Source organism: Eupeodes corollae, chromosome 1 (assembly GCF_945859685.1).
Source record: "Eupeodes corollae chromosome 1, idEupCoro1.1, whole genome shotgun sequence".
NCBI lineage: Eukaryota > Metazoa > Arthropoda > Insecta > Diptera > Syrphidae > Eupeodes > Eupeodes corollae.
This window is the reverse complement of record NC_079147.1, coordinates 129,971,329-130,259,686: the sequence shown is the minus strand read 5'-3', so window position 1 is coordinate 130,259,686 and position 288,358 is coordinate 129,971,329. Positions and strand designations below refer to the sequence as shown.

The following is a 288,358-nucleotide window of genomic DNA, read 5'->3' as shown; positions in this document are numbered from 1 at the left end:
CACGTACATACAATGTTTAGAACATCAAAAATATCTGAATTTCTCCAAACCAACAACTTTCAAAGGATTGTATTCCGGAAAATCTTCAATAAAAGACTATAGACTTTTATCCGTAACTTACGCCACGACTAAGCAATAGGTGCTGACACGATTGATGATGTCATCATATTTCAAAGAAAGCTTGTACTTTATTGGACTCTGTTTAAATTCCTTCTGGCATGTCATCGTCTCTCTTAATTAGTGAACTAAATAAAATAAATCAGTTAGCTGAAGCTTATAACGGCTGTGTTTTGGGAGGGCATCTTTATGGAAGAAATGCTTTATGGGGGATATTGTCACCAACGTACATGGGATTGGTTTACAGAAATGGCTCCAGGTTGCAGTCTGTTAAATATGACATCCAGCTGTCCCACTTACCAAAGAACATCTTCATACCTGGATCAGTTTCTAATTAAAAACAGTCTAATTGATGACATAAACCCTAACTGAAGCATCAAAGCTTCACCTATGTTTTCTGACCACCTACCTTTACTGCTCAACATCAAACTAGCTGATTCGGAAATTCCATTTAGTCAACACCCCTTAACCAGATCTTCTGTTAAAACTGATTGAAACAAATTCAGAAGCTCACTAGACAAGGAATTAAATGGGATTAAGATAACACATACATTAAACATGTCAGATTCGTATTAAGTATTAAGTACTTCTCTACTTCTGGCGGTAGAATCCAATCCAAACAAAGCAACAACATCTTTCAAATATATAATTCTTCTTCGAATATAAATGAGGAACTCATTAAAATAGTAAATAAACAATAGAATAGAATAGAATAGAATAGAATAAAAGATGCTAAAATTACCTTGCCAGACAGAGTATTTTTGTTTGATCGAAATAATTCTGCTCCTAACCCAATAGATCCGCTAATGTTTTCATCTGTTGACGACGTTGCATTAATTATTAAAAACTTGAACTGCAAAAAATCGGTTCATCAAGACGATGTTTCAAACTTTTTGCTGAAAAACATTTCCAAACTACTACAGTTACTTCAAGAAGTGTTAAAAATAACACATAACGGGCGTGCTAAATACGCAGCAGATTTCCTTAAAATGGAGTTTTCAAACATGATCGCAATTGTACTTTGCCCATTACTATTTGATGTCGATGTCATTACGTTAGGGTACCCATATGCTTTCTTCTTACGATTAATGAATTTTCAAAAACTGTCAGGATAATTTTTAAGGTTTAATTCAATTTTCCGAATGTGTTCATCATATAAAATTTTAGGTTGTTCGACTTATTCATAAATTCATGAACTATTACTTCTTTAGGCCAAAACAATGGTGAATTTAAAACATGGAAAATTGAGTCAGGTGCAGGTATTTTGAAGGACAAATACTAAGTATGGTTAAGATTAAATATTTTTTTAACATTTAACATTAATGGGGAACCCAGATTTTGACAAGTGATTTTTATGTCAAGTGCATTTGTAGACGGTGTATTTAAAATTGGTAAACCCTGATTTTCGCCAATTATCTATTATCTGGGCAACGATTAAAATATTATATTAAATATAATTGTATTTTAAAAAACTACATTGTTGCATGTGTCAAATTTTTATATCTATCAAATAGAAAATTTTGTTTTCAAGAATAAAAACTTACAAAAAAAATACTAAAAATGGGTACAAACAATTTTATTGACTTAAAAATCATAAAAATCATTTTATTTTATACAAAAGATATTAAAACTTTTAAGAATTCTAAATTCATGTATTTTACTATCCTTCTTTGTACAGTTGAATTGGGAAGAATCGTATACTTATATTACTTTTTTGATGCATCTCAAAACAATGTTAAAACCATATAGGAAGTTAGGTATATAGTCCCGAATTAATAGGTTTGATCGAAAGGGATTTGTTATAATATTGCGCTTTTCAACCTTCACCTTTAATTAAACTTGTGCACTTAGCTTTCGTGTATTAATCTTATGTTTTCATCGTTTTCTTCAGTTCCTCGACGATTAAAATGAACATTACATACAAAAAAAAAACAATGTACTAAAATATTTAATATGTTAACTGCAATAGGCGAACAATGTATATTTAGGTTCAGTATTATTTTTTTATGAATCAAATCTGGCTTTATTAGACATACATACATATTAGATTATTAAATATACATTCATATAAAAATAGATTCAATTTTGAAACAAAACAAATTACAAAACATTTAATGCACTTAATTTGATTGTTTTGAAACAATGTACAATCCCGAAAAGCTTTCACTAATCTTTAAACGCTAAAACATATATTACTTCTTAGTAAACGTTAACACTGCGTTCCTTGATCAATCTCAGTCGTTTCAGACCATCACAGATGATCGAATTGGACTGTTATTAATTTGTCAAAAGTTTCCTTTTTTAATTCATTTGGCAAAGAATGTACAATATTTTGTTTTAATATTCGGGAATCCCTTCTGTAATCACTTTCGCATTCTGTGCATTTTTCCAGCTCCATAAAATTAAAATACTATTTAAAAAGTTAGATGTTTATTTTTTTAATTCAATTATTATAATTGCAATCAGCGGTCCCCTTCCATTAGCTTGTGGTATAATTCTTGCATTAATTTCAAGAAAAAAAAAAAGAAAAATGTAGGTACCTACCTACTGTATTTTCAATTGGAAGGTAATTTTGAAAATAATAAACTACCTTACCTGCACTCGAAGTAAACCGTCCAGAGGAAAACAGGCGCCGGTGGTAAACCAACCAGAGGTAAACTGTCCAGAGGTAAACCGGGCGGTAGTAAATTGGCAGAGGTAAACTAGCGGTGGTAAACTGGCAGAGATAATCAGTTCTGCTTGGGAAACAGTATTTAATGCAAGTTCATGTCAAGGACCATTATTTATATGTGAGGTTAGCGTATCGTAGTATGATGTAAAATGAACTGTTTGGTTTGAGTTTTAAAGAAAATGGATCAGCACTCTTTTTTAGTAGAAGATATTGACAAACCATCTTTTTTCAACGGGTTGAATTACTGTTAGATAATTCATGATCAATTAACGTGGTTGGCATTTAAGGAAAATATGGGTACAAAGTTTTCTTATTTTAAAATGTACATCACACCAGTCGAATTGTAAAAAAAAATTATTAAAATAGAGATTTGGATAAAGTGGCCTAGAACTAAGTGTTTGTACTCCTAGAACTTTTGTATTGGCCACCATTGTGAATTTTATGTCATTTCAGTTTTGTTAAAAATAACTCGGCTCAACTTTCAATTACCGCAACACGAATTTTGATACTCGTTTTTTTATTTGACATGGGCAAATAAATAATTATTGTACCTACCTATTTAAAAGCAAGAAAACATTTATTTCTTTTTTGAAATTAATTTTCAAAGTTCATCTTTTCACACAAAACACACAAAAATGGTTGATTTTGACATGTCTTCCCTGTTTTTGTTCAGTGTTGTATACTTGATTTTTTTTTTTGGAAGGGGGTTCGATATTGGTGCTCAAATGCAAAAAGTACTTTGCATATACCAAAACTCGCACCCACTTGAAACCCTATACTGACCCAAGGAGGGGAATGCAGGGGGGGCAGTTTGCACGTTCTTAACTGTTAGTACGCCTTACTAGAAATTCAAAAAAACTTGTATTAGCCTCAATAAAAAACAAATACTAACAAAGTAAAGTAAAGTCAGAAAAAGAAAATGTTTTTCTTTATGATATAACGTTGTTTCCTTCCTTAATATTTAAAATATTTTCTGCTGAGACCCCCTAACTATACAATAAAAACAGAGGATACTGTGGTAATGGAAAGTAGATCCAAAAACTCGTTTATTTTCAGGTTTGCATAAAAATGTATTATTAGAAAAGTACCTAGTTCAAAATAAAATTATTTGCTAAGATCACAATCATGTTCTCCCCAGAGTTCATAATCTTAGATTTATTGGAGAAACATGGTGCTGCATAAGTAATAAGCTAAACTAAATACAACAACATGAATCTATTTTTCTTATTTTGCTTGAATGAGTAAACTTTATTGTCTTTGTATCCCATTTATCTAACTAAGATTATTGGTATTTTTGTGTTAATAAAGTTCAATTAAAGAAGGCAGCAATCCCTGCCGCAACATTGGGAAAGCTAATGCAACTTATATTAATTGTTTCTTTGCAAAAATTACAGCGACCAAAAAAGCCAACGGTAAACTATATATCCACTTATCAGAATAATTAAACAAATTGGTCAATAAATCAACTCAATTTAACTGAAAATGGTGAAAGCTTACGGCTTAACAGAGTCCAGTTACTTGCCTGTATCGCATTCTTGAGGGTTACGAGAAATGGTTGTTTTAATGGAATTTTAAAAAGCACTTTTATGAAGTATTTATTTCACTCACCCTGCTCACAATTGTCATGTTTTTGGTATTTCATAATAACTCAATGTTGGGAAAAATAATTTTTAGTAAAATATTGTTGAAGTTGCATTCTGGCTAATAATTAATGAATGCTAACTAGGCGATTAAAAACGCAATCAATTTTCCACCACAATCTTTAAAGTGTTATTTTGACCAATTTTTTTAATGAATATCTTAAAACGACATGATTTTTAAAACAAATTAAAGCAAATCGAAAGTTATGCAATAATGAAACCATGTAGAGATTATTTTAAACCAAATACAATTTAATTTGAGTAGTTTCTTATTTTCAAGCTTAAATACTTCACTTTAATATAATTGATGTTTTTATCGTTTGCAATTATGTTACAACTTTTTTATGATAACTAACTTTATTTTAAAAAACAGCACCATTTTGCTAAACTATAAAATAAGAATTTCTGACCTCATAATATAATAACACTTTATATTCTTTGCTACAAGTAAACTACAAACAGTAGAATATATACAAATGGATTTGGCGGGGAGAGCGGTAAGTACAAAAGTTTCTCCTAGTACTCTTCTTAAAAATTAGAAATGTTTAAGACATTCAATGTTGTTATTAAGTTTTTATTTTAGTCGAAATTATTTCATTAGCGAGAAGTTTTACTTGTTTTAATTTTGAAATGCAGTCTTGGAGGTCATTGTTGATATTTTGTCTGTTTTTTTTAAACATAAATAAATTTATTTTATCTGCATCAATAGGTAATTTATACTTGAAACTTAATATGTGTGAATGAAACGTGAATTGATAATAAGAAGATAGAAACAAATGTTGGTTATGAGCTCGTAGGCGTAGGCATCTTACATAGCTTTTAAGTAGAAAAAGTCAACAATAATGTTTTATTTATTTTTTTGTACTAAAACGCGATACTAAAATTAAAAGAAAATATGTTAGAGCTCTGTTGGTGCTCTTTCTTGCAGTTGCAGTGGCCGTTAAATCAATATTCGAATTTATACTGAAGAGCAAAATGAATATAATTCAAGTTGTGTATTTTTGAAACTATTTAATTGAATTGAATACGGACGCCGAAATGAATCTAACATATTCGATATTAATTAAGAATTTTCAGTCATATATTATATCCAACGGAAAGAAGTTATATGTAATTAAATTTATACATATGAAGAAACTATCTTTATTCAAAACCATAACAAAATGCCGATTTGATTGCCGTTTTAGTTTAATGACTTAGAATAATAGTTTTCGAGTTATAAAGATTAAGGTAAGTTTATATAAACTAAAACTATAAAAAATTAAAATCTTGCAAGGAAAATGCTGCTTACTAAATACGCTTGAATTCAATGAAATTAACTTGGGTTAGCCAGGCGATACAGTCAGTAGACATAACTTTTTGAATAGCTAAGGACATAAACAAATTCGAGACAAATTTTAAGTCTAAAAGAAAATGACATTTGATTGTATTTCTTTTTCATGTTAGCCAAATTAGTATTAGTTTTTCATAGAAAAAACTATGGGTGAGTTCAGAAATGTAACTAGTTGCAAAGCCATGTCGAAAAAATTCATACAATGCATTTACGAACAGAAAAACTACTGCAAGAATGCGGCAGATATACAATATCAAAAACCAGTTCGTAAATGTCATCAAAGAAGGCGTCTATAAAAAAATAATGACATAAATAATTAAGTAATCATTAAATTAAGCGGGTTTTGGTTTTTTTATAGTCTTATAAAAATTCATTGAAAATGTCAAATGAAAATGTTTTACTAGGACTTTAAATGCTTTCAATGAAAAAAACTATTGATTCATTCATTCATATGAAGTACAAATAATAGGTTCGTTCGCGTACTCTGCTAAAAAAGTGCAATTTTACGAAAAAATACTAAATTTACCCAAATCTTGTTTGCGTACTTAAAAATTTCGTAGTTTTTCGTAAAAAAGAGCGCTCACGAGGGAGTAAAATATTTCCCCAACCTACTAATTTTAGCCCAAGAAATTTCTTAGGGCTGATTTGTGAAGTGTTAAGTTTGATATAAATTCAAATAAATTAAATAAATTGTTCGCTTTTTCTGTCAGCTATAAAATTTAAAAACAAATTTTCAAAGAACAGCAACAAGACACTAATATTGTGTGAAAAATTTATTGTTTTCCCGTTCGCTTACTTCTTTGTTTTTTTTTGGTGGGATAATTTTACCCCCACTCTTTAAAATTTCTCTTCTTTCTAATTTTATTGCAGCAGGTACACAAACGGACCTAATATATTTCAATTTCTTAATAACAGAAACATCTTATGTTTGCCAAAAATGTAATAAATATTAAATTATTTTACTTACTAATCTTGTTCTGACATTTTTCTTCAAAGAGGAAACAGAAAAAAATTACTGCAGTTTTGATCGCATTTCAGCTATCAGATTGTTTTTTAAGCAAAGTTACCGACTGCTATAATGCATTGTATTTACGTTTATGTACGCGAATCTTGCATTACATGGTGCACCTTTACATTAATAAACTTGCCCTATCCTAGAAACAATTAGTACTAGTACAAAAAATTAGTTTTGTTGGTATTTACGTACAAAATATATTGCTATTTCCACACCATTGAAAAATCAAATTAGAGAACAATAGTTTAATTATTTGTCTTCGAGAAAATTATTTTATGACCTTTATTTTCGGAAATAAGAAATTAACCTATGAAGATTTCTACAAAAGTTGTTTTTTATAAAAATCGTTTTGCAGTAAATTTGATATCATAAGAAAAAAAGGCAATAAATAAAGCGTAAGGTTCTTAAAGATGAAAGTAATTTGAAATAAAGTGCACGACGGGATCAAACGAACTTACAACTGTATCCAAAAGCTCTGTTTACAAATAGAACTTATATTTGTAATTATACAAACAGAATAACTGTGTATTTAAAAATTTAAATACCACTTATTAATCAAAAAGTTTTTGATATATTAAATCCAAAAAGTAAAATTTGACAATTTTTATCATCAAATATTTTAAAGATAGTTTAGATTGTTTAGTTCTGTTTGATTTTGATTCCTAAAATAAAATGATTAAAAATTGAGGGTCACGAAGCATGTTAAGACTGATAAATACTTGTCTAGCTTTACATATATAACACATAAGGGGGCGAATTTCCTTATGATTTTTTACAGTTAGATAGGGATCTCAATAGAACATGTTCAAAATATTAAGGCGACGAAACACCGCTTTAAGTCATAAACAAATATTTTCTTTTTCGGTCTTAACCCTACTTTTTCGTATTTAATTTTTTTGAGCTACTCTACATACGCAAAAAAAATATATTTTAAATGGATGGTAGCGCGTACTAATAGCAAAATATGAAAGGGGGCATGCTGTCCCCCTGCTTAGCTCAGTTTGGGATTTTGGTTTTGTATATAAATTAATATTTTTAACATTACTTTCTTTAAAAAAAAAACTTTAATACTTCAAATTACAAACCGGTAGCGATTCTGCCTTCCGCAGTGGTTTAAATGCGGACAAAAAATCAAAAAAATGAAAGTGTTAGTATGCCTTTTTTTATTTTATTGTAGTTATATAGTTGGTCTATGATTTTTGAAAATTTGAGCAATCTTTGTTCAGAAGTATTAAAGATACAGGGCTTTAAAGTTACCCTTTTTTCAATTTTGATTCCTATATTTTCTTGCACTAACTTCTTGGCACGAAAAATAGCGTTGATAAAACTTTAAGCCAGAATTTTTATTTCAAAAACATGTACTTTAAGCTTAAAAAACATGCATTTTATATATATGTATATATGGGTGATTATACAAAAGTTTGGTAACTCGATGTCATCAACCAGTATATACAAAGTCTTATTATATTTTATTGAGATTACAATTTATTTTAAAACAATGGAAAGACCTTTATTTGGTCACTCAATTGCAGTTATTAATTTTGAATACAAGTTATTAAAAAAACATAATTAGTTCTTAAAACGTCAGTCCTTTGGCATGTCACAACCCTGAAAACCAACAATTAAGTAGCTGTCTAGTAAAAATTATCATTGTTTTGAGAAAACTTATCAATGTACTGCAATCTGTTATGTATATAGTTTAATTTATACTACATCGTTTATAATGCAGTGTTCTCCACTTTATTTAAAAAAATTAGAAATTTTGTGTTCAGTTTTCAGTCAGTCCGTTGTGTATAATTTAAATTTAAAATTCGTGCGAAATATCGCTGACTCAACGTCAAATCTCACTTTAAATTTTAACGTTGGTAATTAGGTTAGTTGTGGGTCGCACAATTTGACGGCCACCATAACTGTACCAGAGTTTGGGTTATGTTTGTTGTCTATACCCGTGTTAAGCCAGTCAACATGTCAGTCCTATGGCGAGTCGTTATTTTTTGTTAATGTAAAGTTTATTTTTATTTATTCATACTCAGTCTTATTTAAAAACGCTGTATAGAGCCTACATAAAGTTATGTTATCTCTATAATGCCTCTAAACGCAAAAATGCTATTTATAAAACTTATACAAGGTTGCATAGTCCCATAATAAGCTAAACGCGTTTTGAGGTTGAATAGAGCCTACATAAGGAAATTATTGTTATTATTATTTCGTAAATGTCATTTTGATTTCTCTCCTCTCTTTTTGAAATTAAAATAAAAACAATAATGCCTCTCGAGTTTAGCTCGTGAGCCGAAGAAACGAAGAATCTAAAAAAAATATAGATTTTCGAAAGAGAATATCATACAAATAATTGGAATTATTTTGTTATATTTTAGTTGCTATGACAACTAGCAGATTTTATAGTACTTTTGGCACTTTTTTTGATATAAGCATTGTATAACTAAAATTTATAGCAGATTTTTTTATAAATAGGAATTTTTGCAACGTTACATAGAGCCTACATAAATCCTTATTCACTGTATAACTATTCATCTGTTTAGCGAATTCTATTAAATAAGACTGACTATATTTTGATTTGTTAAAATGTAGTTTGTTAATATTCGAAATTACAAAAAACAACATTAGTTTTGATTATAATCTCAAACTTCGTCTTTTTCGTCAGTCCTATGGCGTCAGTCTTGTGTCAGGTATATAGTTATTGTTCTTCATTTAATGATCGTTTGTACTTTTAAGATGAATATTTTTAGATTTTGTTCATATTGTTTGTTGATGACTTAGAAATATTTAATAAATCTATGTGAAAGTTGTAAAAGATAGTTGAATAATGTTACGTTAAATGTCAAAAGTCTGTTTCGAAAACTGATATAGTATTTTCTTATAGTATTACACACGAATAATTATTTTTAATTGTTACTAAGTGATTTTATGTTATCATTAATAAATCCTAAGATATTTTTACTAATATGTATAAAATTTTAATATAATACTTTCAAAACTGTGTATACTCGTCAGTCCCCTGGCAGTCAAATTCTGAAATTTTCAAATATCATACAATGTACTCAAAAAAGTGACTGTAAGTATTAACTATCGTAAACAAAATATCCTCAAAAGTTACCCAACTTTTGTATAACCACCCATATGTATATTTTAGATAAGTCAGAGCAGAAAGCTCTAACATACAAATTTGATTGTTTTTTCCTTAGAGCTACAATTTAATTTTTGCTTCACTTGCCTACACGCTCTGACTGCATTTACTTGAACTCTACAATATTCACCTAACTAGTCCAAAAAAAATGAAATACGTCTGGATCCAACCCTGTGACTTATGTTCAATTTTGTTCAACTGAATCAGGTCTTAAAAAACACGGTTTTGACGACGATAGATCCCGAAAAATTACAATTTCTTGGAAAATACTTGTCACAGGTAACTAGGTTAGAGATTAATTTTCAGAAAATATATGTACCTACCTTTCGTTAAAAAAAAAACCTGTGAGACATTCAATTTTTAGCACAAAACTATTTTTTTCCTGACTTATTTTCCAATTGTTTCCTTACTTTTATTTACAAAATTATAATAAAAATAAAAAATATTATGATTTATTTAACTATATGTAAGTACCTAAATATAATATGAAAATAAATCAGGTATAATCTTAAAATTTTTTATGATATTACGCAAAAAATAGGGACAGGTAAAATAAAAGAAGGTGCTTTTTGGGGTTTTACCGGTATATGGGTTTTTCCTAATACTTGATGTTAAGTATATGAATTGATACCTGTTATATGCATGAAGAACAAACAATTAATTTTTAACGACAATTTTCCGGAAAACCCTTTCAGGATAGGTGTGTGCCAAATTTCATTTCTCTTCGATTTATATAACAGGTTTTATCGATTTATTTCCGCGCTCTCATACAAACTGAACCATTGTGCGTCGTACTAAAGTAGTTTTCACATGAGCGCGACCCACGAACGACAAATGAATTAAAAAATGTGAGTTTATATACGTTTGAAGACATATTTCCACACAAATTCTTAACAAACGATAGCAATATAGTTTCTATTTGATTTATGATGCATACTTTTACTTTTCGATATCATGTATCCATAAAAGTTAATAAAACAAATTTATTCATCGCGAAAAAAATGGTAGTTGATACGAATTGTCAAACTTTATTCGCGTTAACATTATCCACACTAGCAACGAATAAAATAATCGCGCGTACTTAACCTAAAAAAATCATTCTTGTTTTGGTTTCGGAAGGGTGAATGGTGTTTGCCTGTCAAACTTATTCGCGACGAATTAAAAACTCTCATGTGAAAGAAATGTCAAAATCGACGAATATTCGTTCATTCGTTGGTCGTTCTCATGTGAATAGTGCTTGACAGCTAGGTATGCAACCCCCCTGCTTGCGATCGCTATAGGATTTGTGGTGGGTGCGAGTTTGGGTACATGCAAAGTACTTTTTGCATTCGAGCACTAAAATCAAAGAAATCCCCCAAAAAAAAGCAAGTATGGCAACACTGAACAAAAAACAGGGAAGAAATGTCAAAATCAATCAATCTTGCGTGTTTTGTATGTAAAAAAGTGAACTTTGAAAATTAAATAAAAATAGAAATAAATGTTTCTTCGCTATAAAATTGCTAGAGTTATTATTTATTTGCACATATTTTTATATTCAAGAGACCAGAATAATATCTGAAATTCTGGCTTGCCTACAAGCAATACACCACATACGTTAATAGTTTATATCAATTATCCCCGCATTTATAACAGATTGATGGCAGTGTTCAAAGAGTATGAACATGAGAAAAAAACCTTTTAAAAAAGAGGCTGGGTGCGACCCACACTGATAACTTCCCATCCCGTCTGTCGATTTGTCTTGCTTAAAAGTTTGTCTATATGTACTCGTATCAATTTTTACCATATTTTTGCCTAATTTTTGTAGATTTTATTTTTTATGAAAAAACGGACTGTTGGATTTTTATATAGAAATTACTGAATATCGAAAACAATATTTTCTGTGAAATAAAATAAGTTTGAAACCAATATTTTTAATTTTTGAAAAGCTATTTGAGTCGAAAGTAAATTTTTACCAAGTTTTAGTACTGTTTTTTTAGAGTGTTATTTTTTGTAAAAAAAACTGTCAATTCGAATTTTTTTCAAAATTTTATCGAATGTTGAAAACAATATTCTTCGTTGCACAAAATTTTTTGGAGATAAAATCATATTTTAGTCGTAAAATTTTGGAGGTGTCAAATTTTTTGTTCAGTTTTTTTGATTTATAAAAAAAACCGTTAAATTGATTTTTTTCAAAAATTAACTTCTTTGATATCACGTTACAATATATAATATAAAATTTAATTTAAGTCGCTAGCGTTTTAGATATTTAGGGTTAACCAAAATGTTCACCTTTTTTTTAAACTGCTATGGTAAAAAATCCACCCACGCAATTTTTTTGAGAACCCTTTCTGCATCTTTCTGCTTTATTATCTGTATAACAAAATTTATATGAAATCGATATCGCTTCTGGTTCTTGAGCTATGGACGACGAAAAAAACGTCGCGAACGTACGGACGTACGAACGTACGTACACACGTACAGACATCTTTCTAAAAATCTTTTATTTCGACTCTAGGGACCTTGAAACGTCGATAAATGTCAAAATTTTCAATTTGACAAATCGGACCCATTACAATAACTTCCTATGGGAAGTTAAAAAAGTGTCTACCTTTCCTTAAATGGACAAATTTTGTGAAACATTTTATTTTAAAGGCAAAATGTATAAAATCTGAAGGCGACGATTATAAACTAAATCTTTTTTATATAAACCTACAAAATAGTACTAACTGTGATGGTTAGATGGGCATTTCGTTTAAATGGTAACGTAATGTGAACTGTTACTGAAAAAAATGAGTCAGATAACTTATGTGGGCCATTGACGATAGTAAAACGTAGTTTTTTTTTAATATTTGACTAAATAGAAACACGACAACCAAAGCTAATTGGAAATTGTCAATGTATTTGAATTGAGTTGGATCACTTTACATAATATACGGGATCTTAGGTGGGAATCACATTTGATTGTCAAAAATGTAACTGATAGTTACATACATACGCCTATTCCATGCACAAATATGATTTTAATTTATTAATACTACTTAAACAAGGTCAAAGTCCCCAGAATCTTAATCAAAGATTTTTAGAGAGATTTATATGCAACAAAGAATAACGTTTTTAAAGTCTTGAAAAATTATAGTTCAAACTGATATGCAAACATTTTGTATTGAAAAATCTGCAATCGGTAAAAAGCACCGACTTGTAAAACTAATCGAAATTATTGATGAATCGAGTATTTACTTTATACTTAACAATAGGAGATGGCTAAAACCAATAACTATAAATAAGAAAAACTCCAAATTGAAATAAACAAATGTGAATTGTTTTTATTATTTAAATTTGTATGAATATTCAACACTGTTGTACGATAAAAGTATAAACATGTTTTGATGTCAGACCAAATACAAATGGAATTTTGTATCTCCTCGCAAATAAGACTAAATCGGTTTTGTGTGGGTTAACACCCAGTCCACACCGATCAGCCCAAAAAATTAACCTAGTTAGGCATTTTGTAAGAGTTCTTTGAAGGTGTTAAGATGTCCAGGAGCCGTCTGCATTTTTCAAGCAGCTTGGCATATCTAGACTAGTTGAAAGAATTTTCCGTAACCTAGAGGCTTCAGAAGTTTCTTTCATCGTGATACAGAAGGATCGCCAAGAAGATCATTTAAATATCCTTAGTGCCTACTTGTAAATTCTTAGAGACTTTTGTAAGAGTCCCAGTGAGAGGCTAGTCTTGCGGCGTTGGGTCGGTTGAGTTTTCTGCATTCTTTCCTGAGCGAGTCAAGCTCTGAGGCGCACCATTGTGATTTGCTCTTTCCACTTATGTGTATAAGTAGCCAAGCAATTTCTAGCGATCTGTTCATAGCTGAGGTAATGTCATTGACTTTGTTCTCAAGTTCATTAGCATTTGAGGCAGGACTAGACAGTCCAGGTTTTGGTAAACTTTGTAATGAGACAGTCAGTTTTCCGATAATTTCGAAAAGTTAATAGATTCGGGTTTTTATCCACATTTATGTTGAACTGAATACCTTCCAGTCCAAGATCATAATGGTGAATAGTATCTGAGACAAGAGTTATGTCTAGGACTTCTTGTCGAGTTTTAGTGATGGAGGTTGGTTCATTTTCAACATTACTTACTAAGAGGTTAGTACCAAGAATATAATCAAAAAGAGACTTGGCTATCTTCCAGTTATCCTTCTTGCAGCAAGGACACTGTTTGCCCATTCAACGCGAGCGGCTTGCTGCGGTGTCCTTTCAGCCTCCAATGATGCACCAGAGGCCTTTAGGACTCTCGTAGCTTGCCGCCTTTGTTTATATAGGCTTTTTGAGAGTTTCCCCTTTCCATTTCTGGATGTACTCTCATTAGTAGTGGTAGGACCACAACCCTGCCTACTCTCGTTGCTACCAACAACAGAGGAGGGTCCATGGATTGCCACTACTCCCTCCTCTGTGTTGGCTGCAGTAGAAACGGCAACAGGCTTTGACGTCAAACTGCCGCCCGGTCTTGAAGAGATACCGGTCTCATCATTCTTTTCTTTTTTGTTTGTATTCATCTTTGGTCGCAAGAGCTGCGAAGAAAGAGAGGTCCGTCTGTACAGAGATTCGCATATGCAGATAAGTCTAGTTCATTCGGAGGTCACCCTAACACCCTAGATCCAGCCCAATAAAGATGATGAGTCAGTTGATGTTCTTACATCATTCTGATATGTAGGGAAAACATTTGGATCGGTAAACAGCAATTGAGCTAGGTTACCTAGGGTGGGAAGGAGCACCGGAGAGAGGAGCGCTGTCTAGTTTTTTCGCTAACATAACGTGGGAGGTGTGATGGGAGTTGGTGACATAAACGTTGGCTTTTATGCCTTGTTTATGTGGGAAGGGCTGATAATTCTAGAAAGGTAGAGGGATAGGAACGTCCTTTAGTTTCAGGACTCATTTGGAGAAAATTCTCGAGAATTATTGACCTTAATCAGCTTCTACCACTAGACAAGTTCGACGTTCAAAGTAGAAGAATCTTTTCTTTTTTATTAATGATTTATTAAGGTACGTGCAAAAATTGAACTAAGTTCTCCAACGTTCTATATATTTCACTTCTTTTACAGCCACAGAACTAATAATTTTTGAAATTCATTTATTTTTTCTATAATTTTTTTTTTCAAGACTATCAAACCTTAGAACCCTTTCTCAAATCAACGTAGGCAGACCAAAATACTATACAAGTCCAACTAGTCTCCCCCTTGAGATTGTATAAAGGAATACAACAACAAAATGAATGGGTCGCATGAAATTGCTCCTGTATCTAATGAGTGTGTTCAAAAATAATGCTGTATTTTTAAGATTTAAAAATGTTTGTCTAAAACAATTTAAATGCCATTTAATTTCAACTTCAGGTCAAATATATTGGTTGTAGACAGTTATTTGTAGCTTCGTTTTATATTTGATTTTTGTAAAAAAAAAAATGATGGGCGTTTTCGAGATATCGAGTTTTTGTTTTTAAAAAATCAAAAACAATGAAATTTTGATCATCAAATATTATTATTATGCTTGTGCAAATAATTATTGATATAAAGCTTCATTAGTTCTAAAGAAAAATTAAAACAAAATAACAGTATTATGGGCGGTACGGAACCACAGAAATTTTTAAGAAAAAATTAAACAAAGATCTACCGATTCGTTTTTAAGAAAAATCGATTTTTCAATTTTTGACCAAAACAAATATTAGACTACTGTAATTTTAAGTCTTAAAAAAGCAGAAAAAACGCATAACGCGAATCAGCTTAAAACCTTAATTTCCAAGTTTGAGCAATTTCAAGTTTGAACTCTATCGACAGAATGGTTCTGGTTGTAGGGGCGTGGACTGACAGAAAGACCGACAGACGGACGGACGGAATCGAGAGACTCACTTTTTTTACTTCTCTACCATCATATTGTCATGTTGGATTAAAATCTAGAGTTCGATTTATACTGCGAAAGTTCTTATTTTTTTTATAATACCTCTGTATATCTTTGTATGTACATATGTATATGTATGTATGTGTTTTATATGAATATTTGTGATGAAAATATTTTTTGATAGAATTTTTAATTCATTGAATTAATGTACATTTTTGTTGTTTTCCTTTAAGGTGATACTTGTGTTGATGGAACCAATAACCTAAGAGGAACATGTCAACCCATATTTACCTGTCCCCACGTTCTGAGATATAAAATCAGCGGTAGAAATTACTCTAAATGTGGATTTAATAATAATAAACAAGAAATTGTATGCTGTGCGGAAAAAAAGATTATTACATCTGACAATACAGTCCCCACCAACTTAGTTTTAAAGAAATATGCAAAAAGTGAGTATTGAACATTTTTTAATACAAAATACATATTTCATACTCACATTCCCATATCTTTTTATTTTTTAATAGTAATTAGTTACCTATTTAATGTTTTGTCATCCAATTGCTATTTCGGAAACAGTTTATGCGTCATCTAATTAATATAGACGATATAGAATTAAATAACCTTTCGTTTGACACAAATCAATTAAATAACAGATATTGCCAGGATATAAGTAGGCAACCATTTTTTTTTCTTTCTTAGGTCATGGTCTTTTATTATTTTTGTAAATAACAGCTGAGATTAGCTGAGCCTTTTATTTGTGATATTAAGCACGTTAGGGTCAAGTTATACAGCTATCGACATAGAAATAGCACACTTATCAGAAAAATCTCGCGATTAAAATTTCCTTTACTACATTAAATACAGTGAACAAAAAAGTTTTAATAATCCCGTTACCTTTGATAGATTCTTGTTTTTCCCTTTTTGTTATACAGCCCTGGGGAATGACAACACTGGTGGTGAAGTGAATAGTTCTATAAAAGTTTGTGCTTGTAAAAAAAAAATAATTTTACCTTTCAAATAACTTAAGTATACAAAAAATTGATTGCAAACAAAAGTTCAACAATATTAGCAAGTAATTTTTACTTTATATTTCATAAGTGGAAAATATGTACATAATATATAACATCTACAACAAAGAAATTGAACTGTCACTGGTCTTACAATAAGTAATGCACAAGCGTTTGAATACTGAAATATCTCCAGTAAAAATGAACACTAAAAAAGGAAAAACTTCGAGTCTTGTATCAAATATGACTATCGACGATCTCGAACTTTTATTTGATTCGACATTCCGACTGGATATCATTGGCTAAAGGCTTGATTTTTAGAGGCGGAGCAAGCAATCAGGTTGAACAAAAGGAGCAAATAGTTGAGCTCTGCACGCAGCTTTCAAATACCTCGGACACCAACAACATAGAGGAAATTAAAGGAGTCAAGTGCTGGAACCCACGGTATACAAATTTTATTGTGAAGCTTAAAAGCAAAAATTACATCTATGCCATTCTTAATAATACTGGAAATTGAAAAACACAAACAACTCGGTGCAAAAAGATTATCCTTTAAGTATGAGAAAGCGATAAGCTCCTCTGTTGCTCGTTCGCCATTTGATCAAGAAAGAAAGGAAAAATGTAAAAGCAGTTGTTAGAGAAGATAACATTTTTATTGACGAAAACAAATATACATGGGACGAATCGTTTGGTTTGAGAATCGGTAAACATTGTAGTTTCGCGGTCAAAAGTTATGAGAGATAGTGCTTATTTTTTTGTTTAAAGTTTTAGAAAAAAAAAGTTCTTAACAGATTTCCATACACACGGTAAAATATCGTTGCATCGTTGCAAATAGCTAAAACACTTAATTGTTCCCATTAAATAGTTTATAATGCTATTGGTTTAGCGAGGGCAAATCAAGTCAAAATTCATAAGCCATCACCTCGCAAAACTTTGTTACAAATTTACAGATTCATTGCTAAAAAGTATACAAATGACATCTCGAGACATAATGGCGGAAGTTAATAAAGAGTTTGGTGTAAATGTCTCAAGTCAAAACCGATACTTTCCAAGAAGAATGTAGTTTTTGCAGACAATCACAAGTACACTCTTAAAACTGTGAAGCTCGGAGGGGCAACATGATAGTCTGAGAAACATTTTCATGACATGGAGTGTGACAATTGATGGCAGAATGGATACATTCTCGTATCTCAATACTCTTAAGAATACCATGGAACCATTTTCCTTCGAGTCTATCCAGTGAATTGGATAATCATTAATGACAATTATCCCAAACATGCATCAAACACAGTAAAAGATTGGCTTTTGCACCAACTAATTGATGTACTGACCTGGCTAGCTCAAAATCCCAATCTTAACCTCAACACGATTGGGCAGGCAAAATTCAAAAATTTAAACGATCTTTGGACCAGTAGGAAGCGTGGTATTCTATCCCACAGAGTAGATGCTATCAATTAGTTGGAAGTTTACCAAATAAGTGCCAGGAAACTTTTAAAAATCGTGGTCACCCAACAAAGTACTAACTTGGTAATAATTTTAGATTTGAAATTATAAGAATTGTTCGCTAAAAGGGTGTTTTTTTTTAAATTCTACGAATGTGTGCTATTTCTTTGTTCGCAAGAAATAACGTCACCACAATTCCAAACTGTATGAAGTACTCCAATTGTGTATCTAGTGATATGGACTTTTTATGCGATTTATTTGCCGATTATTTTAAATCTGTTTATTTGCCTTCTGCTCCGTGTGACCCCTCTGATTTTTCGTCATCTTATGACTTAAATGTGTCTGATGTTTTTGAAGCTCTAGCTAGTCTTGATGTAAATAAAAGTGCTGGGCCAGATAACATAACCCCTGTTGCACTAAAAAACTGCGCTGTTTCTTTGGCATTACCGCTCAGCTTGATTTTCAATCTGTCTTTAAAAAGGGGCCAATTTTTGGGTTGTTACCAGATCTCTTATGTAACTCCAATATTTTAGTCTAGCTCGAAGCAAAATGCGACCAATTATAGGCGTATATGCAAATTATCAGTGATCCCAAATATTTCGAAATGCTTGTCTGTAAAAAATTATATATTTTTTTAATGATTTAATATCCGAATACCAGCATGGTTTTGTTTCTGGAAGATCTACTGCTACAAACCTTTCAATGCTTTGCGAATCTGTACTTTGCGGGTTCGAAAATGGTTTACAGACTGATATTATCTTTACAGATTTTGCAAAAGCTTTTGAAAGAGTTAATCATAGTATACTAATTTTTAAGCTTTCAAAACTTGGTTTCCATTCTAATTTCATAAAATGGATTTTTTCTTGTTTTAAAAAATGGGGTTCAATTTGTAAAATTGGGAAAGTTTAAATCCAAAAGTATTAATGTAACTTCTGGTGTTCCGCATGGAAGTCATATTGGCCCTTTGTTATTTATCCTTTTTATAAATGACATTCCGGTAAATTTTAAATACTCGAAGTATCTTATGTATGCCCATGATGTCAAGATTTTCCGGCTCATAAAATCTTCTACAGACTGTTCGTATCTACAAGAGGATATCCAATCTTCTACAGACTGTCCGTATCTACAAGAGGATATCCAAAAACTGGCTAATTGGTGTGAATCTAACAAGTTGTTCCTGAATGTTGTTAAATGTCAGAGCCTTACATGCCATAGAAAAAAACACCTATCATATTTGATTATACTATCAACAATACGAGTTTAGATAGGGTTACGCAAAAACAATTTGGGAGTTATATTGGATGAAAAGCTTTCGTACATACTTACATAGTCAGTAAAGCTAATGCGATGGTAGGGTTTATTAGAAGAAAATCTCGAGATTTTTTCGACCCCTACCGATACTGGAATATTGCAGCATAGTTTGGAACCCCTATTATATCACGCATTCTTCTAGAATAGAAAAAACACAAAGATGCCTGCTTATTGACATTCAAACGCTTGAAGTAAGGAGAAAATATTTGTCAATAATGTTTGTAAAAGATTTAATAAGCAATCGTATCAAAGACTCTCCGCTCTAATTTTCATTTGAGAGACTTTTTATAGCAGAAATTATAGTAAAAACGAACCGTTTCCATGTTGCATAAGAGAAACGAATTCTGTTGTTGAGGTTATAAATATTTTTCTAATATTTCAAGAGATGTTTTTAAAAAAAAAATTGTCTGCTTTGTTATGGCAATCTGTTTGGAATTAAGATTTATCTATTGCTACCATTTTTATTTTTTATTATTTTTGTACATATACTTATATTAAAATTAATTAATTATTACGAGTATATTATCTTTTTAAAGTAGTCTGTAAGAGTTGAACTCTGTTTGATGAAAATAAAATAAACTAAACTAAACTAAACATAGGTTCGAAAAGTTATGGTAGTTGCCTGTAATCATTATGGATTAACTGCTTGAACAGAATGGTGTAGCTGTAGCTGTAGCCTGTAGCACTATCAAAGTTAAAAGATACGAAAATAGTATACATCGACACAATGAGAAGCTGTAGCTGTAGCAGTAGCTGCAGCGCAAGTTGACTCAACTTTAACTTTTGGCGACGCTGCAAGCTACATTTGAGATGACAGATGGGGGAAACCCATTTCATTCTTTGACTTTTCACTTTTTTTTTAGTAGCGTTCAATGCATTTGAGAATTTTTTCTGGTTTTGTAACTTTTTTATAGTATGCTACCATACAAATTCAGTTCAAATATAAATTTCATATGCGTTGAACATGCCCGAATAAATTTCCTGTGCTACACCATTGTGGGCGACCTTTGCTACATTAGTGAGCGTTTTTATTGACAGCTTATACTACAGCGATTTTCTTAGCTACAGCTGCATCTCATTCTGTTCAAGCAGTAAGGATTGTTGGTATTACCGTTTAATTGAATCGACAATCTAGGTGTATTGGATTAGGATGGTTTCTGGCCCATGGGTCATAATAATTTTATTGGTCAGCAGGGTCAACTTGCAGTTGATTGCTTTGTAAAATTATATTATACTAGTAGAACCCTGTCTTATTATGTGCAAAGGTCGCTTGTCAGCATATGTGAAGTCTAATCTTGCCAATATTGCCTCGAAATTTAGGTCAATACCATGATTTGTGAGCACATCATTGGCTGCCTTTGTTATTTTGTTCCTAAGAACTGTCAAAGCAGCAAATCACCTTTTACTTCCTATTTTATACAGTCTGATGGAATTGAGGGAGTTTCTCTCCAACTTACGTAGGAGGTTTGAGTGCCGTCGAAATCACGCAATGACTTAATAATGTCAAGGGTCAATGCTTGAATTAATGGTCTGTGTCTCGTATTCTGTAATGTTTGAGGCTATACCTTTGTCATACATCAATTTTTGTAATCTTTTAATTTCTTGAGTATGCATGTTATGTTGGTCATGAATAGCTTGTTCAAGTTTAGCAATATTCGAGCTAATAGCTTGAGAAATTAGACCATTCACAGCGCCTTGATTCATTTTTTTTTTTTTTAAGATGAAAAGAAACGCAATATTATAATATATGTATGTTTTATGTGACCAATTTTTTATTGAATATGTGTAGATTTATGTTTAGTAACGCAGTTACTTTACGTTGGGAAAAAGATGAAATAAAGTTTTTTATTTGCATTTGAGATCGATTGACCAAAACAGCCTGCGTTCCTAAACATAAATCTACGCGATATTATAATATTATCTGTTGCTCCAGGTCACGTTACACCCACGTTATAATAATATAAATTTAATTAAAAAAATTAATAATAATGAATATACATAACTATAAAGTATAAAATAAATTTATACTTTGGAAGTTTTGTAAGTCTCGGACTGGTGGCTGATGATGCTGCTTCTATTGGTTTGTCACGCTTTCTTCTATCTTCGTAGAATAGTTGGCACGTTTGTTTTGGCTAGAACCACACACTTAGCACTGATTTTACTTTATGTTTTCAAATCTTAGTTTTATGCTAAAGGGATCCCGGTTGAGCCCCCAATTAAAAATAAGCTTCTCGGCATAGTTAAAAAAAAACTTCATTTAAAACAATTTGTAAGCAATACAATTTTAATATAAGATACAAAAAATAATATGATCAGCTTGATCGCAGGTTACTGAAGATCAGGTTGACTTCGGTCTAGAGTTTATATAGCAACTGTTGCAGCTATCTATTCTTGATTATTGTGCAGTGTGTGAGTGGGGTGAAACAGAAGGTAATTAAATTAATCTTGTCGTTGGGCATGATGATATAGTGATGCGGACGTGTCTTGTTTGTGTCGTTTGTTGACACTATCGATTTTAGTACATTTAAGATTTATGTTTCCTTTCGGGTGCAAGTAAATTGTGACGTGTTTACTAAAAAGTATGATGTGTTAGCTTCCATTTGGCGGTTCCAAAAGTGAACGTCAATAAAACACATATAAAATACTTTTTTTTCATGATATTTCTTTTTTAAAAGTTTATTCATTTTTAACGTTGACATAATGTATAACCTCGATTTTTTTGACGCAGTTTCCGACCACTTTTTAACATATATTGGGTATTATCTCAGCCACCACTTGACGAATTTTGGTTATAAGTGCTCAAGAGTTAAAGATTTATCTGCATAAATACGGTCTTTCTCGTATCACCAACAAAAATTCGCATGATCTTGTTCCCAGTTGATAACGCCATGATGAGAAATTACGCAGTTGTATGGCATCTGGCATCGTCATATGGGTCATCAAAGGTGCTCCCAATATGGTCAATGTCAAAAAAAATTAAGGACATTGAAAAAGAAGTGATGAGAGAAAGTGATATCCCAGATAATGACGACTGTGAGACCCTTGTCGAGGATGGCGAGGGGCGCTATAGGTCTCCGAACAATAGTATCAAGTTCGAGGCGAACTTAAAAAAGCTCAAGGAAAAAATGCAGTCGTAGATCCCGAAATTCTCTACTCCCAAATGGTGTCAGGGAATTGGAAAGTCAGAGTAAGGCACAGGGCAAAAGGGTAGATCAGTCTAGAGACACTGTCAGAGACTCGCCTGAAGGCTCTAGCTGTGAATGTAAATTATTTGAATGATAAGGATTGAACGAAGGACAAAACCTTTCCAGATGTTTAGGAACTTCAGTCCTGACTCCTGAGATGTTAATGGCCAGAAAAATGAAGCTAAACACAATTATAAAATGACTCATAAAAATTACGATACTGTAAGAAAATACCGACAACCAAATAGGCGGTGTCCATTTCTTTAAACGAAACGGTATTAATTATCAGCTTATGTACAACATTAAATTGTGAAAGTTTAAGACGTAAGAAGTTTGCGCTCTATATGTCTCTCTTCCTCAAGGACAGTGTATGAATATGATTGCGGCTGGAGTGAACGATGGACGGCTACAGAAACACTCCTATATGCGCACTACATAATTATGCACCGACAATCGACTTGGAAGTTAGGACACTGAAGTCGACAATAAAAAAAATGCATCCGTTGATTAAGGATAACTACAGGTTATCAATTGCCAAGAACTGGGACAAAAATATTTAGAAAGTTTATTCCAGGGACCCGAAACCATTAAGATAATAGTAAAAGATATGATAATACGTGTCGGAAACTCCAGAGATCAGTAGCGAACATAGACGTTTTCTGATAGTGCATATAGATCCATAGGAAGACATCTTTAATGATGACTTCTATAGTATTGAAGATCAGCGGAAAAATTTGGAGACAGTAGAAGTTGATAAAGGTGATGGAATCTTTTACGTTTGAAATGAAATACATATCTCTCATACGGCCGATGATCATTTGTGGCTGTCCTGTGTGTTTCACATTGCAAAAGCAAGACTTCGGGCAACAATTTAATTTTCAGGGAGTGCAAGTGCTAATCTACCACGTCATACGCATAACCGCGGATAGGTAACTGCTCCACAATTGGGATGTCATGGCCAAAAATACTCCATTTATAAGATGGGAATCTCAGACTGACATTTCGGTGTGCATACTGAGGACTAAATGTGTGTGCGTGAAAAACCAAACACTTTCTCACATTTAGTCTTTAAGCACATCAAAATGATTCATTTTAGTCCTCAGGCCCATTTAAATGCTTCATTTTGAATGTTTCATGGCCCTAGTTCAAAAACGAAACAATCCTAACCAACATAATCTGACATGGTCTTAAATTGGCAGATTTGTATAGCTTTTAAATTTCAATCCAAATAAATGTTGTAATTGCATATTAAATTATGATTTATTAGTGCTGTATTTTGTTTACTTAAATTATTTGCAAACGCAAAGTATAATTGGAAATGGACAAAAGTGTAACTCAATACTTTGTAAAACAACAAAACAGTCAATTTTTTCAGCTGTAGATTGCTTAGAACATTTCGTTGGCGACGTAAGAAGTTCAGGTGGAACCAATAGGCGGGTGTCTCCGTATTTTGTTTGTACAGAAAATGCTACAAGAAGCATACTTGAGAAGTTCAATTGCCAACTTAAGCTAGTTCAGATTCCTAAACTTGATTAGTATTTTCATCATTTAAGCAGTTCAATAATTGCAAGACCAAATTTAGAATTTTGTTTGTAGTTAGATTTTGGAATACAAATTTGAGGGAACCATGTGTTAAAAATAAGTTGCTTACTGTAAATCATCTTTAAGGAATAGAAACAGGCAGTGTGATTACACACAATGCCAACTAAATGAGTGCAATAAATAGATTTAAGTAACTTTTTTTATTCCAGTATGGGGAAACCAAACACTCAATAGCAAAAAAAATAGGTGAACACGCCAAAATGCATACTTCTTGTCTAAATAATGTTATCTTCTGTGCTTACATATAAATTTACGAATTTTGTAGCATATAAACATTTCTAGACATTTTAAAATGTTAACAGCTATTATGCTATGAAATAATTTGCTGCTATTATTGCTAATTTATTTTTCTAAAAAGTTGATTAAGTTTAACTGAAGCGGAAATTTCTTTAGTGAACATACCTTAAAAATTATCGGATTTCTTTTTTTTTTTTGCTTTATATCTGAAAACTATTTTTTATGTTCTGCATTTATAAATTTGTTCAGGAATGAAAAAAAATTATATTTTGCGTTTAACTGTGAGAATTCACTAAAAAAAACTTCTGTACGTCAACAATAAACATGGATGTCGATTATATGATCTATTGAATGAGTTGTGCATGAATTCAGAACGATTTTAAGACGTTGTCATTTTATGATATACATACATATGTCAAAATTTGCATTTTATTTGCTCTGCATTTATTCAACATGTGCGCTATAATTGTTCTGATTATTTTCTAAAGCCATTGGTGTTCCTTTGATGCATAGTTTTTTCTTATAGCAAATACATGTATGCTTCCATCAATCAAGAATGTTTTGGATAAGGTATTTTTCGATTATAACCTTTTTTTTTAAATTTAATAATTACTAATCAAAATGGAATTGCAAAATAGTTGCAAGCTTAAATCATTGAAAACAAACGGTAAATATACTTGGAATTATTAAATAGATACCGATTTTAATTACTTGCAAGAAAAATATTTGGACCGTTCATTTACGTAAATTTATTAGAATTCAATAAATTGCGCTTGCACTCTTAAGTTGATGGTTCTTTGAACCCATCTTTGATACAGTAACCCGAATTTAATAATGAAATTTAAAGAAATTCGTATTGATTACTGTAAATTAGTGAATTAATTGTTATAAACTGATGTTGAACATGCTTTTTACAAGGCAAAAATGTACATTGGTTCGCTCTCAACAAAATGACTGCAAAATTAAAGCTTAAAACTGACTTTTTCATCGAAAAAAGTAAAAAGAAAAATCTGAAAAGATAAGTTTTTACCAAAATAGAAAGAAAATTTTAAATAAAATAAAGAAAAATATAAAATAATGGAATAAATTTCCAAGCAAATAGTCAGATTTGCTACTACAGTTTTAGCTAGTTTTAATTTATATTTTAATTATCAAGTAAAACAAATGCCCAATTGGTTCGTACGAACTTCCTCATGTATCCAAAGAATCTGTATATGAATATTTCTTGCATTTTAAGATTTTAAAATATAAAAAAAGTTTGTTTCAAAAATTTAAATGCCATTTGATTTTTCGGAAATTGTTTATTTGAAAGTCGCCAGTAAAAATAAAACCTACACAAAATATGTACCAGAGTAATTATAAAAAAATACGGTTATTAAACTATAATTTATTAAAACAACATTATTAAGATCACAACTTTAAATCAATTGCAAAAATCGAAATATTTCTAATGCTTATACATGTTTCTAGAGTACATAAAAACATATAACCTTTAAGACCTTAGCGTTTACAATTGTAATTACTATTATAATTTTTGTAATTATGTATTAAAAATTTAAATTAAAAATCTATTTATTAATTAATATTTATCAAGGCTTATAGATTATATCTGTAACTCTTTTCAAATTAATTTTTCTTCTAGAATGTGAACAGTATAAAGCGGAATTGTTTGACACTGAAGTGTATTCCACGAAAATTTCTGCTGAAGGTCAGCCAAACAAAATAATAATTTCCAAATGTCGTGAAACCGTTTTTCCTTTGGTGGTCGGTGGTGAAGACGCACATCCGAAAGAATTTCCTCATATGGCATTGTTAGGATGCAAGGACGAGAAGGGAAAGTATAGTTGGGTTTGCGGAGCTTCTCTAATAAGCACAAATTACCTGCTTACTGCTGCTCATTGCCTGGAAACTACGAAATGGTAAGCTCGTCCTTACATAAAAGCACTCTTTTTACTACTTATAACTTATTCATCAGCTTATTAAAAGCAAATATTTAAATGATAACCTTTTGAATAATAAAATGTTTTTAATACCATTATTATTATTCCATCTCAAATTCAAGTTTGATGGTCGAAAAATTATTTGTTACAAGAGACAAACATATTTATTTACATGACTGGTCAAAGTGTCAACAAGGTCAACAATACGTAACCATCTAGAATAACGTATTCCTCTCATCAAAACAATATTCAAAATACGACTGGCTGGCACGAACTTGGTCATGTATCCAAGAGTCTGTTAAGAAATATTTTCTGAATTTTAAAAATTTTAAAATACACCTGTCTTAGCGCGCAGAAAAGTAATTTTAAAGAAAAATCAATACACAAATAAATCCACAAACGAAAGCGAGTCGCACCAGAAACCGTAAACGTTTGAATTCGAATGCCATACATGTACATATGTCGGGATCATTGGGATACGTCACAATAGTACGTCTTCACCTTTGAATTTCCTAGTCAGAAAGGTTGCTTCGATAAAATTATCCATTATTTTCTTGACTAAAATCTGGTTCGGTAGCAAAGTTCTAGTGGATTTATGTTTCGAAGAAAAATGATGGGTACTCCAATTTCCAACGGAAAAACATGCAGTGGCAAGCGAATTCAAGAATATAGTTGGATAGTTGACAACCTCATCTTGATCCTCCACAGTATCGATGGACTTACATATATATATGTTGTCGTTTCACAGGGTTTTCCATCCTGAATGGTGAAGTTAATGGTTTTGACATCGATGTTTTTGACTTATAATAAAGCACGCGTACTGAGCCACTGATGGTTTTTGTAGTTTTGTGTATTCTCGTGGACCCTGTACTTATGAAATGTGTAGCAAAAATATTTATTTTCTATTTGTAGTGTTCCTGATTTTTAATTGAACGGAATATAATATTTACGATAAACACCAAAACAATGTCTTTTGAATGTTGTGCGGTACATATGTCATATGTTAATCCCATCGGCATTGGTCCCTCTCCTCCATAGGATCTATGTTCTGGTGAAACCACTTCTCTGTCACTGCAGAGATAATGCATTTTAAACATCCAAAGTTTTTGAATTTCTGTAGCATATTGTTTAAATTTTGTATAATTTGATTTTTCAAAAAAATTCAATAATGTCCAGTAAACGAATTTAACTCAAGTTTTTCTAAACTGGTCATTGAACTTAAAAAATTAGTACCTTTCATCAATCTTCTTATAGTGGGCCATCAAAAATACTACATTTTATTTTCTTAATGCTTAGACTTAGGATTTTCCTGGTAATTTTGGTTAGTTTTTGTGTGGGCGAAACCCCCATCGATTCATCTTAATACAAGCTAATTCTTACTGCTTGAACAGAATGGTGTAGCTGTAGCTGTTGCCTGTAGCACTGTCAAAGTTAAGAGATACGAAAATAGTATACATCGACACAATGAGAAGTTGTAGCTGTAGCTGTAGCAGTAGCTGTAGCGCAAGTTGACTCAACTTTAACTTTTGGCGACGCTGCAAGCTACATTTGAGATGACAGATGGGGGAAACCCATTTCATTCTTTGACTTTACACTTTTTTTTTGGGAGCGTTCAATGCATTTGAGAATTTTGTCTGGTTTTGTAACTTTTTTATAGTAAGCTACCATACAAATTCAGTTCAAATATAAATTTCATATGCGTTAAACATGCCCGAATAAATTTCCTGCGCTACACCATTGTGGGCGACCTTTGCTACATTAGTGAGCGTTTTTATTGACAGCTTATACTACAGCGATTTTCTTAGCTACAGCTGCATCTCATTCTGTTCAAGCAGTTAATCTTACTTAAACAAACTAAAAACTTAACCTACGATTGAAAATGGGCGAGCATAGTTTATACACAGGGACCGTGCTATATAGTTGTCAGAAAATTCTTTGAAAGAACGTTTAACGAAACTAAGTGCTGAGTTGGCTCTGAGAATGATATCGTCTATATGGGAGTGGAAATTAAGCTCTTTGTCACATAAAATGCCAATGTTCACAAACTAGAGATAAGTCTTCAAGCGTTTATGTAAAAAAATGATTGATTATATATATATTTTATGGATCTATTGTATTGAACAATATATACAAACATTTTAAATTATTTGTAGGTCCCTATATTGGAATGGGTTAGTTTTGTATATTTAATTTAGGTATATTTAATGTACATTTGTATCTTTTTCCAATTTTCGGATAACTAAGAAGTGTTTTTTTTTCGGCATATACAATTTTTACCGTAAAGGCTTTCTAGTATACAAAAAAAAAATAAAGTTCGACAAGATACAAAAAAAGGAAATCCAAATATATAAAATTCTGCACCTTCAAGTTTTCCCCGGATTAGTATTTATAAAATTTGACGTTTCCAACATATTTCCAAAATCGGCTAGTCAACACTATACAAAAAAGAAATACGTTGTTGATCTGAGATCAACGTAAGTCCTTATTATTAATGCATATTGTTTCTTATAAGCCTGCCCCCGGTTTATGAATAATGTGAATAGGTAAATCTTTTTTTTTAAATTTGTGTCAAAACTTTATAGGCACAAAAATACGTAACAAAATTGAGCTCAAACCAAAAATCATAAAAAACTGCAATACTCAGTTATCCAACTCTGTGTAAAGCTTGCCAAGCTTGAACCACATCACCTTCTGACACTTAAATTATCTATGTCTGTGCGTGTTTGATGTCACCTACATGACATTCATTCATTTTCGAAGAAGAGACATCATGTGGGGCACTTAGATCAAAAGTTTTAAATATTTGAAAATAACGACAATGTGTTGCATTTCAAAACAATTACTTTTGTTAACAAAAGATACATTTTTGTGAGATTTTTTTTAATGATTTTGTTTATTTAGAATATTTGGTATATTTATTTTTATTTAAAAACATAATTAAAAATTAACAATTTGAAACTTCTCAAAAGTTGAAGCCCTAATCACTACCTTTAAAATGATATACACAGCATTGAATGCGAAAAAAATTGGAGCGAATCTTTGATTAAATACAAATTTAAAAACAATGATGAATACCAAAATAAAAAAGATATTTATTCAAAAGTTAACTAACTTAAAGCTACATACATGAACGCATTAAAATAGAAAAATTTACTGTTTAAAAAAAGTAAAATAACATTCAATTCAAAATTTCACATCAATGACTTACTAGTTATTAGTAAGATAAAATAAAAGAATTAAATAAAAGCAGAGCAAGTCACATATCCGTTTGTTGTCGCAATTTTAGTTCTTCCATGTCAAGAAGTTGACGATTTTGTTTTCAATTTCTCGTACTCTCAATTGTTCAATCCGCCTGTTATGGCGTTTACCCTTCAAATGTTTGTTTTTTTTAGGTCATACCATTTTGTCAAGTATACGATTAATTTTTGTGGTGTTTGATAGCCTTTGATAGCTTCACACAAAACATTTTGAGTCAAGAAATTCTTCTTAACACAATCTACTAGATCTTTTACAACCTCGCATAGTTCGTTTTGTATTTCTAGTTCCTGGTCAAAAGATTCTGAGGCAGTTCTTTTCTGTGCACTTTTACTAGCTTGTGGACTTCTTCCGGCACTTATTGTTGCCGGTGCTCCTTCTTCTGTTAAATACTCGTTTTCTACTTCTTGGACTCCAGGAAGATTTACCTCGTACGTCGGTGATTGAACGTTTTCTTTGTTCAAACCCGCTTCCTTGACAAAAAAAAACTTTTGCAGACACATTTTCTATTGACTTTTTCATACAAATCAAATTATAAACCGCAAATTCATAACGAAAACATTTTTGCTCATTGTTTGGACAACCCCTGGCGCTGGTTCCATTTCTGGCTTTAAGGTATTAGCAGCCTTAGATCCAACATATTTTTTTTTATCGTTCCATACCTCAAAGAAAATATAAAACAATGGAAGTTATTAATAAAAGTTCGTTTTGTTTTTTTAAGCTAAGGGCATCTTTTGATCGGTTTTATTAAATTTAATGCCCTTTCTTCTTTTTGCCAGAATAAAATCAGTTTTTCTTTGACTCCTTTGTGGAATCAATAAGAGATGTTATGATGAGATTCCATCAACTTTAAAAGAAGGAAAGGGAGAAAAGGAATCAAATTCCCGGGAAATTTTTCTATTAGAATAAGGGAGAAGGGTAATAGGAAATTTTTCCTCTAAAATTTTTATTTAGAATTGGGCTGACCGTCGTGGTCGGACGCCTGGGGCAGAGTATATCTAATAATTATTAGATATACTCTGGCCTGGGGTAACTGATTAGATCATCCTCGGACGTGACAGATCAGGTAGGTTAGTTACAGGGCCGGCTTGAACTAAATAAGAGCTCTGCGCAAGTTTCACCTTTGGCGCCCCTCAATTGTGGAGATAGGTGGATGATGTAAATTAGTTCCAAAACACAACTATATAGAAATTAATTTTTAACTTTTAACTTAAGGTGGCGCTACAGCCCTGTGTGAACTAGGGCCTAAAAAAAAATTCTTAACTCATTAAGGTTAAATTAAAGTTTTATATACACACATTTAGATATTGCTTAAGTGTAGGAAATAATAATAAAATTATTTAAATATGAATAAATGGAGCATTACTTATTGCAATACATTAACGTTTGTTTTTTTAGTAAACACAGCGACAACAACATCATAATCTAATGACTTAACGAGCTCTACTAACTAATCTTTCTTGAGTCATTGTTGTTGAGATAAAACCAAAACCTTTTTTTTTTGGTTGACAGTTAGGGAGTAGTGGAAACAAACATGAGACATGTTTTTGTCTGGGGATGAGACATCTGTAAAGTTTCTTATATGTGGTTATAAGTTAATTTAAACCATAATTTACACTATGATAGGGACTAGAAAAATTACTAACATTTCTGAACGCATTTGAGTCCAACCATATGTACTTAATAAATTCGGGCTGATATTTCTACCAAAAATGATATCTCTGACAAATATTATTAAAAAGCTTTTAAGAGTTTCTAGGCTTTCCAAATCAAACAATCAAAAACGGGTATCATAACATATGTATATAACATGTATCTTAAAAAACGTTTTTCCAATTTTAGTATTTATGTATCTATTTCAAAATTGTTCAATATACATAATATTTAAGAGCAAACTGAAGTGAATTTCCAGATTGCTTTTCTTAATAGACGAGCATTTAACACAAAGTAACAAACTTCAGATAGTAAAAAATTATTTTCTGTTTTATACTCTAATGAAAAATTATAGCAAAATTAACAAACAAAAATGTTTAATATTAATATCATTTTTTTTTCTAGTGAAAAACTCGACATTGTTCGCCTAGGAGACTTAAACGTGGAAATTGAGACCGATGATGCTAAACCAAAAGATTTTAATATTGCACAGCTTTTGCCTCATCCAGAATATAATACGTCTATTAGATACAATGATATTGCCCTAATTGAACTGAAATCTGAAGTTCAATTTAATGAATACATAAGACCTGCATGTTTACCATATCAAGACTTTAACAATCAATCCCAATTAATTGTAACCGGTTGGGGCAGTACCAAGCTAGCAGGAAGAAATGCAGCACATCTTCAAAAGGCAGGTGTTGAGTTATTCGAAGAAGATGAGTGTAATGAAATTTATAGCGAAGAAGGAGAAAACACACTTCCAGCTGGAGTAAAATATAGAACTCAAATATGCGCCGGCTCGAAACAGGATATAAAGGACACTTGCCAGGGTGATTCTGGCGGCCCACTGCAATCTGTTCATCCAAATCATCCCTGTATGTATTCAATTATTGGTGTAACGTCTTATGGTCAAGCATGTGGTAATATTGGTTACCCTGGAGTATATACCAGGGTGTTTAACTACATCGATTGGATCGAGTCTGTTGTTTGGGACAAATAATGAGTTACCAATTAAATTTATTTTTTGTTTGTTGTTTTTTAAAAAATATATATACCTATTTGTTTACTTAATTAATTTATAGCAAAGTTACACATTTTATTTAGCCAGGCATGTCTCTATTTAAAAAAAAATAAGCTATTTCTTAAACTAAAAAGACAAACATTATAATTACATTTAAGCAAACAATTGTAAATTGATAGCTAGATTGATTGATAGCTACATATCTTCAGCAACGCTACTTAGGATAAAATTGTTGCAAAAATTAATAATTAGGACAATCGCACATACATTTACATAGTTATGTATATAAATAAAAACAATGGGCCAAATATTAAAACAGTCCTCGTTCAAGCAATAAAGCCGGCTCTTTTTAACGTACTCGTTTAGTTGCGAGCCCTTGTCTTAGGTTTTCTGAATCTTAAACAACTCTTCTAACTAATGAAAGGATTTTAACCTGGCCTAGCATTTGGATAATTTTATGTGAATTCTTAGACTTATTTTTCTTTTTTCTTACTCACATTTCCAGATGACAGTCTATTTTGTGACCACAAAATGATTTGCCACGACATACATGGTAACCCAACACTATGTACCACGTTCTTTTGTTGTTGGTGGTATAGTTGTCATTTGAATAGAGAGGTACATGCACCAGAAATTCAAGGCAAGACAGTTTTACAGGCCGACTCCACTAGCTATAATTTCTCTAAAAATACTCATCCTGATATGAAATGTCAAATGGAGTCGTGTTGTTTCATGTTGTGTTGGGATGTTAGCAATCTCTCCCTTCGATTTTGTTTTGACATCGATGTCTGACATCAAATTTTGACGGATGTCTTTATTTTCCTTTTTGGTGAGCAGCTGACATTCAATCTCATTATCTTTCATGCAGGTAGTTATTTTTTTAGCGCGATTTAATCATTTTTTTTTTCGAGTCGGAAATAAAATGTTTAGAACTTTTTTTTTAATTAACAAGAGGAGATAAGGTAATAAAACATTATTTATTCATAAAATGCATGTTTAACAAATGTTTTTAAACAGGTCTATCAGAATTAATGGCTGACTGGAAACTTTCCCAAAGCGAAACGAAGCATTCAATCAATCTCTACAGGTAAAAGGAATGCCTGCGGAACTATAAAAGTATCCTATACAAAAGAACTGACTTAAAAAATAAAGCATGGATATTCATATCGCAAGAGATAAACAGGGAAACGAATGACATTAAAAAAAAAAATAAAAAATTTGCGCTCAGCGTATGTTGCTGAAAAAAAAAAGATTGAAAGTTCTCAATATTCGGGTGCTGGGAACGAAGAACTCTATGAAACTCATCTTTTTTATTTCGTAGAGTTAGAGTTTTTAAACAATGTTATGTGTTTGTCTTCCTACCAAACTAAGTAGAGCGCTGAATTTGTCGATCGGCATCGTACAGAAATTTTTATAATCCTGTCCTTGATCCCAGAGTAAATCCTTGAGCAAATGTTCCTCAAGGTCATGGGCGTCTCTTAGAGTAACGAAAAGATTAATCCAAAAATGATGTTTCCTTTTAGTTTCCTGCTCTTTGCTAGTTTCTAATAGCTCTTGTTCTTCTAACTAGAATTGTAATAATTTTCATGCATTTTTTTCGCCATCGCAGTAAAACAACCGAATGAACTCTAACTTTTATTATTACTTAAAAAGGACAAATTTATCAAAATCAAAACACAAAACAAAAGCGATATTCTAAAATTCAGCCTAGAAGAAATTTCTACCATTTGACGTTTGCCAGAGATACTTAAAAACCAGACTCTCTTGATTAAATGAAATGTCAAGATATGAACTACCCAGCAAAGAGAGAAGACAATTCACTGATTTATATATCAGAGATTTCGTTGGCGATGCAGATATCTAGTGGAGTCGGCTTGTTATGATTACTGGTTTACAAGCTCAAAATCATCTTCAAAAAACAAATTTTTCTCATGAATTACTATACTTTTAAAAAGATAGAGAAGCATTTTGCCGCTTTTAATCTAGACGAGTTCATTCAAATACAAAAAAATTTATTTTATTACCTAACAAATTATTATACTCTGTCAAACAAAAATTGTCAGTACAGAGAAGATAGGATGTTACCTCTCACTCTGACTCAAGTGAAATCTCGTAAAGCTGTGAGAGAGAGCAAATATTGCAGGGTTTCCGTAGTGCCCATTATAAATTTCGAGAAAGCTCTGATAAATATTAATGGTTACCAACTTTTGATTTTAAATTGAAAGTTAAAAATAATTTCCGTTTAAGAAAATTTCAAAATTATGTACATAATCACAAATTTAAAAACTCCTTTGTGAAAACTAAGAGTAACATAAATTCAATTATGAAAATACTCAGAAATTTAAGGGTTTTTTGTTCGAGGTGTTGAGTAAAAAAATTATGTTGAACGAAATAATTATTTTTATCCACACAATCAATATAAACATAAATTCGTTTTTATTTATAGCATAATATAAATTCAAACTATATTATAAAGATATCACACAAGCATAAGGAATATAAAATTAATTCGGTATAACAAACAAAATATTGCAATATATTATAAAATAAATATAAGTAACTTAAAAGAAATTCAATATAAAAAAATGCATAGTGCCTTATTCTGGCGAAGAGTAACTGCTGCTACTCTCGTCATTTAAATTTATTATTAAACTTTCCACTGCATCTTCTGAAAAAACATCCATCTCCCACATCTTTGGTTCAATTACCAGCTCCACCATGGCATTTCTCAGCGTCGACGTTGAAAATTCCTGTTGCCGAAAGATCCTTAATTTCGGCCATTTTAAAAGATTTATTTTTAACTTGCCACAAAACCACAAAAAAATCGATTGGATTGAGCTCGCAGTGGTAAGGTGGCAATTGAAGCAATTGATGTCCTGCTGCGTGGGCCAATTGATCAACAACGTACGTTTCATATGGGGATTTATAACGTTTCACGATTGCCAATAACTCTGCTTTCACCATATCCACTTCGAAGGCTATATCATTCCATGTCAGCCCTTTTTTGATGTCGTCTTTTCTGGAAGAAGAGGTGGGGCCTTGTTTTTCTTCCTTGAATGATATGAAGTGTTATCCAAAACTATGACAGAGTTGGGCTCCAGAAGCGTTAAGATCTTCTTAAACCACTATTCATAGACACTGGCATTAATATCTTCGTGGTAGTCTCCGGTGGTGCCAGAAACGAAGCTTAATAGCCCGTCATCTACAAATCCTGTAGAACTGCCAATGATGAGCCATTTTGCTTTCCCGGATGGTGAACGCAGTCCTGTTGATAGACTTTCGTTGAACGCTTGGCGAGGTGTTGTAACCGCTGGATCTATCCAAGTTTTATTACAAGTGTGTCCCTTATTCAACCATGTCTCATCAGTGAAATATATTTTTTTATTTTGTTCTCGGAGTTTTTTTACTTCGCACAAGTATCTTCTTCTCCATGTTATTATATCATTTCGTTCTATTAAAACGTTCTTCCGCTAGCGTTTGGTGTACTTAAAGACAAGATCTTTTCTTAAGATGGTATGAAGAGTTGATCTGCCTATTTTTGTGATGTTTTCATAAAGTCTTACCTCACACAAAATTTTGTCCAGCCTTGAAAGTTCGTTGTTCTATATAAATTTTAAGTTTTTATACAAATATTTGAAAAAGTTGACATCTCCAGGAACAAAGGATTAATTTACGAAGAATAATAAATAAACTTCACTTACCGAAAAACAGCAAGCGACAACACCATTCCCATATTTGTTCTCAAAAGCTTCTAAAAAAGCACACATTCTGAAAGCTCCCAAACAAAATCCACAATGATTTGCATTAACGTGGAAATGGTAACTCTAATAACAATCTGCTTAGGTATTTTCAATACATACGAAGAGGGTTGTTTGTGAACACATTATCCAGTGTGGCTTTGGCCAGAGAGAAATAACTTAGTTTTTTCTCTCTGACAGAAGTCGTGTTGCCTCTAGTCAAACTTACCATGAATTAGTCACTTGGGAAAATTATTTTCTTTCTCTTTTTCTCTTTTAGTTAATATTGTTAACTTGGTTTGTTTCTAGTAAGTAGAAAGAAGCAAGTGAAATTTTCTGTTTGAAATCTCAAACAGATAATGAAGAACATATTTCAATGCTTCGACGCTACAAAAATAATACAGACAAAAATTAGAAAATGCTTGCAATAATAATAAATGGTATACTTACAATCCCTGACAACATTACTCGCACACATGAATGGTTAAGAGTTGTACATAAGTCACTGGGCCCTAGTTTTCAACGGACTGTTGCGCCACCTAATTTATTTATATTTACTTACAAACTAGACACAGTCACCATTTTATTAAACGTTCTATTGTGGAAGAATTGCAAATGGTCATTAAAAAGTTTTCAAAAAAAAAGACCTAAAAATAAAAAGTTTCAAAACTAAAACATGTTAATGAAAATACATGCACATACTTAGTAGTTCTTTAAAAAAAATTCATCTTACAACATACACATACATATCAAAATATAACAAAAAATAAATTCCTACTGGTTAATTATTCAAATACACTAAGAAAAACTACTTCTTAGTAAAAATGTATCAATTACCTTCAATGAAGTAGGCTAAGAGCAGTACATTGTTTACAATTAAAAACAGTTAACAAATGCTTATCATATTTAAATTGGATTTGTCGTTCATATTAAAGAGATAAGGTAAGTATGATAGAAATAAGGAAATCATAGGCGTCACCTCAGTCAAAATATTTACTGTTACCTATTTTACTTTTGAAATATGTTCGCATTTTGGTATTTTTAGGTAGGTACCTGTAGGTAACTATTTTTTTGAAATTGGTATTTATTTTTCATCCATCTTTAAACTGCCTACCTACCTTCTAAGATTACAGCCTTATTATAGCTAGTAAAATACTTAATAGATATCACGAAATTGAATGAGTTGGTATTATGATTATCAACTTTAGACATTTGTGATCGACTGCGACTTTTATTAGATTTTATCGTTATTGTGAATGATTTTTGTGACATGTATTGGTATTACATCCATTTTCTTATCAAACACAATTTTTTGATTGCGGGATTCTTTAGAAATTTTTTTTTTTAATTTTACTTTGGTTAATAAAAATCAGTGTAGATTTATTCACAAGTCCTATTGTGAGTATCAATTTAATAGTTGATTATTTGATTTCAACTATTTGATGAATCGGTATTATGAGTATGAACTTTAAATTTTTGAACCGATTGTGAATAGTTTATTGTGAATGAGATTTGTTTCTTGTTTGACGTTTTGAAGTTCACTTCATTTGTATTTTCTTCTCCATTCTAAAAAACAATTCCGTCGAAGTTATATTTCTTTAAATTTTTGTTTGCCTTTGAAAATCCTGAAATATAAGTTTTTTGTTTGCATGCGAAAATATGTGTATGTACATACATACCTATAGCAACCGAGTTAAACATTGTCAATAAAAGTAATTTGAAAAATAAAATGCATACAAATCGCTGTTTCTTTATATTTATGTATATTTTATTTTATGAAGAGAATTAAAAAACCGTACCTTCTATAATAATTTTTTTTTAAATTAAAAAGTATTTGAGACGTATCAACCAAGAATTTTTGGTTGCTATGAAAATTGATGTGTATCTATTTTCTGATATTAGTAATACCAAGTATGTCAAAAAATCATTCACCATAATGATGAAATTCACAGTTCGTCAACAAAGTTGATAGCCGATAGCCATAATACTAATGCATCAAAAATATTTTGTATGAAGTATCGGCCTCGATTATCAATCGAATGGAAACTTTTCGAATGTTTCGATTGATTTTTGTATTTTGTATTGTGAAACTCAATCGAACAAACAATGCACTATTGTGAATAAATCTACAAAATATTGGGAATATTTTAAATCATTATTTGTTTTCTAGTTTTCCTTTTTTAATATACATCAAAATAGTTAATAAACATTTAAAAATGAGTGGAATTGAGTTGTGGTTTAGCGACAGTGACACAGATACCGAAAATGCCCAAGAAAATTTTGAAATGGCCAGAAAAAGAAGACATGTGTGAGACACCTCTAATCCTCTTTAACTGGAGGAAACATTGTACTATGGAAATGTTCTTACTTGCTATACCTTTAAACATTTCCTTTATATTTCTTATAGCTTTTTGAAATACTTTCGCTTATCTAAAGAAAGTTTCATAGAATGTCTAAGTGAAATTAACCCAAAGCTCAGGTTAGTGTTGGTAATAATAAATGCTCTCAGTTCTAGAAACGCACATTTGCTCCAAATGGATTCAATTTAATTATTCTGCAACAGAAAACCGTCGGGCTAGGATGCATTTTTAAAAGTGATACCAGGTGTGATAGGGTGCATTGACGGTACACACATCAAGATAGCATCTCCAAAAAAGATCTTCAACACGCATATTATAATCGTAAAGGATTTTACAGCATAAATGCGATGGTTGTAAGTCTCTTGGTGCACACAATTAGTGTTTAGTTTATATGGTTAACTATTTCAGGTTTATGACGATAGAATGAGAATTCGTTTTATTAAATCACAATATCCTGGATCAGCACACGACTCATTTGTCTTCAATATGTCCAGTTTAAACAAAGAATGATATCAAAATGGAACAAATACTGTTAGGTATATTGTGCCTGTATGTATATATATACATACAATACTTATTTGTACTTTGAACTACTGCAGGAGATGCTGGATATGCTTTGAAACCATATCTTCTCACACCATTTCGCAACCCAGAAGCAGGAGATGTCTACTTAGGGCATGTGAACTGCATAACAGCTCAAAAAAAGCTACACAGATTATAAATGTTTGTGTAGCTTTACATAATATTTGCATTGCTTGAAAAAGAACTACAGGATCATGGTCATGATGATGATGAAACTGCCCCGTACAATCTGGAACCTGATACAAATGAAGCTTTATCTATAAGAAGCAATATTCTAGCATATATACACTGCCAATCACTAGGATGAGGCCACATATTTTTCAACCGATTTTCGTTCTTTATAGCTGCTGGAAATTTCGTACCAATAAAAATTTACTACATTTGAGTAGGTAGATATTTTCTTTAAAAAAAGTAATAAAAAAACAGTTGGAATTTCCCTACATTAATTAAAGAGCTACTTAAAAACAGTATGAAAAAGTGCATCACTTGGATGAGGCCACATGAAAAATCTTATAAAATATCAAAAAAATGAAAGAAATGTTTACAGTTTTTGGTTTTCAAGCATTTATTTATTAAGTTTTTCTCAATTAATAATGAGTATGCCCCCCATTTTTCGATATGACCTCTATTAGACGGTTTGGAATGGAATCATAAAGTTTTTTAAATAGTCAAGTGAAATATCGTCCCAGGCATCACGGATAGCTTCAATTAGGGAGTCCTTGTCTTCAAATTGTCTACCGCCTTCATAAACTTTTCGAGATAGCCATGCCCATTGCCCATACGTTCTCGATTATGTTCAAGTCCGGTGAATAGGGTGGCCATGGCAAAAGCTCTACGTTTTCTGATAAAATCCAGCTTTTCACAACCCTGGAAGTGTGGATGGGGGCATTGTCTTGTTAGAAAATCCAAGGCAGAGGTCCAAAAATATTTTTCATCTTCGGAAATGAGCGCTCCAACAAGTATTTGTAGCTGTTTCCGTTCATTGTTAGAGAAAGAAACTCCAATTCGATTTTGCCATAGTAGGTGATAGCTCCCGACACCATAACACCTGATGTACGGCTGTGATGTCTTCCCAAAATTAGTTCCTCTTTTCTTAAATCATGGAAATAAAAGTTGTAACCATCGGGGCCGTCAAGGCTAAACTTTTTTTTATCCGAAAAGACGACGCGTTTCCATTGACTGCTCCAAGAGACATGTTCTGTTGCAAAGTTCATACGCAGCTCCTTGTGTACTTGCTTTAGAACAGGTTTCTTTTTGAGTTTTCTTCTCTGGATAGTACCATCTTTTCTTATTATCCTTCGGACTGTCGAAATACTGGCTGATACTCCGATTTTGGACCTTATTTTAGTAGCTGATTGAGTAGAATTTGAAGCAATACGTAAAATTAACCGCTTTTCTCGGGATGTTGTTGCTTGGGCTGTGCGTCCTTTTTGGTTTTTTCCATAGTTTTGAGGATCAGCAAGATAGTTGTTTACAACTGTCTTACTTCTGTTCAGCTTCCTTGCTATTTCTCGGCTTGAGAGCATCGATTTGTCCTCTTTCTGCTACTGTCAACGTCTTTCCGGAACCCATTTGTAGTTGAAATTTAAAAATAGTTATTTGTAAAGCGTACTTAAATATTGTAACCCAAATTTTGAAAAAAATTGCTGATCTGAATTTCTACAACGAAATATTCGCAATGGCCTCATCCTAGTGACTCACTTTTTTATATCCTTTTTAGGTAGCTCATTCATTAATGTAGGGAAATTCCAACGGTCTTTTCTAATTAACCCTATAATTGTATCACTTTGTTTTAAGAAAATATGTACCTACTCTCATGTAGTAAAATTTTCCGGGTTAAACAAATTCCAACAGGTATCGGACCGAAAATCGGTTGAAAAATATGTGGCCTCATCCTAGTGATTGGCAGTGTAAATAACACACATTCTTAAAACTTTACACAAAAACTTTTATTTAACTTAATTTTTTTAGAAAAGAAACAAAAACTTAATTTTATCACGGTTACAAAAAATAAGAACTTCATTGTTGTTTTTTTTTTATATTTTGCGCCAGTTTTGGCAATCACAACTGGATTTCTTCAACCTTTGTTTTTTTTATTTCCAAAATGTTTTGGTTTGATTTAACCTTTTTGTATCTTTTTGCAGATAATAATTTTTCTTTCAGTATTCGGCTTTTTAATTTCCTTAAAAAAGTTTCCTAGGAATTTGTTGATTTCTCCAATAGCATAATCCTTTCTTTTTCGTCAGAAAGGTTTTTTTTTTGTGGAATTAGTTTTTGGTGCATTGCTGTTGGATACCGATGTACTTTTTTTTGGAGTTCAATGAGGCTTATTGATTCCATGTTAGGTAATCTTGACCTCAAGTTCATTATTTTCTTCGATATTCTCCTGTGATGACAAATTATTATTCTGCGCAGATTCCAAGTTACCGAGCTCAACTCCAGATGGGTCCACAACGGTGTTTATATCCAACATCTTGATTACAGCTTCTCCCAATTGGATGAAAGTGTGAAGCTTATTTGGTCCACCACCAGTTGCTTTTTGTTCCACTTTATTTTGTGACATCTTCTTCTTGGTGTTGAACTTGAAACCTGTCCATACCTAATTGGATAAAAGAGCTCATATTAGGAACATACATACATAAATGTATTAAAAATATTTCCTATTTACTTTTAACCATTTCTCCCAAGTACGCATTGGAGGATCATCACCATTAAGTTCCGAAGCGAACTTTTCCCATCTTGGATTTGCTTGGCTTTTAACGCAAACCCCCTTCGCTATGTCCTGCATCAATCTGACCAAAATTTCCATTTCTTTTTTATTTGTTATTGCTTTGGACCTGTATACAAAAATATTTGCGTTTTATTTGCCTTAAAATAATTTATTTATCAAAAAAATTACATTTTGTTACTAAGAAAAAACTTCTGGACATCAGCTTTCTTCCGCGCCGATTAGAAAATAATCGAAAATCGACGACCGTCCAATCAAAAAGTTTCGATCGAAATCGATACTTACAATATGAAATAAAGTAATCGACATCGAAAAAAGTCGATCATCGATTAGAAAATCGAAACTCACTGTCGGGGCCTCTATGTAGTTGATAGCTATAATAGGCATATTAGATTTTCAGAACAAGCCTTCCTGGAGGTTTTAAACGATAATGTTATAATAACAATATATAAATAATAATTTAGCATTCCATTCCAAATATACTAAAATTGACAGGGGTGTTAAAATTGTTGCCTCCCAATTAACTAGAAACAACCTAAATAATATTCGTTTTTCAAGCAAATATAGTATGCATATGTACAGGTATTAAACAAAACTGTGTACATAAGCCGAATAATTTTCAAAATTCTTAAATCCTTAAAAAATTTCTTGCATCTTGCTTATGTTTGTACTAATACGACGTACAAGAAAACAAATTTAAATGTTAATTACACGGAACGAAAATCTTGCAATTACTTACTCCAGAAAGAATAATCTTTCCATAACTAGATACAAAGAAACTTCCATTTCATATATAATATACTCGGTCAAGCAAACAAAACAAAAACATTTTCCTGTTTCAAAAGTAAACGTAAATAAAACACATACAAAATATTTTTTTCATGATATTTCATTTAATTGAGCACCACGCGAATTGTTGTAAACATAGATTCTTCTCAGGTAATTTTCGACTACTTTTTGACACATATTGAGCGGTATCTCAGCCACAACTTGGCGAATTGGTTGGTTTTTAAGTGCTCAAGAGTTAAATGTTTAACCGCGTAAACACGGTCTTTCGCGTAGCCTCACAAAAATAAGTTCAGCGGTGTAAAATGGCATGACCTTGTTGGCCCGTTGATATCGCCACGACAAGAAATTACAGGGCCAGGAAATGTCTCTTGCAATAAAGCCATATTCGCTGGAGTATTGTGGCACCATCTGTTTGAAACCACATTTTCTCCAAGTCATATTCTTCAATAGCAGGCAAAAAAGTCGGCTCCGAATTAACATTCACCAATCGCACTTCCGGACCACAGAGCGCACCAAACTGTGACGTTTGGTGGATGTAATGGGCTCTCTTTCATTACTTAAGGATTCTCAGAACCCTAAATACTACAATTTGGTTTATTAACATACCCACCTAGTGAGAAATGTGCTTAGCCGCTGAAGAAAAGTTTGTTCAAATTTTCGCAGTTCTTGTAAATGGTTGTGGTACGAGCGAAACGATGATGCACAGGCCTTACAATATCTGTAACCAATCAAATCTCTTCAAATTTCTTCACAATTTTTCCAAAAAGGCAAACAGAGATTGAAATCAGAACTTTAAGCAAAAGCAATAGCAAAGAACCAGAAAAACTTCTTCCATTTTTCTTTATATAGACCAAAGATTTTGGAACAAACAAAACCAAAAATTCATGGGAGGGGTAAAAGAATAAATTATCATAGAAACAACATTTTTCACAGAGAGGTTTCATTTCTGTGAGAAAAATCTTTGTTAGAAGCTTTTAAAATAAAGCTCTTTCAGTTTCATAGGACAATCTTCTTCATTGGCTTGACATCTGTATATGATTATTTGTGATTCTAAATAAATGTAAAACATTCAAGTTCAAAGTCAACATCGAAAATTTTCGACTTTATGATGAACTTTTATACTTATAAATGTATATACATATAACGAGATAACTTTTTTAACCACCCCTTTCAGTCGCTTCTAGAAGCCTCCCCACCATGGAGATGGAGCTCGTTCAACAATGAAATTCCACATTATTTGAAAGTCAACCAAAAATCCGAGAAAACGCTCACTTGATCTTACATTTTTTAGCTGTCCAAACCCAGAGGACGTTTCCTTGAGGTAAGGTGCTTGGGTGAGCGATGGTTGTATTATGTTCAATACCTTGGAGACATGGTATTATCTAAAAATGGAAATAGAGAAAATAGTGTAGAATTAGGAGGCAGGCTTGAAACTTGACAAATCAGGTAAATTTCAACTTTAGCGCTATCTTAGCAGAAATATAATCAAAATCGCGTTTTCAAAATCTCTCAATACCTCGGAAAACGCAAGCAGTTACACGAAGAAGATGAGTCAATATACTAAATTCCTTAGGTTAATAAGCATAATGCAATTGTACATCATCTTCGTTTGCCTGTTATAGAGTACAAAAAGAACAATATAAGCAGCATTAGTGATCCGTAGAATGGCTTGCAAATTCGCAAGAATCCAAGTTGCTATCAAGGCTGTAGTTAGTTCCAATTTTGCAATAGTAAGTTCATTTTGGTCATTGTTTTTAAAGGCACGACTCTGTTCTTTGTGCAAATAAAGTTTACCGTTATTTCACCACTATAAGGAACAGTTCTCACTTATTCTTCAGCCGAATGCATACTGACTTACGTCAGCAAAAACGTGTATCTAAGTTTACCCCTCTTCACTTGTTGACAACTGACTTGGAATGTCGATTTTACTCAGTTAGTTGATTTCATTACGACACGTTGACCAAATGAATACGACAAAAGGGTAAAATACTTTAGCCATTATTAGCAATACACTGCGTGTTTATCAATTAGTTTAAGTCTACTTGAAGTTCGTCTGTTCCTGGCGTAGCTGAAAATTAGTCTACTACATACTACTGATTGCATACGTATGTTAATTATAAAGTGGGGTGGAAATCATATACCATGGAAGCGATGCTTTAAACCTATCACCTTTTCTATAAACATGAAATCACTTACCACCATTTTATCTTCAGAACCGATTCCCAATATGTCACACTTCCAAAATTTCTGAAGGCACAAATCGGACGCTTTTTGTTCGATGGGCCTTGAATCGTCCCAAGATTTTATTGGTTGCTGTTGCGAATTGCCAATATGTATCGGCACTGATCATTATCGATTAACCGCTTACTGCAGGTTCACTGTGTAATAAACTTTGTCCTTTTTGGACTCAAATTGTCCATCTCTCTCCGAGAACAGGTACATTTAAACGAAGTTCTAGAGTTGACTTAAAGAACTAACTTCCTCCGTCCACGACAATACGAACAAACATAGAAAAAGTAGAGCATCCATGTTTTGCAAATACTTAATACCTTTTATTACTCTCGATCAGATGTGTAAATAAATTTACTGCAGAATAGTTGTTAACATTCACAGGTTTGAGAGTACGATGGGTAACATATACTGGTACCTTACATCGATAGCAGGTTTTGCAGGTGATTGCTTTAACTCGAAAGCACCTTCCGTCAGGTTTTTCTTTTCAAAAATAATTATTTTGTGCAGTTTTGAGAGTAGGTCTTCATGAATTTGTATTTGTCACAGTTTAGCGAGATTAATTTAGTTTCTCTTCGTTTGTCTTTTCTACGGACTCGTCCTCTCTTTTCAGGAACTTAAAGAAGCAACTTACTTGTGTGTCACAAATTGTCATCGATGCATTATTGCAGCACCATCATCATTCTCTTCGTTAGCTCTAAGCATTGGCACTTCAGATAGGCAAAGCCTAGACAGGCGATCCACAGATTCCACAGATCATCTAGATTATGTGTTTCTCTATTTTTTAGACTCATCAGATCGTAGGTGTTCGGTCGCACACGGTTTCGGCACCAGATTTAAAAAACGTTTACCCAAGTCGATCCGTCCATGATCCGTTCTATATTAATTTCAAGTTTTAATTCAAATTAATAAAAGGTTTACAAATATTGGAAAGTAGGCAGAGAGAAGCTGATGACTTAAAAGATTAACTGATTTATGGTGTGAAAAATGAAAAGTTTATATAAAATTGTATGTATAATATATATATATACATATATAATAATGAGAAAAGGCTCACCGTATAGTAATTGTTTTTGGATTTTAGATATATTATACATGGATCTACTTTCAAAATTACCAATACAACAATGTAAACAAATGGGTGTTGCAGTGTGATACGTAAGTGTTTCGGTCTTTATATAGAGTCTTTGGTTTCGTGTATACTCTGTAACTCGAGAAATGCGTTTGTTTAGAGTAATAATAATATTAAAAAACGTTTTTTAAACTTCAAATGATTAGCCATAACAAAATTGAAGTTGCTCTAAACTTTCTTGAGAAATTCAATACAAATTGATGACGTAAATATTTTAAAATCATTTCCCGAATCAAATACTTGATTTTTTCTAAAACAAAAGAATAAAAAGCAAAGAGAGTAACCAAGCGACAAAAAAACAAGTCTGCCCTTAAACAAATTCTTTGCTTTGACACAGTGCAACTTAGCTTTGTCGCAAAGACGATAGCAAAAAAGAAAACAAAAATAGTTTTCTTCGCGGTAGAAAATACTAACGAATTGCCGCCTGAACCTTTAAAAAGTCAGAACAAAACGTACGAAAAAAAACTTTCAAAACCACTATAGCTTCTTAAGCTGAATTACTGTACTCGATCTTACTATACAGGGCCCTACTATGTAATTCGATTCTACTATTTCTATTCTATTATTCGAAAGTTATTTCCGATTCTGCTTTGAAATGGGTCTATCTAAAAAGTAGAATCGAATGCCGGTAATGCCAAACTTTTAGCCAACAAATTTTCGAGTTTCGAGCGAGTCTCGCATTATGTTTGACATATGCCAAGATAAAAAACAAAGAATAGTTGATTTGGCAACCCATATTTTCGGAAAATAATTAAATAAAGAATTATAAATAAAAATGGACAGTGTGGCAATTTGGTTGGATTTGGAAGAAAAAGTTTATCAAATTGAAAGAAGACGGATTAAGGATATATCCGACACAATGGAGCTTAGCAACGAAATGTTTACCTTATTGAGAATTTATGGAGGCGTTTTTAATTTAATAAAATTACCGAATTTCAGCTTCGTTAAAAAACTACAGCCTTTCAAAAAAAGCCTTTACGTATTTATAAAACAATATAACAACAGACATAAGGGGCCCTACTATGTAACTCGATTATACTTTTGATTCTATTCGAAACGTATTTCCGATTCTACTTTCAAATCGTACTTTGTATGAAAGTAGAATCGAATGCCGGTTATACCAACCTGTTATATTTATATATAACATATATATATATATGTTATGTCTCCACTTTCGAACGAGTATAGAGTTGGTTTAATTTGCAAGGAAATGAAGTACGGTATGAGCAAATTACATAAACGCAGAAGAATAAGAGATAATACCAAAATAATAGAGCTGAGTGAGAAATGGTTTGTACATATGTATATGTACATATATACGGTAGAATATTTTAACGCATTCTTAATGAAAAATATATACTTTTGTTTTAGTTTTGTTAAGAGCTTTTGTCTTTCCAAAGACGGATTTATGTTCTTACTCAACACCATATCATCCGACATGACTATTCGCAAAAGACAAAAGCTGTTCCTATTATCATTAAGTTATCAGCAGCATTGAAATTTTTGGCAACATGAGGTTACCAAAACCAAATCGGTGGTGACAAGAACGCTGGAACAGCAAACCATGTCAAAAATACATGCCGAAGTTTTGACTTCAATAAAAAGAAATCATCTGCCCGCTGATTATGAATATTGAAATTTTGAATTAGCAATAAAAACGAAGGTCCAAACGCTATTTTTAGCAAAAATTACGAATTCCCGGTGTAATTGGGTGGTAGATGGAACTCATATTCAACATTTTACTTACACTTTGCAAAAAAAAACTTCGCTCGCAAACACATTTGATGTAGAGTGATTAATTTCGATTTTGCCTTGATTTGAATTCTACTTTCGAGTCACGTAGTTCCTCGTTTATTTGAAAGTTCATAAGAATATAGTTGGCACTACTAGAACTATTCGATTCTCGTTCGTTCGAAAGTAGTCAAATAGATACATAGTACCAATATTTCGAATTCGAGCAATTTCATTGTAGAATCGAGTTACATAGTACGGTCAAAGTATTCGGAGATAGATCCAATTTTGCACTAAGAAAACAAAAAGAATTGTTGGCACTACTAGAGCTGTTCGATTTTCGATTTTAGAACTTGCTTATAGAATTACGAAATGATTTTGCGAATTCGACCATTTTTACTATAGAATCGAATTAGGTAGGGCCCCAGAAATAATACTCTTCTTTTTCTTTCGAAGCATTGTCATCGTATTTTTAAAGCTTTGAGTACAGACACAAACGGCTGATGGCTCCGTTTCTCTAGTCAGAGATCGTTGACAAATTACGGGTTTCCTTGCCATCAGCCTATCGATCCTCAGCATCCCCTTTCACGTCTTAAGCATCGTCGCTTATCGATCCTCAGCATCCCCTTTCACGTCGTATGCATCGTCACGTCCTCAAGCTCCAACATCTAGCCTCTACCGTTCGTTGACAGTATGCACAATTCTATGCACAAAAATATCGCATTGTGGGGGATCCAAGGAAAGTTCATGAAATTTAAATGTTGAAACGACAATAGTTAACGTTTGTTAACAATAGTTAGAAAAAGAACAGACTTCTGGAGGTTTATGATATGGAACTTTCGCTACTCATAATTATTCGAAATGCATATATACCCCACAAAAATAAATTGTTCTAAATACTGAGAACTCGGACAGGCAAATGTCCTTTATTTGGAAAAGTTCATAAATTTGCACGTGCCGTTCGACTTTACATCTATATGATCTAAATCAATTTGTTGATTTATTTCTTATAAATAAATCAAAATATGTATTAATATCAACCCAAACAAACACAACACAATAAATGTACATTGTATGTACAGACTCTATTTTAATTTTTGTATTTAATTATTTAGTAACTATAGTACTAATAAATAAAAATGTAGGCAAATTATTTACCTCTGAATATTTAAATGTAAATAAAATGAAACCAACATGTTTTTAACTTACGCATTCAAAGATTGTAACTAATTTGATTAATAAACATACAAAAGAAAGAACCAACAGCCACATTTGTATCAATTTAGTAATTACTTACCTTACCTACGAACAATAACAACCAATTACGAAGCAATATAAATACACAAAAATATTGAAACATATATAAAAACATTTAAACAATTGTGTTGCATCAAAAAACATATTGAAAAGTTTATTTACACATGCATTTTTAATTCAATTTTGTTTGCTAAATTAAAATCGGAAAACTAAAAACTAAATGTATTAGTATATAAAGAAATGTTTATGTCATTAATAAATACATTTTTCAGCAAAATTGTTTCTTTATTTCGTAATTACAGTTTAGAAGTAATTTGTTATTGAAAAAGATACAAAATATTAATTCAAATGCTACAAAATATAATCAAATTAATTCTTGAACAGAAAAAAATAAAACGTTTCAGTTAATTTTGGGTCCCAACAATATCAACAAGATGTTTATTGTCTAATAATACTTTTAGATCAATTTCATTTAACTTTAAAATTTATATACGGTTTTTTTTTTCTTTGAGTAAGTTATTAAATTAATTAACGGCTCGAAATATTTAGTAAAATTAGGTTCAAAATAACATTACATACATCTTAAGATTAGCTTTAAAACACTTTCCACTTTTGAGAGTGCAATAACTTCTTTTTCTTATATTTTGACATGTTAAAAGTTTTGTATTGTGATTTTAAAAATATTGACAAACGTTAATAACTTGCTATTCTAAACATTCAGTACAAAAATCACTTTTTTTTTAATATTTGTCTGGGTATTTAAGTAGGTATATACTTTAGAACCGTAATTTTTCATTGTAAAACAAAATATAAGATCTAAAAATATAATTTATCTACTTCAAAACTTATGTTAAATTAATGATAATTTATAGAAATTAAATTTAAATTAAGTGCTTTAGATAAACTTTCACATAAAATGATTTTCAATTAAGTATAAAAGATGAAATAAAAAACAAAAGATGATATAAAACCTAAGATGTTTTTTTTATTCAATTAGCGGCTGTCTTAGCTATGCTTTTCAAATTAATGTCACTGTTCGTCTAAACAAATCCGAAACAAATGAATTGCGTGACAAGATGCAGTAGAATTGTCGAGAAAAGGAGCCCAACTGCAGAAATGCACTATTTAAATAAACAAAATTCAACCAACTGACAACCCTCTACGTAAAGTTAATATTTTGAATTAACATGTCAGAAAATGTTATAAAGCGATTAAATATCTTAGTTTTGCCAATGCCATACTTAACAGCGGAAATATTCGCAATAGTAAAATATGTATACCTTTTGCCAATACCTTTGGTAAAAAAAGTTGTTAAATTTGGTTAAAGTTCTACTTATACAAACATAAGGATTTCTAACAAGTTTATATTATGGGTTTTCTGGACAATATCAACAAAAGAAAAGACGAACTTGTGACATCTCCACACTATCATATATCATAGTGTTTAACCTAAAATTCCGATTTGACATGTACTAATATAAAATCTTTTATAAGATTGGTTCTAATCTTTCACAAGAACATTTGTGATCACGGGTCCATTTCGTAGTTTGGCTGTGCCGGGAGTTATATATGTAACTACACAAAATGTGCAAGTAGTTACCCGCTTCAAATTTTTAATGAAATGAGAAATTATAAAAACTTTTTTACAGAAACGTGTTTTAGTTAAGAAAACTTTTATGAAATATTATCTCATTAATTTTTTCCAGACATACCATTTCGGTTCATACATTTTCTTTTAATGTATTTTCTAAGTACAACAGCCGCTCAAAAATGATGAAAAAAATATTAAGTTCCTACTAAATATCATTGTAATTCATTATTTAAGTTCTGTTGAGTTCAAACAAAACATTATTTATTAAAGATAAATGCATGGAATGATGCAACAAAAATATTAAATTACTTATATAATTTAAAGAAGCAATTTTTACTTATTACAATTTGTCATGATTTAAAGCAGTTCTAAAAAACATTTTGCGTTGCATCTAAAATTTTTGTCCATGAAAAAAAAATATTCTTTTTGTTTCAATACAAATTTTAAGGAATGCGTTCTATAACGGCAAAATTTTAAATACATTTTATTCCTAGCAATTATGTACAATATTAATATTATTATATAATATAAACAAGCAAAAAATATTGACTATAAGATTAAATTTAAACCCACATTTAACAAACTAATCAATGGAGGCAAACGAATTATTTCAGCCAAAATGCTTTTTTTTAGTTTTGGTTAGAATAGATTTTAAAGTACAAATGAAATAAGTTATTAAAAAATATACTACAAAATATTCAAGAAATACTGTTATGGAAATGTATAAAATAAAAAATGTATAGAATAAGACGTGAAGGAAGTAAAATGTTTAGTATTATTTATGTTTGTATTGTCCTTAATTCATTTCATAATATAAATTTTTCTTAAACTCGGTTTTTATTAGAAATAAAATAAGTTACAAAAAAATAATAAAAACCAAACTAATTTTTTGCATGCTGCCGAATCAATTTATGCTTACTATTTCTTAAGTTTGTTTAGTTATAGAAATATTTGTATAAACACTTAACAACTTTCAAAAACACGACACCAAAATATATAAACTAAAATTCTTATTCTAGTATATATTGTGTTATAATCTATGGTTTAGCCTGAAATCAATTGTTTATCAGTCAGTCTGAAAGATATAGTTTCTACAGTAAATATTGAATGTTGTTTATGACTTTTAATTAAGTACTTTTAAAAGTGATAATTATTATTTATATTTTAAGGAAAATGCAAACAATTTCGTATTCACTTTTATCAACATATTCGAAATTAAATTTTAATTCTTTCGTAGTGAATCGGTGGTTTTGATATTTTGTTTTGCTTGCTGTTAATTATTTTCTAACAATCAAAACACTAATTTAGTTGAAACTTCTTTTTTTTGTTACTCAATTAAAGAAATGTGTGGATGTGCATTTATATGATGATTATTTTTAAAATACAATTCTTTTAAGTCTCACAGAACCACCCACCTCTCTAGTCATTTTTAATTATTTTTGTTTATATAAAATTCTTTTAAGTCTCATAGAATATCCTGCTCTGTGTCATTTTTAATTTCAATTCAGGCAAGTAAAACAAAACATTAAAAATGTAAATTATAAGCATACAACAAACTAAATTTAAACAACATGTTCCCTATTCCTAAACATACATTCCCATACCATACACTGATCCCCAATCAACGCCCTGAAAGCTTGACATATCAACATTGGCTAAAGCATAGGCTTGATATGGATTTCCAGAAGCTGCTGCGGCTGCTGCTGCATGAGCATTTATGGGATTTGATGCTACAAGAGCTGCCTGTTGCACAGCAGCAACATGCGCTGCTGAGTTTGCTGCGTGTGCGGCAGTACTGGCAGCTACTGCCGCATGACTCGATGTTTGATTAGCAGTCGAATGTTGACTGGATGAATTCTGTTGTTGATGGTGATGATGTTGTTGGGCAGCTGCAACTGCTACAGCAGCACCAGCAGGAATGGGATATGGAGCGTATCTAAAATGTAAAAGGACATTTGCCGTGATTATTGTTTTGTTACCTTGCAATGTACTATATATTCTATTATATACTCGTATAAACATTAATTGCTGTGACAAAGTCTCACTTAAACTCAGAAAAGGCTAGACCGATTTTGATAATTTATTTTGTTTTAAATCAAGTTTAAAAAATGGAAAAGTAGACATTAATTATGACAGAAGACAGTCCTCAAATGATCATAAATAAAATGTTATTGTGTTAGGGATGACACTGCCCAATCGTCTTATGCATGATACACTAAATAACGAGAACGCCAATACCCATGAGATACCTAGGCACTACCTGAAGTAGTTCCAAGAGCTTTTCAAATTTTAATGAACACCAGAAGATTGTTTACGTGTTTACGACTCTTTGAAAGTAACTGTGAAAAATGGAACTGATGGAATTTATTTCTAGGATGCTCTCGGAGGAACTGAAAAAACTTTGTTGATATCACTACTTTTGGCTAGGATCCGATCACAAAATGAGATAGCCTAAGCCACTATACTTACATATTACTATTTTTCAATTGTTTTAAACATATATCGTCCACACTCACCATTTACAATTGAGTAACTCCCTTCTGTAAAAGAAAGCTCTTGTTATAGTATAATCGTTCAATTTCATTAGTTCATTAGTTTTTTTATGTAGTCAATGACTAGTTTCCACCTTTTTTCTTGTTTGCCTGGAAGTGGACGGTACTATATCATCTTCAATTAATTTACCTGAATGCCTACTTATGTCTTCTTTGTATATTGCGGTATCTTATAGTTTTTAACATACACTGGTTCATCATCTTTCATCCTAACTTTTTGTTAATAAAACATATTAGTTGTTAAAACGTATTAGTCTGTTACGAATGAGAAAATGTACAAGTAGTTGGAATACAAGTTCTTCAAGCTTAATTGAATTTCTCTTATCTGTTTTTTGAATCGATTGGATAATATTATAGTCGTTAAGACTTTCTGTTTTTACTTTAACATTCTGTACTGTTATATTTTTATGCGAAGTGTTGGTAATTTTTACAAATGGTTGATTTTTTGAAGTACATTATGTAATACACAATTGTATGTTATATAAGCGCCGATCATAACCTCCTGATAAAGAATACAAATTTCTTCCTCTGATGATTCTATATGAAAAAGTCAAACGAGTTCAGATTTAGCAAGAATAGAAATTGTGTTTACTTTGAAAGAATTTGCCTGGTAATCGTTCGATTTTATAATAAGCTAACCTTGTTTTGTTTGATGACCTAAAACACAATTATAATTCTTAAAAAAATGCAGACCTAAAACACCTGAATATGGTATAGGGAAGTTGTCTTTTAACACATGAAAAACATGTTGAACCAGACGGTCTTCCAATATAAAATCCGCACGGTACTATGAAATGACATTTTGATTTATTTGTGTATAATACCATACTTAAAACTAGACCGGCTAAAGTTCAAACTAAATATCGACTACCTAGTCTGAAGTGCTAATTGAATTTTTTCTTACTCGGTCCCATTCGAACACAATCCTACTTAACGAAAGAAGGTTCGCTCCCTCTTGCGCCAAGACATCTGACTACAAAGGATCCCCCGGTCCACTTTTTTTCCTTTGTCGTGAGGATTTTTTTTTAAATTTTCCCAAATGTCAAAAACAATGTTTAAATGGTAAACATGTGCATTCAAGAGAACACAAGCGTCTACAGGTTATTCTCAAAACCCACCTCTGTCTATCAACTCCTACTCTCATCTCCCCGCGGTGAACATCGGGTGCCTAGTACCTCAACTGGAAATTGGGTTCTAGCCCCAGTGGAAAGTTGTTGGGGGCAGCAAACAAGAGGGGGGGGGGGAGAGGTGTTTCCACTAAGGCACTTCTCCTTATCCAGACGGCACCGGATGAATTCTGAAGATGGAATCAACGGTGGCGTCTACAGTTCCAGTAAGGTTGAACTACTTAGTGAACACCTTATAGGGCTTCTTCGACATATTCGGAGCCCAGACCTGTAAGGAGTGGTTTATCCGGCTCCCCTTCCATGGAGTTATATTAAGCACCTGGCCCTCCAGTTTGGGGGTTGTGCCGTCGGGGTGACTTCCTAGCCAAGTAAAACCCTTAAGTTGCGAAGCACCAATAAACCCCGTATAGGGACGGATTCACTGTTGACAACCCAAGCAAACGAAATAAGGACAACGAACTTCGGATCTGCACGTGGAATGTTAGGTCCCTTAACAGACCACGTGCAGCCGAACAACTAGCGGAAGCGGCTGCAAGGCAGATATTACCGCCATCCAAGAAGTGCGATGGGATGGACCGGGTAAACGCAAACTAAAAGACTGCGATATATACTACGGCGACTGCTACCGAGAACAAAGGCAGCGTCTATTTGGGTGTGGATTTGTTGTTGGAACTAGACTCAGGCAAAAAGTCTTGAGTTTCAACAGTGTGAGCGAGCGCATCACGACAATTCGCATGAAGGCTAAATTCGCCAACATAAGCCTAATATGAGCGCATGCTCCAACAGAAGAGGAAGATAAAGACACCAAAGACATATTTTTCGAGCTCTTGGACAAGACATATGAGCAGTGCCTGGCTAAAATTATCTTAGGAGATTTTAATGACAAGCTAGGAAGAGAAGACACCTTTGGTGGCATAATCGGGAGATACATCCTTAACGACACCACCTCCGACAACGGATTTAGGCTGATCGATTTCGCTGCGGGGCGAGACGTTCTGGTTCTAGTACGCAGTTCACACATCCAATATCCACAAGGGGACATCGAAATCTCCTGATCAATCAACCGTCAACCAGATTGACCACATTGCGATCGACGCACGACACTTCTCTAGTATACAGGATATAGGAACATTCCGAGGGGCAAACATTGATTTGGACCACTGCCTCGTTGTAGCCACAATACAAGGAAGTACTGTGAGAAGATTCTACGTTAAACGGCTACAATCGCAAGAGACTGGTTTTTCTAGTATTAATAGGTAGTTTTAGTTAGTTTTAAGTATTATTTGAAGTAACTACCTAATTATAACTATATATAGGCACATATCTCTTCGTGTGCAAATGCAGAATTGTTTATGTAAATACAAACGGAAAACGTTTGTCCAATGGTTTCTCTACAACGCCTCTCTCTTCGAGGAGAGAACATTAAAGTTGCAAAAAACATTCAACGCTGTGAATGGTTTCGACTGGAAAACACTTTGTTCATTTTTAAAAGATACTTAAAATATAGGATGTTATTAATAAATGAGTTCATGTTACTATTTGCTACTATTTTATACAATATTAAATTAAATTAATTATTTGTACGTGCAAATTGCTAATTGATGTTGAATTCATTTTTTTTTATAAAACAATGATAAGAAAAGCAGAAATAAAATCAATTACTACTAACGCAAAACAATAAGTTCTGACAATGAAGCTAAGTACTTTACACAGCCATCGCTACCATCACACTTCAGACCATATATATACATTTTTTTTACTTTTCTATATGCATACAATATACAATGCTTTGGTAAGAGATCAAAGAAAATAAAACAACTTTTTTCTCATTTTGGATTGTGAATTAATTATCTCCCTTACATTACTATGTGCTTATGACAATGAAAATAATGTAATTCCCTCGATGCGACTTCATCTCTAAACTTCCCGACAGCATGACAAATACGACATCTGAAATTTTAAGATGTCTTAAGCAACGGTACCCAAAAACATAAATATTGCTACTTATAACTGCAAGACTTGCAGCAATTTTTTTACTGACAAGTACTTCAGTCTAACTGAAACGAAACAAAATCAGTACACTTTTTGAACAAAACATATGCACACATGGACACCGTGTCACCTTATCTTTCGCCCTGATGTCACCAATAAACATATCTTTGACAAAGATTAAATTTCGTTTGGCTTTAACCGAAGACCACACATCAGCTAATAGAGTTTTTTTCATAATTAACTGGCACTCAGGGGGTTATTAGGAAAATAGGGACGGATAAAGACGGTGCTCATTGGTCCTATATTAAGTATTGAATTAAGAAATGATAGGGCAAAAAAGAGCTGGGTAAGGAATTCCACATTCTCGATGTGCGGTTAAAAAAAGAATTTCTCAAGGTTAAACGTATGTGCATTTTCAGAAGTACGAGTATTACGGAAGAATTGTTTCAAAGGGGAATGCAACTGGCTAATTCGAAAGAACACAGAAAAAGGGCATGACACATTTCGGCGGTGTTCGAGTGACGTTTCGGTTATAGTTCTATTGCCTATCATTTTCAAAGCTCTTTATTGGATCCTATCCAAAATACTTAAACTTGTTTTAGGGGCACCTGTCCAAATATGCTAGTTATATTCAAGTTTTCGACGAATGAAGGCATTGTAAATTATAGCCAGATGAGAAGATGGCATTTATTAAATCTCTTGCTCAAACTGTGACGAAAAATATACTAGATTTAACGCATATCTTCGATCAATAAAAAAGAGAGAGGTAGAAAAAGCAATTGCAGCCCACATTTATGATCCAGATAATGAAGATCCACACACCATTACATCATTGGACAATAATTGCAAACTAATACAAAAAAAAGTGAACAAACCTCATAAACTGGTCTGAATCAATACATATCCACTTAAACACCGATTTAATGAATTTATAATCTATACAATTTTTTGTTCAATGTGATTAAAAAACAAGGACAATATTTACTAATTGAATGTAATCTTTGTACTACCTAGTCTCCCTGTACTAAGTCTCTTTTTGCTGTGAAATGCATTTATGTTTAATAAAAATTTAAAAGTGGTTTTACTTTTTTTTTGTCAATAACTTACATCTGATTACCCTGACCACAAATCTGGCTAATATTTACGATTAATTTGTGAATTAAAATATAGTCAGTACTTAGCTTTAGTAATTTATATTTGATGTTTATAAACTTACCTAATACTGTGAAGTGCCGCTTGAGGGTATGTTGCTACCAATTTTCCATAGCCCGGATTGGCAGCTGTGTTTTGTACCGTAAAATGATTATGCATTATAGCTGCTTGTGCAGCATGCGCCTGAGCAGCTTGTTGTGATTGTAGCAAAGCCAATGAGTTAACTGCAGTAACAGATGGAGGATTCCCAGGTCCTCCTACTAATTGCCCAGGTGCAGTTGGCAATCGGACACCTAATGTACTAAACATTAAACGTTTCTGCAACAATTGTTGGGCCGATGTGACTGCTTCTTTTGGTTGAGCCTTCTTACATTCGACTTTCTTATTTTTTATTGTATGAAAGTGAATTTCGCAGACACGGTCAACAACATCTTCATTTTCGAATGTGACAAATCCAAATCCTCGATGACGTTTAGTTTGTTGATCCATTAACATCACTGTTTCTTCAACAGTGCCAAATTGACCGAAATATCCTTTAACTTCTTCAGCTGAAGTTTCTTGTGAAACACCACCGACAAATATTTTCTTGGTTTTGTTGGCTTGCCTTGGCCGATTTTTCGGAGTTGCGTGCTTGGGATCAATTTTTTTGCCATCGAGTGTATGAATTGGCACCTTAAGAACTTTGTCCACGCTGTTTGGTTCTTGAAATGTTATAAAACCAAATCCACGACTTCTCTGCAAGTTTATAGTTGCAATAAAAAGAGAAAACACAGTTTGTTTAATAAATGCAATAAAAATACTATTTCATATTTTATGTAGTATCTAATTTGATTTTAAAATACAGTGAATAGTAAATCAAATATCTAGATAAGTGTATAGGTAATGAGTAAAAAAACAAAATTCATTACGTTTGTTTTTAGAAAGAAACTCAAAACTCCCGTTAGCTAAAAATTTAAAGTTGCTTAATAATATGATTGCGGCAATTAATCATCTAGGAAGATTCAAGAGATTCTAAAGCAGATTACATTTTTTGTCAGCTGTAATTTCGTAGTTTTTTTTTATTTTTGTAACAAAATGGTCCTACATTCAATACCAAATTAAATTAAAATACAATGCTTTGCATGTAAAACTATTTTAAACAATACTTACATTACAACAAAGAAGACATTTAACATGAACAACATTTAAATAACAAATCGTGTTTATGTAATAGGTATTTTGCAAAATTTAGACCAATGCGTTACGCTTAAATACGACAGTTGTGCTAATCAGTGAGATGTTGCCCTGCATTTCTAAGACGAAAGCATTGGTCGACGACTATTGACACTATATACAATTAACAATACTGACTTTTAAAAAAGTACCTTATCTTGACTGTGAGAACATTTTTGAAATCTGAGCTAAGTTGTAACAGAGTAGTATTCCCAGCAAACTTGTTTTGGTAAAAGGAACAAATCCCATTCTCTTGTCCACCATCGCACATTGCATCAAAGATATCATGATTTGTTTTGCTTTTGCTTCATAATGCATGTGAATTTTTATTTAACACAATATTGTTTAAAAAGAGTTTAAGAAAATTAATTACCCATTGTACTTTGAATCATACATATATTTTTTTTGCTTTGAATTTTCAAGATCTTTAAAATGCATTACGAAAAAAAATATCGCTTCGCCTTTATTTTGTTCAATAAATGTTTGCATGATACAATATTTGCAACATGTGTTAAGCATTCATGTTGAAATAGTAGACATGTGCATTCAAGAGGACACAAGCGTCCACAAGTTTTTTCTCAAAAGCCCATCTTTGTCTTCTCCTACTCGTAACTCCCCACGGTGAACATCGAGCGCCTAATACCTCAACTGGAGATTGGTTCTAACTCCAGTGGAAAATTTATGGAGGGGTAGGAGTGTTTCCACTAAGGCACCTCTCCTCTCCTTCTTGGCGGAATTCCCGTGGTGAAATCAAAGATAGTGTCTACCGTTTCAGTTAGGTTGAACCATTTAGTGAACACCTTATAGGGGTTCTACGACGTATTCGGAGCTGAGGCCTGAGAGTAAGAAGTGGTTTATCCGGCTTCCCGTCCTTGGATCTGACCCTCCAGGTTGAATGATGACTTCCTGACCACGTAAAAAAATAGTAGTAGCGAATCACCAACAAACATCGGATACGGAGAATTTAATGTGGAAAACCCAAGCCCTTGACAGCTATATAGCAGATATCACCACCATCCATTAAATGCGACGGGATGAAAAATGCGATATTTGCTATGGTGACTGCTAACGAGAAAACCAACAACCTTTATTTGGATTCGGCTTTGTCAAGGAAGCACTTCTAGATCTAAACTAAAACAAGGAGATGCTGGGAGAAAGTTCAACGTCGAACGGCTACAACCGCAAGATATTGCCAAACCCTTCTCCGACCGAGTCACTACTACCGAGTCAAAAAAGAGAGCATGAGAAGCGTGCTTTCGGAGATGTCGAGAGCTTCAAAAGCAAAACGAAGTTCCAAATTTTTTTAGGCAGGTGAAACGAAATTCACACGTGCATAAACCTTTAATCAACGGATGCAAAGACGAAGGTGGAAACATCTTAATAGAACGGTAGCCAATGCTGAGGATATGGAAAGACAACTTCTGCAGACTGTATAACGTAGACGACGAAACCCAATTTCACTGTCAGACAAGATGATCTATTCATTATAGACGACGGAAACCAACAACCCTACCTTCTCGACTTAGACGAAGTATAGATTGCCATATTATCTTATCTGAAGTCTAATAAAGCCGCTGGAGCATATTATTTGAATGCCGAGCTTTTCAAAGTTTCGAAGCACATGGAGGAGATAATTTGGTTAGGAGGATGCACCAACTTGTATGTAAAATATTTTCGGAAGAAAGCATGCTCGATGAATGGACCGTCAATACTCTTTGCCCGATACTGCAAAAACTCCACCAACTACAGAGGAATCAGTCTCTTCAACTTCGGCAGGCATGAAGATCAATTTAAGGGCATTTTTTACATTTAATTAAACGATATAACGCAATAGCTTGCACAGGCGATTTTAAACATTTTTTAATTATTAATAGTGTGAGGCATTGTGTTTTATTTGAAGATCTTGATAAATTATTTGAATGGTTAATACAAAATAGCTTAGTGTCATTCCTCTTTGAATGTGAAAAATAACGCAAACAAAATTAAATACTATCTTATTTATTTATAATAATTAAAAATAGCAGTTCATATTGGTTTTATTATAATTATTGTCAATAATTTCAGCCAGTTGTGTCACTTTAGTAAAATTCAACTAATTGCGGAATTTTCTGCAAAATTTACGCTTTATGCTAATAGATCTATTATACATTCATATTTGTTATCAAAGTGACAACCTTTGACACATCAGCCCAGTACAGATATGCATACAAATTTATGAAGTAAGTCGAAGAGCTGCGTTATTTCCTTGTTGTCTACTTATTTTGTTTTCTTTGAATGAACTGATTTCTTCAAGCAGAAACCTACTTCAAACCGCGTTTTTTTCTTTTATGAAATACACCTTAAGCAAATACGGAAGTTTGCGGAATGAGCAATGCACTATTGCACTTGTGCCCACTACGTACGATTTATCGGTCCCAAACAAACTCATTAAAAAATAAGACGCAAGAACATCCCCTCATTTTCGTCCATAGTGTGTTTTTATAAAGACGCAAATAAGTGCGAAAGAGAAAGTAGGTGAAATAGAAATACTGTAAAATTCTCAACCGGCAGAATTCTGGATTCAGGATTGTCTTGTACCCTGGTTACAAGATGAGATCGAGGAATCGAATCGAATTGAAATTTCGATCCATGTATATGGTGGCACTGAATCGAGGAATCGAATTCAAATAGAATCGAAATGACATTTGGGTTTTATTTGTGTGCGTTCTGCTACGTGAATAACTTTCAAATAAATTTTAAATTTTATAACAATGCTTGTGTTGAAGGCAACTACCAAGCTAGACTCTCTCAACCATTAATTCATTCAAATTAATTCGGTTATAAGGTCTTTTCTCCACTTGAAATTGTCTGGTGGCATATTTTTTGTTTACTCGGAAACACAAGAAACAATAAAAAAGCAATGACAAGAAACAAAGAAAGGCAAGAATAAGAAATGTCAAAAACAATCCAAGAAAATCCTGAACCCACAAGTGTGTTTAAAGACGTTTCTAAAATATTTTTGAAATATAAGCACTTCAAAAAGTCTGAACCCGCAGAGTTCAGGGTGAGAATTTCAAAAGGTGAGACGGGAATAATATGGACGCCTCGCAAAATAAGTTTTTCAATCCTTCAACTGCCTGGAATAATACCTTTCATATGAGAATTATGGACTCTTCTAACGACGGGATGGTCAGGATTTGAAGCATTTGGATATCTTTTTGCAAATTATATTGCTCTTGTGCTTGAATCCTCCTCCACTTCTAAATATCGTTCAATGCTCTCACGTCCCTTCTTTCCAAGATCATGAAAACGCTGATCAATTTTCCGCTTAAGAAATATCTTGAAGAACGAAAGCGTCTTAATGACCGGCAGTATGGCTTTCGTTGCAATGGATCTACAGGTGATTTTATGGTTTATTTCACTGAACAGTTGAAATTATTGTACATCGTAAGAGAATAGTAAATTTATTCCACGTGATATGTCAAAGGCGTTCGATAAAGTTTGGCATCACGCTTTCTTATCAAAATTGCTTGAATTTGGTATTGATGAATTTCTTCTTTGTTGGGTCCGTTCGTTTCGGCCCGTTCAATGCAGGGCCTACTGGACGGGTTCAAATCTAATATCCACAAAATAATGAATGGTGTGCCCCAGGGCCCCGACACTCTTCTTTATTTTTACAAATGATCTTTTGTCTAAAAATTCTGATCTACTTAATTTGTTCCTTAAGCTAAGCTTTTCATACTCTCATCTTTGTTCTTCGGATGTGGACTACCAGTGGCAACGTATCATAAGCTTTTTAAATTCTTTCCTTGACAGCATTGTCCAATGGGGAATTAAACATCGTGAAGAATGGGCAGATTCAGACAACATAAGCAGTCAACTGCATTCTTTGAACTAAAATTTGATCAACTGTCAGTTGATCGTGCAAAAACTACCAAAAACATATATGTCTACAAAAAAACGGTTCGTATTCAGTTTCCAGATTCACTTTTATTTTACTACTACGTACATAACCTACATAATGTAATTGTTGTAAATTTTACAAGTTAAAGGATAGAAAATGTAACTGTGATATTGGCTATACATTTCAAAATTTATTTTAATTAAGAAACAATTAAGAAATAGGATAAATACAAATTGAATCAATGAAATTAAAAATTGTATGAATAAAATTAATTTACTTTATTCAACTATTGAAACTATTATGACGGTCTTTTAAATAAATCAAACATTAATAAATTTAATTTTTTGTATAACATAAAAAGAAAAAATGCCCGTTTATATAAAATGAAAGCTTGTTAATTTTATGTTTTTTTTTTTCTAAAATCGTCTGTGAACTAAGACTATCTTTAATGTCAACTACCTAAAAATATAAAAGCTCGAATATAGTTAAGTCATACACATACATAGCTATTTCATTATTATTATTATTATTATACATTTATTAAGCGAGTAATGAAATTACACGTTAATATAAAAGAATAGAGCTGAAAGCAACAGTGGCCTTACGCTCAGATAAACTTAATTCTAGGTTAACTTATTTATTTAAAATTATAATTTATTGACATAATATGGTAATAGATTTATATGGAAGTTTTAGTTTTCAAAAGTATTTCATTGATTTTCAATATATTAGGTTTAGTTGGGTTGCTTAAGATTTCGATGACATCATTTCCGGTAAGTATTTCTGTGATGTATGGTTTAGTTGTTTCACAGTTGTAGAGCAGGTGTTGAAGATTGAGAGTAGTGTGGCAGTTGGGACAAATAGGTGGTGGTTCGTTTTTGAGAATGTGGAGGTGGGTAGCAGAGGTATGGCCGAGTCGTAGTCTGATAAAATTAGTGATCATAATTTTTGGGAGATTTGTAGGATATTTGGGTGGTGTTTTCGTGGGGTTGACTTTTGTGTAGTGGTGTTGATAAATGAGCCAATTGTTCTTTTCGATAACTGTAATGTTGTTCATAAGAACCCTTACTATGTCGTTTTTAGTGTAGAAGTTGTACAGGTACAATGGTGATTTGTGAGCAAGATTGGCAGCTTCGTCGGCCTTTTCGTTCCCTATAATACCAACGTGTCCTGGAATCCACATTAGTTTTATGAGGTTGGTTGACTTTATTAATAGGGACCGGATGTTGTTGATGATGTTGATATCATTGTTTGCATTTGCAATGGCATTTAAAGTAGAGAGGCTGTCTGTGCAGATGATTTGCTTTTTTCCAGTTTTGATTGCCACTTCTATTGCATTAAGGATTGCAAAGGCTTCGGCGGTGAAAATGGAGGCTGTTTGTGGGAGTAACCCGATTCGAACAGTACTACCATCATCATTGACAATGGCAAAAGACGTGTTGTCACTGGTCTTTGATCCGTCCGTAAACATGAAGTTCCAGTTATTGGCTTTGAGATCCGATGAGATGTTAAGATAGAGCTTTCGGTATGTTAGGTTGTTTGTGTTCGTTTTTCTATACGGTGCTAGATCCATTACAAAAGAGGTTGAATCTATTAGCCAGGGAGGTTCCAATGAATAGGGGCTTTTTATTTTGATGAGGTTCTTTTTCGGGAATTCATTTTTTGCAGACTCGAAAATTGTGGAGAGGGCTGATGGTTGCTTGTATCTCTTTTTACGATTCGTCATGAGGTCTATTTCTTTGTCAATTGGCGATTTATATGAGAAGATGAGTTTTGCGTAGAGTTTGTGTGTTATTTTTTCCCTCCTTTCTTCTATCGTTGGTAGGCCAGCCTCTGCCAGGATGTTTTTGATGGGGGAGGTTCGGAAGGCGCCAACACTACATCTCGCTGCTTATAGACATGATAGACAGGTTTTATAATTCCTAGTGTTGTTTTTGGTGAGTTTCCATATATGTAAATTCCATAATCTATTTTGCTTAAAATAAAAGATTTTGTTACATTACAGAGTGAGTTTACATGTACACTACTTTTTTTGCTAGATAGATATTTTACAATATTTGCCCTTGCGGCTAGAGACATCTTAAGATCTAAGCAATGGTCACGCCAATTGTATTTGTTATTAAAGGTTAATCCTAATATTTTTAATTTTTTTACATTTTCAAGATTTACATTATTAATACTTAAATTAAGGGGTGTACAATTTTGTTTACGGCATATGTGTAGCACTTTGAATTTAGTTAAAGAGAGTTTTGAACCTGAGGTGACTCCCCATTCTAAAATGTCTTTGATTGCTTCTGAGAGAATACTTTCCATTTCATTAATTCTTTGAGTTTTACACAAAATATATACATCGTCTGCATAAATGCAGTAGTTTAAAGCTTTACGTTTAGAAAGTATTTCGCAAATGTTTTGGAAGGCAATTGAAAAAAGCACTACTGACAATGGTGAGCCCTGGGGAATACCATTTTCAAGTCGGTATGAGGTAGAGTAGGAGTTGTTACATTTTATGAAGAACTTTCTATTGGTTAAAAAAGATTTCACATAGTTAAAAATTTTGGGGCCAACACTCCATTCTTTAAGTTTGTTTAGGATTACATGAATCCCAATCCTGTCGAAAGCTTTTTCGAAGTCTAAGGTGAGTATCGAGATGTGATTCTTAGCGCTCAAGGCTCTGGAAATGAGTTGATCGATATAAAGGAGGGCGTCCGTACATCCTCTGTTGGGTTTAAATGCTGTTTGATTTTGGCTTAAGAGATTATTAGTCTCAGCAAACCAGATCAGTCTTTTGGCAACAATTTTTTCCAAGACTTTTGCGAGGCATGGTAAAAGAGAAATTGGGCGGTAGCCATCCGCTGATTGTCTGTTTTTACCGGGCTTAGGAATAGGTAGTATGGATGCTGTTTTCCAGATCTGAGGAATAACACTTGTATTAAGTATATTGTTATAAAGATGGAGAATTCTTAGCTTAATTTTTTCTGGGAGATTTTTTATCATGGGATAAGAGATTCTATCCCGGCTAGGAGTTTTTCCTTTTAATTTTGCTAAACAAGAGTCAAGTTCAACTATTGATATGTCTTTTTCAATGATCAAAGTGTTATGTTTGATTGTTTGGGAAGGAAGGGGAGAAGAGGTAACGGATTCTTGTTTTAGATGTCTAAACTCATTTGAGAAGAAAGAGTCGCTTGAGTACTCCGACCAGCACTGCGCAATGTAATTACCTATCTCAGATGTATTTGAGAGTATATCATTTGGTGTTTTAATGTAGTTTATTGTGAGTGGGGTTGGGTTGCCTGTTAACATTCGTATATTGTTCCAAGCTTTACTTGTTGAGGTGTTGGGGTTAATGGAGGATGTAAATTCTTCAAAAGATTTAGATTTAGCTATTTTCAGCTGTCTGCGGAATTGTGCATTTGATTTCTTAAAAGCTATCAGATTGTTTTGGTTTCTATTTCTTTTGAATATTTTCCAGGCCACTATTTTTATTTTACGAAGTCTAGCTAGTTCAGCGTTCCACCAAGGGGTGGTACTTCTTGATTGTTTTGGTTGTGTCTGGGGGATAGCAACATTAGCTGCAGATCTAATTGCCTTTAAGATAGTTGCTGCTTCTTTGTTTGTGTTTAATGTTGGAAGTTTATCCGACAAGTTTTGCGTGACTTGGCTTCGAAAAACAAGCCAGTTCGCTGAATCAATTTTAAACTTAGGATTTGGAATAGTATGTCTTTGATAATGGGCGAGATTTATAGTTGTCAAAATCGGAAAATGATCACTGTTGTGAAGGTCGTCTATGGTTTTCCATTGTATTTTAGGAAGAAGTTCAGGAGAAGAGCAAGTAATGTCAATGTGGGTAAGAGAACCGTGTGTGGAGAGATGAGTAGGAGAACCGTCGTTTAGAATTGAGATATTAGAGTCTAAGAGGAAATTTTCGATAGTTCTTCCTCTGTGGTTTGTATTGGGTGAACCCCATAGCATATTCCATGAGTTAACGTCTCCGGCTAAAATGACTGGAAGTGATAGTTGATTTAGCATGTTATCTAAGTCGTTTTTAGTGAAGGATTGTTGGGGATGAATGTAAAAGGAGGCTATACATATTTTTATTGGACCGGATATTTCTATGGCGGAACAGGCAATGTCTGAATTAATAGGTAATTCTCTGTGAGGTATATCATTTTTAACTAATAATGCAACACCTTGCTTTGCTGTTGTATTTGAAGGAAGGTTGTTGAAATAGATTTTGTATGTTTTAGGAGGGGTAGGGGTTGCGTTGAAGGAAAAGTGAGTTTCCTGTAGACATAGAACTGAGGGTTTGTTTTCTTTTATGAGGATGTTAAGCTCATCGTAATTGTTTACGTAACCTTTCAGATTCCATTGTAGAATCTTAAGTTTAGCTTTATCCTGAGAAGCGGTGAACTTCGGCACTGTATTACTAGAGGAATACTGTGTGAAGTTCTTTTGATTGGGGTTTTGAGGTATGATGGTAGGATCAGAAGGGATAAGAGTAGGAGGAGTCAAAAGAGTAATGTTTGTTATGTTTGTATAGTCTATTGAGTTAGGTGGTGGAATTAAATGAGTTGGCGATTTTATGTTGGTAGTGACATCATAACCCCGCTGTCCGGCAGCGGAGGTGCTCGGACAACAATTATTATTGTTGTCCGAACATCTCAGCCCCCGATCAACGGGGTCAGGATCTGTAGAATGTTGTTTATTATTGTGGTGGTTGTTCATCATCATCATGTTTATGGTTTTGGGTCAAATAATATTTATTATTTAGTAGAAGAGATTGAGTAATATTTGAGATAGGTGATAAGTTATTGGATTGTTCTGAATCGGAGTCAGAAACAATCATTTCTTCTTGTATTTTATTGTTTTTAGGATTGTTTGTGTTTATTTGTGGAATTTGTTTTGTGGTTTCTATGATTTTTTGTTGGTCAGTAGTAGTTAGAGTAGTGTATATTTTAGTGTTGTTTGATGATTGTTGTAATGCGTTAGAAGAGGAAGAACTAGATGTTTGTGGATTTAGAGAATTTTTTGAAAGTGAGACGGAACTATGTGGAGTTGATTTTGCTGTTGGGAGTGAAACTGGGTTATGAGTAGAAGAAGACAGGTTGTTGCCTGTTTTAGCTTTAACATTGTAAGGCGTATTGTTGACACTTGTTTCAGTTGGTTTGTTAATATTATATATGTGTCTCGCTTCGGAAATAGTGCACTTGTTTCTAGTTTTTATTGTTAGTATTTCTTTATTTTTGATATATTTAGGACAGTTGATAGAGGAGGACGGATGGGGTTCTGCTGTTGGAGGGCAATTTGCACACATGACACGTGTACAACTTGCGGGCGCGTTTTCATGAGGTTGAAGGCTGCATGTAGCACAGATTTCTTCTTTGGTACACCTTTTAATGGTGTGTCCGAGGATTTGGCACCTGCGGCACCTCATAGGATTAGGAATGTATTCCTTGACTTTTTCTTTGTAGAAACCTATTTCTACAGTGGCTGGAGGTTGGTACAGATCGAATGTAAAGAGCATTAATCCAGTAGGGCGGTGTTTTCCTTCAATATTTTTGGTGAATTTATATACCTCAGTGATACCTTGTATGGCCATTTCAGAGATAATGTCAGATTCTGGGACATTGATAAGGTAGGGGGCAAATACGATACCTTTGCTGGAATTAAGGCGATCGTGGTATTTCACTTTGACCGGACATATATTGGCTATGTTAGAAATTGCCATAAATTTGTCTGCAATTGTTTTGTTTTTTGCGAGAATAAGGATGCTTCCGTCTCGGAGTTGAGAAACGGATTCATACTCTTTACTGATTGCGTTTAGATGAAATAATTACAAATTTTGGGTTTCTGAAATTAGTCCGCGGTGGGAGTTGAGGGAATTCTACGAAGTTCGTAGTTCTTTTTGTTTTTTTGGGGGGAGGTGAATTAAGGGGCATTTCCGGGGAAAGCCCCTTGAATTTATTCCCATTCATTTTTGCCCTTAGGGATGGGCTTTATATATATGGAACTTAAAACACTATGCAACCGAGTGTTAAACTACACGTAAGGATTGCTAAAGTTAAGAGAACCGGTTTTAGAGGTTAGGAAGTTTACTCTAAGTAAGAAATCGAAAATCGTAGACTAGAGAGAGACGAAGTAATCGCAACGAGTGCTAGTCGGAGACTGTAGCTATTTCATATAGTGTGAAGCAGCTATATTAACTTTTAAAAATGTTTGCTAAGTAAATCGACGCTTTCCTAAGTAATCAATAAGTTTATGGATTTTTTTTTCAACACATATTTTTACAATTAACTTAAAAAATGGAAAAATAAATATCAAAAAGACTATTATATCTTATAAAATAATAAAAGAAACCCTTTAAACAACAGAAAAATTACGGGGTAAACTAAGTGTTAATTTGAATCCACTCGCAACTCATGGATGTGATCCTGAAATCGGCATAAATGTTTATTGTTGCAGAACTGAAGTAATCACTCACATGCTTATGCAAATACAAACGGGCACATGATGTACCCTAGTGATAAAACACAAACAAAAAAGAAAAAATGGGTTCAGCTATACATATTTAGCCAACAGTTTACTGTTTAAGAAGAGTTTCCCAAAATACAAGTTATCATCACCACCTTCACACCTGGATAAATCATGCATACGATCCAGAAAAACTATTTATAAAAAGATGTTCTAGAAACACTCTGCCACCTAACCTCCAAAGGATTTAAATTTATGTACACTTGTCCAAAAGCTACTGATAGTAATGTTTTTGCAGTTATATCGCACGATGAATCGACTTTTTCTAAAGGAATTTTCCAAATCTGATTTATGTAATTAAAAAGAGTATCTTTTCCGACAGCTTATAGTTATTTCAAACACTTGACAATAAGTACGATCCTAGATTTAATTAATAGGCACCCAACTTTGGCCTACATCTACGCATCAATTTTCTGTAACAGGAAAAATCAAGCAAGTTTTTAAAATTCGTTGTATACAATTAAGCTTGATAAGAATAGGATTTTAACTATTATTTTTTGCAAAACTGGCGAAAATTGAACATTGAATTGAAAAATAAGTTCCAGATGAAAGATTTAGGACAAGTCAGTACCATTTTGGGAATAAAAGTCAGAATAAATAGCACTATTATGGGAATAAAACTTGATAAAAAATGGGTCCATAGGTGAACTCTTGCAGAAGTTTCGAATGGAAGATTTTAAGCCGGTTACAGCACCTATTGATTTTAAGTCAAAGGTCAAAGGCAAGGACATGAGCCCAAAAACTCCTGAAGACGTTAAGAACACGTTATCCATACCCTATCGTAAGCTGATTGGAAGGTTAATTTACTTGGCCAATGGAACTAGACCTGACATATTTGCTTGCGGTAAGCTGCTTAAGTCGTTTTTTGGATGATCTGAAAAAATAGTTGGTGGCAGCAAAGCGAGTGCTAAGGTACTTAAAATGGAATCGAGAGTACTGTACTTGATATCGACAGCTGAAATCTTTTTTTTTGTTATATTTTGACTCGGACAGGGCAGGTGATTTTGATTATAGGAAATCTTGTTTAATGATTGTCGAGTGTCGACTATAGAAGCAGAATACATGCCGCTTTCTGAAATAACTAAAGAAACTTTATTTTTGCGGAAACTGTTTTCAGATATTGGCTTGAGTGCGTTAGCCTACATTCATTTACTGCGACAATAAAAGTGCGATTCACTTGTCAAACAGCATCAGCCATCATGGTAAAAACAAGCACGTTGATATCCGATACAATTTTTCCCGAGAGGCATAATAAAGAGGAGTGATTAAGATCCAGTACAAGCCAGCTAGTGAAATGGCCCCGATATTCTTACAAAGGATTACCCAAAAATAAAAACGATAAATGCATCGAAATTTTGCAAATATGTAATAATTAAAGTGATTTTTAATTTTTGATTTCATTTAAATTTCCTTTCTAATTAATATTTTGTTATTAAAATTGAATTCGAACATTTAAAGCTTAGTTGATAGGAGGATGGTTAGAAATACATATTTATATCATCAACTAGCCTCATGCATGTATTGTACATGAAGTAATATCAAGTTTTATAGTACACATAATATTATTTATTTATACATTATATAACTTCTTTTGTAACTTTGCTTTTACTCTTCTTTCAATCCTCTGCAGCAACTCTTGTTCATTCCTATTTAATTCTTATATATACCTAAAATAAAGTAAATCAGAAATTAAACATTTTTTTTTTAAAGTTAAGTTACAATAATTCTAGATCGTAACATATTAACATATAATAAAAAGAAAGATCATCTGTTGACGGGGAGTTAAAAACCCGAAAAAGGAGGCTGGGAACAGGAATATTGCTAAGATATAGGGTTCTCCTCCGGTTTCCCATATCTTATGACCAGCAGCAATACCACTAAATCCACATTGGATCTGGTATATATATATCCAATTATGTGGACATAAACATAATTGGTTATATATTTACCAGATCCATTTCAATACTGATTAAAGAGCATATACACAAAAAGGACTATCGACGCTTATCATTTGTGAACAACTCGACTCTAAAAAGCTATCGTGAAAAGATTCAAAGGGCTTTTAGTGTGGCATGCGAGAAATGAAAAGATTTTTAACGTCGAAGAAGTTTAAAACAAAGAAAACGTACAATTTATGCGACATCATCATCATCATCAAACTAAAACGATCGTTCTTAGGGTCAAACTTTATCCATTACCACCTTTCTGTAATGGTTTGAAAGTCTCACTCCAAAGTGTCTCATTAAGCAAGTTTTGTGAACTAATCTGAAAACGGTTGACAAGTTGTACTAAAGAGAAGTGGTAGAAGGTTTGGTAAATTGGTTAACAAATACCCTTTTCAATGGAGATAGAGAAATTCTTCAAGAATTTCAAAACAAAAAATCTTAAGAATGTCTAAGATTTTTTTGGTGGTCAAAATTGGAAGGCATGCTTCAGACTTATGGGAATTTTTAAGAAAGAGTTAACGAAAGCATTGTCAAAATTATCAATAGAAACAGAGCGTACCACTATAGTTCGGAGCTTACAACGTTTAAGGGCTGGTATTAAAGCTGAGGTCCGTCATTATATCATTATCGTACCATTTTAGCGCGATGGATCAATTTTCTGAAAAGGAATTCTTCCAAATTTTAAATATGTATTTACCAATTAAAGCTCAAGTAACTTAAGAAGATATTAACAATATTACTTAAAGTTAATGCAGTATCTGTTCCGATAGCTTAAAGTTATTTCAAACACTTGATTTTATAACAAATGTTAAGATCCTAGATGTTATTAATAAAAAAGCAACTAAAATGGGCTACCAAACTTGGCCTACATCTACTCAACAATTTTCTGTCACAGGCCTTAGGGATAATTTATAATAAATATATAGAAAATTAAATATCCAATTAAATTATTTCACATATTTTTTCTTTGGATCCTGTCATTTTCAAGGTAACGGATCGGAGCTTTTCCCGATTTATTTTTGTTCGTTGTTGCTAACCAATTCGACATTTTATAATTTTTTAACGATTACATGACTTCAAAAACAGAGTACCATTCAGATGCGGTTTAAAGCAGAAAATAAATAAAAATTGATTGGTAAACAATAAATACTAATGATTGAAAAAGAAATTCTTTTCAAGAAAATGCAAAAATAATTAACTAAAAATAAATCAGCGCATCAACATCAGCTCAAGACGTTTTTTTCTATTAACAGAATATTTCCAAAAGAGTGAAAGATCCGGTGCTGCGGCCGAAAACAAAAAAAGTTTTAAGCAAAACAAATGATATAGGGAATCCCAGCCAAGAAGATGATACGGAACCTCAGTATCACAACCTGCTTCCCCACCGTTTTTGCAACCGGGAACCTCTACAGAATTCCGACCTGATACCCAAGTCAAAACAACATAAAAAACTATATGAAAAATCGGTATCTATAATTCAAATCAAAGTTTTTCTTCTCAAAGATTTGGAAGGTTTATGAAAATAAACATTGAAACATTTGATGGGTTGTAATTTCAAACCTTCAGTTCCTTTCTTTGAATTTCGAAAATATTTGTTTGAAATCTTCCATTAAAAAAATTATTTTAACATCCAAGCTTCATAAATTCAGACTCTAGACCTACATAGTCCGCGGTCGGAAGCAGTGTATGTAGTCGAACGTTCGAGAATGTCGTCCAAATTGCTTTGACCCGATAATTCGGTTTTAGTGTACGCGAGCCGTAACGTATCGCATGAAATTATGCATCGCACTAGTTTCACCCTTTCAACGTACATTCAAATTTTGTTTCGGAGATTTCTCTGATTTGTGGATCCGAACCGTTTTACGATGATACATTTCGGTTAAATCAAAAAAAATTCTCTCCGATCAGTTACTTAGATAAGGGTGAATATAAATAGCCGTGAAGCTATAGATGTTTAAACAAAAATATTAAGGGCTCAATTTTTGAAGGAATTGTTTTTTTTTACATTTCCAAAAATATCCAGCGAATACAAATAGTCGACCAAAAAAAGCACATATTACAAACAATTTTGTTTTATATTTTATGTTAAATCCGAAAGTACTTGGATGCTAGTGTTCTAAAAATAATAATATAATTAAATTTATTGTTAACGTTATAGGGATAAATAAATAAAATAGTTTTTATAAAAGCAAGATATCTGCTATTTTTGTTTTTAAATAAATAGGAAAATAGGTAAATTGTATCTAATTATTTTTAAGGACCCCAATAGTGATCGCGACATTCACAAAAAAAAAAGGATGTCAAGTAGTGCAAATTTGGAATTAAGCCTTTTAAAAAGTCTTAAAGATTTAAACAAAAAAAAAAAACTAAATTTCAAAACTAAAGCTGAGGCTTTATCTTAATTACAGTAACAACTACAATTATGTCAAAGTACCTATCTAAAAACCTGTTTTTTTTTTTCTTGTTTTCAATGTAAGAATCATTGAAGTCCTATGCTACTGTACAATACCATTTATCATTTTTTAAGGCACTGGTTTACTTGTTACTTATACAATATTGTTTTTAATAGTGATGAGTACCTACCTACATCAAGTTTCTTTTATGAGTAAAACATGTTTTCAGTTGTTGTGCCCTATCTCAGCTTAGTCGCCTTTAAACGTAACCTTATGTACTGCGTCTCAAACTTGCATATATGTATACCCAAAATAATTTAAGGAAGAAAATAAACAATATAGGTATGTGTATGTAGAATATATATCTAAACATATATGTAACTACAACACAAATACTTATCAAAATAACAAAAGTAAATTTTATTCTTACCTGCGTAACAGGATCCTTCATAATAAGAACATCTGTGACTGTTCCAAACATATTAAAGTATTCTTTTAACTTTTCTGAAGATGTTTGCCAGCTGAGGCCACCGACAAACAGTTTTCCAGGTGCTGGATCTGTGGCATTGTTGTTTGGTGTTGATCTACCCGACGATGTCGATTTCGAAGAGCTGTTTATATTTATCACTCCATTAAGATTATTCTGTTGCTGTATAACTTGGGTCTGCTGCACTGATAAACAACTCAAATTCTTAGCTTGTAACTGTGAATTAGTAATTGCACCTGGAGCGATAGATCCATTTACTGCAACACTATTATTTATAGTAGCCACTAATGCACTGTGTAGTTCCCGATTATGTTGATCAATTAGTCCCGAATTTTCGATCGGGTTGCTGTGGGGATAGAAAAGGCAAGACTCATCCTTAATATGATGTTGCAACATTTTTTTGCTGATAGGTATATTGTTTAATTAGGTATATGTTTTGAAGGATTATGGTATGAACTGAATTGAACGGCAAAAATATCTATACATGTACGGATTTAATTTTTTGATGTTATAGGTATCCGATTATAATTTAATTTCATATTATCGCCGTCTATGACTACGGTTGAAAGTCATTTAAATCGATTGCGATAACAAACCGTGTCATTAGAAAAAATAATAACGTTGCTTAGCAAAAGCAAAAGTTGCGTTGTCAATTTAACAAGGGTATATGTATATACATATATCGCGCACGTCTTTTGAACCTGGTTTTTGTTTATAATATTCCGATAATGAATCTAATTTAATTTAAATAAAACTGCTTAATTCCGAAACCGAACGTTAGTGCAAAGCAGTCATATGCACACAAGGCACAATTTTGGTAATTGTATTGTAAGTACGACTCGAATTTGAGAACTAAATCGTTGGCTGTTCCTCTTTCGCACCGTGAAAGAATGAAAAATGTTTTGTTTTCTTTCTCTCAAACGGTATTATTTGAAAAGATGCCAGGGCTGTCTTTTCAGATTGTGAGAATTTAGTACCCTTGTATTAAAATCCAAAGCAATCTCATAAAGAGGAACGGCCGGCGGTCATGTAATGTGTTGAACAAGCAAGTAGCTACTTGTAGAGTGAACACTCGTAGACGTCATTAGTCCGGTATTACACAGAGCATGTATTTAATGCGCATTAATCGGCTTATTTTTTTTAAAGTTTCACTCATATGAAGTGAAGTGATGCGCGCAATATTACACGAAGGCTTTTCGGATGTTTAAGTCTTTGCATTATTTTGACAGATATTTTGTATTTCTACTTTCGTTGCTTCCTTCGTCTACTTGAATTCACTTTCATTTCACAAACACGAAGTGAAGCAAATGCGAAAAAATACGAAGCAAAAGACAAACGTCAAAAACATGCAAGGAATAGCTTGTACGTGCATGCCGAGACAAATTTATTTCTATTTCATTTTTTATTTCTTCGTTTCTTTTCCGCACTTCATTTTCATTGATGCAAGGACATACATACATACATGTGCTTTGTAATACCGGACTTGTTGTACGTGTACCCTATGTGTTCGCTGCCATGGTTCAATTCGATCAGTTGAGTGGGCTTTGGGAACGTTCCATGCGAATTTCGTTTATTAAATGGAACAATTTAACTTCCATTTCCCATTCAGAAAATATTTGATTGTTCCAAATGAATTATATTAACATTAACTTTCTTTAAATTTCGGCAAAAACGATCTTAAATAATTGCTATGCAGCAATTCAATGTCTTAATCTTTAATAACAAGTTCGATCATGAAATTTGTCATTTGTTATCTTGATCAGTTTTTTTCATAAAATAATTACAAAAGTTAAAATAACTAGGATACAAAAACAGTAAAAATACATTTGATAGGCACTTATGTGGGCTAGGTAGTTACCATTAACTTGCTTATGTAAGTGAAAAGAGGTCCATAATTATACATATATAAAAAAATAAATGAAAAATGATATCGTGTTTTTTATGAGAAAACAAATTGTATGTGTATTTGTATTTGCACTTTCATTGGAAATTGAAGTAAATACCAGAAAGTTAATTTAAATCTTGAATTTATTGTATCCCATCGAAAAACTGTATGAAACACTAAGCGGCAGGAGGTTGAAAAGGATATCTTTAAAATCTTAGTTTGAGTAGGTATATAAATTAAGGGAAGAAGGCAGTTAAAACATGAGTTTTTATGAAAAATGTGTTTATATTTTAATTTTTACTCACACTATAAATATAATTTGCGTGTGGTTCAATTCTTGGAATTATTTTTTTTTGGAAAAATTTTATGAAACTCAAAGCGGGATTAAGATCAAAAGGACATATTTTGTATCTATGTTCCAATCTTTTCCAATCATTCGTCTTTAAAAATATTTTATCTTTAATAATTTAAATGGTTACGGACTTAACATTTTTGCATTTATTTCCTTTCTGTTTAAGCTATAAATTACAATTAATCACAATGTATAAGCCTCCGGTGGCTAGTTCCCACGTTGCGGTAGAGAAAGCCAAATAAATACTTGTAACACAATATTCCCCGCTTAATTGCACTGGCCATTTTGTCAGATTTGTCAGTGCATCATCCGGGTGCTTCAATAAACGAAATTAGGCGAAAACCGCTTAATTGCACTAATTGGTCATTTAAAAGATAAAACATTCATCTCAACTAATGGCGCAACAGTCCGTTGAGAACTATGGCCTAGTGACTTACAACTCTCAACCATTCTTGTGTACGAATAATGTTGCCAGGAATGGAGGGGACTTACAGTTTTAAGCCAAATCCGAACGGCAGATGTAAAAAGCACTTTTCTTGACAAGAATTACTCTTGGAGGATTGGTTTAAACTTTAGATGGCACCAGGCACAGGTAGGGATTGAACCCAAGACGCTCTGGTTTAACTTGCAATCCAATGGGGGGGGGGGGAGTTGTAGCTTTAATTTTAATGCGCTACTCCTTGAAATGATGGCAGCTATAAGCAAACTAAAGGATGGAAAAGCATGCATCCGAATGTTCTACCATCTGAGTGTTATAAGTATGGCACAGAAGTGCTGATCAACAGGTTGACAGTTATACAACACACAAATGGTACGACTAGACTAGAAGAGTATCGCAGAAACATTCTTTATAATGAAAAGAAGCTGTACACTTTTTCATGGTCTTTTAATATTACATTTGATATAATAGACAAGCGCTTATCCACAAGCATCGAAGTTGTAAGTGAATTCAAAAACCTTGGATTCATTCAATGAAAAATTTAAGAAAAGCATTTAGCAAGTTAAAGATATTTGAAGCATTATCGGAACATTCATGTTTTTGGCGTCATGAGGGGAGAAAATCAGTACGAAACAGTTTACAAACTTCTGTTATACTTTATTAAGAGAATTTTTCATCTGCTATCAAATACACCCTAATATGTTAAAATGCACAAATGCCCAAACTTTATACCTCATAAAGAAAACCCTACCGATTATATGTTCCTTCCAATTTTAAAAGAAAAAGGAGGAATGATTTTGGTAGCGATTTATCAACTCAAGTCATCACGTCAAATCAAGTTGTTAGCAAGTGAAACTCAGTCTAATCGAATCTACATAACCGAACCAAGACCAATATGAAAAATTGACTATATTTGATCTAAATACTGATGAAAATAAAAAAGGTATTTATAAAAAAATTGAAATTTGCCGGCTAATTGTTTAAAAAAATACTAAAATTAAGAAAATATGAGGTAAAATAAGGTAAAATAAGCTTCTTTTCATTATATTAGAATACTGTTTTTGGGATATGTGAAAGTTTAGTAGCAGGGCAATATTTTAACACTTTCCTATGAATTGGTGTTTTGAATGATAGTTTCCATGTATATTCGCCCGTTATAGCTATCAGTAAAATCAGCACAAAAATTGGAACAAGAGAGATATTAATGTTTTACTAATGAGCGCTATATTAATCAGTTAATCTACGCCATTAAATAAGGCGTTGAAAGGTCGGTTTGATTATGTTGTTCTGTGAAAGATAGTTTGGTTGACTTAGTGGGGTTCAAATTTTCTGAAATTGGAGAGAGTTGAAGAGGAATCTCTAGACAGAGATAGTGATGGGGTTGGAGTGAATTTAAGAGATACTCGTTTGGATTCTTCAGATGGCCCAGAAGCACTATGAGAGGTTAAAAACAAAATATTATAAAAACAGGCTGGGATGCGATCCATACAATGATAACTTCACATCCCGTCAGTTTATCTAGCTTAAAACATTTGTAGGTTCCCGTGTTTAGTTAAAAAAAACTTGTCAGTTGAATAACTGACAAAAATTAAAAACTACCAATAATATTTTACATATGATGAAAAAGTTTGATTTTAAAATCTGTTTTTGTTAACGAGATTTTTAATTGAAAACTAGTTTTTAGCAATTATAGTAGCATTTTCTTATTATTTATTTCTTATATCAACAAATGCAAATTAGTTAAATGGAGTTTATTTGAAGTCCTTACTATATTCACGAGATATCGAGAACCGAAAATTAATTTCTACGAAATTTGCGTACTATTTTTTTTATGAAAAAACCAACAGTATTTGTTAAGAGACAAAATTAGTTTAAAGCCATAATCTCAAATTTTTGAAAAGATATTTGAGACCGAAATCATATTTTGCCACCTTTTATTATTTTTTTAGCTTTTTTAATTTTTTGTAAAAAAAATTGTTAATTCGATTTTTCTCAAAATTTGAGCAGATGTTGAAAATGATTTCTCGTTGCGTAAAATTTCCTTGGAGATGAAATCATTTTTCGTTTCTTAAGATATTCGTGGTGATAATTATTTTTTTTGTATTTATAAAAAATCGTTGATTGAATTTTTTTCCGAAAATATACATAAAATATAAATACTTACTATAAAATTTAATGCAAATCGCCAGCGTTATTGGTTCGTGAGATATTTTGGGTTAACCTATCACCTATTTTTTAAATTGCTATTGTAAAAAAACCAACTACTCAAATTTTGTCAGAGTCCTTTCTGCATGTTTCTGCATTATTAATGCAATACAAATGGAAAATTGTAAAATCACACTAAATAAGATTTTTAATAAGAAAGTGAAGGAAATTAGTTATGAACGAAGAGAGAATCTAAAACAAATTTTATTTTGGGTTAACCTATCACCTATTTTTTAAATTGCTATTGTAAAAAAACCAACTACTCAAATTTTGTCAGAGTCCTTTCTGCATGTTTCTGCATTATTAATGCAATACAAATGGAAAATTGTAAAATCACACTAAATAAGATTTTTAATAAGAAAGTGAAGGAAATTAGTTATGAACGAAGAGAGAATCTAAAACAAATTATTATCGAAATCAAAAGTAACAAAGAAAAAATGTTATATTTCAATTTCCCCACAACCAAAATTATTGTTATCATTGTTGTAATTGTAATAAAACAAATATAAACAGCATGCGTTGTCTGTCCCGTACGCACTCTCAAAGTTTTGAAATAAAGAATGAGCCTTGCTCTAAAAACAATAGACATCTTCTTTTTTTCTTAAATCAAATAATGAAATTAATACATGTAGATAAGTTAAAACAATTAGGATATTAATATTGTTTAACTTCAATTTGTTACTAGCTGACCCGGCCACGCGTTGTTATAAATAATGTTTTTTCATATTACATTTTTACCAAACATGGGCATTACATTTGTAAATTTATGGCGACCTTCATGACTGATTTTCTACTAACGTTACACCTTATAACAATGAAACTATTATCTACGAACGAAGACGAAAACGTTAAAGCTGGTATAGAAATTTACTGGGTTGAGATTTGAAGCGAAAGGACTTTGAACCCAAAGGTCAAAATTTTCGTACAGTTGACGTACAGCTAAATCAATACAAAATAATTAATTTTAAAATGTATTATTATTTTTGTTCAAGTTTGTAACAAATGATTATATTACCAAGATTTTAGTGAATATCATTCCACAGTTAATTTTAAACAAAAAAGCTACAAATAATAATTGCATCGTTACATTTTGGAATACCTTTGTTTTATGCCTGGGCTCACGTTGTCAAGTTAGCACTACATACCCCCTTTTTTTTTACAAATAATTTTAAAGAAAAAAGCTACAATTAATTGCAGCGTTACATTTTGGAAAATCATTGTTTTATGCCTAAACTCACGGTGTCAAGTTAGCACTACATACCTCCTTTAAAAACAAATTAAAGTTAAGAAAAATTTTGTAATTTTTTTCTTTCCACAATTAATTTTAAACAAAAAATCTACAATTAATTGCATAGTTACATGTTGGAATATTCTTGTATTATGCCTGGATTTACGGTGTCAAGTTAGCACTACATACCCCCTTTAAAAAAAAAATATGAATGTAAAACAAATTTTTGGAATTTTTTTCTTTCCACAACTAATTTACAATAAATAATTGTCAACTAATTGCGTACTTAATTTTAGCAAAATCAAAAAGTGTAATGCTAACTTGATATCAACATAGCACTACATACCACTTTTTTTAAAAATAGTCGAGCTACAAATTTTTTTTCTCCACAACTAATTTACAACAAAAAAAGCTAGAATTAACTGCATTCTCATTTTTTTAAATTTCGAAAAATGTAGTGCTAACTTGACAGTCGTTCCGTTAAGAGCATGGAAAACAATGTTTTCTTGAAAGGAATTCGTTTATTGTTTTGCATCTTTGTTTTGTCTAACAATGTTACTTTATTTTGTTAAGTTTTTTAACTATTTATTTAAAATTTCACCGCCTTTCCTTGAAAGGTTCCATTCACAATCTTTGAAAACAATGTGTTTGGATTTATCATTCTCTTCTGTGGGGGCTAGGTTGCATAGTATATCGAATTCAGCCTTGATGCGGATTGTCACGAGGCAATCGTTGATACACCTATAGTTCAAGAAATGTTGACTAAGTCTGCCTCCAGTGACAAAGCATGATGATTGAAAAATTGGTTCCCACTGGGTTTCTCTATTGTTTTAATAGACTCTAATTTTATTGTGTCTATTAGAATGTATCTATTAGAAACTTTTTTATTGTCTTGCACGCTCTAATTTGCAGTATGATTTTTCTACCTCTGTTTTCTACCACACTTTCACTTCTTTTTTAAACAGCCGTAGTCCCTCGTATTTTTAACAAATAAACGCAAAATATTCGATTAACCCTTAAGAGTCGTTACTGAAAAAAGTACAAGACTGACTTTTTAAAGGCAATTTCACTAAAATAGAAAATCTGACCTGAAACAAAAGTTAAACTAGCCTTTTTAAAATAATTGTCGTATAAAATTCAAACTGGCAGTTTATTATGTATGTATACTGTTAAGACTCTTTTGTTGGTGTCAAACTTATAAGTAAGGCAGCTATCGCTGTTCGCTATGCCAGACTACATAGTAAATGGGACACGTTCTATGACTTTATTGCACATATTACTCGTATGTACACTCAGACAAAAATTAATACGTAAAAAAAATGATTGATCGTAATGCTTAAGAAAAACCTTAAAAAACTTTGTTCGTAAGTATGTACCTTTAGGGAAGGCAACACTACAAAAAAACACAAAAGTCACGTTGATGTGTAATTAAAAAAAGTAAACAGAACATGCAGGATATCAAATATCTGTTTAAATTTTTTTCTGATGATAATAGAAGAGAAGAGTGCGTTGTTCTGATTTGGAATTGCAAGTTTATGTTAAAATACGAACGGGAAATTTTTTAAGATTCTTATACGCGTTGTCTTCTGTACATATTTACATTTAAGGTAAGGCTTTGGAGTTCAATTTTTGACCAGGTGTTTTGTTCGTATAACAAACGCACTATAGCTTGGAACGTGTTGGGAAAATGGTGCAAAATTTATCAATGTGTTGAAAAACAACTTTTAAGGGTTGAAGAAATGTGGAAATAAAATTTTCTTCGTTAAGTATAAGTGCGCAGGTCGAATTATAAATATAAACGCATACTTTATATTATAAGGAGAAAATATAACGAAATCAATTTCCAATCGATTCGTTTCTGTTGCTTGTGAGAGGAACATTTTAAAAATTGTATACAAAATCTTTAAATGTTAAATACAGGTTCAGATAAAAATAAATTTTCCAAACATTGCATATTTTTAAGGTACTTGTAGATAAGAAGAAATGTCTCTAACGCGCATAATTAGTATTGTTTGAATGTATGTATATTTAAGTTTTAGATGGGCACCTGTGTCACATTAGTATATTTTAAGTTTTATTCATAACATATTTATGCTATACACAATTCTAAAGCTAATATCCATAAAAATGGAACAATTCTATAAGAAATTGATTATGCTAACTAAGTCAAGTTTAAATGAAATTTCTTAAAGTAACAAAATTTAATCAGTCAAAACGATGTCCCAAATTATGATTATTTTATAATGTAGCAAGGAATATGTAGATTTCACCAATATATACTAGTTTTTATCAAATTATAGTTATGATAAATAGTAGCACGAAAAGAGCAGATCCAGATTTTTACTAAGGAATAGGGGCATCTTAAATCGACTGAAGAAAATTAAACTCATACACATTTACATATATTCCATCATTAAATCATATGTGAGAGTTCAAAAGCTAAACAGTGATAGATTTAGTTTTTGGATTATCTAAAAATAACATTAAAACATTTTTAAATCTATACATGAAGGCATTGTTTATACATCTAAAATGTATGGACTGTTGAGCTTACCGCAACGATCTTCCCTAAATGTAAGTACGCCTACAGAAATTGACTTTACTGTCACCAGCTTCCAGGCTACAACATATTTTAATAAGTATGTATGCTTACCAATTTCCCTCTGTAAAATATACACTTATTACAAAAGAAGAAACATCCCAATCGATGAAATATTTTTTTCAAGTTTTGTGGATTGCTTGTAGATTTTATTTTTCTTCCGTTAATCAATTTTTTAGTTGATTTTGTTTGAGAGACAAATTCAAAGCAAAATTAATGCATTTAAATGATAATCTTTATTCGGCTAGCTTAGTGTACTTTTCCGATAGTGAAGGATTTCCAATACGACAACGGATGTTCACGTCATATCACCATTCAGTAAGGTTTTTGTTGCCCTTATTGGAACTTTGAAAATTTGTTGTAAAAATCGACTTTTTATTGTTAAATTTCAATCACGAGCTTGAGTGTCTCAAAAATTAAAAAAAAATTCCAGGAATCGTCATTCATTTTTAGGCTAGGTTTAGAAATTCGCAGATAAAATGGAAGGTGCCAGCCTCCGTCCCCTCGTCTTCGCACCCTCTACATAAATGTATCTTATGAGTTGTGAGCTGTTAGGATATAAACCAATAAAAATAATTGGGCAACCTGGCAGCCATGCACGTTTTAAACGCTCCACAACTATTGTAGGAATGGTTTAGTGTATTATTAAATGTCTGAAATCTAGAGTCGACTCCCGACACGTCCTTAGCCGCAATAAATATAATCTATTTTATTGTAATTCTCTATGGTTCTATCGATCTTTTCGGTGACAAAGAAAATTTAGCAGCAGATAGTCTCCTTCGTTATATGCACTTATCATAATTTAAAAAAACCATCCCTTCATTAAAAGTATGCATGCATTTCTTGAAATGCTTTTAAGACACTCAACAATATTTAGTAGATATATTCAACTTATTCTGTGTATGCAGACTTTTATTCCGGACCCACTGATAAAAACAACATCAAATAAAGAACAAAATTTGGAATATTTGGATTGTTGTTCATTAGTACGTGTTCTTTTGAGCTTCCTTTTGTAGGCAAATATATTTGAAAAATCATGTCATCACTGATTTAAGCTTATAAGGTCTTTAAAAATAAAAAATTTAAGTGGCACAAGCAGGAATTGAATCCAACTTCTAGCATGACAGCCCTACGCACTAACTATTACCTGACGGGTACTACAAAAAGGACTTGAATATATATCAAATATTCAAGTCTTCTCTGTTTTAAAAAACAGATATTCAAATATCTTAGCTTCCCCATGAACGATTTTAGGCTAAACTTAATCATGTACACTCTTGGCCAAGACTACATATTGAAATGTGCATTATTATTCTCTTACGCACAATTTCTTCATAATAGTCCTAGGCTGTCCTCGTACCCAGTCCAGGTAATGCGCCTGGCCTGATACGTATTCCTAACAAAACCTAGTACTCCTATATTTCTTCACTTCACTAGTGACTAATATCCCATTTAACTTCATCAACGAGTACTTGAAATTAATACGTATAAAACTAGTATAATTTTTTTCCGAGCAGAATTGGCATTTTAAATATTATTTTTGCACTAATCGGTTTCTGCAAGAAACCTATACAAAATATTTAGAGCAATGTTGTTTTTTGGCTGTAATATTAAGTGCGTTTTGTTCGCATTTCATATATAGTAAAGTGAGAAATTCCCAACAAAACGATCCGCAGTGGCCAGATTTTTGTATTAAAAAATTGGTACAACTGAAAGAAGATCTGTCAAAATAATAATAAAAAACTTCAAAAAGGGGGTTTGTTCGTAGACTACTACATTAACATGTGATATTGAAGCGAGCTTGAAGCTGGCCTCAATTCTTTATATACCTGAATCGAGTTGAGATTTATCTATTCTAAACTGAGATAAACATTTTTTGAAAACATAGCAAAACATAAATATCTTTGCTATTGTTTTTTCTTGCAAAATAAGCCCAGTTGGTCCATTTTCGCTAACAAAACTAAATAATATCAACAGTAATAGATTCGTTTTTTCCGCAATGAAAAACACACATGATTCCAAATTCTGAACTACTCAACGAACACAGCCATCGAAATACAAATGCAATATCAATCGTACCAACTTTTGAGAACGAAATGACATAAGATCCATTCGAGGCTCGTATAATGTCAAAAACCTATCCATAGTGAGATTCTACTCTAACTTTTATCGGTGTTATTCTCACTATGGATATTGTTTTTGTTATTCGTGTAAAATCCTACTTTACTATGGATAGATTTCCCAACAAAACACGGGTATTGATCTGCTTTTGCTATTATTTTCGCTCAATTGAATTATTTTGAGCAATTCTACAAACATTTTGATGCGTTTGTATCAGCATACATAGTATGAATATGTACTGTACATTCGTAAGATATATGTCCATGCATATATGTACGTTCTATTTATCGACAATCGACACCATTTCTTATTCTTCACAAATGTCATAAAGTAACTCACAATAATTTGTAATTGTGTTTTTTTTAAGTTTACATTTATAACATCTCAATATAACATATCGTAAGCGAAATTTTCAATTAAAAAGACAACTTTATTAAAAAAAATTCCTAGTAACACAACGAGCCATGAAGGCTTTTGTCTTGTCTTAACTTAAGTATAATTAATTTTTTCCATTACTGACTATGGGTACAAGTTGTTTTAAGGGCCAGCAGTAAATTTTTGATTTTTCGTTAACATTTATTTTAGCGCTTACGATAAATATTTTGCAACTTGCAAAATATTGCAAGTTGCAAACGCTTATTTTCTTTAAAAATGAGCCATGCCATCACACTTGTTGTAACATTTTTTTTCAAATTTTAACTCGTAGAGATGGCAAAGTTTACCATAATCCAATTTACAATTCAACAATTTGACGGTTAAGTTGACAACTCAAACTGCATTTAAATATGTTAACTACATGAACTACCTCATTTATGCAGCAGATGTAACAAATGTAGCTTTCCAAAAAAAATGGCATTTCTGCCATCTTTGCGTGCAAGTCGATTAAATTATAGACACTTTGCAAATTTTGATGGTATATTTTATTCGTTATCAGAATTGAAAACATAAAACCGAATTAAAAACAATCAAATAAACAAACTTCTTATACCTATTTTTGAACTAAGATCAGTAGCAAAAATTAGCCTTACAATGTCGACCAAAACAAAAGCAATTAAATTTGTAGTTTCTATTTTTGCTGTACAATATGTTAGGTTGAAATTTTGTATATTTTTTTTTATTAATATACTACATTATAATTCTAATTGGCTTTCTTTTCCATCTAGAATGTCGAATTAAACGTATTAAATCATACACCAAAAATAAAAGCAATAAAATGAATTACTTTAGTTTTGGTCAACACTGTATGCTTGTATGGGTTTTGGTTTTACATTCAAAACTTTAGAACTATGTACAACATTTATGTGTATTTGTAAAGATACAAGATCTTTATAGTAGTAAGTGCCAGAGGTCTTTTTTTATTACATGGGTAATGCCTCTTGCGGGGAATTGGCAAATCTTTCAAGAGTATTTTTTGTCAAGAAAATCGCTTTCTTAAGTTAGCCGTTCGGATTAAGCTTAAGACTGTATATCCGCTCAATCGTTGGCGATGTAACTCGCACACAGAAATGCTTGAGAGTTGTACGAGTAAGTTACCAGATTCTACTTCTCAAGCGACGGTTGCGCCACCTAATTTATTTATTTTAGTTACAACTTCCATAAACTGTTATGAGTAGCACTTCTGAAAACTGTATGTGGTATATTTCTGAAAAAAGTGTACCAAGGGAGTAAATGGGAACAGATGATGAAGTTAAACTTTTGATTTAATTCGGTGACCCTTTAAAGTTTCACGAAATTAAGTTTTGACATAAAATTTAAAGCAATTTCAATTCGAAATTAAGTTTTGGCATAAAACTTAAGGCAATTTCAATCCAATTCACATCCTGTTATTTTTTTAACAATATATGCTTCAATTTTATTTTTCAAATTAGTCAATGGGTGTTTTTGGAACTAAAACTTACATTTCAGTTCAAACCGTGTTCTTACTTTAAAAATACATAGGAAGAGAAAGAACATTTATTTTTTGTTATTATAAAAATAATAATTTAAACAGATTTTTTTCCTTTAATATTTATATTTACATATTTTTAACTATGACACTTATTTTGTGAAATATTCTCTTTTTTTACTCAAATATTGTATTTTTTTTTATATTATATTTGATTAGTTTTTTTCGGCAGTCGGCTTATAAAGCCATGCTTTGTGTATCTTTTATTATGAAATATTGTACTTATAAGAAAATTGAAAAAATAATGAACTTATCTATCTATCTATGAAACTAAAAATGTATTCTTAATATGCATGTACTATGTATGTACATATGTACATACTTTGCAAATCTTATTAATCATTTTTTTTGTCAAATTATATTTTCAACTTGTAGATCTTATTTAGAAGCTTTAGTCTAACCGACATGTTTATTTACTGATCTACATATTAAGTGCTTTGATTGGATATAAACAATTTGTTTTATTATACTTTTTTTTTGTAAAACATTTTTGATAAATTATCTGTTTTCATATGTCAATTATATGTCAGACAATTTTGTTGAAACAATAATTTTAAGTGGAATTAAAAAAGATAGTTGAAAGATCCATATTATTAATGCATAACATTTTATGATTTAAATTGACGTAGGATTGCATCAAAATAAAAGTCTGCCAAACCCCCCCCTATTGCCTTTTTGTTAAATCTCTTTTAATGGGGTAAGATGTGAATCATTCACTTTTGCACAAACAAAACAAATTATACATGATTTTATGGTTGCTTTTTAATGCTCAAACTAATAATAATTAATGCAGAGAACAACCAAACAAACAAATCATCCTTTAAAAATGATTTGCCTGTAAAGTTTTTTTTTTAAGAACAACAGGTGATATATAGAAAACGCTTTTTGATATCATATCGAAATTTTATTAAAAGATTTTATTTGTAATGGCAACCAAGAATCAAAAGTTTTGATTAAAATTACTAAAACGAAATTATCTTTATGCAATAAGGACAAAGAAGTGTTATTTTGGTACTGTACAGTAACAGCACCCAATTAAATGCCAATATATTTTTGCTTGTCTAAACCAATTCCTTACCACCAACATTTCTTAAATCAATTCACATTTATTAATAAATTTAAAATGTATACAATATTAATTTTCTATTCAAGTATTGAAGGTAGACGTTTATGTTTTAAGAGATAAGATAAAAAAACTTTTAAAAATTAAAAAAATAAAAGATTTTTATTTTGCCACCATAGACCGACATTTTTAAATTTTAATTGATTGCTTTCACTTACCATAAAAATTAGTTTTTGGGCACCTCTTAAAAATGTTCTTTAATTTTCTCTAAAGGAGGCTGACAATATTTAAATAACATAGCTTGCATATTAACCTTACATTTACGTATTTCAAGGGGTGAAAAGACAACTTTAGTTATAGATCATTTTAAACGAACCCCTACATATTAAAGTATACCAAGATTCCAACAGGATTCTAAAAATAAAATATTTAAGAGCTACATTACAATAGTTTAGTTTCATGCCAAAATATTAAAAATTGGGTTTGAACGTAGCTTTTTCACAAAAATAATACAATCAAAATATTTATCAGAAAAGTTGATCTTTTTCCGTAGGAAAATAAGACAGAATATGTTAGGAAGAATTATAGTTGGCTTTTTTTAACGTGTTTTTTTTCGGACTTAATTTTAGGGAGTCTATTATTACCATCTTTATCAGTCTGCTTACTCGCAGATTAGAGCTGATGCTAGAAGACAAATTCTAAAAAAATAATGTTTTGCGTGAACCTTTTAAAAAAATTTTGACCTTAGAGGAGTCAACAAAATGTAAACATTGCTTTGTTCTTGAATTTAAGGAAACAGGTGCTTTAAAGCACAAATTTTCTTTAAATAATAAATAAAAACAAATAAGTTGGGAAGAATCTTGAGTATGTGCCACCCACAAACTACACGTTGCAGAATCTCTTTTTACTTTAATTCTCGAGAACACTTTAAGAAAGCCTTACACTATTTATGTACAGACGAGTTGCAGGAATATAAAGGTGACTTAGAATCAAATTGGTGACCTTTCATTCAATGTTGCTTTTTAAGAACCTAAATATTTGCTCTTTTTCTCAGAAAATATCTTATGAAAATAATTTAAAGCATTAATAAAGATTTTTCCAATTCTAAATTGTGTGAAAACAGAGATTTTAGTTATTTTTGACAGCAAACCGTTTTTCGGTGTATACCGTTAAATTACTTATAAATCTTAATATGGAATCCTTACTTAACTACTAAAATTTATAATCTTTATGGCTCATTTGACCCCCCCTGGATCGTTTATTGGTCATTCCTCAGTTAAAAGTAGTATACAAAGTTTAAAAATAAGTAACTAAAAATATAAGGAGGGGTCTTATCCATTAACGCAATTCGATTGCAAGGGAATTCCTACGACAATTAAAACAAAATAATCCCCCAGGAAGGGTCATGACCTTTACGACCCCCCCCCCCCCTCCCCCTCTTAATCCCCATTGGGCGCGTAAGATAAGGTAACGTTACTAAGTATGCAAATTTCTTACTAAATTCATTTGGTTCTAAAATATTTATTTCGGAAATAACTGAATTTCCTTGCGCTAAAGATTTGTAGAAATATAAGTTAAAAAACTTAGTAGAAAGTTGTTCAGCAAAAAAAAAGGTGTTGGCCAAATTAGATGAACTAAATAATAAACGAATCTTGCTTACAAATAATTTATTTTATTCACAATATAGACCTTGGTTGTTATGTTCTGTTGTATTACTAATTTTACTTATATATTTTTTTCAAATCTAACAAGAAATTTGGGTTAAAATTAACACAATTCTGGAATTATTACAAGAAATTCCTATCAACATCAGCGTTATTTTTGTATACTTAAATCATATTTCAAAACGTCAATATCAACGAAGTCAACCCTGGTTCTCTGATGTCAATACAAAAAACCGCTCCCTATTCTTCCCCTTTTATTCAAGTAGGTATGCGTGTATATGTGAAGGGTTCGTAATTGTTTTATTTAGTACCCTCGTCCATACATTCATGAATTTTCACCCTCCTACCTAACTTTTTTCCTAGCTTAAAATTGGAACTACCCCTAAGATTGAAAAAGGTGTGTGTGGTAAATGCTAACACACTATTCAATAGCTCAGATTACTTTGCCCAACTTTTGAGTAGCAGGTTTATAAGCTCAAAACGAGAAAATATAACAATCAGAACTCTGAATTATTATCGGCAGCGTTTCTATCCAAACAAAAATATACAAGGTATTTCTTTGCCTAAAATAAGGGGAACACCCTCAATATTCATAGATCATAGTGTTTGCAAAGTAGTATATTCCAAATCCAATAAAAATTCATGTATGTGCACTTTAGTTGAGTTTTTAACGAAGGAACAGTAAACGAAAGTCCTGTTCTTGCATTCGATAAGAAAATGTCTACCCTCACATTAACTCCAGATGGGTTCTTTCAGTCAGCATTTGATATTCGTCGTATATAAGAGGTTTTACTGATTTCGCCTAAAAATCCTCCTGTAAGCGGTATACATACCAATATTATTTTTTTCGGATACGAATAGAATAATAATTTTGCTCTTAATCGTGATATTACATCTTCATAATTTGCAATTTACGGATTAAAAACATCATCAACATAGAAAGCCAGTGATATTGTCCTGTCACAGCAGTATGTATTTAAAAGTTTACTGCTGTACCGGGACATTAACATTGTTTTTTTACAAACCATTATCAACAAGCATAGATATCTAAAAAAAACCATACTTCTAAAACGTTAACTTTCTATAGGAAGTTAAAAATACAATTTTCGAAAAAATTTAATATTTTTCTAATTCGATGCTGACTGCTGTTTAAAAAAAAAACGAATTAAAATCATTAATTTGATTGTCTGTATGTGGGTTGTTGTTCTACGTATATGTACACAAATACAAGGAAACAATATGGAATTTAAATAAAGAATAAGAAAAAAATCTTCTATTGAAGATTTTTTATGCATTTGAAGAAAGCTTCGAGCTGAATTCAGAAGACACTTTTATATTGCTAAAGAAAAAATTAAAATTATAAAAAGTGAAGCTGTACTTGCATAACATGCAGGTATACACAAAATGGTAAAAGGAACATTTTATATTCAAATTAAAAATCGATTTTGAACCATGAAGCATTATTTAGTTAAAAAAGATGTAACTGAGCTAACTAAAGTCAATTAAAATGGACTCTTAAGTTTCAACAAGTTCTCTTTTTGTTTAACTTTGAGAAAGCTGTTTATAAAATTTGCAATTCATTTCCATGCAATTTTATTATAATGAAATATGCTGTTTTTTAAAATGTTTTTGTCCAAATCAGAAAAATGTATTCATATAATATTCAATCTATGTATATAGGTATATATACATAAGTATATGTGTGTATATATACATTTATATATATCTATTCGGTATATATATTTAGTTTTTAAATAAAATGAATGCAAAATGCCACTCCCTAAATTGATTGTTCACACAAGTCTTATTGTTTCAGTTTACCACAATCTACCACCCATTCTTGACTAAATACAGTTTTAGCCTTTCAGCGAATGTATATAGAAGTATGTATGTGTACACATATAAGCTCCACATTTTGCAATCCTTTTTTCAACTACTTTTGCACTCTTAACACATCAAAAATTTAAAAGATATGGACAAAAATGGATTTTCGTCTTTTAGAAGTGAGTGCAGTAAATCCGAATACACAAAACATAAAAATAAAATTGCTTTGGTTTAAAAATAAAATGGTAAATAGTAAATTAACTTTTTTTATGTTAAACAATTTTTTTACTCTCACCTAAATGTAACATAGTATGTAGACATTTCCACACCTGAAGAAGAGTTGCAATTAAATAGGATTGAAATACACTAGAAATCAAATAGAAAAGGACATGAGAAAGCTTGAAGAGGCATATTGGAAAAATGGAAAGAATATAAATGTTATAGAATACATTTTCACAATGAACTAAAGAGATTCAGGGGATGAATTAAAATTTCAAGGGATGTATACCAAAAATTGTATATAACGTATAGTAAGAAAAATAGAACAAGGGATTGCACATGAGTATAGATTTTCTTCGAATTTTTTGAATTTGTATAGAAATAGGAAGTGTGTCTTGAAGAAAAGGCTTTTTATAGTTTAGTTATTTTATGTTAAATCTGAGGATTATTCCACTAATTATTTTTAAGTTTCTTAGAAAAGCGATAAGTTTTTTTGTTAGAAAATATTCTTTGCAAATGTCACTTTGCACTAACAAACATTTTTGCACAGACAATCTATGCAAAATGTGTGCATTTGCAAAACATTAAATCATTTTTACATTTCTGGCTTATCAATTTCCGGTTTGCATTGCTAAATACAACTTGTTAAAATGATCAGTGATACATATGAATTTATAAAGCGATTATATTCTTACAAACTTTTGACAAAATTATCAAAATTTTATTTGCATGAATGGAATTTACATTTTTGGTGGAACGAAACAGCATAACTATTTGGAAAGTCTTTGCACAAAAGAACGTGAAATAAAGAAATTTCAAACGAATTATGAATATTACCAAGACTTTGCAAAATACAGCTATCAAATTCAAATTATAACAAAACGAACCTTATAGAAGAACATGAAGTTATTTAAATTTCAGATAAATCAATAAATTTAACAAGTGCATAGCGAAATGTTTAATTCAATAGAGCCCTGGAAATATTTGTTCTGTTTAAAAATAATTGAGGCATTTGATAAACTCATACTATACATATCTATTATTATGATTGTTCTTATTATTTCTACTCTTGTTTTTTCTGTTATAGTTTATTTTTACTGTTATCATTTTCAATATTATTGTTATTTTTTTTTAATAGTATTTTTTTTTAGATAAGTATCTTAAATTTAATTTTAGAATGGAAACTGAATACAATTTTTTATTGGTGGTGAGTCTGCCCATAAGTCTCCATCATTGTACCATTTTTCCTTTATTTGGTAAAGATTGTTCGGTCTTCATTTTGTAGTTATCTTTGTCAAGTCTTGAAATATTTCTTGTCCAACTCCATTTAAGTCTTTTCTTTCGTTTCTATTACGTCAATTATTCGGGTATTTTTGCGAATTTCTTCATTTCTATCATTTCGCTGGTTTTTTTTCCATTTTCGTTTGACAGATCCTTAGCTGGCCAGTGATTTTGTAGTTAAACTCAGAGTTTGTAATCTATTTGTAAACACCGGTAGAAAAGCGGAGCCAAAGAGATATGTTCGTTTTTCTATACTTTGGCCCAGCTCAAAAATCAATTTGAGGCTCCAGAATTGTTTCTAGCTGTTTTTGATGTATCAGTTAATTTTTTTCTTCTCTGGGTATTTAAATGGTTCCATTTTTATCATTTTCATAATTATATGTACATAGTTTTCAAAGAAATCAGGGGTGGAATCGGCTAAGGTGATTGTTGACAGTCAAAACAATCGAATTTGATTTGATGGTTTCATTAATTTTGGTTGATTTCATTTTTAATTCCTTCTTTAGCAAATACCGGTCATTTGCTTGTTTTATTTATTTTTATAAAATCAGGTTTTCCTGACGTAAAAATATATAGATATAGAATATAGATATTTGGATAAATATTCAACGACCTATTTAATTTACTTCAAATAAAAAGTGTGAATGTTATCCGTATTTTTCGTTTTGATTAGGTTGTAGATACTCGTACTAAGAATATTTAATTGAGTGGTACAATTACACTGGGCAAGACTGTTTTGTTCCAGGCAATGAAGTTTACGTTTTTGCCTAGATTTTCATAGCCTTAATCCAACTTTATCACTCTATCGAAAAAAAGTCTTTGAGATAAGAATTCGAAGGAAACATATATATAAGGCTTTTTAAGGCTATCATAATTTTTGAAGTACTTTTTTTCAATAAAAATCGTGATGGCTTTCTAGATTTATAATCCCTATTTTCAATATTTTTTGAATATTTATAGGATTTCATAAAACTTTCAAAAAATCTTCATAAGTAGCTAGATTTCCCCTGTCTTACATAAATCTTTTAAAAAAAGCTGAACCATTTTCAACAAGGGTTTTAACAGAAAATGTTAAAATCATTTGAAAGTCATTTCTGGTTTGTAACGAAACCGTCATCTATACAAGACTATCACTTCATGTCTTTTGAAAAATAAAATACAAATTTACATCATAATATATTTATCAAAACCATGAAAACAATAAATTCGTTTCATTTCTAATGAGAATATCATTAAACTGTATCTAGAAGACGAAATTTTAGCTCTTTTTTATATACAATTTATTGTAAAGAACTTATTAAAAAACGTTCTGTCAGAAAAAATATAATGTGCGAGAATTTAGGATAACTTAAACCTTTAAAAAAAGTATTGTTTTGATTGCCGGGCAGAAAAAACTTAATTTTGCCGAACAGTGTTGTATTTCAATGTTGAAATTAATATTGTAAGTAATAATTTAATATTTGGTAAGTACCTAACCTAAACAATTTTCTTTTATCATTTTTTATATTATTTAAATTTTCCATTTTTTAATTGCAGTTGCTTCATCAATGGGTCTATCCTATTAACGAGATTTGGATAACAAATTCTAAGCTTTAATTAGCCAATAAGCATACAAAAATTTAATTTAAAGTTTTTGACAAGAAAATAAAAGTTATTGAGTTTAAAATTTTAGCTGCACGCACTGCATGCATAGTTAAGGCGACATATAAATACATAACCTAGAAAAGAGATGTAAGCTCATCATTATTTTGTTTAACTTCGCGCCATCAACAAAACAGAAAGTTCAATTTGATTTCATTATCTACCTATCTCGCTTAGAAGCATCTAAAAAAGAATGCCTGAGTTCTTCACCCATTATATTCGTTACGTTTAATCGTCAATTTATTCAGCAATATTTTAGTTTTATAATTCAGCCATTCCAACAACTAAGTGGAAAAATTTGCCATGCTCATTTCCCTAACATTTCAGATAATATAACAATACATATTGGTAGTTGGCATAAGTAAATAAAAAAAAAAGGCGTAAAAAAAAATTCCTCCACCATTGTATTCAGCTGTTTTATTCAGCATTCTTCTTGTTTCAAACAGTTGCTTAAAACTGCAAAAAAAATTCCTCCACCATTGTATTCAGCTGTTTTATTCAGCATTCTTCTTGTTTCAGACAGTTGCAAAAAACAATTGCCAAAAGCCAAACTCAGTCCATCTCAAGTATCCACTTAGAAAAGATCATTCTACGCAATTGAAAGTGAGTTCAAATTTTAAACAGCATAGATTATAGTTTAAATTATTGTAGTTATTGCAGTACGTCGTGCATAAAAAAGTAAGTTTTATATTAATATTTTAATTTCAAGTTCTTATGATGATTAAATTTATAAAAACGTGCAACATTTTATTTTATTTGCCAACAATGCTTCGTCTTTTCGGTAATTCAAGATAAAATTCCCTAGTTAATTATGTTTATGGTATTAAATTTGTCAAAACGTGCAACACTGCTTCGTGGCTGCTCCGATTTCTTTATTTGTTTAATATATTTTATATTTTTATTTTAATGGTTGCATTTGGTTCACTTTGGATTGTGTTGCGGTTATTTTGTATATAGGGAGTTTTAATTTTCTGTCGAACGGTGCGCGCATAGGGTACATATGTATATGTGTATATATGCATGTGCATATACATTGTGCGTTTCTTGCTACCACTTTTTTTGAAAAAATTGGTAAGAAGAAAAATTTGAGCCATTAATATTAATAATAGCTTAAAAATCCACGGCATCTTTACCAGATACCTATCATCAATGGATACTTTTAGAGCTGAGGGAGATAACACTATAAAATGCCGCTGAGCTAATCAAATTTAAAGAAAGAAAAATAAGTTTCTGTGGTTAAATGGCAAATCTCATATGCCGTAGGCGAGTAATTAATATTTAAATTAAGGACTCAAGTTTTTGTTTGGCATTTTCAAAGAATTTCCATCATTGAAACAAAATAAAATTAGCAAAAAAAGAACCTTAATGTGAGCATTTGGTTGGTTAGTCACCTACACATAATGCCAATTTAGTTTGCGTTTAATTAGAATGCAAAAATACAAACGCGCATTTCCCTTATTTTTTGGATGATCTACCAATACATATTGATAATTTACATAAGTAAATAGAGAAAAGGGAATCGAAAAAAGTTACCCACCATTGTATTCAGCGGTTTTCATCCTTCATTCTTTTTGTTTCAGACAGTTGCCAACTGAAGCAAAAACACTTTATATGAAGATATAAATCCTCGGTAGACATCTTGGTTTGCCTACAAGCTAAACCGGAAATCAGCCTCATAAACTTTTTCATAGTGTGCGTGTAATTTCTCTTCTAATTTATTAAATTTCTTCGAAAAACTCAGTAAGTGTTTCTATGTATGCGTGAAAACACGTCAATTTGTCTCGTTGAATTCGTCCATATTACAAATACAACAATGTAAACAAATGGGTTTTTGGAGGGTGATACGTACGAAGGATTTATATCTTTACTAGAGTGTTTTTGATCTGAAGTATACGACTATTTTATGCAGTAAGTGTGAGTTCCAATTTTAACCTGCAAATACATACAATTTTTGGAATTATTCAAGTACCTACGTGCTAAACAAAGTGCTTCTTGTATTATTATTGTTATTTCAAGATCTTACGACAGCTTGGTTCATGGATTTAATTATTAAAATGTGCAACATTATTATTTCTATTTAGTAGCTGCGCCGATTACATTTTGATATATTGCCTATTTACATAACAACCATTAGACACAATGGACACTTCTAGAGAAAAACCCTTTAAAACATCGATGACATGGATAAAACTCTCCAATTTGTAAGTACTTATTATTTCGTACTCTTTATATAACAATATTTTCCAACCTATGGAATGTCACTATCACTACACATAATGAGAGCCTTAAATCTCTTTTAATAACTACCTGCTCTTTAAGTTGAGCATTTTCCACTAACAAAAGTATCAAGCTACATTTTTGTTTATTATTTTTTTTTAAAGGTCCTAGAAGATCAATCAAACGCAAATTGTTCAAACCAAAATCATACATCTGTTTGTAAAAGAACAGTTAAGAAATATCTATCTCATGGTGAAGGCTAAAGCTCAAAACATTTTTTAAAGCACAAGGAAAACTAAACCGTTTAGTTTCTATTACGAGTATCACTGCTAAGGAGTTCGAGTAAGTAAATTTCAAATGAAAATGTCTAAACTCCTTTTTGATTTTTGTTTTGGTACGATTGTTTTTATAACTAATAAATACATAATATTTAAGTTTATCATTTTACATTTTCTATTTATATTTGTTTATATATTAAATTACACTTCAACTATAATTTAATAACAAAACAAATCTACATTTACAGTGTTCAAGCCAAATTCAAGAAAAGTTGGTAGAGATAAGGAAATTACTTCAAGTCAAAAAACAATCCTTACAACCCACTGTAATTCATGTTGGAGAAAATAAAGCTGAATTCAAGGAGGCGTATTAAGCTATCGATGACAGTCTATACAAATGGGAAGGGCTCATAGAGGCTCATCGTATTCAGTACCTTACACTACACAAATTATACTACAGTTAATTCACTCATATGCGACCTTACGTAAGTCCTATAAGCATTAAAATTATTTTATTCTAAAATACAAATAAAATTCAAGTTTGTATAATTAATTTCTAAAGAAAATCATTCAAATTTAATTTATGAGAGGGTATATAATTTGCTCTATAAAGATTATAGCGTTATTTTATTCATAACTCATGAAATGAGGTATTTTGTAAAAATTATAATTTTCTTTAATATTCTTTTTTTGTTATTTGCTTAATAACTTGTAATTATTATAATTTTAAACTCAAAGTTATGGCTTAATTAAAATATCATGTACCAAAAATTCAAAGTCTTTATCATTTGTAAGACAAAAGAAGATTTCACTGGTCCTTCCAGAAGAATGGTCAATCATTTATGGAATTTTATTCATTTTTCGGATTCCTTTTGATTTCACTATTAGATTCTTTTTGGGTAAAGACTTTTTGAATTTTCACAAAAACGTTTCAGATTTAATATTGCAATTTACAAAGTTGAAAATTCCATAAGGTAAGTATTTGTTGATAGTTTAATTTTTGGAAGGATCTTATTTTTCAGATTCATATCTTCAAAATAATTTCTTAAACTTACTTTTAAGTGAAATTCCAAGATTTAAAGGTAATTTAAGGAACCAATGGAGTATTCCAATAACAATTTGTGGTTAAATCCAAGTCCGTATGTGCAATAAATGTTAAATAAATGGGATTTTGTTCAATAAATTTTGGTGGAATACAAATTTTTAAAGGTAATCTAAAAAACTAGTTAAGAATCCCAACAATAATTACCTATAGTTAAAATTTTGTATACGCATTTAATCAATAATTGTTGGTATTATATCAATAAAATTAGGTGAAACTAAAAAAGTCAAAGGTAAGCTACAAAATTAGTTTGGAGTTCCAACAATAAATATAGAAAAAATCCAAATATTCATATGCATAGAATCAATATTTGTTGCGATTTTATCAATTAATTTAGGTAAAATCTCAAAATAAAACGGTTATCTTCAAAACTAGTTGAGAATATCAACAATAATTATAGATAAAATCCCACTTTTTATTTGTAACGAATCAATATTTGTTGGGATTTTAGCAATAAATTTAGGTAAAATCACACAATAAAAAAGGTACTCTTCAAAACCAATTGGAAATATCAAATTATTGTAGTTGATATTCCATTTTTTATAGGCATTCAATCAATATTTCTTGGGATTTTATCAACACATTAAGGAGATAACCCAAAATTTAAAGGAAATTTACAAAACAAATTGGGAATTCAAACAACAATTTTAGGTAATATCCCATTATTTATATGCACTGCATTAATAATTTATGGTATTTTATCAATTAATTTGGGTGCAATACCAACACCTTATGGTAATGTACAAAACTAGTGGGGATTTCCAACAGTAATAATAGTTATAATCTCATTTAAGATTTCAAATTTAGCAAAAATTATTGTTGGTTACCAGTTAAATATAGTTGGAATCACTAACAGAAAAATTAATAAGCAATCCTTCGGGTATTTCAACTATAAATATTGAAAAAATCACTTTCCAGATGTTTAATATAACTGTAATCATTGGGCTTTTCCCCATAAATTTTGGGTGGAAACTCTATAAGATGTAGGCAACTTTAAACAATATTTAGGTATTCAAGCAATATTTTGTAGTAATCGAATTTGGTTGAATAGAATTGAATTGAAATGATATACCTATACAACTTTTCATTACCAATAAAGTACTCTTCAGATATCCAATACATTTTTGTGGGTTTTGTAACAATAAAAAGTAGAAGTTACAAAAACGCCTATATATATGGCTGCATTATACGTGAAAATTAAGCTAAATTACCAATAAGTTCTCTAAATGTATAGGTAATAGAAGAGATCATACAAACAACATCTTACAACTGACAGGAAAAACCTTTGGGATGTCCGCAGCAGACGCAAAGCACTATATAACTTGCCATTGTAGTAGCTGCATGGTGTTCCCAAGTTAAATTCTCGTTAAAAATAATACCTAGATTCCTAGCAGACGTTACAAATTCAAGAACTGAGCCACCCAGCAGAACCGATGAAAAGCTTGACTAAGCAAGGGCACGTTTGTAAATACACAAAGTTTTAGATATTCTTGGATAAAGGGTGTCCAAATATGATTGGATGTCATCAGCAAAGATACGAACTTTACAAGATTTAACCAGTCGAAGAAGCTCGTTAACTAAAAGTGAAAATAATAGAGGTCTAAGAATAGAACCCTGAAGGACCCTTGATGGAACTGTCAGAAATGAAGATGAGTCTGATTTCCTTCAGCAACACATTGTTGCCGAGATTTAGATATTCTCGGATACCCAGAACTGGTTAATATAGAATTAAATAAATTAGTTATGTATTTAAGAATATGAAGAAGTACAATTTTCAAGAATTTCGGATTGATCCCATCCAGGTCTTTTGCACCTAATTTAATGGACTGCATTGCCTCGACGACATCTGTATCTGTCAAACGAGTAAAGTTAAAACTTTGTTCAGGGTCGTCAATTTCATGGGGACGTGACGATCATTAAGGTTGTTTAGATTTTCTTGCAAAAACGAGTACGGAAAGTTCATTAGTTTCTGTTATTATTATTATTATTTTTATCAGTTTAGAGACTGCATTGAGTTTTGGAAACATTAAATTCTATACGGTTTATTATTGACCATTGGACAATGCTTGAGATCGGAATTTAAAGAACATATCATATGCTGTCTTTAAAATTCCGAGGGGTAATGATGTGAATCTGGAAACGACAATGAAATGCTGAGGGCACTGTCGTCAGCAAAACTGTTTAATAGATAAGAAGCGGAAGACAAAAGGTTGTTTATGAATATAAGGAATAGAGTCGGAGACAAAACAGAGCGTTGGGGGACACTAGCATTTATTTGATGAGTTTCGGACTTAAAATCATGTAATACAACTTGTATTGAATGGTTAAGAATATAGTTTTCAATCAAACAGGGCAGAGATTCAGCAAACTTTGCTGCAAGAAAACTGACTTTATCAATCGAGCTTACAGAAAGGGAGTTTTATTTTGAACGAGCGTTGGAACCGAGGAACCCTTCATTTTAGTATTTTTTCTGTAATTTCTTGTCATGTACAAATTTGGTTCATCGAATATCACCGTGTCAGGTCTTTTAAGTTTTTTGAAACTTATTCCGCTTTTTCTCAGTGGGGTTGACTCTATAACAAAGGAAACATAAATCTCTTATCCTAATCTCTTAACAGCTCGAATCAAACTATGAGTTCTCTTTGGGTTTTAATAGATTTTTCCCTATTTGGGCTATCCTATTTGGGAAGCTTGAACATAAACTATTGCTTATTGAGACTTTTTCTCAGCTTTGTATGAATGAAATGGTCATGCTTGGTATGTTACACGATTTTGTACTAATTTTTGCAAGGCAGAAAGTTTGGTATACTTGCATATTTTTTTTACCACAAAAACCATCTTAAAAAGAAAATCAGCCCTGTAGTCATAGACGCAAGAAATATTTCTAGTGCAGTTGACTTGAGGAAATTTTAAACTAGTATGACATACATATGCATGGAAAAACACAGACAAAGTCTTTCAACTTAAACATACATACCTGTTTTTCTCTGTTTTGAGCAATTTTAGTAAGTGGCAGACGTGCTTATTAGAAGTATTATTAATAATAATTATATGCTTACTTAAGGCTTTAGAAAAAGTGAAATCCTTACTGCGGAAAGTGACAACCCATGTTCATTGTCGCAATTGGTACACAAGGAAGTCAAGTTTTTTTTAACACGAAACCCAGATATGTAAGGACCTGGAACAAGCAACCTATTGACAAGCCTGCAAGCGTCTTAAAGTGTGTACAAGTGAGTCTTGTATGGTAAAATATTCGTGAATCTTTTTTTCTCAAGAAATTCAAAGTTAACAAACAAGAACAAAATATTTTCTAACACAATTGCCGTCTATACAACAAAAAAAAAGGCTAATTGCGAGAGATGCCGCTCCGACAAAATGGCGCACTTTACCAAATGTCAACTCCTGCTCATCTAGGAAAAAAGTTTGTTTTTAACTTTTGTGCCTTCGGTAATCAACCAACAAATTGGTTCAATAGGATATGTAGGATATTTAACGGTTTTACGGTTGGCGTGATGGTTAGTGCATTGGACTGTCAAAGGTCTTAGTTTCAATCCATGTCTGTGCCATCTAAAGCTTTTTTTACGGGTACCGTGTCTTGAGAGGAATGGACAAATCCTAAAAAAGTAAATCTTGTCGTGAAAAATGTTTTTTTTTTTTTTAAATTAGCCGTTTGGATTCGGTAGGTGCTCCCCATCCCTGATGACGTTACTAGCACATAGGTATTGTTCATATTTATTTAAGTTCCTATCTGACTATCAAAGTGTCTTAGTTTTCTGCAACGAGTGGATGCGGGATCGAGCTATACTAGCGTTTTATGCAGTTTTAAAGTTTTGTGTGGTAAATACGTGTCACAAGAACATAATATAAATCCATTGTTAATTTTTTTTAAATATAAAAACTACAAGAAAATAACACTATTTATATATTTTTTACTAAAAGAATTTATAAAAAAACACTAAAGAACTTCAAAAATGTATACTTTCAGATAAAGAAAAACTAAGACTACATTTACTACCTAAAACGTTTCTAAATACAAAGTACCGTTTATGCACAAATTAAGAAAAATTGATGTTATCGACATTTGATATTTTTTTCAAGCCGCTATAACTTCTCATAATCTACAAAGTTAAGCTGTAAGACTTTGTTAGATCATTTATCTCACATTTTTCAACAAATAAACCTTAATAACTTTTTATGGTAACTTGAATATATGTATATTATATGTGAATTATTCGTAGGTTTGATAAATTGTATACATATTTTGACTGGGCTAAAGAATAGGGAGAATTAAGACACAATTTAAATCTTACCAAGCCAATGTATAAGCCATTGAGTCCATGTTCACTTTAGAATTTTATATAATACATATGTACATACCTGAAAAAAAAACATAAAATGCTTGTTTAAATGGTTTTCTTGAAGAACAAGGGAAGACAATTTTTGAATTTCCTTTATTATGATTATAAATATTGTATTAGTGTGTATTATTCAAATCAATTTTTTTATTTTATTTGGAACGATTTACATACTTTACATATATTTAAAAAAAAAACAAGTTTCAATTGAAACAAAGTAACATGTACTGTTTTACATTAATGAATATTTAAGTTTTCTACTACTATTTTTAATGTTCAAAAATGTGTGGGCAATGAATGTGGAAAAGAAAAACTTTTATATAATAGGATAATTAATTATATTATAGGATAATTAATATTCACGCAAATAATATACACACGCGAACACATGGTGATGGACACTCCACTGCTCCATTGTAGAAACTAAATTGTATTATCTCTAACAGATCGAATTAAACCTTTCCGACTTGCGCAACTTCAGCTTACGTCGAAAAAAAGCCATCTATTTAATCACACATTCAATAGATTTTCTGATCCAAAAACTTTGCATTTTGTAAGTTTTCGTTAAAATGTTTTTATATTTTAATTATCATACAAAAGTCTGCTTCTGCACGGTTGCAATATAGAAGAACCAAGTGGCACAGAAATAATTAAAGAATTATAAATGACACCACACCTAATGATATATTCACTTTACAACAGATCCTGAAATAAACCTAAAAACATAAAATCGGAACCTATACCATATTTTCATCGATTTGAAGCCGCAAATGACAGCATCTACAAAGACGAACTGTATTGAGCCAAGTCTAGTTTTGGCATGCCTGCCAAACCCATCGTTTGGTACAGAATGAATATGGAAAATTCACCCTTCTCTATAAAGGTTGAAAACCATTTCGCCGAACTTTTCAATATTAAAAAGGCATGAGACAAGGTATTGCGCTGAAAGTGATTTCTTCAATATCATGTTTAAAAGAATAGTGCAGACCTCCCAAGTCAACACAAGACGCATTATCTATCAAAAGTCTGTCCATTTACTAGCTATACTAATGTCATTGACATAATCCGAAGAACTCAGCTTGATGTGCTGGTGTAAGTATTGAGATAAAGGCTGCAAAAATGGGTTGAGCGGTTAATGAGGGCAAAACGAATGCAGAAATAATACCCGCGCTGAGACCAAACGAAGAATTACTCTTGTTAATCGCTGTTTCTTTGGGCTAAGAAAAAAGTTATGTTGTAAGTGTCGCTATTTCAGATGAAACCACCTTAAGTTGTTTCGAGAGAAAATTATTTCTTGTAATTTATGGCGCTGCGTGCATAATCGTAGAAGGTGAGTGGAGGAGAAGATGGAACGACGAGCTGTACGGGCTGTACAGCGACGCACGTAGACTTAGCAAGAAGGATAAAAGTCCAACGCCTGACATAGTCATGCAAACCAATGCTCCGCGGCCGAAAGCCTTCGAACTCACGCCCACGGGAGTGCGCAGTAGTGGAAGGCCGCAGATCAGGTGGCGTACGCAAGTGAAAAGTGCGTAACTGGAGACATCTAGTTAGGGACTGAGCTAAATGCAGAAGTTTTTTAGGAGATGCAATAACATATGTAATAACAAAATTCATTAATATCATTTACTTAAGAAAATCCAATGTTAGCAAAAGCACATGCATTCTATCGTAACATTAAAATAATTACTCCCTAAACTGTAGTAAAATGTCAATACAAATGTATATTTTGTGTTGGTCGACGTAATCAGGGCATTGGCACCACTTTAATGATTATGCACTTGAAGTGACACAGAATTATTTCATTAAACTAAACTCAACATTGACCAATATGATTAAGTCACAAAAGAAATTCCCATAATTAATTAACGGGATATCCATTTTGCCGCTTCAAGAGTATAGGGTTGGAATTCGACATCTGTCAAACTAAGTTGTTACACCAATATTTTTTTTTTCAGTTGAAAGTTTGACATTTACGAAATTGGATCGCTATCGCACAGCGTATGAACATTTTTAAAACCTACGGTGAATCTGCCACAGCCACATATCGTGATTTACCTACTTGCATATAAAGTCCAGCTGAAGGAATCCACTTGGAGAATATGTCGCTTCAACAAGAACTCGAGCGAATATGGCTTTATTGCAATAGACATTTCCTGGCCGAATAATTTCTCGTCGTGGCAATGTCAACTGGCCAACAAGATAATGCGATTTAATACCGCTGGACTATTTTTTAGTAGTGTTATGCGAAAGTCCGTGTTTATGCACATAAACTATTTACTCTTGACCACTTAAAACCACCATCGTCAAGTTGTGTTTTTCTGCTCCTAAAATATCTCTTGTAAGAACAGTTTTGGTCGACTTTTGGAACCAATCAAATTTTTAAACTTTCAACCATTCGACTACAAAGTTTTAAAAATTGAAAAGTCGAATGGTTAAAAGTTTAAAAAGTTCAATAGTCGAATGGTTGACATTATAAAAGATGCATGGTTTAAAAACTGAATGGTTCAAAAAGTCTATCCAAGGTAAACATTTTTTGCCTAAAACTTGGTCGACTTAAACAAAACGAGCTTTTCAAGATCAAGTTCTTGGGTCGAGTTTTTCAATCATGCCAGTTTGCCAGTAACAAACATTGAAATTCTGGTTGAAAGTTTTTCCAACTTTCAATCATTCGACTTTTCAACCATTTGACCATTCAACTTTTCAAAATATCAACCATTCGACTATTAACTTTAAAAAGTTGAATAAATATTAACTTTGAAAAGTTAAATGGTTCAAAAAGTCGAAACAAACTGAACATTTTCGACCTCAAACTTGGTCGTCTTAATCAAAACAAACTTTTCAAGACCAATTTTTGGGTCGAGATTTTTAAATATTAAAAAAAGACGCAAACTATACAAGTTTTCAAACTTTCAATTATTCAACTATTCGACTTTTTGGCTCTTTAAACTTTTAACTTAACAGTTGTAGTTTGAGTTTTCAGTTTGTTGTTTGCAGTTTGTAGTTTGTAATAAATTGAAGCTTCAACTCCTCGGTTGAACAATGAATTAGTTCACCAACTTTTCCATATTATATGAAATTGAAAATGTGCATCGATCATGTCGAATCCAACAAATTCAAATAATTTCCCATTTCTACATTTAGAGCAACAATAATTTTTATGACTCCGTCTGCATTAGAGCGATTATATGGGATCAATATTTTTTCGCACTCGTACTGGGCGAAAGTCCTAAGAGATCTCAACACACATAAATCCCCTGGTCCGGATAGTATCTCCACTATTGCTCTGAAGAACCACTGCGTAAGCTTTTCCACTGGTGATCTCATGGCTAACCTCACCAAACAGTGGAGCAAATCTTACATTGTTTGGTTAGTAAGTATGATTATTGCCCTTTTTTTTATAAGCGCACATTCAAAAGGATATATTACCCTTATTATGTAGACACAGTGTGCGTACTAGGAAAGGGAGAAAGGGTTTGAGAGTATATGCCGGTGCACATAGGATTTGAATTCCTGAATATTGCAATAGCTGGGAAAGACAGAGTGTGGCAAGGCATTCCACATTAATATTTCAAAAGCATTTGATAGGGTTTGGCATCAGGATCTCTTATCGAAAATGAGTGCTTTTAATTTCATGGATCACTTCTTCATTGGATAAATAATTACCTTTAGGATCGTTCACTAATAGTATTGATTTAAGTCGTAAAATAACAAACTAAATGCCGGTATAACTGAGGGCCCTGTTTTATCTCCAACACTCTTTCTCATTTTGTATTAATAATCTTGGTGTCTGAAACTTCTAATAACATACATTGCTGACAATAGTACCCTTAGCTTTTCATATTCGTTTAAGACTTACATCCCGCTTCTTCGTAACAAAAATATGATGATATAAATTCTCCCTAAACAGGGGAATAAAAAACCGAGTGGAATTTAATGCTTCCAAAATCCAATGCTGTCTTGTAAGTTGAAAGAAAGATACACTTCCCTTGCTATTATCCATGGATGGCACTTCTATCAACGAAAACCTCTGATCTGGCTGTTAACTACTAGACTTACTCGTATATACTTCCAAAGCTTGAGTATAACTCCCATCTCTGGGCTGGTACTCCTACAATTAGATTATTAGATTAAGCCTCCTGAACTTTACTGAAGGTAGAGCATTTAAATTGGTAAAGTTTCGTGTCCTTCTTTTTTACCGTTATTTTAACGGTTTATGCCCCTTGCCTTAAACAGTTTAATCGTAATAATAATTCTGGGATTTTTAATCAGTATACCCTCGAGCCCAACTTCAGTCGTACTGTCAAGTACTACGAGGATGTGGAATGTCTTACCACACTCTGCCTTTCCTATTTATTGCAATATTTAAGAATTCAAAACCAATGTGCATCGACACCTTTCATTCTTAAAATAATCTTAAATCTGGACAAAAATTCATACAACTAGCCTAACTAACCATAACTTACAAAGGCCTTTCAGCCCTATGATTTTTTTAATTGTATTTTATTAGAAATTAAAAAAATGTATTTCTAATAAACTTAATTACTGCTTAAAATTTGGTCCTTAAAATAAAACTCAAAACTAACTGCAAGGACATATTCTACCTATAAACTACTTAAAACTAGATAAACCACAGCAGCACATCTATTCGTTTTGATTGTTTCCTTTCCATTTTTTTCGGGGTTTATTCCTGACTAGCCACAATGAAGTACAGAATGATTAAAGCCGAGCTTCCCCTTATCAATTCGATCCCGTTCGAATACAGCCCTGCTGAACCGAAGGAGCTCTACGTTTTACCGTTAAACATATCATAAAGCATTAACAACAATAGATTCCTTATGAAAAACCTGCTCAGTTTTAGAACAGCACGTAGCATCGAGCTTTTTTTTCTCTGATCTTCTCTTTAAATATCAGAAAAAAAACTTATCGACCGAAGATTTGACAGGCTGGAGTTGTCCGTGCCCTTTTTCGGGAGAGCGGTCTTCGAATTCACTGGATAATACGCATAATTTAGTCCATTATTGAAGAGCGTGGTAAAAATGTCAACCAAGTAACGAACTTGCTATCTGAGACACTGAAGAAGTTTAATTTTCTCTGACAAATATTTATTCAAATGAAGCAATCAAAGTAAAGTCAGTTAAATCAAACAAAGGAAGAATGGGAATATCAAAAAAGAATGCAGAATAAAAACAAAAAGCACCACAAATGGACAAGGTACAAAACACAAGTACTAAGCACCTTTCTGGGAAAAACTTTTTTTTACTTATTACTATATATTATACTAGTTATTAATCAAAATTTAAATTAATTAAAATAAATTTGAATTGAATTTCACTTCACACGCACCGCTAGAAATATACGATTATAAAGTTTTAATTCGCAAACAAAGTATTGCACACTCGGCAATATTTTTTCCGATATTTATAATATCGGAGACATTTAAAATGATGTCTTGAGCACATACAAAAAAAAGTCAGTTTTGTTAAAAAAAAGGTATTTAAGATACAATAGAAAAGGTCTATGTTATTCTTACCCCGTCATGACAAAAAATTGAACTTAACCGCTATAACTAAAGAATTAATTTACGAACACACGTCATGAATATTATATATTTGTTTAGATAATTGTATTGTCTGCTGTTTGTTTCGACATCGGTTTGTGACAAAATTAAATATTTTGCCAGGCATTACACAATTTAAAAAACAAATCCACGCAAAGTAATACAATTTGATTAATTTGTTTATTAAAGGCGCTACATCCCAAAATTTCCACCGTTTTTATTCAAATTTCTCAGCTAATAGATGAAAATGTGTTAGAATGATTTGCAATATGTAACCACATTTTATTTTTCACAAAAAGCTTTAGCTATAGAATAACATGCCAAAATGTGGTTGGTCACTTTGTACTCCCTAAATTTGTTTGTTTCTGTCCCAAATAAGAAACGTAAGGACCTAAAAGTGAAGCTCTTCAACAAAATTTTGCTTTATAGGAATGTTTTCGAAGAGAACTCGAAACAAAGTTTTAAAAAAAATGCTAATAGTTAGTAAGATATTTTGACTTAGTATTTTCTTATTGCCACACAATAACGCTATTGACTTTTGCTACGACTTCTTTCCATCAGAATTTCATGTCAGAACCAAAGTATTTATATATTTATAAGTATGTACGTAAGTAGAAGAATGTGTACTTATATATGTATGTAGAGCATGAATTAATTTTTAAACCGGTAAAGAACTTCACTATTGCGGTTAACATAGCTTAAAACTATTTATTTAAACTTTTTTTTTAATCTTAACACAAGAAACTCATCTGAATTAGTTAAATATATTTATTTTATGTAATACATACTTATTTTACATGTTTCTGTGTTTACACCGTTACTTTAACAACACAAACTTAAACTATTGCAAAAATATATTTTCAAATTTAGAAAATATTAAATTAAATTGCCAATAAGTGCAAGCAATCGCAAAAGGTAGTCAAATATACATAGCTTTTTAATGAATAAGTAATACTGCCGCCCCAAGTTTGTTTCGGAAGTGTTATGAATGGAAAATAATAAATTAAACTAAAAAGGGGGAGGAACTTGTGCTTTTGTGAATTCGAGAGTTACAGCTTTGCTAGTGTAGGTTCGTAAACAATACGAAAATCCCCCAAAGTAAAATCGCGTAAAGGAAAACAGCACTTTGTTCAGGGTTTTAACAAGCGTTTACAGCTTAAACCATCCCTCAAATACAATAAAGCATTTCACGTGCTGTAACATTTTTAAATCCAAGGATCTAAACCTTTTTTGATGCTGCTAAACTTGTGCCCGCAAGTGAATTCTTGACTTTGTTAGCTATTTAAAGACTTTTTGATCTCTCAACTTCGTTCAAGAGTACTTTGTTAAAATAAATCTTACTAGAAATCGTAATTACTGAGATGGACTAGTTTGATTTCAGTTTATTTTACAAATATTAAGGCTTTCTTAAGTCAGAAACTTGTTTTTTTTTTTGTAACGGTATAAGAGTTATAAATAAATTTTACTATACATTTAGATGTGAGAAAGAAAGTTTATTCATAACTTTTTAGTCAAAGTCATAAGTGGATCCACTACCCATACGTAAACATACTTTCAACCTTCCACTATGCATTCGTCGAAAGAAGCCCCAAAAATGTTGAACACTAAATTGGATTATTTGAATGTGATGTTATAAAGATTGTATATGGTTGCCATAGTAAATAAACTTTTCTTTTACAAGTCGTTGTACATTTGCACACAGGTAGCGATTACATATAAACGAATACAACAGTAAGTTCTTTCATTTGTTTTCTAAAACTCTTTCACCTTCAATACAAAATGAAAATAAAGACTGTAATACAATACAAATTGAATCATTTATTGTTTTCAAATACTCCTATTTTTTTCTTAAAACGCCAAAAAAATAATCGTCATTATTTTTTTCAAAACTGTCAAACTTTAAATGGCAAAAGTTGGTGTGTCATGTATTTTTCGTAAAATATGTAATTCATTTCACTTATATTTCACTAAGCCCTACCTTAATTGAATTCAATAATTGATTTTTAAGCAGCACTACTATTAATACTAATAAAATAAAAATAGTGTTATTAGTAATAATACTAATAATAACAGTAATAATAATAATAATAATAAAAAGAATAATAATAATAATAATAATAATAATAATAATAATAATAATAATAATAATAATAATAATAATAATAATAATAATAATAATAATAATAGTAATAGTAACAATAATAATAATAATAATAATAAAAATAACAATAATAATAATAATAACAATAATAATAATAATAATAATAATAATAATAATAATAATAATAATAATAATAATAATAATAATAAAAATAATAATAATAATAATAATATTAATAATAATAATAATAATAATAATAATAATAATAATAATAATAATAATAATAATAACAATAACAACAACAACAACAACAACAACAACAACAACAACAACAACAACAACAACAACAACAACAACAACAACAACAACAACAACAACAATAATAATAATAATAATAATAATAATAATAATAATAATAATAATAATAATAATAATAATAATAATAATAATAATAATAATAATAATAATAATAATAATAATAATAATAAAAATAATAATAATAATAATAATATTAATAATACTTACTTACTTAAGGTGGCGCTACAGTCCGGGGCGGACCTGGGCCTTAACCAACATGCGTCGCCAGCCAGCTCGGTCCCTAGCTAGCTGTCTCCAGTTCTACACGCCAAGTTGGTTGAGGTCTTCACCCACCTCAGTGCGCCACCTGGGTCGCGGTCTTCCTCTACTGTGCCGTCCCTCGGGATTGGATTAGAAGACCTTCCGGGCTGGAGCGTTAATGTCCATTCGCTCTACATGACCCAGCCATCTAAGCCATGGGACTTTAATTCTGCTAACAAGGTCAGTGTCGCTGTACAGCCCGTACAGTTCGTCGTTATATCTTCTTCTTCACTCTCAATCTATGCGTACGGGATCAAAAATCACCCAAAGAATTTTTCTCCCGAAGCATCCTAAGACGCTCTCATCTTTCTTTGATAGGGTCCAGGCCTCAGCGCCATTAATGAGAACCGGGATGATGAGTGTCTTATAGAGAGGGCTTTACTTCTCAATTGCCTTCTAAGTCCAAAGAAGCAGCGATTTGCAGGAGTTATTCTTCGTTTGATTTCAGCGCTGGTGTCATTGTCTGTGGTAATAGCGGTGCCTAGGTAGACAAAGTCCTTAACTTCCTCAAAGTTATAGCTGTCCATGGTGACGTTTTGTCGAAGTAGTCGTTGTTCAGTGTCCTTTTTTGATGACAGCATATACTTGGTTTTGCCCTCATTGACCACTGAACCCATCTTTTTCGCTTCCGTCGCAATGTTCAAAAAGGGTCCACTGACATCACCCTTTGATTTTCCAATTATGTATGTAAATATCATTTGCGCATACGAGTAGTCGGATGGACCTTTGGAAGATTGTGCCTCTAGTGTTGACGGTTGAGTTTTGCCCAATACTTTCCAAAACAATATTAAAGGAGTCGCATGACAGTGCATCGCCTTGTCTAAAACCTTCTTTGACATCAAATGCATCTGTGAGATCTTTTCCCACCTTGATAGAGGAGCGTGCATTCTCCATCGTCATTCCGCGAAAACGGATAAGTTTGACAGGGATGCCAAAACTAGACATTGCTCTGTAGAGCTCTTTTCTTTATGGATGCTGTCATACGCTGCTTTCAAATCGATAAAGAGATGGTGGGTATCGATTTGAAGATCCTGGGTTTTTTCCAAGATCTGCCGTAGTGTGAATATTTGGTCGATAGTGGATTTTCCTGGTATAAAGCCACACTGATAAGGACCTATCAGGTTGTTGACGAACGGCTTCAGACGTTTAATACGGCAGAAAGGATCTTATATGCAATGTTAAGGAGACTGATGCCTATGTAGTTAGTGCAATTTAGAGGAACTTCTTTTTTTTGTATCGGGCAAACTATGCTTAAATTCCACTCATCGGGCATACTTTCTTCCGACCATATTTTGCAGATGAGTTGCTGCATGGTCCCTTCCAAGTCATGGCTTGCTGCTTTAAATAGTTTGGCAGCGATGCCATCAGCTTCAGCAGCTTTGTTTGACTTTAGTTAAGATATAGCTATCTTCACTTGTTTGAGGTCGGGTAGGCGGAATTGTTAATCTGTTTCGCTTAGGTTGAGTGGTCCTATCCTCCTTACAGCGGAATTCGGTTCGTCATCGCCGTTATATAATTTGGAGAAGTGTCTTTCCATATTCTCAACATAGACTGCGGTTCTACTACGATGTTCCCCTGATCGTCTTTACAGGCTTCGGTACGTAGCTGGTAAAATTTACGAACCTCATTCCTGATGTGACATCCCTCTATCTCCTCTATTGATCGAGCGCTTGTCGTGCTCTCTTTTTTTTCCATCTAAGAAGCCGGTGTTCCTCTCTCCTCTTCTGCTCGTAGAGTTCGCGAGCAGCTATGGTTCTTCTGTGCAGCGCCGTTTTGTATGCTTGCCGGAATTCGTTGTAAAACCAGGGGTTTCGCTGTTGTGGCCGTATGAAACCTAGCACTTCAGAGGCGGCATCTCTGATGGCTGCAACGCAATGTTGCCACTGGTTTTCAATGCTTAGTGCAGGCAGCATAGGACTCATTAAGAGGTTACTAGAGACTCGATCGGAAAAGGACATGGAGTCTCTTGCGATTGTAGCCGTCTAACGTCGAATCTTTTCACAGTACTTCCTTGTTTTGGCTTGCGCTTGCCGGCATTCGTCGTAAAATCCACACCCAAATAGACGATGTCTTTGTTCTCGGTAACAGTCGCCGTAGTATACATCGCAGTCTTTTAGTTTGCGTTTGCCCGGGCCATCAGATCGCACTTCTTGGATGGCGGTAATATCTGCCTTGCAGCAGTTTAGAGCTTCCGCTAATTGCTCGGCTGCACGTGGTCTGTTAAGGGTCCTAACATTCCACATACAGATCCAAAGTTCGTTGTCCCTATTTCGTTTGCTTGGGTTGTCAACAGTGAATCCGTCCATATCTGAGGCTTGGTGGTGCTTCGCAACTAATGTATTTTGTTACGTAGTCAGGAAGTCACCCCGACGGCACAACCCCCCAACATGCAGGCCAGATCCTTAGTACACCTCCATGGACGAAGAGACACTTAAATCGCTCCTTATAAGTCTCGGCTCCGAATAAGTCGTAGAAGCCCTATAAGGTGTTCACTAAGTATTCGTATCGAGAATTCGTCCGCTGCTGTCTGGATAAGGAGAGGTGCCTAAGTTTAAACACCTCCCTCTCTCGTTTGCTGCCGCCAACAACTTTCCAATCTCCAGTTGAGGTACTAGGCACCCGACGTTCACCGCGGGGAGGTGGGAGTAGAAGTTCATAGACTGAGGTGGGTTTTGAGAAAAACCTGTGGATACTTGTGTCCTCTTGAACGCACATGTCTACCATTTGAACATAATAATAATAATAATAATAATACTAATAATAATAATAATAATAATAATAATAATAATAATAATAATAATAATACTAATAATAATAATAATAATAATAATAATAATAATAATAATAACAATAACAATAATAATAATAATAATAATAATAATAATAATAATAATAATAATAATAATAATAATAATAATAATAATAATAATAATAATAATAATAATAATAATAATAATAATAATAATAATAATAATAATAATAATAATAATAATAATAATAATAATAATAATAATAATAATAATAATAATAATAATAATAATAATAATAATAATAATAATAATAATAATAATAATAATAATAATAATAATAATAATAATTATAGTAGTAATAATAATAATAATAATAATAATAATAATAATAATAATAATAATAATAATAATAATAATAATAATAATAATAATTATAATAATAATAATAATAATAATAATAATAATAATACTAATAATAATAATAATAATAATAATAATAATAATAATAATAATAATAATAATAATAATAATAATAATAATAATAATAATAATAATAATAATAACAATAACAAAAATTACCTTGACAAGAGTCTCTATGGGAAGTTCCTGAAAGCACTACGTGAGGAGCAAGATAAGACCAGCTCCCTAAAATGGCTCATAGATAGCTTCCTATTCCCGGAAACTGAAGGATTTGCAATTGCAATACAAGACAAGGTAATAAAAACCAGGATGATGCAGATACAGCAAATATCAACCAGTAGTAGTACTAGAACGGGGTGATCATATTCTTACTGGGCAGACCCATGTTGAGTGCTGACGGACCGAGCAGTGGACTTCAAATGGCCGGCTATCCTAGATATCGCAGTTCCACTGATCACTTACATAAAAAAAACCGAAGCAGAAAAGATAAAGAAATATGAGAACCTAGCTCTCGAAATTAAATCAGTATGGCAGCTGGAAAGGGTTTACATCTATCCAATTGTGATATCCGCTGAAGGATTAATATTTCACAACCTAAAAAAGAACGGGTGGCATGATGGTAAGTGCGTTGGACTGTCATGCCAGAGGTCTTGGATTCGATCCCTGTCTGTGCCATCTAAAGTTTTTTCACGGTTACTGCCTTTTGCGAGGAATTGATAATTCCTCAAAGAGTAATTCTTGTCATGAAAAAGTGCTTTCTCAAATTAACTGTTCGGATTCGGTATATAAACTCTTAAGAGTTGTATTTCACTAGGACCTGGTTCTCTACGGACTGTTGCGACACCTAATTTATTTTATTTATAAAAAGAAACCTTACTCATATAATGTTTGGCTCTTTATAGCTAACCACAAAACAACACAAAAGAACTAAGCATCGGACCACTTTATAAAAGAAAGTAGAATTATGTTTATTCATATGGATGCTGCCTCTTCCTTATCCTTCTACTAGTTGACTAGGTAGAGGTCAACAAATTTTGTATTGAGCTTGTATTCTATTCAGGTCTAACTGCGATCCATGCTTTTTCGCTTGGATGCATAAAAGCCAGTCCCTTTCACCCTGGTGATTTGAACACCAACCTTGGCTTGGTGGACGAGTTCAGTTTTTGTCCGTCGAATCTAAATGATCAAACAAGAAAACGAAAAAACATAAATTTATCGCGAATAAATCGTCGTAGGAGATATTGAACAGGTCTGTTCCTTAAATTAATCCCTAAACTGTGCTAGATGTGACTTCTTTCCTTCGCGGTCCATCTGTTGACTCGTGCGTCCAGCGTTGTCAGCAAGAGCATCTTTGGGTGGCCTAACAGGATAAATTGGGAATAGCGCTCCTAAGACGCATTGCATTTTTTCGTCGCATACCCCATTTCTGCCTTCTTGTGCTGAAGTCGGTTCGATTTAGAAAATACTCTAGATCTTCCAGTTTTCTACGGAATTCCTTTATTCTTTCATTAGGATAATGATGTATGATAACTATTGTCAGCATTCCACCATTGACCCTGCAAGCCAGTTTCTGCTTCTCTTCCCTCAATGAGTAATTTTCTGGTAAAAGCAGTTCTGAGCAAATCCGGTTCATCCTTATTACGGTCTTGTTCACTTACGATGGCAATGTCGGCTTGTAATACAGAGACAAGCTGTTTCATTTTTGGCCTTCTCATCAAGCGTCTGCTGGACCTTTTTACCAATGTTTCGGTGTCTTCGGGTTTCACCTTTTCTCCAACTTCCTGAAGAATACGGTAAAAGTTCCATCTCCATGAATATGGCTTGGCTTTCGTGCGTGGTTTAAGCGTTAATCTTTTCTTCCTTTTCCTCGGTTTTTTAAGTTTTTGGTGGGGTATATATTCTTCTGTTTTACCTTCCTCTTTTGTTTTTTTCGTTACTGCACTCTTTGTGAACATAGCGTAGCTAATATCCGAATTGCGGGTACATGTCGACTTGTTCTTTTTTATATTCCCAGTTGGAGGAAATTGTAGTTTTCATTTTCATCACGAGCTGCAGACTTCCTAGAGCGCTTTTCCCGCTTCTTCTTGAGCGGCCTGGAAGGTGAGCGGTTTGAGCATTCCATCTTCTTGCAACAGGTAGGGTTGTTACTTTAGTAGTTTCCTCCCTGCTTTTGGCAATATTAGTTTTCCTGCAGCTGTTGATATTTTTTTGCGCCATTTCGTAGTATCTATTGTCTCTTCCAACTTTTTTATAACGTTTTCGATGTCTTTGCTAACGTTTTCTGCTTGTCACATGCCGCCTTCATGTGTTAGAGTCATTTTAGGCAGTTTCTTACATATGTAGAAAAAATATCTTTTTTTCAGAATTGTATGCTCTAGTGTTGACACTAAGGATACCAAGGCGACTATATCAGATGTGTTGCTCAAAGCCTATGTTATGCTCTGATAAGCTATGGCGTTTGTTATTAGTTCAACTGCATTTTCTAAAGCAAACTTGTTCTTATTCAATATCTTCTTATTACAAAAATGTATGCCATTTAAAATTATAATAAAAAGGAAATCAAAATTTATTAACCTCAAATAACAAATAAAAGGTGAAAACTATTATTTTAAAAACGAAAAGCCTTATCAAGAGCTTATAATTAAGGCTGGTACAAATGTAGAAAACGATGTTAATCGCAAAAAAACTTATGAAAATTATGAGCTAAAAATATTTAGCCGCCATAGTTACTCTTTGTTAAGGCATCAGCTTTTCAACAATCATTTTTTGGTTCTTATTTGTCCAAATCCGGCAGTTCTACTTCTGAGTAAATTGACTGTTATAAAAGTTCACCCCATCGCTAAAGATGATTTTCGCCATCATATCAGGAAGTGCATGAAATTTTTTTTGATTTGAATGCGTCTATTTTTATAAGACATTGATTAGACCACCCTTTATAAGCAGCATCGTACTTCCGCAAAAATTGAAAGCATATATCAAAATAGAACATTTTAATATTGACAAGTTATAGATATGATTAGTTCTTTGGTATCAAAGATAGCCATAACTGGCCTCATATTCTGTTATCATATTTTATACCAAATATGTCGTTTCGCATCAGTAGCACACTCAGACTTTTCGTAGAAATAATAAATTTAAGTATGTACTCGTGAACACACTAATTTGTAATGAAAAGTAATGACTAAGATTTAATGTTTTCTTTCATTTTCTAGGAGTAATGCTTACCTGGTTGTTGTTAGACAGGCAAATGATTTAATTGGAGTTTTAAACCTGGAATTAAAAAAATAAGAAAAGTGTGTGCTGATTTCAAAATGTATACACTAAAATATAAAAAGTAACGTCTACAAAATTGAGCAATTTACATATTAAGAAAGATTGTGTTCAGAATAATGCTCTAATTAATGTAATTAAACAACAAACATTAAACAAACCAAAAACCATCAGTTTTCCTTTCTTAGAAGTTATTTCCATCGCTTGTAATTGAAACAATCATTTAAATAAAACATTTATACATATATGTATATAAAAATTACATTTCTTTAGATTAAAAAGCCTAAACGTAATCTTTGGAACTCTTAAGGCATGCGTTTTTAATAAAACCATAATTTATTGCACATCTACTTTTATATCAGTTTACTGAATACAACCTGTTTAAAAAAAAATTAGGTTGAGTCTTTCCGAATTTAATGAAAACACACGGAATGAAATATGTAGATCAACTTGTAGTTTTTGACATGAATGACTAACAAATTTTTTGATGTTATATCCTCAAAATACATGATGAATGTTATCAAAAAGTGTACTGGAATTAACATGTTAAAAGTTACATTTTCGAAAAACTACATAATATCGGCAGTTATAGAGACCAATATATCTGATCACTGTGCACATTTTTACATTTTTACAGTAGTGAACACCAAAAGAGACAAACTAAAAATTAATCAAGAAAGTCAACCTACTTATGCATAAACTGGAATGAACTAGCATATGAAAACGAAATTGACGTTGATCAACTATACAATAAATTTGTCTCTCAAAAAAGGAAAGTATATACAATGATTCTTGTGAAAATTATAAGGGAAAAAACGGCACAAATATTTGACTTCACGAACCTCTACCTTTAGTTCGTAGTACAAAAAGTAACAAAAACATTCCTTATATTACTTATTTCTTTTCGGAATTGACTTGGCAGAAATTAAATAAATTATATAGTAATAAAGTTTAGCTTTCAGTTGAATGAAAACGCATGATCAACTGCCATTTTGACAGAAGGGCTCAACTTTCCATTACCGCAGCACGAATTTCGACTCGCGTTTTTTTTTATTTGATAGATATGTGCAAATTAATAATAACTATAGCAATTTTAGAGCTAGGAAATATTTATTTCTATTTTAAATTAATTTTCAAAGTTCACTTTTTTACATAAATACAAAACACGCAAAAATGTTTGATTTTGACATTTCTTCCCTGTTTTTTGTTAAGTGACGTTTCACAATCAGCTGCTCGGTAAGGACACAAAAATTAAAAATGAAATGAATATTTCGGTATTTAAATACAAATATAAATCAATCATATTATATCTTCTATTTGGTTTTATTAAATTTAAAAAGAAAACAAACTATTTAAAGTTCTGAAAACACAAATGTTTCTTTTTTATATATTTATATTTGTCGTTAATATGACAGTTCCGGATTGACTAGCTTTGTAGTGCAATTTTGCATTCACAAAGATAGTTGAATTTTGACTAAGTTGTCATTGAGTCAAAAAACTTTGAGGTGTCCTTTGCTGGCATTATTACTGGATTTTATAATGGATGGAAGAGCTACCTCATACGACGAACATTTAAGGGCAAAGTTTGAAGTTCATGGAGGAGGTGCACATATGGTGTGCCCCAAAGTCAAAACTTGGTCCGGTTCTGTTGATACTCTTTGCGGATGCGCTTCTATTGTTGTTATATACATGTGTCTTGAAGCATCGATTTCTATGATTCAGTGGTGTCACTATTTTAGATAATTCGAATATAATCCATATTCATGTACTCAACAAACAAAAATAGTCAATTATTAGTATTTTCTTCCAAAATCCTAAATGCCCGATTTCAAAAAAAATGTGTGCCATTGAATAATTGAAATCGATCAAATACACAATGGATGAACACCTTCTGTGGCACGAGCATTAGGAGTGCAATGTTTGCTTTTTTATCTTTAAAGATGTTTAACGAAAGATGTATGCATTTACTATTCGCTTCCTGAATTTCGATTAAGATATTTAATATTTGCCAGGGGAAATGGTTCGAAAACGCATACAGATTACAGACTTTTTAGTCTACACATAATGCATATATATATAATGATACAATTATTAAACTATCTATATTTAAATTTTATTACATATGACATTTTTTTGTGTCCTACAACGGAAAAACGAGTGAAATTTTATAGATTACTAGCTGACCCGACAAACGTTTTGTTGTCATATAAATAATTTCTAGAGAATATTTTGCTAGAAATGTATAACTTATTGTAAATGTGTAACTACAACAAATGTTTTTAATTTATTAAAATGAATGCTTTAAAATTATAAACATTTTTTTTTTATGATAAGCGCACACTCAAGGGTATATTACCCTTATTATGTACACAGTGTGAGCACTAGGAAAGGGAGAGAGGGGTTAAAAGGAGATGTCGGTGCACATTGGTTTTGAATTCCTGAATATTGCAATAGCTGGGAAAGACAGAGTGTGGCAGACATTCCACATTCGCATAGTACGGCTAAAGAACGAATCTCTGTACTTGACAGTACGACCGAAGATGGGCTCGAGGGTATATTGATGAGCATTCTTAGAAGCGCGAGTATTACGGTTGAACTGTTTAAGGGGAGGAATGCAGCTGGCTATTTCTCTAGATCATAAACCATTAAAATAACGGTAAAAAAGCGTGAGACAAGAAACATTTCGACGATGTTCAAGTGACGTAAATGATCTTATGATGGTAATATCACCAATCAATCTAAATGCTCTACGTTCAATACTATCCAAGAGTCTTAAGTAAGTTGCAGGAGCACCAGCCCAGATATGGGAGTTATACTCAAGCTTTGGACGTATATAGGCATTTTCACAGAATCTTTCATTTTCAACAATTGAAATTTTTTTTTTATTTTGAGGCACATCTATAAACAAACATTTTCTTGATTGTTTTTCATCTAAATAACAAGAAAATACTTGCGTGATTCATTTTGAAACATCGTTAATAAATATCTTCCGTTCTGTGCAGTGCAGTGGAGATGTGTGCTTTGAATAAAAAACTCTCATTTCATACAAAAATTTGATTTTGTACTGTCGTACAAACTTTGAAATTTAAAAATTTCGATCAACGGCTTTTTTTTATTATTGATTATTCGTAAAATTATCATTCACAATCATTTATTTTTCTGTAAGATCTTATTGATAGGTCTGCCGCTAAAAAAATCACATATTCTATACAAATCACATTTTCAATTTTAAAGTTTAAAATGCTTTTATTTATTTTTACATAGAGGCACATGATCCAATTAAATTTTAATTGATTAATTGATTGATAGAGAATAATTTAAGCCTATAAAATACTACCAGAATCGATCGTTGAGAAAGTTATATAGAAAAAAAGATCAGATTTTAATATTTGTAAAAACGCAGGTACTCTATTTTAATTGCTTTGTACTATTTTTTAAATGGTAGCACACCTTTCTTTCGTGGTTTTCCTATCAGTGTATATTATAAATAATTATAAATTATTAATGTTAAGTTGTTTCAAAGGTCGTTGAAATGTTTTTTGTTTATAAAACTTAATAAATTTGCATCTGGTACGCTTGAAATTTGCAATATTTAAGCCTATTTTTTATTAATTTTATTTAAAAATTTTAATCCAATCAATTCAAAAGTAGATTATATAATTGAAGTAAGTCATGATACGAAAATCTATCCACATAAAAAGTGTCAATTTCATTTCTAAGGCTTAATATACTGTGGTAACATGAAAGTTAAAAATACTTTGGAAATGCCCATATAAGTCTTGTAAATAACAGCCAGATCAGAGGGGAAGAAAAACTTTTTGCATCGCCTTAGAAAACCCAAACATCTTGCGGCATTTTTGGCGACATCGCGTATGTGATCGTTCCACAAAAGGTGGTTAGTGATACACATACCAAGAATATCGAGATGTTCAGTTTCCTCGATGCAAGTGCCATTTATGGATAATGGCAGGGGGGGTATATTTCGCTTTAACGATACAAGACAGCATTGCGTTTTCGAAGCATTAAATTCCACGCGATTTCTTATTCCCCATTGTACAATGCTGTTTAGGTCGGAATTTAATGAGCTTATCATATTTTGTCGTTGCAGTTCCACATCCGAAGAAGAGGTGTGTGAATCTGAAAACGAATATGAAAAGCTAAGAGTACTATCGTCAGCGAAACAATGTATTGGATTAGATGTTGCAGACAGGAGATCATTAATAAAAATGAGAAAGAGAGTTGGAGATTGAACAGAGCCCTGGGGCACACCAGCATTTATTTTGTGGTTTTCAGACTTGAATCCATCCAATACAACTTGTATTGAACGATTCGAAAGGTAATTACTAATCCAATGAAGGAGGGATTCATGCAAACCGAAAGCACGCATTTTCGATAAGAGAGCCTGATGCCAAACCCTATCAAATGCTTTTGAAATATCTAGTGCAATAATCTTACTTTCTCCAAAACTATGTAAAGATTTGTTCCACTGTTCGGTGAGATGAACCATGAGATCACCAGTGGACCTATTGCTACGAAAGCCATACTGTCGGTCATTAAGGAGCTTCCGTTCTTCAAGATATTTCTTGAGCTGATAATTAATCAGCGTTTCTATGACCTTGGAAAGAAGGGACGTAAGTGCAATCGGTCGGTAATTAGACGGTGAGGAAGATTCGCCTTTTTTGGGAATAGGCTGGACAAATGCAGTTTTCCATCCGCTCGGAACGAGACCTGAGGAGTAGGACCGATGAAAAAGCTTACCCAGTGGTATTGCCAGCGATGAAGAACACCTCTTCAGAACAATAGCGGGGATACCATCCGGACCAGCAGATTTGTGTATGTTAAGATCTTTTAGGACTCTCGCTACAGTACGAGTGCGAAAAAAGATTTGCCCCATAGAATCATTAACTCGCTCAAGTACAGGCGGAGTCATAACACTCACTGGCAGAGTTGAATTGGCGGCAAACTGCCTAGCAAAGAGATTTGCTTTCTCTAAAGAGCTAACAAATGGAGTGTCTTTCACAACGAGCGTAGGAACCGAGGAAGAGGAAGAATTCCTCATATATTTTACAAATGACCAAAAATTTTTACTGTCTTTGGGACATTGCAGTATTTTTTGCCGTAATTTTTGGTCATGTAAAAATTTGGTCCGTCGAATATGGGCGTTGCAGGCCTTCCTGGCTTGCTTGAACTTATTCCGGTTTTCCTCAGTTGGATTGGCTTTAAAACAACGGAAACTTACCTTCTTAACCCTAATAACCTCTTTACAGCTTGCATCGAACCATGCGTTTTCCTTAGGTCTGATGCTTTTAACCATATTCGGGATAAAAGTTCTCATTACCAGAAGAATAAACTTGTGATCATATCAGCGCTGGCGTCAACGTCACTATCGAGGAAGCATAGTGACCAGTTAAAGATCCTGAAGTAATTATTGAGACCGTCCCAGTTGGCTTTCTCGTATTGCCTTAGAACTTAAGCAAACATAAGCAAGAGCGATCTTAGTCGCTCGGCGCATAAGTAAAATCTGACACTTCGCAATTTGCCATTTAAAATTATGGCTTCCATTATATTTTTCATTAATTTTTTAATTAGTAATGGCCTGCCGTTGCACAAAGTAAAATGACTGGAGATCTAACATTCACTTGTAAATTATGCTGTGGCATGCTTGGTAAATCCAATGAGTTCAAAAACTCAATTGCATAATTAACAGCTTTGGTAGCATCACAAACTGTATCAATAATTTTGTATGACACCAAGTCTCCTAGTTACAAATGTTGTATCTTGAAATTTAATTCGTTGACATCTATATTTTTTGCTACTAAAATTGTTCGTTCTTTCAGCCACTTATGATTTGTATATTGTCTGTGTGCATCACTAAATATCTGGTCAATGAGAGCATCTTGTAAATCAATAATCGTGCAGAAGTCGCCCGGTAATTTTATGCATCTAGTTTCAACTGCAGTAACTTTTTCGTCGCCTATATCTAACAGTTGTTTTGAGAATGTTTCAGTGTATGGACTTTGAAGCATTTAAACACGAATATTTTCTTTCAGTTGTACTATTTCAACATTTCGCAACAGAAGCAATGATTTTAGGCATGCGTTGGTCTTATCAGCGTACGTTGAACACAGAATAAAGGGAAGTGCTTGTCTGAAATCACCTGAAAGGAGTAGCAGAGTGCCGTCAAATAGTCTGACGTTGTTTTTTTTATATTTTTCAATGTCCTGTTTAACGCCTAAAGTGAATGTTTGTGTGCCATAGTGCATTCATCCCAGATGATAATTTTATACTGTTTCAGCACTGTGGCAATGGATGATTGTTTTTTTACATTGCACACAGCGTATGGGTTACTTTGAATATTTAGTGGCAATTTAAATACTAAAGGAGCTGTTCTAACTTCATCCAATAAAGTTGGCGTAATGCCAAAAGATACAACAGCCAATGCGATACTATTATTTGATTATTTTAGCAAAAATTAGCGATATAGGGAACTTTTTGACAGTTCCACCTGGAAAAAAAGATTCCACCTTGTATTGCCGAAACTCCAAGAAAGATGTAGTCATAAATGGTTCTTTGTTCTTCATTCATTGCGAGCAACAATCGCTGCCATTTCTACAGTATTTTATTGCAGTATCTATTAAATCAGATGCATTTCGATTTGGTGAATGCATACCGATATGACTGAGTGGTAAGTTGGCAATTATAATGCAAGCTCTTTTCAGAAACGACATATTTGTAGGAAAACGACTATCAATTTTTCTAGTGACAGCTTTTTAGGTACCAATTTGACTATCACTTTGCACTACAAGTGCGGAGTGTATCGCTGCAATGTTGCAAAAGCTTCACTTTCGTGAGAGCCTGTAACTTGTTTATTTAAAAAATATAACACTGATTGCGGACATGAAAGCTGCCCATCAAAGGTACATTCACTGCTTCAAAAGTGGACAGAGTGCAAGACAAATATACGCACTCATAGCCTATTCCTTTAATCAACATTCAAAAATGTTGCTTAGTTCAGGTGAATATTTTTGGACTAGTAAAGAGGAGGTTTTACTCGAATACCGACCATAACAGCCTGTCTGTCAGTGTAGATGGCCGTGTTTCTATTTTAGTTTGAGTTCGATTGCTAGTAATCCACTTTGAAATACACTGGAACAATCAGGTAGTCCAAACGACTTTGATACATCTTTTCAGACAAATTTTAATCGACGTCTAAGCAGTTTAATATATTCTTATTTATTTTAAAAATGGACTTCGGACAAAGACCAACATGGCCTACAAAAACATAAATAATTTAAATCACGATGTCATTATACTAACGGAAACATGGCTTAATACTTTTACTCTTGACTGAACACTCAGTTTTTTTTTAAATAATAATTTTAAATGCCATTTAATTTTATACAACCAAAGTTACTTCTGGAGCAATACATTTTTTTCTACTGAAAGAAGCCAAGTTAAGAAAATTAAATTGGAGAAAATTTAATAAAAATCTATATGGTCGGTTTTGATAAAATTCGAAATTTCGATTTCTCAGCAAAAAAATGAATGGAGAATACTGTTATTTTTGATTTAAAAAAAAATGAAAAAAAACCTTACGCGAATCTGCTCAAAACCTCAATTTTTAAATTTTAACTTAATCGACCCAATGGTTTGGGCTGTAGGGTCAAGGACAGACAGACAGACGAACGGACGAAATCAGGGGACCCACTTTTTTCGACTGCTCTTCCATCGTAATATTTATCATGTTTTATAAAAATCTCGAGTTATGAGAAAAAAGAAATATAACACAAAAAATATTGTTGTTTAATTTTGTTAAATTAGTAGAAAAATCGACAAACGGACACAATGTAGGTCGAATACCAGCCTCTTTTTGTTTAACGAATTGCACAGGATTACAATTTATTATACCTTCATTTATGTTTCCGAATTCTTTTTTATAGTTGAATAAACAATAAACAAAATACTTGAAAAATACAATTATATTTAAACAAGTTACTAACAACTACTTTTACTTAAATATAAAGAAAATGATACCTAAAAATAGGATAGATAAGAACACAGTCATACGAAAATATTTTCCGGTTTACACTAATCTTATTTTCCTTATTAAAATCGTAAAATGTCTGTAAAAAACCTACCTTAAATTGGGAACAGCAGCTGCTGCCTGAATTGGTGGCGGCACATTGTACGGAAACGGAAGTTTTGCAGCTATAGCTGGATTCTCGAACAACATTTTGCAAAATAGATATTGATGGATTAATCAATATTTTTCGTTTGGTTTTGCTTATATTTGTGTCTATTCCAATTTAACTAAAACTAAATATTTATATTTTTAATTATTACATCTGCTTTCATGTTTCAATATTTGAATTATGACACTGTTCAAAGGGAACCCAGAAGAACCCTTGTTTTCAAATAATACTCTTTTATAACTCACTTTTCTTAAACTATGAATTCATTGTCTTGTAGATTTGTACCTATTGATTTGATCTATTGACATTTCTTATTGTGTTTAGTTAACAAAATAAATGCTCTCCATTAAGAAAAGTTAAGCTGATATAAAAATCTTTGTTAAAGAAACTCCCACAACAAAAACAAGATTGAGCAAATTTAGTAGCTCCCTTCGTTAACGCTGTTTTGTTTCTGTTTTATTTGTACTTCTTTTCTCTTTCGTATCTCGGCAGCTTGAAGGTTTACAATTCTATGCATTATTGTCCAAAGAAATAATTCAAACAAGAGAAACATTAATAACTAGCCTCTTTTAAAAAGCTATATAGACACAAGCGTATGCAGACACAAACCTTTAAATTATATAACGTTTTCATTTGTTTTGATTTTATTGTTTTATGTGATTGATTTCAATTTCAAAATAAGATCTTGAAGCATATAACCCGAGTGTAAAAGAGTAGATTAATTTTCTTCCACAGCTGCGTTAAATGAATTAATTCGTCGCTGAATCGATGTACTCGTTTTGTTCTTTTTGTTTGGGGGAAACAGGTTTATGATATGTAAAAAGTGAGACAAAACTATTTCTCCGTGGAGTGCAATGTTTTTATGTACAAAGGAGTTGCAAATATCGAAACGCAATCTTTACTAATTAAGAAGAATGTGTTAGTTTTTAAAAAAGGATAAAACTTCACAAGTTCATCAAATCACTTCAGAAATACAGAAGTTTTCACGAATTTATTTTAAATTGGCAAATAATTTGTGTTGGCTGATTTAAAGCATAAAATTAAAATCGATTCTTTTTTCTCATCTCATCAAAACAAAGATACATTACAGCAGAACAGCCGAAACTAACAAAACAAGCAACAAACAAGACTGAAGGAAAGTGAATAGATTTAGAATATATGTAATTGAAAATCGGTTTTTCTTTTCTGGCTTAGCGTATTCTTCTTTTTTAGTTTTAAAATATATGCAAAATAGAGCAGAAAAACAAAATAAATACCAAAGCAGTTGCATGCCTGGCTATCAAAAACACTAAAAAACATAATTTAAACTGTGTAATTTGTTTTCAAAAAGGTAAGCAAATCGTAAAAAAACAAAAAACAACTTTCTCTCTTGTTGTATGTATGTATTTGTTAGTCTTGCGTTTTAATTTCCTTTTTGAGAAAAAATTACAAACAAATTACTTGATTAGAAATAAACATAGAACAATTTTTTTTTAAATCAAAATAAAACACAAACCAAAAACACTTTGACACAAACCAAAAAGAAACCTATCTGTATATGTCAGTACATGCACTGACTTCCAGATGGTGTGAAAAGCAATTTACAAGGTGCCAATAATACATTGGGTAATGTATTTGGTCAGTTTATATATCAAAGATCTCAGAGATTTTCGTATTCCCAGAAATATTAACAAAAATTGTCATACAAATTTCTCAGGTTTGCTGTCAGAAATCTGAGAACGTTATATTTGTGATTCGATTTCTTAAAAATTCTATATCGCACAATTCAAAAAATAGATTGCAAACTGAGAATGATAGTGAATTTTGTTAATGTTTCAGCCTTCATTCTCATAGTATAGTATAACAGTTTTTTTGATTCCAATTGAAGATTACATACAAATATTATTATATACGTTCACAAGAAGACTTTGTATTAGTTAAATATATTATGAAGTTTATAAAAATACAAAATATGTATTTGTTATATAAAAGTTTGAACTGAGAAATACATATTTGAATGACAATGAACAATTAATGTTTCCTGTCACTGTGAAGAAAAACTCAAACATTTGTGAAAGTAAACTTCTTTGCTCTATGAATTTGTGAAAAGTATTGTTTTAAATGCAAACATTTTCAATCACAAGCTATACTGAATATATTATGTATATCTCAAAAATATGAAAATCAACTTCGTGCGACGCGACAATCTGTTTAGCAAATTAATCTCAGTCCAAATATTTTTTTTTTGGTTTCATTGAATTTTTGAAAAAGAAAGTCAAATAGACTGTGATAGTTTTACTGCAAAATATAAAAAATCTTAAGACAAAAGAAACTTTCTTACTGAATTACTATTAAAAACTTTATATCTCAATGTAGTTCAGCCTTAAATGAACTATATAATCTGTTTCAAATATTTTTATTTTTATATATGCAATTCAGTGTAGCATCTCGACGGATTCGTAAATTAATTATAGTTCTAATTCAGCTTTTAAAAATTAATTATGTTGTTGTTTGTATTGTCCGTTCGGTGGCAGCATATATTCCAAGAAAAAAAAAACATGTAAAATTATTCCTCCATTTTTTTTTTTTCATTTTTTGGATTGAAGATTAGAGACATTAGAAAAAATTTGAAGTTGACTAGTTCGCAATCAATCTTTCTTTTTTAGAAGTTGGTAATAACATTAGTTTTAAAAGTAAATACAATTCTATCGACTTGCAATTCATGTAAGAATATTTAGGAATTTAAGCCATATCTTCAAAGGTCAACATAATTTTATTTAATAGAGATGCCTGATGAAATTGCACATAACTGCACACTCACTCTACTCCTCATAAGGCTGAAGATAATCTTGAATCAAGAAGTTCCGATACAAGTTTATGCCAGTAATGGGATATGACTTGTTAACAATTTCCACTCGCAATCAATTGCAAGAGTTACCATCGTTTTCGGGTCGCGATCACAAGGAGTGGCCTTATTTTGAATCAGTGTACAAGTCTACCACTGAAGAGGGAAGACACAATAGCAGAGAGAACGTAACTCGTCTTAGAAAATCGCTGGTTGGTGAAGCTCATAACGTTGTGAGCGATCGGTTGCGTTACTCGAGTTATGCAGATGCGTTTATGAGTTAGGTTAGGTAAGGTGGTCTGTCCAAGATGGAAACGGACACACTTAAGCCAGTTTAATGGCCCATTGTAATACCACATTAATCATGAGGCTTCCTCTTAAGCTCAATGGAACCAGCTTGAGTCCATAACGAAACGTGAGAGGCTGATTTTACCGATATGATTTAGATCGTTTAGATCGTTAAAGAAGAATTCTCCTAGGTAATTCTTGCGTTTTCGAGTATGTGCAGAAAAGATGAAGAACCGTTTCTTCCTCTTTCTCGTCCATACAGCTTCTGCAAAAGAAATTTGAGAATACGCCTAGTCTCGTGGTGTAAATATAATAAATTGGGTGGCGCAACAGTCCTTTGTGAACCAGGGCCTAGTGACTTACAACTCTCAACCATTCCTGTACGTTCCAATATTTGCCGTTTTAAATAAGAATAAGTGTCCGCCAAAACCGAGGGTCATAGCTGATTTTGCTGCGAAGAGAGATGGCACTTCTCTAAGTTCACGACTGCCAAATGGTCCAGATAACATTGTTCGTCTGCATGCTGGACAAATTTAGAGAGAGAAAATTAGCTGCTAATACAGACGTCAAAGAGATGCTCCCCTTTTTGGGCACAATTTGTGAAGAATCACCACGCCCATCTCTAAAAAACCCAGGCTGTTGATGGATTGGTCAACCGTACTTATGTCGATGACTATTTCAATAGTCATAACTCATAAAACACTTAAAAAAGGCAGTAACCGTAAGTAGTGATGACATAAGAATTTGGAAACCATGAATTCCAACCTAATCGGTTTTCAATAAAATAATAGAGCTTTTTTAAATCAGATTCCAGAGACAACTATTAAGGCTAATCTTGTAACCATAGATCAGAGTGAATGTGGAAGTTACGTGACGAAAATTCTAGGAATAGTTTGGCATCCCTCTTTAGATGAATTTATTTACAAGTTGAACGTTGAAGAATGTTTGAAAAAGATGTCGGATGGAGCATTCGTGATGTCAAAACGTGAAGTTTTATGGAATATCATGTGAAATTTCGACCCACTTGGTTTAATTTCCTGCTTCATTTTTAAGGGTCGAGTCATCTTACCAGAAATTTGGCGTGACAGTTGAAGATCCAGTGGCTGAAATTTGTAAGAGTCCTAAAAATAATTGAGTGCATTCATGTCCCACGTCTCTATGTATCTTGGTTTCCTGTCTCTCCCAGTATAATTTTGATCGTGTTTGTTGATGCTTTAGAGCAGACGTTTTCTGTAGTTTGTTATTGGCGTTTTGTGAGAAGAGGTGTGGTGGAGTTGTCATTGGCTATGGCGAAGTCGAAAGTGGCTCCTGTAAAGGAAATCTTCGTACCTCGTTAGGAGTAGCTGCAGTGCTAGACGCCGATAAAGTTTGCGGTTTAGAAATTTGTTAAAAAAGCAGCCTATTGACAAAGAGTGATTCAGAAATTTTACGTGCTCATGATTGGGTATATAGAAAAATACAACAAGAAGCATCTTGAAGTGTTGTGGCTACCAGTTGTTTGGCGAGTTTATCGCATTTCATTGACGATGAAGACACATTGCAGTTAAGCTCAAGAGCCCAAAATGCAAAGCCTTCGTATGCTGCGCGCAACCCAGCAATTTTGCCCAAGACCCATCCATTTTTTGAGATTTTAATCATGCATTACCATAAAAATAAAATAATATAAATGTAAAATAATTCCTCCATTTTTTTGTCATTTTTTGGATTGAAGATTAGAGACAGAAAAAAAAATATGCGATTCCGAAAATGCTATTACCAATAAAATCGATCGTGAAATTAATGAAATTAAGACTAGCATTATAAACAATCGAGTTGTACACTTGGAATCATTTAAAACACGTTTAATTCTCATATTCAGCTCATAGAAGATGATCTAAGCACACTTAAAACGTCAGTTTGCAAAGCTACTACCGACTGTGCAGACACTAAAACATTGCTTGCCAAAAAAACATCTGAATATGCAGAGCTACAAGAAAATTTCGCACACACTTCCACGAAATTGGAAGCGCTTCAATACTCTTTTAATCACTATGATAACCAAATGGTAGCAAGTGATGCTTTTTTATTCGGCATCAAGAGTTTACCCGATGAAAATTTAAAAAACTTGTTCAATCAATTATGCCAATCCATTAACATATCACCCACAGCTTAACGCATTATCTACCGAACTAGCACTAAAAGTGACTCGACCAACACTGCGATCATGCTCAAATTCAACTCTCCATACGATAAGAACTTTGTTCTCAAATCAAGTGGAGACTTCCGAATTTCGAGCAAACAAAAACTAGGCTTGCATCATTTGGGCTTTAGTGTAACGCAACCACCAAATCCTATCTACATGCGTGAGAACTTATCTATGCTAAACCGTAGTTTATTTCAGCGCGCCACGCTTATAAAAAAAGTAAACATATATCATCTGTCTATACTTCACGTAGAGTCGTGTACGTGAAACGTCAAATTAACTCTGCAGCCTTAAAGCCTAGTACATACTTGTGAACCATCTCGTGAACTTGCTCGTGAAGCTGAGTGGAGAACAAAGTGGAGAGTTTTCGTTCACGGGCAATTCACGTGCAAAATGTACGGGAACTGTTGGTGAAGCTTTGACATTTGGTTTGTTCATGTTCACAACGTGTACTCACAAGTGTGTACCAGTGAGCAATGTCAAAAGTTCACTTTCTCCACTGGCGAACGTTCACTTCGCGAGGAAGTATGTACTAGGCTTAATAGTTAAATGCTTTGGAGACTTAAAGAGAATTGCCAGTTCTGCAAATAAAGAAGAAGACCAGAATATAACTTCTCCTAAATCTTAATTAATATCTACTCATTCACACAAATTTTTCTTTCTCTTATAATAATCTTTAATTTAATTTTTTCTATTTGATTATACATATTTTTCAATTTATAATTTATTTTTATTACTTTTCTCTTACTTTAATATTTTTACTCAATTCAATTACTTCTTGTTCTTTTCTTTTTTCTAATAAAAATTCAAATCTGTTTCTATTTTTTCTCTTACTTTTTCAATGGGACTGAGCATATTTTCTGCAATAATATTGATTTTAGTATATGTTTATATACTTATACGTATATACGTACCGTATCTAATTAGTTTAACCGTTGAGAGTTTGTTCACGTTTGTGCCATAGACACACCATATAAAGACCATAAACAAATCTGTCATTCTGGTTTGCCTGGTACGTCTACTTACACGCGCCCTTAGGTCTAACATCAATTCACCACTGCTAACATCAATTCACCACCCTCTAAAGTCAATTCACCACGAAAATAAGGAATAGTGATGAGAAATTCTTAAGGGGTGGCACCTAGTGGCTACAACGACATTACCTATTGCATTTTTTGGCAAGAGTACGATAACTCAGGCGACAAAGTTTGATGACGGATTTATATAGAACAGTTAAAAACAAGCATTTTTTTATTATGGGAGCGGCTCTGTTTCCCCCCATTAAGGAGGTAGGGACATTTTAAAAAATATGTAAGTTAAATGGAAAAAAAATAATGGTAATACTTACAACTAAGTTTTATAAATTTTTCAAAGCCAACACTTTTGTCTATTAGCTTTTTTTTTAAATCAAGTCAAAACTACGCAAATTAGAATAGAGATCTTACATTTTTAAATAAATATTTATTAATCCAAACATCTCAGATGCCAACTTAAGACTAAAATCGAAAAACATTTTTGCTGTTAACTGTCATTAAATATTGTTAAACAAAGACCTTATGATTTCTAATACATGAATCACTTATTAAGAAAACAACAAGTTCCTACGTGATTGTATTGAAACGTAACATAATATTTAATATCATATTTTATGATCGAGAGGATCGTGCTTAATGCTTATTATTATATTTTGGTTCATATTTTCTAATTACTAATGAAACAGACGTGTTAATTTGCATAGCTTTTGAAAAAAATTGTTTTAAGCTCAAAATTTGGGCAAAAAAAGTTTTGAAGTGTAATTTTAAAAACTAAGATTATCTATTATTGTTTTTAGAATTCATTGTTCATATTTGTTTTTGATCAAAAACTGAAAACTAGATGATTTCATATCTTCTTGTTCTTGAGAAAATTATCAAAAAATACATTTTAATTGAATTATTGTTTCCTTCCTTGGATATTTACGTAGTCTTATTTTGATAGGAATAATCGAATATGGATTAAGGTATACCCAGGATAAATTATTTTTTCTTAAATCCAGCTTATTTAAATGCAAAAGAAACTTTTGTAAGAAGAAGAAGGGCAAGAAATTGTTAATTTTTAACTTTTCTATATTTAAAAGTGTGTACTACGTAAAATACACTTTTCAATTCATTTGTTATACTATGTAAAGAAAACCTGAAATATATTAGCAAAAATGTAAAACATTGTTTTTTTTTTAATTTTAAATGTAGTATAAAGAGTTCTGATCCAGGTAAAATTAAACGTTCCAAAAATTATATTTTTGAATGTTATAAAAATTCTTTTTTTTATCGAATTTAAAAACGATGACTATTTCATAAAAGTATTTTGATAATTACAAAACAGTGACCAAGATTTAACAATTTCAATATAAGTTTAGTTTTTCAAATAAAAATAAATAAAAAAAGTGTGACATCACCTCAACATCACTCAAAACATAAATGTTTTTTTCTTCGAGGTGAGTTTGAAAACGTTAACTAAAATTCCAATGCTCGCATTTTTAAACATTTTCGATAGGAAAATACGAACATTAGAACTCATTTGGACGTGTTTTTTTAAAATGTTTTGTTTTTTACTAAAAAGTGTGAATGCAAAGTTCTTACTCACACTTCAAGGATTCCAGGAAGGTATAAACCATTTCTGTAGGTACACTATTGTTCCAAGGACACGACCAAATTAATTCCGATGTTCGTATTTTCCTATCGAAAATGTGTAAAAATGCGAACATTGAAATTCATTTGGTCGTGTCCTTGGAACAATTGTGTACCTACAGGAATGGTTTATACCTTCCTGGAATCCTTAAATGTAAACAAAACAAAATTTAGTATCAATAATGCAGATGAAGGTAAAACAAAAACATTAATTTATTAAAATAAAAATATATAATGAATTTAATTTAATCCTCAGATAAAGAAGTTTTCTTCCTTTACAATATTTTACTATTTCCTATAACGAATTTTTAGTCTTAAGATTATTACATCAAGTTATTGTAATATATGGAAAAAAATACATAAATAAATAATATAATATAAAATAAAATCGGAGTTTGGTTTCGTAATCAGCATCAAAAATTAAACAAAGTATTTATTATTTAAAACCACAAAATAATTACAATCTAGTTTTTTTCAAAACTTCAGGTTAAGTCAAATGAAGACTTATGAGTTTTTCATAAATAATAAGAAATTACGAAAACTAAGTGAAATAGCAAAATGATTTGAACTGGAACTAAAAGCAAAGATATGTACTTTGCAAAATAATCTTGAAATTTAAAGTTTAGAGATACGTCATTCTTTTCGAATGAGGTTCGTAGTCAGGATATCTTAATCCTCTCAAAAAAGAACGAGTTTCTGACTAATGCTATTGACCACATGAAAACACAAAGAAATACATACGAACGTGATGAACCAAAACATAGGAATAGAATTAAAAATACCAAGTTTTTAATTCTGTTAGATTAAACATGTGTCTGAATAAAAAAAATTAAAATCTACTTAAAACAGCTTATTTGTTTTTTATTACTATTTGCTAAAAACGAAACAAAAAATAAAAAGGAATAATTCACTTTGATAATTGACCTGAGCGGATGAAATTTGGGAAAACTAGAAAGAAGCATTTTTATTTGAAAAAAGTACATTTAATATCTTTTTTATTTATTCAAAAACAAGAAGTTACAATTTAACATCCAGATATTGTTTTTTAACTGAAAATACATTATAAGCGTTGAATTTAAAACAAAATTAAATTATACTAAGTTACATACAATTTTGAAAAATAATTTCAAATGTATTTAAAAACTAGCTGCACCGCGAACCTTGATTATTAAGGTATGAGATTTAAAGCATGTTGTCGACTATAATCATCTTCTTTCAGGATTTGTTGCAATACCGCTTCGATTTGTTGCTGAAAAAAAAATACATCAATAAGGTAGTGCTTTCAAAGTTTGTGGTTTATGTGAAGCTTACTTTGAAGTAGTCTTGCCATCATAACCCTTCTGGTCAATGGACGCACAATTAAATTGTAGCAAGTTCATTGGTTTATAATTATAAAACTCCTGCTGGTAATTCGATCCGTTGATTAAAAAATTGTGGCAGTTCATGTGTTCGATGGTCTTCTAAGTGATTCCAGTTAGTTCTTGATTCAATAAGCATTGCGTATTTAGGAATTCGGCTTCTATTTTTTCTGTCTATATAAGAAAATTCTAAATTAGTGCATACGACAATCATTAGATTTTCATTATTCAAAAGACTTACCAATGGTTTTGATTCCCGTCATTTAGGAGGTGTCCTCCCAGCAGGTTGACTCAATGTCGACTTTCATTTCATTATCTACGTGGTCTGCTTCGGCCTAAAGTGGCCGCAGTAGCCGATGACTCGGTCAGCAGTGTCCTTGCCGTTCTTTAGCGAGATATTTGGCGTTACAAGCATCGGTCTATATCTAGAAGGTGAAGATTAAGCAAGTTAATCACGATATCATTGTTTCGATTCGAACATACACAACTGAACCTCATGTGCTGTTGCACTCCATGAAACCAGAAGATGTTGCTTTAGTTGCAGCTGCAAGAGTCGTTTTTTTTATCGGCTTGTACCATACTTCTTGGCAGCTGATGAATTAATTTAAAATATCCGTGTTAAGATTACTCGTAAATAAATGAATGAACTTACCTGATTTTCATGCAACACTGGGTGGTCGACTATTGAATGTCAAAGCTTTCCCTTGCACCATTGAATTGAATTTCACAAAGTCGATGACTTAGCTGTAGCTGAGGATGATCGCTAATTCGGAACTGAATTCGTGATTCTGGTGGTGTTGTTTTGAGCAAACCTTCCAAATTTCTTGAGAAAAATTGCTTTCTATATCATGGTTTGTAATCGGCAGCACCCGAAATGAAAACACTTAGAAGATGCTAATAAAGTGGATTTTTATTCCTATGTACATCTTCTTGAGTTGGTAGTAAAGTATATTATTAGAGTAATCAGTAGCTGAAACAAAGCAACATAAATATTCTTTTGTTTACGAGATTCTTTTTTTAAACGTACGTAGTTACGTACTTTGGTTTCGAGTAGAGTCTATCGTTTTTTCAATTAAATGCACTTGTACCTCTTTATCGTTTAGGTTTTTAAGGATCTGAAAAGAAATAAATTCTGTTAAATGTTCAGATACAACAAAATAATTTACAAAAACTAACTTGTAGAATCTCAAATTGAATGTTTTGTTTTTGAAATCGAAATGGAAATGGAACTGTCATTTTTGACAAGAATCAATCTGACATTTTGTCTTTTTTCCACCACTCACATATATTCACCGATACAGATGTGGAGAGAGTTCACCTCGAATAAAATTTGAGGTAGGACGGTTACCGGTCGCGACTCTAGATAATATATTTCCTCTATGGATATGATGTCAATTTTGTTATTTCTTTTGAAATTTGATTTGTGTACAGAATTCAATCTGTCAGAAAACAGCTTGCATGTATAAAATGTATGTATTTATTAATATAGAGTCTTAAACGTTACGTGACACAGCCATCGTTTTGTTAAAATTTTTTGAAAAACGATCAAAGATAAATATATATTTAAATATTATTTGTTCATTTAGAAACAACTTAAATACTTAGCAAACTTAGCTAAATGGCCCTTAAGAAACGTTTTAAGAAAATCTTATAAAAATAAAATCTAATAATCTATTTTTATTTAATGAAAACATTATGAACACAACAAAATATTAATTTCGTTATTTCTAAAATATAAAGTATTCCGAACAGTTAGGGACCGGTTATAGCTATCAATAAAATCCATCAAAATTATTGTTTTTAGTCTTTGAACATGTTACAGATTTTTTTCTAGTATCTGTCATCAAAAAATTACCCTCAGGGCCTACGTTTCAGCCAAAACATCACCATTGATAGAGGTAGCTTTAAGGTAGTTAAGAGATCAAACGAAGAATTACTTTTGCTAATCGCTGTTTCCTTGGCCTAAGAAAGCTACTTAGGAGTAAAACAATCTTTGGAGTGACCAAAGTGTAGCTATATAAGACCTTCATCATCCCCGTTCTGCTATACGGTGAAGAAGCATGGACTACAAAAGCGGATGATAGCATCTTAAGTCTTTTTGAGATAAAAGTTTCTTCGCGTGATATACGGTGAGATGAGGAGAAAATGAAACGATGAGTTGTACCGGCTGTATAACGACGCTAACTTAGCCAGAAGGATGAAAGTCTAACGACTGAAATGGCTGGGTCACGTAAAGCGCGGGGAAACTAATGCAATAGATCGAAAAGTTTTCAAATATTCTCCCACAGGACAGTGCTGTAGAGGAAGACAATGGATCAGGTGGTGAGCACTAGTGGAAAGTGACCTCATCCAATCTTGAGTGCGCAACTGGTGACATCTATTCTGAGAATTCTTAAGTAATTGAAGAGAGGCCATAAGATCCACAAAAAGTCACTGTTTGGTGCGGAGGTGTGATTAAACCTTACTTCTTCGACTTAAGCCACCAAGAACATGCGATTTGACAATGCTGGACTTTTTTTTGAAGCTAAACGAAAGACCGTGTTTATGCAGATAAACCTTTGAATGTTGAGGACTTTAAAACCAACATTCGTCAATTTATGGTTGAAATACTGGAAAATATTGGTCAAAAATTAGCTCATAAGAATCAACGCTTGCAACAATTCGCGTGGTGCTCATTTAAATGATGTAGGGTTTCGCATAAAATGTCAACGTTCAAACTATAAAATAGAAAAAAAAATGCTATGAAAAAAATATTGTATATGTGTTTTATTTACGTTTAGTTTTAATAACCACAAAATGGATAACAATGTATTTTGCGTAAAAAAATACCTGTTTAACAAATGAAAAAGAACTTCGTTGGACAAAATGAAATAATAGTTCGTTTTGTCAAGGTTTTCAAATATAAAGCTAGCTATCTCTAAAAACGCCGTAATTGGTTTCAGAAAAACTGGGATATATCCTGTTGATCCAAAAGTTTTTTCAGAAGATGATTATGTTCCAGTTAAGTCAACTAATATTGAACTTTGACAACACGTTCCGAACTGTTTCAGAAATTACTAAAATATCTTCATTTTACATTTAATAAAATCATTCATTTCAAGTACCAATATAATAAACAGAGACACAGAAAATACATTCAACAATATTGACATCAAGCTCTTACAAAACTCAGCTTGAAGAACATCAACTGGCAGTAGGAAAGTTTCAAAATTAATTTACAAAAAAAAAGTAAAAAACTAAAAGAATATTAAACCTTATACCATTAAGCTTATAACATTAAGCTGATGAATTCGAGTTTGAAGTTTTCAGTAATTGAGGATAGAAACAAATTTATAAATGTCCAAAGCTTAACTGGTCCTTTGTGCCCACCTCTCCCCTGCTTGAGGAGAATAATTAGCTTTAAAAATTACTTTTAATGCTGAACAATTACAGAAAGTTCATTATCATCCAATAATAAATTTGTTTTTAACTGTTTTTAATTACAGATAAAACAAAATTCAAATATATATTTACGTTGCATGAATATGTTGAACTGATCATGCCAGTTCAACAGATTTTTCTTATTTATTAATTAAGCGTAAGGCTTATCTTGCCTGATAAAAAATATTTGTATTTAAATGTGATTGCATTCATTCGGAATAAATATTGTAAATCCCATCTAACTTATGCAAATACTATAACAAACCTTTATATCATGATAACAAAGTAAGATTATTTTGTATGACATCAGACAAAGGCAAAGATACAAATCTTTCTTTCTTAAAATAATTTAAGTATTTAAAAAACTAAGGTTATTCACTAACCAATACTGTGCACACTAAGGTATTCCTACCCTGGAGATACCTCTAACATTAAAATACTCGGTTTTAGTAGCTATAAGGTTTTTCAATACGTGTTTAAAATAGAAATTAAGTTGACGGTGATAGTCATTTTTATAAATATAGTTTAAAAATATGTACATAGTTTGAAATTAAGTTCCTCGACTTAAAATTATATAATAATCTGTTACTTAAATATTTAAACAATAAAGGTACGTACAAAGCAGTTACAAGTATTTCAGGAATTTTGTTTTTTTTTTAGATACAGTTGGTTCTAATTATTTGTTTCTTAAAAAAACAATTCCCAGACTATTGAGCTAGAAAAATCAACTCTTAAAAGAGAAATGTAGGAATCTTGAGCTAAGAGTTTAACCACTGGTGTGGTATAAAAAGAATGATGATAATAACTAGTATACTGGCATTAAAATTTTGAGTTATACCAAAATCGTTTGGGTGTATTTGATGAAAATAATTTTATTCAAGTCTGTTTATAATCCAAACAATATATTTTGTATTCATTTTATTCAATTTTTAACCATTATCAGTGGCTTGACATTCGACTTGGCTAGTGAGTGAAATTCACTCTCCGTCCTTGCAATATGTGCTGCGTTTCTAAGTGATTTCTAGAAAAAAACTAAGGGCCTTCGTAAAAAACATGCTTCTTTTCTTCAGTGGACCTCTCTATGGGTCCGTGAAGGCTTATAACGGTGATGTTCTTGAAGGGCATGCGAAGGGTGCATGGCACGAAGATGTTATTATTTATTACTTTGAGTAACTAATCAAAGAAACTACATTGAATTGTATTTAATGAACTTATAAATACATTTTAAGTAAAGTTAAGATTAAATTAGTTCAAAAAAGCAATTAATCGTATCTTAAATAATTTAACAGGTAAAATATGTCAAGAGTAATTAAGAGTTAAGCAAACTGCCAGAATCAATAATACTTGACAAAATATCGCAAATAAACGTGGCCCTATACATAATTAACAGATATTAAGATTCATAAGAATGATTAAAGTCTTCAATATTTTTAAAACTATTGAAATTTTTTTTTCTTTTCTTTTGATCACCAAGTTCCACACGTTTGTTAACATTTTAAAGAAAGGCATGTAAACTATACCAGTCAACGAAAACATGGAGATCATTTTAAACTAAAAAATATACATAAGGCAATAAAAATGTTTAAGCAGATTCAGGTTATCATTAATAAAACGTAAGAATAACATAAGTTATTTCCTTCAGCAACTTCAGAAGTTACTTAAATCGAAGCATATTTTTTTAGTCTTAATAAATAAGAAGAAATCGTTGAAAAACCGGATTACTAAACAAATAAGCTAGAAGTTTTTCCAAAAGAATACGCTAATAACTCTACTAAAAGCCCGAACAAAGTCAGTATTTATCACATGAACTTGTCATCCATTCCTTAGAAACAACATTTTGTATTGTACTACATTCGTGTTAAACGTGACTTTCCAAAAAATTATGTTGAACAGCTAGGAACATACAGAAAGCGAGTTTATCAGAGCATACGTTTGCAAAATTCCCTCACAAATGGAAGCTCAATATATTGCTAACTTGTTGTTGACGACAAAGAACTGTTATAAACAATAATAATAATTACAATAATAATAATAATTACAATAATAATAATAATAGAAATAATAATAATAATAATAATAATAATAATAATAATAATAATAATAATAATAATAATAATAATAATAATAATAATAATAATAATAATAATAATAATAATAATAATACTAATAATAATAATAATAATAATAATAATAATAATAATAATAATAATAATAATAATAATAATAATAACAATAATAATAATAATAATAATAATAATAATAATAATAATAATAATAATAATAATAATAATAATAATAATAATAATAATAATAATAATAATAATAATAATAATAATAATAATAATAATAATAATAATAATAATAATAATAATAATAATAATAATAATAATAATAATAATAATAATAATAATAATAATAATAATAATAATAATAATAATAATAATAATAATAATAATAATAATAATAATAATAATAATAATAATAATAATGATAATAATAATAATAATAATAATAATAATAATAATAATAATAATAATAATAATAATAATAATAATAATAATAATAATAATAATAATAATAATAATAATAATAATAATAATAATAATAATAATAATAATAATAATAATAATAATAATAATAAAAATAATAATAATAATAAAGGCAACAATACTATTAATGATAATTATAAAAATAAAAATAGATCATAATAATATTTTTAATCATAATAATAAATATAACAGTAATAGCGATATTAAAATTTTAGACATATGCATTCAAAAGGACACAAGCGTCCATAGGTTTTTCTGAAAACCCACCTCTTTTTATCAACTCCTACTCTCACCTCCCCACGGTAATCTGGGGTTCCAACCCCAGTGAAAAATTGATGGAGGTAGCAAACAGGGGAAAAGTGTTTCCACTTATTCAACTCTCCTTTTATGAAGACGACAGCGAAGGAATTCCCAAGATGGAATCAACGGTCGCTTCTACAATTCCAGTTAGTTTGTACTTCTTAGTGAACACTTTTTAGGGCTACTGCATCATAGTTTAAGCTCAGACCTGTAAGGACCGGTTATTTTGGCCCGCACAATTGGAGTTTTAATCAAGGATCTGGTCTTTCAGGTTGAAGGTCCTGCATCAGAATGATTTCCTGACCACGTTAAAAAAAATCACGATACCAGCTTCAAACGCCATTACGAGAATTTTGTGCAGCAAATGTATGAAACGAGAAAAGCCATTGCTCTGCGGCTTTATTTCTGTTATTTAGTGAGATATGATCGAGAAAGAAGCTGAAGCTCTCATTTTCTTAGAATGATCTTTGATCAAAAATTCTATGTTCTCATCGACCATAAGAGGCTCCTTTTTATGTTCGGTAACTAAAAGGGAAACAGCAACAACACTTCAGCGATGAGTATTAATGGTAACGATGTATGATTTTAACAAATCTAATACATCTCAACAGAGGATTTTGGTTTTGCTGATGTTCTATTACGTCTGATAGACAAATAAAAATTGTAATTGGATTTGAGCTTCAGATGGAATTTTCCCCTTTCACCTGAATTGTCTTTATATCACATCAGATGAGAAAACCTAGCAGTAATCGATGGTATTTTGAACTTTAACGGCCGCAGGTTCAGAGTGCTGCAATAGCTAGATTGAGGTCATCCGGGCGTGGGCAGCATGAAAACCATTGGCCCAAAATCGACAAAGACGTTACATTTTAGGTCTTGCACATGATTTCTATGGATTATTTAAGTTTTATAAGCCAGTAATGAATTAGCATTCACATATTTTTATTTATTAGATTAGAGAACTTTGCAACTTAATATCGATGTTATTCTGTTGACTTAATGACTTGAATTAAAAAGTGCATGTTTTTCGATTTAATATAAAATCTACGAATTTTTCATAAATTCTATACATTTTTTAACTAAGGAAATGTTGATAAGGTCCAATCCGTCTGTATTTTTAAAATAATTATGTTGTTTTTTTCAGACAAAATGAATGATCCTAAAGATTTTGAAGCTGCCATTGAAGCGACTGGATTTGGTTTGTTCAATTTAATATTATTATTAGTAGCAGTTCCCTCGTGTTTAGCAACAGTGTATGAAACATCGACCATGTCATACATTTTCCCAATAGCTGAATGTGATCTAAAACTGGATTTATTGGATAAAGGGATTTTAAATGCTATCACTTATGCTGGTTAGATAAAGTATATTTAGTTACATATAAGTATGTTATTAACAAAAACGTGTTTCAAGGCATGATTACATCAGCTATTTCGTGGGGATTTATAGCTGATACAAGAGGAAGAAAACAAGTTTTAGTTTTTGGTTTTCTAGGTGATGCAATATGTGTTTTAGGAGGAGCTTTTAGTCAAAATTTGGTATCATTGATGATTTTAAAGTTCCTCGGAGGATTTTGGTAAGTTTTAGATTGAAAATTATTTTCCTAATACAAATTTGCTTTAAGGGTTTGTGGCCCCTTTGCAGTTTTAATGTCTTATATGACTGAGTTCCATGGAACCAAATACCGTGCAAGAGTAATGATGGTTATAGGAATGCTCTTTTCAATAGCAACTTTACTATTACCAGTTCTCGCTTGGTTTATTCTAGGAAAATCGTGGGATTATTCACTGTTTAATGGGATGTTGGGTGAAAAAAGAGCCAACAACCGAAAAATAAACGATGCCAAAAACATTTTTATATTTAATTACAGTAATTCATTCCTGGAAAGTCTTTCTAGCAATTTGTGCACTACCGAGTATTACCGCTGGCTTAACATACATATTTTTACCTGAGACACCTAAATTTCTTATGTCACAAGGACGTAATGAAGAAGCTTTGGAAGTTTTGCGAATGATTTATTCAATTAATTATAAGAAACAAAAATCAACCTACCCAGTAAGTTAAGCTTGTTATTCATTTGGTTTTTGCTTTATCCTGAGATAGATATAAAGAACCAATTAAACATACATGATATTAAGAATCAATTAAACATTTCTTTTAATAAACAGGTATCCACACTTGTGGAAGAAGTACCTCAAAAGAACGACAACCAGGATATTAGCACCATAGAAAAAAATCAGGATAATTTCAATTCATCAAGCTTATCTTTTGATGTTCTAAGAAAAGGACTTATACAACTCAAGCCCATGTTTTCCAAACAATACTTGGGTTATTCATTGATTGTTTATACAATGCAGTTTTGTATTTTGCTTGGGTATGGATCTGCACCAATTACATTTACTAATTAGCACATATCAACACTTTTGCTTTTGTAGGGAGTTTTTATACGATGAATTCAAATCCAGTCCAGACCTCTGGATTGCCTAATAAATCAAATAAATAAATAAATAAATAAAACCTATAATGCAAGAATGTAACAATACCTGAGCTGCGAAAAAGCGTTTTCGTAGTTGAATTTGAATTCAGAGTATCAAACACTTTCTAAAAAGCATTGTTTGCTTTTTGTGACGATATAATTGTCGATGAATGGTATTTATAAAGATAAGACTCGTTTATATATTTATAGATTAAATACAATTCGACTATGGCTTCCTCAGCTATTTACATCTATAGAAGAATTTAAGGACTTCCAATTAATTCAAGGACTTGAAGGGCCAAGTGATTTGTGTGCTATGATTAATTATAGTGTTAACAAATCTGCAACGATTTCTACTGGATCGAAAGACTGCGAAGTTGTGGTAAGTTTATGCAAAAAACGTTATTTCGGGAATTACTAACAATATTAATTAAAAACAATTTAACGTTAGGATGATTATTTTATAATTTATGAAATGATTCAATCCAAAAATCAAAATAAACTTAATAAAATCAAATCGAAAATACGAAATAAATCACACCTACGCGCGTCGCTAAAAAAATAATTAAACATAAATTATATACAGATATGTATATGACACATGAATTTGAATCCCGTGCAATTTTCAAAACAGATGGCAATCACAGTTCTGTCGCCTGATAGCTGAGGTTGTTTGAGGTTGGTTCAACTATTTCTAAAGTGGAAAACTTGATAAATTGTTCGATTAATCTTATCTTATCAAATTTAATTTTGATGAAAAAAGTTAAACAAAAAGGGCTGTTATGATGAGCATCCCTTCTTGAGTGCACCATGATAACCATGGTCTAGCCGTTAACGTACGTAGGCCTACAATCTGCTACCACAGTATGGACACTATATTAATACAAATTTTAATTATAGGTGGTTCAAATTTATTGTTCAAAGGCGCATCGTTCATACGTGTTTCATTTAAAGCAGCTCAAGTCTGGATAGTAATTCGACTTTCAACAAATTCGATGCACTGTCCAACTCTATCCAGAGAATCGTATCCCATTTTCCGCACAGTAAGATGGTTGTCAGACCATTGTTTCATATCTGCAAATTTCTCATGCAAAAAAAAGTAGTTCAAGTAAAAACCCATTCGAGAACCGTTTGGCAATATGAGAAAGCCACCGGAGATGTTCTAAATGGCTTCCTCAGGATTTTTAACTGGTCACTATGCTTCCTCGGTAGTGAAGTGAGTTCCATGGCCGATATGGCTAGATATTTAATTCCTTGTGGTAAACGTAAAATTTATCAAACCCAAACAAAACTCATGGTTCGATCCAAGCTGTACAGTGGTTTTTAGGATAAATGATGTAATTTTTCGGTTTTATAAAAACAACACAACTGAGAAAAACCGAAATTAGGTCAAAGAAGCTAGAAAGACCTTTAATAGACATATTCCACGCGTTTAAAGTAATTTTGACTATCTTGCACACTTGAATTGTTTCGCTGATGACAGTACCCTAAGCATTTCAAATTCGTTTTAAGATTCACATGCTTGTCCTGTAGACTACTGTCTACTGTTGCACAAGCGTAAGCCTCTCCCAATACGAATATCCATGGGTGGTATTTTTATCGAGGAGACTGGACAGCTTTTAGTTCTAGGTATATGCATCACAAACCATTTCTTGCGGATTGATCGCATTTATATGAAGCCACAAAAAACGTTGCTAAGCTTTTAGGTTTTCTCCACCGGCTTTAATTTTTAAAGCCTTCCTATATTCGTGCGAAACTGGAGTAAATTTCTCATATCTGGGCAAGTACTCCAATAACGCACTTGAGTCTTTTGGACATAGGTAATAATAAAATTGAATTCAAAAGAGAGGTCTTGCAATGATAGCCGATCTTTGTGTACTTCAGACTTTTGTTTCTCTTTAGCACCCGTCATCTCGTTGCATTCAAAACTAAAGTGCCTTGGTATCTCCTTTTTAACACTATCCTCCCTTCTTAATCATTCACACTGTGTTTAATCATTATAAGTTTATTCATATCCACTTGAGTACGCGAGTTATGCTGAGTTACCCAAGCGAAACAACAACGGAAGTTCCCACGGATAAAAGTAATACAGTGACACATCCAGCTTTCTCCCTCCAACTTTAATTAAGCTATTCAGTTTTAATCAATCATTTGCAAAATAAAGATTTATCCTTTAATTGTTTTTTTTTTTTAATGTTTTTGATACAAAAGAACTTTATTGGCGCAGTCGATACTTAGGAGTGAAAAGTGACTTACGAAACTTAAAAAACCTTTTAGGGTGGCCGGAATTAAATTTGAAAATCCTTTTTTCACGTATCTAAAATCAAGCCATAAACTACACATTAGTACATATCAAAATCATATATTTAAGAAAAAAAGAAAGAAAGAAAGAATAAAAGCACAAAAAAAAAACAACTCAAAATGAAACGCCTAACGGTATTTAAGCTCTAATTTTCTCAACCGCTGAAAATTAAAATCACGAAATTGATAAAGGAGTCATTAGAAATAAAACGTCTCAATGTTCATTAATATCGTTTATAAAAGATGTCGAAATAACCCTTCCGAATTTCGTCGGTTCAAGCAACGTTGGAACAGTACATCCTTCAAAGGAATGTGAACGCGTAAGAGGCAATCAGAACTCATAGACCAAATGCAACGTGAGAAAACATCAAGGCTGAATTTATGCGCAACTTTGAAGTAAGAGACACATACCTCAGCATCATCAAGCGTTAAGCTTAAAAAAACAACAATATTAGCTGCGTTTCATTATCACCATGATCTGATCCGGATCTTGGATTTACATGCAATACAACAACAACACAAGATCCTTTGTGTTTGGATCTCAATTTGAGATCCAAAATTTGATTCTTTTTTTCACAACAAGAAGCGCTCTATCATTGTGATTTCACATGTAAATGTTGGTATCATTGCAAACATTAAATAAAACCTGTATTGCCATATAAACATTTCCATTTGACTGAAATAAAAAAAATTTTTAAATAGAAAGCGAGAAGCTTTGTATTTATTTCTTCATGAAATAATTAGATATTTTAACAAAACTAGATATTAATTGGTGAAATTCAAATAATTAAGTCCAAAAAAAATGTATATTTGACATAATTTATGGGTATTATTTTCCCCAAAAAAAATGAACAAACAAAAATCATTGAGCAATATGTTCTCTGGGCAACCCTGCTTTAAATGTCAAAAAATCTAAATTAAATTATTTTAGTGTCACATTTATCAAGTTCAATTTTATTAATAGGTCAAAATGAATCTGGACTACTGACGAAACAAAAGCGTTCCTGGATGCTTATGGAAAGAGGCGTTTTGAGTTTGAGAGTGCCAACTTTTTTTTTGAGAATCAAAAAATGTTGAAAATACTTTTCCATTAGAATTTTTTGAAATCATTCTTTAAATTGAAAATGGTTGTCAGAAACACTTAGGTGACATAAATTAGAACTCAGAACCGTCTGAACCATCTCAATGAAGAGAGTAGTTTTAAAATGACAGTGGTTTGTATGTAACACTTCCAAGAATTAGTGAATATGTTGAAAATCTTAAAAATATTTTATGTATAGGTATTACGAATTTTTTCCTTCTGCAAAGAAAAATAAGATTCTAAAATATTGTATAAATGGATAAGATCCCAGCTTGGCCAGTGTTATCATAAATAGATGGACAATAAACTTAAAAGATGCATTTTATATAGGGATTAGAAGAAACATGTTTCATTAAAATTAATAGAAATACATTCAACAGATAAAATACAAACATTAAAATTTCTAATAAAAACAATTTTAATAGTCAAAATTACAATCATTATGACAAGACTAGACACAGACGAAACAATAATCTACATAAAAATGCGAATCGTTACAATAACTCACGTCAATTTAGAAATTACAATAATCACAAAGATTACAATAACTTATTTCAAAAATCGAAATTATTATTGTAATAATAACTCAGGTCAATACAGGAACCAAAATAGAAATAAGTCAGGTCATGTTAGGAATCTTTTCAACCAAAATACAAAATACTAACAACATTATGCCTGGGAAGTTGACCATACTTACTAACTTACTTAAGGTGGCGCTACAGTCCAAGGCGGACCTGGGCCTCAACCAACATGCGTCTCCAGCCAGCTCGGTCTCTAGCTAGATGTCTCCAGTTTCGCACGCCAAGTTGGTTGAGGTCCTCTCCCACCTGGGCGCGCCACTGAGTCGCGTTCTTCCTCTACTACGCCGTCCCTCGGGATTGGATGCGTAGACCTTCTGGGCTGGAGCGTTGATGTCCATCCGCTCTACATGACCTAGCCATCTAAGCCGTTGGACTTTAATTCTGCTAACTAGGTCAGTGTCGCTGTACAGCCCGTACAGTTCATCGTTATATCTTCTCCTCCATTCTCCATCTATGCGTACGGGCCCAAAAATCACCCGAAAATTTTTTCTCTCGAAGCATCCTAAGATGCTCTCATCTTTCTTTGACAGGGTCCAGGCCTCAGCGCCATAAATGCATATATATATATATATATATATATTTATATATAGCATATACTTGGTCTTGCCCTCAATTGATCAAAAACGCTCCACTGACAACACGCTTTAATCTACCAATCATGTCAATATCATCTGCGTATCCGAGTAATTGGGTGGACCTTTGAAAGATTGTGCCGCTAGTGTTGACGGTTGAGTTTTGCACAATTCTTTCCAGAACGATGTTGAAGAAGTCACATGACAGTGCATCGCCTTGTCTTAAACCTTCTTTGACATCAAATGCATCGGTAAGATCTTTTCCGACCTTGATAGAGCAGCGTGCATTCCCCATCGTCATTCTGCACAAACAGATAAGTTTGACAGGGATGCCAAAACTAGACATTGCTCGATAGAGCTCTTCCCTATAGATGCTGTCATACGCAGCTTTAAAATCGATAAAGAGATGGTGGGTATCGATTTAAAGCTCCTGGGTTTTTTCCAAGATCGGCCGTAGTGTGAATATTTGGTCGATAGTGGACTTTCCTGGTCTGAAGCCACACTGATAAGGACCAATCAGGTTGTCGACGAATGGCTTCAGACGTTCTCATAATACGGCAGAGAGGATCTTATACGCAATGTTAAGGAGACTGATGCCTCTGTAGTTGGCGCAGTTTAGAGGGTCTCCTTTCTTATGTATCGGACTATGCTGAGGTTCCACTCATCGGGCATGCTTTCTTCCGACTATATTTTGCAGATGAGTTGGTGCATGCTCCGTACCAAGTCATCGTCTGCTGCTTTGAATAGTTCGGCAGCGATGCCGTCAGCTCCAGCAGCTTTGTTTGACTTAAGTTTAGATATAGCTATCTTCACTTCGTCAAGGTCGGGAAGGAGGAATTGTTGATCTGCGTCGCCGAGGTTCTATCTCCCTTACAGCCGAATTCGGTTCGTCATCGCCGTTACATAATTTGGAGAAGTGATCTTTCCATATTCTCAGCATCGACTGCGGTTCTGCTACGATGTTCCCCTGATCGTCTTTACAGGCTTTGGATCGTGGCTGGTACCCTTGGGAGGTTTTTTTTACCTTTTGGTAAAATTTACGAACCTCATTCCTGTTGTGACATCCCTCTATATCCTCGATCGCACGCTTCAAGCCGGTGTTCCTCTCTCCTCTTCTACTCGTAGATCTCGCGAGCAGCTCTAGTCCTTTTGTACAGCGCCGTTTTGTATGCCTTTTGTTTCGCTGCGTGCGCTTGCCGGCATTCGTCGTCAAACCAGGGGTTTCGCTGTGGTGGCCGTGTGAAACCTAGCACTTCAGAGGCGGCATCTTTGATGGCTGCAAGGCAATGTTGCCAATGGTTTTCAATGCTTAATGCAGGAATCATAGGACTCCTTAAGAGGTTATTAGAGACTCGATCGGAAAAGGACATGGCAGTCTCTTGCGATTATAGCCGTCTAACGTCGATTCTTCTCACAGTACTTCCTTGTTTTGGCTTGAATCGGGATATCCGTAGCCGTACCTTGGCTACAACGAGGTAGTGGTCCGAGTCAATGTTGGCCTCTCGGAATATTCGGATATCCTGGATACTGGAGAAGTGTCGTGCGTCGATCGCAATGTGGTCAATCTGGTTGACGGTTGATTGATCAGGAGATTTCCATGTCCCCTTGTGGATATTAAGATGCGTGAACTGCGTACTAGCTACCAGAACGTCTCGCCCCGCAGCGAAATCGACCAGCCTGAATCCGTTGTCGGAGGTAGTGTCGTGCAGGCTGTATCTCCCGATTATGCCACCAAAGAAGTCTTTTCTTCCTAGCTTGGCATTAAAATCTCCAAAGACAATTTTAATGTCATAGCCAGGGCACTGCTCATATGTCTTGTCCAAGAGCTCAAAGAATATGTCTTTGGAGTCTTCATCTTTCTCCTCTGTTGGGGCATGCGCGCATATGAGGCTTATGTTGGCGAATTTAGCCTTGATGCGGATTGTCGTGATGCGCTCGCTCACACTGTTGAAACTCAAGACTTTTCGCCTGAGCATAGTTCCAACAACAAATCCACACCCAAATAGACGCTGTCTTTGTTCTCGGTAGCAGTCGCCCTAATGAATATCGCAGTCTTTTAGTGTGCCTTTAGCCGGTCCATCCAATCGCACTTCTTGGATGGCTGTAATATCTGCCTTGCAGCAGTTTAGGGCTTCCGCTAATTGTTCGTCTGCACGTGGTATTTTAAGGGATCTAACATTCCACGTGCATATCCAAAGTTCGTTGTCCCTATTTCGTTTGCTTGGGTTGTCAACAGTAAACCCGTCTGTATTCGAGGCTTGTTGATGCTTCGCAACTAGGATATTTGAACGTGGTCAGGTAGTCACCACTACGGCCAAAAACCCAACCTGGAGGGCCAGATGCTTAATATAACTCCAAGGAAGTGCAGCTTGATAAACCATTCCTTATGGGCTTAGGCTCCGAATTAGTCGAAGAGATCTATAAGGTGTTCACTAAGTAGTTCAACCTTACTAAACTGTTGACGCCACCGTTGATTCCATTTCGGGACCTCCTCCGCTACCATGTGGAAAGGGAGAGCTTCCTTAGTGGAAACACCTCCCCCCCCCCTCTCGTTTGTTGCCCCAATAACTTCACACTGGTGTTGGAACCAAATCTCCAGTTGAGGTAATAGGCACCCGAATTCTAGCCCTATAGTTTTAAAACCGCAAAATATGTAACCCGTTATATATTAAATTTATTTTGTAGTAAACAAAATACAGTGAGTTCTACTTTTTCAATAGGTTGCATAAAAAAGAATAGTGGAATGGCTGCAGTGTTGCTATAGAGTTTTATTATAACTATGGATAAGTGCACAATGGTTAGTGTTGAAACACTTCGATTAACCAAAGACTAAACATGCATGTACGATTGTAAAATGATTCATCAGCATAAATATTTTCATTTTGAACGAGATCAGTAAAGTGTGATTAGAATTTCTAAAATTATATTGTGGTTTTCTTCTTTGCTTTATTAAATTCATTAAAACTTAAAATAGTAAACTGGGTTTATAACCCAAACATATACATATATTTTTATAATTGTTTTACATTTGTATCTATACATATATTTTTTCAGAATATAAGTGATAAAACGTACGTCAATACAATAATAGTAGGATTTTCGGGACTAATTGGATATTTTGTAGCAGGAGGACTCATAAACGCTCTCGGGAACAAGTGGATATTGAGTAAGAACAAGTTTTATACTATTGCGAAAAAAGTATTATACAGCCCTTTCTTAAACCAAGTTTCAAACACACTGTTCTTTCATTCATATCACCTTCATATTCATAATATTAATAAATAGAATTTGAGTCTCCTTACACATTAGTGATGTTCCTATAGGGTTTTTCACGATTCGGTACAAATGGTCTTGTACCATGGCAAAAAGGTAAAAGTCTAACATTTGCATGCACTAAAACAGCAAAATATAACTACACTTTTGCAATACCCTAGAACTATTCCAACAGAATAATACAACGGTGTAAAATTTGTATGGTGTAGTTGACAGTGTAGCGTTCGTCTATTCAAAATTCGAAAATTCGTGTATTCAATTTTCAAACTAATTTTTAATTGATAACTTTGCTAAAAAAAAAAAAGGAATTAAAAATTGAAAATAAAGATTTGAATTCTACAAAGAAGCGCCGTCGTCGTCGTCCACGGAAAAAGTATATGAAAAAAATTGATTTAAAAAGAAATTTGTCTAGTATTGAATTACATACAATAAGCTGGAAATTTCGAGGTTAAATAAAATTTGTTCCAAATAAGTAAGGTAAGACAACAATTGAGATTAAGATACAATTTTTTATATGTATGTACATACGTTCTTAACATTCGATTTCCTTATTTCTTTATAGCCAAAATTCTTAAAATCTGTCCGTACTACGACAGATTGAAAGAAATGTTTGGTGACAGGACTAACGTTCGTAGTTCTTTTGCTACATATGAGATTCCAGAATTTATAATAACGGAGAAAAGGAACCGGAGGAAGTCCGCTATGAGGATATTGAACTTAACGATCAACAAAGTTTAAATGATCTCAACTCAATACTTCCATTAAATATTCTCCAAGTCCAAGTGAGCTTTCTACAGAACCACAACCCCAACACGAGTTAGACCAACGGCACAACAAGACTATACGTCTGATATAGGGCGCTTGAGTGAACCTTTGAAATGACGAAAATTATCGTAAATTCGCCCTAAAAACAACCATCAGCCAGCTGTTACAGCTTCATGCTAAATGGGAAGCTTTCCAGGAAAAAAATTAAAATTCGAAAATGATAAGCTCACCCAACGCGGAAATAGAAGAAAAATATTAATTCTTAAACGGGAAAAAACGCAGAGCTTGATTGATAGAGAAGAGAAAATTGCAACTGAAAAAAAAAATGAAAATGATTTTGAGCTAAGAAAGCTCCAAATTGAAAAAGAGGAACGAATGACGAGAGAAATGGAACTGAAATATAAAAATAACGAATATAGATATCTGCAAGACACCCATAAATACAATGCATGGTATACATAATGTAGCACTATTAATTAATTTCTTTTTGTGTAGAATGAGACAAATGTGATTTAAACTTAAAAAAAACGCAATGAACCTGAATCTAAATGTTTATTTCAACTCTCTTTTTTGTGCTGCGATTTGAACATAAGCTTGCATATGTATTAACTCCATATAAAAGAAATGTGGGGAACGAATACTTATGCAAGAAGATGTGCATACTCCTCACACTTGAAAAATGGCGACTAACCTTGAAAAATGGCGGATGTAGTCAGAGGTGTTCAAAGAAAATTCAAAATTGTGGATGAACAATTTTTTGGTACTCTCATTGTCTCATTGTGTTCGTTTGGAAAATATTATTTAGTTATTTAAAGCCAGTTTGAATCATTAAGTAAGTAAAATATATTAGGTGGTGCAACAGTCCAATGAGAATTAGGACCTAATTTAATTCTCGCTCAGACCGTTTAAAAATGCAAAAAAAACTGAGATTTGTTTCAATTTTCAGAGTTTTCGACTTAATTTTGTCGATGCAAGAATTGCAGGAACATTGAAAACTAGAGTTACATAATGTATACATGGATCATGAAAATAAAACAACGCAGGACCTTCAACCTTCAATTCAACAGATGAATCATTAATGCGTAAAATTCTTTCTTCTTCTTTTTTAAATTCCCTCTTTTTCCGTGGTCAAGATTCTTTTCTTTTTTCAATTTTGGCCGCTCTCCAAAGCAAAGGTGAAGCCGTTTGATCTGGTGTAACATTGGCTTAAGGTCCATCACACACTTTGATATACTACAGTTGATACCGCAATTGCATCATCTTTTAATATTCCATGTAGTATATTTTAGATAATTAAGTATTGAAGTTATTATTTAAGGTATTACTATTAAAATAAACATAACATAATACATAACTACATTTACAAAAAAAATGTCTCGTTCATATTTACAAATAAAGTCTAGTCTAAAAATCCTTAACCTTGTTACACTCTTTCTGAACACATATTTTCTTGTTTTGGTTGTTAATGCCATCTATCTGTGGCTCAGAAAAAGAGAAGGGAAACAAATTCACCACGATCTACCGTTATAAAGTTTACCGTAATTGATTGACAAACGAAAATTGTTTGCTAAAATTAATTTGTGAAAACGAGAGAGATAGAAATGTCAAATGTCTCAATCTCTCAACTGAAGTTATTTCTCTCTCTCTGCTCTTCGAGGTATACACCGATACGAATTCAACACGCTATAAAAAATGAGAGTAAGAGGTTTCAAAGGGACGGAGACGAGGAAATTGTCTTTTTATCTCAAAACGTTTATTATTTGTATTATTTTCATAAGGACAATCTTCGTCATGCCCAAGTTCGTCATTGTGAAAAGATCTAACCATCTCCAAATCAGAGTCACTTAAAAGGATGCTATGTATGACACAGCATACAATTACCCACTTGCTACACATTTTATGGCTGCTATTATCATGAACGCGCATCCTCAGGCTACCAAATTTCTCTTTGAGAAGACCAAAGCAATATTCCACTCTATAACTGTTGTGCCGTAAATTGAATGATTTCCGTTTTGAACTGTCAAGTTGCTCTGAGTTACTTCTAAATGGAGTTATAAGAAAGTCATTGAGAGGATACGCAGAGTCCCCAGCGATTCATTGATGAGCCGACACATAATTTTCTTTATTTTTGAAAATTGAGCAGTTTTTTTTATACAATATACTATATACTTGGGTAGTAGTTTGAAAAGATCTTGAAACATTCGGTTCGTTATTTTGCTTAATGTACCTCCATCTCCATTTCAAAAGTTGTTGCAGTTTTTCGAACAGCAGCGTTTTCACCTGATGAACCTAAATGGTAGAGCACAATGGCCAGTTGAAGTTCAATTCAAAATTGCTTGAACGCATATGGTTTTTGGAATTTAAAATCATCAATGAAAATTGACTTCTTTCCATTCTCAGCATTTGGCGGAAGCAATCGCTGTTCATTGTTGATAAAATGTGTTCACGCCACTCAAAAGATTAAGGCACAGTGTTGTCGTTTGGTTTATTTAGGATTTCATCGACGTCGTCCACGTTTTCACTTTCTTTGATAAAAAAAAGTTTGGTATTATTTGTATCTTTCCATTTTTATATTTGTTAATACTTTCAATTAGCATTATCTCATCGGCAGCATCTTCTATTAAAAATTCAATTAAATTATCTTTTTCACTTATTTTTGGCATCTTTTTGGAAATAAATACAACAAATTTCAATCAAAAATATTTTTTGTTTGTCATGTCAAATGTCAGTTTCAAACAAATTTTGACATATTTACTCCGGTTTTGCTATAGACTAGAAAAGGTGTGTTCACGATTTACCGTTTCACCGGATCGTGAATACCCCATACTTTTTTTTTTGCTTTAATTTCTTAAGTTTTTTAAGTTTTAATTGTTTTCAAGAGTTTAAATTTCGATAAACTTTTTGTTATATTGTTATATGGGGGTGGAACCATTCAAGGACACCAGACTGCATATTAAAAAACAGGCAAATAACAAACCTTAAAAAGTATGCTCATCATTTTTGTTTCGTTCTTAAATGTAATGTAATGTTCTTAATAAAATGTAACAGAACATTTTCGTAGCCTACAATTCTAAAATACTTTCACTTCAGTTTTCTTTATTGAGACTTAAAATTCACAAATTATTTTTGATTACAATATTTTTTAATTATGCTGCCGACTTCATTAATATGTCTGGCTTATACAAGATGTTTAATAAAAGAATAGTTTAAACCTTTTTAAATTACAATATATGCATACATACTTCAAGAATGTATTTCATTAATATATTACAAATAATTACAGAAATGCTCACCCGCGTATCTCAAAAACGTGCATCAGTGTACATACAAATGTCCCGTGTTTAGAAACAAAGAAAATGCATTGCATCATAAAGCCATTGACACTCTAATTTCACATTTTGTTACGACTATAAAGTTTTCGAATTGAAAGCATCCAGAAGCTTATGACTCTTTGAATGCGAATATTAAAATAACAAGCGTCTAAACAGCCGCATTTCCGAGCAATCGTCACTAAGCAATTTTTAACATTGGGAAACCACTTTCAGTCGCAATCGAAAGCCCTTGACTTTCTCAGTGAGATTATGTATATTACAGGCGTAACTGCAGGCTTTCGAAAGACGATGCAGTTGAAACTATAACCAATTAAAGGTTTTACAACATCAGCAGTTTGAAAAGAAGAAAGCCTTTTTTCAAACCATTACAGCGCAGCCTTCAAAATATGCAAAAATTAAAAGTATTAAATTGAAGCATTCATGGTGATAATTTATAGAAATTTAAAAAATGGCCCTCGTTCGGCTCTGGACGGTCCGAAAATTTGATCAATAGAATTGCCACACTGCTGAAAAAAAAATAAAAAAAATTCCTAAAGTAAGTGCCCAAAAGATAACTTGATTCAATTAAATATGTGATTGATTCAACGTGAAAAGGTTTGCACAGTCTAATCCAGCGAATATGTCAGGAATCGTAAAGTACTGAGGTGGAAACGGTATGGTGTGGATTTGTATGGCAGAATCGGGCGTCGGTAAATTAGTGTTTGTACATTCATTGATGAATAGGTTCAACTATTTAAATATCTTTAAGAAAAACCTTTAAGAAAGTGCCGGAAAATTGGTTAGGTCATTTGTCTTCTAGCATTGACAATAATCTTAAGCATGCATCAACTCTAGTTAAAGAGTGGCTGCTTTATAACGTTCAAAACATATCAGTTCCTTGATTTGAACATCAAATAGCATTTGTATGAGAATTTGGACCAAGAAGTAAGAAAACATCGACTTGTGCTGCTCCATTTCAGCTTTCTTGTTTTATTTATGACGTCTATAATTCCGGTTTTATTGAGAATATCTTCATTTCATAAACTTTGACTCAATCATATGTTCGGAATTTTTCTTTCCATTTTGCAGTGAAACTGTCAAACTCATCATTTGCAGTAATTAAGTAAGTAAAAATCGGTAGAATAGCAGAGTCGATACTTTGGTCCAATTTTAAAATATGTTTAGCACTTCAGAATTGTTTCCAGCTATTTGTGATGCGTCTGTTAATTTAATTATTTTCTTGGTCCTTAAATGATTTTGGATGTCCCAAATATATATAATCTTCTTTTCAGGGAGGACATTTCGTGTTTAACGGAGTCAAAAACTTTACTAAAGTCAATAAATAGAAAATAAACCGGTAGTCTAAATTCAGCATTTATCTATTAGCTGATTTATTGTCTGCAAGTAGTTTGTTGTTGAGAGTCCTTTCTCTAAATCGTTTGTTCTCTTGGTTGATTAAATTTTTCTTAGATTGTCTATTAAAGTCTTCTTAGATTGTCTTGTAAAGCCTTTTGATCATTTAAATTATTGAAATGTTACTTATGGGTATATAGTTACTGATATCGTCCTTCTTTCCTTTTTTGTGTATTGATGTTATCGTTTTTTCATTTTTCAGGGATTTGTTTTGTTTGAACCTGCTAATTCGTTAAACATTTTTGTTAAAATGTTGAAAAAGGAAGTTTCTTTTTTCTGTTTCTTAGCTGAACATAGGGATGCTTGTAGATATTGAAACTATGTTGTATATGGTATCTTCTTCTGTGATATTTTTAGTCGAGGTAAACAGTTTTTCAAAAAATTAGCTGCGTTTTCATTTATTTTTTCGGTTTATTTTGTGTTTTGGTACTTTATACTTGTGATTCATTCTTGTTTATTATTCAAATATATTTTTGCTTTTTTAACTGATTTTGTTTGTCTAATTGTATCCTTTATAATTTTGTATTAAATTAATAAATATCTTTCGTTATTTTATAGCTTATAGTTTTTTTGAATTCGGTTTTGTTCTAAAGGATTATATTCTAAATATAAGAGCTTTGGTTTCATGGGATATTTTTTCTTAGAAGCCTTTGTGTTCATTATTAAAAATTTTACTGTAGTTTTTAAATATTTCTAGATTGTCATATTTATTTTGAAAATAATAATTCGTGTTGGATTGTTCTAAAGGCTGACTGAACTTTATCTTTATATTTGCGTTATTTACTTATCACTTATTACGTGATTAACTCTGTTTTGTTGTTATTCAATGTTTCTTTCAGATTATTGTAAAATTTGATAATTTCTTTATCATCAACTTTTTCTGCCTGTGCATATACTTGTGGTATTATAGAAGATGCATTTTTACTTATTATGGAATCGGATTTTAATTACTTTATCTTTGAATTCTTTCTTGATCAGAAATCCTACTCTACGTATCCTTTAGTTTCTCCTCTGTAGCAGAAGATATCGTTGTCGTTATTTATTATTCTTGATCAAAGTAATCTCATTTCGGGTAGTTCTATTATATCCCAATTTTAGTTGTTTAATGCTAGTCTTAATTCTTCCTGGTTTTTGGTCTGATGAAAGTGCCCTGACATTAAAAGTAAAAATTCTTAGTGTATGTTCCTGTTTTTTAATTATTATGTTCTCTGTTTGTATGACGAGTTTCGATCTATTCTTCCCACGGTCGGTCGATCGGTCGGCTTGCGAAGACTTTTGTCTGGATTAATTTGTATTGACGTACGAGTTTAAGCTCGTTCACACGATCCCGAATCGGTGGTTTTGCCGTATTGTCGATTTTACTGTATAAGCCAGTGTCAATATAATTTAAATGGTTATATTCAGACGATACGGCATTTAACTAAAATTACCGATTAGGTCAATTTTGTCATTCGGTTTTGTCTCTGCAAATCGTTTTCGGTCGTACGGTAAAAAAAAACCGATTCGGCTGATCATGGCAATGCATTTATAGACAGTGCGTTCGAACGATTCGATATGTTGGCCGATAGTGCGTCATTTTTCGTCTGGACTACTGTCGAATAATTTATTGCTAGTATTTATATAGTCCTAGTGGGTCGTAGGTGTAGGGTTGAGTACGGTGTACGGTAAAATTACCGTACCGTCTGAATACTCCAACCGAAAGACACCGAATCAAGAAAATATCCGATACGGTGAAAATATCGAATCGTGTGAACGGCTTCTTATTGAGCGTTCATGTTTGAATTGGCAGATGGTTGTTAAGTTGATGGTTGGTATTTTTAAATTGCTATTTGTTTTTGTTCCTTTTTCTATTAATTCGGTCAAAAATTCATAATCGGGTTCATATATTGTTTTCTCCTGAGATTAATGTCAGTTGTCAGTAGTTTTCACCTTCCTTGTCATTATTTCTTTATTTTTTGGCTTTCCTAATGGTTAATTTTCGTTAGAACGGGATCTCTTTCTTAAGTTTTCAAATTAATTTTCTTTCCAAACCTTGCCTTTAAATACGAGTTCATCTAATTTAGAGTACGCTTTTTTAATTCTTTTTTGAACTCAAGTAGTTAAGGAATAAGACAAAATACTCCTTTCGAATTTCTTTAGCGACATAATATTTAAAAAAAAAAATATTTTTATTTTTCTAAAAAACAAGTGAACAGATAATATTCCTTGTTTTTGCTCAATTTATTTCATACTGATGCCATTAAATAAAAACAAAAGTTAGATGTCGTTCCCGCTCCAGCTTTTTCATGAAATCAATTTATATAATTTACCTTAAAAAGATACTTTTTTAAATACCGTGTATTATGTTACGTCTTATAAAATAAATTTAATATTCTTTTAAGTTATTACACTTACCACATCTGGAATCTGCGGAATGTCTTTGTACTGGGCCACTAGTTCTTTGTCTACATTGATTGTATCATCGCTTTATGTTACAGTAGGAAGTATTGGATCCACTTCCTTATTGGGAATAATTGTCAATTTATTTCCAACATCATTGAGGTACCAACATTAATAGCCAAATTTAATAGTTAAATTTAAGTTTTTTTTTTTGCAGAACGATGCTTGTTTCAATTACAATGATGTTCGGACGGTTAGGGGCTCTAATAGGAAACATTTTGTTTCCATATTGTATGTCACTGGGATGCCTTCCACCATTTTTGATGGTCGGGACTGTTATGATAAGTAAGTTGATACAGTAACTGGCTTTAAATTAATTTATTAATTAATCTAATTTCAAGTTGCCGCAACACTAGGATGTATTCTACCAGCACGGAACAAAATGTCATTTAAATGATTAAAAAAAAGGTTTTACTTTTAAATTCAATTGGTTAAAGTTATAGCCCAAGCTAAAAAGGCTATCAATACATTTATATATTTGTATGTATGTATAAAAATAAACATGAAAATATTCAATTTTTTATATCACCGAAGAGAACTTCTCCTAAAATTCAAGGAAAGAATTGGTAAATAGGTCGCAGTTTTCTAGAATAATTTCTGTGAAAGGCAAAATTTGTAGGTTAGGTTTACCGCAGAATTTATTCCAATTTCCGAGAACATAAATGAATGAAAGTGTATTCATATTTTTTTCTCAGGGTCAGAACCAGAGAGTTTACATCAATGTATATTTCTTTTTTTTTATCCCTTTTTTTTCTTCACAAAAAAAATACAGGCTCACTTACATTTTAAAGATTTACAAGCATGGCTATTAAGCCGTCTGCCGGTTATATATAAATTTTAAACATTGAGAGAGAAGTTATTTTTTAGCTGTTATATAATAAAAATTAACAATTTACAAAATAATTTAAGATTAAGGTACTGATTATGACTAAGTATGCCAGATTGAACGATTTATTTGATTTGAAAATAACAAATGTTACAGGCTTTCAGTTTAACAAAAACAAAAAGTACTAACATATATCTTGAAATAAATATTAGTTTGGTATAGTTAAGCTTATTATTAACTTTTTAGGTTTAATCATTGATATTTAGATACATACAAAAAATGGAAGAGCAGTGAAAGACTTTCAATATCAACATTGAAACGTGCTTTAAGTTTAGCTAAAACAAAATTATATTAGAATGAACATTACATTAGAGGTCCACGAATGAATTTCTATACGCAACAGCTTCAGAGAAAAAACGGATAAGTAGTTTCCAACCACCCTCACCATTCAAAACTCCAAGACAGTCCTCAAACGAAAGGAAGCTCTTATTGAAGTAGAAACGCCGGATTTCTTGTAAGATCGGACATAACGCTAGTAAGTGGAAAACATTTTCAATTTGATTGAGGTTACATAATGTACAGTTAGGATTTATATCATTTCTGTGAGGTCTATAGTTAAGCTCAAGCATCTCCGTGCGAACCTTAAATATCAGACTTATCTCAACAAAAGTGAACTCGGTTCGAAAATAATTTGCTTCCCCCAAAGAGAAATTAAGTTTACTGTATAATGATCTAGATTCGGACTCTCTTGCCCGATTGAGAAATGTCTGAAAAATGTTGTCATCTATAACAGAAATACAATCGTAAAGTTCATTCTTTCACGAATCTAGATTATCCAAACAAATCGTCAAAAGAAAGTTATGTTCTGAGGCCAAATCACTCCAATCTTTAAAGGGTGTGTATCTGTAGCGTAACGCTGTTAGGAGAATCCTTTTCTGCAAATTGTTGTTAGATCTTTGCATGACTTTGATTATATAGTCTGCATTCGCTTTTAGATTCTTTACAAAAATTGGTGGTAGTCCCGACTCAACGTGTATGGCATAATTGGGGGTATTAGATGGGAGTCTAAAGATTCGCTTGAAGAAATATCTTTGGATAGTTTCTATTTCGTCTAATTGCATGTAGCCATAAACTTCATTTCCATAGCAAAGGCAGCTTTAAACGGTTGAATCAAACACTTTAAATTTCGAAGCCGGATCTATATTTTTGTTATTGAAAAAATTTGACCACATACAGTTAATAGCTGCTTTTGCTGCAGTCAATTTATCTCTTATATGACTTCGAAAGTTCAGATTGTGTGTTATTGTGAAACCCAGATATTTGAAGTCCTTCACTACTTCTATATTTGAACCGCTCAAGTTCAGTACGTGCACTGCGATTATGGTGTCTGAATATCATGATCTTAGACTTTGCAGTATTTAAAACCAAGGGACTCAAAATGTTTCTGACCTAAATTGTTTCGACGTGTTCATGCCGTTTTTAACCACAGCTGTCGTATTTGAGAGAAGTTGCTTATATTTTTTTATAAATTTTGTTGATACACCGATACATGAAAGTTTAAATAATAATGAGCTTCGGTTGATGGTATCGAAGGCTGCTTTAAAATCAACGAAAATGCATAAAGATTTGTTTTCTTCTCTATAAAGCGTCTAGCAACACTAATGAGAGTAAAGATTTGGTCCACTGTGGAGAGATTAGCACGAAACCCAGCTTGGAAACAGCTTATTTTATTATTTCTTTCAGCCCAACTAGCAAGTCTTAAGTAAAGAATTTGAGTGAACAGCTTCCGCAGTGAACTAAGGACAGAAATTCCCCTGTAGTTTTCAGGAAGGTTGACCCACTTTTTAAAAATTGCAGAGATGGATGAAGACCGGAAAGAATTTGGGATATCTTCCTTATCAAAAATTCTGTTAAACAAAACTAAAATATGTTCAAGAAATTTTGAGGTGGCATTTTTGTAAAACTCAGCCGGGATGCTATCTAAACCCGGAGCTTTGCTGTCTTTCATTTTATTTAATGCAATAAGCAGTTCATGCATGGAGAATGGAGCATCTAACTCTTCAATGTGAATGAACGGTAACGCAAAGCTTATAGATATTTGATTTGGATCCGCCAGTAGAAGTGTTTCAAAATACGATGCCATTTGATCGGCACTAATGCAAATAACAGGCGGCTTATTGCGCCCACTTTAAATACGCACATTAGCCCAAAACACTCTAGGATCTCTGCTCTGTACAAGATTTAATGCAGAGTTGTTGAGAAAAAGTTGTTTTTTACAGCTGCATAGATTTTTAAATGCTTTATTTGACTCCAAATACAAGGATTTGAAAGCCAAATTATTCGTTTTTCTAAAAAGTTTCAAAAACTTGAAAGATTTTTCTCCTACATTCCTCGTCACACCAACTAGATTTAAAGACGCTTCCTCTATTATTTGAATAGGTAACTGCTGACTCTCTAATAGTTCGCAATATCAAATCTGTTGCTTCGTCAATTGAGTTTGTAGCCTGATTTGTTATATTAATTGAATGCTGGTTTAAGTTTCTCTTATAAATATCCGATTTATTACTAATCCAAAGTAGTCTGTTGCAACCATTTACATTTCGACGTCGGATATTGGTTTCTTGGGTTTTGAACTCACACGACACACAAATGGGAAGGTGAGTTGAATAACTAGCCAGAAAAACCTCGAAATCTTTCACAATGTCAAGCCAATCCCCTTTGACTAAGCAGTAATCGATTACAGAGCAACCTTGATTGGAAATAACCGTAAAATTGCCAGCACTATCACTTATGGAGGTCCCATTCAAGATAAAAAACCCAAAATCCTCAATCAAATCCATCAGGCATTTTCCATTTAAAATTTCAAAATACTTAAGATATTGTAACTCTTTATCCTCTTCCACAAATGTTTCCAATAATATAAATATGTCATAGCTCAAAACTAATTTAAAAAAATCTGGCATTAATAATTTGTTTTAAGTCCAGTGACATCAATGTATAAAAGTTGGAATAGTACCTAAGATAATGAAGTTAAGCGATAAGAATGTTAAGATAATTTAAAACCATAGGACAGATGAATGCCTTCAGAAGTAGCTATAGTTCGAGGAAGAGAAAAATAAGACTCCTCCTATCTGCTTGTTTGCCCATGTATCGTATGCGTAGAGTAAAGTAAGAAAATACAACAATAAGCCAAATACCTTTACCCGTGACCTGGTAAGCAAGAAAAAGAGCATTTAATTATTTAAAACAATAACTAAACAAATACATATGTATGAAGGTACAATGTTTTCGTTCGTGTTTGAAAGGTAAACATATTTAATGAAATTAAAGTAAGTATTATTTATTGTTCCTTAATTTTCACATTTAAAGTTTAAATCATCATCACTTCGATTTCCCTTCCATCATTCCCAGCATAACATACTTAAGACATAAGAGTACCACCTATTATATCAGGAGTTAAAGTTGTTCACATGACAACAATCCATGGTATCCCCTTTATTTCAAAATTAAATTCCCTAACCAGAAAATGTTATTTATTTATTTATGTTTTGTTCTTTAAATATCACTGCAAAGATAGGTTGTACTTTTAAAAACAGCATTTTCCAGTCTTCGGGAAGAGATGAATGCGTACATATTTAATAAAGGAATACACAAATATTATAAGAAACTATAACGTACCTTATTTTTTCAACGAGAGTTGGTTATTGATTATATCTTCCTTAGCTTGCTTCTTTTGTGGCTTGTATACCGACTGTGACAAGCTTTAATGTTTAAATCTAAACAGGATGTAATTTCTACATAAGAAACTTTTCCTGCGTCTTTTATAAAGCGTTTTTTTATAAAGGCAGGTAGATGTTGAAATGGAATAAAACAAGTTGTGTGTGATGTATTAAGAAAATGATTTTTTGTATTTGAAAGGCGCAACGCACGCCTCGGCTTCTTAGGGTGGCATGGATCCGAGTGGCTTAATTTTGAATTATTCTTTCGCATAGATCCGGCTGAATTTGAGTCCAATATGGTTTAATTTGGGCCATAAGAAACTAGTTATCATCGTTATGTAGTGCTCGCTGTTGACGGTGATTGCCAAACTAACGTCGTTTTCAAAAAAGTACCCATTAAGCCGCCACCGGCCCAAGTTTCGACGCAAAATTCCGACGCAAAAGGCCGATTTCTTGTGCACTGTGAGGAATAGACTGCCTCGGTTTCTACTGTAAACTTCCACGGATCGCGGCAATGTTCTCGGCCGATCTTGCGTTCCTTGAACGTACGGCCGAAATCCACCCGCGCCAATTGAAAAACCCTTTAATATTTAAAATTTACCGTTGTGCAACAAAAGACTCTTCAAGGAGGTTTTCCACCCAAAGAGTTTTGTTGATTGAAAAACCACTCTAATCGGATGCATTGCCATGCCATAATAGACAAAATTTTAATATTTTGCATAGATCCTTATAATTTTATTTATTTTTGTGTAAAGATTATTGCTTTTTGCAATATTTCTTGAGTTTAAATTTGATAAGTTAACTGCGAGGTCATACGTCAACGGAATTTTGTCTTCTATTTTATAAACTACTCGTACACTTACAATTAATTTGCGGCAATGGAGCTAAAAATTTAACATATATTTTTCTCATGTGGAACCTCTTTTTTTAATAACTTATTTGCCTTAAATCCAATCTGAATGTTTTTTACTTCTTATAAAATGGACTCACCAGACAAATCAATTTTTAAAAATTGAGATCCTTTTGCAGTCGTTTTGATTTTTTTTACTATGCGTGATAGAAAGTTTTTTATCAATAAAAGTAAATCTTCATATATGTAAGTAAAAAATTTAAGGTTTTTTGGGTTTATATTTTTTTAAAAGGGTTTAAATTACAATGTAATAGTATAAACAAAAAGTTTGGAGCAGAAGAATTGGTATTTAAAACATTTTTGTTATGTTCAATAGGTTGGGTTTACGGAAGATTTGTGTCCGAAGAAAAGAAATGTTTGAGCTCATCAAATGTGTTCAGACATCTCTCCAAACACTTTTTGTTCTCCAAAAGGTATAAAGTTCCCAAGAAACTGTCGCGAATCCAGTCTTCATGGCTCCATGAACAACATGGAGACCACATACCTCAATATCAAGGACTTGCATGCCATCACTTTCCGCTTGCTTGAGTAATTTTAAAAATGAAAAATTAACATTTGGCCCATCCATATTTACTTGAAGAAGTTTATGTTTGTTCAAAAACCGGATACCATTCGAAAGGCGTTTTAAAATATCTTGGGATTTTGCAAAACTCGCTTTGTAAATATCTATTACAGACCATGTCTTTCATTTTATGAACTAACGAACGACTAAAACCAATAGTCCTTTTTGAAATTGATTTTGACATTTCTTCCCTGTTTATTGGTCAGTGTTGTACTTTGCATACACCCAAGCTCGCAACCACCCTAAATCCTATAGTGACCCCAAGCAGGAGGGTTGCAGTGGGGCAACATGTCCCCACTACACACCCCACTTTTGCATGCATTCAAATTCGCACCTACCATTAATACTATTAAAATAAGACCACTCAATAAAAAATATAATAATTGCGGTTATTTTTAATTTTCTCAAAAACTAAGACATAAAATCATCTAATTTTTAGTTTTTGATTTATAATTAATAAGAGCAACAAATTATTGAAAAACAACGTACAAAACTTAATTGTAAGTATTACCGTTATTTTTAAATATTTTTGTTTTCAATTTTAAGTAATAACTGTTGTAAATTACCCCTTCCACCTAAACGGTGGGAGATCGGAACACCCTCCCATAGTAAAAAAAATGCCTGTTCCTAACTCTTCTAAAAATTAACGTTATAGTATCTTGTCGCCTGAATTATTGTAGTCTTCACTGTCAAACGAATAATTTTGAACAGAAATGTCAAATTAAATGTTCGTTCAGGAATAAGTTTCTTATGTTAAAATATAAAGACGAATTTCAGCAAATTGTTTCTCTGACCGCTTTTCATAATCCCTGAACAAAATTCTTTTCCCTTTCCAGTTTAGCGGAAACCATGCAATCTTTCTACACCTAAAAGCGGAAATTGGACTCATAAACTCATTTAAGTATGCGTGTGATTTCTTCTCTAATTTTATTAAATTTTAACTAAAAACTTAGTAAGCCATTCTATGTATGCGTCAAAACACGTCAATTTTTTTCGATGAATTTGTGCACATTACAAATACAACAATGTAAACAATTGGCTTTTGGAGGGTGATACGTACGAAGGATATATATCTTCATATAGAGTGTTTTTGGCCTTTGATTTTGATAGCCAAATATTTAAGCATTGAAACAATTTAAAAAAATACTTCTTTTTATTCCTATGGATCCTGCCTCTTCTTTATACCAGAAAAAAAAAAAAACTAAACTAAAAAATTAGTTTTTTCTCTCTGGCTTATAACTTTTCTAGTTGTACTCTAATGAATGCCGTTCTTAATAATTTCTTTTTGATTGTTCCCCAACTGGGATTTCCTTTACAAAAAAAAAATACAAATAGTTTTCCCAGAACAACGGTTAATATTTTTGATGACCTCAATCTACTTCGCTTTTCTAACATTGCCATCTTTTTAGAAGAGGCCACGACAAACATTCTATCGTATTCTGACCTTTTGTCTTGAGGCGGTATTCTATTCGGTCTAACTGCGTCGCCGCCGCTCCAGATTTTTCTCTGTTTTCAAAACCAGCAAAAGATTTGTAGTCTCTTTTGACTTGGTGTGGTGATTCGAACACCAACCTTGGCCAGAGAGAAAAAACTAAACTAGTTTCTAGAATCTAATTGGTCTTAAAAGTTAAAGAAAAATTATTGACACAGCAAAATCCCAAACCGCTGCTGGAAGGAGGAAAACATTCTTGTAAATGGAAACCTTGCCATTTCTGAAACAAGATTGTGAGAAGAGTTCCGATAGTTCATGCGAAGTTGTAAAACTTAAAACCCATAAACTTTTCTACAGACAATTTTAGAGGAAGAGAAAACGCATCACAATATGACTTTTCTTCGTATTTCAACACTTAAGATTAGGCATAAAACCATACTAGTTTTGGGGTGGTGTAACGTAATAATTTTATAATTAATTTATACTTAACTTTTTCATTTTTTTCAACATTTGGATTATTTATTATTAGTTTAATATTTTATTTAAATTAAAACTTTAAGTTGATCGTTGGTGTACATAATTGACTTGGTTGGAGTTGAAGATGATCTGGAGCTCAATCTTAGTTATTAATAAGGGACTTGGTACCGTTTTGACCAAAAAAATGTCATTCAAAGGCATTAAACCGCTGTTCTCAACTCGCCGTTGTGTGAGTTAATTTCGAATGTAAAAGTCATGAAGTATGGCTCTGTTTTCCAGTTATTGGTTGCGGCGAATGCTAACATTCAGCTTGTGCACTTACTGCAAAGCAGCTCCCACTGCCTCCACCTTTTGTCTGCCTCTTCTTCTAGATAAATTTGAACTTTTATTATTTTATCCATCTGTTGTAAATGTTAGAGAATTTCTGCATTTGTCAGGTTTCTGTTGTTTGTTAACGAAGTTCTTATGCTAAGGCGTTGGTGAAACAAAGCGAGCGCATCTGAATATAATTGCACGAATGCATTGCAACCAGTGGCGAGGCGTCATATTGTTCAAGTCGTGCATGAACGACTAGCTTACAGGCGACATTATTTTAATTTCTATCTAATTAACCCACACCTCATAATCATACTGTTCCTTCATTCCTTATAGTTATATCTAATGTATACGTACATATTTTCCATTTTCCAACTCGCGCGTTCCTTCTGTGAACTACCCAAATAAAAAAAACGAACTAGCTACCTGCTACTGTTTTGTTTTACTCAACCGATCTGTACAGTGTATCTACCCAAGCCGTTCATACGATTTGGCAACGAAATGAGCCCATAGAAAGCATAAAAGAAAAGAAAAAAACAATTCGCTCGTTGTAGGGAGCATTTCGTGCAAATCTGTTTTGAACGAGTAGAGCTTTTTTAAATATATAGAATGATGGAAATAAGGAAAACGGATAGCTAGGGCGTAGGTAAGTAGTTTATTTATTTATTTGGGTACATATTCCAACATTTTATTTTGTTATTTTTTCGAATATGAGAAATGAGACGCGCGTCGTTCCTAGGGACGATTTCGTTCGGATCAGTTTTGAACGAGGAAAGCTTCTTTTTGCTGTGGAATGAAGGAAATGAGGAAAACGGCTAGCTGGGGCATAGATGATCTGGTTTCAGTTTTCCCTGAGATATACAAATTATGTGAACTTGTACTAACATTCCCTTTAACAACCTCGTCTGTTGAATGGTCGTTTTCAACCCTTAAAAGAATAAAAACCTATTCTGCAACAACTATGGGCCAAAATAGGTTATCAAATCTTTCAATGCTTACAATTGAACAATAAACAGCTAAAAGTACTAACGTAAAATGTCTATTGTTATTTACCTTAAAAAAAAAACTAAACTTTCAAATATACTTAATGATCACATACCTATTTATTATTAACATAAAAATTAAACCACATTATTATGTACTTTTATATAAAAAAAGACTTGTTTGACTTCTTGGCATCGCAAATAAGAATTTTGAAACTGAACGACTACATTTTTTAGGCACGCGTCGCCGCTGATTGCAACGTATTCCTCAAACTCCACGTATTCTTTCAGAATCTGAATTACAGCACCCAGTCCGCACTTCCGTAGTGATCACCATGTACTAGACTTTCAGTAAGTTTTTCTTTAGAGGGTGATTCCCGCTCGCTGGATGCGACGGCTTTTCAGTAGCCAGCTGGTCGACGCCATATTCAATACTGTAAAGATTCTTCATGTCATTCGTTCAAATCACCGGCCAAGATGAAATCATTTTCTTTCAAGCTCAGTTTTACTTCCCTAAAAAGAATCTGGAGTTTTGAAGCAGAAAAAGTAACTTGCGGAACTCCAGCAGCATAAGCCGCAAGCATATACATCTGCTTTTCTTGAGTAAGAGAGATGCATACAATGCAAACGTCTAACGTCTTGAGCTTTCGCAATTTATGGTTGTATACAACTTTATAATTAATGCCTTTTCGTATAAAGAGAGCGACACAGCCCGTCCTTTCTTTCGATATTGTAATTCTTATGAGTCAATTTATGTTTGTGGTTTAGCTTGGTTTAACTAGCCATAAACACTTTGGGATTGAAGCCTTTTAAAAGTTGGAGTGTTTTTGGTGTTCGTTCAATCCTAATCAGTGTATTTACATTCACAGCTAAATCCTTTTGTTATGGTCTTACTTTAGCCAGTGAAGAGAAGAGATGATCCACCCTTTGCCTTGCTCTTATATCTGACTTTGCAGTCCTAAAATGGCAAGGCTACAATGTCAAAACTTACGCACTAACCATCACACCACGGATACAACGGTACATATCCCTAACAACTCTCATTCTCATTTTGTAGTCGGAAATTTAAAATAAAAATTAAGCACAAATTGAAAAAAAAATTCTTTATAGGTAAAACATACATCACATTCATAACGTTAAGACTAAAATTCCCCTTGCAGTTCAAAAACAAATGTTTGTTTTCTAATGGTACATTTATTTGGACTCGAATACTGCCTACATAGACAATCACTCAAGGGAAACCAGTTTTGTTCGAAGAAATATGTTTAGGATAGTTGATGTTCTTGATTTGATACCTGTAAAGATATCCAGTTGCTGCTAGAAATTGTAAATTGGTCAACTGTACATTCATAGTATTTCCCAAGTTGCTAATTTATGTTCTTGAGTAACACAATTAGAATAATGATTTGTTTTGTATTTAATCTGCTTCAATTTTTTTTTTTGACATTTCAAATGGAAACATAAAACATAAGTAACATATAGGGAAGGGACTTTATTCGATATTAATTAAAAATCGGTCCAATAAATTAAAATTTTTCATTAATTTTCCACGGTTTAAAACGCAAATATTGTTTATTACAAATTGTCCCTGAAATGTATATTATCATATCCACTCCCAAAATGACTCGATAGTGCTGAATATTGTGGTAGGCGTCCGCTGGCGATAAATTATTTTAAAATCATAATAGCGAACCCTTACCTTTATAATAAAGCTAAATTTTTAGCTTATTTTTAATAAAATTATTTTTGTTTGCGTTTTTTTCTTCCTGAAAACTAAACAAAAAACACCCGAAATGAAATACATACACCTGTGAATTTATTTCAAAATAAACATACAAGGATTAAATAAACGTATAAAATTTGATCCCTCTATGGAATGTTTGCCAAGTAATCCCTAATAGTAGCAGTGTCCAGGCATTTGAAACCATTTTTGTCACAAACACCGATCTCAATGTTTTCCGCGGTCATCTTGCCTTCAAATCCTTCTTTGAGAGTCAAAATAACAGTATGAACGGCATCATCCAGTTCCAAATCTTCGCTATATCTAAATGTAAAAAAGTTAAATTTGTAAATAAAATACCATGTATGCATTATCGAACGATTACACTGTTTATGATTTTTTATTTAGAAACTCATAATCCAAGAAAACATTTAAAATGAATGATCAAAATCTTTAAACATTTATGATCTTGTAATTAAATTCTATAGGGATTTTGTTGATTATTTATTTTTAATAAATGTCAATTCCAAAAGAAATTTAATCAATAAGCCCGTTTATTTCAGTCTATAGCTACAACTTCGATTAAAACTAACAGGGGAGAAAACAGTTTGTCGTTTCTTTAAAGAAATTTATTCACACAGCCATACAATTCACTTTTACGGAATACGCACAAATATTTTTTTTTCCAAATATTGATGTTTATAGTGGTTCCTATTGGTCTTATGTATTTTTGTTTGGTGGATGCTTATTTGCGCCTTGACATCTTAAGTTATATTAATATTGACTTAATCGATTCTTATTCGGATTGTATTTTGAACATGAGTTCATCTAGCTCAAATATTAGTGGCATTGTTTGAGGTGTAAGTCGCGTCTTCATTAAAAATATTTCTCCCCACAATCCTGACTCAAGGATTGAGTAAAACTGAATACAAACAAGTGTGTGGAAAATTTTCAAATGTTAAGAACCTTAACATAGGCAATAGGCAAACAGTGGCAATATTTTCATACTTTTAAAAGGGCTTTATCCGCTCTGGATTTGGATTGGGATTTGTGAGTTGTTAAGATTCAATTTCAACTTATATTTGAAGAGAACATTTATTGTATTTTATAATTCTTCTTTATTGACTTTAAATCCAAATCACAAATAAATAACATATTATTGAGATAGGGCTTAGCAGCTAGGACTTCCTGGCTAAAGTCCTACAATAATCAAACAATTGAATCAAGGAAATGAGATCTCCGATAAAAAGAAGTAGGCATGCACAGTGAATTGAGAGCAAATTTTTACAAACATAATAGTTTAGCCACGGAGGAAATGTCAGAATATACTATTGTTGCTTTTTTTGAATTGAAACTTTTTAAAATTAGTTAAAAAATAGAAATTAACAATTTAGTAAACTAACGATAATCAGGCATATCTATCGAATAAAACAATGTCAAAAATTCGTTCTTGGTAAAAGGTAAACTGGCAACAAATTTCTTTTTTTTATAAATGCACATCGTTTTTACCTTTTTTCCATAAATGTTTTTCCATTAACTGCGTTTTTACCCATTGCTGTTGCTTTCCATGCGAAATATGCTCCAGATGGATCACACTGAAACAAATATGGACGATCAGAGTCCCATCCACATATAAGGAGTGAGACACCGAATGGACGCACACCACTTGAAATTTTAATTTATGCGAATTTAAATAAGTTCTTTATTACTTTAAATAAAATAAATTACCCGGTTTGTGTATACTCCTGCATCAATGTTGCTACACGTTGCACTAACTGGGCTACAGGTATTGGCTCCTTGTATGTCAGAAAATAGTTCTGAGCTATTTTACGTGCTTGTTTTACTAGCAGACGATAATCGGGTCCCATACCAGAGTAAACCATACCTATGTGATCTGTGACCATTTCAACACGTTTAACGCTATGTTCCTCATAGAGTGACGACTTAGGTTTATTTTCAGTGGCCAATACCACACCATTTGAAGCTTAAATTAATAAAATTAATATTTATCTAAGTGTGCTTCAAAACTCATCCTACCCATAATTCCTACCGAAGGTGTGCCGGCTGACACTGCAGCCAAAGCATATTCGATCTGTACCAGTTTACCAGACGGGCTATTGAAAACAGAATAAACAATTGCAAATATATTTTTAAAAGAAATATTCTTTTACCTGAAAGTAGTCAACGAAAAGCTATATCTTTCAGAAGCCATTTTCAATTAGATTTATGTTGCTGTATTTGTCAAACAAAATCAATCCAAAATAAGAATAATTTGAACTCTCTACAATAAATGAAGATGAAATTAGTTAACCTGAGTCTAACCGAAGATCGTGACTCTTATGTTTCCTTGTTTCAAATTCCGGCCGAAAAACTAATTGTCATTGTTAAAAACACTATATGGAGGCATAAAACATCGGCTGCCATCTTGGTTTCTTGCAACCTAAGGCAAACAGCTGATTTGTTAGCTGCTTCAATGAAGCGTTCAATTTGCGCAAAACTCCTAAGTAAAGTCTATGTATGAGTAAAAACAATCCAAAATTTGATGTTGGAATTCTGTTAATCTGTTGATGCAAGGAATGTTCAATCTCGTATTGGATAGGGTATCTTGGATTTGTGGATTTTTAGATTGTTGAACGAGTTGGGTAGCCAAGGGCGGAACCAAACTTTTCATCAGGGGGGGGGGGGGGTCACACACTTAGATGAGTTTTTACTCAACGCTTAAAAATGTTCTTTAATGTTTTGTAAAGGATGCTAACAAAATTTAATAATTGCTTAAATGACAACTTTAGTTATCAAATTATTTAGAACACTGTTGTCCAGCAAGTTATGGTCTAACTATTTAATTTGGATGACTCATATGAAAGCATTTCAAGATTCGAACAGTTGTCTATATATGCCATATTTAAGAGCTCAAATACAATATCTTAGATTGTTTTTGGTGCATTTCGCGCACGTTTTTCCAAAAACAAAACAAACTTTTTTTTTTTCATTTCTATTTATGCGAAGAACGCTGCACAAATTTAAAAGTCCAGAAAATGAGAGACAGTAGATTTTTCGAACTCAATTTCCCGGAGTCTCTTATTACTATCTTTATCAATCTGCTTTATCGTATTTGGATCTTATAAAGTCGTCAACAAAACTTAAAAATTGTAGAGACAAAAAGCTTTGGTTCTTGAATTTAAGGTATGTAGTTGCATTTAAGCACATAATTTCTCTAAAAAAATAAATTAAAATAAAGTAAGTTAAGTAAACAAATAAGTTGGGAAGAAGAGATAAGTAGTACTCACAAATTACACGTTTCAAAGCCTTTATCTATGGATATAAAACGTTTATTATGTTTTTCACTTAGCCATTAGTTTAACAAAAGTGTCACTTGTTTTTTTGGGACATTTGTATTATTGAAATTCGTGTTTGAATCTCAGTTCTAGAGCATCCAAAGCAAATTCACTTCAAAAGTAGATTTATTTAATTTTGTAAGCTCTTTTGTATTCAACAGAAAACCAATTTTGAAAGAAATGAAATGCACGACTGGGTCGCAAAAACTTGATATACGAAAATATGTTTTTCTTGTACAAAGAAGCCAAATTAAGAACACAAAATTTGGAGAAAATTTTAGAAAAATCACATGTTTGCACCAAAAAATTTTTTGTAGAGACTGCTGTTATTTTTCGTATTAAAAAAATGATAAAAACTCCTAACACTAATCAGCTGAAAATCTTAATTGTCTGGACTGTAGGGGCCAGGAAAGACAGACAGACGGAAGGAATCGAGGTACACACTTTTTTCGACTTCTCTACCACCGCAGTGGTTCAGATTCTATCAATCTATGACCGCCTCTCCATACAACTAAAAACACTGTGCGCCGTAATGTCATATTTGATTAAAAGCTCTACTTCGAAATTGATTACTTATGCAAAACTTGCCATATAGTTCCTATATGCCGCAAGTAAAAATCACTTCTATGCTCAGGCTCACTATCTATGTGTGTCAAAAAAGTTTAATAATAAAATTGAAGGCTACTTTAAGGAATTTAAAGGCAACTTAATATAAAATTGATGATCTCTTATTCAAGGTTTCTTCCTAAGAACCTGAATATTTGCTCTTTTTCTTAGAAACAATTTTTATGAAAATAATTTAAAGCATGACTTAAGTTTTTCAAGTTTTTAACTGAGCGAAAATCAAAATTTTAGTTTTTGACAGCAAACTACTTTTTGGTAAATGTCATTAAATTACTAATAAATCTTTAAATGAAATCTTTACTTATATAACTTAACTGTATAAGCTTTTTATTTCATATGCCCCCCCCCCCTGGATCGTCAATTGGTCAAAAGTTGATGAATTTGTGCTGTGTTTTTGGAATAGGGCTGAATATTTGATTCATATTATGTTTTTGGTCCAATATTATGTCAAAAGTAGTACTTTTAGCAACAAAATTCAAGGAAGTAAAATACAAATGTTGTTTTCATATACAAAAAATAAATAATTCAAAATATAATGGGGGTCATATCCATTAAATCAATACGATTAGTTTTGAATTGAAGGGAATTCATACGAAAAAGGAAACAAATTATCTCCCAGGGGGGGACATGAACCCTACGACCCCCCCCCCTGGATCCGCCATTGTGGGTAGCTGTATTGAGATAGCTGTCAACAAATAAACAACTTTCAGCTGTTCACAAAAAGCAGATAAACATTTTTATGCTTTGAAGTTAAATTTTTTGTTACATAAAACATTTAATGGATAATTCAACTGATTCGTCGGACTTGCCGCTCGTTATGGTGAATTTCAGCCACAATCTCAAAGTATGGCCAATTTATTCGCCCTTGATCAGTCAACGTTTTCTTGTTATTGTCTATGATAATGTTTTAACGCTTTTTTATATTTCTGAATTTTTATTTCTTATGTCTCAATTTTAAATTACCGCAGGACGAATTTCTATTCGTAATTTTTTTTATTTGATAGATGTGTGAAAATAAATAATAACTGTAGCAATTTAAGAGCGAGGATATAATTATTTCTATTTTTCATTAATTTTGAAAGTTCACTTTTTTACATACAAAACACACAAAAATGGTTTATTTTGACATTTCTTTCCTGTTTTTTGTTCAGTATTGCCATAGTTGCTTTTTTGGATTTCTTTGATTTTAGTGCTCAAATGCAAAAAGTACTTTGCATATATCAAAACTCGCACCCAATCCAAATCCTATAGTGAGCCCAATAAGGGGTTTGTAGGTTGGCAGCATTTAACCCTTACATACCTAGCTGTTAGTACGCCGTGCTATCAATTAAAAAAACTTGTTTTAGGCTCAAAAAATGCAATACAAAAAAAGTAGGGTTAAGTCCGAAAAAGAAAATATTTTTTTCTATGACTTAAAGTTGTTTCCTCGCCTTAATATTTAAAACATGTTCTATTGGGACCCCTACCTAACTGTAAAAAAAATCAGAAGGAAATTCGTGCTACGGTAATGGAAAGTCGCCCCTTTCTAATTACTTCTCATCAAAAATTGACCCTCGTTCTTCAAAAACTTTTACAATTTCTTGAAAAATTGTTCTTCGCCGAGTTTTTGGGCCTCAGAGCTAGTCCTATTTCTTTCTATACTCCTCCAAGAATTGCAGTATGGATTTATGTTTTCAACCTTAAAAAAAGGCTATAGAGTGATTCTTCTTCGCGGTTTTCAATCATCTGAAAGAATAACTTACCTTTCCTGTCAGAAATGAAACGTCATTTCAGTGAAAAATGTGTTAAAAAAAATATTTTACTGCTTTTGGCATACAAATTATACAAATAAAAAATACGTTCTTAGTAATACAAATGGAAGTAAAATAGTCTAAATACCGACTTCAAAATTATTTTTCGCATTCAGGTTATGCAGTTTACCCCTTGAACAGAATGAGATGCAGCTGTAGCTAAAAAAATCGCTGTAGTATAAGCTGTCAATAAAACGCTCCCTAATGTATCAAAGGTCGCCTACAATGGTGTAGCGCAGCGGGCATGTTCAACGCATATGAAATATATATTTGAACTGAATTTGTATGGTAGCATACTATAAAAAAGTTACAAAACCAGAAAAAAATTCTCAAATGCATTGAACGTTCCCAAAAAAGAAGTGAAAAGTCAAAGAATGAAATGATTGGTTTCCACCATCTGTCATCTCAAATGTAGCTTGTAGCGCCGCTAAAAGTTAAGGTTGAGTCAACTTGCGCTGCAGCTACAGCTACAGCTACAGCTTCTCATTGTGTCGATGTATAGTATTTTCGTATCTTTTAACTTTGACAGTGCTACAGGCATCAGCTACAGCTACACCATTCTGTTCAGCCAGTTAACCTTTTTTGATTCGAAAAAAACACATAAATATATGTGACTTTTTGAGACTATCTAAGTTTATTTAGTAAATTTATATTAACCGTTGTTTTAAAAAAGCATTTTCATATCTAAAGTGTTTTTCCTTATTTCAAAGAAGATACTAATTTAAAAATGTTGTGTTAATTTTGTTGACCTCATAGCAAATGTCATTAAACCCAGCCCAGTGCAATTATCAGTTAAATAACTAAACAACACAAACGCCAAAAGCAAGTAAACAAGAGGCAACAGCAATGCCAAATGTCGTAAGGTGATTTTCATTCACAAATTTGTGTTTCGTTCTTCTTGTAACAATAAATAAAGCAGATCATCTCAGCCGCTATAAACAAAAGAGAGGGTGCTTATAATTTGTAGAAGAACAAAAAGAAAACGAATGGAAACAACAGAAAAATTCAAAAATTGAAATGCAACAAAATAATGTAACAAGAAAGTAAATACCTTTATATTGCGAATGTTTATAGGTCGAGTGTAAATTGAAATCGACTGTTGTTAGGTTTGTATTCATTTAAGAAATTATACAAAATAAATTAAAGGGACATAAACCTTAAAAGAATTAAGAAGTTTTTATGTGAAAATTATTTGATATATTGATTAAAACACAAGGATTACAAATACTGAGTTTTTAATTTTGTTAAATTCAAAATTTCCATGTCTCAACCAACAAAGAGGAAACCAAAAGTGAACGTTAATAAAACATACATAAAACATTTCATGACATTTATGTGTCAAATATTTCTTCAATTAAATGTCTGAGACGCAAATTATTGCAAGCTTCGATTCTTTTGTGGTAATTTCGACTACTTTTTGGGCGGTATCTTAGCCATTTCTTGACAAATGTTGGTTTTTATGTGCGCACTTGGTAAAGGTTTATCTGAATTTACATGGTCGCTAATGTAGCCTCATGAAAAAAATGTCAGCGGTGTTAAATCGCATGATTTTGATGACCAGTTGATATGGACACGAAGAGAAAATATGCTGCCAAGCATTTTCTCTTGCAACAAAGCCATTTTGCTCAAGTTGTGTGACATGTGTTACCGTCTTATTGAAGCTGCGTATTTTTCAAGTCGTAATCATCAAAAGCAGGCAAAAAAAGTCAGTTATCATATATGTGTTCCAATCGCACTAAACAGTGACTTTTTGTGTATGAAATGACCTCTCTTGAATTACTTGAGGATTCTTAGAACCTCAAATACGACAATTTCATTTAATAAAATAACCACTTTTTATGCGTTAAGCTTATTATTACATTTAATAAAATCACTAAAGGTATTGCAAAGGTGTTTTTAAAAACCTTGATTGTAGTTCTTTTATGGTCTTAAATTATTCGTTTAAGGTTTAATTTTAACAAGAACACAATATTATTGTGTTATTGAAAAAATAATAAGTGTGCATGAGCAGTTACCCTATAACGACTTACAAATGACATTTATCTTTGCATATCATAACGGTTATTTTTTTAGTTTTGTAATTAGAGCACGCTAAAAATATTTTATCATTAAAAGCCATCCTATTGATCATTGTTGATATTGCGCGAGTTAGAATAATACGTGTCATCAATTTGCAGTGAAAACAAAATAGGTATTATATTAATTTTTCACATATTTAAAAGTGATTACTTGTTTTTTATTATTTCTTTGCAAAGTTAGTTCTATTTTCTTAAATTTTACATGATTTTTAAGTGTTTACGTACAATTTTAGAAGAATTTTCTTAAATAATGGGCTAGACATTGTTCCGATGAAGAGAGACGTCTCATCCGAAAGCTCCGCTCTGAAGGAAAAACATACAAAATAATATCTGAAATGTTGTCATGTTCACAAAACAACATAACATAAACTTCCTGCTCGCTCTTCTAGAATGACCCCATTTGTTTCCGAAAAGAATAAGAAGAAGAGAAAACTATTTGCTAAAGGTCAGAATTTTAATGAAACGGGCATAAAGAGCTTCAAGAATATTTAGTGGAGTGATGAAACCAAGGTGAACTTGTTTCGTTCCTATAGCAAGCATTACGTTAGACGACCTCCTTGTCAAGAAAACAACCCTAAGTACATAAAAAAGATCATTAAGCACGGTGCGGTGGTGGAAGCATCATGGGTTGCTTCTCTTGGTATGGAGTTGGACCATTGTTCTGGATAAAGAACATCATGGATCAAGAAAAATATGTGGAAATCTTGGAAAACGTTATGCTGCCTTACGCTGATGACGAGATGCCACTGATTTGGAAGTTCCAACAGGACAATGATACAAAACATACCTCGAAAAAAGCAAAGGATTGGTTTCAAGCTAGACAAATTAAAGTTCTCGATTGGCTAGCTCAATCACCTGACCTCAACCCAATCAAGAGCTTGTGGTCTGTAGTCAAGAATGATCTAGCTTCAAAAAAGTTTTCTAACAAGGCTGCCTTATGGAATGGAATTAGGGAAGCTTGGGAAAAAATTCATGCAGAAACTTGTAGAAACCTTGTGGAATCCCTGCAGCAACGTTACGAAGCAGTAATAAAATCTAATGGAAATCCAACAAAATATTAATATAATTGAAATATACCAATTTCTTTTATGAAGGATCTTAATTTTTTTGTTTTATTTTGTTATTTTTAAAATATCAACTATTTTCATGCTTACCACAAAATTCTTTTTTATTGATAACAATTGATTTAAAAAAAATCGAAGTATGAAAAAAATAATTAAAATAATTATAAATAAAAAATCAAATTTGTTCGCAGTTTTCATTTACACCTAGTATTTTTCCACCACTGTATATATGTATAAGCTAAACAAATTGTTTTTATTTATATAATGATGCTTGCAAAAATAAAGAGAAATATAACATTTTGCGTGGATTCATCTCAAATCGATATAAATGCTTCATTGAAGCCAACATAGAGCATTCGGACACTTAAACAAGGGAAAACATTAAAAATAAGGAACTAAAAAATCATAATAGTTAACTTACTATTAATTCAGAACTCTGTAAATACTTCGCTTTTGAATACTGCTGCATTGTCAATAAAATTAGATTAGATTTGCATTCTGCAAGTGACTGGCCGTGAATAATAATATCGTCGAAGTATGAATCTGTTTTTGGAACATACCGTAAGATTTGATCTATTATTCTATTGAAATCAGCTGGAGCAGCAAAACGTCTATTATGGTTAGTGAAATATAAGGCTGCGTATTGGTTCGATACCTTAAGCTGGCTTAAGCTCGGTGAAGTCTATTATAGTTGGGCCTTAAAAATGACTAAAACTTTCGGTTTGAAACTGTATATATTGTAAACGCAATAAAGAGATTAATGGCTGAAACACAAACACGCTTCAGCTTCGGCTTCGCCTGACGTTTACGAGTTCAGCCATAGGAATTCAATGCATGCTATCACAATGAAGCTTCGACCTCACGTTTCGTTTGACAATCGTAAGGAAAAGAACGTAATGTAACGTAATGTGACTCCAAACGGAAGCTCTAGTTCAATTATCTGAACATTTGCTTTGTCTGACAGCTCAACAGCTGTAAAAAAATGTCAACAAACAAAATATTTGCTCTTTGGAGGGATGAAATAATATAAATGTCATTCAAAGCAACCTCAAAGCAGGCCTTACGTAACGCAGACGAAGCCGAAGCTGAAGCGTGTATGTGTTTCAGCCATAACGCAGCGTCAACTAACAGGGTGTGCTACTCTTTTTGTCAAAGCTCGAAAAACATAACGGGTGATTTGGTTTTGTTTTGACACCACTTTAAAAAGATAACTATAGTAAGGAATGCACAATTTATTTTTATTATAAGCCATTCATTCTTAAAAAAATATACATCAACATACGAAGAATGTGTTAAAAAACTTTTGATTGTTATGGTGTGGACACACTATAATAAAAGAGTTTAATTTTATTTTCATTCTGCTTTGATCAGTTACAACATTCTTAAAATAAAAAGTATTTCGAATAGGCAAAAAAGGCACAAATTTGAGACAATACTAATAATTAAGTCGTAATTACAAACAGCACTTATTGAGACAATAATAATAATTAAGTCGTAATTACAAACAGCACTTATTGTACAAAATGTTAGGTACTTGCTTTAAAACTCAAAAATAGAGTTTAATGTAAGTCGCTTCACAAATTGTTTCTTTTTCACAATCATTTAAGTTTTAAATTAAGTCTTAAATCTAACGTTTTGTTCTTTTTAGTATTTAAAATGTAGTTTAATTGTAGGGTTACAAATTTGCAGAATTTTGGTGAATATCAAAGGTTTTTATAAAAGTGACGAGAAACCAATGGTATTAAAATATATAACTTCCCCTCCATACCCATCTATTGATCTGTTTAAATCTTTAACAAAATATTAAAAACTATAGCATAGAGAAAATATATTATCTTGAGTCCCGACCGGTACCCGTCCTACCTGAAGCACCGTCAAATTCCATTCGAGGTGAACTCTGTCAAATTCGCTATTGGTGAATTCATGTGAGTGGTGAAAAAAAAATTGGGGATTGGGCAAAAAAACGTATGGAGTTTTTGTGACTTGTCAAAAATGACAATTCCACAACTTCAATTTTGCAAAATAAAACAATGGGTTTGGGTTTTTAAGAGTACGTTTTTGTTAATTGTTTTGATATTTAACATTTTATTATATTTTTCAGAGCAAAAACCTTCATAATAAAGTAATACAAGTTTGTTTTAATAAAGGAACAATAATGTAAGTCAAGTTGCAGGTATAACAATTATTGATTTTTATTATAGTGTGTTTTCATTTTAGTTGCTGTCATTAAATACAGGAAGCAACTTTCCTCAAGAAATCCGGGAGGCAAATATTTCTCTAAACAAGGGCGCTAATTACAAGTAAGTTTTTGTATATCACATTTCTCTTAACAAAATAATACCAATGTTTTTAGCGACAGATGCTCAACGTTGTGTGTACATTTTTGTTGAAAGAATAAGAATAGAATTTTTTAAAAAAATTGTGTGGATTATGAACTAAACGTACTCTCTGCCCTCAATTGCTGCTGTATTATCATCGGCGACATCTACCCCATCCCAGTGGTAATAGCTGCCTCAGGCGTTGACGGTGGATCACAAATCAACAGGGGCAACTATACCCCCAAGTCGATGGGCCAAGTAGAATCTCGACATTCGACATAAGAGTGATGCAAGCAAGAATATTGTAAACTATATAATTCCTTAGGGTTTCCAACATACTCGGCCATTCATCATCCACCAAGAAATATAATACAAGCCCCTCAAAAGAAAGAACTTTTGCAGCAGCAACATCTTCTGATTCCAAAGATTGTAACAGCGTGCATCACATGTGAAATTAAAAGAAAAGAACTTAAACATTTATGTTGGGATCAACTCGCTTAATCCTCATCTTCTTCTAGGTCTAAATCCTGACGCTGAGGCTTACACAGACGATGCATGCAGATGAGGTAACTAGACCGAATTTTAATTTCGAAGCAACCTGCTCTGAGAATACAGCACAAAAATGGCGGTAGGCGGAAATAATTGGCAAGTCTTCTTCAAAAACAAATCAAATAAAATCTATCCTTTTTGAATGTCCTACTTCAGAATTACAGGCAATTTTGCTAAACTTAAAGACTGTCAAAGTATGGGCTCAATTTCTAAGATTTTAAGATTTTAAAACAGTGGCTGTGCAAGCCGATGTCCGATTGGAATTTTTGTATTTGCCTCGGAAAAGAATGTCAATGCTAATGACCTTAGAAGCCAAGGTTTTTTATTCATAAGATCGACTAACAAGTTCTATTCCAGTGTTTCTATAATTACAATAGAATCAATCATTGACTAGAAGGCTGTTGATGGCAGGACTACTTCAAAGTAGCACGCAAACAAAACGAAGTGGTATTGCAACAAATTCTGCTGAAAATATCATCCATCGATAATCTACGTTTCTGTTGGTGCAGATAGTTTTTAAATAACGTAATTTTTGTTTCCAAAATTAAATGGTATTATAAAAACAGAAAACTTTGTGTATAATGCATCTTAGTCAATGAGATATTAAGAATAAAATAAGTATTTCCAAGAAAATCACCTCTTTTTGGTTTTCCTAAATGTTATCTATTTAAAAAAACGAATAAGCTGTATAAAGTATATTCTTTATCAACTTTATTTTTGTATTATTTTTGTTTTAAATATATTACAAGAACTTGATATTATAATCTTAAGACTACAAATTAGTAACTGGAAGTAGTAAACATTTGTAAACGGAATATTGTAAATTTGGATAATCATCACACATTTTTTTGAAAAAAAAACTACTTTATGAATATAGAAAGAAATCCTTACATGTGTATACAAGGAATTATATCTCAAAAAACTAAATTGATGCAGTAATTAATGGAGTTGGGTTTGAATTGAATTGAATATGTTGACGGTCGGTGGCTGAAAGAAGTACTTTGCATTGCATTGTGACACCAGACGTACGTAGGCTATTGATCCAGCTTCCATTTGATCAATTGGGTTGGCTATGAATGACCAGGGAAAGTGTCAACAAATAAAGCGATCAATTAACTTCATAGACCGTCAGACCGGTTTCATCGCGAAGCTTTTCAGTCTTCTGCAATATATATCCCTTCGCTGTAATCGGCACTAAGATATAAGAACCTATTAGAATAGAGTAATTTGATCGTTAGGTACAAAATCTTGTTGTCAAGTGTAATTTCAACTAAAAACACAAAATAATATTCAAATAATTTGAGTTTGAAATGAATGCGACACACGCACTTACCTTGAACTTGTACCTCTTCCTGGCTGACGATTTTTATAGAACAGACATGTTGGCGTTGGTGGCTTGCTTCTCGGAAAAATCCACTGCTTTTGTTGAAACATCATCCTTAGTTTCTTCTATATCTAAGGATTAAATTGAGTACAAATTCACTATATATTTGTATGTAAATAATTTAATATTTGCGATTTAAATTGTTTTACCTTCATTTGCATTAATGGGAATGAATTTGGTTTTGTTTACATTTTGTTGAGTTGTCAAAATTCTCACTTCGTTGTTACTTACTAAAGGTGGCGCCTCAGATAACATGCGTCTCCAGCCAACTCGGTCCATAGCTAGCTGTCTCCAGTTTCGCACGCCAAGTTGGTTGAGGTCCTCTCCCACCTGGGTGCTCCACCTGAGTCGTGGTCTTCCTCTACTGCGTTGTCCCTCGGGATTGGATTCGAAGACCTTCCGTGCGAGAGCGTTGATGTCCATCCGCTCTACATGAACTAGCCATCTAAGCCGTTTTGCTTTTATTCTGCTAACTAGGTCAGTGTCGCTGTACAACCCGTACAGTTCATCCTTATACCTTCTTATCCATTCTCCAACTATGCGTACGGGACCAAAAATCACCGAAGAATTTTTCTATCGAAGCATCCTAAGATGCTCTCATCTTTCTTTGACAGGGTCCAGGCCTCAGCGCCATAAATGAGAACCGGGATGATGAGTGTCGTATAGATGGTGATTTTAGATCTAGAGAGGACTTTACTTCACAATTGCCTTCTAAGAACAAAGAAGCAGCTATTTGCAAGAGTTATTCTTCTTTTGATTTCAGCGCTGGTGTCGTTGTCTGTATTAATAGCGGTGCCTAGGTAGACAAAGTCCTTAACTACCTCAAAAGTTTAGCTGTCCATGGTGACGTTTTGTGCAAGATGTCGTCGTTCAGTGTCCTTTTTTGATGACAACATATACTTGGTCTTGCCCTCATAGACCACTTAACCCATCTTCTTCGCTTCCGTCGCAATGCTCAAAAACGCTAAACTGACATCACGTTTTGATCTTCCAATATCATCTGCGTATCCGAGTAATTGAATGGAACTTTGGAAGATTGTGCCTCTAGTGTTGAAGGTTGAGTTTTGCACGATTCTTTCCAGAACGATGTTGAAGAAGTCGCATGACCTAAAACCTTTTTTGACATCAAATGCATTGGTAAGATCTTTCCCGACCTTGATAGAGCAGCGTGCATTATTCATCAACATTCTGCACAAACGGATATGTTTGACAAGGATGCCAAAACTAGAAATTGCTCGGTAGAGCTCCTTCCTATAGATACTGCCATACGCGGCTTTAAAATCGATAAAGAGATCTGAAGCTCCTGGGTTTTTTCCAAGACCTGCTGTAGTGTGAATATTTGGTCGATAGTGGACTTTCCTGGTCTGAAGCCACACTGATAAGGACCAATCAGGTTGTTAACGAATTGCTTCAGACGTTCACATAAAACGACAGAGAGGATCTAATACGCAATATTAAAGAGATTGATGCCTTTGTAGTTGGCGCAGTTTAGAGGGTCTCCTTTCTTATGTATCGGTCGCACTATGTTGATATTCATCTTATCTGGCATGCTTTCTTCCGACCATATTTTGCAGATGAGTTGGTGCATGCTCCGTACCAAGTCATCGCCTGCTGCTTTGAATAGTTCGGCAGCGATGCCGTCAGCTCCAGCAGCTTTGTTTGACTTAAGTTTAGATATAGCTATCTTCACTTCGTCAAGGTCGGGAAGGAGGAATTGTTGATCTGCGTCGCCGAGGTTCTATCTCCCTTACAGCCGAATTCGGTTCGTCATCGCCGTTACATAATTTGGAGAAGTGATCTTTCCATATTCTCAGCATCGACTGCGGTTCTGCTACGATGTTCCCCTGATCGTCTTTACAGGCTTCGGTTCGTGGCTGGTACCCTTGGGAGGTTTTTTTTACCTTTTGGTAAAATTTACGAACCTCATTCCTGTTGTGACATCCCTCTATCTCCTCGATCGCACGCTTCAAGCCGGTGTTCCTCTCTCCTCTTCTACTCGTAGAGCTCGCGAGGAGCTCTAGTCCTTTTGTACAGCGCCCTTTTGTATGCCTCTTGTTTCGCTGCATGCGCTTGCCGGCATTCGTCGTCAAACCAGGGGTTTCGCTGTGGTGGCCGTGTGAAACCTAGCACTTCAGAGGCGGCATCTTTGATGGCTGCAAGGCAATGTTGCCAATGGTTTTCAATGCTTAATGCAGGAATCATAGGACTCCTCGGAAAAGGACATGGCAGTCTCTTGCGATTGTAGCCGACTAACGTCGATTCTTCTCACAGTACTTCCTTGTTTTGGCTTGAATCGGGATATCCGTAGCCGTACCTTGGCTACAACGAGGTAGTGGTCCGAGTCAATGTTGGCCTCTCGGAATATTCGGATATCCTGGATACTGGAAAAGTGTCGTGCGTCGATCGCAATGTGGTCAATCTGGTTGACGGTTGATTGATCAGGAGATTTCCATGTCCCCTTGTGGATATTAAGATGCGTGAACTGCGTACTAGCTACCAGAACGTCTCGCCCCGCAGCGAAATCGACCAGCCTGAATCCGTTGTCGGAGGTAGTGTCGTGCAGGCTGTATCTCCCGATTATGCCACCAAAGAAGTCTTCTCTTCCTAGCTTGGCATTAAAATCTCCAAAGACAATTTTAATGTCATAGCCAGGGCACTGCTCATATGTCTTGTCCAAGAGCTCGAAGAATATGTCTTTGGAGTCTTCATCTTTCTCCTCTGTTGGGGCATGCGCGCATATGAGGCTTATGTTGGCGAATTTAGCCTTGACGCGGATTGTCGTGATGCGCTCGCTCACACTGTTGAAACTCAAGACTTTTTGCCTGAGCCTAGTTCCAACAACTAATCCACACACAAATAGACGCTGTCTTTGTTCTCGGTAGCAGTCGCCCTAATGGATATCGCAGTCTTTTAGTGTGCGTTTGCCCGGTCCATCCAATCGCACTTCTTGGATGGCTGTAATATCTGCCTTGCAGCAGTTTAGGGCTTCCGCTAATTGTTCGTCTGCACGTGGTATTTTAAGGGATCTAACATTCCACGTGCATATCCAAAGTTCGTTGTCCTTAATTCGTTTGCTTGGGTTGTCAACAGTAAACCTGTCTGTATTCGAGGCTTGTTGATGCTTCGCAACTAGGATATTTGAACGTGGTCAGGTAGTCACCACTACGGCCAAAAACCCAACCTGGAGGGCCAGATGCTTAATATAACTCCAAGGAAGTGCAGCTTGATAAACCGTTCCTTATAGGCTTAGGCTCCGAATTAGTCGAAGAAGATCTATAAGGTGTTCACTAAGTAGTTCAACCTTACTAAACTGTTGACGCCACCGTTGATTCCATTTCGGGAACTCCTCCGCTGCCATGTGGAAAGGGAGAGCTTCCTTAGTGGAAACACCTCCCCCCCCTCTCGTTTGTTGCCCCAATAACTTCCCACTGGGGTTGGAACCAAATCTCCAGTTGAGGTAATAGGCACCCGATGTTCACCACGGGGAGTTGAGAGTAGGAATTGAAAGACAGAGGTGTGTTTTGAGAAAAACCTGTGGACCCTTATGTCTTCTTAAATGCACATGTCTACCATTTGAACATCCGCATGATTTTGGTGGCCGGTTTATATTACCAAGAAACAAAATTACGCGGCCAGGAAATGTCTTTTGCAATAAAACCATATTCGCTCGAGTTGGGTTTTGAGTGGCATTTGGCACCGTATTGTTGAAACCACATATTCTTTAATTCGTACTCTTCAGGCAGGTGAAAATAAGTGTTAACAAATGACCATAACGCTCCGAATTGACGGTAACAATCGTTCCATCGTTGTTTTCGAAAAAGTGACTTCTAATCATACCTCCGGTATACCATAATCTTCACTTGAAGTGCGATATGTGGCTGTGGCAAAATCACCAATTTTATGGTAGGTTTTAAAAATTTTTAAGCGTTCTGCGATAGTTTTTGTAAATTTCAAGCTTTCAACTGACAAAAAAAAATTGATTTAACAACTCAGTTTGACAGATGTCGAATTCTAGCCCTATAGTTTTAAAACCGCAAAATATGTAACCCGTTATATATTAAATTTATTTTGTAGTAAACAAAATACAGTGAGTTCTACTTTTTCAATAGGTTGCATAAAAAAGAATAGTGGAATGGCTGCAGTGTTGCTATAGAGTTTTATTATAACTATGGATAAGTGCACAATGGTTAGTGTTGAAACACTTCGATTAACCAAAGACTAAACATGCATGTACGATTGTAAAATGATTCATCAGCATAAATATTTTCATTTTGAACGAGATCAGTAAAGTGTGATTAGAATTTCTAAAATTATATTGTGGTTTTCTTCTTTGCTTTATTAAATTCATTAAAACTTAAAATAGTAAACTGGGTTTATAACCCAAACATATACATATATTTTTATAATTGTTTTACATTTGTATCTATACATATATTTTTTCAGAATATAAGTGATAAAACGTACGTCAATACAATAATAGTAGGATTTTCGGGACTAATTGGATATTTTGTAGCAGGAGGACTCATAAACGCTCTCGGGAACAAGTGGATATTGAGTAAGAACAAGTTTTATACTATTGCGAAAAAAGTATTATACAGCCCTTTCTTAAACCAAGTTTCAAACACACTGTTCTTTCATTCATATCACCTTCATATTCATAATATTAATAAATAAAATTTGAGTCTCCTTACACATTAGTGATATTCCTATAGGGTTTTTCACGATTCGGTACAAATGGTCTTGTACCATGGCAAAAAGGTAAAAGTCTAACATTTGCATGCACTAAAACAGCAAAATATAACTACACTTTTGCAATACCCTAGAACTATTCCAACAGAATAATACAACGGTGTAAAATTTGTATGGTGTAGTTGACAGTGTAGCGTTCGTCTATTCAAAATTCGAAAATTCGTGTATTCAATTTTCAAACTAATTTTTAATTGATAACTTTGCTAAAAAAAAAACGGAATTAAAAATTGAAAATAAAGATTTGAATTCTACAAAGAAGCGCCGTCGTCGTCCACGGGAAAAGTATATGAAAAAAATTGATTTAAAAAGAAATTTGTCTAGTATTGAATTACATACAATAAGCTGGAAATTTCGAGGTTAAATAAAATTTGTTCCAAATAAGTAAGGTAAGACAACAATTGAGATTAAGATACAATTTTTTATATGTATGTATATACGTTCTTAACATTCGATTTCCTTATTTCTTTATAGCCAAAATTCTTAAAATCTGTCCGTACTACGACTAACGTTCGTAGTTCTTTTGCTACATATGAGATTCCAGAATTTATAATAACGGAGAAAAGGAACCGGAGGAAGTCCGCTATGAGGATATTGAACTTAACGATCAACAAAGTTTAAATGATCTCAACTCAATACTTCCATTAAATATTCTCCAAGTCCAAGTGAGCTTTCTACAGAACCACAACCCCAACACGAGTTAGACCAACGGCACAACAAGACTATACGTCTGATATAGGGCGCTTGAGTGAACCTTTGAAATGACGAAAATTATCGTAAATTCGCCCTAAAAACAACCATCAGCCAGCTGTTACAGCTTCATGCTAAATGGGAAGCTTTCCAGGAAAAAAATTAAAATTCGAAAATGATAAGCTCACCCAACGCGGAAATAGAAGAAAAATATTAATTCTTAAACGGGAAAAAACGCAGAGCTTGATTGATAGAGAAGAGAAAATTGCAACTGAAAAAAAAATGAAAATGATTTTGAGCTAAGAAAGCTCCAAATTGAAAAAGAGGAACGAATGACGAGAGAATTGGAACTGAAATATAAAAATAACGAATATAGATATCTGCAAGACACCCATAAATACAATGCATGGTATACATAATGTAGCACTATTAATTAATTTCTTTTTGTGTAGAATGAGACAAATGTGATTTAAACTTAAAAAAAACGCAATGAACCTGAATCTAAATGTTTATTTCAACTCTCTTTTTTGTGCTGCGATTTGAACATAAGCTTGCATATGTATTAACTCCATATAAAAGAAATGTGGGGAACGAATACTTATGCAAGAAGATGTGCATACTCCTCACACTTGAAAAATGGCGACTAACCTTGAAAAATGGCGGATGTAGTCAGAGGTGTTCAAAGAAAATTCAAAATTGTGGATGAACAATTTTTTGGTACTCTCATTGTCTCATTGTGTTCGTTTGGAAAATATTATTTAGTTATTTAAAGCCAGTTTGAATCATTAAGTAAGTAAAATATATTAGGTGGTGCAACAGTCCAATGAGAATTAGGACCTAATTTAATTCTCGCTCAGACCGTTTAAAAATGCAAAAAAAACTGAGATTTGTTTCAATTTTCAGAGTTTTCGACTTAATTTTGTCGATGCAAGAATTGCAGGAACATTGAAAACTAGAGTTACATAATGTATACATGGATCATGAAAATAAAACAACGCAGGACCTTCAACCTTCAATTCAACAGATGAATCATTAATGCGTAAAATTCTTTCTTCTTCTTTTTTAAATTCCCTCTTTTTCCGTGGTCAAGATTCTTTTCTTTTTTCAATTTTGGCCGCTCTCCAAAGCAAAGGTGAAGCCGTTTGATCTGGTGTAACATTGACTTAAGGTCCATCACACACTTTGATATACTACAGTTGATACCACAATTGCATCATCTTTTAATATTCCATGTAGTATATTTTAGATAATTAAGTATTGAAGTTATTATTTAAGGTATTACTATTAAAATAAACATAACATAATACATAACTACATTTACAAAAAAAATGTCTCGTTCATATTTACAAATAAAGTCTAGTCTAAAAATCCTTAACCTTGTTACACTCTTTCTGAACACATATTTTCTTGTTTTGGTTGTTAATGCCATCTATCTGTGGCTCAGAAAAAGAGAAGGGAAACAAATTCACCACGATCTACCGTTATAAAGTTTACCGTAATTGATTGACAAACGAAAATTGTTTGCTAAAATTAATTTGTGAAAACAAGAGAGATAGAAATGTCAAATGTCTCAATCTCTCAACTGAAGTTATTTCTCTCTCTCTGCTCTTCGAGGTATACACCGATACGAATTCAACACGCTATAAAAAATGAGAGTAAGAGGTTTCAAAGGGACGGAGACGAGGAAATTGTCTTTTTATCTCAAAACTTTTATTATTTGTATTATTTTCATAAGGACAATCTTCGTCATGCCCAAGTTCGTCATTGTGAAAAGATCTAACCATCTCCAAATCAGAGTCACTTAAAAGGATGCTATGTATGACACAGCATACAATTACCCACTTGCTACACATTTTATGGCTGCTATTATCATGAACGCGCATCCTCAGTCTACCAAATTTCTCTTTGAGAAGACCAAAGCAATATTCCACTCTATAACTGTTGTGCCGTAAATTGAATGATTTCCGTTTTGAACTGTCAAGTTGCTCTGAGTTACTTCTAAATGGAGTTATAAGAAAGTCATTGAGAGGATACGCAGAGTCCCCAGCGATTCATTGATGAGCCGACACATAATTTTCTTTATTTTTGAAAATTGAGCAGTTTTTTTTATACAATATACTATATACTTGGGTAGTAGTTTGAAAAGATCTTGAAACATTCGGTTCGTTATTTTGCTTAATGTACCTCCATCTCCATTTCAAAAGTTGTTGCAGTTTTTCGAACAGCAGCGTTTTCACCTGATGAACCTAAATGGTAGAGCACAATGGCCAGTTGAAGTTCAATTCAAAATTGCTTGAACGCATATGGTTTTTGGAATTTAAAATCATCAATGAAAATTGACTTCTTTCCATTCTCAGCATTTGGCGGAAGCAATCGCTGTTCATTGTTGATAAAATGTGTTCACGCCACTCAAAAGATTAAGGCACAGTGTTGTCGTTTGGTTTATTTAGGATTTCATCGACGTCGTCCACGTTTTCACTTTCTTTGATAAAAAAAAGTTTGGTATTATTTGTATCTTTCCATTTTTATATTTGTTAATACTTTCAATTAGCATTATCTCATCGGCAGCATCTTCTATTAAAAATTCAATTAAATTATCTTTTTCACTTATTTTTGGCATCTTTTTGGAAATAAATACAACAAATTTCAATCAAAAATATTTTTTGTTTGTCATGTCAAATGTCAGTTTCAAACAAATTTTGACATATTTACTCCGGTTTTGCTATAGACTAGAAAAGGTGTGTTCACGATTTACCGTTTCACCGGATCGTGAATACCCCATACTTTTTTTTTTGCTTTAATTTCTTAAGTTTTTTAAGTTTTAATTGTTTTCAAGAGTTTAAATTTCGATAAACTTTTTGTTATACCTATTGTTATATGGGGGTGGAACCATTCAAGGACACCAGACTGCATATTAAAAAACAGGCAAATAACAAACCTTAAAAAGTATGCTCATCATTTTTGTTTCGTTCTTAAATGTAATGTAATGTTCTTAATAAAATGTAACAGAACATTTTCGTAGCCTACAATTCTAAAATACTTTCACTTCAGTTTTCTTTATTGAGACTTAAAATTCACAAATTATTTTTGATTACAATATTTTTTAATTATGCTGCCGACTTCATTAATATGTCTGGCTTATACAAGATGTTTAATAAAAGAATAGTTTAAACCTTTTTAAATTACAATATATGCATACATACTTCAAGAATGTATTTCATTAATATATTACAAATAATTACAGAAATGCTCACCCGCGTATCTCAAAAACGTGCATCAGTGTACATACAAATGTCCCGTGTTTAGAAACAAAGAAAATGCATTGCATCATAAAGCCATTGACACTCTAATTTTGTGCAGTGCCGTTTTGTATGCCTCTTGTTTCGCTACGTGCGCTTGCCGGCACTTCGTTGTAAATCTGTCAAAACTTAGCTTAACTCAAATTGCACCACGTTTGCATTGCAGTTCTATGGTTCCCTATACTTTCTGCATGATTTGTTCTGTTTTTAGTGAAACTTTTCATAAAAATCATAGAATTGGTTCACAAAAAGCAGTCAAATATTATTTGTAGCACAGTTCTCACTGAAAAGAAGTTAACTAGTTCATTTTAATTAAAATATTGGATTAATATTTCAATTTTTGAATTCAATGGATCTCTTTTTTGAATTCACTTCACATTGTTTTCCCCCTAATTGTGCAAACTGAGCCCAAAAGCCCAAAATAACTACAAAGAATCTGTATTTTCCCAAATGAAATGCACGGGACTGCTAACATATGCTTATGCCAACGGGCAAAATTCTCTCAATTTAGCTTGTAGGCCGAAAGAGAGCAAACTTATCAAGTCGGGACTCTAGATACTAGCCGTGTTTTTTTTGGTTTTCCATATAAAGTACAGTGAGAAATTGCAAAAAACCATTCGGAGTACTCCAGTTTTTATACAATTAAATATTTGCCAGAATAATTTATCAAAAAATGCCAAAGTAGCGAAATTCGGCTAAGCTGATTTTTAATAGTTGACTATCAAAATCACGAAAATACGTCTGTGTAAGGTGATAGTCGATTTTAGAGTTTTGGCCAAACAATTTGACATAAAATAAAAACTTCAAAAAGGGGTTTGTTCGTAGACTACTACATAACATGTGATGTTAAAGCGAGCTTGAAGATTTTAAAAGGGGATGGTGTGTCCCAGTGCTCCGTTTTGTATCCGACTCTCTTTCTTATTTTTATAACTGATCTTTTGTCTGAAACTTCTATCCCACTTAATTGTTTTACTAATAGCCCTCAGCTTTTCATATTCGTTTTTAAATTCCCATCCTTGTCCTTAGGATGTGGATTATCCATGGCGGCGTATGATAAGCTCATTAAATTCTAATCCTTACAGTATTGTCCAATTGGGAATCAGAAACCGTCTAGACTTTGATGCTCGAAAACTCAATACTGTTAACCGTCGCAAAAGTTTAACCCGCTCCCAATGCAGAACAGCTTTCAGTGTTAGGTATGTGCATCACACACCATCTCTTGTGAAGTGAGCACATGTATGAATTCGCCAAAATGCAGCTAAGTGTTTACGTCTTCTCTGTGTTTGCAAGAAGTTTTCTACCCGTTCTGATTTGGTTATAATTAATGAAGCCTATTTTTGTTCGAAACACAAGTACAATTGCGATATCTGGGCAGGTGCTTTAATAACCCTCTTGAGTTTCTTGAACTGAATTCAAAAGAGAGCCCTAAAATGATGAACATTGCTCTAGCAAAACAGCTAGATGCATTCTTCCCCACAAACAAATCAACGTTCTTCTAGGAATTCTCATCAGTTTACTCTTGACCCCAATTTCAGACGTACGGTAAAGAACGGAGATTCTTTTTAGTCGAACTACAAGAATGTGGAATGCTTTCCCACTCAAAATGTGCAGACATTCAAAACAAATGGGCATCCGTATCTCTATGCTTATCCTATCCTCCCTTCCTAATTGCTCGCAATGTGTTTAACCTGATTATGTTTATTACCGATCTTTCGTTTGCGAAATGTCTGGGTTATTCCTTTGGGAAGAGAAAAACCCATCAACTTCGGTAAAAAATTATAAAATCTTAGAAAAATATTTAAAAATACGGTGAAAAAATGATAAAAAAGAATGCCGTCGTTCCATCGGAGAATTGTGCCGAAAACTTTAGTCTGGGTTTTGCTGATGATCCGTTTAAATGTCGGGCGAACGAAGGCATTTTTGTTTCAATCGGAGTAGACTTAGGGATATTGATACATTGTTCGGGTGTACATTGCAAGATCCCGCTTATAATGGAATTATTTGGAAAAACAGCCTGCACGACAACACTTCCAACAACGGATTCAAGCTCATAGATTTTGCTGCGTTGAAACGTCATGGTAGACAGTACGCGTTTTCAACACCTCAACATCAACAAAGTAACTTGGAGTTCTCCAGATCAATCTACCACCAACCAGATTGACAATACTGCAATCGGCGCCAGACACGCTTCCAGCATCATGGACTTTCCGAAGATCTAACATCGACTCGGACCACTACCTCGTTGTAGCCAAGATAGCACTTCGGTTGTCCAGACCCAAGGCAAAACATAAAGATGCTGGGAGAAGGTACAACGTCGAACGGCTACAATCGCAAGACATCACATAATCCTTTTCCGACCGAGTTACAAGTAACCTCTCTCGAAGTTCTCTGCCACCAACACAATGTATCGAAAACCAGTTGCAACATTGCCAGGATGCAATCAGAGAAGCCGCCTCTGATGTGCTGGGTTTCAAGAAGCCACCAATAAGGAACCACTGGTTTGATGAGGAATGTCGGCAGGCAAATGCAGCCAAACAACAAGCACTCAAAGCGGCTCTGCATAAAAGGACGAGAGCTGCTTATGAGCTCTATTAGCAGAAGAGGCGAGAGGTACGCCGACTTCTCAGAAGGAAAAAGAGAGGGCATGAGAAGCGTGCGGTCGAAGATGTTGAGAGGTATAAAAGCAGGAATGAAGTTCAAAACAGGTGAAACGAAATTCACAGGTACATAAACCTAGAATCGAAGGCTGCAAAGACGAAAGTGGAAACATCATAGTGGAACCGCAGTTAATGCTGAGGATATGGAAGGACCACTTCTGCAGACTGTATAACGGCGACGACGAACCGAATTCCGCTGTCAGGCAGGATGATCTATTCAACATAGATGACGAAAGCCAACAATCCCGTCCTCCCGATTTAGACGAAGTAAAGATTGCAATATCTAAGCTGAAGTCTAATAAAGCCGCTGGAGCGGATGTCTTGAATGCCGAGCTCTTTAAAGCAGCTGGAGATAAGTTTGTTAGGAGCATGCACCAACTTATCTGTAAGATATGGTCGGAAGAAAGCATACCCGATGAATGGAACCTCAGTATTGTTTGCCCGATCCTGAAAAAAGGAGACCCTCTAAACTGCACCAACTATAGAGGAATCAGTCTACTTAACATCGCCTATAAAATCTTCTCTGTCGTAATATGTGAACGTCTAAAGCCCATCGTCAACAACCTGATAGGCCCTTATCAGTGTGGTTTTAGACCAGGAAAGTCCACAGTCGATAAAATATTCACATTACGGCAGATCCTGGAAAAAACCCAAGAACACCAAATCGACACCCACCATCTTTTCATCGATTTCAAGGCTGCATATGACAGCAACTACAGGGACGAGCTGTAAAAAGCCATGTCTAGTTTTGGCATCCCTGCCAAACTCGTCCGTTAGTGTAGAATGACCAAGGAGAATTCACGCTGCTCCATAAAGGTTGCAAACAACTTAATATAACCTTTCAATGTCAAAAAAGGTTTAAGAAAAGGTGATGCGCTGTCATGCGATTTTTTTAACATCGTGCTTGAAATAATAGTGTAGAGCTCACACGTCAACACTATAGACACTATCTTTCAAAAGTCTGTCCAATTACTAGCTAAGAAGGCCATTGAGTGACAAATTCCTCTCTCGAAGGTACAATACCAGCGCTGTGATCAAACGAAGAACAACTCTTGCTAACCGCTGTTTCTTTGGGCTGCGAGAGAAATTGTGTGGCAAATTCCTTTCTCAAAGGACCAAATGTTAACATCCCCGTCCTGCTATACGGTGCAGAAGCATGGACTTTGACAAAAGCGGGTGAAAGTACCTTGGGTCGTTTCCAAAGAAAAGTTCAGGTGGCCAGCACAAATGGATAGTGACCTCACCCAACTTGGAGCGCGAAACAGGAGACATCTAGTTAAGGACCGAGCTAGATGGATAAAGTTGTTGCGTGAGGCCCTAGTTCACAAAGGATTGTGCACCACCTTAAGTAAGTGCGTAATTTATAATAATATATTTTGTATTGCCTGATTTACAAATGATTATTTTTATTTTAAGAACGGGATCGATAGCTTTAGTTGCAAAATTAGAAAAGACCTTTCTTTAAAAAATTAATTTTGAGAAAAAATGATCGTGCATCTCACCGCGTTTTTTGGTTTGAGATCGAAATGAATCGTGTGACTTTTGCTTTAACATCGAGTCAATTTATATGGGTAGCTTAAATTACAAAACATTTGCAGTCTGAATTTTTGAAGTTTACCCAGTTGTGCCTACCTTTTATGATGGTGTTGTAGCTCCGAATGTTTCATATCAAGGTGCGTTTCCAAGGGAGTAGATGCTCTATCTTCATAGCAATCAAAAGTGTTTATGGAGCGGTGACATATGTGAGAGCCACAAACGGCAAGAACGAAACTTCTGTAAGGGAGTTCCCTTTAAAAGAAATAGAGCAATCTTCGGAATTGACTCTACCAAAACTGTAACTTAAAACAGCAAGGCAATCAGAAGATCTTTTTCAATAATAATTTGTATAACGATGTATATCCTGTTGAACTTGTTGATCTTTTTATATCATCTGAGAACTAGAATACCTATTTGAGATACAATTCTGAGGTTGATTTCATTAATAATCCGTGCGGTAACCATTTTAAAATTGAGGTCTTTCGCATCGAAAGGTTGAGGTACAAACGTAGACTTAGGTTGCTGCAGATTAATTGATAACTATGGAGCGTCTTTGGCGAATATACATAACACAAATTTCAATCCGCGAACTTAATCCGTCAAATAGACGATAGGCCGTCTTCGAAACAGATACTCAGCTTTTTCTAGTACACATTTTTTTTTTTAAATATTCTTAACTTTTTAATAGAGTAGTCTTAGATCACTTACGTTTACACTGAAAAAATTAAACAAACTATATAAATAATTGGAATACCATTTTCTTCATGTAACAAAATGTATGATGTGATTTGATATTTTAAAGAACGTACAATTTTACCATTTTATAATTTAATTTTCTTAGCAAAATTCAAGCGAGTACGAATAAAACAAAAAAAAAATATTTAACATTTTACTTCTCGTTTACCGGTTTCGGTGAGAGCCTTAATTCACTTAAGCTAGTATATACATTGTTTAGACTGTACTCTTCCTTGATACTGAAAATGTCTGTACTACTATTATTTGTTCCACTAATATCTTCGGTTAATACATTGGGTTGCACCTCTTGTGAATTTGAATGCTGTTTTGCAGAGTAAGCTGTTACAATAGCTGTGTCTGGGTTAATAGTGATGTTTTCTAGTATACAGGACTGTACCAGAGAGCTATCGTTCTTTATTTCTGTATCAGACTCATTTGTTTCATCCTGTTCCTGAAATAAGAAAATTAAATTAAATATTTCTAAAACAACTTAGATAAATGTATGTTACCTCCTCTTGACATAGTTCATAAGCTAATGACCATGTATTTTTTGCTGATTGAGATCGCTCCAGCATATATCCGTTAGTGTTATCATTACTTTGAGCTGGAGGGGACCAAGAATAATTATATTGACATCCGATCCCTCTTTGCTTATCAAGCTCTTCCTGAAGCCATTCTACCGCCATTACCCAATGTTTGCCAATATGTTCGTTAGAATTAAGCATTGCTAGTGCAACAGGACACTTATGGAACAGCTGCGTCAAGCATTTAATTATTTGGTATGTTCTCTTTTGGTAATGAGTTTTCGTTTTTAAAATGGTTTCAAGAAGCCCTCCACGTTCTTCAGCGACACCCAGTAAGGCATTATGAATTCGATGATTTTGCCACGAGTCTTCTATAAGAAGAACATGAAGCAACAAATCGGTATGGTGTCGCATATCTTGGCAATACGCGAAACCACATTGCCATAAAAGCTCTGTAAGTATACATCGCGAAAAGTGTGGATTTTCCCAGCAACAATATTGTATAAGTTTTAAACCTTCTTCGCCAACATTCGTATCTTCTATTAATTTTTTTATATAACTGCAATAAATAAAGGATGATTTACTTCTTTTGTTAAAAAAAATACGGACTTATAATTACAATTTTCAACGATAAAATATAATGAATAAAGAGCATTAAAATACCAAAATAAAACTTCCTAACTTATTTACACATTATATAACTTTAAGTTTTAAAAAAAATTAATACAAGAGTCAAAAAATTCTATCCTTTACTTACCCGGTTCGAACAAAAAGTATGTCAGACGCTTCTTGCGAAAGTGGAACTAGTTCTTCATACTGGATGTTAGTATCTTTGTAAATATTTGGCATTGGTTTTGCACTTTGGTTTGAACTCTGACACCTGTCAGAAATATCACTACATCTTATTAAATGAGATACAACTTGATGCAATTTACTCAGCTCTGGATATTGGTATTTTATTTGTGGGACAGGACCTTCATCAAGAGCAGCTTGCATGAAAATTGTTGGAACGTTAAGCTAAAAAATAAAAACGATAATAACAATACAAATTCCACAGTTCAAGGTAAAGATTGTCAAATTAGCAATACTCACTTTTAATAAGTGCAGTTTTTCTTTTTTTCCCAGCCCGGCATACATATTAAACAAACTAAAATAGTGAGGTAAATGTTTGCCATGGTCTGCTACTTCACACTTAAGAAGTCTCAAAACGCTCATTAAAATTTGTTCACATAGATTTGAGCCTTCTATATTTGGTAGTGGCTCATCATTAATTGCAAAATGACAAAAAATTACAACCAATTTCACAAAAACTGTTCGTACTTCCTGCGAAGGAGCAACAAGAATATATTCCGCCAGTCTTCCAGGGGGATTTAATAAGGCATTATTTGCAAACCATTTCCGCACCGCTGATGAGTGTCTTAAGTGAAGCGACAATGTATCGAACCTGTAGAAAGGATTAATTTAATAGTGTTAAATTCCTGAAATATTCTCTGCTTTTTTCCCGCCTATTAATTGAAATGGCCCGGTGGCCCTAAAAATGTGAAAATGGACCTCTAAAAAGAATTTGAACCAAATACAGAACATGAATTCATATTCACTAAGATTTCAATCCTTCACTGACGAGGAAGAGTTCTATTTATTTATTTTCACTAAGGATGTTACTCAGATTCATAAATCATCACAAATTTTTTGTATGTTTAATTAATTTAGTTGATTTTTACTTTTCATGAACTAAACTGTGTTAAACTTTACTTTGATTCATTAAATGAATTTAGTTTATTTTTTGGTAAATGTAATATTTACTTATTTATTTTTGTTGTTTTTATGAATTTTATCCTTTATGTTTTGTAACAATTATTTTTATAAATAAAATTGTGCCTAAAAAATTAATTTAAAAAGATAGAGTAGTGCATCTCCTTCATTTCTGTTTTGGCCCCGAAACGAAGAAAATGGCCCGATTTATTTTCAAAAGTGGCTCGATTTAAAAAAAAAATCGGCAACACTATATAAGGATGCACTTAAAAATGGATGTGATGTGGAATTAATGGTCAACAACGTTTTACAAAAAGATCCGTTTGTATAAATCTATATAGAATTATAGATATATCCAAGAGATGATTCAAGATAGATAGATATTTATCAAAAAGAAAAAGATGGATACTTAACTAAAGACATTACAAGATAAATATAGATTTCTCAATTAAGGTGAATACACAATAATGTACATTTGTCAATTTGAATCTTAAGATAATTATGTCTTAAATTCTTAAAAATGACTTCTTTATTTACCTAAATTTTTGTAATAAACTTGCAAATATTAGAATGTCGTCGACATATACGACTTTTATTTTATTCACATGTTTTCTTGAAATTTCGCTAATCATCCTATGGAAGGTAGCCGTCTCATTTTTAACCCAAAGGGCATTCTGACAGCGACCTTGGGAAGTGCTAAAGGCAATTTTATATTGGTGTTTTTGGTCCACCAAAATTTGATACTGAGCTTTACCAAGGTTATCGAAAATTGATTTAATAGGGAATAGGGAACTTGTCCTCATGAGTATATATTTATTTAGTTTACGATAGTAGACAACTATTCGAAATTTATCTATTTTTAATTTTTTTTTGCTTTTGTGTAATATCCAAATAAGTGAATTATACGGGGAGTTAACATTTTTTAGAATACCTTGTTTAAGCATATCTTGAACTTGTCTTTCTACCTCGTCTTCATGTATTTTAGGAAAAAAGTACCTTTATCCAATTTGCAGTTTTAAAAGTATAGGGATGGAATTCGACATACGAGTACATAATCGTCCAACTACCCAAGCAATTGACAAAATTATGAAGAAATTTGAAAAGACTGGATTGGTTGCAGGTATTGTAAGACTTGTGCATCATTATCGTGAAAGTGTTGCAGAAGACCAGAATGTGTCGATACGTCGAATGGATGCTTGACCGCCTGTTGGTGGACGGTGATTTTTCAAACAAAAAAAATTCTTCACCGATGAAGCACATTTCTCTCTCGGCGGGTATGTTAATAAACAAAATTAGTAATTGAAAAGAGATTATTATATCTACAAAAAAAGTCAATGTTTGTTGCGCTCATTTGTCCGGAGGTGTGATTGGACCTTACTTCTTCGAAAACGACGAGGGAACGACTGTCACCGTCAATTCGGAGCGTTATAGTCATATGATAACTGACTTTTTTTTGCTGCTACTGAAGAATACGACTTGAAGAATAGGTGGTTTCAACAAGAGAGTGTTTCATGCCACACTACTCTAGCGAATATGGCTCGAAATTGTGAAAAATTACCTCAAAAGAATCGATGCTTGCAGGAATTTGTGTGGTGGTCATTTAAATGATGTAGCGTTTCACACATAATTTCAACATTCAAGCTTTATAATAAAAAAAAATGTTTTATATATGTTTTATTTACGTTTACTTTTGAAACGGCAAAATGGCTTAGTTCAGTTCTTAAGTACCGGAAATTCTTAAAACTCGGACAAATATTTGAATTAAATAGTGACTTACAACTCTCAGCCATTCCTGTGTGCGATTCATTTAGGAATAGAGGGGACCTCAGTTCTTATGCCGAATTCGATCGACTAATTTGAAAAAGAACTTTTTATGACAAGAATTACTCTTGGAGGATTTATCAATTACTCGCAATAAGCAGTTCCCGTAAAAAAAAACTTTTGGATGGATGGCGCTGCCATTAATTGAACCCAAAACCTCTGACATGACAGTCATATGCACAAGAATTAACCATCACGCCACGTATTTTCAAATGTTTCAATAAGAGTAAAAGAATGCAGAATTTAACTACGACTGGTTCCCTTTTTATTAATTGTACTTATGATATAAAACTTACCATTCAATAACAGGACCCCTCAATGTTTTCTTTGTTCTAAACCCAGAATGAAAAAGAAAATGGGAAGCTAACTGCACACCTAGTAAGGAAAGCTCCTCCGCTTCTAGGGTCTGAAATAAATAAAAGAGTGAATTTGAAATATTTTAATAAGAAGTTAATTAAAAAATATGCAGTGCCGCACTTAACTGTAGGCACAGCCATGGAAACACATTATTTTGTTAATTATTTTTGGTTTGTATATCTTTGGTACTTATGTCTTATCAAACACAGTTATTTTAAATTAAAATAAGTTTTACAGATTTGAAAAAATAATTAATAAGAAAACATCTAACTTTTTCTCGACAAAATAATCTACACACCGTGTATTAAAGCTTTAAACAAAGTCATTTATGTAAAATGAACCAAGTTCATATTAGTAACTGCTTGTCCATTTAGCGGTTTCAAAAGTATAAGGCTGGATTTCGCCATACATATGTATGTCAAATTAAGTTGTTAAACCAATTTTTTTTAGTTTAAAGCCTGACATTTACGAAAATTGAGGCAGAAAACATTCAAATTGATAAAACCCACTACAAAAATGGTGACTGTTCCACACCCACATGTGCTTTAAGAGCAGATTATGGTTTCCATAATCGTCCAACTTCGCAAGCAATTGGAAAAATTGTGAAGATATTTGAAGAGACTAGATTGGTTACAGATATTGTAAGGCCTGTGCATCATCGTTTCGCCCGTACCACTGAAAATATCGCTGCTGTAATTGAAAATGTTGTCCAAGAACCCAAGTGTCGATTCCTCGTCGTGTTTAGGATTTAGGACTGTCTTACGGCACATTATGGCGTATTTTGCATTTGGATCTACATCTACATGCATATATAAAGTCCAGTTCACCTAACAACTAAAGCCAGCTGACCATTCACAGTGTCGTCGATCACTCGGTGGGTTAAGAGAATCTTCAAGTAATTAAAGAGAAGCCATTCCATCCACCAAAAGTAACTGTTTGGTCCGGAGGTGTGTTTGGACTTTACTTCTTCGAAAACGACAGTGGAACGACTGCCACCGCCAATTCGGAGCGATATGGTCATATAATAACCGATTTGTTTGCCTGCTATTGATGAATGCGACTTGGAAAATATGTGGTATCAACAAGACGGTCTCACATGCCCTACCACTCAGGCGAATATGGCTTTATTACAAGAGACATTTCCTAGTCGCGTAATTTCTCGGCTTGGCCAACTGGTTACCAAGATCATGCGATAACAACGCGAAAGACCGTGTTCATGCAGATAAACCTTATAGATATTGTACATTTAAATACCTGCATTTTTTGGACGATTTACAAAGTTGTTTAAATGAAAATCAAATGACACATTATTAAGTGGAAAATCATCAAATGATGTAGTAACATTTACATTTTTTTTAATTAATTCTATTAACACTTTTCTATCGTTTTTGCCGGCTCTTCAATAATCCTCACCAAAGCTCCATTGACATCCAAAAGACATTTGAAAGATAGTGCACCTAGTGTTGACGTGCACTTGCAGGAAAATAAATTTTTTTTTTAGTCAATGGCTCGTTAAGTTTTTTTGCAACCTTCATAGATCACTGCTAGTTTGGCATGGATGCCAAAATTATACATGTATACAATTCGTCTCTGTAGATGTAGTCGTTATTGGACTTGAAAGCGATGAAAAGGTTGTAATTGTCGATTTGATGTTCTTGATTTGAAGTTTTTACGTATGATGGTTAAGAAGATTTTGTATGCGATGTTAAGGAGTCATTCCTCAAAAGATGGTGCATTTCTTAAAACCTCCTTTGCTCAGAATAATAAATTCGATGACCACTCTTACAGAATTCACAGTTCCGCTCTCTTATGTCTGATTGGAAGTTTCCACTTTTTTTGGAATTCTTTGCCTCCAGTCATTTTTTATTGTGGAGACTCAATGGTTTAAAATAACTGCTTAAGAAAGTTCATAACATCTTCCAGCTTTTGAATTTGGCTTGGCTTCTTGACGTGTTGATCATACAATCGTAAGACCTCCTTACCAAATTTACATTATTTTTTTGCCTTTGGTCGTTTGATGATGTAAATGCATTAATTTGCAGCATCGTGGATTTTTGTTTACACCAGAAGGGTGTACAGCGTTCATAATAGGCTTGTACAACAAGTGATTGAGTTGTGTGGAAAAAATGATTCTAATATTCTCGTATCTTCTGATGAGATTTTTCCATGTTTCTTTATAGTTTTCCAAAGATTTTTGTATGAGGCCGGCAAATTGAATTTCGAGCTTTGCCAGTGATACATGATTACAAGTGATATAATTGTGAATAGTTCGGAGAATATCTTCCACTCTTCAATTTTTCCATCGAATCTAGGCAGCTCAATTTTAGGAATTCTTGTTGATACGTTTGCACATGGATCCGATCCTATGCCCTTGTGTTTTTCTTTGAATTTGTCAAGAAGTAATTTTACATCATTTTCCAACTCAATTATATAGTTATTTTCTTCGAATGTATCTACTTGTATTGGATTCATCTTAGACAGCTGTGCCTGCAAACGTTTATTCCATCACTTCAACTTTACAACTATATGTTTTTGTTATAAGGATAGGAAATCGCCTTTCTTTAAACTGCCCATTATTTTGTGCATTTTTTTCCATGTCTACCAATATTGTTTTCATCATCATCTCATTCACTTGTTTTTGCTGTAAGCCCAGTCCGGTGGCTAAGTTTGAATTTACTTATTGTTTGTAGGTAGTTCTTCACTCCTTTTATCAATTGTTCCTTAAAATAGCTAATAATAATTATTTCAAGGTTATGTCGCAGCTTGTCATTTTCCTTAAATGCTAGAATATTTTCTCAGTATAAAGAAGAATTCCTTGATTTTCGATCCGCGATGTTACGTTTTCAGCACCTTTAATTAATTTATCGGAGGTTTTTAAAATTTCATCTTGTTTTTCGATGATTTGAAGGCAGTGTTGTTTTTTGTATTTTATGTGTTTTTGTTTTAATTTTGTCAGTGTTTTAGCTTTGACAACTCTTTTTCACAGAGTGTGATTTTTGTTTTACTTTGTCAGTATTTGTAGCTCTGACAGCGCTAATTTTATTGAATGTGATTTTTTTATTTTGTTTACCATTATTTGTAGCTCTGACAACGCTAGTATGACATTACTTTTACTTTTGTTAATAAATTAAAGAGAATATATTATTGATATATTATTATTTGTTGTAGTATATACTGTTCAAAAGCTACAACCTAAAACGGAAAGCTCCCACAAAAACCTTAATACATTTGTATGGGGGCTTTTATTTTATATTATTTATTTTTGCACGGAATTTTATAAAAATCAAAAAGAAGAATACAAACTTACCATTTTTTCTTGCTTCACCGGCGGAACAATTGAACTAACTAAATTTTTAATAAGATTAAAAAATTCAACAGAAAATATGCTCTTTGAATGTAAAAATCGTATGTTTTGAGTTCTGAAAAATAAAAATAATTAATGCACGCTTTTCTTGTTTCGAAAATGATTTACCTAACACTAGTTTCGATCGCTTTTGGCATTGGTAGGATGAAATTAGAACTCTCTGCGAGAGAAAGCTGTTCTACACTTTGAGTCATTTTAACAGGTTTCTGGTCACACCTTGTGTAAAACAGCATGTAAGCGTTCCACCATCGTTTTTGTCTCCTATATTGCATGCGTTTCAAATTACTGTCGTATATTTCACCCATGTATTCACCTCCAAAGCATTGAACTTTCATTTCTTCATCCTCGTTCATTTTGCATTCTGTGACTTCATTGTCATCGAATTTATACCACTGCTCTTTTTCAGTTTTATCATCCCTGTTAACAATAAATAAGAATATTAATTATATTATAATAATTTAATTTGAACATTTTACAATAAATTTTGAACATTACTTATACAAAATATAGCTGAAATAGTGTCCTCCAGAAGCTTGTCCACTATGTACAATTATTCCAGTAAGCTCGTATTTGGTTGTTTCTGTGTGATCATATGAATTTTCAACGAATTCAACAACTTCTCCATCCGATTTTGCTAACCCAAAAACTTTAAAACGGTAAAAATTAAATTAAAATAACTTTAAACGTTTTCATAATAATGAATTGTGATGTTTGTATTTAAGATATGTTTATTATTTGCAGAACATCCTTTGCTCTTATAAATTAAAAATGTTTGTTTTAATTACAACATGACCTGATACAAATGATCCTAGCATTAAAACAGCACTTAATCCTACTCTATACGGAGACTTTTTGCCACTCATAATATTAAGAAATGCTATACTGTTGAAGTATGATGTATGTATGTGATTATTAAAGAATTGAAGAGCACTCAAAAACATGATCGATTTTTGTATAACAGTATTTTTTTTTTATTCCTTATATTGAACAATCAATCTTAGGAAAAATAATAAAATAAATATAAATGTAGAGCGGAAAATTTTCCGCAAAAAAACTTCGTTGCAAGTTCAAATTGGATTCGAAATATCTGCCATCGGAAAAAATCACGCATTGCTTGTCAAGTGCTTGAAAGTCAAAAATAAGTAAAATAAAATTTACTCAAAAGAGTATTTTGTTTTGGTTTCTAATATTTTCCAACACTTTATTAAAGTTTGTTATTGCTATTGTTAATTTATCCAATAATCACGATGCACTGATCTCTATAACAAAAACATAATTTCTTAATGAAAATACTATAACTTATGATACGAGTTTTTCAACAGTGGTGATTTTAAGCGACCAAATCACTAAATTTCATGAATTTATTATTTGGACCTTAAACCCTATCATTTCCAGCCTATATTATTTAGTCCTAACTTGAAACAACATAAAGAAACGTACAAAATGAATGCTAATAAGATTCCTGGTCGAAGCTCCTAAAAGGACATTAAGTAGCCCATAGCATGGTAAAGCTATTTAATTTTAAAATCGAATTTTGTTCTTAGAAAATATAAATACAATTATAATACTTGACGAAATTAAGTGAATTAGAACCAGAGACCTCCTTTTTTAAAAACCGTGAAGACATTATGGGTGGTATTGGAAATGGTCTAATCTAATAAATCTCATTATTTTGGCCATTTTCGAGCTTTCGTATGCAAAACAGTTCTCACCCTCTGTAGAAAAAAGGTTTATCTCAATCGAATGACTTCGTAAACTGTTGAGACTGTAAATGTTTGTCTAAGAATTCAGAAGAAAATTATAGAAAATTATCAAAAAAATACGAAAACAATGAAAATTTTAAACATTTTAATGTCGAAGAATAGTTTAAGACATAAAGGAAAACAGGTTAAGATCAGACACTGCAAATAAATGATGATATGTTATTAATGTTTCAAACCACATATTTTGAATGATAAAGATCTTTTCAAGTTTAGATTTACTTAAATTCAAAATTCTTTGACTTCTCTTTTTCTCTCTCAGAAATTCCCACAAACGATCTTTCTAAAAATTCACAATTTTAATGTACTAACCTTTCTGTTGGTACAACTTAAACAAAAAAAATGTATTAAGTAATTCGAAAGTAGCGTGAAAACTATGTTCAGATGCCCGATACCAAAATAACACTGCTATACTGTAATTACTTTTGACACGGATGTTTTTTAAGGAATAGACATTTAAGTTGGCAAAGCTATTTTAAATGGCGTACTTTTTGTCGGTTGTCAAGTGATTTTTTTAGTTTGGTTTGGCAATTTATCATGAATTGATTTACCCACGAAGAACGTTTCCAAATTGTTCAAATTTATTTTGTTTAGAGATGAAGCTCACTTTTGGTTCAATGCATACGTTAATAAATAAAACAGCAGTATTAATTTCTGCCGGGATTTCTGCTAGTCTACGACGACAATAACCCTAAACGATTGATCACTTAGAGGACAACATTTACCGCGTTATTTCTTATATACGGTCACTAATGTTAAAGAAAGTCAATCAGAAATTGGACATCTAGATTAGACTACATACGTCGAAACCAGCTGTGTTAGTCATATGCCAAAAATCATATTTAAATTATAACTACAAAAGATTATCTTTCGAATGAATTAAATTTAGGATCAATGTAAAAATCATTTTTGTTTTATTTAATTTAAAAGTTGTATAACTCTTAAAAAAAACCTTTATACTCGTATGTTGATACTCTACACTTTAAATGCACAAATTAAAAAAAAATTAAATTCATTTTTTACTTTTTGAAAATTCAACTGCTCGATGCTAGGTTAACCAATTTAAATGGAGGTTTATGTAACTTCATTTCTAATTTTAATGGAACACGCCCTCGATAAAGGCAACTTTAAATAACAGCAACGCCTCAAATGCTTCCTTCAGCAAAATATAAAACCCTTTATACTCGTATGTTGATACTCTACACTTTAAATAGGCAAATTAAAAAAAATTAAATTCATGTTTTACTTGGTAGTAGTTCTTTGTTTAACAAAATAATTTGTATAATTTGTATCACGACAAAAAAAGAACAAAATAGATCCCAGTGGCATTTTGTTATTATTTAAAATGAGTCCAGTCACTTGTTTCAAAGAATATTTCAATACCGTTTTTTTTGATATTTCTAGAATTAAGAATCCACGAGTGTTCAATATCACTTCGAATTCTTTTGAATAAACTTAATTGATGACTAAGAAGTTCAAACAATGAGTTAATTCAGTTTTTTTTTAATTTCACTTGAATCTATTCTGTTCATGGCTACCCCAATATTTATGTTTTAATTATCTTCAGGTTCAATTCCAAATACTTTTTATTTTGTGACTCGTTTTTACTCGGTTTACTTTTATCGAGGGCGTTCTCTAAGTGTTTCTATACAAATTTTATTTTGACAAAAGTGCAAAAATAAGTCTTTGAGCACTAGGATTCAGTAAGTAATTCAAAACGCAGTACCAGTGTATGGTTCCATATCCAACACTCTTGGGAATTCAAAGTAGTCGTTGAATTTTATAGCACAAACCCGCTCATAGTCATACTCAAAGCGTTTTAGTTGAATTGCAAGTACAGGGGGAAGCTTACGTACACATAGACGCTTCATCGTCACCACCTGGGAAATAAAATTAAAAATTTAATTTTTCATTAAATGAAAATAACTATATAAATTAATGAAATCTGCTTTAAAGTTCTTTGCAGAAGTATAACCGCACCTGAAAAAATGGATGTTGTAGGAAAATGGAAACGGTAAAGATACCTTACTATTATTTTAATTGAATAACATCAGTGAATAAGTAAAGTTTAGTCTTGTATTGCAAAGAATTAACACAATTATATATATACATTTTATACATTTTTAACTTATTTTAAGTACTTTTTTGTAACAAATATTGGTATGGAATCTTATAACACACATTTTCAACTAAAGTAACCTCTTCGACTTACTTTTAAAAGGATTGAAAATATGGAATCGTCTTAGACGCTCAAAAATTGTTTTAAGGAGTAAGGAAATATTAGCAAATTTTGTATTTATGGGTACAATTGCTGGGAGCCTGAATTCCAAAAAGGATTTAAACTGGGTTAGAGCTGGCACGATGAAAACGATGAATTTGGAAATTTGATTCTTCGAATGTTTTCAAGTACCTGCGTTAAAAATATAATTTGTTTGTTACATTTTGTTATAGTTATTTTGTAGCTCAAACGACAATTAATAACGGTATTTCGAGCGCAAGAGTACACCTGTATTAAAATGTTATCACCTCAAGAGCTGTTAAGGTTATGCTGCTCATAACTTCATTGGAAACTAAAAGATCAAATCAATTAGTTATCAATGAAAATAACCAATTCTTTGCTTGTGATCCACCAATTTTGAGGTGGTATTTTATCCAAGATGCAGTTGGCCAATGCACTGTTTTCGGGATCAAACTTGAAAATTGGTTTGTGAATATTAGATAATCCCTATTCCTTAAGTTTATACAACGTCATAGTTTGGAAGTATCAACTCTTATTTTTATGACAGATAGGCAGATTTAAGCTTGAGCATCTCAAGTTTTTGGTGTTCGGACGAGTAAAATCAACGTCGATGGAAGATTTGCTTGGTAGGTAAAACATAAGTGATACGAAGTGGGTTGGTTTTCAATTGAATTAACTGGTGCAGACATATATTTGATGAATGTCTTCAACTGGCTTTTGAGTTATTGCTTAGAATATCTGTGGTTGAATCAGGAATAGAACTTTGTGTTGTTGTTAGGGGCAAAGTTATTTTCTCGAGGACACTGAACAAGAAAGAAGACCTATTGTTCGACTTGAAGAGTTTAACCTATTAATAAGTTCGTAGTTATGGTCTTTGTTGAAAAATGTCGATAGTCTTTTGACAGTAGTTCATTCTTTTTGAGACTGGTCAAACAGTGAGAATAGAAACAAGCAAAGCCCAATGAACTGAAAGTCGCAATAACCATTGTATTTAATACAAAATCCACAACAGTAAAAAATTATTTTTTCTTTTAATTTTGTTTCTATTCTCGTTCTCCGGCCAATCTTAAAAAAAAAAAACAGTTTAACAGTAATATCCTAGGTGATTAAATTCAACTAGAATTTACAATTGCCATAGACTTAAGCGTGCGTCGTTCTTGGGCGAAACACACTGGACTATAAATTGCAATACCCATTGAATATAACAACTTTCATTAGATCTTTGACACATATGATACACTTTCTGATAACTGATCTTACCATTATCTACAGAATATCTAATATTGCTCTCGAGGAATTGGTACACGGTCTCTGTGAGAGAACCAAACTCGAAGTAAATTAATTTTGTAATACAAAAAGGGAGTTAATTTTGATAAGCTGGAATGTAGTTGTGCATACATTGCCTTGCAAAGCTTCAAATTTTTCTGAAAAAATATACGTTGTGTGGTCACTATGAGGAGGCGGGTTCTTTTAAAAATTTCATCTGCAGTGAGCATGCCACACCTTTTAGAAGGTGTGACATTAGCTCTTCTGGGTTTTCTTAAACATCTGCTACAATATGACAATATTTTCGGTAATGTATAGAAAGAGTTAATTTGATTAAAAATGTTCCAAAATTTCCGATCTTTATCACTGTGCCACCTGCTGAATGACCTACTTATTCTTTGTCTATTTTAAGAAAAACTGAACCATGTCAATGATGATGAAAGGTCGAGAAGAGTTCATCCCACAGTTATTAGCTCACCTGAATTTATTCCACTGTGATATCTGAGTTTCTGTTTGGGTTTAAGCTACCCTATTTTCTACTAACGTATCCAGCACTTAAGCGGAGAGTTAATCCGTGCAAGTAAATCTGTTAAATCCGTGTCTCATGAACTTGCTAAATTAAAGAATTATTCTTATTACAAGCTTAACCTTCTATGCATACGCATGACGCATACGCATGCCACATAAGCGGACCTATGAACCACTATCCGAGAATCCATGTAAATCTGTTCTTTTGGGAAATAAGTTTCTAATGAAAAAGAAACTGGTTTACAAACGGTGTTCCCCTTTTTAGGTAGGTCCCATGAGAACTCTCTTTTGGGAAATAAGTTCATCACAAGTCGAGTTAAATTTTAATTTTTTTAATGAAAAAAAAAACTGGTTTAAAATCGGTGTTCCCCTTTTTAGTTAGGCCCCATGAGAACTCTGTTTTGTACGAGTCTTCTGAAAAAAGTTTGCCTTGAAAACTTACATTTTTTGGTTTTATGGTTAGTGCTTTAGAAGACCGATGGTTTTTGCAAATAAAGCAGTAACAGAATGAATTTATTAAGCTGTATCTAGTAAGGCCCGATATGAAAGCAATGATCCACATGCCGACCTTGCGTAGGCGATGGCTGTATTTACAAACATGACATGGTGTCGATTGACCTTTCCCTTTTAATTTGATTTATGTTGATTGCAGCTTATCGAAACCTTTAGAAGATTAGTAGTTGATATGCCATCCATTTAATTATATTAATCTGTTTTGATATAAAAGGCTGTTTAAGATCTCTGTTATGGTGCAGAAGGCCACTGTGTTGCAATAAATTAAAATGCTTTTAGTTCTCTTTTATGTTAATAACCTTTACTTGAAACATCAGAGGTCAGTCAGGTAAGCAGTTTGAAAATAAAATTTGTTTCGAGAGAAAACTGAACCGTTCTATTAGAGAAAGTGTATGTCTTTGAAACTTTATACATTTATACGTAATACTCCTTGGGGAAGTTGTCAACCCATTGCTGTCGGTTGTCAACCCATTAATTCCTTCGTTACTCCTTTCTATTTGTGTAATCTTTTAAAACTTTTTTTTGCGATCGTTACTGTTATATGCATTTTTTCGAGCAACAGGGCAGAATCCTAACCTTTTTTTGGAGATCAGTGAGTTCTTGAAAAGTTTTAGATATGACAACAACTTAACACTGAAATTCAATACTTTGTACGTATACATTATTTGATCAACTACTGTGTGACACTTTGCACTTTCCCGTAAGGTTTGAAAATGAAAACTAATTAAAAAACATGTAAATCAGAATAAAAATCAACAAAATAGTTCACATACTTTATGTGCAACATGAAAATTGCGCAGTATGGGTTATATGATTCCATACCCATTTTTGTCAAAAAGTTTACTTTTACATTACAACGGAAGAGAAAATAACAGTACTCGGTTTTGCTTAACTTACTTACTCACTGAAGTCGATAATTTAAAAAAAGTGAAGTGTCTTTTCTATTCCCAATTTCATATATGGTTATAGTTTTGCAATTCACTGTATTTCATATTGTTTAGTGTTAAAGTACTGAAATCAAAATTATTTGGAGTTAAGTGTATATTATAGATGAAAAAGTTTTAAAACTTAATGATATTTGATTGTAGTCGTATTAAAATATTCAAAATGGTACTAAAAATATGCAAAGAATATACAGTCAAATTTAAAATGGTGATAAATTCATGGGAAATTTCAAGTTGCCAAACACACTATTATTTTTTTTAACGAACTTTGCACAAAATGTGGTGCAGCTTTACCGTTATAATTAAGGAATAAACTTTTAAATTAAAAAAAAAACAATGGAACTCAAAAATGCAAAGGTGATTCCTGTACCTATAAAAGAAAACACTTGATCTCAACCTGCATATAGGTATATTTTCAGCCTAATTGACGTTTTAATCTAAAATACTTCATGGATAAATCTTATCTTTCGTTAAACAATCTGGATTTAGAACCAATCAAAGTTGTGTATCTGCTCTACAAAAGTTAATAACGATCTGCATTGTGCTATTGATAAGCACTGTGTGTTTTTTTTTTGGGATTGCTAAATATTTTAAAATACTACTGAATAACAAAATACTAAAATCTAGAGTAAAACATTTAAACAAATTTTTAAACTCTGCAGCTAAGTTCATACTTTTATACTTTTATGAAAGTATAAACAATGTTGCATATGTTTTCGTTTTCAATAGAGTATTTAGTTCGGTAAATCTTTTTACAAGTGTTCTAAAAGAATCAATTCTTGGCTCGCTGAAATGTATATTAATGATTAACCTTCTTGAGCCAAGCATAGTTCTATAGACCAATATGATGATGTACGGATTTGGTAAAGTTGCAAGTTAGGATTATTGAAAATGGTGCTCTGTGATAAAATTCTAAGAGGATTTAGAATCCATTTTTAAATTGCTCAGAACCTTTTGTATGTAATGAAGAAACTTAAGACTTCACTGTCTCTTGAAAATATTTCTAGCCTCACAATAACTATTTAAATTCAAATCTAGTTTAGATTGTTTGTATTTGAGCCATAATTTATTTCTGTGGGTTTTAAATCTCCGTACTTCACTATCATAGCTTTCCTCATCACATATAATCACATCACATAATACTTGGCCACACTAACCAAACGAACAAAATAGTTCACACCCCAACAACCTCTAAAAGTCGGCGATATGGTACTGGTCGTTTGCCCCGACAGTTCTAAGAGCTTGACGAAGTCTTAGTATCTATAAAGAATTTTACAATTTATTCCGTTTTTGTTATTCTTGTACCCTGCTCTAGCTTATTTTTATCTGCTTTATTTAAAGCACTTGTATGCTTTTAGAAACATTAATCGTAAACAAAGAACAAAATGACTAGCCTAGCATATTAAACGCATGTTAAGTATCTTTTTTTCCTTCATGATTCATTAAGAAGTGTAAATCCACACAACATATCCATTCAAACATCACATGTTATATATAAATTAAGGCCTGTTATTAAATTAAAATGATAAAATTTGTATCGTTTTTACAATCTAAAAGTGTTATAAAAAGTTATAGTATTGATTGGGAATAAGATAAAATAAATATATATAAAGTCCAACATACCTTTTTATTGCATTTATCACAATGATAAGCATCTGCACCTTCAAGTATTTCTCCCTTAACGTATTGTTCTAGTGATTCCGTCAAAGAGCTGTGGTTTCGAATGTCAACGCTGAACACACTAAACGGTTCCTCTTTTGAATAGCGATGTGGGCACTCTTGGCAAATTTTTTGATCGCTAAAAGAACCACCTAAAGTATTAACCATGAATTGCGTCTGTCCCAAAACTTTCAAGCCTTCGTCTAAGCTTTCGAATAGTGACATAAAGAACTCAACTGCATCTTGCTGTTCTCTTAAGTTAACTGGCTCCCCTTGTAACCTAAGATAATACATTTTCATAAATAAACTTGATAGTCGAAAGATTTGTAATTGTTTATAAGAAATTTGTTGTACATATGTTGATGATGTGATAGTCATACCAACAGCTTAACTATATTTTTTAACTAAAGCCTAAAATTGGATATGACTCAAACTATTAAGCTCGAAATGTATGTTTTTTTTTGTGTTTCGTTTTGTTCACTACACCAAAATGTTTCCTTTAAAACCAAAATAACGTAAAAGCCGTCGGAATACTTCAAAATCTTGAAGTGAAGTAGCTACATTTTTAATGGTTCATTATTTATCATTGAACAGCTTCATACAACATAAGGGATTTTTATGGTGTTAACTTAATTTTTTGAACGTAAACAATACAAATTGTTAGTTTAAGAGGTTTAATTAAGTACAAATCAATAACAATAATAATAATAAATATTACAGATTTCGAGTGAAACATAGTACAGGATCCGACGTGAGATATGGAATCAGGGGCGAACGCAGGTAGGGGTTTTGGGGTTTAAAACTCCCACCAAATATCAGAATATGTGCACTGTGCAGTAATCAAATATCCATTATTGATAAATTGATTGATGAGAAATGGTACAAAATTAATTTCCAACTCAAATTCTAAAACTATGTTTAACACGAACACGCTAAATCAGAGCAATAAAGTCTGTATTTTTTGTGATAAAGAAAGAAAAATATTTTTCTTGTTTTCATTAATTCTAAAAGTTAAAATGTTTAGTATTATTATTTTAGAACACTAAGGTAGACGATGAAGGGTTTTTAACTTTTTGTGTGAAGCTAAGTATTATTATAAACAGAGATGCTCTTTTTCGATATGTTTCTTATGGCTTAAAATAAAAACAAATTAAAAGAGAAAATGACCTTGTTGTACTCGTTTTTGAAATGATCTCACGGCCACTTATGACACATTTAAATGTCAAAACAACGGCAAATGCATCCTTCATTCAATATTTTTAAACATTTGAAAGCGTTTCTGCATTTAAACATACCTTAATGTAGACACAAAGCAATATGAGGCATATTCATACTCATATTTTAAACCCGAGTCTAAATTTAACATATAGGTTAGACACAGCTGCTTTTCATAAAGAATTTGCTAGGTCTGTTTAGTTAGAAACAGGTTTAACTCAAATTCTACTACAATTTTGAAAAATTTCACTTAAACCTATACAAAATGACTTGTAGAGGGTAACAAAATAAATCGCGTTAGCTGGAGAGCAAAAATCTTTGAAACCCTTTAAACTATTTTGTTTGCTGTTTTGGAAGCACGCAGATATTAGCAAACATTTTATTGAATTGCGATCTATAATATTTAGAAGCCCAATCATAAATTTAAAATTTTTTTTCTCGAATCGATAAGTTTCATACAATTCGTCTTCATTTATTTTAAAGTAAGGTAGAGCTTTCGTTTTTTGTTAGTTGGTAGCATCCAACTAACCAGCCCACTTTCATTTATAATAATAAAAAAATTCAGTTATTGGCCCTTTGAAAAGCCACAAGACCTCTTCCAGTGCCAACGTCACTGTTTCAATAAGATGGGGCAACTTCCCATACAAGAAAAGGAAAATGGTTTTTTAAGAGACACATTCCTTGGACGTTTTATTATTATTATTAATTTTATTGTTATTTTTATCATTATTATTGTTTTTATTATTATTATTATTATATTATTATTATTATTATTATTATTATTATTATTACTATTATTTTTATTATTATTATTATTAATAATATTATTATTATTAATAATATTATTATTATTTTTATTATCATTGTTATTGTTATTAGTATTATTATTATTACTTTTATCATTATTATTATCATTATTATTATTATTATTATTATTATTATTATTATTATTATTATTATTATTATTATTATTATTATTATTATTAATATTATTATTATTATTATTATTATTATTATTATATATTAATATTAATATTAATAATATTATTATGATATTCTGAAAACACAAGGTTACTTACGCTTAAGTACTTTAGTTAAAGGCACAACAAAACAAAAAAACACCAACAAATACAAGAAAAAGCGGGAATCGGAATTTGTTAATTTATTTTTTGAATTGGTTAAGATATTATTGGTTGGAGTTATTGTAGGGGAGTTAGTTGAGTATTATATTTGGGATTGAATATATCCATTTAAGGTTTTAAAAGTATAGGGCCTGAATTCGATATCTGTCAAACTAAGTTGTTAAAACAATTTTTTTGTCAGTTGAAAGTCTGGAAATTACGAAAAACTATCGCCCAACGCATACAAATTGTCAAAACCTGCTAGAAAAATGGCGATTCTGCCACAGCCACATATCGTGCTTTAAGAGCAGATTATAGTTTACATAATCGTTCAAATACGCAAGCAATATTGGCAATATTGTAGAGATTCATGATTATCACAAAAAATATTTATTGCTTCCATTTGTTTATTAAAAATTTCTTGTTCCGATTATTTAATCTATAAAGCTGAGCCTATTGACATGTATTCTGCTTTGCAGGTAGACAGTGCTGTTGATAATTGCTTTTTAGATCCCCAGGAAATAGAGCCATTTTGATTTAAACGTATATATCCGCTCACAGATTTTCGTTCATCTTGGTCATTTGCAAAATCAGCATCGCAATAGCCTTTTACTTTGTAAATTAATTTTAAGTCCATTGTTCCCTTCAAGTATCTCAAAATTCTTTCTACCGGCAACCAGTGTTCATGCCCAGGGTTGTTATTAAATTTGCTCAAATTACTGACTGCATAGCATATAATGTAATAAACTCCCAATAAGCTCTTGGTAGGGAAATTTGGCTATCTCAAATTTATTTTTATCTTTCGACGGACACTGTTCGTTTGATAATTTGGATTTGACTGGATTACAATTTGCCATTCCAAATGTATCTACAAATTTTAAAATATATTGTTTCTGCTTTATTGAAATTTGTTTTTCATAATCCTACTGAACATATAATCCCAACAATGATTTTGCTTCTCCAAGTTCCTTCATTTAAAATTTTCGTACATATACCGTTTAAATAAGCATTTCTTTTGGATCCTTATTTAAAATGTATATATATTGCCCTGTTTTCAATTTAATTAACCCAAATTCTGACAAAGTTTGATTCACATTCTAGCCGATTGTTTAAGACCATAAATAGGTTTATTCAATTTTAAAACCTTTCCTTAAGGCTTATACCGTCTGGTGTACGTAAATATATCTATATATATATCAAGATCGCCTTGCAAAACGGCTTTGTTGGCATCTAAATGGTCGATATGCATTTTAAATTACGTTTAATAGTAAAAACCCATTTTGTAGTTAAAGTTTTCTTACCTTTGGGTAAATCAACCATCTTCCATGTATTGTTCTTAATTAATGATTTGCGTTCTTGTTTAATAGCTTTCATCCATTCTTCCCTATTAAGACTGGAAATAGCTTCATCGTAATTTGTATGTAGGTTTTCAACACTCTGATTTGTCAAAAATGTTACATTATCCGTCATAGCAGGTGGTTTACAAATTCTAGTTGATCGTTTAAGAGTTTGATTTTTTTTCATTGTTATCCTCACTTGAGCTGCTTTCTAACTATTCAAAATTATCTGATTCAATTTGTGATAGTTCTTTTTCAACTTCAACGATTGTGTCATCTTCGTGATCTTCTTCTATCAAGTTTTCAATAACAGGACAACACAAATATCCTCACTAAATCCTGATTATACGACTCATTACTCTCTTTATTTGGTACATATTTTATTCTAGAGATAGTACGCCTCGGCTGATGATTATTTTTCTTGTAAATGGATTATAAAGTCTGTAAGCTTTGATATTTTCGCAGTATCCTAACAACTTACATTTTTCTGACTTTAAATTCCAAATCCAAATACCCTTAAATATTTCAAATTCTGTTTAATTCCAGTCCATATCTCTTCTGGTAAACTATTTTTTAAATGCTTTCGAGGTGTTCTATTCAAAAGGTACGCGCCTATATTGCTTGCCTCTGCCCATTATATTTTTTTAATTTGCATCTGTTAGTAAAGATCGTGCCATTTCAAAAAGAGTCCGATTCATCCGTCCAGCCTTACCATTTTTCTGTGGGTGCTGAAGTTTGATGAATTATACCACACGAAACGTCTGTATGAACTAATTATAATATTTCAGTTGTAACACTCTCAGCTTTTGTAAAAGGTAATTTAGCTTGTTTTCCTTGAATACAAGAAACGCATTTCTTATCTTTTGATGTTCTGTCAATTTTTGCTTCATACGACTTTTGTAAAGCAAGATTTTCGATATTAGCATCAGTTGTATGCTCGGAACGTTAATGCCAAATTACTTTTGAACTAACCAGAAAACCTTTGTAATCAATTTTAAAATTCAATTCAATAAACATATTACTTATCGTAATTCCTTCTGCAATTATCATTCGATTTTGATATATTTAACATTTATTTTTGAAGAATTTAACGGTTTACCCTTTTTTAGTTAATTGTCTTCAACAATTTCTTCTATTGTGTTATTCTTTAGAACATAAATTGACACATCACCTTTTCCAATTGCTTTTAATTTTGAATTGTTTGCAACAGTAACAAACAGATCGGTTAAAAATGTTTTTAAATTAAAAAAAAAATTCTTGTCGTCTTTCCATATGTGCAAGTGCTCCTAAATCAATTATCCAATCTTTGGATTTAAAATCAAACTCGGCAGCAAATGCCAGTGCCATTGTCTTTTTATAGTTCATAAAATCTGACTTAGGCTTTTCTTTGCAATATTTAATATATGCCCTTCTTTCTGACGTTAAAACAAATTATCTTCTTCTTTTGGTTAGTTCCACGGGAATAGTTTACCTTTTACTTACTGTATAATACACTGTTACCAATTTCATTTTTACTGTAGTTGTGATAGTTTTGCAGTAATTTAGTTTTCACAAGATCACCAATAATTTTCTTATCACTGCTCTCTAGTGCCATTATCATAGTTTTGAATCGTTCCGACAAACCGCTGAGTAGCAAACTTCCAACCTATTGCTCATCGACCTTCATTAGAATTTTGTTTAACTTCTGTACTGTAATTGTAATTTTATCAACATATTCTCCAATATTTGCACAATTATCCTATTGCTTCGTTGTTAAATTTCTAAGCAATCCGTAATGCCTTGTTAAACCAGAATCGTCATATGTAGAATTAAGATTTAGCAGTAGTACATCGTTGAATATGACCATACAGATTCGATGATATACATAAAACTAATCTTGATGAAGCTTTCTCTATAGTCTCTTCATTGGTTTCAGTACCTAAAACTGATTTCCAATACCTTTGAAGTTTAAACGCATGTTCCACAGAAAATTTCCATATAGGAAAATTATCTCTTTTTCAAATCTCTAAACTTTTCCATTTTCTGTTCTTTATTGCACGTATTCTTCATTCAACGACGCTGCCTGGACCCATAACCTGATGAAAAACACGTCGTTTGTGTTTAAAATATTAAAAATAATAATCTCGAATCTTTATTTTTCGTTAGAAATTAAAATAAAAAAAATCAATTTACATAGCAAACTATTAACTAATATATAAAATTCTCCTGTCACAGTACCCGTGTTTTGTTGGGAAATCTATCCATAGTAAAGTAGGATTTTACCCGAATAACAAAAACAATACCCAAAGTGAGAATAACACCGATAAAAGTTAGAGTAGAATCTCACTATGGATAGGTTTTTGACATTTATACGAGCCTCGAATGGATCTTATGTCATTTCGTTCTCAAATGTTGGTACAATTGATATTGCATTTGTATCTCGATGGCTGTGTTCGTTGAGTAGTTCTAAATTTGGAATCATGTGTGTTTTTCATTTGCGGAAAAAACGAATCTATTACTGTTGATATTATTTAGTTTTGTTAGTGAAAATGGACCAACTGGGCTTATTTTGCAAGAAAAAACAATAGAAAAGATATTTATGTTTTGCTTATGTTTTCAAAAAAGGTTTATCTCAGTTTAGAATAGATAAATCTCAACTCGATTCAGGTATATAAAGAATTGAGGCGAGCTTCAAGCTCGCTTCAACACCTCATGTTAGTCTACGAACAAACCTCCTTTTTGAAGTTTTTTATTATTATTTTGACAGATCTTCCTTCAGTTGTACCAATTTTTAAATACAAAAATCTGGCCACTGCGGATCGTTTTGTTGGGAATTTCTCACTTTACTATATATGAAATGCGAACAAAACGCACTTAGTGTTAGTTACCATACTCCTCCGAAACGGCTTAACGAATTTCAATTAAATTTTGCATATACATTCGGTGTGTCTGAAAATAGATTTGTATCTATTTTTTATATTCCTAAGTGCTATTGTTTAATTGCATGAACATCGTACACGGTACAACGATCTTAAGATAGTATTCAGTGACGCTACGTATAATGATGCATTAATTGATATTGAGGATCTTGGTATTATCATTGCCAACAGCTCATTTAGTATTTAAATTGCCATTAAATATTCAAAGTAACCCATACGCGGTGTGCAATGTAAAAAAACAATCATCCATAGTCACATTGTTGAAACAGTGTAAAATTATCATGTGGAATGAATGCACTGGCCACACAAACGTTAACTTGAGGCGTTGAACAGGACATTGAAAAATATAAAAAAAAACAACGACAGACTATTGTCGGCACTCTGTTACTCTTTTCAGGTTATTTCAGACAAACATTTCCCTTTATTCCGCGTTCAACGTACGTTGATAAGATCAACGCGTGCTTAAAATCATCGCCACTGTTGCGTAATGTTGAAAAACAACAACTGGGGTGGAATCGGCTAAGGTGATTGTTGACTATCAATTTTTTTAAAGTCAAATTGACTATCATTTTCATTCCGTCTGTGTAAGATGATTCAACTCAATTCAATTCGATTGAACAATTTCAGATTCAAATTGTCAAAATTCGTTGTTGCCTTGGTGAAATTTTAAATCGATTCTTATAAAATATCTAAATAAAAGTTTCAAATTGGCTGATTTTGAAAAAAATTCTTACTTTTTTTAAATGTCGTAAGCTTTTTCGGTCACTGAAATGTGTTTTTTTTTTTAAGAAACAAAGTGAACTAAAAACATTTTCCATACGTTTTTAAATTTCAAGATACAACATTTGTAACCAGGAGACTTGGTGTCATACTAATCTATTGATACAGGGGTGGAATCGGCTAAGGTGATTGTTGACTATCAATTTTTTGATAGTCAAATTGACTATCATTTTCATTCCGTCTGCGTAAGATGATTCAACTCAATTCAATTCGATTGAACAATGTCAGATTCAAATTGTCAAAATTCGTTGTTGCCTTGGTGAAATTTTAAATTGATTCTTATGAAATATCTAAATAAAAGTTTCAAATTGGCTGATTTTGAATAAAATTCTTACTTTTCTTGCTTTTTTCGAATGTCGTAAGCTTTGTCGGTCACAGGAATGTGTTTTCTTAAAAGAAACAAAGTGAACTAAGAAAATTTTCCAGTCGTTTGTGTAAGCGTCTGGTAGCTCTATTCGGAATAAACAAATTTGTTTGAAAACGACTGTCACATTTTTTTGTGATAGCTTTTTAGGTATCAATTTGACTATCACCTTATGTAGATCAAATTCTATCATTTTGATTGTCATTTATCAACAATCACCTTAGCCGATTCCACCCCAGTTTTTGATGCTACCAAAGCTGTAAATTATAGAACTGAGTTTTTGAACTCATTGGATTTACCAGGCATGCCACAGCATTATTTGCAACTGAATGTTGGATTATCAGTCATTTTGCTTTGTTCAACGGCACGCGATTACTAATTAAAAAATTAATGAAAAATGTAATGGAAGCCATAAATCTAAATGGCAAATTGCGAGGTGAAAATATATTATTACCGCGAATCCCTATTATACCCACAGATGTACCAATTTAATTCAAAAGCTTTCAATTACCAATTAGATTGGCATTTGCAATGATTATCAATAAGTTTCAAGGTCATACGATTTCTGCCTTAGGGTAAGATTTGAGCACTTCATGTTTTTCACAGGGACAACTATACGTGGCATGCTCTCGAGTGGACGAACCATCCAGTTTGTTTATATTGGGGAAATATGGGATTACAAACAATATTGTACACTCAAGCTAAATATTCGGGCCAGCTTGTATTATATACATAAACGAGCAAAACAAGTAAATATATTTAATTTTCAATTTCAACAACATCCACAAAAAATTACTGTTTGGTGGGCGCTTTGGCCCGGGTGTTTGGACCTTACTTCTTCCTTATCCTTTGATACCGCATAATGGATAACACTGTATTTGAACTGCATTTTTGGATTTTGAGAAATTATATTTTTTTATTTATTATTTATTAACAGGAACTTAAAAGTAACCTGGTAATTACAATTATTATAGAGCCTATCTGCGAGGACTTTTAGCTCTGAATTGCTAAAAATAAATTAAATATTATAATTAAGATTACATATTATTTGGTTTACTAATTCTATATTTTTTGAGCTTAGAATTTTGAGGATTTGATAAATAGTTAGTTATTTGGAAATAGATTTTAGTATTTTTTTGTTTCTTTACAGTTTTTTAATAAGTGTCCTAAATTAAGAGTTATGTTGCAGGTGGTGCATACGGGAGGATTTTGTTTGGTGAGGAGGTGTTCGTTCGTGATAAGAGTGTGTCCAAGCCTTAGTCGAACAAAATTACTTATTTTTGTTTTCAGAATGTTGGGGTATCGGGGATGATGATAATGATCTGTCGGCATTAATTTCTTTGTAGTGGTGATGGTATTGGCTCCAATCGTTTAGCAGTTTATTTTTCATTGTATTTCTTATAGAGTTACTCAGGTTTCGTTTAGTAAAAGTTAAAGTTGTAAACGGGTGCACCGCATATAAGTTCATCGTTTTTGTTGGGTTTGGCGATAGCTTTCAACATAGATAGATATACTATCAGAGCAGATAATGGTTTTTCCCTTAAGCTTTATTGCTGTTGTAATAGCTTGAAGAATACCAAATGCTTAGGCTATAAAAACTGATGTAAAATCTGGTAGAATTGCAATGTTCAGAATACAGCCGTCCTCTTGTGTTACTCCAAACGAGGTGTTTTTTTGAGTCTTTGAACCGTCTGTAAAAAAGAATTTCCATCCTTCATTTAGAAGGGTTGATTGAATATATAAGAACAGTGTTTGGTATACGGAGTGATTGGTGTTGTTTTTCCTATATTGCGATAGTGTCATGTCAATCGATTTGGGCTTTATATTCCAAGGAGGGAATGAAGGTTTGAAATTATATCCTCGTTTTGTTGGAAGTTGAAGTTGATTAGCTTAAATTAGAGCTAGTTAATGGTCGATAGAATTCGTTTTACCGATTTTTGATTTATTGCCTGCGAGATGTCGACATCAATAAGTGAATTTTTGGAGAAGACTAGTTTTGAGGTTAATTTCAATGTCATCTCATCAATCCGATGTTCTATAGTGGGAAGTCCAGCTTCGGCGAGTAAATTTTCTATTGGTGTTGTTGGGAAGGCGTTAAGGCATCTTCTTACTGCTTGATAGTATGGTGGTTTAATAATGTTAAGCGTTGATTTGACTTCGAATCCGCACCCACAGGACAGCGCAGTAGAGGAAGACCGCGGATCAGGTGGCGCGCACAAGTGGAAGGTGACCTCACCCAACTTGGAGCGCGAAACTGGAGACATCTAGCTAGGGACCAAGTTAGATGGAGAAGTTTGTTGTGTGAGGCCCTAGTTCACACAGGACTGTAGCGCCACCTTAAGTAAGTAAGTAAGCGTTGATTTAGGGCATTTACCGTAATTATATGTTCCAAAGTCAATTTTGCTTAATATTTACATTTGTGTTATGTGTGAAAGAGTATTTATATGAACATTACTTTTACTATTACTTAAATATTTAATGATATTGGCTCTCGCAGCTAGGTTATTTCCTAATTCTAAACAGTGCTCTTTCCAATAATATTTGTTAAGTTAAGTTAAGTTTTCGGCAAATATGGAGTAGTTTACATTTTGATAATTCTAATTTGCGCCGGATTCTAAACACCATGTGAGGATATGGTTAACCGCATTAAGAAAGATGTTTTTGCAAATATTTAAGTCAGAGATTTTGCTGAGAATATAAACGTTCAGCATAAAGACAGTGGTTTAATAGGTTATGCTTTTCGAGTATATTGCTTATGTCGTCGAATGCTATAGTGAGCAGCATTACCGATAGGTGTGCTCCCTGTGGTATAATGTTTTCTAATGGGTATGTTTTGGAAAAGCAGTTATTAATTCTTGAAGAGAATTTTCTGTTGGATAAGAATGAATCGACGTAATTGAAATTTTTTAAACCAATATCCCACTTTTTTAGTTTATTAAAAATAACATGTTTCCCGATTCGATCAAAAGCTCTCTCGAAGTCTAATGAAAGTACGGATACATTGTTTATTGAAGAGATGGCTTTTGAGATTTTTTGGATTCAGCGAACCAAAATAGGCGTTTGCCACATTTTTTTTTTTTCAAAATTTTTGATAGACATGAAATCAGTGCTATTGGACGATAGCTTTCCTTATTTGGTTTTGGGATAGGGAGCAATATGGCTGTTTTCCAGTTTTGAGGTATCGTTGAGGTATCAAGAATGTTATTTTTGATCATTGGGTAGGAAATTCTATTCCTACCTAGTGTTTTTCCCTTAGATTTGCTAAGACAAGATTCGAATTCAACAAATGACATATGTTTTTCGATTTCACGGGAGAATTGGTTACTGGTGTTTCGAACGTAATTGATGATTTCATTTTTTTTGTATGTGAAATTTAATGGAAAAAATGAAAAAAATGATCAAGTATGCTTTTGAACCCAACATTTTTTCTTTGCGAAGTTTTGTTAGTTCTGAATTCCACCAAGGTACAATTGTGTTTAATTTGGGATTGTAGCTAGCACCTTATTGGGGGATAGATGTGTTTGCAGCTACGCGAATGGATTTTTGGAGGATGGCTGCTTCTTTGTTGTTGTTTTTACTACGTGGTTTGTCCGATAGATAGATTTGAATTGTATCTTTGAAATGGGACCATTCCGATAGATCGGTTTTGAATTTCAAGTTTGGGGGTATTTTTTCACTGATCTTCCAATAGTAATGGCACTGATAATAGGAAAGTGGTCACTATTATGCAGATCAGGTAAAGTTTTCCAAGATATTGCGGGGAAAAGTTCAGAAGAACAGCAAGTTACATCTACAAGTATATGGGAGAAGGTGCTATGAGTTGAAAGGTGGGTAGGTGACCCATCGTTTAGAATTGAATTTAGTACAAAATCTTCAATTATTCGACCTTTTTTGTTGGTTATGACGTCTCCACCAAATATAATAGGAGAGTCACATTGGGAAATTATATTGTCTAGGTCGTTCTTTTCGATGTTTTGATGTGGATGGATGTATATACCTATGTATGTAATTTTGGTTTGGAGTTGAAGTTCAAAGCAAATGGTAAGTAAATTCGAGTTGATAGGTCGGATTTTATGTGGAATATTTTTTTTAATGAGTAGACCTATTCATTGTTTACAGAAGGTGTTACTGTCCATGTTTATAAAATGTCCATTATAATTTGTTGGTACGATTGGTAATGAACCGAAAGGTAAATGTGCTTCTTGTAGTGATACAAGACATGGATTGTGTTCTTTTAATAAAACATTTAACTCGTCGAGGTTATTAAAGAAACCTTTCATATTCCATTGTAGAATATTGAGTCATATTTTTGGATTGGCAGTGTTTATGTGGGTTATTTGTATTGTCTTTATATCTGTTATTCGATTGTAAATGAGGGTTTTGTGATGATTGATGGTTAAGTTGATCGGGTGAAGTCCGCGGTGCTCTCCGATCGTCGCACGCGCCAGTCATTCTGTTATCGGGTAAACAGGCGCGCTCGTCGATTAGTGTTTGTTTGGGAGTTTTGCTGGCGGTAGAGAAGGAAGAGTATTTGATATTTGACTTTGATTTGAGATTAAAGTTGAATTAGTTTGGGAAGATGAGATTTGGTTTTGAGTGACATTATTATTGCAAGGAGTTTGGTTTTCATTTGAGATTGGACTTGAACTAGTTTGTGCAAAGATTTGTTTCGGGGAGTTTGTTTGTTCGGTTTGTTTAGTTGTTCTTGTTCAGGGGTTTGAGCTTTTTATGGCGTTGGGTTGACGAGCTTTGTAAGAATAGGTATTAGCATTGGATTGAGTTGATGATGGGTTAAGTTGATTATACGAGCGCTTGGCTTCAGCCATGGTGCACTTTTGTCTTGTTTTTATTGTGAGTATTTCTTTATTTTGTCTGTATTTTGGACAGTGTACAGGGGTCCTCATTGTGTGGTGGCAAATTGCATGTTACGGAAGAAGCTTCTCTAACACAACGTTTCTTCGTGTGGCAGTTTTTACACCTCATAGGATTCGGAATGTATTCGTTGACTTTGGCCTTGTACCAACGTATTTCAACTGTGGTAGGGGGTTGATAAAAGTCAATGTAAACAACATAAGACCGGTAGGAGTGCGTTTATTGCTTTCAATTTCTTTGGTGAATTTATAAACTTCGGTTACGTTTTGTGTGTGCATTTCAGCTACAATTTCTGATTCAGGAGTATTTTTGAGCCAGGGAGCATACACTACGCCTTTCAAGAGTTGAGAAGATTATGGTATTTAACCTGCACTGGGCACATGTTTGCAATGTTTGTCAATTTCAAAAACTTTAAAGCAACTTTATTATTTTTTACTAGGATAAGGATACTACCATCACGGAGTTGTGTTATATTTTCGTATTCATTACTTACTGCGTCGGTAGCTTTTTTAATACGAACACGCTGATGGATGAGATGGGAGTATCATCGCACTTGTGTGATATAACCACAAATTTGGGATTTGATTTTAGTTGGAAGAGATGGGAAATCATCAAAAATTATGGTTTTTTGTTTTTTTGCTGGTGGGTTCGATAGTGGGGTATCAGGTGATATCCCTTCATATCGATTTCCTCTAGATTTAGACCCCATAATGGGGAAGTCTAAAGGAAGAAACCAAGAACGTGCAAAAAGTGTGGTTTTGTTTTCAAACGAGAACAACTAGAAAAAAAATCACCATAGGCAAGTTAGCACAAATGAGTGAAAGGAAAAGATAGAACACTTGTAATGGAATTTCTAAGTCACTGTCAAAATTGCGAGCTTATGTTTCCTCATCAAGAGCGAGACGGAGACTGGACAAATTATAATTTGTTGTTTGCGAGTTATTTTAATAGCGGAAGTTTTGGTGGGTAACAATAGATGGAGAATTGGTAGAAAAGGCTTTAGAAAAAGTAGCAGGTTGTGATGTGATTTTTAATTTTGGTCTTTACGAGAAAAAAGTTTTTCGTGTGATGTATGGTCCCGTATGGATAAAAGGTGAATGGAGGAGGAACAATTAGCCAGCAGGATAAAAGTCTAACGCACACATGACATTTGCAACGTCGCGTAAGGGGACTTAGTCTTTATGCTGAATTAAAACAAGAATGCAGTTCCTACGGATCATTTTAATTCGACATAAAAGTAACTCGGAAATACAAAATTTAATTATTTACCTAAAAGAAATACATTTTGTAATAAGAAAAAATGTTATCGACTTAATAACTTTACAGCTTTAAATCTCTAATATAAAGCTTTCATACATTAAAAATTAATCATAACGAAGTAAAAAAAAATTATTTCGTATATTTCTTACTTGAAATGTGTCCACAATCCATGAGGTACGTAATACTGCAAAGCACTATGACCTAAGTGAGCAAAAATAGCCTGAACGTGCTTTAAAATCCCGACATGATAGTTTTTATTTGGATTTCCAAAACAAATTTCATCTGTGTATAATGGGGGCTCACCATCCCCGCTAAAATCTTCAGATTCGTTAATTGCAGCGCCTTCGGCATTTAAAATACCAAGTCGGATTGAGGGTATCATATACAATTGTTGCAAGACTGAGTTCATATAACAAGTTGCTCCAGCATTTTTGAGACCACAAAACCCTTTAGGTTGTCTCGCTGCAATTGGAGGCAGATAGTCCCATTCCTTAAGAGGTTCTATTTCTAAGACAAAAAAATTGTATATTAATAGTTTTCCAAAAAGAGTATAGTATATTTACCGTTACAAACGTAGTTTATCAGTGTTTTCGTGAGTAATTTCATGTTAGATACACAATTTTGACAAAGAGCAACAAGAAGCTCACAGGCGGCAGCTACTGTATGTGGACTTTTGCATACAGGAGGAGGAGCCTGATAATTGAACAATTTTCCTGTTTGCCTAAAATGCAGATATTGTTTCGATGCGGGAAATAAAAAATCGTCTGCTAGTTCTTCCAATAAACCGCTAAGTTGGGTTTTTGTTTTTATTTCTATAAAAAACATTAGTTCTTTGGTGAGGCATAAATGTCCCTCTAAAAGATCTTCGTGTACTTCGGCGTTGCCACTTAATAATACATTGTTTTTAACTCTCTTAAGCCAACTTATTTCATGCGTCAGTAAACCTTCAATTACATTATGTGGCCAATTCCAAGTACACCCGTAGCTTAATGTTCTACACAAGAGTTGAAAAAGATCAGCACATGTACTCGAGTATTGAGGAATTAAACTGTGTAATAAAGAAATTAAATGATTGATCATAAATTCAAATGGACGGCTGGTGCCAGAATAGTAGGTACAACTAAAAAATAGTTGCTCTGCTGCAATTTGACGAACTACTTTAGATGGATTTTTTAAAATCAGCGATGTTATAAAGTCAGACCAATTCTCGTCCTGAATTAACACATCAATTGCACGGGGGTTTAATACAAGACAAGCTATGAGAGCTTCAAGTGATTCCTTGCAAAGCGCAAAATCGTGGGCAGCTGGCATAGCAATGTCGTTACTAAAGTTGTCTTTAAATCCATAGAGTTCAAACTTTCCACATGATGATGACCAAGCAAGTTGAATTATTGCTTTGATTGTAACGATATCTGGACATGACCATTGTAACGCAGAAGAAAAAAGTTTTCTACATTCCTGGCCATCGGCACTGGCTGTCAACATTTCAGCAGAAACATTTTCAGCTAATTTGTTTGCAATAAATCGCAGTGTATTTTCAGAACTATTAGGAATAGTTGTCAGAATTTGTTTTAGTATATCTATTTGCGACCTCGTACGGATGTTTATGTTTGACGACACGGGTTCATCTCCTACTCGACTTAAAACACAGCACATAATGTATAAAAATAACTTAACAAGTCTAAGAATGCTTTGAAATGCTGCACGTTTTGTTTGCATATCCACATTGGGTAAAAAATTGTTCTTTGTTAGTAGTTCTAGTAAATAATGTGCAACTCCAGACCTTAACCATGCCGATTGAATGACTAATGACTCTTCACTAAATGGATCAATAGCTGGTATTAGTATGGCATTAAGAACTTCAAGATTATATAAAACGTTTGCAGGTGTTGTATATACAAACATTTTGGAAGGTGTTACTTCTTCTGAATTGGTTTTGTATTCTTGTTCATTAAAAACAGGCTTATCGCAACTGCTATAATTTTCAGCAGCAGTGCTCAAATCCTTATTGTTAATATGACACATCTTTTTAAGTTCATTCACAGTTTCTCTATTAGCTGGAAGTAGGTTAAGTAGCATTACTGCACTGTCTCTCAAATTGTTATATGGCATGTCTATTCCCAATTGATGCAGTTTAAGAAAAAAGTTCTTATAATATGGCTTTTCTGAAATAATAAAACCTGGCAATGTGTGCTCCGATTCTACTCTTTTTATATCCGTACTTGGACGTGGTGGTGAACCAGTACTTGAATCACTGGAACTATCTGGACTGCTTGCTAATAACGTTCCAACTGGTGTCAGCTTGGCGGTTAAAACCATTTTATCTCTGATAGTATAGCTTGATAAAGGATTTATTTCATCTAACATTTCAATTAGTTCTCCGTTATTATAGAAAAATTCTATTTTTATATTAGAAGTCGATGTGCCTTTTAAACGTTTTAATATACTCTTTTTGAACGAAGCCACAGTTTCATTGCTATGAGTTATTATTTCAATATCATCCAATGATCTTCCAGGATTTTGGAACCTTATATATAAACTCATATGTTTTCCTCTTGTCGCACGACATAACGGCAACTGATGACGGTCACCAGTAAATGACCGATCACATTCTCTTACATATTCTTGCAATACTTTTAAAACCCTGCACATTTTTTCGGCCTCATTACGCAAAAATATTGTTTCTTTGTCGTTAGAATTAGTATACTCAACATTGCTACTTAAAAATATTATATTGTCGTAAAGAGCTCTAAGTTTATCACAACATTCTTCAATGAACTTTTCATGAAACGCTTGAACATTTGTCACAAGCGAAGGCCCCAATGCTGTGGAAACTTCTTTTAATAATTCAATTCCCTTATTAGCTATACTCAATTCAGCTGTAGTTATTACAAGCCATAGATACTCTTTTCCAATCAAATCATTATTTTCAAGTATATAACCTCGGTGCACTGCCTTAAGTCTTTCTTCCTTGGAGTTAACTGCTTTAAAAAACCGTTCAAAACATTTAATTCCACTCTCAGTGAGTAAAGACGGATTAAGCTGGAGTATATTGTTTTCGAAAAAGTCTTTGTTGACTCCTGGATCCAAATCAGGTTCTTCTCCCATGAGTTTGCTGAACCAACGAAAACACTCCTCACGGTCACTTGGAAAAACTGATTTCACAGTTAAACAATTCCATATTTGTTTTGCTTGATCTGCACATAGCCATAGTTGGCCATCTTTTAACAAATATTTTAAAAAGTCCAATCTTTCTTGAATTTGCAGTTCATGAGAAAATCGTCCATCGCTGAAATATGTGGTAGCATCTGTTTCTGAATTTTCCGTACTTAAAGCTCGGATTTGATCCATATACGAAATAAGGCTGTTAGTTACGAGAATAACCAAAGAATATTCATTTTGTAAGCGTTCAATGACTTGCTGCCTGTTTAAAACTTTATTGGAATTTTGAACATGGTGATTGTGATTTGATTCATATAAACAGCAAATTTCTCGAATTAAACGCAAAGCAGGAAGAACCCAATTACCATTGCTTTTAAGTTCATCTACACATTTATCAAGCCAAACTGTTTTTTGAGCATCACGTTCTTGAGAACAACTGTAGTCCAATATTTTAACATGAGCAATCAAAGCTTGATCTAGCACTTCAGGCGGTATTTCCACATTATGAGCCAAAGTCCAAAAGAGGTCTAACACCTTTTGTGCCATAACACCATTCTTATCATCTTCAGCTAGGCGCCTTATTAACTCCAGAAGCTGTTCTCTTTGTCTCTTGTTTGCAGTGGTCATACTTGTCTAAAACGAGGTAATTATTTTTGGAAAAAGATTTTACATACATGTTTTAAAGTAGAAATGAAAAATGTATTTATTTTTGTTTACCGAAAACACGGATTTGTTTAATCAATAAGTTAAAAAAATAGTAATAGGAAGCAAGCTGAAAAACGAAGAGGATACAAAAACGCATATCTACTTCAGTTTTTGCTTAACCAGCAAAATTCTAAAAATATACAAATTAATAGGCAAAGAAAGGAAAAAATCGTATGTTAACCCTAATGGCAAAAGTCTTAAAATTGACGCAAGATAAGTAGAAATTATATTGTGCATACCCTCCCCCCTGGAAAAATTACTCGCACACATTAATGGTTGATTGTTGTAAGTCCCTGGACTTTAGTTCCAAATGGACTGTTGTGCCACCTCATTTATTTATTTCAACTGAATACTCACAAACATTTTTGAAAATACTTCTTACATTTTTTGCACAAAAGTTGATGTTAACTACTCCTACAAGATTTGAAGAGAAAAATCGCAAAACAAAAATATCCAACAATAATCGTTGTGTTTGAGCGTTTTCAAATGCTGGACTGGCTGATTTAAAATCAACACTTTTAGTGTTGGTAGTGAAAATCAATTTCTGATCTCAAATTTTAAGTTAAATGGAAAGATTTTCAATCTACATGCCTTAGCAGTGTTTCAAAAGCTTTATTCAAAAAAATAATGGTTCGTACAGAAAAAAAACATAAACAAAATTAAAAAAAAAAACACGACAACAACAGCTTGAAGACGAACAATTTAAAGGTAAATAAAACATAAAATAGGATATGCGGTAGACACTCAACAGTTTAAAAAGTTTTTAGAAAAACAAGCAATGAATGAATTAAACTTAAGACAAAATAGCAACTTCACGAACAACGGAAAGTTATAGGATAATAGTTTTTTAAAACTCAAGTAAGCTTTAAAAAAATAATATTTGACCCTGATGGGGGATGAAAAGGTTTTTGAAGTTTCATCATAGTCGGAAAGGATGCATTGTGATGCGTAGAGCTTTTGAAAAAATCTTGGAAAAAAAAATTCATAAATTTTTTTACAGTTTTAACCCATAAGCTTGGAATACCAACATGATAATGCACCTATTCGTTCTGTCCGAAAAATGCACGCTTGAACAGAGGAACAAAATGTGTACTTCGTGCAATGGCGGCCGTTCGCATCTACTCTCAAACATTATTAAATATACTTTGAGATGATTGGTACCCACTTGTAATTAAGTTGGTCGTCAGTTAAGTGATATAGAATCCTTAATTTCTGCAAAAAAATCCCGCTGAGCGAGGTTTCGTTGAATTATGTAGGTATGTATAATTCATGCTAGAGTTTTCTATATGATTAGAAGTAACCACTACCAACCTCAACGAAAACTTTTTTCATGCCAATAAAAAAACAATTCTAATTCGTGTACCCTTTTAGTTGGCTCAAATATTTGTTTTATCAACTCTGGCGTCTACAGTTCCAGTGTTTACTACTTAGTAAACCCAACTTCCCCTTATAGGGCTTCTACGCCGATATATAAGGAGATACACTGAAATGGCCAGGTCAGCTAAATTACCCATTTGATTATCAAATGAAAAGTGACTTTTATTTTAATATTTTAAGACTATTTATCAAAAATCAATCCTTTTACCCTAGGAACTTAAATCTATACAATAAACCAATGCAAATGTAAATATAAATGTCAAACGGCAGAATACTACGCACATTGCATAAAGAAAAACGTAAACAAAATTTGGTTGGTATTTACTTACTGTACCATCAAAATAATTGTTTATGTTTATGCCCTTTGTTGGTGATAAAATGTATCTGGCAAAATGTATGAAACGCATAGAGGATGATAAACTCGAACGAATGCACTTGACTAGTAGAAATTTGATATTTCAATTGGCATGGAAAATATCATGGTGAATAAAGTATGATAATAAATAAATAAATGAATGAGACTTCCTATTGAAAGTAATGCCAATGAGCAGTAAAATACCAAAACCAGGCAGTAGGTATGTAGGTAGATAGAAATGGCGATCTCAAGGCAACCTAGCCTGAGATCCAATTAGCGCTGTAGTGCGCCGTTTTGATACCAAAAACTCGTTTGACCTGTGATAGAAAGGGAAAGATTTATAGAGAAGCTTTATAGCGATTATGTTAGAGCCATTTTGTCGCATTGAGAAAAAAAAATAGGTCTCTAATCTTTGTCTCAGATAGCTTATCAAGTTCGTGAAAGAATGCTTTTCCAAAGTATTTCATTCTAGTGTTTGCCAAAGCAGGACATTTGCAGAGGAAATGGATTATCGTTTCACTACAACTACGGCAAAAGGTGTTGTAGGAGATACCCAACTTCTCCGCATGAACTCCTATAGCCAATGTCCGGTACAAACCGCAACAATCCTGGCTATGTCTTGCCTTGGCCTGCATAGAAGATCGTTTGTACGGGTTTTATTATAGGTGGGCCATATCTTCCTAGATATAATGCAGTTGGGTAAATTGCTCCACCTTCGGTTTGATTCAGTTTGGTAGATAGAAAAGATTTTACCCTTCATAGCACCAAGAGGAATGTTAACCATTCCACAATTGAGCTATGAAAGGCCAATCGTTGCCTGGCTGGCTCGTCATCCCGTTCATTTCCCACGATACCACTATGGCCCGGAACCCAGATCAGGGTGACACCGAGGTTAATATTCGGGCTCGCAAGCTCATCGCAACATTGCTGGACCAATTTAGATGAGGATGTGGCCGAGTTAATGGCTTTGACAGCTGCCTGACTGTCTGTAAAGGTAGCCGCATTTCGGTTTTGGTTTGGGCTTTGTTTAAGTATCTTACATGCCTCCCTTATTGCCAGCAGTTCAGCCTGAAAAACGCTAGCAAAGTCAGGAAGCCTAAGGGATTTAGCTATATTTCGGGACTCAGAAAAGACCGCAGAACCAACTCCGCACTCCATCTTTGAGCCGTCAGTAAAGATGGTCGAAACCTATCGACACGATTTCATCCTCCCAATCTTCTCTGGATGGGAAAATAACCTTAAAACTCTTACTAAGGCTCAAAGTAGGAGTGCAGTAGTCAAAATAACGTTTAAGGCGTCAGTTTTTTTTTGTATATTCATTTTTATTAATTCAATCTTAAACCTATCTTAAAGCTAGACAAAAATTCATAAAACTAGCCTAATTATCCATAACTTACAACTAACTTAATGGTCCCATACGGACACTCTAAGTTAAACCATAATACTTAATAGTTAATACTAATGCCTTTCATCAATTTTATCTTCAATTAAATTTTATTCATTTTTGTATTCATTAGAAAATTTAAAAAACTTATATCAGTATCCTTTTTATATTTACTTAGAAACTACTTACAATTAGGTCCTTAAATAAAACTTAAAGCTAACTTAAACTACCTATTCTACCTATAAACTACTTAAAACTAGAACAACCACAGCAGCAAATCTAACTATCTAACATTTTTGTTTTTCATATTTTGTTGTCTTTTGTTTATTTTTTTATTTCATGTTTTTTAATGTTTTTTTTATTTTGTTTGTATTTTTTTTCTGTTTTGTATTTTTTTCTATTTCTTTTTGTGCCACCATGCCTATTCTACTTAAAACTAAACCCTAAAACTATAAAATAAGTATGTAAGTAAGCTAGCCAAGGCTTAACACCAAATCCCGACTACCCACTATCAAGTGCGGATTGAAGCCACCAAAACTGGTTCTCCTGCTTCCCCTATCAGTTCGGTTCCGTTCGGACACAGCCCTACTGAACCGAAGGAGCTCTGCTCTGCCTTGTGCCATGACGTCCCGATTGTACAGGACCCGCCTATCCACGGTTCGTCGTCTGACGTGGTTAATTAATGGAACTGCCAATATATCCGGTATCAGACCGCATTTGTCTAAAAAGAGGAATGCCTCTGGTGGAATGAAGCCGCTCAAGCGTGCACTTTCAAAATACTCGTCGTTCGGATAGAATGCCCCGAAAATTAAATTGTTGGTCGAAGACATAGCTCTTGCAATGTGACCTCGAACAAGTTTTATCACGAAATTGTCAATTCTGTTGATTCGAGCCCCGTTGTATAGGACCTCGTTGGAATAGTAATGCACATAAGAAGATTCGGCTGTTCTATATAAGTCGGTACAGCGTCGTAAACACTGCCGCTCGAACACCCGAAACTTCTCCATCTGGGAAGGGGCAACGTTGAACCACACAGGACAATCATAAACTATCGTTGGCCGTATGGAGGCCATGTAGCAAATTACCTTCACTCTGCGGTCAAGTCGACTGCTAAAAAACAGCCGTTTCATCAGAGCGAAGGCTCCTCTGGCCCTGGTCAGAGCAATATCGCTGAATCTTGTCGAAATCACGCTGCAAGAGAATTCTAATAACCTCAACCTTTCGGGCCGTTCTGTACGCAATTAGATCATCGGCGTACGCAATTGCCTTTGTAAGACTACCTATCAGATCGCTGGTGTAAATGCTGAAGAGAATCGGCGAATCCACCGCTCCCTGTTGAAGACCATTTTTAATTGAGAATTTGGTGGTAGAAGTTACATTATCATAAAGTATATAAAACAATGGCTTGCTTATGCCAAGCCTGCTCAGTTTTAGGTAAAGACCCTCTAACCATCCGGTGTCAAAGGCCTTTTTCCAAATCAACCAGAACAGCACCTGTGCATTGTTGTGTCATGACCCGCTTTCAACCCGAACTGTTTATCCGAAATTATTTTGTTGTCCGCAGCTCACTTAGTCAGAGCCCTATTTGCCAAGGAATCGCCATTGAACCGCATGAAACCGCAGTTCTCAGATCGCCATTGTGTCATATCGTTTCGAAGGTAAAAGTGATTGAGTAGCGCTCTGTCGTCAATAGTCGCGTTTCTGTAAGCGTCCATTTGGTCCCGTTTTTTGTACTTTGTCCGTTCCATCGTTCGTTTTATTTTTCCGTCCATCTGTTGTAAATGTTGGTCAATTTCTGTATTTGTCAGGTTTCTGTTGTTTGGTGGGACTATGCCACTCGAACGAAGTTCTCTCGCTAGGGCATTGGTGACACGAGGCCAACGCATCTTACTGTAATTGTAAGAATGCGTTGCAACGTATTCCTCCAACTCCACGCGTTCGTTCGGAATCTGCATTAGCCAGTCCGCAGTGATCACTGTCGTACTCGATTGTCTGTAAGCAGTTCTGAGGGTGATTACCCACTTTGTCTGTTACTGTCAGTCTGGTGTCGTACAGCAAAAGATCCGTTGGGCAAGTACGCATGGCCCCTGTGGGCCTACCGTCTGCGACGTTCAGCCTGTCTTTATCTTAGTCCGGTCTTACACAGCTCATATATTGAATGCGTATTTTAAAGTCTCATTGGGTGATGGGCACATTATTACACGAAGGCTTTTCGGATGTTCAAGTATGTGCATTGCTTTGACAGATATCTTTTATTTCTACTTTTGTTGCTCGAATATTAGTGTTCGTCAGTAATAACAAGACAAATATGTAAAAATGGAAACAGAGAACGATTTAAACCAAAGACACTTCATATATGGAGGGTTTTTGATTTAAACAATAAATTCTGTGGCAAACATCGTTGAGTGTTTAGATACCGATAGTATGATGAAATATTATCAGATATTGCAAATGTGTGTGTAGATTCATACAAAAACTACGTTGCAAAATGAAAAGAAATTGGATAAAGTCCTGGAGGAAAGACATGCATAGGGATCATATAATTTTTTTAGTTAGTGAACTAAAGTTTAACGAAAAGGAATCCTTAATTTATATACGGATGGATGAATCAACTTTTAACTTGAACAAAACAGGACACGCAGATGGGCGACTCTATTTCACCAGCTGACAAATTAGTAGCCACGTTAAGGTTCTTAGCCACTGGTGAAACGTAAAACAGCTTGGCAAAAAACTAGGTTATCACAACTTTTATTTCTCAAGCTATCCCAGATGTTTCTGATACAATTTAGAAACTTTTGAAAGGCTCGTATTTGAAGGTACGAATTTTGTATTTTTTTTATTGTGTCTTAAAAAAATGAATCTCAATATTAACAAAGAGTAACATAAAACTTACAACTATGCATTAAATAAAACTTAAATGTAGTCTTATGAAACATTTTAGGCGATGTATTTGCCTAGTCCTATCATGGACTGCTCCAGAAGATCTGGAGTAAAAGAACTCCTTGCCGCGTTTGGGTTTCCAGATGGTGGCCTTATCAACACGACCATGGGATGGTGATATTGTTTCAACACCCGGCTATACACCTTTTTTTTAATTACCAAATCTTAATCGATACTTTCGTGGAGTAGTTTTTCTATGGCCCAAGAAGTTTTTCGTTTGATGGATTCATTTTGTATCCTCCTTTCCATACCAAGAACTTGTTTTCCTAAACAGATATATGAATACTTCTTTTACATTTTGTTTCGTATAAGTTCAGCTACTGAAATCATTTTTCCCGCACCTGATTGTTTGTATTATTTAATATTAGTTCTTATGTTTTTTTTATAAATATTGATTTTTTTCAATTTCCAGATTCAATGGGAAAGAATAGGCGAAGAATTTGAAATACGTTGGTAGTCTCCAAATTATCTGGGGTCACATAGCATTCCGAAGTATAAGGAAAGATGGCTCATATTATCATTATTATAAATGCACGAACAGCATAATTTTGCTAGCTTCGACAGACGCAAAGTGCAGGTTGGTTTACATGGATAAAGGAAGCAATGAAGTAATCAATAGTAATGGACGGACTAACGAAGCTGGGGTGTTGCTGCAAAATTCTTTCCCATTATTGATGATGGAGATAATAAGTTTCCACCAAATACAATTATTTATTTATTTATTTATTTATTTATTTAAATCTATCAAGTACATCAAAACTTTCTTAGATTGATAAAATAATACATATATATACATAGATAACAAATTAAGTTCAATAACAGCTAAAATATAAAACTTATAATGAATTTAATATTGTGGCTTTACAAAACTCTCTATTAATGTTAAAGTCGATTAAATGAAAATTTTGATTAAAATAAAAACTAGAATTGGTTATGGGGTTATTCTGGCCATAGTTGGTGTAATGTCTAGGGATGCTGAAGAATTCATTTTCTCTAGGTCTAAGGCAGCGTTGAGGTGCATAAAAACCAAAAGAAGAAAGCAGAGTTGAACAGTCAATATGACCAGATATGACATCATGAGCAAACATAGTTAAATAGTACGATCTCCTTTTATCGAGGGGCTTTAAACCAATAAGTTGACATCTCGTTTCATACGAAGGCATTTGCGGATATGAGTAAAGTTTGCGGAGAGCAAATTTAGTGAACTTTTTTTGAACCCTTTCAATGCGAAAAATAGTTGTGTTGTGGTAGGGGCACCAAACAACAGAGCAATATTCAAGAACAGAACGAACTAGTGCAACGTACAATGATTTAAACGTATACGGATCTGTAAAATCCTTTGAGTTTCTCATAATAAAGCCAAGCATTGCGTTAGCTCTAGAAATTATGTAATCAATATGAGAATTAAATTTAAGCTCAGGGTCAAAAATAACCCCCAGATCTTTTTGCAAATATAACCTTTTAAGACTTGTATTGGAAATGGTGTAATCAAATATTATTGGAGTTTTTATTCGATGAAAAGTCATAACTGAACATTTATTAGTATTCAAATGTAAGCGATGCTTGCTACACCACTCGGTTACACTTTCAATATCACGTTGAAGTTGAATACAATCTTGCAAGTCTCTAACTTCCATAAAAATCTTAAAATCGTCTGCAAATAATAGCTTTTCAGCTTTTAAGATAACAGAAGGTAAGTCATTTATAAAAATTAAAAATAGGAGTGGGCCAAGATGGCTTCCTTGGGGCACTCCTGAATAATTATTTATAGTTTTAGATGAAATACTACCTACTTTTACGGATTGAGTGCGATTTATAAGATAGCTTCTTATCCATTTTAAAAAATTTGAATGGAAACCCATGCCTTGTAATTTACATATAAGAACGTTATGTTGGAGGTGGAAACTTGCTTCGATATGTGATTGTTGGGGATGACGCTATTCCTCTTCAAAAACATATTATGACACACATCCATTTAAAACACAACGGTCTTAATATTTTTGTAATCAAGGAAAAGTTATTGGTAAAATAAACAAATATAAGTAACAAACTTGTATGTACTCATTTTTATTTTTGCGGTGAAATTGCTAAAATCATCCAAAATAGATGGAACTGACTCTTCATTTTCGTTTTAAATAAAACGAAATATAGATTCATAATTTTTGTATGTATATATTTTTGAATTAAAATGGACTCAAAATACGAACTTACCTGTTCGATATTTGGAACAGATTTTCTGGTCTTGGAATATTTGTTCAGGAAAACCAGTTGTTCTCGGCACCAGAGATTGGGTATGCACATGTCGTCCGGTTTCGCTTCGCTTTTCTGGATCTATCAATTTCACTAAACTCTTTAAAACATTGAGATCGAAGCGTATGAACTTTTGTTTGATCTTTGATACAATGGTTTCAAAACGCTGATAACACTTTTATTTGCACTCGGATGGCAAGGGTTGAATAAAATCCGATACAATTCGTAATTAAAAATTTATTAATTAATTCATTTTCACTTGTCATATTGAACTATTTACTCTTTAAACCAAATACGAAATAAATCCAATGCGAAAAAATACGAAGAAAAGGAAAGACAAACGTCAAAAACATGCTAGGAATAGCTTATACGTGCATGCCGAGGCAGATTCATTTCAGTTTCGTTTTGTATGTCTTCCTTTCTCTTTCGCACTTCATTCGAGCAAGGATAAACATGTGAGTAACGTATATTGATCCGAACCAAGAAAAGTGATGAGTCCATTAATCAAGAGAATATTAATAAACTAAAAAACTTTCATGGTAAGGCAAATAAACACCTCACTTCCGTTGACATACTCAAACAACAATCAAAATTACTTAGCATAAATAAGTTAATTTAATTTGTCATAGTAAAGAGTTGAGTTATGAACTCAAACGAACAATCTACTAAAATATATAACTTACCCTATGTAATAATGGACTTGGGAATAGATTAAAAAAAAAAGCACTGCGTAAAGGCGACCAAAACAACCTCGCCTCAAAGCAATTCTTTTTTTAAATAAAATAAAAGGTTGTATGTTTGCAGGGTTACTTTATTGAATAGACTGCGACAATTAATTTTGTTTCGATTTTTTATCCTAAATTTTAGTAGCTCATCAAAATTAATTTTTCTTAAATAAATACGTGTTTTATTTAAGTATAATAACCACATTTCAAATTTGCGTTTAATATCAAAAATTAGCTGACTTTAACTTTTAAAATTAAATAATTTAGATATGAAAGTAATTCAGTTCAACTTAAATTCATTTATAAAATGTTGTTGAAGACGTTCAAGACTGAAGTGTTGATGTCCATTCGTTCTTTATGGCCCAGCCATCTAAGTTGTTGGACTTTAATTCTTTTAACCAGGTCAGTATCGCTGTACAGCCCGTACAGTTCATCGTTATATCTTCACCTTTGCTCTCCATCTACAACCGAAAAATTATTCTAGAAGCATCCTTAGACGCTCTCCATTTTTTTTTTGATAGGCCTCAGCGCTATTAATAAGAAGCGGGATGAGGCGTGTCTTTTAGATGGTGATTGTAGATGCTCGAGATAGGACTTTACTAATTATTTGCTTTCTAAATCCAAAGAAGCAATGATTTCCAAGAGTAATTCTTCGTTTGTTTTCAGCGCTTGTGTCGTTGTCTGAATTTATAGCTATATTCGCTTCCGTCACAATGCTCGAAAACGCTTGGAGGATTGTGGTTCTAGTGTTGAGTTGAGTTTTTATCGTCTTGTCTTAAAATTTTCAAATGCATCCCTGTTGGATTTCAGTTTACTTCGTCGAGGTCGGGTAGGCGGTATTGCTGATCTGCGTCGCATGGGGTGAGAGGTTCTAAATTACAGTGGAATTGGATTCGTCATCGCCTTTATATAATTTGGAGAGCTTGGGTTGCAGTTCTACTACGTGTTCTCGTGATCGTCTTTACAGACTTTGGTTTGTGGCTGGTACCCCAGGCTGAATCTCCCGATTGTGCCACTAAAGATGTATCTCCTCTTCCTAGCTTGGTGTTTAGATCTCCTAAAACAATTTTAATGTCATATCCAAGGGCACTGCTCCTATGTCTTGTCTAAGAGCTCGAATTTAGCCTTGATGGGGATTGTCGTGATGCGCTCGCTCACACTGTTGAAATTCAGGTCTTTTTGCCTGCGTCTAGTTCCAACAACAAATCCACACCCAAACAGACTCTGACTTCGTTCTCGCTCCTTTACCCGGTCCATCCCTTTCCTTCTTGTATGGCAGTAATATCTGCCTTTAGGGTTTCCACTGCACGTGGCCATGTTAAGAGACTTAACATTCCACTTACAAAACCGAACTTCGTTGTCATTATTTCGTTTGCTTGGTTCGTCATCAGTCAATCCCTCAGTATCCTAGGCTTGTTGGTGCTTCGCAACTAGTATATTTATACGTCGTCAGGAAGTTAACCAGATGGTACAACCCTTAACGTGGAGGACCAGATCCTTACCATAACTTATAGTTCGGGGAGCCGGATAAACCGGTCCTTATAGGTATTGAAGTTCACTGCGGGAGGTGAAAGTAGAAGAAAAAGGACCAATCCTTGCAGTGTTCGGTTTTTCCTCTTTTTGTGTCCTTATTCTCAACTAAAGTTTTCTTTCTGTCTAGCTGGACAAACTGGTTTAAGAGTACCAGTTATTGGCTCATTTGGCAAGTTGAATGTTCCCTGCGTCTGTTCGAGATGTTTGCTTCATTCCCGACAGGTGGTCAATCATTTCCTGAACACTCTATATCAAGAAGGGCACTAACGCAGTTCGTTCGTCTACGTTCCAGTTCTGTCTTGTTTTCTTTAAACAGAAATGTCTCTTCCGCAGTAACAGTAAGCCAATCTTTTCAGAGCACGCTCTTTCAAGAAAGAAACGAGCGGCATGTAGTTGTTTGCGTTGTATATCTATTATTTCGTCTCCTTATCGTAATCTAGCAGATGGGTATCGTAATCCAACCTAAAAGTGGACTATAAACTCGATAGGTTGAATATAACAACGGAACAACTGTCGCTGACATCGTCAACCACAATTGCCTCGTTGCTAACTCCATCCTCCATGTCGAAGTTAAAGAAGTAAAAAAAGAACAGGTTGACATTTGTGTCAGTTCCCTTTTTGGTGTTCATTGTTTGTAGAACTCGTTTTTCAATAACAGACCTGAAAATAAAGAAAATAAAATAAAAGAAAAAAAAAATAAAAGAAAAGAAAAATGTATATTAAGACGAGTTTCAAAACATAAAAGTGGTTTGTCACTTGCATCTTCTGATCCCGGCGGGGACTATGCCAATGCTGGTAGCCGTGAACATTCTCGCAGTCTTGTTATATACATTATTATCCCCTGTCCTATTGTTTTGTCCGAATCCCAACTGATCAGCCGAGTGTCAACAGTGAAATCGTTACAAAGCCTAGAGCCAGACGTAAGCCTCCTCCTCCCAACTTCACATTGGGAGCAGTCCTACCACAAGCTAATAAGCCAATTTTATTTGTATCACAAAACCTCTACAAACCCGAAGAAAAATAGGTGACTAACAAGAAAGAGATGCTTGCAAATATTTGGGCACTCACTTCATTTCACTTAAAATGTTCCTTAAGGGATCAAAAAAGGTTAAAATTAGCACAGATCACCAGCCACTTCTTAAAAACACATTTACCCGGTTAATAATTACATCATAAGAGGAAATAAATTTGGAGCTTATTCAAGAATTGCCCCTTACATTTTAATATTTATAAAATAAGATAAACACAAAAAGAGGTTCAAAATATCAACAATGAGTATTGATTATGATCAGAAAAAACTTGATAATTGAAACCTACAATAGGTCTTTTTATGACTACTACATAAAATATGCACAAGAATAATTAAAAGGAAGTCTATAGATGACGTCTGACATTAGACAAGAATAATTAACAAAAACTTTTGCATAAACGACATAAGTTGACCTTAAACAACAAGACACAAAATCTGCCTGGATAATTTGTTTACTTTTTGTTATAAAATAAAAGAGGAATACTACAATCGTTACACAGAATCTGGAAACGGAAAACAAAAAAAAACTGGATAACAAGTTGGCCAAAAAACAGTAAAAGCTATTTCTGTAGCATGTTCTTGGATTGAATCGGACTCAGGGATTTTAAATGTAAAGCATATTGATGGGTTGAAAATTAATTTGAGTAAACATTCATGTATTTATAGATTAAGTAAGAATAATCTAAATAATGGAAGATAGACTAAGTATCAAATTAATAATAAATTAATCGATACCGGTGCAGATGTTAATTGTGTCCCTCTGAGAACATAATTTTTGTGTTACCGATTACAATGGAAATGAAATAAAAGTTTTTGGTTCTGTAAAATTAATTTGATCCAATTTCTAAGATGGAACAATTTGCTATTCTTGTCGTTGTTACATTTAATTTAATAACAAGACTAGATAGAAATACTCTCGTGCGGCTGTTGAATTCGTTATTCAAAAAAAAGATGTAAATGTAAAGCAAATTGTTACGGTACTTGATTTGGCTAGCGGGTTTAGACATATGGAACTAGACAAAAATAGTTCGGATCTCACAACATTCATGACTTCGTTTGATAGATATAAATTCCATCGGTTACTTTTTGATTTAAATTGTGCTCCTGAAATTTTTTAGTGCAAAATGGTACAGATATTTAGTGACATTCACGGAGTTGTTGTGTATTTTAATGATATTGGAATTGATTGGAAAATTGAGTCAGAACATGATAGTATATTAAAAATTTTCATCGCGGCGTGCGAACGATATAAAGTTTAATTCAGAAAAAAACCAGTATAGGAAGACATAAGTAAAATGTATGGGTCATATTTTATAAAACGGAAAAATTAAACCTCACGAAACGTATTGTGATGCAATTTTAAATATGAAAAAGCCAGAAAACAAATATGATGTTATGCGACTGTTAGGACTCTTTAAGTGTTTAGGGAAATTCATTCCGAACTTATCCCAGAAAACTGCTGCATTACGTTTCTGGACACATAATAATGTCAAGTTTTGTTTTACATGGGATCATGAAACTGAAAGCAAAAATCTTTTGAAAATTATTGCATCTAATCCTATTGTCAGTTTATGACCAAAGCAAGCATATTATCGTCCAAACGGCCATCTAAGGATGGACTGGGGTGCGTTTATATTAAAATATCCTTTAATGGAATTAATTTATAAACCTTGAAAGCAAATGTAAGTAGCTGAATGCCTTTCAATAGCGCTATTACGGGATGATTCCATAATCAATGATTTATCAAAATCAATATAGCAGAACTTGCAATATTATTTATCTGTTTTCGAACCAGATAAACAATATAGTTGAATACGTGCTTATGTTGTGAATGGCTGGCCAACCTGTCAGCAGCTTTATAATTTCTCTCAAAAATTTCACAAATTTTAAGATGAGCTACATACATTGTGAAAATTGACTCTTATTAAAGGACCATGGACTGGTCCATCTTAATAAAAAGGAAAAATATGTAAAATGGTTCATGAGGTACAATTGGGTATTGAAAAAACTCTTTCATCATCAAGGATGAAGTATTTTTAGCCAGAAATGTCGGAGCAAAAAAAGGAATAGTTTCATCTTGTGATATTTGTGAAAAGTGTAGGATAAACAATCAGAGAGAACCATTAGTACAAGAAATATCACCAGAATACCCATTTCATATAGTCGCTATGGATTTATTCCAGTCGTGATTTTATTTCATTAATTGATTCATATTCCAATTTTATCTTTGAGGAACAACTTTAGACATCAAAGCATATTATTGAAGTAATTTTAGGTATATTCAATATCATCAATTCAATTTTGAAATGTGACAACAGTTCATTCAATTCATACGAATTTTAATCATTTGCAAAAGAATGCAGCATAATCTTGAAATTTTCAAGACCTTGGTACGCTAAAAGTAATGGGCTTGCAGAAAAGAGTGTAGCTATCTCTAAGAATATTGTAAAATGGTGTATCGAAACGGGAGACGTTGATCAATTCCGATAACGAATTTTATAGTACAATTCGATTCCTGTTGCAAGTATGCAATATTTACCATACGAGTTATTCCTTGGTAGAAATGCAAAAACAAAACTACCAATTTCAAATCCTATACTGTGCCGAAACAATTTAAGTGAGTAGATTGTTCAAAACAGAATTGAAAAGCAAAAACAAAAACACTACTTTGATAGATGTGCAAAATCCCTGTCTGTTTTAAATATTGGCGATCGTATAATTAAAAAAAAAATTAAAAAGAGTGCAACTTGGCACTGTAGTTATTATATAAATAATAGTTCCTATATTGTAAGTGACTGTGTCGAGTTCATTTATTAAATTAATGGCAAAGGATGCGCCAGATATTTTTGGATCCTTTGTCTTTACTCTTCCACCAAGACACACTATATTATCATCGTTTTCTACCTTGTCCATAGATAAATTTGTTGACGAGAAAACTACAATACTTGGCACTTCGACGTGGAAAACTTATGGACATTGAAAGCACGCTTTGTCCTTTTTTACTAAAACACAAAAAGTTACATGTTGAGCAAAAAAATATATTCAAGAAACTCTACATCGTTTTTATATGAGTGACTACAACCTTTTATCGACGCCGATGGACACAAATCGTATTTTTTTTACAAAATCTTAAGAACAACAGGATTGAAGACGTTTGCAGTCTTATGTACGCTGGCATATGTTGTCAGTTTTATCAGCAAAGAGCTGACTATCTTGCTGAAACATACATACTCCAACTATATTCTACGACAATAACAATGTGATTGATCTATCGCTGTTAAATGCTTATCGAGCGAGATCAATCCACATAAATATCAAACACTACGTTGTAATGCGCGAAGTTACTGAACGGATCATCAAAGTGCAAAACATCAAGACAGATCAAATGCAGGCAGACCAAAGGTTCTTTGTCTTGCTTTTCAAATTTCATCGAAACAAGTAGTGTTTTTGTACTAATTTTAATCTTCCTAAAATATCAGCTTTTCAGTTAATCTGAACCGGGTTCGTGAATTCATTGGCTTTCCTTGCTAATATAATTTTATTTTATTTCAAGTGCAAGTGATTACGAAATTTAACACTGTAACGTCTATCTTGCTAATATGAGGAGATCCAGTTTATGAAATAGTCGTTAAAACCTTGCTGCGATAGTTTTAAAAGTAATGTCTTATGACACAATTTGTCAAAGGCCTTGCTGAAATCAGTAAAGAATCGACTTGTTCACGTTTTTCAAAAACATGTTAACAAAAGCACGTAAAGTTAACTAGATTAGTAATAGCTGAACGCTTTTTAACAAAACCATGCTGGTTATCACAGATAATTGAACTACAGTGAAAAGAAAGGCCTCTACATATTGATTGACTCAAAAGGTCGGTAGTTCATTATTTCGTTTCTAGAACCTTTTTTGTCTACTGGTATTATGAAGGAGTTTTGTTTTTAAAGTTTTTAACGTGAGAATCAAACCATGGTGGAATGTTCAAATTATTTCCGGCCTTTTTAAATGGAATCGTTTTGTAGAAACAGTCATATGTTACACATATGGTCAGTATTTAAGTTACAAAATAAGTGATTCCAATCGGTCGCACATAATAAATTAAGAAGATTTTCAAAATTATAACTACTAAAGTTGAACTCTAGTTTGTTGTTATTAGATAGCACATGAGGTGAAGCCATGTTTAAATTAAGTGATATTTCTAATGCAGGATGATGGCGATCTTCTTCCAAAATTTTGACAGCAGAAGAAATCAAAGCGGCTTCAAAGCATATGGTTTCGGAGAAAAATATCTGATCGAGTGTTTTTCCAAAACAGTTCTTCACACCGTTGAGTTGACTTAAGCCACATGAAGACATACCATCTGTTAATTATCGTCATCAATTTGAATTCATCAAATCAATTTGATTGGGTTAATTAAAATCACCAACAACCAGTACTTCGGCATAAGGTTTCAAAAGGATATAATTACTTTCAATACAGTTGTTTAGTAATAAAAAATAAATGTTCTGTTGCCATTTTAATTTTCAAGTATAGTATTTCGATGTCTGTTGATTGAAAGTCACCAATCAAGTAACCATTGAAAGTATTGTTGATAGCGATAAGAATTCCGCCACCAACGGCGTTTGAAAAACCATGTTGGTCTTTGTTCAAAGTCCATTTACGTTTTGGGAGTAGATTAATACCCTTTTAGCTGCTTTGACGGTGGTTCAGCGTTGTCCGATACTGGCGAAAAGGGTTTGGTCGACTTATTCATAAATTCATGTACTATTACTCCTTTAGGCCAAAATGATGGTAAATTTAAAACATGGAAAATTGAGACAGTACACGTATTTTAAAGGACGAATACTAAGTATGGTTACGATGTAAAATTTTATCAACATTTAACATAAATGGATGATGATAGCTCCAACCTGCATCATGCACCGAAAATGTATGAAAGGTCTATACACCACTAGACCGAAATCCAAAAATCATTTAATCGCATCCTACATAACAATTAGATTACTTTTATTTGTATTCATTCTTTCCTTTCATATTCTTTCTTTATCCTTCCTTTTCAAATTAATTAATATAACAAAATAAATTAAGCGGCACAAAAGTTCGTAGAGAACTAGGGCCTAGTGACTTACAACTCTCAATCACTCCAGTATTTTTTCAGGAATGGGCGACCTACAGTTTTAAGCCGAATCCGAACGGCTAATTTGAGAAAGCACTTTTTATGACAAGAATTACTTCTGAAGGATTTGTCAATTTCTCGCAAGAGGCAGTACCGTGAAAAAAAACTTTGCATGGTACATGCAGGGATTGATCCCAAGACCTCTGCCATGAAAGACCTACGAATGAATCATCACGTCACGGGTAATACAGGGATAAATTAATTAATTAATACATTTTTCATTTAAATTTAAATTCTCTTTACGTTGTGTAAATAAAAAAACAAATATCTTTACATATACTTACTTTTTAAACAATAATCTTTTTTCTCCGGCAGATTTGTATTGTAAAGTGTTGTTCCATTGCATATAATTTAATGAAGATCATGATTTGGCCAGATAATTCTTCCAGTGGTTCAATAAATTTTTCAATTCATGCCGCAATACGAATTCTATCAAAGTGAAGGATTTAAAATATGTTTCATAAATGCGCGCAGTCTTAATAAATCTAAATTAGATTTTCTTCGATATGTAATGAATTATTCTACTGTTTATATTATTTGTTTAGCTAAGTCATTGTTTCAGGTAGATATTCTGAATGATTGTTAAAATATAAATGGTTACAAGATATTTCGTAATGATCGTATCACTAAAACGATAAGATATGGTATTGCTGGTAAAGGTATTAAGAAATTAGAATTAGGAAGGATTGACTATCTTATTTTGGAACTTTCAGAAGGAGCATCGAAATGTATTGTGTCCTGCGCCTATAATCCAAAAAAGATAGTCTCCCAAGCCATTTGTTCTATTTAAGAGCATATTATTTTATTTGGAGGTTTTAATACTGACTTTTGAAACAAAACAGTAGGTCGGAAAAATTGTTAGACTTTCTCTGTTTCTCTTAGCACTGTGAGAGTGTGTAATAAAAAATGCTCCTGGTTTATTACAGAAGTAATACGAGAAATTAAATCCCGAGTATTTTTTTATTTTTAAGAAGGTGCTTAGAAGAGAAATAATTATGTAGTTTGACATATTTGTTCTATCTTCTTTTTTATAAAGAGAGATCTCCTCTGCACATTTAAATTGTTGAGGAAAACAACCTTGTTCAACACTAAAGTTAAATATATAACTTAACACAACTGTGACATATAAAGTAATTTATTTAAGATATTTCATCCGAAGTACAAGAGTTTTTGTTTTCCAATGATAAAATAATTGTATAAGTTTCAAAAGAAGAAATAGCATCGAAAGCAAAACCGTTAGGTTGTAAATATTCAGAAATTAAACTGCGTCGATCAGAATAGTGGCAATCAACGGATTCAATTTTTCCGAGATTTTCGTAAAATGTTCATTGAATCTGTTCACAATACAATTTGAATCGCAGAGTGAAATATCGTCCGCAACAATAGTTCCTATTGCGTAATTTTCCATTCATTTTACATTGTCTTTCGAGCTTTAAACTATATTAGAGTAGTAATTTTCACAAGTTGCTTCAATGTTAGTTTTAACAGCTTTACATAACGAATTTTGTTTATTTTGTATCTGCTTAAGAAGGCAATGCTTTAAAAACTTCTTTTTATTATTGTTAATGGAAAAAGAAGAACAAGTATTGATATGCTTTTGAAAGATTAAGTTAAAAATATTGAAGGAAGGATAGATGCTTTTCAGAGTAAACTTGATCACAATGATTTTTGAAACGATCATTTTATGTTCAGCGATTTTACAATTTAGAACACTTCCACTAAAATTAAACTTATTATTTCTACTAAAACGCGTGAAAATGTGTGTCAATGCAAGTACTAGAAGTTGGTGTAACACATGTTGCATCTTTAATATTACCTTTGAACATTTAAAGCCAAAAGAAATAAGTAATTTTCAACTTATTTATTAGATGTGTTCAAAATATCAATATTAATATTACGAATCAAAATTAAGAGTTTGAATCAGTTCTTCCAAGAAGGCACTTTTACTAAACGCGTGTAATCTATAAATACACGATATTGTATAGTTTTCATTTTGATAGACAAATGAAAAATTCACTACATCAGCACTACAAATTTCTATTTTAAACATTAGTGACTAAAACTTTCATCAATATAATTTGCAACGTCAGGTTGCAGATTGCTAAAACTAACTATAAAGCGCGTAACCAGGTATATTATAAAGTCTTATTTCACTTTCAAAAACCCAAATCTTTGTTAAGACAATTATAACTGGCAATTGTTTAAGTGACTCAATGTGAGCTAAAATATTAGAAAAGTTCTTTCTTAAACTAGGGTTCTTTGCTGAATACAAAAACAATAATCGGGAAAACTACTAAAAACTGGAAATTCAGAAATGTGTGGGAGGAAAGAAAGAATAGGATTAATAATATTTATAATTCATCAAAATCTAAACGGCAATTAATTCTTACTAAATTGTCACCCTCACTCTTCCTCATAAATATGTTCCCATTCCTAGTCCAAACCAATTCTACATACAAACTATTTAAAGCTAGATCAACAAAAGCAACACATCTATTTAAAAAAAATTAGGTTAGCGACTAACAACTCTCAACTATATCTCTGTCATAAATGGAGTCGAACTACAGTTTTTATGCCGAATCCGAACGGCAAATTTGAGAAAACACTTTCAATGACAAGAATTATTCTTGCGAGGATTAGTCCTGGGAAGAGGTAGTACCCGTGTAAAAACTTTTGGGGCAGTGACAGGAATTGAAGCCAAGACGTCTCACATGACACTCCTACGGCCTTTTTTTAAAATTCATTTTTTATTGATTCATTTTAAAAATATCGTAAAGCTAGACAAAAATTCATAATTAACCACAACTTACAACTAACTAATAGCACATACGGACACTCTCTTTTAAATTATAATACTTAATACTAATGCATGGCACTACCGAGCCGAAGGAGCTCTGCTTCGCCTTCTACCATGGGGTCTCGTTTGTAAGAAGTCACCTAACCACGGTAGTCAATCGGATAAAACGCCCCGAAAATTAAATTGGTACCGGCTGGCTTGAACACTTAAAAGCTTCTCCATTTGGGAAGGGGCAACGTTGAACCAAACAAGATAACAATAAGCGATCATCGGCCGTATGAGGGCCATGTAGCAAATTACCGTTACTCTGGGGTCGCGTGGACTGTAGTAAAACAGGTGTTTCTTCAGACCTATAGCTCCTCTAGCCCTGAACAGAGCAGCATTTATATGTCGAAATATAAATACTGATCCAACCAGATACCGAGGTACTTAACTACACTGTTGCCCGTATTCGCTGCCCGTGAACAATTTCAGTTTCCAGTTGTCGCAATACCTCTGAGTCTTGTCGAAATCATGCTGCAAGAGAATTCTAACAACCTCAACCTTTCAGGCCGTTCTGTACGCAATCAGATCGTTGGTGTATACAATTGACTTGGTTAGAGTTGACGATGATCTGCAGCTCAATCTTAGTTATTAATAAGGGACTTGGTCCCGTTTGCTCGGCCATTATGCCATTTGACAAGAAACCGTTATTCATTGGCATGAAACCGCTGTTCTCAGCTCCCCATTGGGTCACTTAATTTCAAATGTAAATGTAATGAAGTAAGGCTCTGTTTTCCAGTTCGTAATTGCGGCGAATGCTAACATTCAGCTTGTACCCTTGCTGGAAAGCAGCTCCCACTGCCTCGACATTTTGACTTCTGCTTCTTCTTCTGGATATATTGAACATTTTATAATTTTATCCATCTGTTGTAAATGTTGGTGAATTTTTGTATTCTTCAAGTTTCTGTTGTTTGGTGGGGCTATGTCACTCGAATGAAGTTCTCTAGCTAAGGCGCATCTCACTTTAAGTGAAAGAATGTGTTTGCAACGTATCCCTCCAACTACACCCATTCGTCCGGAATCTGAATAACAGCAGGCAGTCCACAGTGATCACTATCTTACTCGACTGTGTGTAAGTTTTTCTTTCTAGGATGATTCCCCACTTTGTGTGCAATTGTCAGCCTGGTGTCGTACAGCAGAAGATCCAAAAAGGAGCCGCTTTTTGGATACGACGGCTTTTCAGTAGCCAGCAGGTCGACGCCATATTCAACGCTGTAAAGATTAATCAATCCCAGTTACCTCTGGGATTGCTATATTGATGTCCCCAACCTTCATGTTATACTTTCAAATCACCGACCAAGATGAAATAGTTTTCTTCCAACCTCAGCTATTAACACATTGGACGTTAGGTAGATTGATTGATAATGTTACGAGGAACGTTGGTAGCCTTTAATCCCTCGTCTAGACTTCACCGTAGTTAAGGGCTTGACCCCTATAAATTCGAGATCGTTACTGGCATGTTGGAGGAGCTACGCTAAGAGCTCCTCTCGTTCCGTGCAGAACCTTTTGCCCTTCAGTAAGTCCGTATGCATTTTTTCCCTTCGAGGGGTGAAAGTGAAGAACTCAGCCGCGACCGATTTACATAAATGTTTTATGTCTACCAACTGAACTCTCTATGTCCTCCTTGAGCTTTTTTAAGTTCTCCTCGGAAATCGGCTTATAGGGCCTGCACCAGTTTTGTTTCGTCTTAGAAGGTTTTGTTCACTTTCACCTCCTTATTGTTTGGCGACCTATAGTGTCCTTCTCGACCATCAGAGATATATTCGTGGTTGGAGCTTGGTTTTCTTTTTCTTCCACATAGGGCATCTTTAAGCAGAGTTTGATTTCTGGACCCTGTTTGGACTTTGGTTAGTACTCAACCTCCTCTTATTGTTGTTGTTGAATGGTCAGATACCTGACCTGACGTTGTTGCGGTGGTTTGAGATACCGCTACCGGCCCCACTTAAGCATTGATCTTTTACCCCTGCTTTCTTCTCCTTCACCATTTGCTACTCTTCCCAATCAATAAAGTCGGCAATTTCTCTATTGTGAAAAAAGCAAGAATATTTCTCGTTGACTCCGCCTGGGGCTCGAACCCACGGCCCTTCGAATAGTCTCCGGACGACGCTACCTTAACTGGTCTACCGATCACTTTTTTGGAACCGTGGCACACTGCTAACTTTACTTCTTATCAAACACTACGAACACACTTCCTTAACTTGAAATTAGTTAAATAGCGCTTCTTCACACTTCGGAAGTCAAAGAACAACTGAGTCATACACACCTATCATAGTACCACGGGTACTACAACCTAATTTTATTGGTTAACAAAAATGTAATCAAATGATTTTGACAGCTTTCACCAGCCCGCACTAGCTTAAAAATGAGTGCAGAATTTTCAGAACTAAAGTAAACTTATTTAGGTCATTTTACTTTTCTCAATGAACAACAAAAATCTACCTTCGTCTTATTTGAAACGATATTATGCAGAAACAAAATTACAGATAATTGTAAGATATTCATCTTTAAGTTGAATAAAAAATGAGATAAGTAAATGTTTTGAAATAATTTCATTTGACTCAAGATTAAAGAAGATTTTTCGTGATTTACTTTCCAGGCAACTATCAAAAACATGGAATTTTAAGTAAATCTAACTAAGAACTAGAGTATAGTGGGGACATAATATTTGCTCCAAGTCCCATATGTCGTATAAACCTGTGCAGTATGTGTCTTTCTTATTTTAAATTCAGATGCAATTTTCTCTCGTTTTCAGAAAAAGGACTGTAATTTTTTCAAAAGTTAACTCATAAAAAAGATTCCAAAAGGCTTCCGGAGTACCAAAGGAAAAGGACATAAGAATATAATTAACTTACTTCAAAGCAATTAAAAAGATGATCTAATTGTTCTGGAAGAAAATCCCAAGCTAATTTGGCCAATAGGTCATGGACATTTTTTACTATAGCTTCATGCTTTCCAACTTGTGCTTTCCAAACAGCATCCAAGTCCACCAGGCTTAAAGTGTTCTCTTTTATAAGAAATCTTATAATTTTTTCTAATTTTTCAACGTATTGCGGTTGATGCAAGGAGTCTCTTAAAACGATTTCTAATACATTGGATTTTTTAATCCAAACCTGTAAGAAATAAGAAAGATACATTAAAAGATAATTTTATTTTATTGTTAACTAACCGCCATTCGCTCAGCTGTCAACCAATTCATTTCGTCATCAGATACGCTTTGAGACGTCTGAGTCCTTTGAGAACAATACGAAACTGCCGTAATAACCTTATTAATCTCATTAAGTGCATTCATTTTTCCGTTAAAGCTTGACACTTGAAGCAAACGTAATATCATTTTTAATCTAAATAATTCAATGTCACGAACTAAATCTCCGTGATCTGGCAATCGGCTAGCCAGGCAACGAGCTGATTTAACAATTTTATGAATGATATCACTTTTGCCTTCTGATTTTGCTTCAATTTTAAGTTCACTATCAGTAAGACTATCTAAGAGATCATGTACAATCACCCATATAGGCATGAAATATTTTTGTATGGTTGATGCAGTAAGCAATTCGTAGCACTGTCCAAAAGGTCGAATTAAATGATATATGAACGAAAAGGATAATTTTAAATTTTCTTCCACACTTGTTGCCGTGGAGCAAATAGCTTTAGAAAGTGAAACAGATTTAGAGTCATCTGTTGAAGGCTGCTTATTTTTTAGACTAGCCACACCAACGTTAAAGCGTTCCAATATATTATCAAAACCTCCCAACTGCCCGAAACGATTTATTAAGTCAACAAGCCAGCCACGAGGTTGTTTGGGTTCGGGAGGTGGTGTTGCAAATTGTTTGTCATCTTCTAAAATTCCCCAAACAGCTTCGGGGCCAAAACATTCCGACTGACGGGCTGCATTGAATGTATTAAATTTGTTTTTGGGATCCAAAACTACCGAAAGAAGTTCCAATAAATATGGATTATCACGATGCATATGAATTGCAATTAAATGCAAAAGCTTTCCTGAAGTCATAAGTATGCAGTGGTGTATATTATACTTCCAGGAATTTACTGCTTCATCAGTAAGAATTTTAATAAACGATGTTGTCAATGCATTTTTGTAAAAATCTATGCATGGTTCGCAATTGTGATCGCAATCTGTTAAAGAAATTAATTAATTATTATTTAAATGTTTAAAAAAGATTGCAAATATGTGTATCAAAGTAAAAACAATATCATATTTTCAAAATATTCAGGATATTCATAATTTAGATCTGCTGAAAGCTGAAAAAATTTGACCCTTGTAAATTTATAACAAAATCATTTATTTCAATCGGTATTTAAAATGAATTGATTCTTCTAAAAAGACAAAGTGTGTGAAGTGAAGTATAAAGTTTGTTCAAGTGCATTTTTTTTACTTTTTAATTAGTATATTAAATGTTGTCACAAATCTAAAACACTTTTTGATATTTAAAAGTTAAATCGCAACTATCTCAAGTTAAAATAAGTGAATCCAACTTATAACGACTTTAGCTATATACAACAAAAAAGGTAGTTGTAAAATTATTTTTTCGGTCAGATTATTTTATAACCTCAAGTTAAAAAAAGTGAATCCAATTATGTAGAATGACTTCTTTAAATTGGCCTGCTACATGCAACAAAAAAGGTAGTTGAAAATTATTTTATCGGTCAAATTATTTTATTGGTAAAATTATTTTATTAGTAAAATTATTATTATTTTACACCCAATATAGACTTTTTTCTAAAAAAGTTTGCACAATTGAGGGTAACTTGGAGTTAGCATCTATGCTAATGTTATAAATCTAAAGAGTTTGTTTGGGCGATTTAAAAAAATCGTTCAGTGTTAGATAGCCCATAATCAACATCTCACGTATTGTAAGGGACTGAAACTGGTTCCATTGAGCTCAGGAGGAAGCCTCAAAATTCATACATGTGGTATCACAATGGGCTATTAAACTGGCCTAAGTGTGTCCGATTCCATCATGGACAGCCACTTCAACCCAACCTAACGTAGATGGCCCATTTTATTAGGAAAACTATATGCTATATGATTGTATAAGTAATTCACGCTAGCAGAGCAGCAATAAAGAATGTTTCAAAAACCGGAATTTTTTCTCTTTAGTGAGCTGAATTGAAATAGGTAGCAAATGGAAGCTTTTCTTTGGCACACAATTTTATTCTATTTAACGATTAGATATACATAAATAAAACGTGATTATCTTTAGAGATATACAAAAATCTTGTGATATTATTTACACGTTAACAAAAGTAACGGTTGTTTGCAATTTAAATGGTATTGAATTTTTATCTTGATTGATTGACTGTAGACATTATTTAAAAATACTTGTGTAAAATTAATGTTTATTACTTGTCGTTGAACTGATAAATTTCGCTTCCAGTGCTTTCACACGAAAAAGTAAAAATACATTTGTCTTTGAGTATATGTACATGATTATCAAATACAAAATAATTCTTACAATAAACTGGGCCAGGCAATTGGGTCTTAATTTATTTAGAGCGTCATGTCAGTCATAAGAAACAAAATTTATGAAATATCCCATTGAACTTTCATATGAAAACACGAATACACGCATAGGACATCTCATATAATATCACATAGAAATTTGGATCAAACCGAACAAAAGAATCGGAATTCTTAGGATATGTAATTACAACTGAAGGAAATAAGCCACATTCCGAAAAACAAAAATTAATAACATTTTTCATTCCCACAACGATTAAGTCAATTTAGAGTTCCCTAAGGCTCACAGGGTTCTATAGAAAGTTCACACAAGATTATGCGAAGATAATAAAATCTATGAAGAATAGCAAATAATTATTGAAGAAGAAAGTTGTAACAAAGTATTGGACAAATTGAAAATGTCAGTTCAGGACACTTTAATGAAGAAACATTCTGATTTCAGTAAAGAATTTGTATTAACCAAAGATGCTATTGAGCCAAAACCAGATGTCTTTGTCATTTGCATTTACAACGTTAAATAATAGCACGGTCGAGAAAGAATTACCTGTCATAGTTTGGGAAAACAAACAGTTCCGACAATAGAAAATTCGACATATTTACCAATCAGCTGGAAAACAAAAGATGATTCATTGTCACGAATAAGAGGTAACATGATAGAAGAAGAAATAGAGAGTACCCAATATAGTTCCGATTCAGACAGCTCTAAACTAATAAACATTACTTTCTCTCAACGCATATAATAATAAAACTAGTAACAAATAATTCTGAAAGCATAAAATTTCCATTCAGAAAAAAATATTCAGAAGTATACACAAAAATATCAAACACAATATATTGTGAAAATAGAGAAATTTTTAAGAAAATCCAGGAATATTGGAAAAAGTACAACAATATTGATGAATATTGAATCACTTGAGATAGAAGAAATAATTAGTAAAAACCATTTGAAATACAATTCTTAACTAGACAATAAAGTTACATCTAATAGAAACGAGAATAAGAAAAATAAAGTTTAAACAAAAATCGCGAGGGCAAGGAGATAATTCTATATTATACAAAAATTAACAACTTCGAACAATTAAATAAACTTAAAACGAAGCATAGAAAGGTGAAAATTAATCTAAAAAAAGACAAGAAAATAACGGCGAAACCTTACCTAAGAAAAAAAATGCAAAGATCAATTCAGGAATATGAGAAAACACTAACAATGACAGTAAAAATTTCAAATTTAATTCAGATAATTAAATGCCAAGAAATAAAAATTAATAGAGCAAATAAGGAATTTTTGTTAATCAACGGCCAAAGAATAAATTTAATCGACGATTAAAATTCTATTGTACAATGCTATCACTTCAGCAGAATATTAAGAATATGTAATAATAGAACTAAGAAAACAATCAAGACAAATTCCTTAAAAAATATAAACACTACAAAGATAGATAAACATTACAAAGATAGAAATTAAATTAATATTAAATAGAATATTTAACACAGGCGGTAACGTATTCAAATTTCTGTTTGGAACAATGAATGGTGAAGATTGTGAAGAAAATCAGAATAAATTAAAAGCTTTTGAAAAAAATAATGAAATCGTTCAGAATATGAATCAACATACATATATGTATGTACATACGAATTTTTCAAACAATTTAAAGATTTTACTTATGTTTTGACAAAGGAGCAAAAATAATAAACAACTTCAGATTCAAAAAGTGATATAAATAATTAAACACTTCATTTACGAATCGTGTCGAAAATCAACACAGAAAACATCCTTTTAACAAGTAAAACAGAAATATTATCTGACGCGAGAATCGTGCTATAAAAAAAAACGTTATCACTTTTTTTGTGCGTGAGTAATTGGCATATTTTGTTTTAATTTTGCAGATTACTATTTACATTCTTCAAAATTAATGCTTAAGATACTGAAAAAAAGAATTTGGATAGTGCAACGGTACCATACAATGCAGTCCGCCATTTCCGTCCAAAGAAAATTTAGGCGGCAGTTCGGTGCTAGATGGGCAATTATGAGGCTGGTGAACATGTTTGCCGAATCGGGATACTATATAGGCAAATCCAAGCGTTTCGACTCAAAACTTGTCCGGGAAATTGAAGTTAGCAGACGGTCATTACAGCGGATACTTTAAGCTGGCTCAAAATTATTTCAGCACAAAGTCCAAATTACAACCAATATCACCTGACCGCACTGCACCAGATTTTTTGTATGGGGTTATGTCAGAAGGTGAAATTATTATTATAAAAAATACGAACATAATAATACTGAGACAAATTTGTAAAAAAAAACTTATAGAATTGAAGAAAATTCTGTTTAAAAAATTGTTAGGTAGTACGATAATACTAACATTTTTAGTAATCAAAATAGTCACTTTTATATTTCATTTATTTTTTTGATTCTTTGAAGCACATAGAGAAATTAAGTCCTTTTGAGCGAGAAGATAACTTGTTTACATTTTTAACGAATAAAGACGGCATTCTGCCAACGCATAATGAATACAATGAACAGAATCCGTTAATGTGCATAAACGGACCAAAAATCACCCAGAGAATTTTTCTCTGGAAGCACCATAAGACATTCTCGTTTTCCCTCGACAAGTTCCAACAAATTTGAAACATAACTTTTCATGTCAAGAATCACTCTTGGAGAATTCGTCAATTGATTTTAAGAAGCAGTACAATTGAGTTTTGCACAATTCATTACAGAACGATTTTGAAGTTATAGCATACAGTGCATCGCCGTGTCTGAAACATTTTTTGATATCAAAAGCATTGTTGAGATTTTTTCCGACTTTTATGGAGCAGCGTGTACTTACAATTGTCATTCTGCACAAACGGGCAAGTTTGACAGGGGTGTTGCTTTGCAAAGTTCTTTTCTGTAGATACTGTCATACGCGGCATTGAAATCGATGAAAAATGGTGGGTATCGATTTGAAGTTCGTGCGTTTTTTTTAAAGATTTGCTATAATGTGAATAATTGATGAATGATGGACTTTAATGAACTATATTCTGCAGATGAGTTGGTGAATACTCCTTGACAAGTCATCGTCTTCTGCTTTGTATAATTCGGCACCGATGTCATCGGCTCCAACACCTAGTTGTATCTTTACTTCGTCGTAGAGGTCGAGTTGGTTGAATAGTTTTTATCCGTGCCTAGGTCTTTTTCTATTCTCAGCATGAACTGCAGTTCTACTACGATGTTCGTTGCCTCGCTTCGGTTCGTGTCTGGTACTCTTAGAAGGTTTTCTTTTAGGTTTTGGTAAAATTTACGAACCTCATTCCTTTTCGGACATCTCTCTATCTCCTCTAACGCGTGCTTCGTATTGATGATTTGAAGCCACAACTACCCTTAACGTCGCATCTCAATTCGATTCCATCAAACGATCACCCAACCAAATAAACCATGAAATTAAACATTAACCACACATAATTACTATTTAGTTCTTATTATAGAACAATGCTGCGCTTATGCACGTGCATTAACGTCAAGTGTAGTGTGTAATATTAAACCTATGAGGTGCGATCGATGATCACATAACAATTGCAATGAATTGTAGTCAGCACCAATAGCGAAGGGTACGCCGAAAAGGGTAGAAAGGTAGAAATTGTTGTATGCCATAGACAATTGAAAGTAGTTCTTTTTCGATCGTGTTATACCTGACTTCGAAGTCACGCAACGTTCCATTTGCGAAGTAAATGGGTTTGTTGAACTCCTATTCCGACATCGCTTGCTTCTGTGGTCATAATAAATTCTTCTTTGAAATTGGGGTAAGCTAAGATTATTGGATTTCTTAATTTATATTTCAGATCTCTAAAAGCTTCATGGCAGAAGGCATCCCAATTGAAAACTCAGCATTTCTTTAGTAGCTTTGTAAGGGGTTTTCTAAAAATTTGCTACAATAATCAACAAAACCTAGAAAAGATTTTATACCCCTAGCATTTTTTGTTTAAGGGTACGTTTTAACAGCTTTAATATTCTCTGGGTCTGGTTTAAGTCTATCTCCTGAAATAAGATGGCTTAGATAAATACATGAGTTCATATTTAAGAAAATTCACTACATTATTGAGCAGTTTAAGCTTTGTAACTTTTTTCTAGACAAACCAGAAGAAATCGTATGCCAATATGAATTTAGTAGCCTAGCATTCAGAAGGAGCCTAGCATAGAATATTGCAACGAAGAAGGAATTAAAATAAAACTCCAAATAATAAGACAGGAAACTTAGATGTATAAATGCTGCATGGTACACTTAATGAACATATGAATATATATGATGTACAAGAAAAAGAATATAATAAAGAGATAAATAAATAAAAGAGAAAGTAATTCAAAACAAAATAAAGGTAGAAATCTAGAAGAAATAGGAAAAAGGATTCGGAAAATTAAAAGAGGATAATCAAAATACAACTGATTTTGTTAAACCAGATTTGAATAAAGATTTATACATAAAAGCTGATGTAGTTAGAACAGCAAAGAAGATATCTATGAAACTTAAGAAAATTAAGATAGAATAGAAAGATGATAAATATTATACTAATAAGATAAAAATACATAAAGCCCATTTTGAAAGAAAGAATAAATATGAAGATAGTGATCATACCAATCTATTATCTCTTTACAGCCAATATAAGAATTTTAATCATTATCATTATTGTTATTATCATTATCATTATCATTATCATTATCATTATCATCATTATCATTATCATTATCATTATCATTATCATTATCATTATCATTATCATTATCATTATCATTATCATTATCATTATCATTATCATTATCATTATCATTATCATTATCATTATTATTATCATTATCATTATCATTATCATTATCATTATCATTATCATTATCATTATCATTATCATTATCATTATCATTATCATTATCATTATCATTATCATTATCATTATCATTATCATTATCATTATCATTATCATTATCATTATCATTATCATTATCATTATCATTATCATTATCATTATCATTATCATTATCATTATCATTATCATTATCATTATCATTATCATTATCATTATCATTATCATTATCATTATCATTATCATTATCATTATCATTATCATTATCATTATCATTATCATTATCATTATCATTATCATTATCATTATCATTATCATTATCATTATCATTATCATTATCATTATCATTATCATTATCATTATCATTATCATTATCATTATCATTATCATTATCATTATCATTATCATTATCATTATCATTATCATTATCATTATCATTATCATTATCATTATCATTATCATTATCATTATCATTATCATTATCATTATCATTATCATTATCATTATCATTATCATTATCATTATCATTATCATTATCATTATCATTATCATTATCATTATCATTATCATTATCATTATCATTATCATTATCATTATCATTATCATTATCATTATCATTATCATTATCATTATCATTATCATTATCATTATCATTATCATTATCATTATCATTATCATTATCATTATCATTATCATTATCATTATCATTATCATTATCATTATCATTATCATTATCATTATCATTATCATTATCATTATCATTATCATTATCATTATCATTATCATTATCATTATCATTATCATTATCATTATCATTATCATTATCATTATCATTATCATTATCATTATCATTATCATTATCATTATCATTATCATTATCATTATCATTATCATTATCATTATCATTATCATTATCATTATCATTATCATTATCATTATCATTATCATTATCATTATCATTATCATTATCATTATCATTATCATTATCATTATCATTATCATTATCATTATCATTATCATTATCATTATCATTATCATTATCATTATCATTATCATTATCATTATCATTATCATTATCATTATCATTATCATTATCATTATTATTAAGTAATACTAAGTAAAAGATGTCTCAAGCCCTACTTTCCAGTATATTGTCCAATACCCATCGGTAAGAAGAGTCCATGATTTTCAAAGTTGAAGTATCTGAAACGAGCAACTCCGTCAAATTTCCACTAAAAGATGTACACTGTGAAAAGCAGTCACTTGAGAAGTCTTCATGCAAATTAAACACCAATCCGGAACCAAAACTACTTATTAGATTTAATAACTGACGACTTTAGGTTAGTCTTAAATCTAAAGAAGGTGAGGGCTATGAGCCAGTAGCAGTAAAAATCCGTTTAGGATGAACATTAAAAGGCCAATTAAACAATGATACACTTTCAAAGCATATAGCAAATCACAAAATTACATTTTTTGGATAGTGTAGTTGTTGATTGCAATTCTTACGAACAGACTGGTTTACTCTGGAAAAATAAAAGCATACCTTGTCCAGACAGTTTTCAAATGCCTTTAATAAAAAATATTAATAGATTCAGTTGTAGGTGCACTTTTCAATCTTAAATTCAAGAATATGTACCCAAGGGATATGCCAGAAAATAACTGCGAACTGAAGTTAAAACCCTGAAATTATGGTACTTACCTTTATTTCTATTACCAACTTAAATTAGCCCGGGAAAATAAGGCTAGTACTGCAGCTTAAGTTGATGGTGTGTCATTAATGGCATGCCTTTGAAAAGTCAGGCGCAATTAACATCTATGCTATCTGAAATTCGTCTCGTCAAAAGAGAGTGGCACTCGAAAGAGATATAGCTGAAATGTAAGAATTCGTACAGAAGACCAAAGATATCAACGTTTTCTTTGGCTATAGGCGGGTGCTCTTAAGCCATCAGTTTATGCTATGTTGGTAATGACTTTTGGGTTCACTTGTTCACCAAACTGTGCGTAATATATTAAAATTCTCAACTAAAGGGAGTAGGAGTAGCAAGATCATTTCCTTGGAGCAGTGCAGAGTATTTTGCATAACCATTATGTGATGCGATGGTCACTACGTAAATTTTCAAAGTTTTAAATTCTTAACTAAGTATAAAATTCCAAGAACGATTAAGGGTACTAAATCTTTTGGAAGAGAATTTATCAAGGAAAAAGAACGTGTAATGTGTTGGTCGACATCCGATGAGTTTCGTGTCAAATATTCAAACCCCTATAAAAAACAAGGAAGGTGCTTCTAGGAAAAATGGCCCACAAAAAGGTTTGTTAAAGAAAATTTTGTATCCCTTTTAGCTTTCTATTTTATAAACGCAAACATTATTTTTTAAGAAATATGGCAATTGGAATGAATTAATTCAATATTAAAAATATTTAAATTGGCTTCACTGTAAGAAGAAAATTAAAAATGTACGATGACTTATGACGAACTACGTGCGTAATACTTAGGTTACCATGATGACAACAGCCTGGTTGGTGAATGTTCTATAGCTATTGAACTTTGCCTAGATATGATCATATAAAGCAGTTAATTTTTCTTGGTTATCATTTAAGGTACCATAACTGTAAAGCAAAAATATTGTATTCCACGTCTCTCAGAGTAGCTGTTTACAAAATTCGACGAGATTTTTGTCAATATTGCAAGGACGTTGCTTCATTTTGTAGAATCTTTACATACGATGGTGTAGACTATTTTGGCTCTTTGTTAGCCTTTCGAATACAAATTTTAATATATTATTTTTAATGTATGAAGCATGATTAAATACACAATTTTTTAATAAAAGAAAAGAAATATGAAAATGGAATTTATTAAATTTTTAATTTTAAATATTACACCAAAATTGAAAAAATTAACTTAAAAATATTCTAAAAACAAAAACAAATTATTACTAAAAAGAAATTAAATAGTATTATAAAACGATAAATCAAACTAAAATTTAACTATACTATCTAAAAAGTGTGTGATTATAATTCAAATAATTCAAAAACAAACGTTTTAAAGAAAGAAATTCAACTTTTGTAGGCAATTTTGTATGTACGTAGCTGTGTCATAAGTTCTGTTACAAGTATAAAATACTATAAGGTAAGAATTATATAATATTTTCTATTCATTGTTGTTTCATTTATTGGGTCATAATATAAGTTCAATTACATTGCATTACATTTCACACTACTCAGCACATAAATGTACAGAGTAGAGAAAGCACGATGAGCGGAAGTTCAATTAAGAAAATAGTTTTATTTGAAATGTCTGAACCTAGCTTTAATGAAAGGCCTTAAACGTTGTGGCCATGAAACTATAGTGGCACGCTCTGTTTCTGTTGATATTTTTGACACTGCTTTCATTAACTCTATATAAAGAGTTTAAAAATTCCTGTAAGAAGTCTTTGAGGCATGCTCTCAAATTCTGACCACAAAAAATAAACTTTAAGATTGAAATATAGACTTCGCAAGAGCCAATCTTAATTAAGCCAATCTTCTTTAAAAACTACTATTTTGACCCTAAGGCAATTTTGTGTTGTTTTGGATTTGTTTGTCTCACGAGAATCTTGTAGAAGACAAGGTCATTTGTTAAACAATCTACCAAACCCAAACACTTTGCAGTGAGACATTCAATCAAACCATTACACAAGGGTCGTGATACTTAATTTTGACCCTTAGAATGATAGTTTTGGTTCGATATGATGATGTCGCATAAATTTTAAATTTTAAACTCCTTCAACGTATAAAATCTTTTCATTCGAAAAAAAAAAATTGAATTATTTCGTGCTCATTTCTTGCATGCCACTGTAAAAGCCCTTTGAATATTCCCAGGATAACTTTTTGGAGCCGTGTTAAAATAGGATGTGTAGAGCGTCTATAGTTCTTTATGTGTAAGTGCTCTCTTATCTATATCTATATTAAATTCTGTAGACATTATCTTTCTCTTCCTAAGTGTTTTTAGTGATATTCGTTCTCGAACTGCTTTCATAAGCGTTCAAATGTGGGCAACGCGAGGACAACTACTTTTTGAGCTAGTCATCTTCACTGAAAGATATAGGAAACTGGAGAAGAACCCAATTCCCGAAAAATATTTTGGTTCCCAGTCGTTTTTAAAACGAGAAAATTTCGCCAGAACTCATTCCTTAACTATATTTTGCGTTTCTATTTTCTTTAGCGCTTTACTTTATAGTAACAATAGCGAAACTGAAACCAAATTTACATTTATTTTTTGCTAACTTATGTAAATATTTAGAAAAATAAGATAACCATTTTATATGAAATAAATGTTTTGGCCAACAAGGTCTTAAAGTTTTGTAACAGAATTTATGGCACGACTACGTACATAAGTATAAGAAAATTGTTTGGCAAAATCCTTAGAATTGTGAGCTTACATAACACCATACAAGATAAATACTGTAAAAGACCAGATTCAAAACCAAATACAATTTTTAAGCCCATTTATAATAAACAGAAATGGTACAGGAGTAAAATTAAAGCACGAACTTTTCCTCGCTATGACTAATATTAAAGTAACATAATATGGTGCTACTCTTCGGCAAATGAACGATTTAAGAAAAGTATATACTAGGCCTGATAGTGAAAAGGGGTATGCTCATTTTCGGCCCGGAGTGTACACCAATGAATTTGGTATCAAATTAAAGGTTGTTCTAAGCCGGATATATCTGCAAAAATATTTTGTCGATAACTTATGGGAGATCCGAGATATTTGAGATTGAAGTTCGAAATGTCAAACCATTAAAAATCAGCACTTTTTCGACATAATTCTAATATCTTTGGATACAGAAAAGTTAGAAAAATCAAAAAGGTATCAAAATAAAGGTGTCAAAAATATCTTTTAAATGAAACTAAAATTACATTTCTATGATTTATATATTTTGAGTTATTTTTGATCAAACCTTTGAATAACAGCTTTTTTTAGGCAAACTTTTGTACAATAATATCTTTTAAAATTCAATGATGATATTAATTTTTTTGGCACCATTAAGTGGCTTATTTCACAACCTTTATTTTCATATATAATTTTTAGGGTTTCTTTAACAATTTATTCATTTTGACAATAATAATTCAAAAATATGCTCCTAAGATACAAAAAAAATATTATACCTAACAATATTCTGTTAGAAGAGTAGCATGTGAGCGGTATAAGCTTAACATACAGGAAAGAGTTAACCACTCACGCTATTAAATATATGTCAATAAGTTTTTTTCCGTTATATTTTTTGGTTTGATGCAGTTGATATTTTGTTTTTTTGATGTGATTTCTTCTTAAAATATATTTTTTGACAAAAATGGATTACGATTCAACTTTTAATGAAAATCCAAGTAACGTAAATAGTTCCCAAGTGCAAAGAAACGAACCTAGCTCAGGTGTGGGAAATCGAAGACAGGTATGCGTTAATTGCCAAAGGTCAATTATACAATATTATTGCAATTGCCTAGTAAGTAGAAGAACGGTTGGACGCTGCGCTCATGTTATGACCATAATATGGTTTTTAAGTTGGGCAAGATATGATAGTAATTTAAGACCCCCTTCTCAATTTTTAAACAACCTTTTAGTGACCTATGATTCAGATTAGAATTATGTTTGATTATGTATAAGATTTTTTTGTATCTTAGGAGCATATTTTTGAATTATTATTGTCAAAATGAATAAATTGTTGAAGAAACCCTAAAAAATTATGTATGAAAATAAAGGTTGTGAACTAAGCCACTAATTGGTGCCAACAAAATTAATATCATCATTGAATTTTAAAAGATATTATTGTACAAAAGTTTGCCTAAAAAAAGCTGTTATTCAAAGGTTTGATCAAAAATAACTCAAAATATATAAATCATAGAAATGTAATTTTAGTTTTATTTAAAAGATATTTTTAACACCTTTATTTTGATACCTTTTTGATTTTTCTAACTTTTCTGTATTCAAAGATATTAGAATTATGTCGAAAAAGTGCTGATTTTTAATGGTTGGACATTTCGAACTTCAATCTCAAATATCTCGGATCTCCCATGAGTTATCGACAAAATATTTTTGCAGATATATCCGGCTTATAACAACCTTTAATTTGATATCAAATTCATTGGTGTACACTCCGGGCCGGATGTCCCTTATAAAATGAGCAATCCCCTTTGTATAAATATGGACTCTGCGGTTGTTAAAATTCGATATAAAGTCTTATTTAATTTTTCTATAATACATTTTTGTATGCATTGTTTGTTTCGGCCGATGGCGCGAAATTTGAAATTGATACCTTTCAAGCTTAATTCACAATTATAAACATTGTTTACTGCACCGTAGTATCGACTTAGGCTAGTTTACATCAGTTTTTTTTTAATATTTTGCTAAAACTTGGAACATTTCTATCCTTTACACTTATTATTTTATTTTATATAAAGAAGATGGAAATTATGTACAGTTAATTTTCAAAGGAAAAATACTACAACCAAAAACCTTTATACAAAAAGTTACAAGCTAATATTGCAAATCTAAGCAAAAACTTATAATTAGATAACGACCAATTTTGATAAACTCTATGTTTATAAATTTCAATATCTAAAGTTCATATTTGTTAGTTCGTGTATCCTTCGTATTTTAATATATGATTTTTAGCACATCAACATGAGAACCATAAGGAATGAAGAATTACAAATTTGATTTAAACAAAATAATTTAATTGACTTTACATATATTTCTGGGTATCATAGGATAAATTATTTGCATGAACATATTTATTTTGTTTATGGTCGTGGATATATTTTTATAAAAGTTAATTTTTGTATTTAACACAAGTCCGAGGTATCTACAGACCAGTTAATGTTAACTGATCCTAATTGAAGATTAATATTTTCTTGCAGCAAATATGGCTTGCGACGACGACGGGAAAACTAAAATGCTTTAGTTTTTTTAGCATTTATCTTGATTTTCTATTTGTTGTAATATTCCTCTAGTTTATTGAGAAAGCCTTGAAGTGTATGTGAAAATACCTATAAGTAATCCCTAAGTAGTGGAAGGTCATATTAAAACTTTATAAAATATTACCATAAACTTTCTATCGGATAGAAATTTCTATTGTATTAAAAACATTAAAAACTTTAAGGACTTGAGGTTCTGATACCTCATGCCACACAATATCGAATACCTTTCAACGTCTAACAATATTAGACCAGCCTGATGACAAACTAAAAGCTAGAAAAATATTAGTCAAACCAATGTGATCATCAATTTTTTCTTTGAATATCCTTTCTCACAATTTGTAAGAATGCAATTGGGAAACCTAGAAACTATTTGCCTAAGGGAAGAATAATGTCCATTAAAAATGGCAAAGATGATAGAGTGAGAAGTGCTTTGGTCAAAACTGTTGCTGGAGTGTAGCTACAATGATTGAAGTGCTCTATGTGAAGTATGGCCTTAAGAGGGTATTCTGGGAGGAGCCTTTTCCTGATCCTTTGAACGTAATTAATCTTTAAATTCGACAACCGACTTAACATTTACGAGAGGAATTTCTTTCCAAATTGATATTTGGCAGCGGACAGTAAGGAATACTAAACTAAGAACAAAATTGTTAAAATAAAAAAGTAATATTAAGTATTATCCCTTTTACGATTTTTGTTTTTTATAAATAATTTAATAATAAAACTAATATATTGAAACGAATTCGAAGCGAGTTTCCAGCAACAACCTGATAGTTCCAAATCAATGTGCTTTAAAACAGATGCGGATTTAAGATGAATTGTGCTTTGTTACTTTAAAGGAGAAGGGTTTAGTGCTCATTGAAAGCAAGACAAAGTATATGATGTCATCAGGGGATTGAACGACGACGTTTTGGACAAATTGTCAAAATGGACTAAGCTATACCTTAGAGCTAGTTAAAGCCTTTGTTTATCTAGGCACCGCTATAAATTAAGACAACGACGTTAGCACTTAAATCAAACGAAGAATGATCTTGCAAATTGCTGATTCTTTAAGTAGAAAAGTTGAGCAACAAAAGTCACCCTATATAAGAAACTCATCGTCCTGGTTCTCATACATGGCACTAAGGCTGTCAAGGCAAGATGAGAACGTCTTAGAATGTTTCGAGAAAAATTGTCCGGGTGATTTTTGGTCCCAACGACTTAGATGGGGGCTGGGGGTCATGCAGAACGAATGGACATCAACGCTCTAGCCAGGAGTATCTTCGAATAAAATTCCGAGAATTTAGGGGCCAATTATAGTTTTCATTGAAATCGATGCGGAAACATTTTTGAATCGATATTTGATGGCGTTTTCCTCTGATTAGAAATTAAATTTTCTTCTGATCAATCGGAAATCACAGAAAGAATTTTTTTTGAGAAAAAAAGTGTAATTGCGCAACAATTTTTTTTTTTTCTAAAAATTAATTTTTCTATTTTAAGGACGGAAATTCATTTTCCTGCACAGCTGATACTTTTGTGTTCAAAAGTGAAACGATTTGTGTTCCATTCCAATTCCAAAATTTGTCGGTGGATTTAAATCCGGACATTTTTTTTAATGATAGAAATGCTCTTATTCATAGTCAATTTCCTAGCTGTGTTAAGTAAAACCCCAGGTTAAGATTGTGCTCTTCTACAATTAAACTTCAAATGACAAAAAAAAATACTGTTATATTTCCAAACTTGTTATTTTGTCATTTCTCAAATTGAATGTCGAAAAAAGTAGGTAAAACAAAACTATAATAAAAAAAAATACTAAAAACGTTTTATAATATTTTAGATCAACAGCAACGAAATTATAAAACGCGGACGGCAGGAAAACTGGTCGCAGTCAGAGAAACGATTCGCCGGCACATCAACATTGTCGACGATAAGGGAAATGATTTTAAGATTATAATAAAAAAAGGATCTTGGTTAGATATGAGTGCTGCTGGCTGGCTATAATAGATGCTCAAACTCCTCTAAGATATCGACATTTTTCTGGACAGCAAATGTACTTTACATTTACTTGTTATGATTTGCTTTTTCAGTTTACAATTTACAAACAAAGATCAAATAAAACTTGTGGATGTGATAATAACTACTTAAACACAGCATTTGCTATCTTTATAGTTAGTCCACAGATTTATCTCTAAACTTAAGTGTACATTTATTTATCAATTGCCTAAACTCTGGACTTGCTTAGTAACAAGTAAGCAAGAGTTTAGCAAACATTTATGAATATGCCCCAACGTTTTTCAAGTGATGGGCAAATTGAATTTGTTAATATGTTTGCATCTTCACGGATTTCGAGTAACAGCGGTTTAGATGTATTAATGTTGTTTCCAAATTCCAAATGTTATCCGCTTTTAAATATTAAAAAATGTAAACAAATTTACAAGGTAGGTTCTAATTGAAAGTAAAACTCATTTCAAGCCGTACAAATATGGTTTAAACCAAAAGAAAATATTTCTTTTGAATTAATTTTTATTTTTAAACAATCCTCAGAGAAATATTTCGTCTACAGATTAAGAGCAAAAACTTTAGTCGCCGTAATTTAATATATCCATTAATATTGAGCTTTAATTGCTGCAACTAAAATAAATAGCTTAATTAATAGAACAAAATTGTAGGACTACAATTTTCAAATGAAATGACAACTTATATTCATGACTAAGGTTTTATTATTTTTGAAAATCGGTTTCGACTGTTTCGATAGCGTCTAGATTTCTAAAATTGTATTATGAGTATTATTCAAAATATTTTTAAAGTTTGGCCTCATAACCAAAAACTAAATGTTTTGTAGTTAATAATTTTAATAATATTATATCATTATTCTCCAAAATAATTTGAAAGTATAATCAATAGCAAAAATGAAGACTTTATGCGACAAAATAAAAATCAATTGATTTGGTTTTAAAACATATCAGAACGGATTTAAATGAAACTTGACAAAAATTAAAAGGAAATAAAACTTTAAATAAGCAACACAAATTATTGAAATGTATATGTATTTCATGTAAATATTATTATTATTATTACGAATAATAAAAATAAAAACAATTAAGTTATTAACCATTTTAATATTTATTTTAAAAAAAAAGAAGATTGGATGCGATATTTAGAATACGATAAACAATATACCAAATTCTGTTAGGTCATGACACAAATTCTTTGATTGCCAACATTGTTAACAAAGGTCCTATTGCTTTCTCCTAATTTTTCCAACAATTTATTTGCTATTTTTGTAATAATAAAAGGTGTTTTCTTCTTGACTTCAGTTATTATAATCTTTAAAAGTCAAGAGAATATTAAATTGCAAGTTAACTACAGATAAGGAACAAAGCACTTAATTTGTGTTAAAAAAAACTTTAAGAATTTATTTTAAAATATAAATAAATAGTTAGCGCAACAGGCCGTTGAGAATTAGAGAATTACTATCAACCATTTCTGTCTGCGAGCCTTTTCAGGGATGGACGAGACCTACAGTTTTAATTTCGATTTCGGACGAATAAATTCAGAAAGCACTTTTCATGGAAGGAATTGTTCTTGCAGGATTCGACAATTCCTCGCAGGAGGCAGTACAAGTGAATAAAAATTATAGGTGGCACAGGCATGGACTGAACCCAAGACCTCTCCTCTAGCATGAGAAAGCAGTTTCTAATCGCGATTTTGCTTTATCCACTAGAGGAAGTGGTGACAATAAAATTATTAAAAAAGCTGGTGTTTGCCATGTTGATAGGTAAAGTTCAGAATGAATAGTGTTTTTATAAGAGATTGAGTTTAGTGTCAAGTTTTTGAAAGTATTAGAAAAAAAAACTATCAATTCGAAATAACTGTTGGGTGTTTTGTTCTGAATGGATAGCAATAAAATACAACTGCCAGCAAAACTAAATTCATGAAACTATTTGGAAAAATTATATGTTTTAATGTTGACACACTGTATTTTTTGAAATTCCGATATAATTACCAGACAGTGTAAGATTTATAGCCGCATTGAGTAAATGTTCCAATTCTTGTTCTGGCAATACGGGAACTACCCATCTAGGGTTGGAAATCTTTTGATTCAGCGATCGTAGCTTCATGACTGGAAATGATGATATTAATTTTTCGGGTGTTCTGTTGAAAATAAGTAAACAAATTAAAACAAACGCCAAATAAATCGAAGACGTGCTTACATTTCCTCACTGCTATCAGCCATTGATGATTCTGTTGTTTGACGACCGTGAGAATCAAAAGTCATGATGAATTATTTTTACTGTTTTTGCTGTAAATATATAAATTGTGCAAAAATGAATATTTGTGAATTAAAATTGTATTGTTTATTAAATGAAGCGTGTTATACTCCTTCAAAATTAATTTTCAAATAAGAAGTTTTGTGCACTCACGGGACAATGAATTAGGTGTATTTGATTTATTGTGATTGTTTTGATGTTTGTTACATCATTTTGGTTTACTTTTTCGAAAAATTTATATTTTTCGGGCTCACAAAATCATAAATTCTCCAACACCAACGTTAGCAATCGAGGAACAACAAAATTTGATGGTAACAAAACTAGTCAGTCAAAATAAGGAACGTTGTCAACACAGAAAACCTCGAATTGGATTGGAAGGCCTTTACTTAAATATTGCTCACTTCTTTGACACATACACTATTAAGAAAGTTTTTGATATCCTATATATAACTGTTCCCATAACATGATTTTGTTAACTACAGTCGTCTTTAATTTAGGTAGACAATTTTACAGATAAAATTAACCATTGGATAAACAAACTAGTTGATTATTAAATTGTGCAAATTATTCTGCAAATGCATACATAAAGTCCGATAATACTCTTCTCAGAAATAAAAACAATATTCCTTAGCTTGACTTTAGGTTTGTGAGAGTGGACACATTTGGAGATTAACCGAGTTATAGAAAAAGATTCTATTTGTATTTGTTATTTTGCTTCTCAAAATTATAATGGAAAATTTAAATAGCTTAAAAATATTAGTTGGCCAATCCAACATATTTTCATTATATCACATACCAATACCACAAGTCCAAAAATCCAAATTATAAAGAATTAACAAATCATATCATCTCTAAATGTATTCAATGTTATATTTATTTCAGAATTTTTTGTATTATTTTCTCGTTTTAGAACAAAATTCTTGTGCCGTCAGTTTATTCTGTGCAGATCAGCCGGTCACAAAATGGCGTTAACTTTCGTATTCTAAAACTACATGAAATGGGAATACTATTACTTATTAGGAATTATCACAATGTTAACAAATGATACATTTTACACTATCATAATAAATCAGCTAAACAATTTTTTTAAAAGTCTAAAATTCTTAGAACTCAAATACTAGTATCAACTTACATTAATTTATATTGTGTTTTTTTTTTTCTATTTCATTACCAACGACTTGCATATGGTCAGAGTATAAGCAAATGCAATTGAGTATATATTTCGCACAACAAATTGAAATTGTTACTTTTATGTGGTCGAATGACAGTTTTTTGAGCTTAAGGTTCACATGCATCAATAAAGATGTCAAAATTTAAATTTGTTAATTATGCTACAAAATTGCAAAGAATGCTAAAAAAAAAACAAAAGTTGACCAGAACTTTCATGATATTCATTTTAAAAATGCTGTACAATTTTCTACGTTGATCATGATTTTACTTTAAAAGCTGCATACAAAATCAATTTTGACACTAGCATGGTGAATAAAGTGGTGAAATAAGTTCAAAGTTTGCAGATTAAAATGACATTAGTAGTTAAACTTTGACGTTTCTCAAGAGGAGAAACCAAATTTAATAAAAACAATTATTGTATTCTTGTTTCCATAGGGTGGAAAGGAGAAAAGATGAAACTTGTAATTCCATTTTATGTGAAATTACAAACTATTGGGAGAAAGTTTTGGACATCAGGATATTGTAAGTTTAAAAGATTCCTGTTAGCATCACTGCGAGATCGTTTAGCAAGTGGAATTCAAAACGTACAGCTCCAAACGAAACTTCTATGTAAATAGAGAACAGAGAAACTCAGCCCGGGAGATTACAAATTATACGCTCTTTCCTTTCGGTTGGGCTGTAGGCTCTTCATTTTAATGGAATTGGAATTGTTAAACGTAAGAGACTTATGATTAGGTTGTAGACAAAAAGTGGAAGACAAACGGTTTTTGTTATGATTACAAATTAAATGATATTAATATGAAAATTCTGACGTTTTGGATATTGGATATTGTGGAGCAAAATGAGTATTTTAATCAATTCAAATTCGTTGTGGATCTTCTGGCTGAAAGAAGTACTTTGCATTGCACAGATGGTGACACATTACGTGTGTGTGCTGTTTCTATCAAGATCTTCAATTAATCCAGCAATCCCTTAACTTCAAAACCGCACTTTCGACATTTATATTCTTCTCAGCGAATAAAGCATGTCAGACCGGTTTCATCGCTAAGCTTTTCATTCTTCTGGAATATCTATCCCTTCGCTGTAATCAGCTCTTTTCATTCCTACAGTTGGGTTAAAAATAAGAACATAAAAACCTATCAGAATAAAAAAAAAAACAACATTCAAATAATTTGAGTTTTAAATGAATGCGACGAACGCATTTACTTTGAATTTGCATCTCTTCGTGGCTGATGGTTTTTCGTTCCAGAATATGTTGGTGTTGGTGGCTTCCTTCTCGGGGAATTCCATTCTTTTGTTGCAACATTCTCCTTGGTTTTTTCTTTATCTGAGGATTAAATTAAGCACAAATTCACTATATATTTTTATTTAAATAAATTGATATTTTCGATTTAAGTTACTTTATCTTCATTTGCATTACTGGGAATGAATTTTGTTTTGTTTATATTTTGTTGAGTTATCAAAATTCTTACCTCGTTGTTAATCTGTCGAAACTAGGCTTAAATCAAATTGGGCCACGTTTGCATTGCAGCTCTATGGAGCGCCTATACTTTCTGTATGATTTTTGTCTGTTTTTTGCGTAAATTAAAAAAAAAATCATAGAATTAGTGTGCCAAAGCACTGAAATAAAATTCTTAACTTTAATTTTCAAAAATTTAAATAATTAGGATGTATATAAAAAACATATGGAAATTTAAAAAGCTTAAAAAAAACCCAATGGTATGATTATAGTTAAGCACTATTAAATTATTTTGAGGATATATTGGGCAATACATATTTATAATTATATATGTCTCAACAAGACAAGTGGACAACAAGAAAATCACTCACACCAAAATATGATGGATCTTGGTTCAATGAGGTGATCCTTAGTGAGCCTTACATTTTTATTTAATAAATGCTATAAATATTACCACTTCACAAAAAAATATAATTAACGCTATTACCTTTATCTATATATATATATATTTAAGGTTAGTATTTACGCCTCTTTTTTTGATTTTAAGTTCTAAATTAAAAATGATTCCTCTTTTTTGACATGTTAAAAAAACACAATTTTTACAACGTTAGCACTGAATGTTAAAAAAAAACTGAACACTTCAAAAAATTTATAATTTTTAAGTAAATTTTAAATTGAAATTAATATAATGATAAGCACTCATATGTATGCATATATACAAATATTTGATATTATTGGTTTTCCCGTTGCAGTTGGCGGGACGATTTAAGGATTTCGGGATTTCCTCGCCCGTTTATGTCATTTGTTTACGTTACCTTTAAAAAGTTGAAAAGTCTGAAATGTAGTAAAAAATTGCTTTTCATTATTTATTTTCTATAGAAATTATGTTTATAGAAACTTACCTTTTGGGAGTAAACTAACCGACGTATATATATGTATATAATTCAATCTTGGACAATCTTTTGTCTAAGGTACATACATATGTATAACATTTGATGATAATGCGAACCCAGCGCTGATGGATTTTTCTTTTAAATTTTTTGTAACTTTTATGTTTTCTCTGGATTTTCTTAAAAAACTACATACAAAACTTAAATATCACATATTTTGTCTTAAGCCTAGTACATACTTCCACGTGAAGTGAACGTTCGCCAGTGGAGAAAGTGAACTTTTGACATTGCTCACTGGTACACACTTGTGAGTACACGTTATGAACATGCGGAAACCAAATGTCAAAGCTTCACCAACAGTTCCCGTACATTTTGCACGTGAATTGCCCGTGAACGAAAACTCTCCACTTTGTTCTCCACTCAGCTTCACGAGCAAGTTCACGGGTGAACCAAAAACTGAAATTTGTATGGGTTCACGAGATGGTTCACAAGTATGTAGTAGGCTTTATATCAAAACCTACTCACGTTTTATCTATCTCGAACTTGGTTCCTTGGACAGTCGGTCGGTGGTACCTTCTTAAATTGTTCCTTAGCTTAATTAATCAAAAGTGGATCTTTTTGAAATGAAGGTACTTACCGACGGCTTTTACTAAAGAACCCTAGCTCTAGCTATCTCACTAATATCAACAAACCAGGATTTTATAGCCTTTGTGTACATCCTCTCGTTTCACACTTACTATATTTCGCATTATTAAAATTAATTTTATAAAAACACAATTAATCCTTTTATGTGAGTGTGGACATTTTTGGGCGTAATTTACGCACTTTTTGCAAACGTCTTCGGAGGCGAACCGGATTCATAAATGTCATGACACCGATCGCATCTGAATTGATTCATGCAACAGATGTGCGTTTCTCCACCTTCGCCACATTCCCTCTGACCATCATAGACACACCATATAAAGACCGAAATCTCTCGAAAGTTTTACCCTCCAATTTTTGTTATTTTGACATTACGTCGAACAACAATTTGGTGTATGTCTTGTGAGAATTTTAGATTTCATTTTAGCTGTCAAATGACGCACTTGTTGTTTTGTTAATTTGAAATTAGTCACTATTCACAGAACCAAATACATTTTGTGTGTTTTTTATTTAATAGTTCATAGTATTTAATTCAATAATTATTATTTTTTTTTATAACTTAATACTAAATAATTTTGAAATCTTTTTGTATTTACTATCCGTAAATAGAATTACTTCAAAAATGGAGAATCCAAATGAAGATACCGAATGGGAAGATGGCCTCCGTGCAAAAGGTATTCTTCCACCCAAACAAAAAAAGCTGAAATTACCGAATATCAAATTGTCTCCATGCTCGAGAATGCCGATAAAAAGCAAACTGGTGGTGAGAAGCAGAAAAATATCGAAGACATGAAAATGGACAATTGGACGAACTTGAAGACTCCGAAGACGAAAGTGTTCGCGACGAATATCAAATGAATGGCAGACAAGCCGAAAAGAACGTCTCAGTGAAGGATTACGTCAACGAAGTGACCAACGCTGCTCAAGGTATCTGGGTTGTGCTGCATTTGTTCGCAAATGGTGTGCCACTCTATTTGCTCATACACCACCATATGCAACAGTTGGCTATAAAATTCCCACAAGCTTAGTTCCTGCGGCCACCACCGGCATCCCAAATTTAACAGAGAAGAATGTGCCAACAGTGTTTATCTATTTTAAAGGCCAAATGAGAAAGAAATTCATTGAAGCCTTGGAGCTTTATGGTTAAAAATTGAAGACCGATGAATTGGAATTCATGTTGGATCAGTGTGGTTCAATTCCAACGGAAATCAAGGAAGATCCTAAGCAAAAAATTCGTGACAAAATGTGCAGCGACCTCCAATCCATTGAAATCGCAATTAGGAAGAAATATTTTTAGATTTTTAATATTTATTTTGTTTTCGAATATATTTTTATATTCAAATAATAATATCAAATAAAATGGAACCACAGCTTCCACGGACAATTATAAGCCGGATGCAATAAAGTGTGAGTAAGAACGTTGCATTCACACTTTTTATTAAAAATCAAAAAAACTTATACCAAAAATGTTTAAGCATTTTTTCATTACAAAAATATAACACAACTAAGCGTTAAAAACGAAAGTCTTATTTTTGTTTGTTTAACTTAAGGAATAGCACCTGATAAGGAACCAAAATGAAAGTAAATGTGGAAATTCCTAAAAAAAAAACTATTGCACTTATTGATTATTATTAGATTATGGATTGTATCCGTTTCAAAAGTTCCATATCCAATTTTTAACGTCTAAAGAATATATGGATATATACGGTGAAGAAAATGTTCATTATGAATTATTGCTCATTATTTCCTTGCTCTATTACGTTTTTCTTCAACTAAAGCCTAAGCATGAAAATCATTAAATGTTACATCATAATTCGTAGTCTTTATTTTTGGAACACTTCCTACTCTGCCAATTACAAAAATCAGCTCATATTACACATACATCCTTAAACACATTGGAAGTTAAACTTATACTCTAGCGCACACGATGATTTTCACCACTGGAAATTAATTTTACCGTGTAGTTTTTCTGAGCATGACAATGGTAAAAATAACTTTCAGTGAATGTGATGGCATTATCCAAAAGTAATTTTAAAAGTGCACTCCGCCTGTTGGAATTATTACATTGTTGAAAAATCCTTCACTCCAAAATTAAATGAAGAGCAAAGATTACATTCTTTCCTGGGACAAAGTGGAGTTAAGTTTAATGTATATTATGAAAAAGAAAAGCAATATATCTGATGTTTTTGACGAGTTTTTATGTGTAAAAAGTTATGTTTCTAAGTTCTGGAGATAGGTCTAATGTTCCTACAGAGAGAGTTTTCTCAATTTTAAACAGCATATGGACAAACAAACAAAAAATATGATAATTTAAACAATCGGTCTATTTTAATTTGCAAATGAAATTATAAATTAAATTGCAACAAATTTAAGAATTATTTAAAAGGAAAGCCAGAATAAATTTAAAAAATTATTCCTCTGAAAAGTACTTATGTATTTTAACATTACTAATATATTGTTATTCGATGTCAAAGTTGTTTGAGTAGCAAATATGATGTAAAAGAATTTAAGGTTTTGTTTTTTTTTTGTTAATAAGTTCGAGACTGAAAGGATCTGTGTTATTTTTATGTTTGTTTTATAATTTTTGATGAAAGTTCATTTTTGTTTGTTGTATAAATCTACCTTATTATGCTATATTTATTAGTTCCTTTATACTATATACTATTTATTTACTACTACGCAATAAAATAAAAAAATCTTGAAAATTGGTCAACATTTTTCATTTTGTGTGTTCTGTTCATTATTTTGTCTCGGAAAATATGGTCACCTCATATATGGCATAACGTCTCTTTGGATAGTTCTTTAAATTTTCTCTATACTATCACCGTCACTGTTTATTAATTATTAAAACTGTTTAAGGAAATAGTCATCGTTTTTAAATTCGAGAAAAAAAGAATTATTATGACATTCAAAAAAGATAATTTTTGGAACGTATAATTTTACCTGAATCAGAAGAATAGACCCCGCTCCCATAGTAAAATAATTGTTTTTAACTGTTCTATACAAATCCGTCATTAAACTTTGTCGCCTGAGTTATCGTACTCTTCCCAAAAATGCAATAGCTAATGTCGCCGTAGCGACTCTTTTACTTTCATGGTTAATTTACTTTAGCGGGTGGTGAATTGACTTTCGATGTGTTGAATTGATGTTAGAATTAAGGGTGCGTGAAAATTGACGTTTTAGCTTGTAGGCAAACCAGAATGACAGATTGCTTTCCGGTCTTTATAGGGTGTGTCTATGCTGACCATTCTAGAATTGTGGCAAACCGCTAAAAATCACTCAATTTGTGATTTGGGTGTCAGCCATAATTCTTCTTTTCCTGACCAAAAGTAGAACCTATTGTCATTATGCTTACCTCTATAGAGGGTTAGCGAGGTAGCAATGCTATCACTTGTCACCACATAAACAACTGCAGTAGCAGTCGAGTCGTCGTCGTAGTCTAGTTGGTGGTGTTTCCTTACGATTGTCAAACGAAACGTGAGGTCAAAGCTCCATTGTGATAGCATTGTGAAGCCCTTGACTAAGACGAGTTGAAACATAATCGTTTTTCGTTTCTAATCATTATATTCAGAAATCTGTCACTCTGGACCACGAAGAATCGGTTTTTTGTCCTCGTTGATCTCAATACGACCCTCGTGCGACTTATGCACCGCAACGACAATAATACTGAAATAGCAGGTAAGGGAGGCCAATGTCTTGAATATCAACAACAAATCGAATGAAATCCAGTCTTTTTTGTCCTTTGCTATCTGCTAGATTAGGAAGTAATATCCCGTTTGGCGGATGATTTTCCTTGCCAGAAAAGATGTTTTGCCGTTGATGGCCTCCATCTCGGAAGTTTGCACTTTTTCTCTCAATTTATATACATTTATATTTTCAATTTCAAAATATGTACTCCTATTTGCATTACTGGGAATGTATTTTGATTTTAATTTCGTTTAGTTTTCAAAATACTTACGTAATTGTTAAAAAATATGTATTATTCCTTTGATAAAGGCCGATATTATTTACTCGATTATTAAGAATTGACCCAAAAAATCCAACAAAAATGTCATTAAACATAAGTTTACAATCAACAATAGCCTATCACTGCAATGATTAAAACCTCTTGTAACTAATGTACTCGTCGTTTTGCATCTTGCACGCCATCACCGGTGGATCTGCTCATCACAATGCACTTGCAAGCCTATAGGTGCAACCGGATGCCATTCAATACAGAAACACAAAGGGCTCGTATTAATTCATCTATCCACTCCTCTCATCCGGCTTGAGAAGGAGAAGTTAAAAAGTCGACGATTAAACTCGCATTAACACAAATAGAAGAAAGTATTGGCACAGCTATGTTTTTTAAAACAAAATTACGTATATAAGAAAACTAACAGATTTTTTAAAAAATAATTTAAAACAATTTGTATCGGTTTTATTTTATTTTAATAAACTTTATATAAAATACAACTTTTCATAATTTTGAGTATACAAAGACACATTACATAAAACTCACTAAAAATACTGTTTTTAGCAATTTCCATTTTGTTTACTATCGTAGGTGCTCATTTAATGAAATGCGTTGTCAAGTAAAGTTTATTATTCTTGCAGAAACTAAAAACCGACAAGTTTTTTATAAACAATTACTGAAAAAATGCCAAGGAAGGGTAATGAAACCACCAATAGTGAAAGAAAAATGATTTTCGATCGATATTTCTAAATATACTTAAGAATAATCTCAAGGAAGTGCTGAGAGTTTCTTGTGTAATGCGAAGATAATTCTCTCTGTTCCCTAAGTTGAATTCAGATCAAGAGTTTATATTTTTAATAAACTTATTTACATAACGTTGCTTAAACGAGTTTAACCGTTGTTTCTGTTTAGCCAAGTGAGTATGTTAAAAGAAAGTTGTCGATCATCTTTTTTTTTGAAAAAAAAAATTACCAAATTTGGTCACAGATGACTAATTTGGCAATCGTGGGTTGGGTACACCGAGCGAGCAACGAAACTAGAAATCATAGACACACCATATAAAGACCGGAATCTTTCGTACGTTTTACCCTCCAACAACCATTTGTTTACATTGTTGTATTTGTAATTTTAACATTACGTCCATTAACTTGTTTTGACAGTTTTTTTTTATTAAATTGCTGTGGTGAGAATTTTAGATTTGATTTTAGCTGTCAAATAAAGCATTTGTTGTTTTGTTAATTTGTTTAAAAATGCAGGATCCAAATGAAGATTCCGAATGGAATGATGTCTTCCGTGCAAAAAGTATCCTTCCACCCATGCCCGAGAATGCCATTGAGAAGCTAACTGGTGGTGAGAAGCAGAAAAATATCGAAGACATGAACATGGACGATTCTGAAGACTCCCAAGACGAATGTGCTCGTGAGGAATATCGTCGCAAACGATTGGCATAGCTGCGAGCATTCGCAGACAAGGCTCTTTTCGGTTCAGTGTGGGCAGTTTTCGGACAAGATTAGGTCAACGAAGTGACCAAAGTTGGAGAAGGTATCTGGGTTGTGTTCCATTTGTACACAAACGTTCGTTCATACACCACCATATGCAACAGTTCCTGCGTTCAATAGCCAACACCTGCATCCCAAATTTAAAAGAGAAGCATCTGCCAACATTGTTTATCTATTTTGAAGGCCAAATGAGAAAGTAATTCATTGGTGCCTTGGAGCTTCGTGGTTAAAAATTGACCACCGATGAATTGGAGTTCATGTTCGGTCAGTGTGGTTTAATTCCAACGGAAACCAAGGAAGATTCAAGCAACAAACTCGTGACAAAATGCTCAGCGACCTGGAATCCGTTGATTTTTATTGATTTCACAATTAGAAAGAAATATTGTTAGATTTTTAATATTTATTTTTGTGTTCGAATGGATTTTTATATATTCAAATAATAATAAAAAAGAAAATGGAACTATAGGTTCCACGAACAATTAAAAGCTGAATGGAAATTTTAATAGTGTTTTATTAACTCCGAGTCAGCTCAAAAAAAAATTTATGAAAAAATGCTTAAACATTTTTAATAGGAAAAAAAAACATTGGAACTCACTTGGACGTGTTCTTTTAAGTTGTTTTGTTTTTTACTAAAAAGTGTGAATGCAAAGTTCTTACTCACACTTCAAGGATTCCAGGAGGGTATTAACCATTCCTATAGGTGCACTATTGTTCCAAGGACACGACCAAATGAATTCCAATGCAACTTTTAATGTAAACTTGTAAGAACACGTCCAAGTGAGTTCCGATGTTCGTATTTTCCTATCGAAAATGTTTAAAAATGCGAACATTGGAATTTTTGTTGACGTTTTCAAACTCATCTCGAAGAAAAAAACATTTATGTTATGTGGTGATGTCACACTTTTATTATTTATTTTTATTTTAAAAACTAAACTTATATTGAAAGTGTTAAAACTTCGTCACTGTTTTGTAATTATCAAAATACTTTAATGAAATAGTCATCGTTTTTAAATTCGACAAAAAAAGAATTATTATAACATTCAAAAATATACTTTTTGGAACCTTTAATTTTACCTGGATCAGAACTTTTTATATTACATTCAAAATTAAAAAAAAAAACAATGTTTAAAATTTTTGCTAATATATTTCAGGTTTTCTTTACATAACACAACAAATGAATTGAAAAGTGTATTATACGTAGTACACACTTTTAAATATAGTAAAGTTAAAAATTAACAATTTCTTGCCACTTCTTCTTCTTACAAAAGTTTCTTTTGCATTTTCTTGCCACTTCTTCTTCTTACAAAAGTTTCTTTTGCATTTAAATAAGCTGGATTTAAGAAAAAATAATTTATCCTGGGTATACCTTAATCCATATTCCAGGAAACAATAATTCAATTCAAATATATTTTTTTGATAATTTTCTCAAGAACAAGAAGACATAAAACCATCTAGTTTTCAGTTTTTGATCAAAAACAAATATGAACAATGAATTCTAAAAACAATAATAGTTAATCTTAGTCTTAAAAATTACACTTCAAAACTTTTTTTACCTTTTTTTGCCTAAATTTTGAGCTTAAAATAATTTTTTTCAAAAACTATGCAAATTAACACGTCTGTTCCATTAGTAATTAAAAAATATGTATTAAAATATAATAATAAGCATTAAAGACGATCCTCTCGACCATTAGATATAATATTAAATATTATGTTACATTTCAATACAATTGTTTTCTTAATAAGTGATTCATGTATAAGAAACCTAAAGGTCTTTGTTTAACAATATTTAATGACAGTAAACAGCAAATATGTTTTATGATTTTAGTCTTAAGTTGGCATCTGAGATGTTTGGATTATTAAATATTTATTTAAAAATGTAATATCTCAACGAACTATTCTAATTTTTATAGTTTTGACTTGATTTAAAAAAAGGCTAATAGACAAAAGTGTTGGCTTTGAAAAATTTATAAAACTTAGTTGTATGTATTACCATTATTTTTTTTCCATTTAACTTATATATTTTCTTAAAATGTCCCTACCTCCTAAATGGGGGGAAACAGACCCGCTCTCATAGTAAAAAATGCTTGTTTTTAACTGTTCTATACAAATCCGTCATCAAACTTTGTTGCCTGAGTTATCGTACTCTTCCCAAAAAATGCAATAGCTAATGTCGCCGTAGCCACTAGGTGCCACCCCTAAAGAATTTCTCATCACTATTCCTTTATTTCGTGGTGAATTGACTTTAGAGGGTGGTGAATTGATGTTAGCAGTGGTGAATTGATGTTAGACCTAAGGCCTAGCACATACTTGTGAACCATCTCGTGAACCCATACAAATTTCAGTTTTTAGTTCACCCGTGAACTTGCTCGTGAAGCTGAGTGGAGAACAAAGTGGAGAGTTTTCGTTCACGGGCAATTCACGTGCAAAATGTACGGGAACTGTTGGTGAAGCTTTGACATTTGGTTTGTTCATGTTCACAACGTGTACTCACAAGTGTGTACCAGTGAGCAATGTCAAAAGTTCACTTTCTCCACTGGCGAACGTTCACTTCACGAGGAAGTATGTACTAGGCTTAAGGGCGCGTGTAAGTAGACGTTTCAGCTTGTAGGCAAACCAGAATGACAGATTTGTTTCCGGTAGAAATAAAAGATATCTGTCAAAATAATGCACAGACTTTAAATATCCGAAAAGTCTCCGTGTAATAATCGGCGCATCACCGAATGACACTTCAAAACAAAATAGCCAATTAATGCGCATTAAATACATGCGCTGTGTAATAACGGATTTAGAGAAGATCTCGATTTTCCCAAAAAAATGATCTTTTCGGATGAAGCTCATTTTGATCTTGGCGGGTATGTAAACAACCAAAATTTTCGCATTTGGGGCACAATAAAACCCGCACGCATACATTGAAAAGCCGATACACCCAAAACGAGTCACTGTTTGGTGCGGATTTTGGTCCAGAGGCATAATTGAGCCATTTTGCTTCGAAAATGAGCAAGGAGTGGCCGTTGCAGTCAATGGCAATCGTTCACAATAATTGAAGAGGAGGATATTGGAAACATTTTGTTTCAACATGACGGTGCTACGTGCCACTCAGCCGAAGCTACACTCAATGTTCTTATAGCATTTTGAAAAAAAAAGAAAGTTATTTGGCGGACACCATTAATTGGAGTTTGTCAAATGAATGTAAATGAAAAAAATTGTCAAACACTGAACGACAGAAAATTTGGTTTTAGCTCGCATACGAATTGATCTTCTCCTCCACTCACCTTTTACCCATACTTACAAAACAAAATAGAAAAAATCTAAAAAGAGGTTGGGTTGCATTGCAACCCACAATGATAACTTCTATTCCATTTATCGATTTGTCTTGCTTTAAATTTTAACAAAATGTTCATACAAATATTTTTTGTGATATAAATAATTTGAAGTCAATATTTTTCTTTGTTCCCTTAATACTTGAGTCGAAGACAGTTTCTTATCAGTTTTGAGTTGTTTTTGTAGGTTTTCGTGTTTTGTTAAAAAAGTTGGCAGTTGATTTTTTCTAATAAATTATCTAAAGTTACCAACAACATTGTGCATAAGATTTCAAAATCTATTTTTGTTAACGAGAAGCTTATATTTCTTACATAAACAAAAACAGACTAGATTTTATGAAAAAAACTGACTGAAGAATTTTTATAAGAATTTTACTGAATGTCGAAAACAATATTTGCTATAAGATGACATTAGTTTTACCCAATAACTTAAATTTTCAAAAATATATTTGAGTCGAAATTCAATTTGTAACAACTTTAAGTAATGTTCTTTTTAGGTTTTTATTTTCTAAAAAAAAAACTGTCAATTCGATTTTTCTCAAAATTTATTAAAAAAAATATGTAAACGTTATTCTTCCGTTGCACAAAATTGTTTTGGAGATAAAATCATTTTTTATTCGTACAATTTTCGAGGTGTCAAATTTGTTTTCAGTTTTTTTTTTTGATTTATAAAAAAGCCGTTAGTTGGATTCATAAAATATACTTGTTAAGTATCACGTTACAATATATAATATAAAATTTAGTTCAAGTCTCTAGCGTTTTTGGTTGGTGAGATAATTGGGGTTAACAAATGTTTTCACCTTTTTTTTAAAACTGCTATGGCTTCCAACTAATTTTATCTTACAAGAGATATTGTTTTCAACATTCGGTAGACAGTTTTTTTTTTTTAAAATCACTTTCGACTCAAAAAGCTTTTCATAAATTTAAAAGATTGTCTTCAAACTTTTTTTACTTCACAGTAAATATTGTTTTCGATTTTCTGTAGTTTTTTTTTTATAAAAATCCATATTTTCATACAAAACTTAAATCTACAAAAAATAGTAAGCAAATTTGGTAAAAATTGATATTCGGTTCTCGATATCTCGTGAACAGATATAAACTTCAAATTAGAATCCAATTTGTATTTATTTACTTAAGAAATAAAATAAAATGCTGCTAAAATTGGTATAAATCGTTTTTCAATTAAAAATCTCGTTTACAAAAATAGATTTTGAAATCAAACTATTTCATTAAATGCAAAATGTTGTTGGTAATTTTAAAATCTTTAAGAATAATATTCATCTTACAACTTTTGTAACAAAACACGAAAGCCTACAGACCATTTAAGCAAGGCAAATCGGCAGACGGAATTGGAAATTATCAGGATAGAATACGTGGCCAACTGATAATATACTAGCAGAAGAAATCTATCAAGTGGACAAGATTATGAGAGTACTCTCAACAAGAAAACTCTCAATATTCTAGCAGAGAGTTAGCGATAGCTAAACTTCTAAAATTTGGCTCTCAGATGGACAGTCTCTCGAGATTTAACTAGCAGAAGTACTCTCAAATGGACACGCACCGTTCTTGTAGCCGGGGTTTTATTTCTTTGACAATTGTCGTTTAATTAAGCATTGCGAAAGTTGTTATGATAGCGTTTTACTTATCGTAACGCTACTTCACATTTGGGGTTCAGTGGAATCTAAATTTTTGATCGACAAATATTACTCTCATCAATATTGTAGTTGTCGCTTAAGTAATCTAAGATGACAAGTAAAACATTCCTTTCTGGCGGCTGTAAATTATCAAACACTGTGTGAAAAATGCAGACAAAATATAGGATTTTCCGAATTCTATCAGTTTTTCATCTGTATTCACTTTATTTTAATTAGGGTGAAAAGTACGAATCCGGACCAAATAAAACGGCTATTGGAACTGATTGAACTCAACATTTCCACACATTTCCAGAAGCGTCCCCAAACAAATGACAGAAAACAAAAATGGGAATCGGTTGCGAATACCCTCAATTCCTTGGAGCCACCAACTGGAACCGAAAAGGAATGGCAAAAGGTGAGAAAAAACAGAGGCCAGTCTATTTGGTATTCCATGAATCTTTTTACAAGTTTGGTTCGATGCCAAATTTAAGGTCAAATAAGAACTGCTGTTTAGTAAAATTCTTTGTCTTTCTCTCATTAACTGTAGTTTAGTTAGTGTTATTAACAAAATAAACAGTCCAATGCTATTAATTTCTGTCCTTTTATTTTAATTTTGCTTTAAACGAAATGTAGTTTGAATTAAAAAATGTTATCAATCAATCAATCAATTTTTCATAGTAAGCTGTTAATGTGGAATGTCGGTGGATTCAAAATAATAGCGTTTAAGTAACGCAATACCGGCTGTTAAACGATAAGGAAGTGACTCGCCACAAAAAGTGACAAATGTCGTTTAAGTAAAACGCCTGTTATAATAAGGGTGATCTGTATACCAAAATTTGTTTGAAGTCCATATCTTCATTGGTTTTTGGTATAAGGACGACGAAAAAAAGCTTACCGAACGTACACACGCACGCACTGACATCTCTCTAAAAATCTTATATTTAGGCTCTAGGGACCTCGTCGAGAAACGTAAAAATTTAATTGGACAAATCGGACCGACTACAATAACTTCATACGGAAAGTTAATAAACATTGTTAACCAACACAACGGTTAATCAAACAAAACAAAACATTTCTTGTATGCTTTGTCTCAAATCTAAGATAATCTTGCAAATTACTGTCGCATATGTAACAAGAGCTTAATACATAAATATCATCGCTCTTCTTGAATGTTTCGTCATACATAAAAAGATATTCATCTGCGATTGTTAAAAAAGGCGAACAAAGAACTAAGTAGGTACTATAGGCTAGGCACTAATACAATAATTCGGTCCCAAAAATATCAAGAAAATTAACTTAATCGTTTTTCAGACGGTTGTCTATAACCAATCGCTACCTTAGGATTTCTTTACTTGACGTGCTTGGGAAACTCAAAAGTTTGTGGACTAGATGATGCTGCGATAAGCGGATGGGCAGGTTAAGATATTTGATTGAATATTCATTTATGGATATGAGGGAGGAGTGTTTAAAAAATCAAACA

At 32.5% G+C, this 288,358-nt stretch overlaps 6 protein-coding genes, 3 long non-coding RNA genes and 2 pseudogenes across 17 annotated transcripts; 6 read left to right on the top strand and 5 right to left on the bottom strand.

Moving 5' to 3' along the window:
* The first annotated feature begins 4,961 nt into the window (after positions 1-4,961).
* Positions 4,962-32,497, top strand: LOC129938955 (venom protease-like). Its single transcript, XM_056046801.1, has 4 exons — positions 4,962-5,137; positions 16,020-16,235; positions 26,214-26,490; positions 31,825-32,497. The coding sequence occupies exons 1-4, from the start codon at positions 5,059-5,061 to the stop codon at positions 32,420-32,422; spliced, it is 1,170 nt and encodes a 389-aa protein (XP_055902776.1). The 5' UTR covers positions 4,962-5,058; the 3' UTR covers positions 32,423-32,497.
* An 8,892-nt stretch (positions 32,498-41,389) lies between these two features.
* LOC129938957 (uncharacterized) lies at positions 41,390-42,771 on the bottom strand. The gene is made up of 3 exons (XM_056046802.1): positions 42,022-42,771; positions 41,791-41,959; positions 41,390-41,721 (listed from the first exon to the last, which is right to left on the bottom strand). Coding segments are annotated over exons 1-3 (429 nt in total). The 5' UTR covers positions 42,024-42,771; the 3' UTR covers positions 41,390-41,463.
* A 6,460-nt stretch (positions 42,772-49,231) lies between these two features.
* Positions 49,232-126,636, bottom strand: LOC129938954 (RNA-binding protein Musashi homolog Rbp6). 5 transcript variants are annotated; one of them, XM_056046797.1, is made up of 6 exons: positions 126,621-126,636; positions 125,127-125,304; positions 116,944-116,988; positions 73,795-74,197; positions 57,467-58,137; positions 49,232-52,515 (listed from the first exon to the last, which is right to left on the bottom strand). In XM_056046797.1, the coding sequence occupies exons 2-6, from the start codon at positions 125,219-125,221 to the stop codon at positions 52,164-52,166; spliced, it is 1,566 nt and encodes a 521-aa protein (XP_055902772.1). In that variant the 5' UTR covers positions 125,222-125,304; positions 126,621-126,636; the 3' UTR covers positions 49,232-52,163. The 5 variants fall into 5 exon arrangements, with proteins under 5 accessions (XP_055902772.1, XP_055902771.1, XP_055902775.1 ...); XM_056046796.1 differs by lacking the exon at positions 126,621-126,636 and adding an exon at positions 125,790-126,427 and having other exon boundaries at positions 125,127-125,689; XM_056046800.1 differs by lacking the exons at positions 125,127-125,304; positions 126,621-126,636 and adding an exon at positions 102,225-102,291.
* On the top strand, positions 95,904-97,410 carry LOC129938958 (uncharacterized). Its single transcript, XR_008780492.1, has 3 exons — positions 95,904-96,518; positions 96,699-96,876; positions 97,061-97,410. It is a non-coding gene; the product is annotated as an uncharacterized LOC129938958 (long non-coding RNA).
* A 7,656-nt stretch (positions 126,637-134,292) lies between the features above and the next one.
* On the bottom strand, positions 134,293-135,570 carry LOC129943209 (uncharacterized). Its single transcript, XR_008781185.1, has 5 exons — positions 135,151-135,570; positions 134,982-135,089; positions 134,740-134,923; positions 134,452-134,672; positions 134,293-134,389 (listed from the first exon to the last, which is right to left on the bottom strand). It is a non-coding gene; the product is annotated as an uncharacterized LOC129943209 (long non-coding RNA).
* A 2,715-nt stretch (positions 135,571-138,285) lies between these two features.
* On the top strand, positions 138,286-159,502 carry LOC129943198 (synaptic vesicle glycoprotein 2C). Its single transcript, XM_056052482.1, has 11 exons — positions 138,286-138,528; positions 141,912-142,121; positions 142,181-142,343; positions 142,392-142,573; positions 142,638-142,822; positions 142,936-143,141; positions 143,454-143,625; positions 150,833-150,944; positions 158,922-159,081; positions 159,137-159,264; positions 159,321-159,502. The coding sequence occupies exons 2-11, from the start codon at positions 141,917-141,919 to the stop codon at positions 159,374-159,376; spliced, it is 1,569 nt and encodes a 522-aa protein (XP_055908457.1). The 5' UTR covers positions 138,286-138,528; positions 141,912-141,916; the 3' UTR covers positions 159,377-159,502.
* A 10,500-nt stretch (positions 159,503-170,002) lies between these two features.
* LOC129941827 (proteasome subunit alpha type-2) lies at positions 170,003-172,292 on the bottom strand. Its single transcript, XM_056050577.1, has 5 exons — positions 172,095-172,292; positions 171,961-172,037; positions 171,652-171,907; positions 171,433-171,588; positions 170,003-170,247 (listed from the first exon to the last, which is right to left on the bottom strand). Exons 1-5 carry the CDS (start codon positions 172,133-172,135, stop codon positions 170,073-170,075), a joined length of 705 nt encoding a protein of 234 aa, XP_055906552.1. The 5' UTR covers positions 172,136-172,292; the 3' UTR covers positions 170,003-170,072.
* An 8,469-nt stretch (positions 172,293-180,761) lies between these two features.
* On the top strand, positions 180,762-182,328 carry LOC129940698 (uncharacterized). 2 transcript variants are annotated; one of them, XR_008780741.1, is made up of 4 exons: positions 180,762-180,971; positions 181,032-181,114; positions 181,168-181,390; positions 181,458-182,328. It is a non-coding gene; the product is annotated as an uncharacterized LOC129940698 (long non-coding RNA). The 2 variants fall into 2 exon arrangements; XR_008780740.1 differs by having other exon boundaries at positions 181,168-182,328.
* A 14,403-nt stretch (positions 182,329-196,731) lies between these two features.
* Positions 196,732-273,503, bottom strand: LOC129938712 (probable ubiquitin carboxyl-terminal hydrolase FAF). Of its 4 annotated transcripts, none has more exons than XM_056046412.1 (17): positions 273,442-273,503; positions 272,253-272,341; positions 272,045-272,193; positions 253,957-254,921; positions 253,643-253,900; positions 227,886-231,117; positions 227,472-227,829; positions 213,420-213,735; positions 208,033-208,186; positions 205,042-205,192; positions 204,655-204,963; positions 204,490-204,601; positions 201,122-201,231; positions 198,345-198,696; positions 198,010-198,269; positions 197,238-197,811; positions 196,732-197,179 (listed from the first exon to the last, which is right to left on the bottom strand). In XM_056046412.1, exons 2-17 carry the CDS (start codon positions 272,315-272,317, stop codon positions 196,883-196,885), a joined length of 7,662 nt encoding a protein of 2,553 aa, XP_055902387.1. In that variant the 5' UTR covers positions 272,318-272,341; positions 273,442-273,503; the 3' UTR covers positions 196,732-196,882. The 4 variants fall into 4 exon arrangements, with proteins under 4 accessions (XP_055902387.1, XP_055902386.1, XP_055902389.1 ...); XM_056046411.1 differs by lacking the exon at positions 273,442-273,503 and adding an exon at positions 273,106-273,292; XM_056046414.1 differs by lacking the exon at positions 273,442-273,503 and adding an exon at positions 273,106-273,292 and having other exon boundaries at positions 227,472-227,823.
* Positions 273,504-277,092: 3,589 nt separating this feature from the next.
* LOC129944647 (viral IAP-associated factor homolog) lies at positions 277,093-277,767 on the top strand (annotated as a pseudogene).
* Positions 277,768-280,988: 3,221 nt separating this feature from the next.
* On the top strand, positions 280,989-282,285 carry LOC129938723 (viral IAP-associated factor homolog; annotated as a pseudogene).
* The last annotated feature ends 6,073 nt before the right edge of the window (positions 282,286-288,358 follow it).

Excerpts from the sequence above, each read along its gene's own strand:
- LOC129943198 (XM_056052482.1), top strand. The coding sequence starts at position 141,917 with ATGAATGATCCTAAAGATTTTGAAGCTGCCATTGAAGCGACTGGATTT. Across the intron at positions 143,142-143,453 it reads CAGTTTTGTATTTTGCTTGG|ATTAAATACAATTCGACTAT; the intron begins GTATGGATCTGC and ends ATATATTTATAG. Across the intron at positions 159,082-159,136 it reads TTATTTCCAACATCATTGAG|AACGATGCTTGTTTCAATTA; the intron begins GTACCAACATTA and ends TTTTTTTTGCAG.
- LOC129938955 (XM_056046801.1), top strand. The coding sequence starts at position 5,059 with ATGCAGTCTTGGAGGTCATTGTTGATATTTTGTCTGTTTTTTTTAAAC. Across the intron at positions 5,138-16,019 it reads TATTTTATCTGCATCAATAG|GTGATACTTGTGTTGATGGA; the intron begins GTAATTTATACT and ends TTTTCCTTTAAG. Across the intron at positions 26,491-31,824 it reads TGCCTGGAAACTACGAAATG|TGAAAAACTCGACATTGTTC; the intron begins GTAAGCTCGTCC and ends TTTTTTTTCTAG.
- LOC129938712 (XM_056046412.1), bottom strand. The coding sequence starts at position 272,317 with ATGACTTTTGATTCTCACGGTCGTCAAACAACAGAATCATCAATGGCT. Across the intron at positions 213,736-227,471 it reads GGATTGTGGACACATTTCAA|GTTACAAGGGGAGCCAGTTA; the intron begins GTAAGAAATATA and ends GTATTATCTTAG. Across the intron at positions 204,964-205,041 it reads TTCAGCTATATTTTGTATAA|GGATGATAAAACTGAAAAAG; the intron begins GTAATGTTCAAA and ends TATTGTTAACAG.
- LOC129941827 (XM_056050577.1), bottom strand. The coding sequence starts at position 172,135 with ATGGCTTCTGAAAGATATAGCTTTTCGTTGACTACTTTCAG. Across the intron at positions 172,038-172,094 it reads TTTTCGTTGACTACTTTCAG|CCCGTCTGGTAAACTGGTAC; the intron begins GTAAAAGAATAT and ends TGTTTTCAATAG. Across the intron at positions 171,589-171,651 it reads CAGGAGTATACACAAACCGG|TGGTGTGCGTCCATTCGGTG; the intron begins GTAATTTATTTT and ends TAAAATTTCAAG.
- LOC129938954 (XM_056046797.1), bottom strand. The coding sequence starts at position 125,221 with ATGTTGTTCGAGAATCCAGCTATAGCTGCAAAACTTCCGTTTCCGTAC. Across the intron at positions 116,989-125,126 it reads GCTGCTGTTCCCAATTTAAG|GTTTAAAACTCCAATTAAAT; the intron begins GTAGGTTTTTTA and ends TTTTAATTCCAG. Across the intron at positions 74,198-116,943 it reads GCCTGTCTAACAACAACCAG|CAACCCGATCGAAAATTCGG; the intron begins GTAAGCATTACT and ends CTATCCCCACAG.
- LOC129938957 (XM_056046802.1), bottom strand. Across the intron at positions 41,722-41,790 it reads CTTGGGAGAAATGGTTAAAA|GTATGGACAGGTTTCAAGTT; the intron begins GTAAATAGGAAA and ends TTATCCAATTAG.